Raw genomic sequence first — 215,546 nt, forward strand, 5'->3', positions numbered from 1 at the left:
GCATTTCTTTGTACTAAAACACTAGCTGATAAGGTTTTGGCACTTTCCTGACCCTGGGCAATGTCACCATAAATTTATTTGACTTTCAGCCTCACAACAATGCTGTCTACTACACTTTTTAAAAATTAGTCATCATTTCATAAATTCAGAAATGTAGCTGCTTTTCCACCTTTTTCAAAACTTCATCAAACACTATATAGATGTTACTTTAGCAATTTCCAGAGTAGCCTTCCATATAAAATAGGTGAATTTTCTCTTCATTTCTTTTCTGGATGTACCACAGTTTTAAATCACTAACATTGAACCCACAGCCAACTACAGTATAACTTATGCTTGAATGAAATCTAACACAGAATATGCACAGTAGAAAACATTTCAGAACTACACTTGGAAGTGAAATCACCAACATAAAAGCACAAATTTTTTTTTAAAAAGTGACAGTAGACTGCATAAAGAACATTTATTTACAATATGGGAGCCTAACAGGAAGGCACAACAGCATTGCCTTGTTCAGTCTCAGCTAGAGTATGCATATTGGGTGGCTCAATTTTTTTGTTCTTCTGTGTATGCCCATGAATGACCATGAAAGCATAGCAAATATTTATTTTGAAATTACAAATAAATGTTAGTGAGTAAACAAATTCAAAAGTATGGAATCTGAGAATAATAAGGATTAACTTTACAAAAGGCAATGCTTTCCTACATATACCAGCAATGAACAGCTGGAATTTGAAACTCAAATAAAACAAAACAATACTATTGAAAAAATCATCCCCCTCCTTCAGTGAAATACTTAGGTATAAATCTAACAAAATATGTACAGGATCTGAATGTAGAAAACTACAAAACACCAATGACAGAAATCAAAGGAAAAATAAGTCAAGAGATATTTCAGGTTTATTGACTGGAAGACTCAATATTGTTAAGGTATCAGTTCTCAACTTGATCTATAAATATGTGCAATTCCAGTGAAAATCTCATTACGTTATTTTATAGATACCAAATATTTTATTCTAAAGGTAATATAGAAAGATAGAAGACCTGGAATAACCAATGCAATACTGAATAAGATGGACAAATTGGGATAATCTCACTACTCAAGTCAATGCTTGCTAAAGTAACCAAGAAAACTTAATAATCAAAAGAGCATAAAAGAATAGTCACACGGATCAATAGAGCAGAATAAAGAGTGCAAAATAGACTCAAATACAGACAACTGTTCTTTGACAAAGACACAAAGTCAATTCAATGGAGAAAGAACGCTTTTTAACAAATGGAACTAGAGTAATTGAACATCTATGTGTAAAAAATAATGAATCTAAAAACAGACATTTCACAAAAGTTATCTCAAAATGGATCATAGACTGAAATGTAAAGTACAAAACTCTAAAACTTCTAGAAGAAAATATTTTTAAAAATCTAGATAAACATGCATTTGATGAAGAGGTTAGGTAGAAAACTAAAAGCATAATATATGAAAGAAAATCTTTGTTAGTTGGACTTTAGTAAAATTAAAATCATCTGTTCTGCAAAAAACACTGCTAATAGAAGGGAAAGACAAGCCAAAGACTGAGAGAAAATTGTTGCAAAACATATCTGATGAAGGATTTATATCCAAAATATATAAAGAACTCTTAAAGCTCAACGATACGGAGCAAACAATTAAATTTTACAATTGGAAAAGGTTTTTAAGAGACACCTCACCAAAGAAGATAGATAGCAAGTAAGCTTACCAAAAGATGATCAACATTATTTGCCATTAGGAGAATACAAATTAAAACAACAGTGATATAATACTTTAATTAAAATGTCTAATTTTTTTTTAAACATGACAATAACCATTGCTGGTGAGCATTTGGAGGAAACTTCATTTGGAAACTCATTCATTTCTGGTGAGAATGCAAAATGGTACAGCCACTTTGGAAAATGGCTTGGCAGTTTTTTACAAAGCTGAATATAGTATTATCATAATTTACTGATCCTAGGTATTTGCCCAACTGTTTTGAAAATGTATGTTCACCTAGAAAAGTATAGGATTTTTATAGCAGTTTTATTCATAACCACTAAAACCTTAGAAGTGGCTACGATGTCCTCCAACAGGTAAATAATCAATGGTATATCCATACAATGGGATCCTACTTAGCAATAAAAAAGGAGGAGCTATCAACAAGCTATGCAAAGACATGGATGAATCATAAGTGCATATTTCTAAGTGAGTGAAGTCAGTCTGAAGAGGATACATACAGCAAAATTCCATTTATATGACATTCTGGAAAAGTCAAAACTGTAGCAGTCATAAAATTCAGTGTTTGCCAAGGGTTTGGGGATAGAAGAAAGAATTGAATTGGTGAAGCTGGAATTATTTTAGAATGGTGAAACTATTCTATATTACATCACAGTAGTAGATACAGGAAACTATGCATTCGTCAAATTTCATAGAACTTATAGCACAAAGCATGGAATCATTATTATTATTATGCTTTAAGTTCTGGGATACATGTGCAGAACGTGCAGGTTTGTTACATAGGTACGCATGTGCCATGGTGGTTTCCTGCACCCATAAACCCATCATCGACATTAGATATTTCTCCTAATGCTATCCCTCCCCAGCCCCCCACCCCCGGACAGGCCCCAGCGTGTGATGCTCCCCTCCCTGTGTCCATGTATTCTCATTGTTCAGCTCCCACTTACAAATGAGAACATGCAGTGTTTGGTTGTCTGTTCCTCTTAGTTTGCTGAGAATGATGGTTTCCAGCTTCATCCATGTCCCTGCAAAGGACATGAATTCATCCTTTTTATGGCTGCATAGTATTCCATGGTGTAGATGTGCCACATTTTCTTTATCCAGTCTATTATTGATGAGCATTTGGGTTGGTCCCAAGTCTTTGCTATTGTGAACAGTGCTGCAATAAACATACATGTGCACATGTCTTTATAGTAGAATGATTTATAATCCTTTGGGTATATACCCAGTAATGGGATTGCTGGGTCAAATGGTATTTCCGGTTCTAGATCCTTGAGGAATCACCACACTGTCTTCCACAATGGTTGAACTAATTTATACTCCCACCAACAATGTAAAAGCATTCCTATTCTCCACATCCTCTCCAGCATCTGTTGTTTCCTGACTTTTTAATGATCATCATTCTAACTGGCATGAGATGCTATTTCATTGTGGTTTTGATTTGCATTTCTCTAATGACCAGAGCTTTTTTTCATGTATTTGTTGGCCACATAAATGTCTTCTTTTGAGAAGTGTCTGTTCATATCCTTTGCCCACTTTTTGATGGAGTTGTTTGTTTTTTTCTTGTAAATTTGTTTAAGTTCCTTGTAGATTCTGGATATTAGTCCTTTGTCAGATGGACAGATTGCAAAAATTTTCTTTCATTCTGTAGGTTGCCTCTTCACTCTGATGATAGTTTCTTTTGCTGTGCAGAGACTCTATAGTTTAATTAGATCCCATTTATCAATTTTGGCTTCTGTTGCCATTGCTTTTGGTGTTTTAGTCATGAAGTCTTTGCCCATGCCCATGACCTGAATGGTATTGCCTAGGTTTTCTTCTAGGGTTTTTATGGTTTTAAGTCTTATGTTTAAGTCTTTAATACATCTTGAGTTAATTATTGTATAAGGTGTAAGGAAGGGGTCCAGTTTTAGTTTTCTGAATATGGCTAGCCAGTTTTCCCAACACCATTTATTAAATAGGGAATCCTTTCCCCATTGCTTGTTTTTGTCAGGTTTGTCAAAGATCAGATGGTTGTAGATGTGAGGCATTGTTTCTGAGGACTCTGTTCTGTTCCATTGGTCTATATATCTGCTTTGGTACCAGTACCATGCTGTTTTGGTTACTGTAGCCTTGTAGTATAGTTTGAAGTCAGGTAGCATGTCACACTACCTGACAGCATGGAATCTTAAAGTATGCAAATTTTTTAAAAATTTAGGAGGTCAAGGAAATTCCAGAATGAAGTATAGAATGTGACAAAAGAAACTGTATTACAGGTAGGGGGAGGGTCCAAGGTGGACATTTAGGAACAGTGCTGGTCTGCAGCTCCCACTGAGACAAATGCAAAAGGTGAGTGACCTCTGCATTTCCAACTGAGGTAACCGTATTTTCTTATTGGGAGAGAAATGAAAAAGCAGGGTGAGACCACAGTTCAACTAGGAACTGCACAGGGCAAAGGGACCTTCTTCCCACAGCCAAGAGAGTGGTGAGACACTGTGCTACCTGCCCAGGGTTCTACACTCCCCACAGATCTTTGCAATCTGTGGATCAGAAGATTCCCTCGTGTGCCTACACTACCAGGACCTTGGATCCCTAGCACAAAACTGGGAAGACCCATGGCAGCTGCTCCAGTCAGCAGCTGTTCAGGCAGGCACTGAGCTGCAAGAGTTTTTACATACTCCAGCAGCTCCTGGAACTCCAGATTGATTAAATACTTAAATTAACACCCAAAACTATAAAAATACTAGAATAAAACCTAGAGCAAATTATTCTGGGCTTCGGTCTAGGCCAACTTTTAATATGTAAAAATGCAGTTTCTGCGAAGTACAATAAAATGAAGTTCAATTAAAAAAAAAGAAGAAGAAGAAAAACTGTATTACAATGGCGAGGCGCAGTGACTCACACCTGTAATTCCAGCACTTTGGGAGGCTGAGGTGGGTGGATCACTTGAAGCCAGGAGTTTGAGACCACCCTGGTCAACATGGTCTACTAAAAATACAAAAAATTAGCTGGGTATAGTGGCATGTGCCTGTAGTCCCAACTGCTTGGGAGGCTGAGGTGGGAGGATTGCCTGTGTCTAGGAAGTCAAGGCTGCAGTGAGCCAAGATTGTGCCATTGCACTCCAGCCTGGGTGACAGAGTGAGACTCTTTCTAAAAACAAACAAACAAACAAAAAACAAAGCTGTATTACAAATATATGAAATAATCTCTCTGAATGGGATGGGAGAATAAGGACTAACTTTTGGCATGAATAGAATCTGTAACACTAAAGGCAAAAGGAACTCTGCAGAAGCAATGCACTCTATTTGATTAAGCTTTTCCAACAATAGTATGGGTTAACAATTCAGAAACCACGATACAATTGACCCTTGAACAATGCAGGGGTTGGGGGCATCAACCACCATGCAGCAAAGATCCATATATAACTTTTGACTGCTACTGGTGGTCTAAAGTTGACTGGAAGTCTTACTGGTGACATAAACAGCCAATTAATATAAGTTTTGTATGTTATACGTATTCTATACCATATTATTAAAAAAACTAGAGAAAAGATAATGTTATTAGAAAAATCATAAGAAAGATAAAATATATTTACTATTCATTAAGTGGAAGTGGTTTATCATAAAGATCTTCTCATTTTCTTCACACTGAGTTGGCTGAGGAAGAGGAAGAAGAGAGGAGCTGATCTTGCTGTTTCAGGGATGGCAGAAACGGAAGAAAATCTGAATATAGGCGGATCCACACAGTTCAAATTCATGTTGTTCAAGGATCAACTGTACATGTATAGTGGAATTTAAAAATTAAGTGGATGGATGATGGATTGTGGGAGACAAATTTCTCACTGTTTGAATAGGAAGTTACATTTAAGCAAGGAGAGGAGATTAGAATGATCAACAGGGTAACATATTAGAATGAGAGACATCAGTAAAACTCACGCTTAGTTTAAATAGATACAAATAGTTACATATAAAAATATTTATGGATATGTTTCACACACATGGCTTAGCATACATCTACATATATCTCCTTGACTTATCAACTAGGCCTAGATGCAATACCACTCCAATGGAATGAGCACATCTAGCATCTAGATTTTGGTTTCCTTTTCTTTCTTTCTTCCTTTTTTTTTTTTTTTTTTTTTTAATTTGAGATGGAGTCTCACTCTGTTGCCCAGGCTGGAGTGCAGTGGCACGATCTCAGCTCACTGCAACCTCCACCTCCCAAGCTCAAGTGATCCTCCCACCTCAGCCTCCCAAGTAAATGGGATTACAAGCATGTGCCACCACGCCTAGCTAATTTTTATATTTTTAGTAGAGATGAAGTTTCACTGTGTTGGCCAAGCTGCTCTCGAACTCCTGACCTCAAGTGAACCGCCCACCTCGGCCTCCTAAAGTGTTGGGATTACTGGCATGAGCCATCGTGCCTGGCCCAGATTTTGGTTTTCAGTACTATTCTCCAATAATTTAAAAAAAAAACAAAAAAACAAGTCTTGGAGAAATTGGTGATTCTAGGATTAAGGCAGGAAATATACTAGATGAGCCTGGAGCATCTCATAGTAAAAGTAAAAAGTGCTGAAAAAGGAAGTAAGTGCTTTCAAACAAACACACACACAATTATGGGAATATGTTAAATGGATAAAAGGGCCAAATGAAATAACTTCCAGTAGCCAGAACTAAAACAACCTGGGCAACAAAATATTATAAATAAGGTAGAATTAGATTATAACCCAAGGTATAAAATAAATGTTCATGAGTTTATGCTGATACAGATACATGATTGAACAAAAAGTAAATGGAGGAAAATAGACACATCTCCTATGCAGAATTTCAAATAATCCTCAAAGAGATGGAGCATAACTTCCTATATTGAGAGCTGTACACAGTGACATCCTTCCAAAGAATGGAGTATACAAAGAGGAAAAAAAATAGCCTCGCAGCAAAGAAATCTGAAAAACATCACTTCAACCGAATGACCAGTTTTGACATCAATATTGATAAGTCATGTTGATAGTATTAAGCCTTGGTATGATGTGATAAGTGGCACTTTACCTCTGTGGTTTTCCTCCCAGATACTCATAACCCTGTCTGATTGTGATATATTTACAAAATAACTAACCAGTATCCCTCAAAATCTTCGAGGACATAAAAAATGAAGAAATTCTTGATAAACTACCAGAGCCACAAGGAACATAAGGCAATACACTAAACACAATATGGTCTCCTGGATGCCTACATGGAATTCTGAAATAGAAAAATAACTTGGATAAAAACTAAGGGAATCCAAATAAATACAAACTTTAGTTAATATGAATGTATTAACATTGGTTCATTAATTATGGCAAATGTACCACACTAATGTAAAATATTAATAATAGGAAAAATTGCTTCTGGGGTATATGGGAACTCTCTGTATTATCCTCATATTATTTGTAAATCTATTACCATACAAAAGGAAAAAGATTTATTAAATAGATGTTGATTAACACATTTATAGAATTGGCTTATCAGCAGATTAGACATAGCAAAAAATTAATTCAAAAACATGTGCAATGGAAATTATCCCATGTAAAAGAAAGAAAAAAAATTTTTTTTTTGAGATGGAGTCTCACTCTGTTATCAGGCTGGAATGAAGAGGCACAATAATGGCTCATAGAAGCTTTGACCTCCTGAGCTCAATGATTCTCCTGCCTCAGCCTCCTGAATGGCTGGGATCACAGGTGTGTGCCACACCATCTGGCTAAATTTTTTGGTTTTTGTAGAGACAGTCTTGCCATGTTATCCAAGATGGTCTTGAATTTCTATGCTTAAGCAATCCTCCTGCATTAGTCTCCCAAAGTGCTAGAATTACAGGCAATAAATTTAAAATAGAATTACATTACTATAAATTATAATGTTTGTGAAGTAATATAAACCAATTTAAGATAGACTGAATTAAGTTAAAGATGCATGTGGTGATCTAACCATAAGAAGGCAATAAAAGAAGAACAGAACAAAAAATAGGTGAGTCAAGTAGAAAACAAATAGCAAAATGGTAGAATTAAACTCAACCATATCTACAAATACATCAAATATAAATTAACTGAAAAGTCTAATTAAAAATTATTAACTGGCAGCCTGAGTAAAAAAAGAATGATAATCTAACGGTCTTTACAAAAGGTACAGTTTAAACACAGATACACTGAAGCTAAAAGATGGAAAAATACATACCCTAAAAACACTAATTACAAAAAAAGCTGTTGTAGCTGCATTAATATCAGACTAAAAAATGAGTAATGCAGGAAATAACGGGGAATATTTTATAATAATAAAAGGATCAATTTGTCATGACAACATAACAAACATAAATGTATATGCTGTGACTAACATAGTTTCAAAATATTTGAAGCCAACAGTGATATACCAGAAAAGACAAACAAATTCCTAATCATAAAAGAAGTTTTAATAGTTTTCTCTCAGTAATAGATCAAAGAGTAGCACAAGGATATAGAATAGTTGAAAATCACTTTTAACCAGCTTGGTCTTATTGATATTTTTGAATTGTTTCCCCATATTTTTATTATAGAGTCTTTTCAAATGTACTTAGAACATACACCAAGATAGACAATATTTCTAGCTATAAACAATCTCAACACATTTTCAAAATTAAAATCCTACTGAATATGTTCTGAAAACCCAATAGAATTTTTTAAAAACAGAAATAAATTTATAACTAAATTAAAACACACACACATCATTAATTAAAGAAAAAATCAAAATAGAAATTTGAAAGTATTTTGAGCTCAGTAAGAAGAACGCAAAGTATCAAAATTTGTGTAATGGAGGTAAGCAGTACTTAGCAGCAAACTTATAAGTTTAAAGACATATATATGTATACACACATATATGACAAATTTAAAAGGCATATATATAATAAGAATCAATTATTTAGTTTACCAAAACAACTAACATAACAAGAACAAATTAACATAGATGAAAAAAATAAAGAGCAAAAATCATGAAAAAAGGCAAGGTAAATAATAGAAAACATTAACAAAACTAAAAATTTGTTTGTAAAAATATTAATAAAATTGATAAACTCCTAGAAAAAGCCATCAGAAAAAGAGGAAAAGCATAATTTGCTAGTATCAAGAATAAAAAAGAAGCCATCTCACAGATTTTTTAGCTATTAAAAAGATTGCAATAGAGTATTATTAACAACTTTGTGCCAACAATATTGATTACTTGGAGGAAATAAACAAATCCCTTGACAAACACAGATTTTTTAAATTGGGCACACACACACACACACGCAGACACAAAATAGAAAATTTGAATATCCCTGTGTCTTTTAAATACACTTAAACAAAATATAATCTTTTCCACAAGGAACGCTAGGTCTAGATGGCATAAATGTGAATTTTTCTTGAAGGAAGAAATAATTTCCATATTATACAAACTCTTTCAGACAATTAAAAAACAACAACAACAGAACTCTTGTCTTCTGGTTTGGGGGCAGGATAGCCCTAATACTAATACAAGAGAAAAACAATACGGAAAAAAAAATCACTGAATAGTATCTTTCATGAACATAGAGAGGTTCTTAACAATTAGCAAATAGAATCTAGCTATGTATAAATGGGAAAATAAGGCTACCAATCCAAAAAGCTTAGAAAACTCCAAGGTAGGATGACATTTACTTCTAGACACATCACAGTCACACTGCGGAAAAACAAAGATAAAAAGATGAACTTAAAAGTAGCCAGAGAGGGGGAAAAAAGAAACTGAATATACAGGAAAACAATGATAACAATGTTACTTGACTCCTCATCAAAAATAATGGAAGCCAGAAGATAATAGAATAATATTTTTAAAGTGTGAAAGAACAGTTAACTGTTATATTTGCTAAAAACATCCTTCAAAAACTAATGGTGGCATAGAGATATTTTCAAACAGACAAAAGTTGAAAGAATTAAACTCCAGCAAAACTATCCTACAAGAAATAATAAAATAATTTACATAGGTTTAAAAGCAGTGACATCAGATAAAAACTCAGCTTTATAAGAAAGAATAGAGTGCATTTAAAAATATTTTGGAAATTATTTTTTGTTTTCTACACATAAATTATTAAATACCCTTAAAGAGTACTGACTATGTAAGGTAAAAAAAACCCCAAAAGAACATAGATTGTATGCAATATGTAGAAGTAAAATAATAAGGCCTCAAAAGGCAGAGGGTAATAATTGGAAATATATTGTCATAAATATCTGAAATTGTGAGGTAATTAAATATTTTTGAGATAGTTATAATTTAAGGGTGTATATGATAATTTTTAAAGCAACTGTTTAAGAAATGTAAACCATGTAACTAAAAAATTATTAGAGGAAAAAATACTAAGATTAAATAGGATAATGCATTATAACCAAGTGGTGGTAGTCTCTAGAATGCAAAGTTGTCTCAATATTCTAAAGTCAATCAATATATTCACCATATTAATATAAAGTTTAAATTACATAATCATCTCAGCGTAATAGATATAGAAAAAACATCTGATAAAAGTCACTGCCCATTTATGAGGGGAAAAAAAATCCTTCAGAAAACTGAAAGTAGAAGACTTTCTCAATCTGATAAAGTGTTATGCACATTATACTTTAACATAAAATATTGAACACCCTAACATCAAGAAGAAGGCAACAATCTTTGTTCTTCCCACTACTGTTTGACATTGTACAGAAAGTACCGTAAGCCAAAAAAGCAAAACAAACAATAAAACAGAAGAAAGCACAAAGAACAGGAACAAGTAGAAATTTTACATTAAGTAAAACTGTCTTTATTCATACATGGCATGATTGTGAATGTAAAAATCCAGGGAAATCTACTTAAAAAAAGCTAGAATGAAAAGTGTAAGTATTTCTATACACAAGAAATAGAAATAAATAGGAAATGAAATTAAGTAAACAACATCATTTATAATAGCTTAATAGTTAAAATCCAAGTACAAATAAATAAATTTAACAAAAGATGTGCATCTATACATAGAGAAATTATAGTTCTAAATAAATGGAGATATATACCATGTTCATGGATTTGAAGATTCAATCTTGTAATCATTATTTTTCTCCCCATCAAAATCTATAGATTCAAACAATCTCAAGCAAAATACAAGCAGATATTTTTGTAAAAATTGACAAACTAATTCTAAAATGTATACGGAAGTGCAAAGTGCTTAGAATGACCAAGTTTTAAAGATATAAAGTTAGAAGCAGGTTAAAGATATACAGTTAGGAGATTTACATTGCCTGATTTCAACACAGAGTGTAAAACTACAATATATTAGGCAATTAGTTATTGGCATAAGGATAGACAAATAGATTCATTGTACAGAATAGAGAACTTAGAATTGTATTCATATTTGTGAAGTTTATTGATTTATTAAAAAGATGCTAATAAAATTCAGTAGAGGAAAAAGTCTTTTCAGCATGTAACGTTAGAGAAACTGGATATCTTTATAAAAAATTAATCTTCACCCTTTTATTATGTCCTATACAAAAATTAATCTGATGAAACATATACCTAAATGTAAGAGCTAAAAATTATAAAGCTTCATAATGAAAATATGGGAAGAATATTTTTATATACTTGAAGTAAGCAAAAAATAAACAAAAACATTGATGAATCTCAGAAATATTGTGTTGAATGAAAGAAGCCAAATATGAGTCTATACTATATGATTCCATTATATGAAGTTCCAGAACAGGCAAAAGTAATCTCTGGTTACCGAAATTGGAACAACAATTTCTCTGGAAGAGAGATATTGACTGGAAGTGCCACATGGAATGCTTCAGGGGCAATGGAAATGTTCTGTGTCTTGATTTGAATGATGTTAGAAGGGTATGAACATTTGTCAAAATTTGTTGAACTATATGCTTAAAATCAAAGCATTATACTGTATGTAAAAAATACCCCAATTAGTAAATTTATAAGCAGGAATCTCCCTACTCTTGGTCAAAGCACCTCTGTCATTTGAAATATTGAGGTAAACCAAATCAGTGAGGTGAATTATGATTTCTCAATAAAAGCAGAAAGGGCAGATTTCATTTGGGGGACATATAACTACCTCTTCTCAAAATCATTCTCTGTCTAATGGTTAAATCCTAATATTATTTCGACAGAATGTGATTTAAAAAATAATTTCATAGAGAAAGAGACCAACACAAATGTATTTAACATTGTTATCATAGTAAGGCAGCATTAAGCAAGGACTGGATAAAATAGGAGGAAGGAGCTGAAAAGGAGACATCAGAGAAAAGGAAAGAGAGACAAAAAATTTACTTCATTCTTGAAGGAAAAAGATGTCCCTAAACAATCTGAACTCTATATTGTAGTGAATGGACTTAAACAACTCACTAACTTTGGTGACATCTCAGCAATTCTACTCACCGTATGTATGATTTTGGTGTGTCATTTTAACTCTTACCTTCACTTCCCTAAGTCTAGAATAGTAACTGCTACCCCAAAGCTTATCATAAATATAACTTAAAGGGAAGTCTAGGCCAACCCTTTCCCCTAATCCTTTGAAATCTGCACCAAATACAGGGAAATAATGAGTCTTTATACTGCTACCCTTGTGTTCGTAGAGATAATTGGAGATGATATTTAGTCCACAAATTTGAAGAAAAAATTTCACAAAGTGAAAAAAGAGGTTGATTTTAAAGCTTCTTCTCGGTTTTGTTTTGTTTTTTTTTTTTTTTCCTTGAAGGCAACTATCTGATATAGATGGTTTTGTGGTTTAAGGAAGCAGAAAATGAAAATGATTTTATACACACCCATTTCTTCTGGGAATGTTTCAAGGAAAGATAAAAGACTGCTGACACTGCTGTATATAACGTGGAAAGTATTGTGGACTAAAAAACCTATATTGTCCCAGCACTTTGGGAGGCCGAGACAGGCAGACCACGAGGTCAGGAGATCGAGACCATCCTGGCTAACACGGTGAAACCCTGTCTCTACTAAAAATACAAAAAAATTAGCCGGGTGTGGTGGCGGGCACCTGTAGTCCCAGCTACTCGGGAGGCTGAGGCAGGAGAATGGCGTGAACCCGGGAGGTGGAGCTTGCAGTGAGCCGAGATCGCGCCACTGCACTCCAGCCTGGGCGACTGAGCGAGACTCCGTCCCCAAAAAAAAAAAAAATCTATATAGGTTATGCTGCATTTACGGAAAAAAGTTTCTTATTTTCCATGTAGACCATATGCTCTATGAAAATATCGTCTGCTGTTGGGAGATATGTGTGTTTAGCCTTATAGTTAAGAAAATCATAGGAAAATAATATGGAAAGTATTGTGAACCAAGGAATCTATATAGGTTATGCTGCATTTACAGAAAAAAAGTTTCTTATTTTCCATGTAGACCATATGTTCTATGAAAACATTGTCTATTGTTGGGAGATATGTTTAAGTGTTTAGCCTTATAGTTAAGAAAATCATACGAAGAATAAAAAAGACATATCTAGACTTCATATGAGAGAGAAGAGACTTTGAATGGGATTGGATTCAAAGGATTAAAACCAACCTTGAAGTTGTCTAATATATTTTGGAGACTCATAACTGAATTTCTCTGCTGAAACAATGTATGATGTATTTCTCAACTTAATGCCTTAGCTTTTAGGAAAACATGTTTCTGTAGGATAGTGTGGCCTATGGTTTGCCCTGGAAGAAAAAGATGATGAAATCCAAGGTGATATCAATCCTCATAAACTGCAGATGTGGATTTTTAAAAGACAAGCAGAGATTTGAAACAATAATTAAAAAATATACCTCTCTGAGCATGAAGGAAGGGAGACTTGGGAGACTGAGAACAGTTTGAACTGGGCCAGGCTTGGGAGACTGAGAACAGGAGTCTGAACTAGGCTGCTTCCCGAAGGCTATGATGAAGAGCTACTTTATTTATTCATCCATTCACCCAACTGTCTTCTATTTATTTATTGCCTTTTCTTTGGGGCTCGATGAAAATCATATTTTACATGCAGTTTTAAGTTATTCTTTCCTCTATTGTATAGAAATTTCCATCTCTATAATATCTGTTGTAAATAGAGACTGGTATGGTAGGCTTGGAAGAAGTGAGAGATACAAGAGCAAGGGAAATTTTCTTGTCCCGTTTCCTCATCTCCTGCTAATATCACAGGAGAAACAGCATCACCTGGAGGGGGAGGTCAGAGTTCCAGAGTTTTAGGCAATGGTGGGCAGCACAGCCAGTATGGTCCAAGAGGGAGCCAAGAGCAACAGAGAGAAACATGCAACCCAAAGCAGCAGCTGCAAGGAGGAGCAAGAAACAGTTTTAACACAAACTCCCCTTTCCCAAAATATGGGGAAAGGCAAGACTAGTCTAATACTTGCATTACATATGGATTATGTCAGATAACATATATTCTGCACATAGTAAGCACTGGATATATGGTAGCTATTAAAATAATAATAAATCTAAACGAATCCCACCTGGAACTATTTATCTGTGGAGGAATCTGGAGAGAGAGGTATGGCAGATCAGGAAGCCTCTGGGAATGAAGTAATATTATTTAAAACATCAACAAATGCTGACAACATAGAAGCATTGAATGCTACAGCTGGGAAGTCTCAGTTATTTTAGTTTAACACTTTCATTTTACAAATGTATTAACTGAGTCCCCAAGAAATGAAGTGACTGGCTCAAAATCGCCCCGTATTTGTAGCAATGGAGCTGGGATTTTTTTCCAATAGAGTGGAATTTTTTTTTTTTTTGGATCATTTCCCAAGAAATGCTCAATGTCTTACATCTGCAAATAAATTTAAGAAAACTCTAAATAATACTTATAATAGATTTATCTTAGTGGGGAAGTTACTGGCAGACAGTTTTCCAGAAAAATGATGCCATTCAGTGGGCTGGGTTTCAGTGATAAACATCAACTCAAAAGAATGAAAATTCTTCCCTATAAAATATCATAAAGGATGTTCAATTTTGTGAGTAACCTGAAAACCTGGTTTTCAGTTTTCCATGTTTGTATACACTGACAATCTTGCTGAGACAGTAGAAAGTTATCTAAACCTCTTTTATACTACAAAATTGGAGTTCTTTGGACCAGGACCAAGGAAAGAGACAGAAGCCAGCCTGGCTAATACGATGGGGATTGTGACCGTGGGATAAGGAGAGAGCTCGCACCCAGCACAGCCTGTGGTCAACTCAATGCAGAGAAGCTGGACTGGCAATGTTAGCCACAATCCTTTATCTCCATTTGGAATCTTCCAACTATAATCTTTAATTGATATATAATATTTTAGATATTTATTGAGGACATGTGAGTATTTGTCACATACATTCCCCTTTCCCCATATCCACACCAACATCTATTGTTTTTTTGACTTTTTAATAATGGTTTTTCTTGCAGGAGTAAGATGGTATCTTATTGTGGTTTTAATTTGCATTTCCCTGATAATTAATGATATTGAGCATTTTTTCTTAAGTTTGTTGGCCATTCGTGTATCTTATTTTAAGAAATGTCTATTATGTCCTTTGCCTACTTTTTAATAGACTTACTTGTTTTTTCTTGCTGATTTGTTTGGGTTCCTTGATTCTGGTTACTAGTCCTTTGTCAGACACATAGTTTGCAAATATTTTCTCCCACTCTGTAGGTTTTCTGTTTACTCTTCTGATTATTTCTTTTGCTGTGCAGAAGCTTCTCAGTTTAATTAGGTATCATTTATTTATTTTTGTTTTTGTTGTGTTTACCTTTGGGGTCTTAGACATACATTTCTTGCCTCGGCCGATGTCTAGAAGAGCTTTTCCAACATTGTCTTGTATAATTTTCATAGCTTCAGGCCTTATATTTAAGTCTTTGATCCATCTTGAGTTGATTTTTGTATAAGGTGAGAAGTAGGGATCCAGTTTCATTCTTCCACATGTGGCTTGCCAGTTTTCCCAGCACCATGTATTAAATAGGATGTCCATTTCCCAATAAATGTTTTTGTATACTTTGTCAAAAATCAGTTGGTTGTACATATTTGGCTTTATTTCTGGGTTCTCTATTCTGTTACATTGGTCTATATGCCTGCTTTTATACCAGTACCAAGCTGTTTTGGTAACGATAGCCTTGTAGTATAATTTGAAGTCTGGTAATGTGATGCCTCCAGATTTGTTCTTTTTGCTTCGGATTGCTTTAGCTATTTGGGCTCTTTTTTGGTTCCCTATGAATTTTAGAACTGTTTTTCCTAATTCTGTTAAAAATGGTATTGGTATTTTGATAGGAATTGCACTGAATCTGCAGATTACTTTGAGCAGTGTGGTCATTTTCGCAATATTGATTCTTCCAATTTGTCAGCATAGGATGCACTTTCATTTGTTTGTGTCGTGTGTAATTTTTTTTCAGCAGTGTTTTGTAGTTCTCCCTCTAGTGATCTTTTATGTCCTTGCTTAAGTATATTCCTAGGTATTTAATATTTTTTGCAGCTGTTGTAAAAGGCATTGGGTTCTTGATGTGAGTCTCAGCTTGGTTACTGGTGGCGTATAGCAGTGCTACTGATTTGTGTACATTGATTTTGTAATCTGAGACTTTACTGAATTCATTTATCAAATCTAAAAATATTTTGAAGGAGTCTTTGGAATTTTCTAGGTATACAATTTATATAATCTGCAGATGGTGATAGTTTGACTTTCTCTTTTCCAATTTGGATGCCCTTTCTTTCTTTCTCTTGCCTAATTCCTCTGACTAGGACTTCCAGAACTATGTTGAATAGGAGTGGTGAAAGTGGGCATCCTTGTCTTGTTACTTTTCTCAAGGGGAATTCTTTCAACTTTTCTCCGTTCAGCATGATGTTGACTATGGCTTTGTCATATATGGCTTATTTTATTTTATTTTATTTATTTATTAAAAAAAGACAGGGTCTTGCTACGTTGCTCAGGCTGGTCTCAAACTCATGGGCTCAAGCGATCCTCCCACCTTAGCCTCCCAACATGTTGGGATTACAGGCGTGAGCTGCTGTTCCTGGCCTGGCTTTTATTATTTTGAAATATGTCCATTCTATGCTGAGTTTGTTGACTTTTTATCAAAAAAAGCTACCAATTTTCTTTAATGCTTTTTCTGTGTCTATTGAGATGATAATATAGTTTTTGTTTTCAAATTCTGTTTATGGGATGTATCACATTTATTGACTTGCATAGGTTAAATCATCCCTGCATTTCTGGGATGAAACCCACTTGATCATAATGAATTATCTTTTTGATGTGCTGTTGGATTCAGTTAGCTAGTGTTTTGTTAAGGATTTTTGCATCTAAGTTCATCAGGGAAATTGTTCTGTCATTTTTGTTGTGGTTGTTGTTGTGTCTTTTCCTGGTTTTGGTATCAGAGTGATACTAGCTTCATAGAATGATTTAGGGAGGATTCCTTCTTTTACAATCTTTTGGAATAATTTCAGTAGAATTGGCACCAGTTCTTCTATGAATGTCTAGTAGAATTTAGCTGTGAATCCATCTGATCCTGGGCTTTTTTTTTTTTTCTGTTGGCTATTTTTAAATTACTGATTCAATCTTGCTGCTTGTTACTAGTCTGTTTCTATTTCTTCCTGGTTTAATCTAGGAGGGCTGTATATTTCCAGGAATTTATCCATTTCCTCTAGGTTTTCTAGCTTGTGCACATTAAGGTATTCATAGTAGTCTCGAATGATCTTTTGTATTTCTGTGGTGTCAGTTATAATGTCTCCAGTTTCATTTCTAATTGAGGTTTTTTGGATCTTCTCTCTTCTTTTCTTGGCTAACCTAGCTAATGATCTATTGATTTTGTTTATTTTTTTCAAATAACCAGCTTTTTCTTTCATTGATCTTTTAATTTTTTTGTTTGAATTTCATTTAGTTCTGCTCTTATCTTTGTTATTTATTTCCTTCTTCTAGCTCTAGGTTCAGTTTGTTCTTGTTTCTCCAGTTACTTGAGGTGTGACATTAGGTTGTCAATGTGTGCTCTTTAAAACTTTTTGATGTAGGCATTTAGTGCTATAACCTTTCCTCTTAGCTTTTGCTGTATCCCAGAGGTTTTGATAACTTGTGTCATTATTATCATTCAATTCAAATTATTTTTAAATTTCCATCTTGATTTCATTGTTAACCCAGAGATCATTCAGGAGCAGATTATTTAATTCCATTTGTTTGTATAATTTTAGGGATTGTTTTTGGAGTTGACTTCTAGTTTTATTCTACTGTGGCCTGAGAAGATACTTGATATGATTTTGATTTCTTAAAATTTATTGAGACTTGTTTTGTGGCCACTCATATGGTCTATCTTGGAGAATGTTTCATGTACTGATGGGAAGAATGCATGTTCTTCACATCTTGAGTAGAATATTCTGTAAATATCTGTTAAGTCCATTTGTTCTAGTGTGTCACTTAAATCTATTGTTTCTCTGTTGACTTTCTGTCTTGAAGACCTGTCTAGTGCTGCCAGTGGTATACTGAAGTCTTTCACTGATATTGTTTTGCTGTCTATTTTGTTTCTCAGGTCTAGTAGTAATTGTTTTATGAATCTGGGATCTCCAGTGTTTGGTGCATATAAATTGAGAATTATAAATATCTTGTTAAATTAATTCTTTTGTTATTATATAGTGACTATCATTGTCTTTTTTTTTTTTTTGAGATAGAGTCTCACTGTCACCCAGGCTGGAGTGCAGTGGCGCGATCACGGCTCACTGCAGGCTCCACCCCTGGGGTTCACGCCATTCTCCTGCCTCAGCCTCCCAAGTAGCTGGGACTACAGGTGCCTGCCACCATGCCCGGCTAATTTGTCTTTTTTTTTACTGTTGTTACTTTGAAGTCTGTTTTGTCTGATATAAAAATAGCTATTTTTGTGCATGCCTGTTAATCCCAGGTAGGTTGAAGTGGGTGAATCACCTGAGGTCAGGAGTTTGCGACCAGCGTGGCTCACATGGTGAAACTTCGTCTCTACTAAATACAAAAAAAATTTGTATTTTTTTTGTACACCGGGTGTGGTGGCACATGCCTGTAATCCGAGCTAATTGGGAGGCTGAGACAGGAGAATCGCTTGTACCTGGGATGCGGAGGTTACAGTGAGCAGAAATCACACCATTGCACTCCAGCCTGGGCAACAAGAGTGAAACTCCATCTCAAAAAAAAAAAAAGACAGCTATTTCTGCTCTTTTTTGGTTTCCATTTATATGGAATACCTTTCTACCTTTTTCTATTCTTTTACCTTGAGTTTATATGACTCTTTCCAAGTTAGGTGAGTTTCTTGAAGACAACAGATACTTGGATTGTGATTTTTTTTATCCATTCGGCCATTCTATATCTTTTAAGTGGAGTGTTTAGGCCATTTACATTCAACATTAATATTGAGATATGAGGTACTGTTCTCTTCATCGTGTTAATTCTTACCTAGATAGTTTTATTTCATTGTTATTGTTTTATATACCCTATGAGTTTTAAGTTTTCAAGAGGTTCTATTTTGGTGCATATTGGGCTCTCATTTTAGGGTTTAGAACTCCTCTTAGTATTTGCTGTAATACTGGTTTAGTAGTGACAAGTTCCCTCAGCATTTGTCTGAAAATGACTTTATTTTTCCTTCATTTATGAAACTTAGTTTTGCAGGATACAAAATTATTGGCTGACAGTTGTGTAAGGAGGTTGAAGATGGGACTCCAGTCCCTCTAGCTTGTAAGATTTCTGCTGAGAAGTCTGCTGGTAGTCTGATTGGTTTTCCTTTGTGGGTTACCTGATGCCTTTCTCTTACTGCTGAAGGAATTCTTTCCTTCATATTGCCTTTAGATAACCTAATGACTACATGACTTGCTAAAGATCTTTATGCAATGAATTTCCCAGGAGAATCACTTGTACCTGGGAGGCAGAGGTTGCACTGAGCCAAAATCGTGCCCTTGCACTCCAGCCTGGGCAAGAAGAGTGAAACTCTGTCTTGCAGTGTCCTGGATTTGGATATCTAGATTTCTATCCAGGCCAGAGAAGTTTTCCTCAATTATTCCCTCAAATAAGTTTTCTGGACTTAACTATTTTCTCTTCTCCCTCAGGAACACTGATTATTCTCAGGTTTGGCCATTTTACATAATCCCTTATTTCTTGGAGACTTTGTTCATTTCTTTTGATTTCTTCTTTATTTTTGCCTGATTGATTAAATTCAAAAGCCTTGTCTTCAAGCTCTGAAATTTTTATTTTACTTGTTCTAGTCTATCGTTAAAACTTTCCCCTGCATTTTGTAATTCTCTCAGTGTGTCTTTAATTTCCAGAACTTCTGATTTGGTTTTTCTTTATGATATTTCTCTCTCTAGAAATTTTTTTATTCATATCCTGAACTGCTTTTTTAATTTCTCTATGATGGTTTCACCTTCCTCTGATATCTCCTTGAGTAGCTTGATAATTGACCTTCTGAGTTCCTTATCTGGTATTTTGAAGATTTCATCTTAGTTTGGGTCCATTGCTGGAGAGCTAGTGTGAGATTTTGTGGGTGTTATAGCATCCTGTTTTGTTACATTAACAGAGTTAGTTTTCTGTCTTCTTCTCATTCTTGAATGTACGTATGATTTGACTGTGTTTCTTTGAGTTTGTTTGCTTGTTTGTTTTTAAATGCTTTTTTCCCCTTAAGGACAAGACTTTAATGCACAAAGTTAATTATAGTCTAATTCAGTTATTGGTGCTTTCAGGGGTGATGACTCTTATAAGAGCTCCTTGATTACAGAAAGTCTTTGTATGGTGGCTTTCTTATATGCTGGCTGTAGTAGCAATGTGCCAAATGTATGAGCAATTTCACTATCTTCTAGGGGGTTGGAATGATCGAGGTATTTTAAAGCTTATCTTATCCCCCCGTGGCATGCACTTTTTTTATTTATTTGTTTTTCCTCAATGTTTTATTTACTGGTTTGATGATTTAGGATTCATTCCTGGGTAGGAACTGGTTGCAGATAAAGCAGGTGGATAAATGAAGTTGCAACCTTGACAGAGGTGGGTGGAGGAGGCCTCAGTCTGTAGCACTAAGGTCTTATCAGGGGAAAGAGTTGGAGCTACTTCAGCTCCCCAGCTGGGTCAGCAGGAAAGGTATCCACCTCTCAGACACACTCCTGTCTCAGTGCTCTGGCTACTCACATCAGATAGGCACCCCTTTTCATCTGTAGGAATGTTGATGTTCCAAGCAGAGAAGAACTGTGACTCTGTCTCTCATGCAAGCCTGAACCTGGAGGGTGCTCCTTTTGTGGGGATGCAGTCACCCTGATAGATCCCAGAAAGGCTGTCTATAGTTGCACTCATGCTGAGATCTTGTGAAAGAAGCACCACTGTGCATACAGTGGTAGACAAGTGAGGAAAGATTTTTTCTTCTCCAAGACCCCTCATGTGCATCAGGGCTGTCTGACTATTGGGTTAGAGCTGAAGACTTTTTCTGCTGGGTCCAGCACTGCAACTGTGCCTCTGCTGAAAGAAACTACACCAGCAAAATGATCCAGTGTTCAAGGCCTGCCATCCAGATTATTTTGTCCCACAGGGCGTTTCCTTGGTGTGGTGCACTCTGCCTTCCCCTAGAAGTGGGAGTCCCTGGGAGCCAGACTACTGTGAGCGAGCTGAGTTCCAGTGAGCCTGAAACTACCCTGAGTCATAAGCTTTCCCTGTGAAGACAGAAATTGCGGCTTTCAGGCCACGCCCCTCCCCATCCGCTGCAAAGCTGGACGCCTGGCTCCTCCATTCATGACTCCTACACTTGCAGCCTACTTTTCACTCTCCCCCTCACTCCAGCCCTGACCAAGGGAGTTCATCCCCATCCGAGGTTACATCATCATGATACCCAGCTGGGGACTTCTTTCAACCTGTGACCACTTCCTGAACTTTTTGGCAGTCCTCTGCAGGAACCCCTGTGAAGAACAGTAAGGAATAGCTGTCCCCAGCTCGCACTGGGATCTGGGAATGCATGCAAGGGCCTTCCCACTGCTGCTCCTACTTTTATATTCCACAACCCTCCCAAAGTTGGTTCCTGTGCTGGGTGGGGTTAGGGCCTTCCCCTGTGGCCTGGACTTTCAGGGTCCCCAGTGGGGGTGTATGTCTCAGAGGCAGTCTCTCCTTCTCTCACAATCTGGGGACTTGCAAGCCTTCACCTGACTCACAGTGTGGGCTGCAGCCTCCTGCTTCCTTCAAAGGGTATGTAATTCCTTCAGTTTTACTGTTCAGTTCCTGTGTTGCTTCTTGAAAAAAATTTCACAGTGTGAATCGCTACACGCTATTTTGTCCCTCCAAGTGGGAAAGGTATGCTAGCAATGCCTCTAATCTGCCCTTTTGAACAAAACAAACAAACACACAAAACAACCAGATGCTTTTTATTTTTTGCTTTTGCTTGATTGTTCTGGCGAGGACTTGCAGTGCTATGTTGAATAAGAGTGGTGAAAGTGGGTATCTTGTGTTCCAGTTCTTAAAGAAAAGGTTTTCAGCTTTTCCTTATTCAGAATGATGTTAGCTGTGGGCTTGTCATATGTGGCCTTTATTATGTTGAGGTATGTTCTTTCTATGCCTAGCTTGTTGAGAATTTTTCTCATCAAGGGATGTTAAAATTTATGAAATGCTTTTCCTGCATTTATTGAGAAGAATTGTTACATGGTTTTTGTCCTTTATTCTGTCGATGTGATGTTTTATATTTATTGATTTGCATACATTGAACCATCTTTTCATCCCTGGGATAAATCCCACTTTATCATGGTTTATTATTTATTCGATGTGCTGTAGAATTTGGTTTGTGAGTATTTTTGTTGGGATTTTTTGCATCTGTGTTCACCGGGGATATTATCCTATAGTTTTCTTTTTTGTTGTTGTTGCATTCTTGTCTGCTTTTGGTAACAATGTAATACTGGTTTTGTAAGAATGAGTTACATTCTTATGAAAGGAGAATTCTCTCCTTTTCATTTTTTGGAATAGTTTGAGGAAAACTGGTGTTATTTATTTTTTGAAAGTTTGGTAGGATTCAGCAGTGAAGCTATTCAGCCTGGATTTTTGTTGGGAGACGTTTATTATGGCTTCCATCTCATTACTTATTATTGGTCTGTTTAGGTTTTCTATTTCTTCCTGACTCAATGTTGGTAAATTGTATGTGTCCGGGAATTTATCCATTTTGTCTCAGTTCTCCAGTTTGTTCCTGTGTAATAGTTCATAATAGTCTTTAATGACCGTTTGTATTTCTGAGGTATCAGTTGTAATCTTTCCTTTTTCATTTCTGATTTTTTTTTTTTTTAGGTCTTCTTTCTTTCTTTTCTTGGCCAGTCTCACAACTGGTTGATTAATTTTGTTTATATTTTCAAAAATCAGCTTTTTGTTTCATTCACCTTTGTATTTTTTTAAGTCTCTATTTTATTTAGTTCTGCTGTGATCTCTATTATTATTTTCCTTCTGCTAACATTGGGCTTAGTTTGCTGACTTTTTTTTATCCTTTCATTCAGTCTATACTATATTCTTTAAGAGGAAATTTCAATCTATTTACATTTAAGGTTAGTATTGATATGTGAGGTCTTATTTCTTTCATTTTATTAATTCATTTCTGGTTGTTTTGTATATACTTTGTTCCTTTTTTTCTCTCTTAATATTCGTCATTGTGGTTTTCAGTAGTAGTAATATTTGAGTCTTTTCTCTTCCTTGTTCATATGTTTGCTCTACCGGGAGTATTTATGTTGTCATGTGTTTTTATGATTGTAGATACTGTTCTTTCACTTCCGGGTGTAAGACTCTTATGCAGTTTTTGTAGGGCCCATCTGGTGGTGATCAATTTCTTCAGGTTTTCCTTGTCTGTGATAGACTTAATTTCTCTTTCATTTATGAAGAAGAATATTACTGAGTCATCCTTGGCTGACAGATTTTTCTGTCAACACTTTGAATGTATCGTGCTGTTCTCCTCTGGTCTGTTAGGTTTCTGCTGAGAAATCATCTGTTAGGGTTTTGTTTTTTTTTTTTTTTTAATAAGTGGCTAGATGCTTTTGTATTGGTATTTTCCAAATTTTTCCCTTTGACTTTTGACAGTTTGACTATAATGTGCCATAGAGAATACCTTTTTGCACTGTATCTGTTTGGGAATCTCTGAGCTTTCTGTATCTAAATGTCTAAATATCTTGCTAGACTTGGGAAGTTTTCATCTATTTTTTATTAAATTCATTTTTGAACTCTTTTGTTTTCTCTTCACCTTCTGGTATTCAGAGAATTTGAATATTTGGTGGCTTTATGTTGTCCCATATATCACATAGTGTTTGCTCATTCTTTTAAATTCTGTTTTCTTTATTTTTGCCTAATTGGGTTATTTTTAAAGACCTGTCTTCAAGTTCTGAGATTCTTTCCTCTGCTTAATCCACTGTATTGTTGAAGCTTTTAAATGTACTTTATATTTCATTCAATTTTTTAGTTCTAGAATTTCTGGTTTTTTTTAATGATTTTTATCTTTCTGGCAAATTTCTCATTCATATTCTGCATTATTTTTATGATTAATTTGTATTGTGTAGTATTCTCTTGTATCTCACTGAACTTCTTGAAAATCAATATTTTAAATCCTTTCTTTAGGATTTTGTAATTTTTGCAATTAGGATCTGTTGCGGGAGAATTGTTGTGTTCCTTTGGAGATGCCTTATTTTCTTGCTCTTCTCTGTTTCCTATGTCCTTATGTTGATATATGCATATTTGGTGAAACAATTGCTTCCTGTAATTTTTTTGAATTTGCTTTCATAGGAGAGGATTTTTCTTGAAGATATATCTATGGTCTTGGTTGAGTAGGACACTTTGGTTTTGATTCTTGGTGCGTGCAGTAGCGTAGTTTCTGTATGAGTTCCTCTGTAAACAAAATCAATGGTGTCTGTGATTTTCTTGGTGGCTTAAGGGGTTATTGTTAGTGAAGGCTGCAGTGAATTTTGCTTGAGACAGGGATGTCAGGTGGGCCAGTCTTCAGAACCCAGTGGTGGCAAGGGTGGCCTGAGTGTGCCTGTCCTTGGGATCTAGGGTGGCATATGCAGGCAGTGGTATTAGCAGGTCAGGTGGGCCAATTCTTGAGTCTCTAGGTAGCTTGCTTGGATGCTTATAATGGAGGAAGTAGGTAAGTTATTGGGCTCCTGAACAGCAAATGTGGCACAGGTAATGGCAGTTAAGTGGTGGGACAACTCTCCGAGTCTTGAGTGGTGCACAGTGCACAGTGGCTGTGTTGGGCTAGGTGGGTCAATTTCCAGGCCCACAGGTGGTACACGCAGATGGATTCTAGCCATGGTGGTAGTAGCAGGGTGGGTGTGTCCAACTGCAGGCACTTGGGAGGAGTGCTCACATGCCCAGATTCCCCTACCTGCAGCTTCTGACACTCTGGGTTGCTGCCACCAGGGCTGAAGTGGCGAGTGGGAGGGAGGTTGATGCTGCCAGGCCGACAGTGGTGGACTGGCCTTGGTGGTCCCCAGGCCACTTTATTACATGCTCTGGCACTAGGAGCAGGGAGTGAAGCTGGGCCACGGGGGCTTGTCCTCAGTTCCCTGGCAGTGCAGGCACTGGCTGTGGTAGGCAGAGTCAGGGTGGTCCCCAGAATCTGGGTAGAATGTTCAACTGGGGGGTAGCAACAGCTGCTACTGAAGAGGGCAGTGTTGCTCTCAGTGGCAGCCACAGGCAGGCAGGTGAGGAACGTGCACTTTGTTCATATTTCAGCCTTTGTGCTGGAAGCCCTCACTTTACTTGTTCCTCAGCCCCGGCAGCAGCAACCTCCCTCCCACTTGCCACTTCAGCCCTGGTGGCAGCAACCCAGAGTGTCAGAAGCTGCAGGCAGGGGAATCTGGGCATGTGAAAATGCATGGTGGCTCCACTGCCAGAGGCAATGGAGTCACTGTTGGTGGCCCATGCCTTGGTTCTTTGCAGTCTATTGAGGGATGAGCTCTTAAAATGGCACCTTGCTGTAACTGCATAGGACTCTGGGCTGTGAGGGATGCACTGTGAGCTTCCTTGCTGGAGCATTGTGTGGTCTTCAGGAAGCTCCCTATATCAGCTTCAGGGCCTGCTATAGTCAAGAGACTCTCCAGTGACTATGTTTGCAGGAGTCTATGGTGGAAATGTGGACCGCTGGGGGTCTCTGATTTACTCTTTCCTCACAATGGGGAGACTCTCCAGGTCCCCAGTCAGTCTCAACCCAGCAGGCTGCCTCATTTATCTTTCCTTCCCTGCTTTGGGGCTTCCTGTCACTTCTCTGTTGAATTCCAGTGTTCTCTCTCAGACGATCTATTTGAAGTGTTACTATCTGCTCACTATTTTGGTTCTTTGTGGAGAAGGTGAGTTTGAGATGTCTCTAGTGAGCCATCTTGAAGCCTGTTCTATGACTGTCTTTGGTCAGTAAGCTATTATCCTGGGAAACAATATCTGTTTGTTGTCATGCACAAAAATATCTTTACACATCGTGAAATGCTGTCACAGAGGGGAAGGGATGAACTTCAACTTTCAGAACCAGCACTAGCACCTGTGGTTTTTAATTCTTAGATTTTTCCAGGAGATCAAGACGTCATACCACCATTGTTAATTCCAAGTTGGTAAAGGTGTGTAACAGCCAAGGTAGCTGCTGTGCCTGAGGTCAGATGGTCTGGATCATTAAAAATAGTCTTTCAGCCAGGCGCAATGGCTCATGCCTGTAATCCCAGCACTTTGGGAGTCCGAGACGGATGGATCACCAGAGGTCAAGAATTCGAGACCAGCCTAGCCAACATGGTGAAACCCCGTCTCTACTAAAAATACAAAAAGTAGCTGGGTGTGGTGGCGCACACCTGTAGTCCCAGCTACTCGGAAGACTGAGGCAGGAGAATCGCTTGAATCCGGGAGACAGAGGTTGTGGTAAGCCAAGATTGCACCACTGCACTCCAGCCTAGGCGTCAGAGCAAGACTCCATCTCTCTCTCTCTCTCTCTATATATATATACACACACACACGTATTATTTTATTTATTTATTTATTTTTCTACAGTAGGATAGCTGCTTTAACATCTATTTGCTCATGAATCCAAATTCTGGTCAACCTCTTAATAAAGAAGTGACTTCTGCCTGGCCGCCACACCGTCTGGGAGGTGAGGTGCCCCTCTGCCCAGCCACCCCGTCTGGGAAGTGAGGAGCGCCTCTGCCCGGCCGCCCAACTGACTGGGATGTGAGGAACGCCTCTGCCTGGCTGCCCAACGTCTGGGAAGTGAGGATTGCCTCTGCCCGGCTGCCACCCAGTCTGGGAAGTGAGGAGCGCCCCTGCCCGGGTGCCCACCGTCTGGCAGAGGGGCACCTCTGCCCGGCCACCGCCCTGTCTGGGATGTGAGGAGCGTCTGCGCAGCTGCCGCCCTGTCTGGGAAGTTAGGAGCACCTCTGCCCGGTCCCCCAACCCTCACCATCTGGGATGTGAGGAGCGCCTCTGTCTGGCCGCCCTGTCTGGGATGTGAGGAGCGCCTCTGCCCGGCCCCCCCGTTGTCTGGGATGTGAGGAGCCCTCTGCCCAGCCGCCCCGTCTGGGAAGTGAGGAACACCTCTGCCCGGCTGCTGTGCAACCTTCCAATTGTGAAGTGATAGCCTTGTGTGTGATCTTTCTGCCTTCCCCAAGTTTGCATTCTCTACATTAAAGTTTACTTTTTAATTAAAAGTTAAAAATAGATAAATAATAAAGAAGTGGCCAAATTAACCTATCATCAAAAGCTTATTATGCTGACATACACAGTTTCCTTAGAAACAATGTATGTCTAAGCATATCTAGTCCTCTCTTCTCCAGAGTCTCCCAGAGATTTTCCGTATGCAAGTCTTGCCTCCCTTATCTCAGGTTTTCTGTCTGTCAACTGTCTCCCCAGGTCAGGCCTTCTTTATAGGGATCCTTGTTTTAGGTGCTGCCCAGATGCTACTCCCAGCAGTGCAAAGGGTTTTATTCTCAGGATACGGAAAACTCATATTCAAGCTATAGGTGAAGGAGCTAAAGACAAAAGCTGAGTCTAAAATGGCATGGATGTTGAGGTTGAGATAGTGAGTAGACTAGAGAACAGAAGAATAACTGAAAATAATTTCACTCTTTTTACCTACTACTTAGAGAAGACTATAACTTTAGATACACACACACACACACACACACACACACAAATATATACATATTAGGTTGGTACAAAAGTAATTGCGGTTTCAGACTGTGAATTTTAAATCCGTATAGCTAATTTCAGACACATCTTTATTAAGCAAAGTAGGAACGATTACAGTCAACACATTCTTGCCAATGAGAAATAAGTTTGTTTATTCCTGTAGGTATAACAAGCCTTCCTTCAGGACTCGACGAACTCTTGGAAAACATTTTCTGAATTCTGCTGGTTGTGAAAGCATTTTCCCTGCAAAACGTTGTCTAGATGCTTGAAGAAGTGGTAATCAGTTGGCAAGAGGTCAGGTGAATATGGCGAATGAAGCAAAACTTCATAGACCAATTCGTTCAACTTTCGAAGCATTGGTTGTGCGACATGCAGTTGGGAATTGTCATGGAGAAGAATTGGGTCCTTCCTGTTGACCAATGCTGGCTGCAGGCATTGCAGTTTTCCGTGCATCTCATTGATTTGCCAAGCATTCTTCTCAGATGTAATGGTTTTGCCAGGATTCAGAAAGCTGTAGTGGATCAGACTGGCAGCAGATCACCAAACAGTGACCATGACCTTTTTGTGGTGCAAATTTGACTTTGGGAAGTGCCTTGGAGCTTCCTCTCAGTCCACCTACTGAGCTGGTCATTGCTGGTTGTCATATAAAATCCACTTTTCATCACATGTCACAATCCAATTGAGAAATGGTTCGTTGATGTTGCGTAGAATAAGAGAAGACAACACTTCAAAAATGACGATTTTTTACATTTTCACCCAGTTCATAAGGCACCCATTTATGGAGCTTTTTCACCTTTCCAATTTGCTTCCAATGCCAAATGACCATAGAATGGTCAACGTTGAGTTCTTCAGCAACTTATCATGTAGTTGTAAGAGGATCAGCTTCAATGATTGTTCTCAATTGGTCGTTGTCAACTTCTGATGGCCAGGCACTATGCTCCTCATATTTTTTTTTTTTGAGACAGTCTCACTTTGTCACCCAGGCTGGAGTGCAGTGGCGCGATCTCCGCTCAATGCAAGCTCCACCTCCCAGGTTCACGCCATTCTTTTGCCTCAGCCTCCCGAGTAGCTGGGACTACAGGCGGCCCCCACCTTGCGTGGCTAATTTTTTTTGTATTTTTAGTAGAGACAGGGTTTCACCGTGTTAGCCAGGATGGTCTCAATCTCCTGACCTCGTGATCCGCCCGCCTCAGCCTCCCAAAGTGCTGGAATTACAGGCGTGAGCCACCGCACCTGGTCTATGCTCCTCATCTTTAAGACTCTTGTCTCCTTTGCAAAACTTCTTGAACCACCGCTGCAATGTATGTTCATTAGCAGTTCCTGGGCCAAATGTGTTGTTTATGTTGCGAGTTGTCTCCAATGCTTTATGACCCATTTTGAAAAGCTCCAATTTACTTTTGGTCTAACATCATTTCCGTAGTCTAAAATAAATATAAAATAAACAGCAAGTAATAAGTCATTAGCAAAAAAAAAACAAACAAACAAGACATGCATGAGAATGTGTAACATAACCACATTTATTTAAGAATGTATTCTAATATCAAATGCCAATTTTAAACAATGGAAAAACCGCAATTACTTTTGCACCAATCTCATTGTATTTTCTAAAACACATTTTATATGATATATACATTTATATATGAGTATTTATATATGTACATTTATATGTAAATTTAAAAATACAACTCAAATAGCTACCAGAGTTAAACCCTTAATTCAGTAATTTACATGGCCCGCAATTCCTGTGAGAGATCAGAGTCACTTGTTCTGATTTCTACAGGAAGGCACTCTGAGAGCTGGACCCCTTTTTACTGGATAAGGAGCTGCGTCAAGCCTGGGCTTTACATCTTTTTGCACTACCCAGAAAAAACAATCCCTGAGACCTCCTACTTGCCATGTCATTACCACTACAGAACCAAGGAGGGGCTGTACTTGCTTCCCTCTTAGATGTTCACTGTTTCATTCACACCCAAGATTCTCTAGAATTCAGAGAAATTCCCCAAAACTCTTTGGGCCCCTTTGTCTTCCTAAGTCACATCTCAGAAAACTTCTCACTATTTGTGGAATCGACAGCCCACATCACAAGTACACCCCTGTGTCTTTTCCTTCTTCAACTTCCCCAACCAGCTTCTCTCTGTAGCATCAGGATTTGGATTATATCAATTCTTTTGACATTGCCTCTTTTGGATCTTTGTTTTCCTAAGGGGAGCCGAGTTTAATTGAGTGTGGATGTTAGTATCATACAATCAGCAGCCAGATGATCCAGAGACAGGGATTTTGATACATGTGGTCTCTGTCCTTCAGAAGGAAGTGATTGCTGCTTCTCACTGCGTCTGAGATGCTGTAGGTATTGGCAGTATTAACAATAGGCCTCTCAGTGCAAAGCAAACATGACATATAATAGAGCACAATCTCATCCTGAGATGTCTTTCTCCTAGTATGCATCCTCCAGGCAGCAGAGTTCTGGAGAGAGAGAATTCTGAGACTGCCACAGGGCATCTGGTTCTAGTTCAAATCCGCAAAGTTTGTAAATGAATAAACTGAGGCCCAGATAAGACTCCCTCACAAAGTAAGTTACTGGCAGACACAAAACTAGAGGCCAGATTACTAAACTCTCATTATAGTGCTCAGTTTTACCCACATTCTGGATCTAGATAATTAAAATAGAATGCATAATCATTTACTGTATATCTAGTATATTGTATAGTAGTGTATACATAAATATAAAAAATTAATATAAAAAGTACATGAAAATACAAATAAGTTAAAGAAAAGTCTCAAAATGGTTATAACTGCACTGATACATGGAAGGATACTGCTTTTACAAGAAAAACCAGGAGTCAAAAAAGTGATGTGACCTGGGGAGAGAGCTGCTGTGGCATCCTCAGAATTTCTATGACTATGATAGTAACCCATGAAATTATTTGACATGTAAGTCTTGTGTATTGAGATATAGTGCTGTTGCCTAGACTTATGGAAATACTGAATGTGGAGGAGAGGATAGCCAATACCCCTCTTCCCAGTTCATTTCAATTGTTTATTCAACTAATATTAAGCTTTTATTATATTGTAGACCCTGTGCAAAGCGTTGGAAATGAAACAGGTGACCAGATCATCATGGAATTTTGTCCTGATGGTACTTAAGAGTCTTTAAGCCTAGAACTCTAACACCTAGTGTGACTACACTTGATAACTCCATAATATATACTGGAAATTTGTGAAGAGAGTAGGTTTCAAGTGCTCTCACCAAAAAAAAAAAAAAAAAAAAAAAGGGAAAAAAAAGATAGCTACATGAGGAGATGGATATGTTAATTTGTTTCAATGCAGTCATCATTTCAATATGAATATATACATCAAAACACACTGTACACATTAAATATATACAACTTTTATTTTTAAAAACACTCTATGGAAGAATATGAAGTAAGTCACAGAACGTCAGGAAAAACAAAGTAGTTTTATCAGAAAGCGTTGTGGAATTCCAACTTTAACTCATTGGGCATGCTTCCATATTTGCTGAGGTGTCTAAAATTTTAGCTTTAATAAAATCATTTCTACTATACAAAAGTATAGTTGTGATGACAGTGTGGTATTTCAGTGAGTCTAGATAAATATATCAATAAAAAGAATGTGGCTTCCAGAAGTAAACTCCTACGGACATGGTCATTGATGTTTGACAAGACCAATAAGGCAACTTAATGGGAAAAGTTTTCTCAACATACTGTGCAGGAACTGAATAGTTATATGGAAGAAAGTAAGCCTTGATTCTCACTACACCTGATACACAAAAATTTATTCAAGATGGGCAATAGAGCTAAAATAAGAGGTAGAATCATAAACCTGCATGAAGAAAATATAAAGGAATATTTACAACATTGGGGTAAGGAAATATTTAATAGCCAGCAAAGAAAAAGCACTAACAATAAGGGAAAAAATACTGAATTGGATTTTGTAGAAATTTAAAATTTCTGCTTAACAGAAAAGACCATGAAATTATTAAACAATCAAGCCACAAACTGCGAGAAAATATTATCAATACATATATCTCACAAAGAACTGTATCCTGAATGCCTGCAATTTAAAAAGTTTAAAAATAAAAATGAACAAAGACTTAGACACTATAAAAAGAAAGTGTACAATAAACACATGTCTATAAACATGTAAAAAGCTGCTCAACATATCCAGTCTTCAGGAAGGCAGGCTGTCACCACATACCCATGAAAATAATAAATTCCTAAAAGTAGGGTTGTGAGGTCAAAAATAGATATTGCCAAACTGCTCTCCAAAGAGTTCAGGACAACTTTTGCCAACAAGTGTGAATTAAATTTCTTGTTTACACTCGTGCCAAGACTGGGTATTGTTAATCATTCAACTTAGTCACTTTTATAGAAAAAGTGATACTGTATTATTGTTTTAATTTGCATTTCATAGGATAGAAATAAGGTTTCCAATAGTTTTTCACATTCTTTGCCCATTTTTCTGTAGGCTTTTTAACCTTTTGATTTGCAAGGGTTCTTGGTATATTAGATGTCGTATATAGGTATTGCAAACACTCTTCATTTAAATTTTTTATTTTACTTTCTTTTTCTAGAGACAAGGTCTTGCTCTGTCACCTAGGCTGGAGTTCAGTGGCATGACCAGAGCTCACTGCAGCCTGGACCTCCAGGCTGAAACAATTCTCCCTCCTCTGCCTCTTGAGTAGCTGGGACTACAAGCACACACCGCCACACCTGGCTAATTTTTGCATTTTTTGTAGAGCTGGGGTCTCGCTATGTTGCCTAAGCTGTTCTCAAACTCCTAGGCTCAAGTGATCCTCTCACCTTGGCCTCCTAAAGTGCTGAGATTACAGGCGTGAGCTACTGTGCCTAGCTGGAAATATTCCTTATTGGCTGCTTTTTCTTTACTTGTCTTATTTTTTCAAGTATAAAAATAGACAGGCTCTATGTTGCTCAGGCTGAAGTGCAGTGGCTACTTACAAGCGTAACCATGATTCACTGCAGCCTTGAACTCCTGGTTTCAAGTTATTGTTCTCCAGCATCAAGTGTGTCAACTCTAACCCCATTGGGGGGATTTCAAGGCCTGTACTGTTTTGGTCCCAATTTAGCTTTATCATCCATATTTGCCCCCACCGCTCTGCAGTTCCACTGAAGCACCCCCCCTTTCCTCTGAGCCCACAATGTCACACCCAGGACTCTGCCTCAGCTGGGCCTCCACTGCCCACCCCTCTATAGATGCCTAAATCCCGGGCAGTTATGCAGACACAATTAAGTTCCATCCATTCCATGAAGCGTTCCCCAACCCTCTGGTGGAAGGTCACTTCTTCCCCTCGTGGGGTTCTCAGCTTTCATTTCTTTTTCTACTAAGAGTCTTAGCACTTTCTGCTAAACGCTACAATTACCTGTTCACATACTCTACCTGCCCCCACGAGACCAGGGGCATCTCAGAAACAAAGATCATTAAAACCAACTAAATCTATTTCTCATTATAAAATGAGGTATGCTGATTGATTGTAAAAGAATAAAATAATAAAGTATGGAACATTTTTAAAAAGCATATAGATCTGGCAGAGAAGATAGAGACCCTTCCACACCACTGAAATTACGTATTGAAAAGAACAAGGAAAAAACTGCTTCAGTTGGCATGATTTATGTAAGTATAGTATAGGATCCTTAAAATGGTTCAAAGAAATGGAAAATCAAGACTTCATTTTGGCAAAGGCCATTGAACAGAAACTTTAGCATATTTATCAATAATTTCTTTCAGTTAAATAACTGACAACAACACACTTTTCAACCAGTGATGTTGTAAATTAAATTTAAAAAATTAAATTAAAACAAAATTAGTTCATAAATTTGTGGGCTGACCAAGAAGGTAATAAAATCTCACTAAATAAAATGAGAAAAATTCAGAAAAAGAAAAAAATAATAAAATAAATCGCCCATGGACCTATTACACACATATAAGCACTATTCATTCTTTAAAGCATATATTTCCAAGCATTTTTATTTTTTCCATGCCAAAGGTATATATATATTTGTACAATTCTTCAACTTTTGTAGAATTTGTATAATGTTGTATCTTGCTTTTTTTTTTTTTTTTTTTGAGACGGAGTCTCGCTCTGTCGCCCAGGCTGGAGTGCAGTGGCGCGATCTCGGCTCACTGCAAGCTCCGCCTCCCGGGTTCACGCCATTCTCCTGCCTCAGCCTCCCGAGTAGCTGGGACTACAGGCGCCTGCTACCACGCCCGGCTAATTTTTTGTATTTTTAGTAGAGACGGGGTTTCACCGTGTTAGCCAGGATGGTCTCGATCTCCTGACCTCGTGATCCGCCCGCCTCGGCCTCCCAAAGTGCTGGGATTACAGGCGTGAGCCACCGCGCCCGGCCGTATCTTGCTTTTTTAACCACTGATGTTATAAGCATATTTATGCCACTTCATTCATTTTGGGACTTAATAATACATGATCTAGTGGATATATCGTAATTTATCATTCCTTGATAGAGAAAAATTTAGCTTTGCTTATTTTAGAGTTATAAATGATGCTGGGTCAGGTATCTTTATGTTTGAAGATGGCTCCATATTTGGGTTGTTTCCACAGAACTCTTTCCTAGAAATGTTTTTTCTAGGTTAATGGCTACAAATATTTCTAGGCACCTGACATATTGACGCCCACCTCTAAAGTATTTTTATGATCCACAACTAGCATTTAACACACTGCCCTACTCACTCCATGACTAATAAATAGACAAATGACTGAAACATGACCTCATGCTTTCTATTCCTCCAGCTTTCATTGAGTTCCTTTCCTCTGGGAGGATTGGTTGTTGTCCAGCCCTCCACAGCATCAGCCCATCGACCCTATCCCTGTGGTTAGAGCGGCTGAGGAAGCCGAATTGCAGCTCTGTAGAAAGGAACGGGGCTGGAGAGTTCATGCATAGACCAGTTTTTTATTTTATTTTTTATTTGTTTATTTTATTTTATTTTTTGGTGGGGGGACGGAGTTTCACTCTTGTTGCCCAGGTTGGAGTGCAATGGCATGATCTCAGCTCACCACAACCTCTGTCTCCTGGGTTCAAGCAATTCTCCTGCCTCAGCCTCCCAAGTAGCTGGGATTACAGGCATGTGCCACCATGCCTGGATAATTTTGTATTTTTAGTAGAGACGGGGTTTCTCCATCTTGGTCAGGTTGGTCTTGAACTCCTGACCTCAGATGATCCACCGCCTCGGCCTCCCAAAGTGCTGGGATTACAAGCATGAACCATCCTGCCCCGGCTGCACAGACCAGTTCTTATGAGAAGGGATCAGCTAAGAATAGCCTTGGGTCGACACACACACCTCTTCACACTCACAGGAGAAACCATTTCCCCATGAAGCTAGAGATGAAACCATCTCCCCACGAAGCTAGAATAGCTCAGAGATGCTATTCTTGGATATCCTGAGCCCCTGTGGTCACCAGGGACCCTGAGTTGTACAACACTCAGCATGACAGCATCACTATGCTTAACAATTTCCCTCCTCACCCCCAGATTCCATTTCCCCATCTGCCAGGGCTGCCTATAAAGAGGAGAGATGGCTTCAGACTTCAGAAGGACACAGGCAGCAGAGAGTGGTCAGTCCCTTCTTGGCTCTGCTGACACTCGAGCCCAGATTCCATCACCTGCTCAGAATCATTCAGGTCTCCACTGCTGCCCTTGCTGTCCTCCTCTGCACTGTCCCTCTCTGCAACCAGGTCTTCTCTGTACCACTTGAGTCTGAGTTGTCATTGTGGGTATCACCACTCTCTGGCCATGGTTAGACCACATCAGTCTTTTCTTGTGGCCTGGGAACCCCCAAGAGAAAAAAGAGAACTTCTTAAAGGGCTGCCAAACATCTTGGTCTTTCTCTTCAAGACTTTTATTTTTATCCCTAGAAGGGGTCTTAGCCCTCCTAGTCTCCAGGTATGAGAAGCTAGGTAGGGGCAGGGGAGTTACAGTCCCTTGTACAGATAGAAAAACAGGGTTCAAAACAACTCAGTTTGCAAGAGGCAGAATCCAGGGCTGGTTACTTCCCAGCGGGATCTGTTGTTCACTCTCCAGCTCACCCTAGGTCTGTCCCTTGGATGTCTTATGAGAGATGTCCAAGGCTTCTCTTGGGCTGGGGTATGACTTCTTGAACCAGACAAAATTCCCTGAAGAGAGCTGAGATAAGAGAACAGTCCGTTCAGGTATCTGGATCACACAGAGAAACAGAGAACCCACTATGTAGAGTCAAGGAGAAAGAAGGATATAGACAGAAACAAAGAGACATTTCTCGGCAAAAAAGCCCAAATGCCTTCCAGTTACTTGGTCTGAGCAAGCCTGCCTTCCTCACCTGCTCAGGGATCAGAAGCTGCCTGGCCTTTTCTTCTGAGCTGTGACTCAGGCTCATTGTCTTCCTTTCTCCACAGTTGCTGCCGACACGCCGACCGCCTGCTGCTTCAGCTACATCTCCTGGCAGATTCCACAGAATTTCATAGCTGACTACTTTGAGACCAGCAGCCAGTGCTCCAAGCCCAGTGTTATGTAAGTGCCAGTCTTCCTGCCCACCTCTAGGGAGGTAGGGAGGGTCAGGGTGGGGGCAGAGACAGGCCAGAAGGCCATCCTGGAAAGGCTCAGTCTTCCAGAGCCTATCGGGGATACAGGACCCAGGGCTCCGAGGTGTCACCTGACTTGGGGCTGGAGTGGGGCAAGTGTTACAGAGTCAGGAAGGGCTGCCCCAGCCCAGAGGAAAGGGACAGGAAGAAAGAGGCAGCAGGACCCTCTGAGGGCCACCCCGCCGAGTCCCTGAGAGAAGCTCTCTAGATGGAGATAGGCAGGGGGCCCCTGAGAGATGAGCAGGCCCTGAGCTGCCCAGGACAGAGTGGGATAGTGGGGCCACGGTGGGCCCAGGATTCCCCTGCTAGATTCCCCAGTGCTTAACCCTTCCTCCCTTCTCCACAGCTTCCTAACCAAGAGAGGCCGGCAGGTCTGTGCTGACCCCAGTGAGGAGTGGGTCCAGAAATATGTCAGCGACCTGGAGCTGAGTGCCTGAGGGGTCCAGAAGCTTCGAGGCCCAGTGACCTCGGTGGGCCCAGTGGGGAGTAGGAGCCTGAGCCTTGGGAACATCCCCGTGACCTCCACAGCTACCTCTTCTATGGACTGGTTGTTGCCAAGCAGCCACACTGTGGGACTCTCCTTAACTTAAATTTTACTTTATTTATACTATTTAGTTTTTGTAATTTATTTTTGATTTCACAGTGTGTTTGTGATTGTTTGCTCTGAGAGTTCCCCCTTTCCCCTCCCCCTTCCCTCACACTGTGTCTGGTGACAACCGAGTGGCCGTCATCGGCCTGCTGTAGGCAGTCATGGTACCAAAGCCACCAGACTGACAAATGTTTATCGGATGCTTTTGTTCAGGGCTGTGGTCAGCCTGGGGAAATAATAAAGATGCTCTTTTAAAAGGTAAACCAGTATTGAGTTTGGTTTTGTTTTTCTGGCAAATCAAAATCACTGGTTAAGAGGAATCACAGGCAAAGATTAGGAAGAGGTGAAATGGAGGGAAATTGGGGGAGATGGGGAGGACTACCACAGAGTTAACCACTTTACAACAGAGACACAGTTCTGGAACACTGAAACTATGAATATGTTAGAACTCAAATCATAATATGCATGCTCTAGGATAATTCACTACTCGAATGGACACCATTAAGCAGAGTATTCTGTAGTGCATATTCATGATGAATCAAGCTGTTAATAGCAATTACTTACATTGTTGAGGCTTACTCCTACTGAGTGCTTTTTATACATTGTTTGTTTAATCTGGTTTGTTTATTGTTACCAATGCAATAGTACAGCAAATACCCTGAGCCCTGTGGCTACCAAGAACCCCTTGCATGTGCAATTCAACAAGACACCACGGTGCTTAAAAACCATCCTCTCTCATCAGCCGCCATTTCCATCTTCCCATGACTCAGGGCTTACCTCTTAAGAGAAGGGGACACAGCTTGGATCCCAGGAGGAGGCTGGCGACTGAGTGCCCAAGCCCTGTCCTCTTCTACTCACACCCCCAAATCCCCAACTTCCGGCCAGTTCTTCTCATCCCCAAATCATCCCCTGAACAGCGCTGTCTCCATCTACTTCCTTCTGATTTTATCACTGGTTAGAAGGAGTTGGCTCACTTGTCTCCAGTGAAAAATCACTCAGGGTCACGCTGCTCCTTCCCTCAGAATGCCCAGGTCCCCAAGCACCCAGGCATCTGCTGCTTTTCCTAGGACCCCCAGAAGACCCCTAGTAAAATGGTAGATGGCAATTATGAGACTCACAGCTGGTGCCTGGTAAGGGCTGGTGCTCCTGCCCATCTCTGGAGAGAAGCAGGACTTGGAGGGGGGCACCAGCTGGTATGAGGGCCATCCTGGGGACCCCAGGCCTTTGAGGTCCTATCTGGTGAAGGGACACAGGGAAGGGTCAGAGATGTGTTTTCTGGCCTGACCTGGGGTCTGCAAGGAAACAGGGAAGAGCTGCCCCTGGCAGAGGGAAGAGAGGAGGAAGTGTTAGCAGGAGGAGGCTGCCTGAGGAGACCCCCTGAGCCACTGAGGAAAGGTCTAGGGAGATGAGGTTGGACAGAGTCCTGAGCAAGTGGACAGGCCCTACGCTTGCCAAGACAGAGAGGGGACCAGGAATTCCCTTGCTGATTCCTCAATTTTTATAACTCTCTCTTTTAACAGCTTCCAGAATGAAAGTGGCTGAGGCTGGCAGGTCTGTGCCAACCCCATCGAGTTCTGGTGCCAAGTGCATCACTGACCTCAGAGTCCAATCCCTGAGCGACCTGGAAGCAACAAGACACTGTTACATTTGTGGCAGATTAGGAAGCAGGGACCCAGGCCCTAGGGAAGTCCCTTCAATTCCTGAACCTACCCCTACCCAAGCAACCTCACTCTGGGACTCTTCTTAACATGCATTTCAACTTACTTAGATTATTTAATTTTTGTAATGTATTTCTCTGTGTTCTTGACTGCTTGTCGGAAGGGATCCCACAACACCTCTACACCCCTTCCTCAGCCCCTCCAGGCACACAGGTGATCTGCCCACCTTGGCCTGTTGGTGATTCTATTGGCTTTGTTTTGTGACAAAGCAAGGCGGTGGGATGTGAGGGGAAGAAAAATCTCTATAAAACAAGATACAAAAGAGTATTTAAAAGTACAACAGTGTGGATACTATGCTATCTTTTGTACAAGGTCAGGTGTTCAAGACCAGCCTGGCCAAGATGATGAAACCCCGTGTCTACTAAAAATACAAAAATTAGCCGGGCATGGTGGCAGGCACCTGTAATCCCAGCTACTCAGGAGGCGGAGGAAGAGACTTGCTTGAACCAGGGAGGTGGAGGCTGCAGTGATCCGAGATCGCACCACTGCACTCCAGCCTGGGGGACAGATCGAGACTCCGCCTCAAAAACAAAAAAATAAAAATAAAGAAGAAGAATGCTATGGAATTCGACTAGAATTAGGGCTAACAATATGAAGCACTTTGGGAAGCCAAGGCAGGTGGATCACCATGTTAGCCTGGAGTTTGAGACCAGCCTGCCCAACATGGTGAAACCTCATCTCTACTAAAAATACAAGAATTAGCCAGGTGTGGTGGTGCGCACCTGTATTCCCAGTTACTCCAGATGCTGAGGCACGAGAATCATGGAACCTGGGAAGCAGAGGTTGCAGTGAGCTGAGGCAGCCTGGGGTCCAAGGCTGTGGTGAGCCATGATCATGCCACCGCACTCAAGCCTGGGCAACAGAGGAAGACCCTGTCTCCAAAAAAAAAAAAAAAAAAAAAGAGGCCAGGTGCAGTGGCTCACACCTGTAATCTCAGCACTTTGGGAGGCTGAGGCAGACAGATCATGAGGTCAGGAGTTCAAGACCAGCCTGGCCAACACAGTGAAACCCCATCTCTACTAAAAATACAAAAATCAGCCAGGTGTGGTGGCATGCGCCTATAATCCCAGCTACTCAGGAAGTTGAGGCAGGAGAATTGCTTGAACCTGGGAGACGGAGGTTGCAGTGAGCCAAGACCACATCACTGCACTCCAGCCTGGGCAACAGAGTGAACCTCCATCTCAAAAAAAAAAAATTTAAAAAGGGAGTATAGGGCCAGGCGTGGTGGCTCATGCCTGTAATCCCAGCACTTTGGGAGGCCGAGGTGGCTGGATCACTGGGTCAAGAAATCGAGACCATCCTGGCCAACGTGGTGAGACCCCATCTCTACTAAAAATAAAAAAATTAGTTGGGCATGGTGACACATGCCTGTACTCCCAGCTACTCTGGAGGCTGAGAGAGGAGGATTGCTTGAACCCGGGGGCCAAAGTTGCAGTAAGCTGAGATCACACCACTGCACTCCAGCCTGGTGACAAAGCAAGACTTCGTCTCAAAAAAAAAAAAAAAGGAGGATAAAAAAATATTTACAGAAGAATGACAATATAGAAAAAATACATAAAAAATAGAAAAGTCTCCACTTTATAATCACTACAGTAATATTTGATTTGGTCAAGAAGCAATCCAGATAAAACCATTAAGTAAAGATTATTATGGGACAGAATATTCACACTGTTTCTATCATTCCATAGATCACTTGTTAATTACAAAAGGAAAAAGAGGCCGGGAATGGAGGCTCATGTCTGTAATCCCAACACTTTGGGAGGCCGAGGAGGGCGGATCACCTTAGGTCAGGAGTTTGAGACCAGCCTGGTCAACATGGCGAAATCCCGTCTCTACTACAATTACAAAAATTAGGCAGGCGTGGTAGCAGGCACCTGTAATCCCAGCTACTTGTGGGCCTGAGGCAGGGGAATCGCTTGAACCCAGAAGATGGAGGTTGCAGTGAGCCAAGATTGCGCCACTGCACTTCAGCCTGGGTGACAGAGTGGGACTCCTTCTAAAAAAAAAAAAAAATGCCCTTATTCTTAGGAGATATATAGAAGAAATTAGGGGTGAAGTGCTATGAAATCTGCAGTTAACTCTCAAATTGTACAGCAAGAAAATTTATTAAATTTAAAAAAACGTGAATATTCATAGATATACATATATGTGGGGGCAGGTAGAAAGGGAGGGACACACAGACAAAGAAAATATGGCAAAATGGTATCAACTGGTGGAACTCTTTGAAAAATTTAAAAAATTTCAAAAGTATATTATTTTTGAACTGCTCAGGAGGTTTAAATTTTTGAATTTTTAAAATAAGCAATCAATTGTGAGGAAGTCTGAGAAGCCAGACTAAGAGATAAGATGAAAAATAAGGAAAGTAGAATCACAGTAATGAAAGGAACAGAGTTTCAAAATGCTGTGGTCAGTAGCTTCAATGCAAAAGAAAGTTAAATTAACGACGAACTCAGTAAAGACAACTGGATTCAGCAACTGGAAAGTCAGTGATGACCTAGGGTACAGGAGCTTCATTGAAATAGTAGAGTTGGGCCACGGCACGTGGCCCACACCTATATCCAGCAGTTTGGGAGGCCGAGGTAGGTGGATCTCTTGAGGCCAGGAACTCAAGACCAGCCTAGCCAACGTGGTGAAACCCCATCTCTACTAAAAATACAAAAATTAACCAGATATAGTGGCACGCCCCTGTAATCCCAGCTACTCAGGGGGCTGAGGCATGAGAACTGCTTGAACCTGGAAGGCAGAGGCTGCAGTGAGCCGAGATAGGGCCACTGCACTCCAGCCTGGGTGACAGGGCAAGACTCTGTCTAAAAAACAAAAAATAGGCCGGGCGTGGTGGCTCATGCCTGTAATCCCAGCACTTTGGGAGGCCAAGGCGGGCGGATCACAAGGTCAGGAGATCGAGACCATCCTGGCTAACACGGTGAAACCCGTCTCTACTAAAAATACAAAAAATTAGCTGGGCGTGGTGGCGGGCACCTGTGGTCCCAGCTCCTCGGGAGGCTGAGGCAGGAGAATGGCACGAACTCGGGAGGTGGAGATTGCAGTGAGCTGAGATCACACCACTGCACTCTAGCCTGGGTGACAGAGCGAGACTCCCTCTCAAAAAAAAGGAAGTAAACTGGGTATGTGGCAATAGTTACTTTGGTCCACAGATATTTGGTATCTTAACTAGTTTTGGATCTCTTCCACTAAAGGAACTGCCTGTTGAACGTTGTTAGGAATATAAGTACTGAAGGCAAATTGCCTGGGTTTGAATTTTGTTCTGTCCCTTGCACCCTGCCTGGGTTCAAATCCTAGCTCTGCTTATTAAGTTCTTTTAAGGGGATGATCTTTGAGCAAATGTCTTAGCTTCTGTTTTCCCAAGTAAATGGACACAATAGTTGCTACCTTGTGAAAGATTCATGTAATTGACCAGTGTTTACCAAGTAGCATCAGTGTTCAGTTTCAGTCATTGGTGATTCTGCAGTTGGACTGTGATGGGGTGTTGGGGTGGGGGTGGTGTGTGTGTGTAGCACTTAATTGCACGCAGAAAGGAAAAGATACTTTTGATGACCGGGAGGCAGCTTTTCTCTGCTTTTGTGTCAAAAGGGAGGAAGGGAGTTTGGAGAGGGAAACGAATTCTGTTCAATACTAAGCTCTCTTCCTCAAAATCAGAGGTACATTACAGAATTGCTAGACTTCAACAATCTGAATTTTTTAAAATTCATTTTTATTTTTTCAGGTTGAGACTGAGCTAAAGTTAATCTGTGGCGACATTCTGAATGTACTGGACAAACACCTTATTCCAGCAGCTAACACTGGCAAGTCCAAGGTTTTCTATTATGAAATGTAGGTTCTATACTAAAAATTAACAAGTGTACTTCAATAATTTTAAACACGCTCAGGAATAATTGGCTTTGTTTCTTTTTTTCTTAGCTATTTCCTATTATTTTCCTTATTAAATATAACGAAAAATCCCACAGAAATTAACTGAGGAGCCTCTAAATATCAAGAAAATTATCACTTGATAGACTAGAATTAAACAAGCAAGTGGTTCCAAGAAATGGCACAAGTGTATTAATCATAAAATAAAATTTCTACATGAAACTTTCAGCCAGCACTGTGAAATGTGTGGCCGTTTAGGGGAGGGGAATGAGATAGGTCCCATGAAAGCAAAAGAATATAAATAGGTAAAGCAAAAGCGAATGCATTTTTTATAATAGCCTGACCATCTTTTTATCCCAACATTGACTATCCTTCTAACATTAAACAATTATTTTTAAATAAAAGTTGGAAACCTACATAGAAGAAAGTCATGATTCTAAAAAGGCCAACTTTTAATCTTACATTTTCCTTTCTAGTATAGAACCTACATTTCCTAATAGAAAACCTTGGACTTGCCAGTGTCAGCTACTGGAATGAGGTGCTTGTCCAGTGCATCCAGCACGTTGCCACAGATTAACTGTAGCTCAGTCTCAACCTGAAAAAATAAAAATACATTTTAAAAAATCAGATTGTTTCAGTCTAGAAATTCTGTAAATTATTACACCTTCTATCTACCTCTGATTTTGAAGAAGAGAGCTTAGTATTAAAGAGAATTGGTTTCTCTCTCCAAACTCCCTTCTTCCCTTTTGACACAAAAGCAGAGAAAAGCTGCCTCTCGGTTATAAAAAGTATCTTTTCCTTTCCGCATGCAATTAAGTGCTACACACACACACCACCCCCACCCCAACACCCCATCACAGTCCAACTGCAGAATCACCAATGACTGAAACTGAACACTGATGCCACTTGGTAAACACTGGTCAATTACATGAATCTTTCACAAGGTAGCAACTATTGTGTCCATTTACTTGGGAAAGCAGAAGCTAAGACATTTGCTCAAAGGTCATCACCATAAAAGAACTTAATAAGCAGAGCTAGTATTTGAACCCAGGCAGGGTGCAAGGGACAGAACAAAATTCAAACCCAGGCAGTTTGCCTTCAGTATTTACATTCCTCACAACGTTCAACAGGCAGTTCCTTTAGTGGAAGAGATCCAAAACTAGTTAAGATACCAAAAATCTATGGACCAAAGTAACTATTGCCACTCATCTCTATTCATTTATAATGCTGAAAAGGTACAGCACCTCTAAACACACATACCCAGCTTGCTTCCTTTTTTTTCTTTTCTTTTTTTTTTTTTGAGACTAAGTCTCACTTTGTCCCTCAGTCTGGAGTGCAGTGGTGCGATCTCAGCTCACTGCAACCTCCGCCTCCCGGATTCCAGCTATTCTGGTGCCTCAGCCTGCAGAGTAGCTGGGATTACAGGCATGCACCGCCATGCCTGGCTCATTTTGTATTTTCAGTAGAGACAGAGTTTCTCCACATTGGTCAAGCTGGTCTTAAACTCCCGACCTCTGGTGATCTGCTCGCCTCGGGCTCCCAAAGTGCTAAGACTATAGGCGTGAGCCACCGCGCCCAGCCGAACATGTTTCTTATGTTTTGCAATATAGACAGGCTGAGGATTTTTCAGATAGTCAAGCTGTGATTTCCTTTTTTTTTTTTTTTTTTTTTTTTTTTGACAGACTCTTGCTCCATCACCCAGGCTGGTGTCTGGTGGAGCGATCTTAGCTCACTGCAGCCTCCACCTCCCAGGTTCAACTGATTCTCATGCCTCAGCCTCCCGAGAAGATGGGACTACAGGTGCATGCCATCACACCTGGCTATTTTTTGTATGTTTACAAAAATAGTAGAGGCAGGGTTTCACTAAGCTGGTCTCCAACTCCTGACCTCAAGTGATCTGCCCTCCTCGGCCTTCCAAAGTGCTGGCATTACAGGCGTGAACCACTGCATGTGGCCTGTGATTCCTTTTTAAGTATTATTTTATCTCTTTTCTCTTGCACTTTAAGTGGTAAAGAGAAACCACACCATTCGTTCATCACTTTGCTTAGAAATCTCCTCAGCAAAATATACAATTTCATCACTTGCAAGTTCTACCTTTCACAAAATATTAGAACATGATACATCCAAGTTCTTTGCCACTTTAAAACAAGGATCACTTTTCCTCCTGTTTCTAATAAGCTGCCTCTCATTTCCATATGAGATCTCACCAGAATGGCCTTCAGCTTTCAGAATTTTACCAACATTCTATTCATGATGATATAGGCATTTTCAAAGCCAATGGAGAAATGCTTTTAAAAAATAGTTCACCTCTTTTCTTTCTGTAGCAGCACCGTAACTTAATTGGAAGGGGATACAATCCAGTCTGTCCATAACAGTTGGTCACTATGGTTCCAAGCTTGAGTATAACTACAAAACATCTTTTTAATCTCAAGACATTTAATAAAAAGAAATAATGTTAATGTAGTTAGAGCAGAGTACTAGATGAAATGCATGACAGATAAGGAATTGATGTAAGCACTATATTTCACTCAGGTCACAAATAATAAAGATAATAAATTATCTTTATTATTTAAAACAGGTTTGTTTGTTTGTATATTTACAGAACACATTTACTCTGCTATGTGTCTGAAGCTGTTTTAAACACTTTACACATGTTAATTCATTCAAACTTACAAGAACCCAGTGAGGTAGGTCCATTTATTCATATTTTACACATGAGCAAACTGAAATGGAGGGACATTAAGCAACTTACCACCATCAATAGCTAATGTATGTTAGAATTGGGTTCTGAACTGACTCACCTTGGCCACTGAGTTCCTGCTCTTAATTATCACACTGCTTTAAGTGGGTTCTCCAGTGGCATACCCTGAATTAGTAATTTGATACAAGTAGTTTATTTGGGAGATGATCTTTTTTGTTTGTTTGTTTTGTTTTGTTCTTGAGGAGTCTCACTCTGTCACCCAGGCTGGAGTGCAGTGGTGCGATCTCGGCTCACTGTAACCTCTGCCTCCTGAATTTAAGAGATTCTCCTGCCTCAGCCTCTTAAGTAGTTGGGATTACAGGCACGCACCACCACGTTTGGCTAATTTTTGTATTTTTAATAGAGACAAGGTCTTACCATGTTGACCAAGCTGGTCTCCAACTCCTGGCCTCAGGTGATCCACCCACCTTGGCCTCCCAAAGTGCTGGGATTACAGGTGTGAGCCACTGCCTGTGGCCTTGGGAGATGATCTTGAGAAACAGTGACAAGGGAGTAGGATGGGGAAAATAGTCACCAAGAGCATTGTTATCAAGTAAATTACTGCTACAGGTAACTGGGTCTTAATCCTGTGGAGGAATTCTGGGAGACATGGTAGAACACATGTGTTATCTGTTGACGCTTAATGAACCACCCCAAACTTAACGGATTTTTTTTTATTTTTTTTCTTTAGAAATGTCGCTGAGTCATAACATGGTATAAAACTATCATTAATTGTTTATTATGTCTCTTGGTTCTGGTGATTGCCTTGACTCAGCTAAATGGTGCTTGCCTTGGGTCTTTCTTGTGGTTACTGTCAGATGGAGGGTGGAGACGGAGACCACAGGTGAAGACCACTCCCATGTCTGATGGCCGGTGCTGTCTGTCAGCTGAGACCTCAGTGGGGCTTTCAGGTAGCCTCTGTGTGTGGACTGGCCCGCCTCACAGGATGGTGGCAGGGTTCCAAGAGTGAGTTTTCCAGAGAGAGTGGGCACTGCTCATGACCTAGCCTTGAAGTTCACACAGTGTCACTTCTGTTGCATTCCATTTCTTTCTTTTCCTTTTCTCTTCTTTCTCTTTCTTCTCCTCCTCCTTCTTCCTTTCTCTCTCTGTCTCTTTTTTGAGATGGAGTCTCACTCTGTTGCCCAGGCTGGAGTGCAATGGCATGATCTCGGCTCACTGCAACCTCCGCCTCCTGGGTTCAAACGATTCTCCTGTCTCAGTCTCCTGAGTACATGGGATTACAGGCATGCACCACGACGCCCAGCTAATTTTTGTATTTTCGGTAGAGACGAGGTTTCACCATATTGGTCAGGCTGGTCTCAAACTCCTGACCTCATGATCTGCCCACCTCGGACTCTCAAAGTGCTGGGATTACAGGCATCAGCCACCGCGAGGGAGCTCCCTCCCTTCCTTCCCCTTCTTTCCTTCCTTTCTTCCTGTCTTTCTCTTTCTTTCCTTTTTTCCTTTCTCTTTCTCTCTTTCTTTCAAGACAGGGTCTCACTCTCCCAGAAATAAACCCACACAATTATGGCCAACTGATTTCTGACAAAGGGGACAAGGACAGTCTCTTCAGGTACAAAGAAGGAAAAAAACAGCCTCTTTAATCAACAGTATTGGTAAAATTGTATACCCACATGCAGAAGAAATTGGATCCTTATCTTACACAGTGTATAAAAATCAACTTCCTTGTTTCTTTATTTAAAATTTTTTTATTTTAAAATTTATTTTAAAAGGCAGGGTCTCACTCTGTTGCCCAGGCTGAAATGCAGGGGTGCAATCTTGGCTCACTGCAGCCTCAACTTCCCAGATTCAAGAGGTCCTCCCACCTCAGCCGCCCAAGTAGCTGAAAATGTAGGCATGCTCCATCATGCCTGGCTGATTTTTTGTAGAGACAGGGTCTCACCATGTTGCCCAGGCTGGTCTCAAAGTCCTGAGCACAAAGGATACACACGCCTCAGCCTCCTGGGATTACAGGCGTGCGCCATCACACCCGGCCGCATTCCATTTCTTTGTGTTTGTTTGTTTGTTTGTCTGTTTGAGACAGGGTCTCACTCTGTTGCCCAGGCTGGAGTGCAGTGGCACGATCTCAGCTCACTGCAACCTCTGCCTCCTGGGTTCAAGCAATTCTTCTGCCTCAGCCTCCTGAGTAGCTAGGACTACAGCCGTGTGCCACCACACCTGGCTAATTTTTGTATTTTTGGTAGAGACAGGGTTTCACCTTGTTGGCCAGGCTGGTTTTGAACTCCTGACCTCAAGTGATCTGCCTGCCTCGGCCTCCCAAAGTGCTGGGATTACAGGCATGAACCACTGTGCCCACCAGCCTCATTCCATGTCTTAGGAGCCTGTCACCAAACCAGCCCTTACCGAGTGTGGCATTGGAGTCTACCTTTTGATGGGAGGAAGGTCAAGGTCCAAGACCAGTCTTGGAGTGTCTACCCCCAGATTGTGTTATGGGAGAGAGAAATAAACTCTTCTATTTTATAAATCGCTGGTTTTTTGAGGTTTTTTTTCCTAATAGGTTGAGAATCTAATCCTGGTACCCCATCTTCTCTCCATCCTGAGAAAGCTTTGCCTGCTCTCCTTACTCTCATCATCATCAACCTCTTCACCTTAAGTGGGTTATATTAGAATTTTTATAAGAGCAGGAAAACTTTCCTTTTCGGTGGCGCCTTCTTTTATCCCAGCAGCCCAAAGCTCATGGGCAGCAAAGGTAAGCAGAAAACCTTTTGCTCTGAGAGGCAGGGGTGAGAGACATAAAGTCAGAAGAAAATTGGCCAGGCACGGTGGCTCACGCCTGTAATCCCAGCACTTTGGGAGGCTAAGGCAGGTGGATCATGAGGTCAGGAGTTCAAGACCAGCCTGGCCAACATGGTGAAACCCTGTCTCTACTAAAAATACAAAAAAATTAGCCGGGCGTGGTGGTGGGCGCCTGTAATCCCAGCTACTCGGGAGGCTGAGGAATGAGACTTGCTTGAACCTGGGGGGGCAGGGGTTACAGTGAGCCGAGATCGTGCCACTGCACTCCAGCCTGGGTGACAGATCGAGACTTTCTCAAAAAGAAAAAAAGAAAGAAAGAAAATCAAACTAACAGCCACCCGTGTAGTGTAAGTCCAGTGAAATGCTTAGGTGTGTCATATGTTGTTTAACATCTGCTAGGACTCAACATTCCCTGAGGGCACAACCTGGGTCAGTGCAGTGGAATCCTCAGCACTTACAGGAGCGGGCGAGGGAAGAAATGACTACACCCTTATCAGTGGACACAGATACTCTAAAACATATTTTATTTATGGCTGGGCATAGTGGTTCATGCCTGTAATCCCAGTGCTTTGGGAGGCTGAGATGGGAGGATTGCTTGAGGCCAGGAGCTTGAGACCAGCCTGAGCAGCATTGCAAAATCCCATCTCTATCTCTACAAAAAATAAAAAATTAGCCAGGCGTGGTGGTATGTGACTGTAGTCCCAGCTACTTGAGAGGCTGAGGCAGAAGGATCACTTGAACCCAGGAGTTTGAGACCAGCCTGGGCAACATCGTAGACTCTGTCTCTACAAAAAATTAAATTAAAAAAAATTAGCCAGGCACGGTGGTACATACCTGTGGTCCCAGCTACTCGGAAGGCCAAGATGGTAGGATTGCTTGAGCCCAGCAGCTTGAGGCTGCGATAAACCATGATTGTGCCACTGCACTCCAGCCTGGGTGACAGAGCAAGACTTTGTCTCAAAAGAAAAAAAAAGAAAGAAAAACACAAAGACAAAACACTACAAGAGGCAGAAAAAGAATGGAAGACAAAAATACAAACAAAGAAACAAAGGCAACAATTAGAAAACAGTAAAAAAAAAGGCAGATATTAATCCAATTATATCAACAATTCCTTTGCATATCAATGGTCCAAATTAACCGATTAAAAGAGAGAGATTGGGCTGGGCGAAGTGGCTCACGCCTGTAATCCCAGCACTTTGGGAGGCCAAGGTGGGCGGATCACGAGGTCAGGAGATTGAGACCATCCTGTCTAACATGGTGAAACCCTGTCTCTACTAAAAATACAAAAAATTAGCTGGGCGTGGTGGCGGGCGCCTGTAGTCCCAGCTACTTGGGAGGGTGAGGCAGGAGAAAGGCGTGAACCCAGGAGGCAGAGGTTGCAGTGAGCTGAGATCGCGCCACTGCGCTCCAGCCTGGGCAACAGAGCAAGACTCCATCTCAAAAAAAAAAAAAAAAAAAAAAGAAAAGAAAAAGAGAGAGATTGTCAGAGTACAGCAAAAAACAAGATGCAACTATATGCTCCTTATAAGAACTACACTTTAAAGATGTATATATTAAAAGTAAATGGATAAAGAAAGATCTACTATGCCAACACTAATCAAAAGGAAGCAGGAGTCCCTATATTAATTTCAGACAGTACAGGCTTCAGGGCAAGAAAGTCATCAGGAACAGGACAGGTGCTGGGTGGCTTCCCAGCACTTTGGGAAGCCAAGGCGGGCAGATCACTCGAGGCCAGGAATTCAAGACAAGCCTGGCCAACATGACAAAACCCTGTCTTTACTAAAAATACAAAAATTAGCTGGGCATGGTTGCACTCGACTATAATCCCAGCTACTCCTCAGGCTGAGGCACGAGAATCACTTGAGCCTGGGAGGCAGAGGCTGCAGTGAGCTGAGATCATGCCACTGCACTCCAGCCTGGTTGACAGAGACTCTGTCTCAAAAAAAAAAAAAAAAGAAAGAAAAGAAAAGAAAAAGAAAAAGGAAGGAAGGAAGGGAAAGAAAAGAAAGTTGTGAGGGATAAGGACAGGTCATTACATAATGATTAAGGAGTCAATGCTCAAAGAAGACATAACAGTCCTTAACATGTATGATCCTAACAACAGAACATCAAAATATGTGAGGGAAAAAGTGACAGCACTGCAAGGAGAAACTATTATAGTTGGCGACTTCAATGTCCCTCTATCAGAAACGGACAGATCCAGCAGGCAGAAATCCGTAACTCAGTAACACCCTCTATAACTGGATATAATGGAAACCTATAGACTATTTCATACGATGACAGCAGAAAAAAAAGAAAAGAAAAACGCTTTGGTTTTTTCCATATCTTAGGCTGGAGAGCAGTGGCACGATCACAGCTCACTGCAGCCTTGAACTCCTGGGCTCAGGATATCCTCCCCACTCAGCACCCTGACTAGTTGGGAATACAGGTGTGCACTTCCACACCTGGCCAATTTTCTTTCTTTCTTTTTAATCTTTTTCATCATGTAGCACAAAATGTCATAATTTTTTTAATTTTAATTTTTCATAGAGATGGGATCTTGCTATGTTGCCCAGGCTACTCTTGAACTCCTGGCCTCAAGCAATCCTCCTACCTCAGCCTCCCAAAGTTCTAAGATTACAGGTGTGAGCCTGAGTCACCATGCCCAGCCACAAATAAAATATTTTTTAGCTGGGTGCAGTGGCTCACGCCTGTAATCCCAGCACTTTGGGAGGCCAAGGCGTGTGGATCATGAGGTCAGGAGATCGAGACCATCCTGGCCAAAATGGTGAAATCTCATCTCTACTAAAAATACAAAAATTAGCCAGACGTGGTGGTGGGTGCCTGTAGTCCCAGCTACTCAGGATGCTGAAGCAGAATTGCTTGAACCTGGGAGGCAAAGGTTGCAGTGAGCCAAGATTGTGCCACTGCACTCCAGCCTGGAGACAGAGCAAGACTCCATCTCAAAAAAAAAAAAAAAAAATTTAAGTATCAGTAGGCCGGGCACAGTAGCTCATGCCTGTAATCCCAGCACTTTGGGAAGCTGAGGCAGGTGGATCACTTGAGGTCAGGAGTTTGAGACCAGCCTGGCCAACATGGCAAAACCCCGTCTCTACTAAAAATACAAAAAAAAAGCCAGGTGTCATGGTGCATGCCTGTAACCCCAGCTACTCGAGAGGCTGAAGAAGGAGAATCACTTGAACCCAGGAAGCAGAGATTGCAGTGAGCCAAGATCACGCCACTGCACTCCAGCTTGGGCAACAGAGACTCTATCTAAAAAAAATAAAAAAATAAAAAATGAAGCATTCAGTGCTGGAGAAGAAATGGGAAATGGGTATTTCCCTAAATTGTTGCTGGGAGTGTGAACTGTTAAAATGCTTGTAGAAAGCAATATGGCAATATTTACTAAAAGCTTGACCCAGAAATCTTACTTTGGATATTAAAAACTCACGGGTTGGGCACAGTGGCTTATGCCTGTAATCCCACCACTTTGGGAGGCTGAAGCGAGCAGATCATCTGAGGTCAAGAGTTCGAGACCAGCCTGACCAACATAGTGAAACCTCGTCTCTACTAAAAATACAAAAATTAGCAGGGCGTAGTGGCACACGCCTGTAGTCGCAGCTACTTGGGAGGCTGAGGTGGGAGAACTGCTTGAACCCGGGAGGCGGAAGTTGCAGTGAGCCGAGATCACACTATTGCACCTCAGCCTGGGCAACAGAGCGAGGCTCCGTCTCAAAAAAACAAACAACAGGCCGGGCGCGGTGGCTTGTGCCTGTAATCCCAGCACTTTGGGAAGCCAAGGCAGGTGAATCACCTGAGGTCAGGAGTTCGAGACCAGCCTGGCTGACATGGCGAATCCCTGTCTGTGAGAAAAATACAAAAATTAGCTGGGCACGGCCGGGCGCGGTGGCTCACGCCTGTAATCCCAGCACTTTGGGAGGCTGAGGCAGGTGGATCAGAGGTCAGGAGATCGAGACCATCCTGGCTAACACAGTGAAACCCTGTCTCTACTAAAAATATAAAAAATTAGCTGGACGTGGTGGCGGGCGCCTGTAGTCCCAGCTACTCGGGAGGCTGAGGCAGGAGAATGGCGTGAACCTGGGAGGTGGAGATTGCAGTGAGCCAAGATCGAGCCACTGCACTCACGCCTGGGCGACAGAGCGAGACTCCGTCTCAAACAAACAAACAAAAAGAACAATTAGCTGGGCATGGTGGTGCACGCCTGTAGTCCCAGCTACTCGGGAAGCCGATGCAGGAGAATTGCTTGAACCAGAGAGGCAGAGGTTGCAGGGAGCCAAGATCGCATCACTGCACTCCAGCCTGGGTGACAGAGCGAGACTCCATCTCAAATAAATAAATAAAACAAAAACAAGAAACAAAAACACTCACTATGTTGGCCAGGCGCAGTGGCTCTTGCCTGTTATCCCAGCACTTTGGGAGGCCGAGGAGGATGGATCACTTGAGATCAGGAGTTCAAGACCAGCCTAGCCAATATGGTGAAACCCTATCTCTACTAAACATACAAAAATTAGCCGGGTGTGGCCGGGTGTGGTGGCTCACGCCTGTAATCCTAGCACTTTGGCAGGCTGAGGCAGGTGGATCACAAGGTCAGGAGATCAAGACCATCCTGGCTAACATGGTGAAACCCTGTCTCTACTGAAAATACAAAAAATTAGCCAGGCGTGGTGGTGGGCTCCTGTAGTCCCAGCTACTCGGGAGGCTGAGGCAGGAGAATGGCGTGAACCCGGGAGGCGGAGCTCACAGGGGGCCTAGATTGCGCCACAGCACTCCAGCCTGGGCAAGAGAGGGAGACTCCGTCTCAAAAAAAAAAAAAAAAAAAATTAGCCAGACGTGGTGGCGTGTGCCTGTAATCCTAGCTACTCGGGGTTGAAGCAGGAGAATCACTTGAACCCAGGAGGAGGAGGTTGCAGTGAGCCAAGACCGTGCCATTGCACTCCAGCCTGGGTGACAGGAGACTCCATCTCAAAAAAACAAAACAACACAAAACTCATTATGTAAATATATATTACAAGGTATTTTATCAAAGCCTTGTTTCTAGTGGGAAAAACTGCAAAGTAATAATAAATATTATCCTTCTGTACAGGTATGGATGAAGAAATTATGGTTACATACAAATGACAAAGTGTTAAGCACCTGTTCAAATGAATAACTTGGATCTCTATCAGTTGGCCTAGAGACAGACATGCACTGTTAAATGGGAAAAGCAAGTTATTATATATCCGGGTTTTTGTTTGTTTGTTTGTTTTTGAGATGGAGTCGTACTCTGTAGCCCAGGCTGAGTGCAATGACGCCTCTGCCTCCCAAAGTGCTGGGATTACGGGCGTGAGCCACCGCACCCGGCCTATATATCCCTTTTGTAAAGGCAGATTAGCAAAGTTTAAAAAGATACATATTTGGGGGACCGGCGCCGCAGGCGGATCACCTGAGGTCAGGAGTTCCAGACCAGCCTGGACAACATGGTGAAACCCCATCTCTACTAAAAATACAAAAAAATTAGCCGGGCGTGGTGGCAGGGCGCCTGTAGTCCCAGCTACCCGGGAGGCTGAGGCATGAGAATTGCTTGAACCAGGGAGGCAGAGGTTACAGTGAGCCGAGATCGCGCCATTGCACTCCAGCCTGGGTGGACAGAGCGAGACTCTGTCTCAAAAAGAAAAGAAAAAAAAGAAAAGAAAAAAGCTGATGTAAGATTTCATTTTACTAAAGAAACATAGAAATAAGCATAGCACCCAAGAGTAGTTAGGTGAATACTAAGTTGCTTTCCTTTATAACTCTCTTTAAAGAGAGCCACCTACACCGTTGGCTGTCTCCCATTGCTCAAAACGCAGGAACAGAAAACGTTTCGAATTGGGGAAACTCAGACAGCTACCGTATCCAAAAATGGTAAGTTAAGAAAAATCGGGGGCAGGAGGAGGTAGCAAGGAGGGGGAAAAAAAATACGGGAAAAAAAGGTACAACACATCATAGCATCCCGTCTGTAAAGATTAAGATTGAATCGAGGCCGGACGAAGTGACTCTCGCCTGTAATCCCAGCACTTTGGAAGGCCGAGACCATCTTGGCTAACACGGTGAAACCCCATCTCTACTAAAAATACAAACAAAAAAAATTAGCCGGGCGTGGTGGCACGCGCCAACAGTCCCAGGTAGTACTTGGGAGGATGAGGCACGAAAATGGCATGAACCCGGGAGGCGGAGCTTGCAGTGAGCCGAGATCGCGCCACTACACTCCATGCTGGGAAACACAGCAAGATTCTGTTTCAAATAAAAAAAAAAAAAACAGGATCAAGATAAAATACCACACTAAAACAGTACAGCTCTCAAGTATGATTAAAGAACTCATTAACAATACGAATAAATAAAATCAACGTAACCAAACCACCTTCTTCCGTTAAACCATTGAAAGTAAGAAACCCACTCAGATCGCGTTCTCTCCCTCTTACCCTCCAAATAGAACAGTAAGAACGATCATCAATGGCAAATGGTACTTGCAATAAAAGCAACACCAAAAAGCCGTTTTTACACCCAGGAGAGAACACTACATTTCTTCCTCGTGGCTTTCGGTGCTCTACACGTTCAGAGAAACTTCTCTAGTAACAAACTATAGAAATGATCCCTGAAAGTATAGTTTTAATTTTGCAACCCTAGCCTGTGCTGGGTCCACATCCGCCGTGCACTTTGAACTGATGGCGAGATAGTTTCGCTGTTTCTGATTCCCTTAGGAAATAAATAGGAAGATATATTAGCAATAACATCTTTTCGAATACTATCACTTAAGAACACATTTTAACGTTTTAAGTGGAAACGTAATTTTAAAAATTGTTTTAATTTAAAAAGTTTAAAGGCAGGCATGCTAAATTAGCATAATACGGAATGACAGCCAATCACAACCTGAATTTTTAAAGCGGGGAGCGTTTGCTCCTGGTGTCCTGTAATCCGGTGATCCTGGTGTTTTGAGAGCCCACGCCGCGGTCCAGGCGAGAGGATACTTTGTTCTATGAGTTCAAGACTAGCCTAGGCAATATAGCAGAATCCCGTCTCTACCAAGGGGGAAAAAAAATAAAAAATAAAAAATGAGCTGGGCGTGGGGGCACCGCCTGTAGTCCCAGCTACTGGGGAGGGTGAACAGGATGATCCCTTGAGCCAGGGAAGCTGGCTGAGTCCGAAGCTGCAGTGAGCTTTGATCGCCCCACTGCACCCCAGCGTGGGAGACTGTGAGATCTTGACTCTTAAAAACAATTTTTTTAGGGGAGATAGTATACAATAGACATAAAATATATCATCTTAACCATTTTTCACATATACAATTCAGTGGCATTAAGTACATTCATGTAGCCATTGGCATGTAACCATCACCATTATTTATCTCCAGAACTTTTTCGACATCGCAAACTGAAACTCTAACCCATAAAACAAACTTCCCTTCCCTCCCTCTGCCCAGACCCTTTTAACCACTATTCTACTTTCTGTCTCTATGAATTTGATTCTTGTAGGTACCTCTAAAAGTGGAAACATGCAATATTGTCTTTTTGTATCTGGCTTACTTCACTTATATTTGTTTTCAAGGTTCATTCATGTTGTAACATATTGCAGAATTTCACAACTTTTTTAGGCTGGAGTGCAATGATGCATGACGGCTCACTGCAGCCTTGACCTCCAGGGCTCAGGTGATCCTCCCACGTCAGCTTCCTGAATAGCTGGGATCACAGGCACATGCCATCACACCAGGCTAATTTTTTATGTTTTTTTGTAGGGAAGGGGCTTCACCACATTGCCCAGGCTGGTGTTGAACTCCTGGGCTCAAAGGATCCACCCACCTAAGCCTCTCAAAGTGGTGGGACTACAGGCGTGAGCCACCACGCCCAGCGGTTTTCTTTTTTCTTTTTTTTTTTGAGATGGAGTCTCGCTCAGCCACCCAGGCTGGAGTGCAGTGATGAGATCTCAGCTCACTGCAAGCTCCGCCTCCGGGTTCATGCCATTCTCCTGCCTCAGCCTCCCAAGTAGCTGGGACTACAGGCGCTCACCACCACGCCCAGCTAATTTTTTTTTTTTTTTTTTTTTTGTATTTTTGAGTAGAGACAGGGTTTCACCGTGTTAGCCAGGTTGGTCTCGATCTCCTGATCTCATGATCCGCCCTCCTCAGCCTCCCAAAGTGCTGGGATTACAGGCGTGAGCCACCGCGCCCAGCCGCGGATTTCTTAATTATATTTTTGAATTGTTCCTTGCTAGTGTATAAAAACACAACTGGACCAGGCACGGTGACTCATGTCTATCATCAGCACTTTGGGAGGCCGAGGCGGGCAGAACACCTGAGCTCAGGAATTTGAGACCAGCCTGGCCAACATGGTGAAACCCCATCTCTACTAAAAATACAAAAATTAGCCAAACGTGGTGGTGGGCACCTGTAATCCCAGCTACTTGGGAGGCTGAGGCTGGAGAATCACTTGAACCCGGGAGGCCGAGGTTGCAGTGAGCCAAGATCCAGCCATTGCACTCTAGCCTGGGCAAAAAAAGCAAAACTCCTAAAAAAAAAAAATGTCAACAACAAAAAAAAAACAACTGGTTTTTGTGAGTTGATCTTGTGTTCTGAAACTTTGCTGAATTTGCTTATTAGCTCTAGTAATTTTTGTGTGAGTATTCCTTGGGATTTTCTATATTTAGAGAGATAGTTTTATTTCTTCTTTCCCAATTTGGTGCCTCTTATTGCTTTTTCTTACCTAAAGGCTTTGGCTACAACTTCTAGTAAAGTGTTGACTAGCAGTGGTAAAAGTGAACCTCTGTGTCTTCTTCCTGATCTTGGGGGGAAAGCTTTTAGTCTTTTGCCATTAAGTATGATGATAACTGTGGGTTTTTCACAAATATCTCTTATAATGTTGAGGCAATTCCTCTCGTTTCATAGTTTTATGTATGTTTTAATCGTGAAATGTTAGAATTTCTTAGATGCTTTTTCTGTGTCAGCTGGAATGACTGTTTTTTTCCCTTTGTTCTACTAATGTGGTATATTACATTAATTGATTTTCTTATGTTGAACCACCCCCTGCATTCCTGGGATAAATCCCTCCCATCCCCTCAGCTGCAGCACCTTATTAAAGCCTTCTTCCTTGGCAATAATCATTGTCTCAGTGATTGGCTTTCTGTGAGGTGAGTGGCAGGCCCTAGACGGAACCCCTGGTGTTTTAGTAACACCAGGATGGCCAGTAGCCTCCAGATGCTGGAGGAGTCAAGAAACGATCCCCCCTTCCAGGCTTCAAATGACCTTGCCAACAGTTTGATTCCTGACTTTGAGCCTCCAGAACTGTGAGAGAATATATATATATATATATATATATATATATATATATATATATACACACATACTTTTTTTTTTTTGACAGAGTCTCACTTAGTCACCCAGGCTGGAGTGCAGTGGCATGATCTGGGCTCACTGCAATCTCTGCCTCCTGGGTTCAAGTGATTCTCATGCCTCAGCCTCCAGAGTAGCCGGGACTACAGGCATATGCCACCACACCTGGCTAATTTTTGTATTTTTAGTAGAGATGGGGTTTTGCCATGTTGGTCAGGCTGGTCTTGAATTCCTGACCTCAAGTGATCTGCCTGCCTTGGCCTCCCAAACTGTTGGGATTACAAGCATGAGCCACCACACCCAGCCAAAGCCACCACGCCTGGCCTTTAATTTCAAAATAATTTTATATTCACAGGAAACTGCACACAGCACAGAGAAGTCCTGTGTGCTCTTCACACAGTTCCTCCCATGGCTACATTTTCCATAGCTATAGTACCATATCAAACCATGAAATTTACATTAATGAAACATGTGTATACGGTTTTATGCCATTTTATCACATGTTGATTCATGTACTCACCATTGCAATCAAGATACAAAACTATTCCACAAAGATCTCTTTCGCCTTTTATTTATTTTATTAGTAATTTTTAGAGACAGAGCCTCACTCCGCTGCCCAGGCTGGAGTGCAGCAGCACAATGATAGTTCACTGCAGCCTTGAACTCCTGGACTAATGTGATCCTCCCACCTAAGCCTCCAGAATAGCTAGGACTACAGACATGCATGCACCACCAGGCCTGGATAATTTTTTCAATTTTTTTTTTGAGACGGAGTCTTGCTCTGTTGCCCAGGCTGGAGTGCAGTGGCACGATCTCGGCTCACTGCAAGCTCCACCTCCCGGGTTCACACCATTCTCCTGCCTCAGCCTCCCGAGCTGGGACCACAGGGGCCTGCCACCACACCCGGCTAATTTTTTGTATTTTTTAGTAGAGACAGGGTTTCACCGTGTTAGCCACGATGGTCTCGATCTCCTGACCTCATGATCCGCCCGCCTTGGCCTCCCAAAGTGCTGGGATTACAGTCATGAGCCACTGTGCCCGGCCACGTTTTTCAATTTTTTGTAGAGACAAGGTCTTGCCATGTTGCCCAGGCTGGTCTCAAAGTCCTGGCCTCAAGTGATCCTCGAATCTCAGCCTCCCAAAGCACTGGGATTACAGGTATGCGTCACCACGCCAGGCCCTCACCCCTTTATAGACATAACCCTGCTCCACACCATCCCTAATTCCTGACAATGAGTAATTTGTTCTCCATTTCTGTAATTATGTCATTTCAAGAATGTTATATAAATGGAATCAAATCATAGTCTGTAACCTTTTGAGATTGCCTTTTTTTTTTTTAATTCGAGATGGAGTCTTACTCTGTTGTCCAGACTGGAGTGCAGTGATGTGATCTTAGCTCACTGCAACGTCCACCTCCCGGGTTCCAGCGATTCTCCTGTCTCAGCCTCCCGAGTAGCTGGGATTACAGGTGCCAGCCACCACACCTGGCTAATTTTTATATTTTTAGTAGAGGTGGGGTTTCACCATGTTGGCCAGGCTGGTCTCAAACTTCTGGCCTCAGGTGATCCGTCCACCTCAGCCTCCCAAAATGCTGGGATTACAGGCGTGAGCCACCACGCCTAGCCTGACTTGCCTTTTTTTTTCATGCAGCATAATTCCCTTAAGATCCATCCAATTAGGATATATCAAGAAATCACACACACACACACACACACACACACACACACACACACACACATATAAAAAGATCCTCCTAGCCACGCGTGGTAGCTCATGCCTGTAATCCCAGCACTTTGGGAGGCCGAGGTGCGTGGATTGCCTGAGCTCAGGAGTTCGCGACCAGCCTGGGCAACATGGTGAAACCCCGTCTCCACCAAAATACAAAAGATTAGCCAGGCATGGCGGCATGCTCCTGTAGTCCCAGCTACTCAGGAGGCTGAGGCAGGAGAATTGCTTGAACCTGGCAGACAGAGGTTGCAGTGAGCTGAGATTGTGCCACTGCACTCCAGCCTGGGTGACAGAGCAAGACTCCATCTCAAAAAAAAAAAAAAAAAAAAAGATCCATCCAAGTTGTATGCATCAATAGCTCATTTCCTTTTATTGTTAACTAGTATTCCATGTCTGGATATACCATAGTTTAACCATTTATTTGCTGAAGGACATTTCTAATATTTCTAGTTTTTGGTTATTACAAATAACATTGTTGTGAACATTCATGTACAGATTGTGTGGACATAACTTTTCTATTCTCTGGGATAAGTGCCCAGCAGTGCAATTGCTGGGTCCTATGGAAAGTGCTTAGTTTGTTGTCACTGACAAACTATTTTCCAGAGTGGCTCTACGTTTTACGTCTCCACCAGCAATGTATGTTATGTTATATCCAGTCTTGTTACAAATCTGCCAGCATTTGGTGTTGACAGTATTTTTTTTTTTTTTTTTTGAGATGGAGTTTCACTCTTGCTCCCCAGGCTGGAGTGCAATGGCGTGATCTCGGCCCATGGCGACCTCCGCCTCCCGGGTTCAAGCAATTCTCCCGCCTCAGCCTCCCATGTAGCTGGGATTACAGGCTTGAGCTGCCACACTTGGCTAATTTTTGTATTTTTAGTGGAGAGGATTCCGCCGTGTTAGCCAGGCTGGTCACTAACCTGACCTCACGTGATCCACCCACCTCAGCCTCCCAAAGTGCTGGGATTACAGGCGTGAGCCACTGCGCCCGACCTAATTTTGTATTTTTAGTAGAGATCAGGTTTCACCATGTTGGTCAGGCTGGTCTCAAACTCCTGACCTCAGGTGATCAGCCTGCCTTGGCCTCCCAAAGTGCTGGGATTACAGGCATGAGCCACTGCACCTGGCCAGAAAAATATACTGTTTTTTTTTGAGATGGAGTCTCACTCTGTTGCCCAGGCTGGAGTGCAGTGGCTCCATCTCAGCTCACTGCAACTTCCGCCTCCTGGATTCAAGCAATTCTCCTGCCTCAGCCTCCTGAGTAGCTGGGACTGCAGCCACCCACCACCAGTCCTGGGTATTTTTTCTTTCTTTCTTTCTTTTTTTTTGAGACGGAGTCTCGCTCTGTCACCCAGGCTGGAGTCTAGTGGCGCGATCTTGGCTCACTGCAACCTCCGCCTCCCAGGTTCAAGCAATTGTCCTGCCTCAGCCTCCCAAGTAGCTGGGATTACAGGCATGTGCCACCATGCCCGGCTAATTTTTTTGTATTTTTAGTAGAGATGGGGTTTTACCATATTGGCCAGGCTGGTCTCGATCTCCTGACCTTGTGATCCACCCGCCTTGATCTCCCAAAGTGCTGGGATTACAGGCGTGAAGCCACCGCGCCCGGCCCCAGGCTGGAGTGCAGTGGTGTGATCTCAGCTCACTGCAACCTCTGCCTCCCAGGTTCAAGTGATTCTCCTGCCTCAGCCTCCCGAGTAGCTGGGATTACAGGCGCACGCCACAATGCCCGGCTAATTTTGTATTTTTAGCAGAGACGGGGTTTTCTCTGTGTTGGTCAGGCTGGTTTCAAACTCCTGACCTCAGGTGATCCACCCACCTCGGTCTCCCAAAGTGCTGGGATTACAGGCATGAGCCACCATGCCCGGCCGAAAAATATAATTTAAAACAAAATTTTCTCCCAATCCAGAAGTGTTCTTCACAAAGCTAGTGAAAAAGAAAACACTTTAGTATTGTATAAAACATTAAGCCAGAAAGTGAAACACATCACAGGCAATCTGCTAAGAAATTGCAGACAGAAAGAAATCTCACCCCTTATATAGCCAAGCAGATAGAACTCACTACATACATATTTTCCAAGATAAACCATAATTAGTCCTCAAATAAGAGGACTTGACAGCACACTTTGTCCCATATAGTTCATCCTATTTGGCTTTATCTAGAGGAAAAGCAAACTTTTCATATCTTTGTGACAGGAAGTGGTTTTGCAATTTGGGGCAGGAAGCCCACCAAAATTAGGCTTCTTTTTTTTTTTTGAGACGGAGTTTCACTCTTGTTGCCCAGGCTGGAGTGCAATGGCGCGGTCTTGGCTCACCGAAACCTCCCTCTCCCAGGTTCAAGCAATTCTCCTGCCTCAGCCTCCCGAGTAGCTGGGATTACAGGCATGCACCACCACACCTGGCTAATTTTGTATTTTTAGTAGAGACAGGGTCTCTCCATGTTGAGGCTGGTCACCAACTCCTGACCTCAGGTGATCCGCCCGCCTCGGCCTCCCAAAGTGGTGGGGTTACAGGTGTGAGCCACCGCGCCTGGCCCCAAAATTAGGCTTCTACCCTCCCACAGAAACTGGGAGATATGGGTGCTATCTACCTTGCTGTTTACATTTCAGTTCCTTGAGGAAGATATTCCTAGGTCATAAAGCTGACAAAAGGCCTATCTAGTGTTGAAAAGATTTACGCAGATTTCAAATAGAGAAGAAAACAGTTACAATGGCAAGTTTTCAAAAGTAAATGCTCAAAGAAAAAGGAGGGGAGGAAAATCTCTTATTTTCAACTGGGAGACTAAAACCTAGAATCTTTAATTTGTATTTGTCCTTAGAATCTACTTCCTGCTTGATGTTCTAAATTCCAAAAATCCATGGCGGGGAGGGGGGGCGGGTGGCATGTCACTAGGCCAAAAAGCTATTTGACAAAATCATTCAGAGTATAGGTACTGTAGTGTGTATGACTCTTGTAGAAAGAACTGCTTCCTCTCCAACTTCTAATAGATCCCTACACTCTTACTATCTCTCCCTGGACTTTTCTGAATCTCTTTTGAATCCATGCATTAGCTGTCACACTAGCCACATTTGTTACAACATTTTGGAAATCGATGAGAGGGGAACAAAGTTCTGAGGACTGAAAAATTAGTCTATCCTCTAAGTGGGGATAAGACTCAGAGAAGGCAATTTACCAAAGATCAGGTACCTGGGCTCTTTCCCCAGTTGCAGCCCCTTGGTTTTTATCACTTTAAAAAAAATATTGCGGCCGGGCGCTGTGGCTCAAGCCTGTAATCCCAGCACTTTGGGAGACCGAGGCGGGCGGATCACGAGGTCAGGAGATCGAGACCATCCTGGCTAACATGGTGAAACCCCGTCTCTACAAAAATAAAAAAAAAATTAGCCAGGCGTGGTGGCGGAGGCCTGTAGTCCCAGCTACTCAGGAGGCCGAAGCAGGAGAATGACGTGAACCCGGGAGGTGGAGCTTGCAGTGAGCCGAGATCGCGCCACTGCACTCCAGCCTGGGCGACAGAGCAAGACTCCGTCTCAAAAAAAAAAAAAAAGTTTTTTTTGTATTTTTTGTTTGTTTGTTTGTTTTTCGAGATGATGAGGTTCTTACTCTGTTGCCCAGGCTGGAGTACAGAGGCAAGATCATTGCTTACTGCAACCTCTGCCTCCCAGGCTCAAGTGATCCTCCCATTCAGCCTCCCAAGTAGCTGGGACTACAGGCGACTGCCACCACACCCAGCTAATTTTAAAATTATTTGTAGAGACAAGGTTTCACCATTTTGCCCAGGCTGGTCTTGAACTCCTAGGCTCAAGCCATCTGCCTCGGCCTCCCAAAGTGCTGGAATTACAGGGGTGAGCCACTGCGCCCGGTTTTTTTTTATCATTCTTATAATAATTATTGTTATCATTTGACAAATAAAAAAATTTATGACGCAGCCTCAGGTCGTCCTGACATGTGGCCCCGGTTTTTATCATTCTTAACAATAGGTAATGTTCATTGAGTCCTTATTGTGTGTCAGTATTTTATTTATCTTATTTTATTCTTCTTGAGACGTTGTCTCGCTCCGTCCCCCAGGCTGGAGTGCAGTGGCGCGATCTCGACTCACTGCAACCTCCGCCTCCTGGGAGGCAACATAGTTAGACCCCCATCTCTACTCCAACCTGGGCGACAGAGTGAGACCCTGTCTCAAAAAAATAAAAATAAAGAATAACAATAATAATAATAAAGTGTCTGCTCTTGGATTATACACCTACAGAGTAATAATGTTGCAGTTTGGACGCACATTTGTCCTAATTTAAATGACCACCCTGCAAACTAAAAGTAGTGCCATGAACAAAATTCACTCATAATCCCACGGCCCAAGCGACAGGCTTAAGTGAGGAAGGCCCCGTGTAGTCTTCCTGGAAATCTTGGTCCACACACCAGGCCTGCAGCCAAAGCAGGTCAGTTCTGCAGGTCCCTGCCCCAGGTGCGCAGCTGCACCACGCGGCCTCTGGCCGGCCCGGGAGAAACAGGCCCTGCCCGCCGCTGCGCCGCAGCCAATAGCGCGGGTGCGTTTGGTGGCGGCCCATGCTTGGCTGCGCTCTCTGATTGGGCGCCTCCGGGGGCGGGGCCAAGCCCAAGCCTGGCGCGCAGGGTGCACCTAGCGGAGCTCGAGCGGTCCAGCGCCAAGTTCGGGGTTTGGGGTTGGAGGGGCTGGTCACGTGGCTGGCCCGCGGCGGTGCGCGGGGCGTTGGGTCAGCGGGTCTGGGACTGGTGGCACCGGCGGCGGCGTAGGACGGAGGCGTCGCTAGGTACGTGCGCGGGCCGTGTTCCGGTAGGTGGGCGGCTTCGGGTCCGAGGGCCGCGGCGTCCCAGAGCCCGGGGGGTGCTTCGGCGTCCTCGCTGTCCCCCGCCGTACCCCACCCTCTGCAGCCGCAACGACGGGAGGGGAGCGCTTGGGTTGCGCCTGGGCTGGGGATCGGGCGGCGGCCAGCCGCAGCGCCCCAGTTCCAGGCACATTCGGTATGATGGGGTGGCGGCCCGTGGCCTTTGGCAAGAATGCGAAGGCTTATCGGGGATGTGAGTAGTAGCTCTCCACTGAGCACTTTTCTCGTTGAGCATTTTCGATTTAAACACAACCCCTATCCTAGCTCCTTCACAACAAAGCTGCAAGTCAAGTGCTACTGTTTCCCCCACTTTACAGGTGAGGAAGGTGGTGGGGCCCTGAGAAAGGAGGCAACTTAAATGGCAGAGCCCGGAATAGAACCCGGGTTCTCAAAGCCTGCGCCCCTAAAGGCTGCGCGCAGGGTCGCTCCACTTTTGGCCCGTGCCACCAGATCCCTGTGGGGAATGAGCTCTTCCTGTTGCCCGCAATCTGCCACCCCCTGTTCTAGGAGACAAATGTTGCACTGTGAAGTTCTTGGCCCGGTGCCTCGGCTTCGAGATTCCGGGAGTTAAGTGACCCTTGGTCCAGCTGAGGTCAGCACAGATGCGGGCCTTCAATCGGGCAGTTACCCAGAGAATAGACTGGAAACACCAGTTTAGGTTCTTGCAGAAATAACATTGTAGGCCGGGCGCGGTGGCTCATGCCTGTAATCCCAGCATTTTGGGAGGCCGAGGTGGGCGGATCACTTGAGGTCAGTAGTTGGAGACCAGCCTGGCCAACATGGTGAAACCCCGTCTGTACTAAAAATACAAAAAAACCTGGCTGCCCATGGTGGCACACACCTATAATCCCAGCTACTCGGAAGGCTGAGGCAGGAGAATCGCTTGAACCCGGGAGGTGGAGGTTGCAGTGAGCGGAGATCACGCCACTGCACTCCAGCCTGAGTGACAGAGTGAGACTCTATCTCAAAAGAAAGAAAGAGAGAGAGAGAGAAAGAAAAGAAAAGAAATAACGTAAATTTATTACTTGGGGGAACTTGGAACAGAAGTGGGTAATTGTGTTTTTATTTAGTGCAATGTCCTGGGACAAGGCTTTGGAACTGAAGAGAAACCATTGCTCAGATTCTGGCTCTTATATGGCTTTAGACAAGTTAGCTCCCTGGGCCTCAATTTCCTCCTCTGTAAAGAAGAGAACACAAAATGTGTATGAGATAGAAGATGTGCAACAAGTTAGTTCCCTGAGCAGATCCTTGGCTGGATCCTCTTATGTGACAGAGGCCCAGTTAAGATTTGGAGGCATGGGGAGGCTGGTGACCTTGCAGGTGACTTCACTTACTAGGTCTTTTTCCCTGACGTTGAGGATCATGCCACACATGAGCAACAGTGCCTCTACAGAAATATCCAATGTTGTAATGACTGATGTTGCAGTGAGCTGTGTTGGCTGGGGGGCTTACCAGGTGTTACTGAATGTTAATGAAGATGTCCCTAAGATTCCCAATTTTCTTTTTTTTTTTTTTTTTTTGAGACGGAGTCTCACTCTGTTGCCCAGGCCAGAGAGCGCGCGATCTCGGCTTACTGCAAGCTCCGCCTCCCGGGTTCACGCCATTCTCCTGCCTCAGCCTCCTGAGTAGCTGGGACTACAGGCGCCGCCACCACACCCAGCTAATTTTTTTTTATTTTTGTAGAGACGGGGTTTCACCATGTTAGCCAGGATGGTCTCGATCTCCTGACCTCGTGATCTGCCCGCCTCGGCCTCCCAAAGTGCTGGGATTACAGGTGTGAGCCACCGCACCCAGCCCCCTTTTTTCTTTTTTGTTTTTTTTTTTGAAACAGTCTAGCTCTGTCACCCAGGCTGGAGTGCAGTGGCATGATCTCGGCCCACTGCAATCTCTACCTCACTGGTTCAAGCTATTCTCCTGGTCTCAGTAGCTGGGATTACAGGCATATGCCACCATGCCTGGCTAATTTTTGTTTTTGTTTTTGTTTTTGTTTTTGAGACAGAGTCTTGCTCTGTTGTCCAGGCTGGAGTGCAGTGGCACGATCTCAGCTCACTGCAACCTCCTGGGTTCAAGTGATTATCTTGCCTCAGCCTCCTGAGTAGCTGGGGTTACAGGTGCGCACCACACACCCAGCTCATTTTTGTATTTTTAGTAGAGACGGAGTTTTACCGTGTTGGTCAGGCTGATCTTGAACTCCTGACCTCGGGTGATGCACCCGCCTTGGCCTCCCAAAGTGCTGGGATTACAGGAATTGAGCCACTGCGCCCAGCTAATTTTTGTATTTTTAGTAGAGATGGGGTTTCACCATATTGGCCAGGCTGGTCTCAAACTCCTGACCTCAAGTGATCCACCCACCTCGGCCTCCCAAAGTACTGGGATTACAGGCGTCAGCCACCGCGCCCGACCGCTTTTTTTTCTTTCTTTAGAGAGACGGGGTCTCCCTATGTTGCCCAGGGTGGTCTTGACTCTTGTGGTCCTGTGACTCCCTAGACTTCAGGTGTGCAAGCCTGATTTCTGACCCTTGGCCAGTCACACTTTCTCCTTTGTCTGGCCTTTGAACTTGGGGTGCTCTGCACTTGTTTACTCTGCGTAGATTGCTCTCATCCCAGATTTCATGGTTGGCTCCTTTCCACAGCTCAGATTTCAGCTCGGGGACGTTCTCTGACCCAGTCTAAAGTAGCCCTGCACCCATTTATTGCATCTTTCTTTCTTTTCTTTTCTTTTTTTTTTTTTTTTTTTTGAGACAGGGTCTTGTTCTCTTGGCCAGGCTGGAGTGCTGTGGGAAAATCTGGGCTCACTGCAGCCTTAACTTCCGGGACTCAAGTGATCCTCCTGCCTCAGCCACCCAGAGTAGCTGAGAATACAGGCGTGCGCCACCAGGCTCGGGTAATTTTTTGTATTTTTTTTTAGAGACAGGGTTTTGCCATGTTGCCTAGGCTGGTCTTGAACGCCTGGGCTCAAGTGATCTTCTCGCCTCAGCCTCTCAGAGTTCTGGGATTACAAGTGTGAGCAACCATGCCTGGCCTTGTGTATTTCTTTTTGGTTTTTTTTGTGATGGAGTCTTGCTCTGTCACCCAGGCTGGAGTGCAATGGGATGATCTCGGCTCACTGCAACCTCCACCTCCTGGGTTCAAGCGATTTTCCTACCTCAGCCTCCTGCATAGCTGGTATTACAGGGGCCCACCACTATGCCCATCTAATTTTCATGTTTTTTAGTAGAGACGGGGTTTCGCTGTGTTGGCCAGGCTGGTCTCAAACTCCTGACCTCAGGTGATCCGCCCGCCTTGGCCTCCCAAAGTGCTGGGGTTACAGGTGTGAGCCACTGTGCCTGGCCAAATAATTTTTTTTTTTTTTTTTAAGATAGAGTCTCGCTTTGTTGCCAGGCTGCAGTGCAGTGGTGTAATCTCTGCTCACTACAGTCTCCGCCTCCCGGGTTCAAGCCATTCTTCTGCCTCAGCCTCCTGAGTAGCTGGAATTACAGGCGGGCGCCACCACACCCAGCTAATTTTAGTATTTTTAGTGGAGATGGGGTTTCACCATGTTGGCCAGGACAGTCTTGATTTCCTGACCTCGTGGTCTGCCCGCCTTGGCCTCCCAAAGTGCTGGGATTACAGGCGTGAACCACTGCACCTGGCCTTTTTTTTTTTATTGAGACACAGTCTCACTCTGTCACCCAGACTGGAGTGCAGTGGCACAATCTCGGCTCACTGCAGCCTCCACCTCTCAGGCTCAAGTAAGTCTCATGCCTCAGGTGTGTGCCACCACACCCAACTAATTTTTTATATTTTTGGTATAGACAGGGTTTCACCATGTTAGCCAGGCTGGTCTCAAACTCCTGGCCTCAAGTTGATCTGCCCACCTCAGCCTTCCAAAGTGCTGGGATTACAGATGTGAGCCACCTTGCCCAGCCTAATTTCTAAATTTTTGTAGAGACGTGGTTTCACTGTGTTGCCTAGGCTGTGGTTTAACTCCTAGGCTCAAAGGATCCTCCCGCCTCGACTGCCCTAAGTGCTGGGATTACAGGCATAAGCCACCATACCAGGCCCTTTTTTTTTCCCCCCCGGAGACGGAGTCTTGCTTTGTCACCCAGGCTAGAGTGCAGTGGTGTGATCTCGGCTCACTACAACTTCCGCCTCCCGGGTTCAAGCAATTCTCCTGCCTCAGCCTCCCGAGTAGCTGGGATTACAGGTGCCTGCCACCACACCTGGCTAATTTTTGTATTTTTAGTAAAGATGGGCTTTCATCATGTTGGCCAGGCTGGTCTCGAACTTATGACCTCATGATCCGCACGCCTTGGCCTCCCAAAGTGCTGGGATTACAGGCATGAGCCACTGGGCCCAGCCCAACCTGTAATTCTTCAGGAAGATTTATACTCAAACAAGTCCTTTTTTTATTTAAAAGAAAAAAAAACACACACACAGGGTCTTACTCTGTCACCCAGGCTGGAATGCACTGCCACAATCACAGCTCATTGCAACCTCTAGCTTCCAGGCTCAGGTGATCCTCCCACCTCAGCCTCCTGAATAGCTGGGACTACAGATGCGTGCCACCACGACCAGCTAATAATTTGTATTTTTTGTAGAAATGGGGCTTTGCCATGTTGCCCAGGCCAGTCTTGAACTCCTGGGCTCAAGTGATCCTCCTGCCTCAGCCTCCCAAAGTGCTGGAATTACAGGCATGAACCACCACACCCAGCCCAAGTACATATTTTAACTAACAGCTTCACAGGAACTCTGTGGAGTACTTAGAGCATGTGCTTTGGGGTTTCGAGTCCTACCTCTGTGGCTAACTTTCTGTGCAGCCCTGGGCTAAGATATTTTACTTTTCTTTGAGACAGAGTCTCGCTCTGTTGCCAGCCTGGAGTGCAGTGGTGATCTTGGCTCACTGCAACCTCCGACTCCCAGGTTCAAGCGATTCTCCTGCCTCAGCCTCCCGAGTAGCTGGGATTACAGGCGTGAGCCACTACGCCGGCTAATTTTTGTATTTTTAGTAGAGATGGGGTTTCACCGTGTAGGCCAGGATGGTCTCGATCTCCTGACCTCCTGATCCGCCCACCTCGGCCTCCCAAAGTACTGGGATTACAGGCATGAGCCACTGCGCCCAGCCACAATATTTCACTTTTCTAACGTCATTTTTCTTTCTTTAGTTCTTTTTTTTTTTTTTAAGAGTCCTAGCCCAGGCTGGGCGCGGTGGCTCACACCTGTAATCCCAGCACTTTGGGAGGCCGAGACCATCTTGGCTAACCGGTGAAACCCCATCTCTACTGAAAAAATAAAAAAAAAATTAGCCAGGCATGGTGGTGGGTGCCTGTGTTCCTGGCTACTCGGGAGGCTGAGGCAGGAGAATGGCATGAACCCGGGGGGTGGAGCTTGCAGTGAGCCAAGATCGCGCCCCTGTACTCCAGCCTGGGCGACAGAGTGAGACTCTGTCTCAAAAAAAAAAAAAAAAAAAAAAAAAAGAGTCCTAGCTCAGTAGGTAGGACTATAGGCCCATCCCACCATGCCCAGCTAACTTTTTTTTTTGTAGCAATGCCCAGGCTGGTCTTGAACTCCTGGCCTCCCAAAGTGCTGGGGTTACAGGTGTGAGTTGCCATGCCTGGCCCTGAGCCTCAATTTCATTACTTGAAGTATGAAATAAATTAACACATTAAAGTGTTGCTAGGATTAAAATGAGGTCCTTATGTATTCAAAAATCGTACAGAGATTTTTGAGGCCCTTCTTATAGCAAAACTCCCGTTTACATTTTTCTGGAGCCTGGAGAAATGTGTCCAGACTGAGTGAATAGGTGCTATTTGCTGTACTTACATTATCATTTATAAAATACTACTGGTGGTCGTCCTGGAAAGATGATCCCAACTGCCTATATCCTGTTCATCATTAACTTGTGTGTCCCAAAAAATCTTTTGAAAAGTTGCTAAATAGTGAATATTTACTATTTTATGAGGGCCTGCCAGTTCCCTGCCAGTGGAATTGTTTCAAGTCAGTGATTCATCTGTTCAGTCATTTGGAAAATACTCTTTTTTTTTTTTTCTTTTTTTTGAGGTAGAGTCTTGCTCTATGGCCAGGCTGGAGTGCAGTGGTGTGATCTCGGCTCACTGCAAGCTCTGCCTCCCAGATTCAAGTGATTCTCCTGCCTCAGCCTCCCGAGTAGCTGGGACTACAGGCATGTGCCACAACGTCCAGCTCATTTTTTGTATTTTTAGTAGAGATGGGGTTTCACCAGGTTGGCCAGGATGGTCTCGAACTCCAGATCTTGTGATCTGCCCACCTCGGCCTCCCAAAGTGCTGGGATTACAGGCGTGAGCCACCGTGCCCGGCCGGAAAATATTCTTCATGTATAGCAGTGTTGGGTACCGCAGGAGATTTTTTAAAAAGTAGCACTCAGTCCTTACCTTCAAGGAACTTAGTTTAGTTGTGGGAGATAAGCTATATCCATGAGAAGTTTGGCTGAGAGGAGGCGGAGTTGGGCTCCCTGCAGGTGGGGAGGAGGGTCAGTTCTCATTTCTGAGGGAGATGAGCTGACGTCTGCAGTTCGGAAAGGAACCAGAAGTTCCACATGGTGGTTTTGCAATAGAACATGCTCGTGTTTACCAAGCAACTCCGAGGGAAAAGCTAAAAAAAGTGTTAGTTTAGCAACTTGATAGAACTAACAGGTTGTGATGAGCTTTGATTCAATATAATGCTGCGGCCGGGCATGGTGGCTCACGCCCGTAATCCCAGCACTTTGGGAGGCCGAGGCAGGCGGATCACTTGAGAGGAGTTCAAGACCAGCCTGACCAACGTGATAAAACTCCATCTCTACGAAAAATACACAAATTAGCCAGGCGTAGTGGCGCACGCCTGTAGTCCCAGCTACTCAGGAGGCTGAGGCAGGAGAATCACTTGAACCCAGGAGGTGGAGGTTGCAGTGAGCCAAGATCACGCCATTGCCTGGGTGACAGAATGAGAGTCTTGTCTCAAAAAAATAAAAAGAAATAGGTGGGGCGCGGTGGCTGACACCTGTAATCCCAGCACTTTGGGAAGCCAACGTGGGCGGATGACAAGGTCAGGAGATTGAGACCATCCTGGCTAACACAGTGAAACCTCGTCTCTACTAAAAATACAAAAAATTAGCCGGGCATGGTGGCATGCGCCTGTAGTCAGAAGATTGAGGCAGGAGAATCTCTTGAACCTGGGAGACGGAGGTTGCAGTGAGCCGAGATCACGCCACTGCACTCCAGCCTGGGCAACAAAGACTACATCTCAAAAATAAATAAAAAATAAATAAATAAATAAATTTAATTCTGGAAGCTATACATGTTTTTCCCATTTTTTTAGGCAGCTTCGAACCAGTGCAATGACGATGCCAGTCAACGGGGCCCACAAGGATGCTGACCTGTGGTCCTCACATGACAAGATGCTGGCACAACCCCTCAAAGACAGTGATGTTGAGGTGAGATTTTTGGGGTCTTCACAGATTTTTTTATGTTGGAGGCCTTCATTTAATCTCTAGTTCTAATTACAAATTGATTAGGGACAGCCTTGAAATGAGTATTATCCTGCTGGATTTAGAGGTGGTGGCAGACAAAATGGCTACAAATCCTTTGAGGGTAAATTTAAAGATTGCTGGGTTTCTTCAAAGTGTGGAGCACTGTGCAGGGTGCTCTGGAGGAAAGCGAGAAGGGGAGAGATCACTGACAGTTGACCCTTTCCTGACAGTTCACAGGGAATATAGATCTATCTAGACATCTGGAAGCACCTTTATTTTATTGTATTTTACTTGTTTATTTATTTTTTTGAGACAGAGTTTCACTCTTGTTGCCCAGGCTGGAGTGCAATGGCGTGATCTTGGCTCACTGCAACCTCCACCTCCTGGGTTCAAGGGATTCTCCAGCCTCAGCCTCCTGACTAGCTGGGATTGCAGGCACCCACCACCATGCCCGGCTAATTTTTTTTTTTTTTTTTTTTTTTTTTTTTTTGAGACAGAGTCTTGCTCTGTCGCCCAGGCTGGAGTGCAGTGGCATGATCTCGGCTCACTGCAAGTTCCACCTCCCGGGTTCATGCCATTCTCCTGCCTCAGCCTCCTGAGTAGCTGGGACTACAGGTGCCCGCCACCACACCCGGCTAATTTTTTGTATTTTTTAGTAGCGATGGGGTTTCATCATGTTAGCCAGGATGGTCTTGATCTCCTGACCTCATGATCCGCCCACCTCGGCCTCCCAAAGTGCTGGGATTACAGGCGTGAGCCACCGCACCCGGCCTTTTTTTTTTTTTTTTGAGATATAGTCTTGCTCTGTTGCTCAGGCTGGAGTGCAGTGACGCGATCTCAGCTCACTGCAAGCTCCATCTCCTGGGTTCACGCCATTCTCCTGCCTTAGCCTCCCGAGTAGCTGGGACTACAGGTGCCAGCCACCACGCCCTGGCTAATTTTTTGTATTTTTTTTTTTTTTTTTTTTTTTAGTAGAGACGGGATTTCACCGTGTTAGCCAGGATGGTCTCGATCTCCTGACCTCGTGATCCACCTGTCTCGGCCTCCCAAAGTGCTGGGATTACAGGCGTGAGCCACCGCGCCCAGCCAAGTTTTGTATTTTTAGTAGAGATGGAGTTTCACCATATTGGCCAGGCTGGTCTAGAACTCCTGACCTCAGGTGATCCACCAGCCTCGGCCTCCCAAAGTGCTGGGATTATAGTAGTGAGCCACCGCACCTGGCTATCATTTTGTTTTTGTTAATTCATTGATTAGTGCTTTCTCAGATACTAAAACCTTTGAGGAGGATTCATTCTATTCCTTAATGTGAAAGAGTGTCTTTTCTCTTTAGGAGGTTGTAATTTGGATCAGAGCAAAATTTTAAACTAAAATTTCCAAATATCAAGCATCTGTTTTCTTCTCATAAGGTTTACAACATCATTAAGAAGGAGAGTAACCGGCAGAGGGTTGGATTGGAGCTGATTGCCTCGGAGAATTTCGCCAGCCGAGCAGTTTTGGAGGCCCTAGGCTCTTGCTTAAATAACAAATACTCTGAGGGGTACCCGGGCCAGAGGTATGTGAATATCTTCAAAGGCCTGGTTCTGACACAGTCATAGGGAGTACTCAATCAGCCTAGGACCTAAACAATTTGGAAATTTCAGAAAACAGCAAGCTTCCCAGCTGTAGGATTTCTGTTCCACGCCTGTTCTCTGACAGAACTCTTTTATTCCCAGCATGTGATAACACTGAAGAGCTCAGCGCAGGTGTACTCAGGGGCACATTTCACAGTTCTTTGGGGGCTTTCTAGAAAAACAGGCCAGTTTGTAAGGAGTATTGAGCCACTGGACTGGTGTGTGACCTCTGTCTAGAAAAGGTCAGTGTCATCTGAGGGATGCTGCAGAAGGTGGCCATTGCCATGTGAGTCATCGAGTCTGTATTGGGAATGGTGTGGAAGTGGAGGCTGAATCTGGATTACTGAAAACCGTTTCTGCATTATAAATGTTGGATTTACACATGCAGTGGCTTTCAGTTGACTCTTTCACCCTCAGAATTACAGTGTTATATTCGTTTTTGTTTTTTACAGTCATCATCAGGCAAAGAAAATAAATTACAGAATTAGACATGGCTTTTGCAAATGTGTGCATTTTTGTCCCAAATGAAACAGAAAGGTTACCCTTGGAGAAGGAATTGCCATTCTGTCCTGAGATGCCCCTGAAGCTCTATGTAGAAGACTGAGAATCAAGTTGAAGGCATTGTCTTTCTCCTATTGTGAATAACTAACTTTTGCATTGTGCCTTAAAGAATTCACCAGGTGTTTTCTTTCTTTCTCTCTCTCCTTTCTTTTTCTTTTTCCTTCCTTTCTTTCTTCTTTCAGGCTAAGGTATTTTGTTAACACCAGGTGTTTTCTTTTTTTTTTTTTTCTTTTTTGAGACATGGTCTGTCTCTCACCCAGGCTGAAGTGCAGTGGTGTGATCAAGGTTCACTGCAGCCTTGGTCTCCTGGACCCAAGCCATCCTCCCACCTCAGCCTCCTGAGTCGCTGGGACTACAGGCACACACCACCACACCCAGCTAATTTTTTGTAGAGACAGAGTTTCACCCAGGCTGTTGTTGCCCAGGCTGATCTCCATCTCCTGAGCTCAAGCAGTCCACCTGCCTTGGCCTCCCAGAGTGCTTAGGATTAGAGCTGTGAGCCACTGCACCCGGTCCACACCAGGTGTTTTCAAAACTAATATTTCATTCGATTCTCACAGCAGTGTATCAAGCAAGGGTTGATGTTTTCTACATTTTTAAGAAGGGGACTGAGTGTAGTGGCTCACCCCTGTAATCCCAGTGCTTTAAGAGGCCAGGGCAGAGGATCATTTGAGGCTAGGAATTTGAGACCAGCCTGGGCAATATAGTGAGACGCTGTCTCCAAAACAAAATTTAAAAATTAGCCGGACATGGTGGCATGCGCCTGTAGTCTCAGCTACTCAAGAAACTGAGGTGGAGTATTGCTTGAGCCCAGGAGATCAAAGGCTGCAGTGAGCTATGATTTTGCCAGTGCACTCCAGCTGGGGTGACAGAATGAGACCCTGTTTCTAAATTTAAAAAAAAACCCGAAAAACCACAACTTAAATAGAAGTGTAATTACATCGTTTATTCATGTTAAAGGGCTTGTTGTTTTTTTTTTACACGGAGTATCGCTCTGTCACGAGGCTGGAGTGCAGTGGCACAATCTCGGCTCACTGCAGCCTCCATCTCCCAGGTTCAAGCGATTCTCTTGCCTCAGCCTCCCAAGTAGCTGGGACTATAGGCACGTGCCACCACACCCGACTAACTTATTTATTTATTTATTTTTTGTATTTTTAGTAGAGATGGGGTTTCACCGTGTTAGCCAGGCTGGTCTTGATCTCCTGACCTCATGATCCGCCTGCCTCGGTCTCCCAAAGTGTTGGGATTACAGGCGTGAGCCACTGTGCCCAGCCAATTAAAGGGCTCTTTTAAAAGGTAATTATTGGCCGGGCGCGGTGGCTCATGCCTGTAATCCCAGCACTTTAGGAGGCCGAGCTGGGTGGATCATGAGGTCAGGAGATCGAGACCATCCTGGCTAATACGGTGAAACCCCATCTCTACTAAAAAAAAATACAAAAAAATTAGCCAGGTGTGGTGGCTGGCGCCTGTAGTCCCAGCTACTTGGGAGGCTAAGGCAGGAGAATGGTGTGAACCTGGGAGGTGGAGTTTGCAGTGAGCCGAGATTGCGCCACTGCACTCCAGCCTGGGTGACAGAGTGAGATTCCGTCTCAAAAAAATAATAAAAATAAAAATAAAAGGTAATTATTACGTTTTCATTATATTTTGTTAATATAATTTAATATTAATCTACCTTTGGAACATTATTTAAAATCAAAGGCAATATTTGAAAACAATAGGCAAGGCGTGGTGGTTCACACCTGTAATCCCAGCACTTCGGGAGGCTGAGGCAGGTGGATCACCTGAGGTCAGGAGTTTGAGACCAGCCTGGCCAACATGTCGAAACCCTGTCTCTACTAAAAATACAAAAATTAGCTGGGTGTGGAGGTGCATGCCTGTAATCCCAGCTACTCTGGAGGCTGAGGTAGGAGAATCGCTTGAACTTGGGAGGCAGAGGTTGCAGTGAGCCGAGATCGCACCACTGCACTCCAGCCTGGGAGACAGAGCAAGACTCCATCTCAGAAAAAAAAAAAAGAAAACAATGTTTACCTAACGTTAATGACTTTGCTTGATACAAACGTAAAAACAAAGTTCTGGGTTTAAAACAAAATGTTATGTATGTATGAATAAATGAATGACAAGGTCTCGTTGTCTTGCCCAGGCTGGAGTGCAGTGGTGCAATCTCGTCTCATTGCAGCCTCAAACTCCTGGGCTCAAGCAATCCTCCTGCCTCAGCCTCTCTGTAGCTAGGACCACAGGTGCGTGCCACCACACAAGGCTAATTTTTAATAGACATGAGGTCTTGCTGTGTTGCCCAGGCTGGTTTCAAACTCCTGGCCTCAAGCAGTCTTCCCACCTGAGCCTTCCATATTACTAGGATTACAGGTGTGAACAACCACATCTGGCCTATTTATTTTTTATTTATTTATTTATTTATTTTGAGACGGAGTCTCACTCTGTCGCCCAGGCTGGAGCGCAGTGGCACGATCTCGGCTCACTACAAGCTCCACCTCCCGGGTTCACGCCATTCTCCTGCCTCAGCCTCCCGAGTAGCTGGGACTACAGGCGCCCGCCACCACACCTGGCTAATTTTTTATATATTTTTTAGTAGAGACGGGGTTTCACCATGTTAGCCAGGATGGTCTCCATCTCCTGACCTCGTGATCCGCCCGCCTCGGCCTCCGAAAGTGCTGGGATTACAGGCGTGAGCCACAGTGCCCGGCCTATTTTTTATTTATTTTTATTTTTTTGAGACAGAGTTTTGCTCTTGTTGCCCAGGGTGGAGTGCAATGGTACAATCTCGGCTCACCGCAACCTCCGCCTCCCAGGTTCAAGCAATTCTCCTACCTCAGCCTCCTCAATAGCTGGGAATACAGGCGTGCACCACCACGCCTGGCTAATTTTGTATTTTTAAGAGAGATGGGGTTTCTCCATGTTGGTCAGGCTGGTCTCGAACTCCTGATGTCAGGTGATCCGCCCACTTCGGCCTCCCAAAGTGCTGAGATTACAAATGTGAGCCACTACGCCGGGCCCGGCCTATTTATTTTTTTTAGAGATAGGGTCTCACTGTGTTGCTCCAGCTGTAGTGCAGTGGTACAATCAAAGCTCACTGCAATCTCCAACTCCTGGGTTCAAGTGATCCTCCCACCTCAGCCTTCCAAGTAACTAGGACTATAGGTGCAAGCCACTATACTTAGCTCATTTGTAAAATTTTTTGTAGAGCTGAGATCTCACTATGTTGCCTAGCTGGTCTTGAACTCCTGGCCTCAAGCAGTTCTCCCACCTCAGCCTTCCAAATCTCTGAGATTACAGACATGAGCCACTGCATGTAGTTACTTTAAATTTTTTTTTGAGACTGAGTCTTGCTGGGATGCCCAGGCTGGAGTGCAGTGGGGCGATCTCGGCTCACTGCAACCTCCACCTCCTGGGTTCAAGAGATTCTCCTGCCTCAGCCTCCCGAGCAGCTGGGATTACAGTCACCCGCCACCACTCCCGGCTAATTTTTGTATTTTTAGTAGAGACGGGGTTTCATCATATTGGCTAGGCTGGTCTGGAACTCCTGACCTCAGGTGATCCGCCCACCTTGGCCTCCCAAAGTGCTGGGATTACAGGCGTGAGCCACCGCGCCCAGCCTAAGCTTGACTACTTTAGGGACCTCATAAAAGTTGAATCATACAGTGCTTGTCTTGTGGTGACTGGTTTGTTTCACTTAGCATAATGTTCTCAGGCTCATCCCTGTTGTATTAATAGCATGTGATAGGATTTCTTTTCTTTTTTTTTTCTTTTTCTTTTTTTTTTTTTTTTGAGACAGGGTCCAGGCTGGAGTCCAGTGGCATGATCACAGCTCACTGCAGCCTTTACCTCCTGGGCCAAAGTGAATCTTCCCTTCTCAGCCTCCCAAGTAGCTGGGACTATGGGCACACACCACAACACCTGGCTAATTTTTGAAATTTTTTGTAGAGATGGGGATATTGCTGTATTGCCCAGGCTGGTCTCGAACTCCTGGGCTCAAGCAATCCTCCTGCCTTGGCTCCTCAAAGTGCTGGGATTATAGGTGTAAGCCACCTCTCCCGGCCAAAACCCCCTCTTTTTATAGATGAGATATTTGCTCCAAGTTGCACAGCTGGTTTGGTCTCTTGACTGTAGATTCCAGAGGCATTGGTGGAACACTTGATCATGCTGGCTTCAGCATCTGCATGTTAACAAGCTCTTCTCATTACTTCTCTCCACTTTAGTTTCACTGTCCCACCCCTAAGCTTCTTTGGCCTCTGTGAAGCACAGACTTTCTGGGTCTGAGTGGATCTAAGTCTCCTGCTCTTCTCCCACAGATACTATGGCGGGACTGAGTTTATTGATGAACTGGAGACCCTCTGTCAGAAGCGAGCCCTGCAGGCCTATAAGCTGGACCCACAGTGCTGGGGGGTCAACGTCCAGCCCTACTCAGGTGATTGTCTCATCCATATGGCCTGGTGCAGCCTCTTCATGTGCATCCCCCAGGGCCGACATGCACCAAGAAGAGTCCTAAGATGGACTGCCATGGACTGCCATAGGCCGGGCCCGGTGGCTCACGCCTGTAATCCCAGCACTTTGGGAGGCGGAGGCAGGCAGACCACCTGAGGCTGGCAGTTCAAGACCAGCCTGACCAACATGGAGAAACCTGGTCTCCACTAAAAATACAAAAATTAGCTGGGTGTAGTGGCACATGCCTGTAATCCCAGCTACTCGGAGCCTGAGGCAGGAGAATTGCTTGAACCTGGGAGGCGGAGGTTGCAGGGAGCTGCCGAGATGGCGCCATTGCATTCCAGCCTGGGCAACAAGAGCGAAACTCCATCTCAAAAAAAAAAAAAACTGCCATAAATAAAAGATAAGTCACGCATCCCTCTGCATTACCCTTGGGCTCCCAGCTCTATACCCCCTCCCAGGCAGTGTCCTCTCTCTGAACTTCACCTCTCAAGGCTGGTGGTGAAGGGGCACCTCCTGGAGCTCAGGGAAGGCACGAGGCCTGTTCTCGCCACTCCTGGGTGAAGGCTTAGTGGCCAGGGTCCCGGATGCCACTTGGTACCTCAGTTAGAAATAATCATGTCTCCTCTGGTCCACTCGTTTCAGGCTCCCCTGCAAACTTCGCTGTGTACACTGCCCTGGTGGAACCCCATGGGCGCATCATGGGCCTGGACCTTCCGGATGGGGGCCACCTGACCCATGGGTTCATGACAGACAAGAAGAAAATCTCTGCCACGTCCATCTTCTTTGAATCTATGCCCTACAAGGTAAGCATGTGTTTCTCTCCTAGCTTTTATTTCCTTGGGAAACCTCTGATGCTTGGCTGTGCCTGCAGGGGTAAGTTTGGTTTATGTGTCACTACAGGAAGTCCCCACCTCGCACCGTTTTTAATTTCCTTGCAGCGGGGACTCCTCAGGCTTTCAGGACCCACTGGGGCAGCTGGGATGGAGAGACGAGGGTCTGAGCTGAGGCCACAGGGAAACCAGTGAGGGAGGCAACTACTGAGGAGAGTTCAGATGTGGCAGGGGCAGTGGCAACTGCTTGGAATAACAACCCTGGGGAATAGCAACCAGGTCACTACAGTTGGACCCCAGCAACAGCCACCACTTCTGCAGCTCTGCCCTCGCCTGGTGACATCTCTGCTCGGAGCCCCTGTGGGCCAGCAGCAGCACAAGGATGCAGTAGCTACAGGCATGGCAACGTCCCCAGCTCCAGCACCAAAACCAGCAGCCCGGCACCATCCACAGCCACAGTCCTCCATGGCCACGTTAGGGCTAGCCTCTGCCTGTGTATAGTGGCTACAGAGGAACAGACAGTGGTTTGACTTAGGGCGTTCAACTTTAGGATAGTGCAAAAGTGACATGCGTTATTAGCTGTACTTCAAGCCCCCCATACGACCATTCTGCTTTTCAGTTTCAGTACAGTATTCAGTAGATTACATGAGATAGTCAACACCGTATTATAAAATAAGCTTTGTGTTTGACTATCTTGCCCAGTGGAGGGTACCACAGTGTCCTCAGCATGTTTAAGGTAGGCCAGGCTAGGTTGTGATGTTTGGTAGGTTAGGTATATTACATGCATTTTTGACTTTATGATATTTTCAGCTTAATGATGAGCTTATTGGAATGTAACCCCATAAGTTGAGGAGCACCTGTATGGCTCAGGTGTACACCCCATTGCCATTGCCACCCCACTGCACATACCTGATAACGCAGCCAGCCCAGCAGTGGAACCAACACCATCAGAACCAGTGCCAAGTGCTGCCTCTAGGGTGTGCAGGGCCCCAGGCAAATACTTGTTTTTCATGGGACCCGTCTGTATAAACAGTTGGGTCAAAAAATGCCTGTAAGATGTGTGGGCTTATTCAGGCATGGTGATTTATCTATAAAAATGAAGGATAATGGGAAGAAGAGGTAACTTGCTCATTCTTTTAGTGTCCAGTGTTGGTGATTCTTTCTAGTGTCCAGGAACCATCTTTTCATGTTCTTTATTAATAAATGTGCCATTCCTGCTTAGTTTCATGTTTGTTACCATGAAAAAAGGTAGCACTGCATCCTTCTGCTTGGCTGGCATTGCATGGTCTTGGGTGCATGCTGTCCGTGGTTCTGTGTGTACTCAGCCTTTGTCTCAGTGCTGGTGATTGCACGTGTACTCTTTTTTGCAGTCATTTCTTTTCACAGAACACCTAGGTGTTTGCAGTCACAGATCTCCTCATTGGCCAAGGCCAGCCTTGAAGCTAGATTTTGAAACATGTCACAGTAGTAACAAAATAGTTTGTCTTGGCTGGGCTCGGTGGCTCACACCTGTAATCACAGCACTTTGGGAAGCTGAGGTGGGCAGATCACCTGAGGTCAGGAGTTCGAGACCAGCCTGGCCAACAGGTTCAAACCCTGTCTCTACTAAAAATACAAAAAATTCCTCAGGTGTGGTGGTGCACACCCGTAGTTCCAGCTACTCAGGAGGCTGAGGAGGGATAATTGCTTGAACCTGGGAGGCGGAGGTTGCAGTGAGCCAAGATTGCTCCATTGCACTCCAGAGTGGGCGACAAGAGTGAAACTCCATCTCAAAAAAAATAAATAAATAAGAAAGGCAGGGCGCAGTTGCTCACACTTGTAATCCCAGCACTTTGGGAGGCTGAGGCAGGCGGATCATGAGGTCAGGAGTTCAAGACCAGCCTGGCCAACACAGTGAAACCCCGTCTCTACTAAAAATACATGGTGGTGCACTCCTGTAATCCCAGCACTTTGGGAGGCCGAAGTGGGCGGATCATCCAAGGTCAGGAGTTCGAGACCAGCCTGGCCAACATGGTGAAACCCTTCTCTACTAAAAATACAGAAATTAACCGGACGTGGTGGCGGGCACCTGTAATCCCAGCTACTCAGGAGGCTGAGGCAGGAGAACCACTTGAACCTGGGAGGCGGAGGTTGCAGTGAGCCAAGATTGCACCAGTGCACTCCAGCCTAGGTGACAGAGCAAGACTCCATCTCCAAAAAAAAAAAGAAAGAATCTGCGTCCCACACCCAGTTCCCTCCAGCCACCCCCGTCTTTGATGTACATTGTGCAGGCTGCAGTCCTGTGGGTGCAGTGAGGGGACCCACCTCAGGATGGGCATGGAGAGGTGGGGCCTGGGACCCTGGCCAGCTTGGGCAGCAGGAGGTGCAGCTCACCTGCTGTGGGGGTGATTTGAGTCCTGCCCTTGGCGGACAGGAGGAGGAGACAGACCTTATTGGCATTCACCAGCAGCCAGAGGCAGCTCACCTCCACCCCACCGGGCTGCAGAGTTGGAGGTTAGGGGGTGTCCCAGGGCCACTGCCCTGCCCAGCCTTCACCAGACCGCCTGCCTCCACCTTCAGCCCCTGCCCCACTCCACTGCAAGAGCCCCACGCAGGGCCAGGCTAGAGCAACAGCAACATTAACCTTCTATTTTGTGTTTTTGGCCCATCCCCACTGTGACTCGAGAATTCCTCCCTGTCCCTGGTCCTAAGTGACTGCTGGGGTCTCCTTCCTTATCCTCTGTGCACTGTGGACCCCATCTGCAGTTTATTATAAATGCCTGTGAATTCTTCTAGGAGTTGTTCTCTTGTCTCATTTTCAAGATTAAAAAAAGAAAAGAAAAACCTTTGAAAAACCCATTAAATTAAAAAGGGAAAGCAGCACAGGCTTTTTTTTTTTTTTTTTTTTTTTTTTTTTTTTTTTTTTTGGTAATTGTGGCTACACAAAAAATTTTAGAATTATGTCCATTGTTTTTAAATCTTTTTTTTTTTCCTTTTTGTGGAGAACAAGGTCTCACTATGTTGCCCAGGCGGGTCTCAAACTCCTGGACTCAAGCTATCCTACTGCCTCTGTCTCCCTAAGAGCTGGAATTACAGGCGTGAGCCACCATGCCTGGTGAATTATGTCCATTTTTACTGGAGGTCAGCTGTTGATATTTCATTTCATAAAACGGTTTCTTTGCCAAATTCAGGTGACTGAGAAAGAACCACACCCCTGAAGCAAAACACAGCAAACAAAACCACAAATCATCTTTCAGCTTGACTTTCTAGATGAGGTCTTGGTTCCCGAAACCTTGTGGCAAGCTTCTGTAGTTGGGTTGGATTATAACTGCCTGTTTTTATTTGGAAAGAGTGACCACCAATCCTGAAACCTTTCACTCCAGATGTGCTGGTAGTTTCTGAGGGGGACACCAAGGTAAGAGGAAGGAAGGTTGGGTCAGGGCCTTCAGAACAGAGAGCCTCTCTGCACATCTCCTCTTCCCTGAGGCTTCTCAGATGCCAGAGCCCAGTTTTTCCTGTGGTGCGCTCTATGCTCTGCTGGTTATGTGTGCTTACCCATGACTTTTTTTTTTTTTTTTTTTTAAGACAGTATCTGGTTCTGCCTCCCAGGCTGGAGTGCAGTGGCTCTGTCTCGGCTCACTGCAACCTCTGCCTCCTGGGCTCAAGCGATCTTTCCTCTTCAGCCTCCCAAGTAGCTGGGACTAGAGGCGCATGCCACCATGCCTGGCTAATTTTTTATTTTTTGTGGAGACAGGGTTTTGCCATGTTGCCCAGGCTGGTCTTGAACTCCTGGGCTCAAGTGATCTGCCCAACTCAGCCTCCCAAAGTGCTGGTATTACAGGCATGAGCCACCGCATCTGGCTGACCCTTTTTTTTTTTTTTTTTTTTTTTGAGACAAAGTTTCCCTCTTGTCGCCCAGGCCGGTACAGTGGCACGATCTCAGCTTACTGCAACCTCTGCCTCCCGGGTTTAAGCGATTCTCCTCCCTCAGCTTCCTGAATCGCTAGGACTGCAGCTGTGTACCACCATGCCTGGCTAATTTTGTGTTTTTAGTAGAGGTGGGGTTTCACCATGTTGGCTAGGCTGGTCTCAAACTCCTGACCTCAGGTGATCTGACCCCCTCGGCCTCCCAAAGTGCTGAGATTACAGATGTGAGCCACCACGCCTGGCTGACCCATATGTTTATAGAAGTTTAATAAAATGAACTTCCTAAGAGATGTGTTGCCAGAAAAGAAAAATTATTTTAAATTTTACATCGAGATCTACAATCTGTTTGGAATTGACTTCTTTTTTTTTTTAAACAAATTATATATAATTATGGGATACACAGTGATGTTATGATTTGTATATACAGTGTGGAACTATTGAATCAAGTTAACTAACATATCCCACTCCTTAAATATTTATTATTTTTCTTCCTAACTGCAACTTTGTACCCTTTGCTCAGTATCTCTCCATTGTCTGCCACCCTCCAGTGACTGGTAACCACATTCTACCCTGCTTCTGTGAGTTTGATTGTTTTATTTATTTATTTATTTATTTAATTTTAATTTTCTTTTTTTGAGACAGAGTCTCACTTTGTCGCCCAGGCTGGAGTGCAGTGGCACCATCTTGACTCACTGCAACCTCCGCCTCTTGGGTTCAAGTGATTCTCCTGCCTCAGCCTCCCGAGTAGCTGGAATTACAGGCATACACCACCACGCCTGGCTAATTTGTGAATGTTTAGTAGAGACAGGGTTTCACCATGTTGGCCAGGCTGGTCTCAAACTCCTGTCCTCATGTGGTCCACCTGCCTCGGCCTCCCAAAGTGCTGGAACTGCAGGCATAAGCCACCGCGCCCAGCAGTTCGATTGTTTTAGATTTCACATAGAAGTAAGATCACATGGCCAGGTGCGGTGGCTCACACCTATAATCTCAGCACTTTGGGAGGTCGAGGTAGGAGGCTCACTTGAGTCCAGGAGTTCGAGACCAGCCTGGGCAACATGGTGAAACCCCATCTCTACAAAAATATAAAAATTAGCCGGGTGTGGTGGCACTGCCTGTGGTCCCAGCTATTCAGGAGGCTGAGTGGGAGAATCGCTTGAGCCCGGGAGGTAGAGGTTGCAATGAGCCGAGATGGCGCCACCGCACTCCAGCCTGGGTGACAGAGTGAGACTCTGTCTCAAAAAAGAAGTGAGGTCATGCAGTATTTGTCTTTCTGAGCCTGGCCTATTTCACTTAGCATAAGGTCCTCCAAGTTCATCGGTGTTGTTGCAAATGACAGAATTTCTTTTTTCAGACTGATTATTATTACATTGTTTATATATATATGTGTCACATTTCCTTTGTCCATTCATCTATTGATGGACATGGCTTTATTCCATAACTTGGCTATTGTGAATAGTGCTGCAGTGAACATGGGAGTGCACATGTCTCTTTGACATACTGATTTCAAGTTCTTAAGATATAGATTCACAAGTGGGATTGCTGAATATGGAATTGATTTGTGTGGGTGAGGTGGGCATCCAGATAACATTTTTGTCCAAATGGATGCCCAGTTGACCTAGTGCCATTGATTGAAAAGGTCATCCTCTCCCCACTGCACTGCAGCGTCACCACTGGCATGGATCCAATGACCTTTGTTGTGTGTGGTTCTGCTTCTGGTTAAGCCAGATGCTCTGCCCTTCCATGAATGCGTGCTGCCTTAATTACTATAATTTGTCAAGCATTTTGTGACACAAAATACACAACGCAATGATGTTTTGTGTAAAGGTTTGGTATGATTTTCCTTTTATGGTTTTTGTTATTTACATTTCATTTTCTATCTTTCTTGCTTTTATATACTTTTTGGCTTTTTTTTTTTTTTTTTTTCAGATGGAGTCTCGCTCCGTCGCCCAGGCTGGAGTGCTGGAGTGCAGTGGCACAATCTCGGCTCACTGCAAGCTCCACCTCCTGGGTTCACGCCATTCTCCTGCCTCAGCCTCCCAAGTAGCTGGGACTACAGGCGCCCGCCACCATGTCTGGCTAATTTTTTGTATTTTTAGTAGAGACGGGGTTTCACCATGTTAGCCAGGATGGTCTCGATCTCCTGACCTCATGATCTGCCCGTCTCAGTGTCCCAAAGTGCTGGGATTACAGGTGTGAGCCACCGCGCCCAGCCCCTACTTTTTGTTTTTCAATGTTGTATCCAGTGACCTTGCTAAATTTGCTTATTCTAACAGTTGGCCCCTAGCATCTTGATTTTCTAGGTATATTGTGTTGTCTGTGTGTAATGTCAGTTTTTAAATTTCTTCTTTCCTAATCTTTATGCCTTTTGTTTCTTTTTCTTGCCTCATTATACTTGGAATAGAAGTAGTATTAGCAGGCAGTTTGGTCTTGTTCCTGAAGGTAACCGTTTTGGTTTCCATTGTTTGGTCCCGTCACATTTGTTTCATTCTGCAGGTGCTTTTTGGTTCCTTCTCAGCGGGTAGTGCCCCAGCAGCAGGGCTCACTACAACCCTGGGACTCCTCAGGGACTCCTGGGTCTGTGAGCCATACTTGGTTGAGCAGGCTGAACACACCAGTATCCGTCCTGTCTCACCCTCAAGTCCTCATCTAGGACATCATTCCTCTTGTCATGGTGGGTGGAGCGAGTTCAAGTGGGAGGACAGGAGGCAGGTGTGGTTGGAGGAAGCAGCCTGAACCTGCCTCCCTGACATTCCACAGGTGAACCCAGATACTGGCTACATCAACTATGACCAGCTGGAGGAGAACGCACGCCTCTTCCACCCGAAGCTGATCATCGCAGGTGATGCGCGGGGTGGAAAGTCACCTTGTTCACCAGTACCCTGGTGCCTCTTACAGAATGAGGATGGAAAGATGTTCGCACCCTGTTGAGCCCACTGCTAGTTTCTTCCCTGGATAACTGAGTTTCTGGGGTCTACATATATTAGTTTCTTTCAGGATACAGATGTGTGTTTGCTGCTTTTTGTGCTATGTAGATTAAGATGTGAGACTGTTCTCAGAGAAGCATCTAGAAATGTCAGGCCCTGACTGCGCTGGCAATAGTAGTTGGGGCCATCTCAACCACCAAGACGTTGAAGAGTTAGAGTGGTTGCCTTTAGCACAGAGGTGCTTTTTGAGGGCATTCTCCATTTTTGCTCTGAGACTTTAAGGGAAGAAATCTCTGGGCTTTCAGATCTGCACATCTAGAGGCCACTGTGAAGCCAACTCAGCTGGCCGGTGGACATCTCTGATGCAGCTGTGTCACCTTTCCTGTCTCAGGAACCAGCTGCTACTCCCGAAACCTGGAATATGCCCGGCTACGGAAGATTGCAGATGAGAACGGGGCGTATCTCATGGCGGACATGGCTCACATCAGCGGGCTGGTGGCGGCTGGCGTGGTGCCCTCCCCATTTGAACACTGCCATGTGGTGACCACCACCACTCACAAGACCCTGCGAGGCTGCCGAGCTGGCATGATCTTCTACAGGAAAGGTGAGCTCCCGAATGTTGGGTACAGACGGGTACCATGGTTTACATTTCTCCTGTGGGGGTTCAGATTCAGTTGAGGGAGCTGGGAAAAACTCTGACCTGGGATCCTTGGAAAATATTAAGATCCCAGTCCCTTAAAGAGCTGCTTAGGAAGGAGCAGTGACAGGCTTTACAGAAAGGATTCCCAGCCAGGTGAGGTGGCTCGCACCTGTAATCCCAGCACTTTGGGAGGCCGAAGCGGGCAGATCACGAAGTCAGGAGATCAAGACCATCCTGGCTAACACGGTGAAACCCCGTCTCTACTAAAAACACGAAAAATTAGCCGAGTGTGGTGGTGGGCACCTGTAGTCCCAGCTACTCAGGAGGCGAAGGCAGGAGAATGGCGTGAGCCTGGGAGGCAGAGCTTGCAGTGAGCTGAGATTGTGCCACTGTACTCCAGCCTGGGCGACAGAGCAAGATGCCATCTCAAAAAAAAAAAAAAAAAGAAAGAAAGGAATCCCCAGAAGGAGACTGTCAGCCACAGCTCCTGCTTCACTTTTGTGCATCCAGGTCCTAGGAACATAGGAGGGGGATCAGCAACCACTATGTGTTAGGATGGTGCCAGTCGCTGAACTCGAGAGGCAGGTGTTTGAATGAAAGGAGGGTGCATGGCTGGCTGGGGGCCACTGGGAGGCCTCACAAGGCTGCATTATTCTGATGAACTTACAGTGGTCCATCATGTTTCTCAAAGAGAAAGACTCATAGTAGTCAAACTAGAAGACATGGATGTATAAACATTAATATCATTTTAGTGAAGGTTTTTCTTTCCATTACCTTATAACCTACCCCTAGGCACTCCCCTTATTTTCGAATTCCCATACCTGGGAAAGCCTGTTAGTGGTCAGGTCATCATTTAGCCTGTGGTGAGACCTGATGCGCCAACTTTGCATCAGCAGAGACACCAGCCCTCTGGTGACTACATTACTCTTTTTTTTTTTTTTTTCAGTATTTATTGATCATTCTTGGGTGTTTCTCATGGAGGGGGATTTGGCAGGGTCATAGGACAATAGTGGAGGGAAGGTCAGCAGATAAACAAGTGAACAAGGGTCTCTGGTTTTCCTAGGCAGAGGACCCTGCGGCTTTCCGCAGTGTTTGTGTCCCTGGGTACTTGAGATTAGGGAGTGGTGATGACTCAATGAGCATGCTGCCTTCAAGCATCTGTTTAACAAAGCACATCTTGCACCGCCCTTAATCCATTTAACCCTGAGTGGACACAGCACATGTTTCAGAGAGCACGGGGTTGGGGCTAAGGTTATAGATTAACAGCATCCCAAGGCAGAAGAATTTTTCTTAGTACAGAACAAAATGGAATCTCCTATGTCTACTTCTTTCTACACAGACACAGCAACAATCTGATTTCTCTATCTTTTCCCCACATTTCCCCCTTTTCTATTCGACAAAACCGCCATCGTCATCATGGCCTGTTCTCAATGAGCTGTTGGGTACACCTCCCAGACAGGGTGGCGGCCGGGCAGAGGGGCTCCTCACTTCCCAGAAGGGGCGGCCGGGCAGAGGGGCTCCTCACTTCCCAGAAGAGGCGGCCGGGCAGAGGTGCCCCCCCACCTCCTGGAAGGGGTGGCGGCCAGGCGGGGGCTGCCCCCCACCTCCCTCCCGGACGGGGCGGCTGGCTGGGCAGGGGCTGCCCCCAACCTGCCGGACGGGGCGGCTGCCGGGCGGAGACGCTTCTCACTTCCCAGACGGGGCGACTGCCAGGCGGAGGGGCTCCTCACTTCTCAGACGGGGCAGCCGGGCAGAGACGCTCCTCACATCCCAGACGGGGCGGCAGGGCAGAGGCGCTCCCCACATCTCAGATGATGGGCGGCTGGGCAGAGACGCTCCTCACTTCCTAGACGGGATGGCGGCCGGGAAGAGGCGCTCCTCACTTCCCAGACTGGGCAGCCGGGCAGAGGGGCTCCTCACATCCCAGACGATGGGCGGCCAGGCAGAGATGCTCCTCACTTCCCAGACGGGGTGGCGGCTGGGCAGAGGCTGCAATCTCGGCACTTTGGGAGGCCAAGGCAGGCGGCTGGGAGGTGGAGGTTGTAGCGAGCCAAGATCACGCCACTGCACTCCAGCCTGGGCAACATTGAGCACTGAGTGAACGAGACTCCGTCTGCAATCCCGGCACCTCGGGAGGCCGAGGCTGGCAGATCACTCGCGGTTAGGAGCTGGAGACCAGCCCGGCCAACACAGCAAAACCCCGTCTCCACCAAAAAAATACGAAAACCAGTCAGGCGTGGCGGCACGTGCCTGCAATCCCAGGCACTCGGCAGGCTGAGGCAGGAGAATCAGGCAGGGAGGTTGCAGTGAGTCGAGATGGCGGCAGTACAGTCCAGCCTCGGCTCGGCATCAGAGGGAGACCGTGGAGAGACAGGGAGAGGGAGACCGTGGGGAGAGGGAGGGGGAGGGTGAGGGAGAGGGAGAGGGAGAGGGCTGTTCGGCTACATTACTCTTACCCGAGGCAGGGTCTTCTTGCCCAGCCCCTGGCTGAGACTAGACACAGCCACATGCCCCCTCAGCTTCTCAGCACCCCGTTGCCTCTCTGCTCCTCCAAGGACCGTTTTTAGCTGTGCTGATGTTTCTGAGGCAGGTAGCCATTCCCACCCGCCCAGGAGACATTTGGTTTTTTCCCCCACTGTGTGTTGATGTGATTCATTTCACCCAGTGCTGAGGGACTCCGGAGCCAGCCTATCAGAGCAAGTACTAGCTCTGCCGCACACCCGCTGTATGACTTTAGGGCTAGCTGTGCAGCCTCTCTGTTCCTCATTTCCTCACCTCTAGAGTGGGGACTATAATAATAGTACCTGTCCCTTTGGACTGCTGTTTTGAGGATTAAATGAATTTATGTAAAGTGGTTAGAGCAGTTCTTGGCTCACTAGAAGCTCTAGATAGATGTTACCGATTATGACTGAATAGTAGCTATTATTGATGGTTAACTTTTTCTCAGAAAGGAACCTTATTCTTCATATTAGCCACATGAGCGTTGTCTCTTTCAATGCATCTTGGAGACTCTTTAAATTTTATTTTTGGGGACAGGGTCTCACTCTGTCACTCAGGCTGCAGTGCAGTGGTGCAATCAAAGCTCACTGCAACTTCAACTTCCTGGGCCCAAGCAATCCTCCTACCTCACCCTCCCACGTAGCTGGGACCACAGGTATGTGCCACCATGCCTGGCTAATTTTTAAATTTTTCTGTGGACATGGGTTCTCTCTTCGTTGCTCATGCTGGTCTTGAACTCCTGGGTTCAAATGATCCTCCCACCTCTGCCTCCCAAAGTGCTGGGATTACACGGACTTTTTTTTTCCCCGGAGATGGAGTTTTGCTCGTCGCCCAGGCTGGAGTGCAGTGGTGCAATCTCGGCTCGCTACAACCTCCACCTCCTGGGTTCAACGCATTCTCCTGCTTCAGCCTCCTGAGTAGCTGGAATTACAGATGCCCGCCACCACGCCCAGCTAATTTTTGTATTATTAGTAGAGACAGGGTTTCACTATGTTGACCCAGCTGGTCTTGAACTCCTGACCTTAATTGATCCACCTGCCTCAGCCTCCCAAAGTGCTGGGATTACACGCATGAACCACCACGCCCAGCCACATGGACATTTCTTTAAGGAAAGATGTCCAGGGCAAATTCTTGAATTCTTGGTTACAATGTTAGTGGAGGGAAATTTCTGTCCTTTTTTTTTCTTTTTTTCTTTTTGAGACAGAATGTCACTCTGTCACCCAGGCTGGAGTGCACTGGCGCGATCTCGGCTCACTGCAACCTCCGCCTCCCGGGTTCAAGCGATTCTTCTGCCTCAGCCTCCCAAGTAGCTGGGACTACAGGTGCACACCACCACGCCCGGCTAATTTTTGTATTTTTAGTAGAGACGGGGTTTCACCATGTTGGCCAGACTAGTCCCAAACTGCTGACCTCGTGATCCGCCCGCCTTGGCCTCCCAAAGTGCTGGGATTACAGGTGTGAGCCACCGCGTCCAGCCTGTCCTTTCATTTTTAAGGCCTTGTTCTAGTTGTGTTAAGAAGAGATGCCATCAGAGGAGGCAGGTGGACAGGTGAGGTGCTGAAACCAGTATTCCAGCCAGAGTCATCCATGATGTGTTGGTTTCCAAAAAATAAAGATACTGGTCTGCCCTCAGGAGGCAAGGGTCCCCTCTGCTCCGCTGTGTTACAAATCAGTTCTCCATGCCAGGATAAAGGCCAGGCTTGTGCTTGATTCTTCCCTGGCCAGTCTGGGTTTGAGCCTAAAAAGAAAAAGGGGGGACAGCCCCTATGATCCCATTGTGATGTTTTTCTTCCTCCAGGAGTGAAAAGTGTGGATCCCAAGACTGGCAAAGAGATTCTGTACAACCTGGAGTCTCTTATCAATTCTGCTGTGTTCCCTGGCCTGCAGGGAGGTCCCCACAACCACGCCATTGCTGGTAAAACATCATCTGCCTCTGCTCATCCTGTGGCCCCTAATTCCCATCCCACGTGTCCTCCAAAATCGTGTGCCAGGACTTCCACACTGGGGAAAAAGCTGGAGGGCTGTCTCTGTGCAGGAGATGCTAACAGAGTAGGGCATGGTTGAGACTGGCCTAAGGTAGGGACAGTAGGGAATGGCATCCACTCCACATGTACGGCCACCCAGAGGCAAACCTGTGGGTCAGGCCGAGTTTTGTAAAGTACATGGCACCCTCTTAGGGAAGAAATCTGACAGTTAGGAGAGGGCAAAGCACAGGTGAGAGAGATTGGGGTCCAGACCCTGCAGGATGAGTCCCCTTGCCCTTGATGGACCTGGCCTGTGGCAGTGGAGGCCCCTGTGTCTGATCCTCACACCCTGCACCAGTGCCACGTCAGTGACTCCTGAGTCAGATTCCATGCCTGCCCAGCAGGTTCTCATTGACTTGTTCTTTGTCTCTTTGTACAAGTAGCTTAGGACATTTGTGATGACTCAAGAGTTATCCCGCTGCCTTCATGGAACAAGGACATTGGTAGCACTCATTCCCGCTAAGGGGCTCAGGATGAAGGTGTAGCTTCTCAGGAGACGCACAAGCACTTCTAGAGAGGAACCTGGGGACAGCAGCGATTGGGAGATATTAGGCATAAGGGGTGGAAGGAGCTGGGGTCCCGGGTGTGTTCTCATGTTCTCCCATCACACCTACACACTTGGCACCCACAGCTGCTTTAACTCTGGGATGCAGGGATCACCCCATCCACAGCTGCTCTGGACGCCCTTTCCAGTTGTTTTCACAAGTATTGATTGGAGGCTCTGTGCGGGACGCAGGCCCGTGGGTTCTCCTTATCCTCCATTCTCTGTGTCCCTTGAAGCAGCCCTCAGGACTGAATGTGAGATACCAGATAAGTCTGAATGGTGCAGGGTAGGACGAAGGCTGCACCTCCTACCTGCGCTCTGACCTTAGAGAGCTGCATAATCTGGCATCAGAGCATCGGCTCTTAGGCCTGCTAAGTAATCGTTTTCACACATCAAGATTAAAAAGGATGTAAAATCCATCTTGCTTAACAGCTTTGGTATGGTAATGTTAGCACAGAACTTCCATGCTTAGGGAAAGGTTACCTCAACAGCAGTTCCTCAGAGAGAAGCATATCAGCTGGGCGCGGTGGCTCATGCCTATAATCCCAGCACTTTGGGAGGCTGAGGCAGGTGGGTCACTTGAGCCCAGGAGTTTGAGACCAGCCTGGCCAACATGAAGAAAGCCCGTCTCTTACCAAAAACATAAAAAATTAGCCAGGCGTGGCCAGGCGCAGTGGCTCACGCCTGTAGTCCCAGCACTTTGGGAGGCCGAGATGGACAGATCACTTGAGGTCAGGAGTTCCAGAACAGCCTGGCCAACATACAGTGAAACCCTGTCTCTACTAAAAAATACAAAAATTAGCTGGATGTGGTGGCACGTGCCTGTAGTCCCAGCTACTTGGGAAGCTGAGGCAGGAGAGTTGCTTGAACCCGGGAGGCGGAGGTTGCAGTGAGCCGAGATTGCGCCACTGCACTCCAGCCTCAGCGACAGAGCGAGGCTCCATCTCTCAAAAAAAAATCAGCCAGGTGTGGTAGGATGCACCTGTAGTCCCACCTACTCGGGAGACTGAGATGGGAGGATCATCTGAGCCCTGAACATCAAGGCTGCAGTGAACTGTGATCACGCCACTGTACTCCAGCCTGGGCAATGGGAGTGAGACCCTGTCTCAAAAAATATAAAAATAAAAATTTTTTTTAGCTGGGCATGGTGCTCATGCCTGTAATCCCAGCACTTGGGGAGGCCAAGGCAGGCGGATCACTTGAGGTCAGGAGTTCAAGACCAGCCTGGCCAATATAGTGAAACCCTGTCTCTACTAAAAATACCAACAAAAATTAGCTGGACATGGTGGCATGTGCCTGTAGTCCCAGCTGTTCGGGATGCCGAAGCAGAAGAATCACTTGAACCTGGGAGGCAGAGGTTGCAGTGAGCCGAGATCACACCACTGCACTCCAGCCTGGGCAACAAGAGTGAAACTCCATCTCAAAAAAAATAAAAATAATAAATAATAAAAAATTTTTAAAAATATATCATTTTGGAGGAAAAGATAATCCAACCCAAAAGCAAGGGGTGACATTGAAAAGCAAGGAAGCTTGAGTAAAAACAGGAATGTTGTTTGACTCATGATCTGTGTATGATTCTATCCTAGCCTCCTGACCCATTGTCTCTTCTTGTCCAGGGGTTGCTGTGGCACTGAAGCAAGCTATGACTCTGGAATTTAAAGTTTATCAACACCAGGTGGTGGCCAACTGCAGGGCTCTGTCTGAGGCCCTGACGGAGCTGGGCTACAAAATAGTCACAGGTAGAGACACAGATGGTGTTCAGCAGGCCTGTTCTTGTGGTTGTATTAAGGCTTGCTTCTCAGTTTGTGCAACCAGGATGTGGCCCAGGCTCTGCTGCTGCAGCTGCAATGATGGGCCCACCTTGGGAGGAGGTCAGCCTCGCCTCCAACTGGAAAGCCTCCCCCTGCCTCAGACCAGCCAGCCGCCCCCTTGGGTGAGCCACAGATGATGGGAATAGTGGTTGCCATTGGTCACCAGCATAAGGACTGCTTGTCCTCAGAACAGCTTTGCAGGAGGATGACCTGAGGCTCAACTGAGAGGTTGGGCTGTAGTGGTCACACACCTGGTAGGTGGCACCAGGACTGTGTGGTGATGCCTTGCACTGTGCCAGGGGAGTGTCTTCTCTCACCCCGCTGAGCTGGGGGTGCAGGGGCTCTCCCCTCCCAGTTTCCTGCATGTTCCTGGGGAGTTGGCTTGCTATAGGCATGTTTGCTTGGATCTGTACATTCTGGAGCTGATGGGCTGTGAATGAGATGGACTTCCCAGGTCAGGGCCCCACTCTGGGGTGCCATCCACCTCACAGTCACTGCAGCTTTCCACGGAGAACGCATTTTTTTGGCAGGCAGCATACTCAGTCCTCCGGAGGAAGGGCGACTTTATACCTAGTCCCACAAGACTGCCGATTGTGCTAGCAGTGGTGTGGTCCAGGAATATGGGTCCTGCTGTGTGTAGACCTGAGTGCCCACTCTCTGCACCGTGTCCTTTGCCGGATTACAGGCCCTCTGATCTAAGGATTGGGGAGGGATTACAGGCCTCCTGGTCTAAGGAGTGGGGCTCCCACCCAATCCTGCATGTGCGGCAGTGCCTGGGAAGGCCGGGCCAGTGCTGTCTCCTCAGCAGTACCAGCCGTACCCTCTTTTATGTTCTACTTCACTTACTTTCTGTTCTCCCTTCATCCTCCATGTCTTCAAATAATAAAGCTCAAGAAGTCCTCGTGCAGACTGTGAACTTCAGGGTGCTTTAGCTCAGGAGTCCCCAACCGCCGGGCCACGGACTAGTACTGGTTTGTGGTCTGTTAGGAACCTGGCCGCACAGCAGGAAGTGAGCTGGGCCGAGAGCATTGCCACCTGAGCTCCGCCTCCTGTCAGATCAGTGGCAGCATTAGATTCTCATAGGAGCTGAACCCTGGTTTGAACTGCACATGTGAGGGATCTAGGTTGGGCCTAGACACTTTCAAGAAACTATCTTTTTTTTCCTTCTGATTATACCTGCATCCTTATGAGAATCTAATGCCCGATGATCTGAGGTGGAAGTTTCATCCCAAAACCACCCCCCGATGCCATCCGTGGAAAAACTGTCTTCCACATAACCAGTTCCTGGTGCCAAAAAGGTTGGGGACCACTGCTTTAGGTCCCTGTTTCTTAAACTTCAATGTGCACACCACCCCTGGGGCTGTTGGTGCAATGCAGATTCTGACCAGGCCTTGGGTGATGCTGGTCTGGGAGCCACCCTTGGAGTTGTGAGGGTTTAGGCCATAGTCCCTGTCACCATGGGCATCTCATGGCATGGGCCTGCCCTCTCCCTGGTGACTTTGTCATTGTCACTCTGCCATCTGAGGACCCGATGCACATGGCTGAAACAGATAATGCTTGCAAATGCCCTCTTTGGTGCCTGGTGCTATGAGAAGCACTATGTCCAGTATCTTACTTAAACTTCATGACAGCCCTGTGAATTATTGGTCTTTTTGTTACAAATGGGCATCTGAGGTTTCACAATGTTGAGCTGCCTGCCTAAAGCCACACGGCAAGTGGGTGGGCACAGCTGGGGGGCTGCAAAGCCAAGCTGGAGCCCTAGCTCACCCGCATCTTGAAAGGGATCCCCGCAACACAGCTCAGAAGCAGAGGCCCCAGTGCTGTCAGCACCCAAGGCACTACCCCAGCTTAATGAAGGTTCAAAGTGGAAGGATCCTCCTGTATGACCTCGGGCCAGGTCCAGAAAACTCTGTTAGCCTTGCTGTTGTCACCTTACCACTTTGATAATACCATCAGCCTCACAGGATCCGGGAAAAACCTACCACAGGCTACAGTGTCTGGCACCTAATGTGCTCTGTGAACATGCCCCTTACCCCCCAAAGTAAATTGAACTGCTGCCCAATATTCATGCTGCCTTCAGGGGAGCCTTTACCATCAATGTTAGGGAATTGCCCAAGCAACTTGTCAGAGAAAACAAGACAGGAGCAGCCTGAGGAAGCTGTCCCTTCCCCATGGGAGTGTCAGGCCCTCTGCTGTATGATCAGTTACCCCTTTCAAAAGTGCTCTGTCCTTCCTTTCACATTCTTAGGCACGGGCATCTCGTGGGGATTAGAATCCCAGGCCATGTGGTGGGGGTGCTCACCTTCCTGACCTCATCTGCTTTGACTGCCTTCATCCTCGCCTTCGTTTCTCAGAGATTCCTTCACGGCATAGAATTCGCCTACATTTCTACATGTCCAACTTTGTTTCCAGGTGGTTCTGACAACCATTTGATCCTTGTGGATCTCCGTTCCAAAGGCACAGATGGTGGAAGGGCTGAGAAGGTGCTAGAAGCCTGTTCTATTGCCTGCAACAAGAACACCTGTCCAGGTGAGAATCATCCTTGTCTTCTCCTTCACTCCTCTCCCATCTGCATTTCTTCTGGCCAAAGTTGTAGCTGATGAATATATTGGCTCTGGGGACAGACCTCACATAAAAACTGTAGTGGGGGCTGGGCACGGTGGCTCACACCTGTAATCCCAGCACTTTGGGAGGCCGAGGCAGGCGGATCACTTGAGGTCAGGAATTCGAGACCAGCCTGGCCAAAATGGTGAAATCCTGTCTCTACTAAAAATAGAAGAATTAGCTGGGCACGGTGGTGCATGCCCGTAATCCCAGCTACTTGGAAGGCTGAGGCAGAAGAGTCGCTTGAACCCGGGAGGCAGAGGTTGCAGTGAGTGGAGATTGTACCACTGCACTCCAGCCTTAGCAACAGAATGAGACTCTGTCTAAAAAAAAAAAAACTGGGCCAGGTGCAGTGGTTCACACCTGTAATCCCAGCACTTTGGGAGGCCGAGGTGGGTGGATCACGAGGTCAGGAGATTGAGAAGGCTAACGCGGTGAAACCCTGTCTCTACTAAAAATGCTGTGGTGGCACGCATCACAGTCCCAGCTACTCAGGAGGCTGAGGCAGAAGAATTGCTTGAACCCAGGAGGCAGAGGCTGCATTGAGCCGAGATTGCGCCACTGCACTCCAGCTTAGGCGACAGTGAGACTCCGTCTCAAAAAAACAAAAACAAAAACAAAAAATGGAGCGGGGGCAGGGACCATACCTTGGCTGTCTCTTGGCTGTGCCTTTGTACTTGGCCCTGACCCTGTCAGGGAGCAAAAAGACTGATGTAGAGCTGTTGGAGGTGGTACATTCATCAGATGAGGGAGGTCAGGGCCTCCGGAATCCAGAGGCTGCATTTCTCTGTGGGTTGTTAACAAAATATTGATGACGCATCTCAGACCCAGACAGATGTTACCCTCATTTTTAGGAGCAAGGGGCACATCAGACCACTTTGTGTACTAGTAATTAAGTCAGAGTGGCCAAACGTGGTTGTGCCTTCTTGTGCCTTGGGTTCTACTTTAATTTCTGAATCAGTTGTACTCCTTGCTAGGGACAGCCAGTATCCTCAGGCCAGTTCTCTTTTGCCCACATGTCCCTTTTTAAATGCACCACCATCACAGTGGTGACAATGTGACTTAGGGACAGAGCCCCGTTTATCTTGTAGGTGACAGAAGCGCTCTGCGGCCCAGTGGACTGCGGCTGGGGACCCCAGCACTGACGTCCCGTGGACTTTTGGAAAAAGACTTCCAAAAAGTAGCCCACTTTATTCACAGAGGTAAGGATAAAAGTTTGGAAGTTGCCACATCTTATTGTGTGTATTTAGTTTCTGATTGTGATGAGTAGCTGAGACCCTGCCACTGAAAGACAGTTCTGCACCAAGGCTGAGTGTTGGGGCGGGAGACAGCAAAAAACACATGTAAATCACCTTGTCTGAGAGGGTTATAAATTTGGGCTGCCCAGGACATCTGTCCAAGGGTGGGTGCATCTCAGAGTAATTGAGGTAAGCATGGAGACCTTGTGCCCTGCCACACTCCCCAGCTGGGGGACATTCTGACATTTGTGCCTCGGCCCCCAGCCATTGTACCCCCTTTGGTGTGTAGTGTGGGGTGACTCATTTGTGTCTTGTGGCACAGGGATAGAGCTGACCCTGCAGATCCAGAGCGACACTGGTGTCAGAGCCACCCTGAAGGAGTTCAAGGAGAGACTGGCAGGGGATAAGTACCAGGCGGTTGTGCAGGCTCTCCGGGAGGAGGTTGAGAGCTTTGCCTCTCTCTTCCCTCTGCCTGGCCTTCCTGACTTCTAAAGGAGCGGGCCCACTCTGGACCCACCTGGCGCCACAGAGGAAGCTGCCTGCCGGAGGACCCCCACTTGAGAGATGGATGAGCTGCTCCAAAGGGGAACTGTTGACACTCGGGCCCTTTGAGGGGGTTTCTTTTGGACTTTTTTCATGTTTTCTTCACAAATCAAAATTTGTTTAAGTCTCATTGTTAGTAATTCTGGGACAGGTTATTAAAGGATTTAAATTTGAACCTGGCTTTCTCACAGCTGGACATAATTCTAGGAAAATAAAATACTATGTCGCCACTTGGCCATAATCATTTAGATGGTGGTGTAGGGCAAAGCTGTTAGAAAGATTCTAGCGTTTTACTCTCCCTGGGCTTTCCTCCGCCTTGCTGCAACAGAGAGGAAATGCCCATGTCCACAGCTTGTACACACTGCCCCCTCACTATCTTGTTATCCAGTGGCATGCCAAAGGAGAACTGAATTAGCTTCTGAAGCTTCTGCTGTAAATCAGAAGTGTATGTTAGTCAAGAGTAAACAAGATGCACCCAGTATGGTGGGAGGGTTTTGCTGTCAGTAGCTCAAAGTATGGTATAGAAATGGCCTCCTCCCTCCATCCTGGGAAGTCCCAGTCCCATCCTGGTGTGAGAATCAACCAGGCTTTCCTGCTCCACCTGAGATAACAACTCCCTCCCGTAATCAGGAAGCCAAATGTCACCTTCCCAAAGAAATTTTATTTTCACGTAGCTGAAGTGCAAAACATAGATGACCATTTTTAATAAGCACAATCAAATTTTTAACCACAGAATGTCTACAAGAATTATAGCTTTAAAAAATACAACCAATTTTTATATTTCAAAAATATTTGAACTCAAATAAATTAATTTCTTAAAAAGTACACTTCTCATACTATGTGTTTGGCATTGACTCTGGTTAACTCTTGTGCAGCAACACCTACGAGATGCTATCACACACGCGCCAGCTGCACTCCTGCACCAGCCGCTGCAACGACTGCAGCTCACGTGGTGGCGGGGACTCACATTCACAAGACGGGACGGGAACATGCAGTAATAAAATAGCTTTTTAAAAAATAACACATATAAATTCATCACATAGGATTATGCTTTTCACTGCAACCTTGAAGGTGGCATTTATCTCAATCTGTGACTCCAGCTATTTAGTGGCAGACAATCCCGGTGAGGCAGCCTGTGGTCCCACCTTGTAGGTGGCAGCCCCTGCAATCTGGGGTCTAGCCTGTTGGCGTTTGCTTTATTGTGGGTGGAGCAGCTGCTGCAGAATCTGTGAGTTGACTCACCAGTCCCTACAGTTCTGCTACCGAAGTGGTCTTCAATTCAGGGGCCTGACCCCTCCCCAGCTGGAGACAAGCTGCCATCTCCAGGGCTGGCTGTATACAGCCTCCACTCTTGGGCTGAATAAGCACTCCCAAGAAGCTGGGCCCCTACCAACAGATTAATTGGCTACAGAGTGCTCATCCCCTCCCCACACCCCCATCCACCCCTGCCTCCTCTCCTTTCCACTGCTTTAACCAAACCTTAATGAGGTAAGGCCAGGCTAGGTCAGGGCTCGAAGGAAAATGGGCTCAGGAAAACTTAGTTTGCCCAGCCTTGTCAGCTGAGATTGGTTTTGCTTTCCAGCCAGAAGTAGAAACTTGATGCTTTTTTCTTTTTGCAGTGTTAAAAACCGTATCTCCAGTTTTATTATGTTCCATCACAGTATTGGGGCAAAGCCAGAAAGCTGATTGGTTTGCTTCAAAACACAAACCAAGGCACTGTCTTCTGTGCTTTTCAGGGAGGTGGGAAGGTAAAGGAGACTGCCCACTATAGGGGCTCAGTTCCCCCAAAGGCCTTGCACACCTTCTGATAAACCCCCTGGCTGAGGCAATCCTACTGGCTGTGCAGACAAAGATGTGACAGCAGCACTAGATGCTGACCCAACAAGCAGTGCTGGGCCTGGGCGGTGGGGCATGTTCAGCACTGCGGGCAGCAGTCAGCACATGCAAGACATTCAGTGAGCAGAGGGCTGCCCTCGGCCTCCAACTGCAGCCGCCCTGGCGCGTGAAATGTAATTGGTGGGCCTTCCTAGGATTGTGAAATGGGACTTGTCATTTGTGTGAGGTTGAAATCTACTATACTTTGAATATGGCAACTGTTTTCAACCACTGAAGCAAAGAAGGTAAAGGCCAGATGGGGAATGAAAGGTAAGGTACTGTGGTCTATTTCCAAATTTGGGAGCAATGTGTGTAACTTCAACTGTTGGAGTAAATGAGTTATGGAAAAGCCACAATTTCTAAAATCCCAAGGTTCTACCAAAGGAGTGAGGTTCCTGGGGAAACAGGCGTGAGGCAGCAGCTCAGGCTGATGTGTCCTGTGCGATATAAAAAGCTGTGGCCTGATCTCTAAAGTGGGGCTTTTGGAAATCACCAGTCCACAACTACCTGCCTGGCTAGTTTAACCTAGACTGCTTCAGAAGCAAGGGAGGGGGATAATGGACTGGAGGAAAAGCTGACACAAAACTCAAGACAACCAGTTTCAGTACCTGGGCCCTCAAAGCAATAGTGAGGACTGAGAAAGTAGCAAGGGGCACTGATGTCATCTATTTTCTGGGAAGTGTTATTTTTAATGGTTTCATTAAAAACTTACTAACCTTCTACTGGAAGAATACCTCAAATGAAAAAAAATTTTTTTTTGAGACAGAGTTTTCGCTCTTGTTGCCCAGGGTGGAGTGCAGTGGCGCGATCTCGGCTCACTGTAACCTCTGCCTCCTGGGTTCAAGTGATTCTCCTGCCTCAGCCTCCCGAGTAAGTGGGATTACAGGCACGCACCACCAGACCTGGCTAACTTTCTTTGTATTTTTAGTAGAGATGGGGTTTCACCATGTTGGCCAGGCTGGTCTCGAACTCCTGACCTCAGGTGATCCGCCCACCTCGGCCTCCCAAAGTGTTGGGATTACAGGCGTGAGCCACTGCGCCCGGCCTCAACTGAAAATTCTTGATGAGATTAGTCCCACTGCATAGGTCTCACCACTGAGGTTTAGAGATGTGAGACTCAGAGTAGGTTTCAGTTCCCCGGAGTGAAGGGGGCATAGGGAGGGGCAGGGCTTCCCAGTGTTAACTGCCTCTGCCCAAATCATGACTCAGTCCTGGTACCACGTCAAGATCCCTTTGAAAGGAAACATACTTTGCATCAAGTAATCCTTTGAAACTGCCACATTGAAAAGTTAGTTTTTAACCCAAAGATAAATCTGGGAGCTAAACACTAGTCACGAAGCCATCTTTACTTAATGAAGAACCACCTTGAGGGAGACCAGCCCTGCTTGCCACTTACATGGCTGCCCCTGAGACAGTCTGTTCTGTTCATGCCCCAGCAGCCTTTTGCCTTAGGTTTCAGGACCTTCTGAACCACCCTTGAGGGTGTGTGCCAGCAAATACCTCAAGTGGACTTCTACTTAGGACCACTTGAGTGCACAACTTCAGCTTCTAGAAGGCCAAGTGTGGCTGCAATTCAGGATCTGCCCCAAACTCATCAGCCCTTCCCAAGTTTCCCAGGTGAGAACAGTATGAGCTGTGAATTTCTGTGTTGGTGTGACAGGAATGCCACAGTGGTGGTGCCAGTGATCACTTTCTGACCTTCCTTCCTTCTCAGATAAAATGTTGCACAGTTATGGCCTTGGAGGCCTAAGTAGACAGCAATTAACCAGCCAGTGAGAAAACGAATCAGCATCTAGAACAGGAGGGGAGGGAACCGTAACAGATAAGGCAGCCCACGATTAGAAGCAGGCTCCCTGCACAGCCTCTGCCTCCAGCGCAAGTAACAGACGTTTCACATTTAAAGGCTGCCAAGGTATTGCTGGCGACTCTCCTGTCTGTGAACATGCGCAACGGGCACAGGTACAGAGAACCAATGAGATGTAGGCAGCACCATCTGCCACAAAAGGTTCTCCATCGCAGCCCCAGGAGCAAAATCAAACACCTCTGATGGGAGCAAGGACCCTGAACAGAAGCCAACGGCTGGAGCCAACGGGCCATGCCCTTAAAACGAGGACTTGGACAAGGAGGGAACCACTGGAGTGACGTGATGCAAGCCCTCTTCGGTCACTCTTGGCTTCCACCAGGGGTCTCTGCCTCCTTGATGAGAAGAGAAGCTGGCTGGCTCCATGATGACCTCGATGGCGTACTACAGGCCGATGGGCAGGCCGGGCCTCAGCAGCAGGCGCCAGCAGAAGCACACCCAGGGCTGATTCAGGTCCATTTCAGCACAATTTTTGTGGAACAAATTAAAGAAGCAGTAATACCAGAGCTGTCCCCACTTAGGGAATAAAATTTTCAAGGCTGCAAGAAACTCTCTGTCTACAAACCAGTGGCCATTGCCTAAGGAGGCTCGGGGAGGCCAGGGGATCACTATCAGTGGGATAGGTGCTGGCGGAACCAGAGGGTGTCTCCTTCCCAGTTTCAAACTTGTCCTCAGAAGGGGGACTTAACTGGGGACGGCCGTGAGCTGTGGTGACTGAGGTGCACACAGCCTCCCAGAGGCAGAACCTGAAGAGCGCCACGTGGTAGCTCATCCAGGAAATCCGTGCTATTTGAGTTCTCATCGGCTGGGCCAACCACCTGCACCAGCTGACTAAACAGAACCGTTGCTGTCCCAAGCCCATGAGACCCAGTGAGAGGTAGTGAAGTGGTTGCAAAGGTTTATGTGGGTGGGAGCTGGAGTGTGGCCTCTGCCATGTTCACACGGGTCTGTAGACCTTCCCCACGAGGAAGGTCAGTGCTCATGTGCTCTGGCCGGCAGGAGCCGGTGGGCCACCCAGGAGAGATGCTGGCTGCTCCTCCCTTGCATGGTGGTGATGGCCTCATGGCGCCTCAGCCCTGCTCTGCCTGCTGTGCTCTCCAGCCCCCAAGGTGGTCCTCACCATTGGCTTTGGTCACTTGTGCCCGCTTCACACTAGGACTAGTGAACACTCTGCTCGTTCCTGGTGAAAGAGTATAGGAAGTGAGTCCCAAGGCCCGCTCACAGGCACTTCTCTCCCAGGTAAAGGTGGCGACGACAGGGGACAGGGTGCTGCTCACGCTCTGTGGCCCTGAGGCCAAGGTCGCATGTTTCCCACGACCTAGAGGGTGGCAGCCTTTCTCACCCCCACTGGCTGGTCCAGGGCCTCCCCTAGGACAGTGGGCTCCAGGAAGCAAATAAAGGGCTGCATCTGGGTCTGAAGGAGGCGATGGGTGTTCTGCCCTCCTGTTTTCCACCAAACCACAACAGTTACCTGGCTGTCACCCTTGTTCATTTTGCCACTCAAGTGTCCGGCAATGCTGAATACAGCCAGTGTGCTCCTCCCATCAGGCTTTGGCCTTCCTGCCCTCACCCTGCCCCACCAAGGGACTGGTGGCTTCCCTTCTGCCCTGGCTGCCAGTCCTCAGAAAACCAAGGCCCCCTCCATATCCAGGGGCCACTCTTCACCAGGGAGCCAAATGTAGCTGTCACCATCCCTCCAGACGCCTTTAGAGGGAGCCAGGCTCCACTTCTGCCCATGTCCAACTTGAAAACTACTAGGAGCCACATGGGAACCATGCTGCCAGACACCAGAAACCTAAACAGTCCAGCTCAGGCAACTGTTTGGTCATGCCAACCCCTCCCCTCCCCATACCCTGAGTCACAGGTCTTGGTCACAGTGTCTGGGACCGACCTCAGATTTTATACAAAAAGCTGGGGACATAGTCAAACCTGAGCATGGGGTGGCTGGTCCCTGGAGATTCCTGCATGTAGTGCAGCTTCAGCAGCTCAGCCAGGTACTGGACCACCCTAACATCCTCATTCACCAGACCCAGGGTCAGCTTTAGGAAGCTCATCTGGCGGCTGGCTACCAGCTCCTCTGTCTCCTTGTCGTGGGTAGGCAGGTGCAGGTGGTGGCAGAAGGTGTAGAGGAAGGCCTTGGAGCAGAGCTGGGTGAGCATGCTCTGGACATGCAGGTAGTAGGTGCTGCCCCGCTTGATCTGTGTGCGGTGGTCTGCCAGGCGGGGCACCAGGGTGCCTCTGTAAAGGGGGCAGCGCAGGGTTTTGTTGTCAAGGTCCAGGATGCTCGTGTAGCGGCTGTAGCGGCTCAGGGCGTGGAGGGTACCGGCACCGGCAGGGGAGGCCACTCTGAAACAGACAGGCCAAGGTCAGGAGGAAGGGCAAGGGCCGGGAAAGTGGAGGCAGAAGCTTGGGAGGTGAGGCCTCCTGTCCCCAGGCCAGCATCCACCTAGCCAGCATGCACTGGCTCTTCCTGGAAGACAAATCTGATCATTGTAATCTTCAAAGGGCTCCTCACCACTCTTATGACCAAGGTCAAAAACATGCTGGGTGGCCCACAAAGCCCTTTGTGGTCCGATTCCTGCTGAATGGACTCTTTTTTGGAGCCATGGCAAGCTTTCAGTGGGGCCTTAGAATTACAAACCTCTTTGTTCAGGCCAGGTGCAATGGCTCACACCTGTAATCCCAGCACTTTGGGAGGCCGAGGCAGGCGCATCGTGAGGTCAGGAGATCGAGACCACCCTGGCTAACACGGTGAAACCCTGTCTCTACCAAAAATACAAAAAATTAGCCGGGTGTGGTGGCAGGTGCCTGTAGTCCCAGCTACTTGGGCGGCTGAGGCAGGAGAATGGTGTGAACCCAGGAGGCAGAGCTTGCAGTGAGCCAAAATCGTGCCACTGCACTCTAGCCTGGGCAACAGAGCGAGACTCTGTCTTAAAAAACAAAACAAACAAACAAAAAAACTTCTTTCTGCCTGAAATAACCTCTCTCTCGTACTTAGCTTAATTTAAAGCATATTCAGCCTTCCCTGATCCTCTCCTGCTTTCCTGCTGTGACCTTGGCCAAATTCATTAACCTCTCTGAGCCTCACCTATAAGATGGAGATAACAGTTCCTACTGCTTTTATTTATTTAGAGACAGGGTCTTGCTCTGTTGCCCAGGCTGGAGTGCAGTAGCACGATCATGACTCACTGCAGCCTTCATCTCCTGGGCTCAAAGAATCCTCCCACCTTGGCCTCCCAAGTATTTGGTACTATAGGCGTATGCCACCACACCCAGATAATTTTTTGTAGAGATGGAAGCTTGCTATGTTTCCCAGGCTGGTCTTGAACTGCTGAGCTCAAGTGATCCTCCTGCCTTGGCCTCCCAAAGATTTGGGATTACAGGCATGAGCCACTGTACAGGCCAGTTACTACTATTACATCCCTCATGGGGTCGCTGTGGAGACAAAATGAGTTGTGTTTAGGACAATGCTGGCCCTCGGTAGGCGCTGCTGTCATCACCATCACTACTTTTAGCCTAGCACTGACCAGTGGGGTGACTGCTGTTTGTTCATTGGCTTCTCCCCACTGGACAAGCAGCTCCAAGATTCTAGGGTCCCAGAACTGCATCTGATCTGGTCTCATGCCCCCAATGCCTGGCACATGAGAGCCAGGAAAAGCCAGTGTTCACTCAGTGAGGGGAGCGGTTCCTTAAACACCCTCCTGAAGCAGCTTCCCCAGAGCAGCAGGGACTGCCCTGTAGGGCCCAGACATTTAGGGTTTACGTCAGACAGGTATGGTGTAAGAAGGACTGACGGTGACTTGGGACCAAGGTAATCTCACAGTACTTTTTCCTTCCTGGGTTTTATCTTCTTGTATATTTAACAATCATTTACAGAGCATCTATAACATCCCAACATTGACCTGGGAGCTAACACTGTAATGAAGAATGACCTAGAACTCTTGTCCTGCATGAGCTCAGTCTGATTGAGAAAAAAAGAAATGTGCACAAGTACAGTGAAGTGAAGGGAGACAAGGTCTCATTCTCCCTGGGAAAGGCTGTAGTTGGGAAGACCTGGGGGATTTGTGGAGTTGCCTCAGAGCTGGCCCTCAGAAGCAGCGTGGGCTCTAGGGACTGAGGAGGGTGTGGCAGACCATGGCAAAAGCAAGGTCACAGAGATGGGACAGCTGAGACAGGCCATGCATACTGCATGCATCCTGACCATAGGGACAGCACTGGGCTATGGACCACATGCATCCCACAGGCATGGAGGAATTGGGGCCTGCAGGTGGCTGACAGCTAAGAAAGCTCACGAAGGCAGTGAGACGCTCTCCTCAACCCATGCTGCATGGCCCCTGTGTTCCGGGACCTTCTCAGCTCTCTAATGCCTTCACCCTCACCTCCCCAAAGCGGGGCTGGCCAGAGTCAAACACCTCCCAAGCTCCGCACATCCAGCTCCACAGGTGCTGCCGCCACAGGGCACCCAGGCCTCACCTCCCACCTTTTTGCCCCTCCATCTCTGCCGGGATACCTGCTCCCAGGCCCAGCATCCCCTGATGCAGCTGACACCTGCCCCAATGGTGACACTTCTTTTGGAAGAAGCTGGCTATTCTAACTGTTCCTCCACTTCTGTTTCCATAAAGCTCCTCCTCAGGAGGCCAGATGACACGGGAAGGGACAAGCCTCAGGTCTCCGGCCCCCAAGCGCACGGCACCCCAACTGCAGCCTCACATTGCACTTACCATGCCCGCCGCAGGAGGACACCTCTCCACCAATGAGGACACAGAGGACTGGGTAAAGCGGCAGCTTGTGCAAGGTCACCTAGCTAGCAAGTGGTCAAGCCAGGACTCAACCCAGGGCCTCTGACACACGCTAGGCTAGCACTTTCTCCAGGCAGAACTGTGCTCTGCTTTTCGGTCTGGGCTTGTGACTGCTGCTTAGTAAGCAATACGATGACCCCTGGTGTTCACTTAAAATGACAGCAGGGCCGGGCTCACGCCTATAATCCCAGTACTTCGGAAGGCTGAGGTGGGCCGATCATTTGAGACCAGCCTGGCCAACATGGTGAAACCCTGTCTCTACTAAAGATACAAAAATTAGCCTGGCATGATGGCGCACGCCTATAATCCCAGCTACTGGAGAGGCTGAGGCACGAGAATAACCTGAGCCTAGGAAGCAGAGGCTGCAGTGGGCCGAGATCACATCACTGCACTCCAGCCTGGGCAACAGAGCAAGACTCTGTCTCCAACAACAACAACAACAAAAAACACACAAAACAAAAAAACCCGCAAATGACAGGATACCAGCTTGGTCGTTTAGCCATCTCTTATCCCCACAGATGGCTGACCCAACTACAAGCATTTCCAGGCAGAGTGAAAAAAATCAAGGGCCAGCAAGACTGGTGTTCGGAGGTGAGAGTCCTGAAAGAGAGTCCATCATGTGAGCAGTGGGCCTGAGTGAGGAGGCACACTTCTGGGCCGTGGTGCTCAGAGTGCAGAGCCTCTGCAGCGCAACACCTCCGAGGATAGGAAGGTCACAACCACCGAAGACATCTCTCCTGCTCGAGATTTTTAAAGTTGGGCCTCAGGTAGGCCCCAGTCTGCCTGCCTGTGTCGGTGCCGGTTCCACCCTCTGAGTGCTTCTCAGGGCCCAGCACTGCACTGTGCTGTGTTTTTTTGGACATGCACTAAACGTGGACCCTTCCGATGGCTCTCAGGTGGGCCCTGGGAGCCCTTCAGAGGTGTTCAACACGATTGGGTGACTGAATGAGATGGTTGGTCCGAATCCAGACAGCGAGTGGTGGCACACCAGGACTTGACCCAGACCACCCACTGCTCCCGCTAACTGCCACAGCCCACAACAGTTTCATCTTATCATACCCTCAGGTGGCGTCTACTGCTCACCTCCCCCAGGAATTCTCTGGGTGAGCTGTAGCCCATCCCATTCCCATTTGGCCCCGCAGGGGACCCTCCAGGGTGCAGGGCTCCCCACACCTGCCCGCTGCACCTCATGCCTGTGTAGGATGCTGGAGGCAGATGCTCCCAGCACCCAACATCTGCACGTGCTCTGAAGGTTGAAAGAGCACTTACAGGGACAGCAGCCTAACCCTTTCCCCCGGAGTCATCTGTCCCTTCTGATGGGCCTTTTGCTTTTATAGAGAGATGCTCCCTGCAGTCGGGCTGGCAATGGCGACAGATAAATTCCATGTCTTACCTCACACCAACCGAATCAGAACCTCGAGGGCTTGTGACTCAGGAATCCATGATTTTAAAAACTTTCCGGCCAGGCACGGTGGCTCACACCTGTAATCCCAGCACTTTGGGAGGCTGAGGCGGGCAGATCACCTAAGGTCAGGAGTTCCAGACCAGCCTGGCCAACATGGTGAAACCCTGTCTCTACTAAAAATAGAAAAGTTAGCCGGGTGTGGTGGCAGGCGCCTGTAATCCCAGCTACTCAGGACAGTGAGGCAAGAGAATTGCTTGAACCCGGGAGGCGGAGGTTGCAGTGAGCCAAGATCGCGCCATTGCACTCCAGCCTGGGGTACAAGAGCGAGACTTCGTTGCAAAAAAAATAAAAATAAAAATAAAAACTTTCCCTAATAATGCTGACACAGCTCGGGGACAGATGGGGATTGGCAACCACCTAGGAACTGCAACCCCCTCACATGACAGACAAGGAAATAGAAACCAGAGAGGGGGATGACTTGCCAAAAGTAACACAGTGGTAGGAACTGGGCCCTGTCTAGAAGCCAGGCTTCCTGATTCTGGCTCCACCACACCAATATGCCTCATCCCTATCTGGCCAAGGCCCTTCCCCACCACCTGGAACCAGTTACCTCTGCAAGCCAATAAGCTTCCACTTCTGAAAATCCATAATGTGCAAAGGGGAGGAGGCCCAATGTTTCACGGGCTTAGCGTAGCAGCCATAGCTGGGGACAAAGATAGCCAGTGCAGTCACGAGTTTCCTGACTATGGCCTCATCTTCCCCCAGGACCACAAGTGTCCTCCCACTGAGCAGGGAGTAGATGGCTGGGTGGGCAAAGGGGTACTGGCGGATGAATTTTAAGGCGTTCTGGCCAGCCCTCTTTTTATGCCTATCGGAAGACAGGCCAGCAGGATAAGCAGAGGGGATCCTGTCTGAGCTGGTGGACGCTACACTGCTCACGTAGCTGGTGGTGTCTGAGTAGTTGTCCAGGCTGGTCTTACTGATGTCCCGGCTAGCCAGCAGGTGGCTCGGGTCCAGCTCATAAGTGGGAAACCCTTCACAACTGTTGTCTCGGGAAGAAGGGTTGGCATTTTCCACTGAAAAGTCTACACGGAACCCCTGGTCCTTCTGCCTGTGGCGCTGTGGGGGGCTGCTCACCACCCCATCCTCGTCAGAGTGTGTGTGGGCTGGAGTGGAGGGCAGCACCAACTGACCATCGCTCTCCTTCCCAATACAGCAGGAGGAGTCTATTTGTGATGGGGTGTTTTCTATGCTGCCTTCCTCTGTCTCACCCAGTTCTGGTGGACTGATGCTTGCCTGGAAGTGGATGGCTCCTTCATTGCCATCTGGATATGATTCTTCTTCATTAATGGCACTTGGGTAGCTGGCCTTAAAGTCATCAGGGATGAGGGCCTCAGAGGGGCAGGTACTGAGGACTTCAATACTGTCCTCGCTGATGGTCCTGTGGCTGACTGCTTTGCTCCGGACCACCTGGGGGCTCAATGGTACTGTGAGGCTTGCCTGGCTGTCAGATTTAGAAAGCACGGAGGTGGATTTCTCCGTGCCCAAAACTTCAATACTTTCACCACTGCTGATACTCCCTTTCATATCCATATCCAGGTAGTCCAAGTTTTCCTGGGGGTCGAAACTGCTCAACTCAGTCACTTCCACTTCCTTGTACTCCTCATCTTCCAGTTCCTGCTCCATCTTGATCAACACAGACTCCACACTGGACTTGTAAGAGCCAACACTAATTAACACTTTAGGAATTGGGCATTCTTCTAGAGAACTGGAAGGCGGCCTGTCTTGACTGGGCTTAGAGGGTATGCTTTCTTGTTTCTCCACCATCCTGTCATCGACCTCCACAAAGTCTTCAAAGAGAAAGTTTGTTATATGCTGTTGTTTTAGAAGTGCTCTATCAATCTGACTGGTCAGGAGGTAACACAGGTCTCCTCTGAACATGTGTTCAATGTGGCTGAGCTGAGCCAGGGTCTGGGTGAAATATTCAGTGTCACAGAGCTCCTCCAAGGTCTTCAACTTCTTGTCAAAACACTTGGTGGACTTTGCTTTGATAAGTTTTGGGGTGTAGGCTGGTCTGCAGGTGTAAAGGTCTGTGTCGGCAGACTCATCAGGGTTAGAGGTAGTGGATGCCTGGCTGGCCTGATCCTGGATGTGCTCCATCTCACCAGGACACAAATCATGCCCCTTCAACTTCCGATGAGGGTATGAGCGGATCTGCTTCAGCAGGTCTTGATGTTCAATGATGGACTTCTCCACACTGGCCAATTCATTGGCTTTCTCAATTGCCTGAGATGAGTAAAAGCCTTTGTCGTTGGCTTTCTTCTGGATCTCCGTTTCTGTGTGTAGCACTGTCCTGGTGTAATCCAAGTCTTTCAGCTTTTTTTCAAGTTCCCCAGCAAATGCCTTCCTGTTGCCAGTCTTCAAGCACTCAGAAGCTCTGGAAAATTCGGCTGAAAGCTCCTGGAACTGCTGCATGATTTTATGCTGGTCTGCAGAGATATAAGCCATGCAAAACGGCCTCACGAAGCCACGGGCCTCCAGGTCGTATAGGGTAAGGTGGTGCACGTATGCAAAGGCGCCCTCCTTAGAATCTCCCAGCACCACCTTGGAGTCCTCCACGAAGTTCAGCTTGGGGTAGGCAGATCCAGGAGGATGGCCCACGAAGGAAGCCTGGTAATCCACAGACATGATACGCAGGGAGAAGTAATTGAGATCAAAAGTGCCAAAAACTTTGGTGTCATTGGGGATGGTCAGTAAGGGTTGGGGTCCCACCTGCTCAGAGAACTCGGAAATAAGAATGAAGTCCCTCGAAAACTTGGCCCCGGACAGTTTTGACCAGGGGTTAGCACCCTGGCTGGCGAAGGGGAAGAGCGGCACCGAGTACTCCTCAGGCAGGGCCGGCTCATTGTAAGGCTCTTCTTCATACTCTTCCTCTTTGGTGAAGGCCACTACGTCAGGGGCGCTGATCATATTTCCAGATATATGAAGAAAACATTGAGAGGAAGTGGGAAAGAATGCGGTGTTAATCGACGCGCAGAAGGCAGGCCTCCGGAGAAGGAAGTGAAGCCCTTACGGCCTTCTTTGCGACTCTCCGAACCCGGGGTCCTAGGCTGCTTCTCACACACCCGAGGAGAAGAACTCTAGCGGACCCCTCAGAGTTGTAGCTCCTCCGGAGCTCTCTGAGGCCTCATGAACGCCAAGGCCGCAGGCCCAACTGCCCTTCTCTTCTTCGTCCGGCGAGCGCGGCCAGCACAAGAAACCTGCAGCGAGATCACCTGCACTCTCCGGAACCCACTGCGACAGCAAAAGCCCCCGCTCTGAACCAAGGCTTAACGCGAGACTACGGGACGCCGCAGGGGTCAGCCAAGCGCTGCTGCCCCTCACTGCCCGAGGGCAGAAACCGTCGCGGCTCCTAGGACGCCACAACCCGGATCCTGCTAACGCGGCGCCGCCATCTTGACATCACATGACTCCTGCTGTCGGCGCCGCGTGACCCGGAAGCGTCCTCGTAGACTTCCGAGCAGGAGATTAAAAAGTCATGAGAAAGAGGCCTTGGATGGGAGTGTCTGGCGGCTCCCCGCAAGAAGGAGTCCGATTAACCAACCACTGCCGGGAAGGAGGGGAAAGTGGGGCGGAGTGAGACGGGGGCGGCGGGGAGGTGGCAGCGGGGAACGTGCTTGGGCAAGGGGCGCGGGACAGTCTGGGAGTTGTAGTTCCAGGTCGCTGTGGGGCGCGCGCCTGGCGGAAGTAGCTGGAGAAGGCGGGCGGAAGTTCCACGCCAAGATACAGGATTCGGTGCTGAGGCGGCGGCTGCGGCACGGGAAAGGCTCAGTGAAGCTCCAAAGGCCAGCAGGCTGGTGGGGACGTGACCGAAGCGAGGCTCTGGTTCCCTTTCGGTGGGCGCCAGTTGAGCCTCATCTCTGGCTTCCCCAGGATGCGCCGGCAGCTGGGGAGCGGCTCCGGGCGCGAGGCCTGAGGATGATCTTTCCTGTCGCCCGCTACGCGCTCCGGTGGCTGCGACGGCCCGAAGACCGTGCCTTTTCCCGCGCCGCCATGGAGGTGGCCCTCCGAGGCGTGCGGAAAGTCCTCTGTGTGGCCGAAAAAAACGACGCGGCCAAGGGGATCGCCGACCTGCTGTCAAACGGTCGCATGAGGCGGGTAAGAAAGCGCGTTCCGATCAGCTACGTGCCTTAAGGGAGGCCCACCGACTCGGACAGCGTGGTGGGCGCCAAGAATCGAGATGAAGGCGATTATCTCCCATTTCTCAGGCCTCACTGCCCCTCGTCTGGATTATTGCAGTGGCCTCCTGTCTGCTCTCGGACTGGAGTGCATTTTAAAACGTAGTTGATACATCTCACTCATTTGTGTGGAAACCTTTTGTTCTGCTTGCCCTTAGCAGGTTCCCAAACTTGTCTGATTCTCGGAATCGCCTCGGGCACTGGCTGCCCTTCGTGTCTTGTGTGAGGCTGGGGAAGTGTGTATTTTACTGTTTTTCCCTAGAGATTCAGAAATTCATTTGGGAACTACTGACCAGATTCCCTTAACTTGGCATTCAAGCCCTGCCCGATCGTTCCCCAGCCAACCTAGCCCTCCCCATCCTGTGCCACAGCCACTGCATTCTACAGCCCTTGTGACTTTCCAGCCTCACAGTGCACACTTACAGCAACACGGTTAAGGTTTGGGGATTAGATTTGAAGTCAGCCCTGTTCCTACCCGAATGAACTGATTCTGAGAGAGGTAAGTGGTAAGAATGTGTTCTACACACACGGGAGGCACAAACGCAAGGGAGGATAAGAAAAAGTTTCATAAAGGAGGTGCCACGGGAGACATAAAGAGCTGTCCAGGAAAATATCTCAGATAACAAAAGTAGATCCTGAAATGGTTTTCTGGAGAACTTTTCTAAGAGCGTGGGTGGAAGTTCCCTGCTCATTTTTCTTTAGTTCCCAGGGTCCTAAGACCTGTTTCCAGATCAAGGATAGTGGGAGTGGAGCCAGGGTTGTGTGAATGCTGGCTGACAGCTTTACCTGTTTCCAGTGCTAGAAGTCCTGGTGACCAGCCCCAAGGTTTGTCTACTTCTAGACAATGAAGTAGACATTGAAAAATGGTTCTCCTACGCCTAACTTCTTATCCTTCAAGGCTCTGCTGAATTCATTCTCTCTCTCTCTCCCTTTTTTTTTTTTTAAGCAATCCAGAGGTCTTGTATTTATCTATTTTTACCGTATCATACCATGAATCCATAGGGAATAGGTTCCAGCGGCTCAGGCTCTTTTCCATTGGTTCTCACAAAGTGTACTTCCCTCAATGGAACAGGCTGGCACTTCAGTTGAACCCTTTCTCTTTGACTTGCTTCTTTTTTGATCATTTTCCTTCACACATTTCAGGAAAGATCTTGGTTCTTAGAGTGCTTAATATGCTCAATAGAAACATTAATTCTTTGGGCAAGAATCTAGCCCTTGTTCGCAGCAGTGCCAACAGCATGCTGGGTAACATAGACTTTTCCAGTTTTGCCATGTAACATTTGTGGGTCATTCCCTTTTGAACAGTATGCATTCTCACGAAGTCCTCAATATCACCTTCATTGTAGATTCTGGTGTCTGTGGCCAGAGAAACTCCATATTTTTGTTTTGTTTTGTTTGTTTGTTTTGAGATGGAGCTTTGCTCTTCTTGCCCAGGCTGGAGTGCAATGGTGTGATCTCAGCTCACTGCAACCTCCGCCTCCCGGGTTCAAGCGATTCTCCTGCCTCAGCCTCCCTAGTAGCTGGGATTACAGGTGCCTGTCACCATGCCCAGCTAATTTTTTGTATTTTTAGTAGTTTCACTGTGTTGGCCAGGATGGTCTTGAACTCCTGACTTCAGGCGAGCCACCCGCCTTAGCCTCCCAAAGTGTTAGGGTTACAGGCGTGAGCCACCATGCCCAGCTCGAACTCCATGTTTTCTATAAGGCCAGGAGAACATACATCAGATGCCTCGTCCTCTTTTCCTTTGTGTTCGTCATTTTGGCAAATTACTCCAAGATGGCAGTTCCAGCCAAAAGGAAAGACTTTTCTTGGAAAGAGAATTTTTATTTTTATGTACAGAAAACACAACAGTGTGTGCTTAACCCAGTTTAGTGGCAAATTCTTTAGCCTTTGCCTTTTCTAGGTTGGTAATGCAAGCTACAGATTTTGGACCCAGGGCATTGCCTCCCCAGTGACAGCAGATCTCATATGTCGTTGTAATTTGTCCCACCAGCTTAGCCAGAGCTCCTTTGTCTACCAGAAAGTTAACCTTTGTGAAGGTGACAGTGGTGCAGGTCTTCCTGTGGAATTTGACACCCCAGTCTTGACGGTGCAGTAGAGAAACCCCATCTTAGGACACAGCACAGACAGGAAGACAACCAGCTCAATGGGATCCACCACCAGCTGCCCCTTCATGCTCTCTACCAAGTTGGTGACGGTGTCAACCCCTGCTCGAAGTGTAGGTCTCTTAGTAGCGACATCCCCTTTGCTGGAAGCTTTCTTCTCAGCCTGGGCCAACGGTTTCGATCTCATCCCTTGCTCTGTCTCTTGTCTGTACTGTGGGCCAGCTTAAGCAATTGAGTAGCTTAAGTTTGGTAGTCTGAGGCCTGGGTGAACTGGTCAATCCCAGGTGGCACATCAGCCACTTATAGAGTACAGCGGCTCTGCCGCAGCAGCCATTTATAGCGGGACTATTTGACAAAGTGGGTGAGGCCCTTAGGCTAGATATCCAATGCCAAAATTATTAGGGCTTTTCTCAAATGGGATTTACCACCTTTTTGGCCTACTGCTGCTCCATGACAACAGGGGCCAGGGCCACTTTCTTCCCCTTGGCCATCTTTCCTTTTGGCATCTGGGGCGGCTAGAGGAGAGAGGCTGCTGAAATGTCTCATCTTCAAGGAATCCTTCCCTCACCACCTGTTCCCCCACACTAGGTCAGAGACCCTTACTGACATGCTGTCATAGCACTCTATTCTACTTGAAAGGCATCTACTAGTTACAGTTAAATAATGGGATGTGCGATCATTTATTTGATTTTTGTCACTGCCTCTCCTTGGACTCTAAACTCCAAAGGACAGTGATTGTATTTTGTTAATTGCTATGTCCTAACGCCTAATATGTTGTCTGGAATGCAGGAAACTTTCAATAAATATTAATACTTGGGCTGAGCGCAGCGGCTCATGCCTGTAATCCCAGCAGTTGGGGAGGCTCAGGCGGGCAGACCACCTGAGGTCATGAGTTCAAGACCAGCCTGGCCAACATGGCAAAACCCCATCTCTACTAAAAATACAAAAATTAGCCAGGTGTGGTGGCGGGGTCCCGTAATCCCAGCTACTCACGAGGCTGAGGCAGGAGAATCGCTTCAACCTGGGAAGTGGAGCTTGCAGTGAGCCTAGATTGCGCCATTGCATTACAGCCTGGGCGACAGAGTGAGACTCCATCTCAAAAAAAAAAATTAGGCCAGGCGCGGTGGCTCATACCTGTAATCCCAGCACTCTGGGAGGCCGAGGTGGGCGGATCACGAGGTCAAGAGATTGAGACCATCCTGGCTAACACGGTGAAACCCTGTCTCTACTAAAAATACAAAAAATTAGCCGGGCATGCTGGCAGACGCCTGTAGTCCCAGCTACTCGGGAGGCTGAGGCAGGAGAATGGCATGAACCCGGGAGGCGGAGCTTGCAGTGAGCCGAGATTGTGCCACTGCACTCCAGCCTGGGCAACAGAGTGAGACTCTGTCTCAAAAAAAAAAAAAAAAAAATTCATAGTTGTTGAATGCATGTTTGAGCTGAGCCTGAAAGTTTTACCAGGCAGTAGAAACTGTAAAGAACAACCTAGTGGCTTGAAACTGCTTGGCATATTCAGAAACAGTGAGAAGTTAGGGGTGTGGTGTGGTGGGAAGAGACACCGATGAGTTAAGCAAGAGCAGCAGTTGAGTGCAGATCATAAGAGTCTTAGAGAGCCATGTAGGTTGAGTGGTAAAATGCACAGAAAATTGACCATTTTAATCATTTTGAAGTATATAGTTCAGTGGAATTTTGTCCACTAAATGTGCCACCATCATCATTATCTAGTTCCAGAAGGTTTTTTTTCACCCCAAGAGGAAGCCTCATATCCATTAAGCAGTCACTCCCCTTACCCTCTCCTCAGCCCCTCACAACCACGAATCTGCCTTCTTTCCCCATGGATTTGCCTGTTCTGGGCATTTCCTATAAGTGGACCCATATCTTACGTGCTCTTTTGTGTCAGGTTTCTTTCACTTAACATAATCTTCTTGAAGTCCATCCATGTTGTACCATGTATTAATATCAGTTCTTCATTCCTTTTTTTTGTTTTTTGAGGAGTCTCTCTCACTGTCGCTCAGGCTGGAGTGCAGTGATGCGATCTCGGTTCATTGTAACCACCGCCTCCCAGGTTCAAGCGATTCTCCTGCCTCAGCCTCCCAAGTAGCTGGGATTACAGGCACCCACCACCACGCCCAGCTAATTTTTTGTATTTTTAGTAGAGACAGGGTTTCACTATGTTGGCCAGGCTGGTCTCAAACTCCTGACCTCGTGATCCGCCCACCTCAGCCTCCCAAAGTGCTGGAATTACAGGCATGAGCCATTGCACCTGGCCTCTTCATTCCTTTTTATGGCTGAATAATATTCTATCATATGGATAGATCACATTTCATTTTACCATACATCAGTTGATGGACATTTGGGTTGTTTTCATCTTTTGACTATTGTGAATAGAACTTCTATAGACATTCGCTGGGCGTGGTGGCTCACACCTGTAATCCCAGCACTTTAGGAGGCCGAGGCAGGTGGATCACGAGGTCAGGAGATTGAGAACATACTGGCTAACACGGTGAAACCCCATCTCTACTAAAAATACAAAAAAATTAGCCGGGCGTGGTGGCAGGTGCCTGTAGTCCCAGCTACTCGGGAGGCTGAGGCAGGAGAATGGTGTGAACCCGGGAGGTGGAGCTTGCAGTGAGCCGAGATCATGCCACTGGACTCCAGCCTGGGCGACAGAGCCAGACTCCATCTCAAAAAAAAAAAAAAAAAAAAAAAGAACTTCTATAGACTTTCATGTACAAGTTTTTGTTTGAATGTGTTTTTGTGTTTGTTTTTTGTTTTTTGAGACAGTCTCGCTCTGTCACCCAGGCTAGAGTGCAGTGGCGCCATCTCCACTCACTGCAACGTCCACCTCCTGGGCTCAAGTGATTCTCCTGCCTCAGCCTCCCCAAGTAACTGGGATTACAGGCACACACCACCACACCTGGCCAATTGTTGTATTTTTAGTAGAGATGGGGTTTCACCATGTTGGCCAGGCTGGTCTCGAACTCCTGACCTCAAGTGATCCAACTGTCTCAGCCTCCCAAAGTGTATTTGAATGCGTTTTTAATTCTTTTGGGTAAATTTGTAGGAGTGGAATTGCTGTGACATGTGATAACTCTGTAACTTTTTGAGGAAACACCAAAATTTTCCAGAGTGGCCAAAGCATTTTACATTTCCACTGACAATGTCCAATTTCTCCACATCCTCGACAACACTTGTTATTTTACTTGTTTTTTTTAATTATTCTATTTAATTATTATCCTAATGGGTATGGAGTGGTACCTCATCATGGTTTTGATTTGTGTTTTCCTAATGATTAATAACATTGAGCATCTTTTCATATGCTTGTTGGCCATTTCTTATCTTCTTTGGAGCAATGTTGGTTATATTTTTGGTATCATAACCAAGAAATCATTGCCAAATTCAGGATCAGAAAGAATTATACAAAGGAATCCATTGTTTTAAACGTAATTTATATTTTTTACTTATTTTTGTTTTATAGAGAGAAGGACTTTCAAAATTCAACAAGATCTATGAATTTGATTATCATCTGTATGGCCAGGTAGGTGCTAAAATATTTCCATCATAAGCAAGAGAAAGTAGTTAGCCTCGTCATATGTAGAATATGTCGCTGTCTTAAGAATAACAACTGTTAACAACCTAAAGGTTCCTGGATATGGGGTGATCACTTTATAATTTATGAGGAGTTCTCTTTTTAATAAAATATGGTCCCATCTCAGCTCTTCATTACAAAAAAAAAAAAGCTAATATACAATAGTTTGAGGAAAATTTAACTGATGCAAGAGGCGTCAGTTATACACCATATCATTAGAATGGTGATTGTATTCCTGTGACTTTTGGCTTTGAAGAGCTTATATTTATGTTTATTTCTTCCCAATCAGGTTTTTAAAAATGTCTTTAATAGAAGCTCCTCCCTCTCATTTTAATGATTTGGCAGAATAATAACTGCAAAAAGACTAACTGAATTTTGAATTTTGTCATCATTCAGAATGTTACCATGGTAATGACTTCAGTTTCTGGACATTTACTGGCTCATGATTTCCAGATGCAGTTTCGAAAATGGTCAGTACAATTCTCAAGGGAAGGACTTTCAGATTATAGTAAGTTGTGAAATTTCACAGGAATTTTGAGGCATGTCGATCTTACTGGGTAATTTTTTTTTTGTTTTTTTTTTGTTGGAGACAAAGTTTCAGAGTGAGACTCTGTCTCCCAGGCTGGAGTGCAGTGGTGTGATCTCGGCTCACAGCAACCTCTGCCTCCTGGGTTCGAGTGATTCTCCTGCCTCACCCTCCCGAGTAGCTGGGACTATAGGCACGTGCCACCACACCTGGCTAGTTTTTGTATTTTTAGTAGAGACAGGGTTTCACCATGTTGACCAGGCTGGTCTCGAACTCCTGACCTCAGGTGGTCTGCCCACCTCAGCCTCCTGAAGTGCTGGGATTACAGACCGTGAGCCACCATGCCCGGTTTTTTTTTTTTTTTTTTTTGAGTCAGGGTCTCGCTATGTTACCCAGGCTGGAGTGCAGTGGCGCAATCTCGTCTCACTGCAACCTCCGCCTCCTGGGTTCAAGCGATTCTCATGCCTCATTTTCCCAAGTAACTGGCCTTACAGCCATGTGCCACTACACCCAGCTAATTTTTTCTATTTTAGTAGAGATGGAGTTTCACCCTGTTGCCCAGGCTGGTCTAAAACAAAGCGGGGTTTGCCTTCTTTTGCCTCCCAAAGTGCTAGGATTACAGGCGTGAGCCACTGTGCCTTGGTAATTTATTTATTTATTTATTTTATTTATTTTTTGAGACAGAGTTTTATTCTGTCGCCCAGGCTGGAGTGCAGTGGCACAATCTTGACTCATTGTAACCTCCGCCTCCCGGGTTCAAGCGATTCTCCTGCCTCAGCCTCCCGAGTAGCTGGGACTACAGGTGCCCGCCACCACGCTTGGCTAATTTTTCGTATTTTTAGTAGAGACGGGGTTTCACCGTGTTAGCCAGGCTAGTCTCGATCTCCTGACCTCGTGATCCACCCACCTTGGCCTCCCAACATGCTGGGATTACAGGCGTGAGCTACCACGCCCAGCAGTAATTTATAATATTAAGATGACCTAGGATTATCTGATCCATTGTGAATTTTTATTTAATCTTTAAACAGTCACTTTTGGTGTTCCTCAAAATTGCCAGACCTTTTTCATGCAGCCATTGGATTGCATTTACCTGTGAAAGGGCTCCAGAATGCCATCTTATCAGTCCTGTTCACACTCTTGGAGAAGTGGACAGTGTGTAATGCAGAGGGTCATAGCCTTACTTTCAATTCACCGGGACCTTTTCTTTTGGGGATACACCATGAACCCATTGGAACAGTTTGCTGTCATTAGATTGGAGGGCTCTCTGTCATGTACTGAGTTGGCACTCTGTTTTCATTTCTTTTCTAGGCAGAGCTGCAACCCTCTTGTCCTCTTTGAAGCAGAAATTGAAAAGTACTGCCCAGAGAATTTTGTAGACATCAAGGTAGGGTCTTTTGGAAGACATATGGCACTGAGTCAAACCACAGAGTCAAACAGAGTGATTTCTTTGTTTTTAATGCATTGGCATTTGGAGATAAGGTTTTCCACCAAAGTCACTACCATGATTTAAAAAGCTGGTTCCCACCCATTGTATAAATGTGGTTAAGTGGCCAAGGGACTGAAGTAAACTTTTTTTTATGAATGGTAGTTGTTTAAATCCTAGGAATAAAGGCTGGACATGGTGGTTTATGCCTGTAATCCCAGCAATTTGTGGGGCCAAGGCAGGATCACATGACCTCCAGGAATTTGAGACCAGCCTGGGCAACATAGTGAGACCCTATCTCTCAAAAAAAAAAAAAAATTTAACCAGGCATGGTGATGTATGCCTGTAGTCCCAGCTACTAGTAAGGCTGAGGAAGGAGGATTACTTGATCCCAGGAGGCAGGAGGTTGAGGCTGCAGTGAGCCGTAATCACACCACCACACTTCAGCCTGGTGAGAAAGTGAGACCCTATCTCAAAAAATAATCCTAAGTATTGTAAATTATTAGCACCTAGCCCCCATCTCACCCCTTGTTAGATGAAAGAGGCTACAAAGTATAAATGCCTGTTTGACAGTAAATTGCCAGTTGTCAAGCAGTCAGGGCATGCATAGTTAATTTATTTTTAATTTTTATTTATTTATTTATTTTTTGAGACGAAGTCTCGCTCTTGTCCCCCAGGCTGGAGTATGATGGTGCAATCTCAGCTCACTGCAACCTCTGCCTCCAGGTTCAAGCGATTCTCTTGCCTTAGCCTCTCGAGTAGCTGAGATTACAGGCGCCTGCCACCACACCCGGCTAATTTGTGCATTTTTAATAGAGATGGGGTTTCACCATGTTGGCCAGGCTGGTCTCGAACTCCTGACCTCACGTGATCCACCCGCCTCAGCCTCCTAAAGTTTTGGGATTACAGGTGTGAGCCACCGAGCCTGGCCAGTTAATTTATTGAGAACTGATGAAACTTTGGATGAAATTCAATTGGGATTCATTTTGTTTTGTTTTGTTTTGAGATGGAGTCTTGCTCTGTCACCCAGGCTGGACTGCAGTGGTGCAATCTCGACTCACTGCAAGCTGCGCCTCCCGGGTTCATGCCATTCTCCTGCCTCAGCTTCCCGAGTAGCTGGGACTACAGGCGCCTGCCACCATGCCCGGCTAATTTTTTGTATTTTTAGTAGAGACAGGGTTTCACCGTGTTAACCAGGGTGGTCTCGATCTCCTGACCTCGTGATCCACCCACCTCGGCCTCCCAAAGTGCTGGGATTATAGGCTTGAGCTACCACGCCCAGCCGGCTTCGTTTTTTTTAACTAGGTCATAATCAGAACGTCTCGAAGTGTGCGTGCGCGCGCGCGTGTGTGTGTGTGTGTATGTGTGTTAGAGCTGAATTTCAGGTTTTGTCATATTGGGGAAGTTATATTAAACTCTCTATTCTAGAAACTCGTTTATGGTTCTAAGGGGTTGTATCATGATTAGCACCAATGAGAGCAGTTTTCTCTGTTCTCTTTCCCTTGCCAAGTTGTCACACTGCAAGAGGCAGCATTAACCTTCAGTCAGATCCCCTTAGCATAGAGGTGTCAAGTCACTGTTCTGCAATTCTGTTCTCACCACTCTTATTCCACTGTGAACTTAAGAAAACTTTGGAACGAGAGACTCGCCAGTGCCAGGCTCTGGTGATCTGGACTGACTGTGATAGAGAAGGCGAAAACATCGGGTTTGAGATTATCCACGTGTGTAAGGCTGGTAAGTGCTGCTGCTGCTGCTGACTTTCTCTACTTTGGAACTCCATAAATAGAGTGTTCTCGTTTATATGTGCACATGGGCCACGGATGAGTTCCTCTGCAGGTACTCTCCCTCCCAGTCTGTGAGTCCCACCAGCCATGTGTCCTGGAGCAAATCACTGAGCCATTGGGAGCCTCAACTTCCTTGTCTCTAACATCAGGCCAATCTGACATGTTTCCTGGGACTGCCACAGAGATTAGATGAGTTAATGAGTGGTGTAAACCATTTAGCCCAGGACTCATTTCTTGTTAGGTACAAGCATACAAGCAGATACCCGGCGCCTTGAGAACAGGGACTTTATATTCTTTTTGTTGTTGTTGTTGTTATATATTGAATTCTTTTAGTATTTGGTTAATGGAAGCAAAAATAGAAAAATAAAATTACATATTGAATATGTATAAAAGAATGAATATACCACAAGTAAAGTACAAAAAATAATTATAAAATGTTCTGTTTTCTTATTTAATCTCTCATATTATACAATGCTCGACTATTAATAAATAATTGTTGCAGTGGATTTAAAGGCTCTAACAGTGTTAATGGTTTTGGGTAACTTAGAGGGAGTGATGAACAGGCCATTCTCTGGCTCAGAGGGTGGGGTTGCTACTTTCCTTTAGTGGTTTTGTGTTCAAAGCTGTAATGACTCCTGGAAATTTAAGTGCATTAACTTTCAAGGACAGTGTGTATATGTCCTATATTCTTTGCTGAAGGGACATGAAATTCCCCTACAGAACCCTTTAATTGACAATATTTTTCTTTTCTCAAAAGGCCTGAGAGAGCAAGTAAGATTAAAGTTGCAAAAGGCAGCCAGGCACGGTGGCTCATGCCTGTTATCCCAGCACTTTGGGAGGCTGAGGCAGGTGGATCTCCTGAGGTCAGGTGTTCAAGACCAGCCTGGTCAACATGGTGAAACCCTGTCTCTACTAAAAATACAAAAATTAGCCAGGTGTGGTGGCGGGCGCCTGTAGTCCCAGCTACTCAGGAGACCAAGGCAGGAGAATTGCTTGAACCCAGGAAGCAGAGGTTGCAGTGAGCCGAGATTGCACCACTGCACTCCAGCCTGGGTGACAGAGTGAGACTGTCTCCAAAAAAAAAAGGTTCACCAAGAGCATTTTAGTATTTTAGTTATTGGAGGGGGCCTGCCCCTCCACACCTGTGGGTATTTCTCACAAGGTGGAGACGAGAGACTGAGAAAAGAAATAAGACACACACAAAGTAAAGGGGAAGAAAAGTGGGCCCAGGGGACCGGCGCTCAGCAAGTGAAGACCTACACTAGTGCTGGTCTCAGTTCCTCAGTATTTATCGATCACTATCTTTACTATCTCGGGGAGGGGAATGCAGTGTGACTATAGGGTGTTGGTGGGGAGAGGGTCAGCAGGAAAACGTGAACAAAAGACTGTGTCATAAATAAGTTTAAGGGAAGGTGCTGTGCCTGGATGTGCACGTAGGCTAGATTTATGTTTACCTTTACATAAACATCTCAGTGCAGTAAAGAGTAACAGAGTAGTATTGCCGCCATGATGTGTCGCCTCCAGCCATAAGGCGGTTTTCTCCTATCTCAGAATAGAATATATGGTCGGTTGTACACCGAGTCATTCCATTCCCAGAGACGTGCAGGAGACAGATGCCTTCTTCTTATCTCAACCGCATAGAGGCCTTACTCTTTCACTAATCCTCCTCAGCACTGACCCTTTACGAGTGTCGGGCTTGGGGGCTGTAAGGTCTTTCCCTTCCCACGAGGCCATATCTCAGGCTGTCTCAGTCGGGGGAAACCTTGACAATACCCAGGCTTTCTTGGGCAGGGGTCCCTGCGGCCTTCCGCAGTGCATTGTGTCTCTGGTTAATAGAGAGTGGAGAATGGCAATGACTTTCACAAAGCGTACTGCCTGCAAACACATTTTTAACAAAGCACATCCTGCACAGGCCTAAATCCTTTAAACCTTGAGTCAATACAGCACATGTTTTTGTGAGCACAGGGTTGGGACAAGTCACAGATTATTAACAGCATCTCAAAGCAGAACAATTTTTCTTAGTACAGATCAAAATGGAGTTTCTTTATGTCTTCCTTTTTCTACATAGACACAGTAACGATCTGATCTCTCTTTTCCCCACAGTTACTAGCTAAAATTAACTGCATCACTATTTCTGACAGTACACTCAGTTTAAAGGTTATGGTGATGTTTCCTCTTTAGACACTGTACACCATTGATTTAACCTAATAGGTAAATTGGTCATCTCACAGCTTCTTGAACTGGTTTGCCTTTATTTCAAGGGGCTTTAAGAAAAGTGAGTCCTTTATGATGGAGGGCAGTGTGATTTGACTTTGACCTTGGTAACACCTTGTGTTCTGCAGTAAAGCCCAATCTGCAGGTGTTGCGAGCCCGATTCTCTGAGATCACACCCCATGCCGTCAGGACAGCTTGTGAAAACCTGACCGAGCCTGATCAGAGGGTGAGCGATGCTGTGGATGTGAGGCAGGAGCTGGACCTGAGGATTGGTGAGGAGCTAGGCAGACCTCTCCCATGGCCACATTAATGTTGTGTTATGGGACCAAAAATGGGCTCTGTGTCGATATGTGCAGCCAGCCCTGGACTCTCATTATCCATCATTTTCACCTTCCTTCACTCTCCTTCACTCTCCAGGAGCTGCCTTTACTAGGTTCCAGACCCTGCGGCTTCAGAGGATTTTTCCTGAGGTGCTGGCAGAGCAGCTCATCAGTTACGGCAGCTGCCAGTTCCCCACACTGGGCTTTGTGGTGGAGCGGTTCAAAGCCATTCAGGCTTTTGTACCAGAAATCTTCCACAGAATTAAAGGTAGGGCCTGGAGTGGGTGTTATGGCCTGGGACCTATAGGCCCAAGGTTAAGGAGGGGGACTGTGAGCATTAATAGCACTAATAAAGATGTGATTTATTTTAGTCTTGCTGTCATCCTCCCTGGCCCATTACAATCCACTTAAAGTTCCCTTTGTTATCCAGAAACTCCTCCCTATTTGATATTCGTTTGACTTTCACCACAATAAACCTTTTTCTATCTGTCATATCATGACATGTCTCTGAGACACAGCCTTTCTGTTTGTCTCTCCTTAATATAGTAACTCATGACCACAGAGATGGTATCGTAGAATTCAACTGGAAAAGGCATCGACTCTTTAACCACACGGCTTGCCTAGTTCTCTATCAGTTGTGTATGGAGGTAAGAACCCCTAATGATCTAGGAAACATTCTGCACACCTCCCAAACCACTCCCACTGTCGGCAGAGGTGATCTGTCTCATTCTCCCATTGGACTTTAGCTTTAAGTTTGCATCTCGGGATCACTTTTTGGGAACCAATAAGACTAGAACCCCATGAGAACAGCACTAAAAGGAAAAGGGAAGTATCTACATTATTTTTAGATAAAATCAGAAATTTTGGGAAATGTATAGTTGAAATCCCCTCTTGGGGCATATACTATCACCAGAAATTAGCAAGGATTAGCTAGACCAGTCCAGGTCATTGACTTATAGAGCTAGGAGAGAATGAACAGCATTTGGCTCAGCCCCCTCTTTATTGGTCACATGAGGACATCTAGAGAAGTGAAAGTCACAAATTAGTGGGCTAATTTTATATAGTGATAAAAGCTAGGAAGAAAATAAAGCAAGGTAAAGGGATAGAGAAAGGCCGGAGGGACAGTGAGGGGAGGGGTAACACTTGAGCAGAGGCTGGAGAAATTAGGGAGAGGGCTGGGGGGGTGGGTGGGACACGCATGTGTCATAGAAGGGAGCAAGACTGGCCTGGGTCATAGGCCAGTTGGTGGCAGAGTTGGGACCCACCCTGATGTTTCCTGGCCCTTGGGCTGATTGTTTACTTTCTGATGCCACTTCTTATTAGCACATAACAGCCTGGTTTAACCCAGGGGCTGCACAGAGTCATGCTTAAGTAACATTCCGAGCTCTCTAGGCTTAATTCATGGTGTGCTTCTTGGCTGTAGCCCACTGGCGGATTTGTTACTAATTAGGCAAAGGGATGTGATAACTGTGCAGCACCCGCTATGGACCAGGTACACTTTGTTATGTGTTGTTTTGTTTAATCCTAATAATGCCTCTGAAGGCAGTGATAGCATCCACATTTTCCAGATGAGGAAGCTAAAGAAAGTGAAGAGACTTAACCCACAGACACTAATTAGGCAAAGGGATGTGATAACTGTGCAGCACCCGCTATGGACCAGGTACACTTTGTTATGTGTTGTTTTGTTTAATCCTAATAATGCCTCTGAAGGCAGTGATAGCATCCACATTTTCCAGATGAGGAAGCTAAAGAAAGTGAAGAGACTTAACCCACAGACACGTGAGAGCTGTACATGGCAGAGCACGACTGAGTCCTAGTGTGTCCCTGCCCCTTCTGCAGACCATGCTGCCTTCTCCATCTCTCTCTCACTCCACCCTTTGACCCTGGACCACTGGGAGTCTCTGTGACACTGCACAATTATTTGTTAAATAAAAAGACCACCAGCCTGGGTTTCATAGTGAAACCCCATCTTTCTAAAAAAGAAAAAAAATTAGCTGGGCGTGGTGGTACCTGCATATAGTTCCATCTACTTGGGAGGCTGAGGTGGGAGAATCGCTTGAGCCCAGCAGATTGAGGCTGCAGTGAGCCATGATTATGCCACTGCACTTCAGCGTGAGTGACAGAACGAGATACTGCCTCAAAAAAAAAAAAAAAAAAACTTAAATAATAATAAAATATAAAAGTAAGTAATAAAAAGACCTGCCCTGTTTCTCCTTCACTCGGATGTGGTGCGGGACTACGTGGTGGGTGATGTAAACTATGAAGCTGGTTTTAAGATTAAAGGTCTCCAACTTGTACAATTTCTCCCATTTCTTTTTTTTTCCCCGCCGAGACAAAGTCTAGCTCATTCGCCAGGCTGGAGTGCAATGGCACGATCTCAGCTCACTGCAACCTCTACCTCCCGGGTTCAAGCGATTCTCCTGCCTTAGCCTCCCCAGTAGCTGGAACTACAGGCGTGTACCACCACGCCCAGCTAATTTTTGTATTTTTAGTAGAGATGGGTTTTCACCATGTTGGCCAGGATGGTCTAGCTCTCTTGACCTCGTAATCCGCCCGCCTCGGCCTCCCAAAGTGGTGGGATTACAGGCGTGAGCCACTGTGCCCAGCAATTTCTCCTATTTCTAACTCTGTATTATCCTGAATTTTTTTTTTAAAGGAGCACTGGGCCAAGCATGGTGGCTTATGGGAGTATTGCTTGAGCCCAGGACTTCTGGGCCAGCCTGGGCAACATAGCAAGACCCCATCTCTATATTTTAAAGAAAACAACAACAGAAAGAGCACTGTGCATGTGTACATAGAAAACTGTACTCAGGTGATGCATAGGCTGTTGGATTTCATAGGCTCTGGCGGAAGCACCTTAAGGCTTGTGAAATTGCCCTTCACAATCTTGGTTTGAGTGGGAAAGTAGTGATGGTGTCTACCATACTGTCAGCTACAAGCGACATTAAGTGGGGCACTCTCCTAGGCTGTCACTGCGGGCTTAGCTGGCGGTGGTCAGTGTGATCTAGAAGGATTGGCATGGGCTATCCATAGGAAGGATGGAGATGATGCACTAACAGGTTAACATGGTCTTTTCTTTCCTGGCTTTCTAGGATCCCATGGCAACTGTGGTAGAGGTCAGATCTAAGCCCAAGAGCAAGTGGCGGCCTCAAGCCTTGGACACTGTGGTATGTTCCAGACAGGCTGTTTCAGGCACTGGGGGAACACTTACTGTTTTGAGGCCGTGGTTCTACCGCCTAGACTGTGGCTTGGTGGAAGAAAATATCACCCATCACCAGGCCACACAAGAAAACACTGGAGAAAGACACGGTCCTGCTTAGCCTCACTGTTTGTTTTTTTGTTTATTTTGTTTTTGTAGACTCAAACTTCTGGGCTCAAGAGATCTTCCCACCTCAGCCTCCCAAGTAGCTGGGACTATAGTCATGTACCACTATGACCAGCTAATTATTTTTAAAATTTTTTGGTAGAGATGGAATCTCACTATGTTGACTAGGCTGGTCTCAAGCTCCTGGCCTCAAGTGATTCTCCAGCCCCAGCCTCCCAAAGTACTGGGATTACAGGCATAAGCCACCACACCCAACCACTGCTTGGCCTGTTAATTTTTTTTTTTTTTTTTTTGAGATGGAGTTTCGCTCCTGTTGCCTAGGCTGGAGCGCAATGGTGCGGTCTCAGCTCACCACAACTTCTGCCTCCCGGGTTCAAGTGATTCTCCTGCCTCAGCCTCCCAAGTAGCTGGGATTATAGGCATGCACCACCATGCCTGGCTAATTTTGTGTTTGTAGTAGAGACAGGGTTTCTCCATGTTGGTCAGGCTGGTCTCGAACTCCTGACCTCAGGTGATCTGCCCACCTCAGCCTCCCAAAGTGCTGGGATTAGAGGCGTGAGCCACCGCGCCTGGTCTTTTTTTTGTTGTTTTTGTTAACAAATGCAATATAACTGCATTGTATGAGGTTTGGGAAACAAAAAGAGGAAGACAACCTATGGCTTCACCATCCTTACATAATTACTAGTATCTCTTCCTGTTTTTTAATATGCATATTTTTACAGCATTATAATTAGAGTAGCTTTTCCACCCAAGCATTTTTTTCATGTTGCTGTATAATCTGTATAAATATTGCTTTAAATAATCTGCTATATGAACCTACTTTAGAACAGGGCTTCTCAAATTATTTGACCCCAGAAAGAGCCACCCTGACAGAACATAAGTCTGAGTAAATCACATTAGGAGTATGCCTTCTCAGTCACCACTTAGCAGGAAAATTTGGGATAGAATTACTATTAGAATTCACTCTGGAGGTTGGACATACAGAACACTCAGGCTAACAAGCATGGAGGCTAAGAAGCACACAGGGACTGGTGGTCAGTGCGTTCTTTTGTCTTGGTCAAGCCACAATAAATGTGTATATGTGTGGAGGGATTTCATGGGGGAAGTTATGCATTTTGTTTGTTTGTTTGTTTGTTTTTTGAGACAGAGTCTTGCTCTGTCGCCAGGCTGGAGTGCAGTGGCATGATCTTGGTTCACTGCAACCTCTGTCTCCCGGGCTCAAGCGAGTCTCCTGCCTCAGCCTCCTGAGTAGCTGGGACTATAGGTGCGCGCCACCACACCCAGCTAATTTTTGTATTTTTAGTAGAGATGGGGTTTCACCATGTTGGCCAGGGTAGTCTCAATTTATTGAACTCGTGATCCGCCCGCCTCGGCCTCCCAAAGTGCTGGGATTAGAGGCATGACCCACTGTGCCCAGCTGCATTGATTTTATATAGTAGGCATATGTGTTTTAGTCCTCCCTGGTTAAGTGTGCTTTAGTGTGACGTATAGTCATCAGCATTGTTAGCTTGTCACCTAGGGAAAAGAACAGCTCGTTATTTTCACCCTCCAGGAGAATTTACTGGGGCTTGGGTGGTATTCCCAAAGTGTGGTTCTCAGACTGTCTGTGTTAAAGCAGTGTATTAGACTGCTTGTTAAAAAATGTAGATTTCAGGCCGGGCGCAGTGGCTCACGCCTGTAATCTCAGCACTTTGGGAGGCTGAGGCGGGCAGATCACGAGGTAGGAGATCGAGACCATCCTGGCTAACATGGTGAAACCCCGTCTCTACTAAAAATAGAAAAAATCAGCCAGGCGTGGTGGCAGGTGCCTGTAGTCCCAGCTACTCGGGAGGCTGAGGCAGGAGAATTGGCGTGAACCCAGGAGGCAGAGCTTACAGTGAGCCGAGATCACGCCACTGCACTCCAGCCTGGATGACAGAGCAAGACTCCATGTGAAAAAAAAAAAAAATGTAGATTTCTGGGCCAGACGCGGTGGCTCACGCCTGTAATCACAGCACTTTGGGAGGCCAAGGCAGGCAGATCACCTGAGGTCAGGAATTTGAGACCAGCCTGGCCAACATGGCAAAACCCCGTCTCTACTGAAAATACAAGAATTAGCCAGCCATGGTGAGCACCTGTAGTCCCAGCTACTCAGGAGGCTGAGGCAGGAGAATCGCATGAACCCGGGAGGCGGAGGTTGCAGTGAGCCGAGATCGTGCCGCTGCACTGCAGTCTGGCCAACAAGAGCGAGACTCTGTCTCGAAAATAAAAAAATTTTTTAAATGCAGAGTTTTGGCCAGACGTGGTGGCTCACTTCTGTAATCCCAGCACTTTGGGAGGCCGAGGCGGGCAGATCACCTGAGGTCAGGTGTTCGAGACCAGCCAGGCCAGCATGGCAAAACCCCATCTCTACTAAAAATGCAAAAATTTGCCAAGCATGGTGGTGATGTAATCTCAGCTACTTGGGAGGCTGAAGCAGGAGAATCACTTGAACCCAGGAAGTGGAGGTTGCAGTGGGCCGAGATCATGCTACTGCACTCCAGCCTAGGCGACAGGGCGAGACTCCGTCTCAAAAAAAAAAAATGTGGAGTTTGGGCTGGATATGGTAGCTCACGCTTGTGATCCTAGCATTTTGGGAGGCCAAGGCGGGAGGATTGCTTGAGGCCAGGAGTTCAAGATCAGCCTGCGCAACATAGCAGCTTCCCCAGTGGTCAGGGCCCCGAATCTGCTGGCTTCCCAGTTGAGTCCTGCACACATTAAAGTCTGAGAACCACTAGGCTAGGATCTGACTCTGCTTGGCAGGCCCAGAAATCGTTGTTGGGCAGCCTTTTCAGCTCTGTTTGACAGAAGCACCTGGAGTGACATGGGCCAGATTTGACTGAAGATGAGTTGTGTATTTGAGTTGTGCTGCCTGACCCATGCAGTACACCTAACATGCCTGTTGACCCATTTCACAGGAGCTTGAGAAGCTGGCTTCTCGAAAGTTGAGAATAAATGCTAAAGAAACCATGAGGATTGCTGAGAAGCTCTACACTCAAGGGTAAGTATTTTGGATTTGGGAGTAGAATTTGAACCGTCTTTATCAGGATGAAATATTTGAGAAATAGAGTTTATGGGTTGGGCACGGTGGCTCACACCTGTAATCCCATCACTTTGGGTGGCCGAGGCGGGCAGATCACGAGGTCAAGAGATCAAGACCATCCTGGCCAACATGGTGAAATCCCATCTCTATTAAAAATACGAAAATTAGCTGGGCGTGGTGGCGTGCGCCTGTAGTCCCAGCTACTGGGGAGGCTGAGGCAGGAGAACCGTTTGAACCCAGGAGGCGGAGGTTGCAGTGAGGTGAGATCACACCGCTGCACTCCAGCCTGGTGAGTGAGCGAGACTCCATCTCAAAAAAAAAAGGAAAAAGAAAGAAATAAAGAAATAAGAGTTTATGGGGAAAAACTGTCTAGATAGCACCCAAGCTCTGAGGTAGGATTTTGACTTTGACTTCTCTTTTCTGATACAGAAAAGGTGTTTCTATGTAAAAACCCATAGAGTAGATTCAGATCTTACTTTTGACTCCTCAGCCATCTCCCTGTGGCCCTGGCAAGTGGCAGACAGTGGGTGGCACCTTTCAAAGTTGTTTGCCTGTGAAACTCCTCCCCGCCCCAGTCATATACACCCCAGCACTGAGGTCCTCTAACTGTGCTGTCCAGCCTGCAGCTATTGAGCAGTTGAAATTCAAGTTGTCCAAATTGGGATGTGCTATAGATGTAAAATATACATTGGGTTTTGAAGACTTCTATGAAAATAGAATGTAATCTCAGTAACTTAAGTGACTAATTGAAAATTTTAAATTATGCTGGGCGTGGTGGCTCACGCCTATAATCCTAGCACTTTGGGAGGCCGAGGTGGGTGGATCATGAGGTCAGGAGTTCGAGACCAGCCTGGCCAACATGGTGAAACCCCATCTCTACTAAAAATACAAAAATTAGCCAGGTGTGGTGGCAGGCACCTGTAATCCCAGCTACTTAGAAGGCTGAGGCAGGAGAATTGCTTGAACCCGGGAGGCAGAGGTTGTACTGAGCTGAGATCACGCCACTGCACTCCAGCCTGGGTGACACAGCAAGACTCCGTCTCTTGGGGGGAAACAAAAATTACAAATAGAGACTGGGTATGTTGGGTCACACCTGAAATCTGAGCACTTTGGGAGGCCTAGGCAGGAGGATCACTTGAGCTCAGGAGTTCAAGACCGACCTGAGCAACATGACAAAACCCTGTCTCTATAAAAAAAATACAAAAAAAAAAAAATTAGCCAGGCATGGTGCCACACACTTGTAGTCCCAGCTATTCAGGAGGCTGAGGCAGGAGGATCACTTTAGCTTGGGAGACGGAGGCCACGGTGAGCCAAGATTGCGCTGCTACACTCCAGCCTGGGTGCCACAGCAAGACTATCTCAAAAATGAAAAAGAAAAAACAAATAGAGTCCACATTACAGTTTATCGGACAGCATTGTTCTTTGTATACTCTAAGAAAAGTCTTGAAGCACACGCTGGTGGAACGTGTCAGGGTCAGTGAGGCTCATGTGCTGCATCAGGGCTGGTCTGTCAGACTGACCCTCAGAGTGGCCAGTGACAAGCCCCAGGCTATGAGGCTGCTGGCCTTTTTCCTGTGCTGTGCTGCCCCTTTTGGCTTCTTTGAGTGTCCTAGCAGGAGAGCCAGCTGCTTTTCATCCCATGAGGGGGTGCGTCTCATCTCAGAACTTTTCTGAAGCAGGTAACGTAGGCTGCCTTCAGTTGAGTTGGCTACATCAGATGAGTATTTGCAGGTGTTAAGTGTGTGCTTTCAGTTGTTTATAGACCAATCAGAGAGCCTAGCAATTTCTTTTTCTGTTTGTTTGCCTTGGTTTTAGGTACATCAGCTATCCCCGAACAGAAACAAACATTTTTCCCAGAGACTTAAACCTGACGGTGTTGGTGGAACAGCAGACCCCCGATCCACGCTGGGGGGCCTTTGCCCAGAGCATTCTAGAGCGGGGTGGTCCCACCCCACGCAATGGGAACAAGTCTGACCAAGCTCACCCTCCCATTCACCCCACCAAATATACCAACAGCTTACAGGTTGGTTTCCCTGAATGTACTGCCTGCTGGAACCCATAGGGAAGTGCTGGGGGTCAGTAGTAAGGTTTGAATTTACTCTGTGGGCTGTGATTGTAAAAACAAGTGATTTTGAGATCTCTCTCATTTCACAATCCTCTGCCTGGCTTTGATAAAGACCGCCTCATCCCTCCCCGTGGTGGGCCCCCGTCTTAATCCAGCTCCACGTCCCACTCTCCATCAGCTCCTGCTGCTTCCCTGCTAGTCCTTCATAGGCAACCCCTGTGCAGACCACCACCTCCACTGTGAGCCTTGTGGCCTTCCCAGTCCCTGGAACTAGAGAATTCTATCCATCCTCCCAAGGCTGGCTCAGTTTTGGTTGCCTCCTGAAACTTTGGTGCCACCCCAGTCGTGCCACCCCCTGTCACTGCAGTTTCCCACACAGCTCTGCTTGTCTGTCTCAGTCATTTCCTCAGCCAGGGGCAGGCTCTGCAGGCACAGGAGCCATTAGGCTTGTTTACATCTGTAGGCTTCTCACAAAGCTGGGGAAATGCTTGTTTACATCTGTAGGCTTCTCACAAAGCTGGGGAAATCTTAGTCTTTCGTTCTTCTCCTCCTTCTTTTAATAACATACATTCTTTCTGATTTTAAAAATATGGCCGGACGCGGTGGCTTATGCTTGTAATCCCAACACTTTGGGAGGACAAGGCGGGTGGATCACGAGGTCAGGAAATTGAGACCATCTTGGCCAACATGGCGAAACCCCATCTCTACTAGAAATACAAAAATTAGTTGGACGGGGTGGCATGTGCCTGTAGTCCCAACTCTCAGGAGGCTGAGGCAGGAGAATCGCTTGAACCCAGGAGGCGGAGGTTGCAATAAGCCGAGATTGCACCACTGCACTCCAGCCTGGCGACAGAGTGAGACTCTGTCTCGGAAAAAAAAAAATTACATGTTCATTTTAGACAAATTAAGAAATACAAAAGATTATAAGGGGGAAAAATTGCCTATTAAGCATGATATTTAACAATTGCAAAGATGTGCCGTAATTTATTTTGCCAAATCTGTTTTTTGTGTGTTTTTGATACTATAGTTAACATTTGTAGACATAAATATTTTTGTGGTTCTCCAGTTATTTCCTTTGAAGAAATCCTTAGAAGGGGAATTATTGGATATGTGTATAAATGTCTCATGGGCTTTTGATAGACTGAGGCTCACTAAATCATTGATTACCTAGTTGAAAATTACCCTGAAAATTACTGCTTAAATGTGTGCATGAAGTTGGGCTAAGGCCACCAGGTGCAATGTTGCTGTCTCTTGTATTTGAGGAGTGTCTTGCTAACTTCTTATGCTTTCATCTTGTTTTCTGCTTAGATTGCGTTTACATCAAAGAACCACTTCCCAGTCTGGAAGGGAAGATGACTCCTTTGCTTATCTTTGCCAGATTTGAGTTGTGAGATGTGTCAACCTAAACCCATCCTCTCCCCAGGACTTGTTTGCCTGGCACTCCATGTTAGTGCAGCGCCTGAGGAGCAGTGTGGCCTCTTCTGTGCAGGACATTAGGCTAGGGCTACCAGTGATGCTCCTGTCCTTGAGAGGTGATATTCTAGGGGGAGTTTCAAACTCCTTTTTTCTTCCTAGGGAGATGAACAGCGACTGTACGAGTTTATTGTTCGCCATTTCCTGGCTTGCTGCTCCCAGGATGCTCAGGGGCAGGAGACCACAGTGGAGATCGACATCGCTCAGGAACGCTTTGTGGCCCATGGCCTCATGATTCTGGCCCGAAACTATCTGGATGTGTATCCATATGATCACTGGAGTGACAAGGTAATAAAGAGTGGTCCCCAGTGAGAGGGAGGACAGTTGTGTTGTGAGTCCTGAGTTCTCTAGTGGAGCAGGACCATGTTCCTTGAAATGAGGTTATTTTTTGCCTGAGTGTGCTGATGGAATCATCTGACTGTTGCACCTGCCGCTCCCTGTAGATCCTCCCTGTCTATGAGCAAGGATCCCACTTTCAGCCCAGCACTGTGGAGATGGTGGATGGGGAGACCAGCCCACCCAAGCTGCTCACCGAGGCCGACCTCATTGCCCTCATGGAGAAGCATGGCATTGGTCAGTGGCTCCTCTGGGTAACTCGCATCTCTTGAGCTAAGGCTTACCGTGTACCAGGTACAGGTTTCCTCTAGTCTTCAAACCATTCTCTAATGCAGCTGCTATATCTTTATCCCATTTTATAGTTGAAATAAGGCTCAGAGAGGTTAAGAACTTACCTAAGTTCACAAAGTGTGTATTATTAAAACCTGGTCTGAATAACTCCACAGTCAGTGCTCTTAAACCATGCACTGTGCTGTCCACATAGTAACAGAGACTTTTCCCATGGCTTTGAGGGCCCAACTGGGAGCACCCGTTGGCCACATGAGGATTTGTTGTTCTTTCGAGTAAGAACAGCATGTAAGGAACCAACAATTAAAACTTGGGACAGTTATCATAAAATCTATCTTCATTTTGAAGTGTCAGATAGAGCCCTGAGCCTCCTTCCCATGTGGAGCATTGGGTGAGGGTGGCAGCTGTCTCTGCAGGTCTGAACCCACACTGCTCACTCAGGCTGCTCACGCTGGCCTCATGTATGTGCCAGGACCCTGCTGATAAGTCCCATGGCTCAAGCTTTGCAGGTAGGGCCTTGTAACTAATCTGCTGTCCCCTCCATTCATTTTTGTCAAGGCTCTCAAGGGCTTTCTCTGGCAAACCTAGTCCAGGAATACCTGCAGCACAGTGGAGGGGAAGCAGAGCTCCCTGGGCGTGTGTTACATAAGCAGCTGCGTCATCCACAAAGGGAGTTTCTTAGGCCTATGACTTGGGAAGCAGTGCTTCAACGTGAAGTCCTTGACCATCACTAGGACATCCAGAAACCCTGCAGGTTTAGGTAAAATTAGTAGAGGTTCACCCGTCATGATTTATTTGATAAAAATGTATGAAGGCTGGGTGTGGTGGCTCACACCTGTAATCCCAGCATTTTGGGAGGCCAAGATGGGTGAATCACTTGAGCCCAGGAATTCAAGACCAGCTTGGGCAACACGGTAAAACCCCATCTTGCTGGGCGCAGTGGCTCACGCCTGTAATCCCAACACTTCAGGAGGCTGAGCTGGGTGGATCACCTGAGGTAGGGAGTTTAAGACCACCAGACTGACCAACATGGTGAAACTCTGTCTCTACTAAAAATACAAAAATTAGCCAGGCATGGTGGTGGGCACCGGTAGTCCCAGCTACTTGGGAGGCTGAGGCAGGAGAATTGCATGAACCCGGGAGGTGGAGGATGCAGTGAGTCAGGATCGCAGCACTGCACTCCAGCCTGGGTGACAGAGTGAGACTCCATCTCAAAAAAACCATTTCTACAAAAAATTAGGTGCATGCCTATAGGTAGGGAGGCTGAGGTGGGAGGATCACTTGAGCCCGGAAGGCAGAGACTGAGGTACAAAGTATGAGGCCCACAAGAGTGAGAGCTTGGACTAAGCACCAGGGACACAAAGAGGAATAAGACCTCATTTTTTAAGTTCTCAATCTAACAGAAGAACCAAACCAACACATTGAATACAATGTAATAGTTCTGCAGGGAGTAGGCAGGGAAGAAAATGTGATGGGTGGACTGGCATTTGAGCTGGACCAAAACCTCATAGTAAGACTTCTGGATCAGCGAAGGGCAGCCCAGTGCAGGGTAGGCCTGAGGAAGGGCACAGGAGCAGGAAAGCAGAAGCCTGCTGTAGCTGGATTGGAGGGGGGTGGCCATAGAAGGTGAGCCTGGAAAGATGATCCAAGCCTGACTTTGCAGGGCCTTGGCTTGCCCAGTTGAGGGGCTTAGATGGTGGTACATGGTCAGCAGGGAGTCTTCCAGGATTTCTAAGTAAAGGAACCACATAGAGGTACACTTACAAAAAAAAAAAATATAATATTTTTAAAAGATTATTAACAGGCTGGGCATTGTGTCTCACACCTATAATCCCAGCACTTTGGGAGACCAAGGTAGGGGGTCAGGAGTTCAAGACCAGCCTGGACAACATGGTGAAACTCCATCTCTACTAAAAATACAAAAAATTGCTAGGTGTTATGGCTGACACCTGTAATCCCAGCTACTTAGGAGGCTGAGGCAGGAGAATTGCTTGAACCTGGGAGGTGGAGGTTGCAGTGAGCCAAGATTGTGCCACTGCACTTCAGCCTTGGTGACAGAGAGAGACTCCATCTAAAAAAAATAAAAATAAAAAAAAATTATATATATATATAATTATTAACAGCTTTATTTATATACCATACAGTTTATCTCCTTCAAATGTATAATGTACATTTTTTAGCATATTCACAAAGTTGTGCAGCTATTACCACAGTCAGTTTTTTTGTTTTTTTTGTTGTTTGTTTGAGATGGAGTTTTGCTCTTGTTGCTGCGGCTGGAGTGGAGTGGCACAATCTCTGCTCACTGCAACTTCCGCCACCCGGGTTCAAGCGATTCTCCTGTCTCAGCCTCCCCAGTAGCTAGGCTTACAGGCACGCACCACCACACCCGGCTAATTTTTGTTATTTTTAGTAGAGACAGGGTTTCACCATGTTGGCCAGGTTGGCTGGTCTCAAACTCCTGACCTCATGATCCGCCCACCTAGGCCTCCCAAAGTGTTAGGATTACAGGTGTTAGCCACCATGCCCGGCCCCTAAAAAAATTTGTTTTGGAGAGACAGCATCTTACTCTGTCACCCAGGCTAGGTCACAGCCATGAACCCTGGGTTTCAAGGGATCCTTCCACCTCAGCTTCCCAAGTAGCTGGGACTACAGGCATGTGTTGCCACGCCCAGCTAATTTTTTTGTTGGGTTGTTTGTTTGTTTTGTTTTGTTTGAGACAGAGTCTTACTCTGTCACCCAGGCTGGAGTGTAGTGGCACGATTTCAGCTCACTGCAACCTCCGCCTCCCGGGTTCAAGAGATTCTCCTGCCTCAGCCTTCTGAGTAGCTGGGACTACAGGTGCGCATCACTGGCTAATTTTTGTATTTTTAGTAGAGATGGGGTTTCACTGTTAGCTAAGCTGGTCTCGAATTCCTGACCTCAAATGATTCACCCGCCTCGGCCTCCCAAAGTGCTGGGATTATAGGCCTGAGCCACCATGCCCAGCCAGACTTTTTTGTTTTATGTAGGGACAGGGTCTTGCTATGTTGCCTAGTCTGGTCTTGAACTTGCACCCTCAAACTGTCCTCCTACCTCAACCTCCCAAAGTGTTGGGATTACAGGAGTGAGCCACTGCACCTGGCCCAGATTTGCCTACTTTAGTTATTTCCTATAAAGAGCCAGGCACAGTGGCTCACACCTGTAATCCCAGCACTTTGGGAGGCCAAGGCAGGCCAATCACTTGAGGTCAGGAGTTCGAGACCAGCTTCACCAACATGGTGAAACACTTTCTCTACTAAAAATGAAAAAATTAGCTGGGCTTGGTGGCAGGCGCCTGTAATCCCAGCTACTCGGGAGGCTGAGGCAAGAGAATCACTTGAACCCGGAAGGCAGAGGTTGCAGTTGATGGACACTTGAGTTGTTTCTACTCTTTGGCTATTATAAATAATCCTGCTGTGAACAGTTTTGTACAAGGTTTTGTGTGGATATGTGTTTTCATTTCTCTTGGGTAGACTTAGGAGTGGGATTGCTGGTTTACTTGGTAACTCTACATTTAACATTTTTAGGAACCACCAAACTTTTCTGAAGTGGCTGTACCGTTTTTCATTTCCACCAGCAAGGCACTAGGATTCCAGTTTATCCACATCCTTACTAACACTTAGTATTATCTCTCTTTTTGATTTTGCCAGTAGGTCTGAACTGCTATTTCACTGGTTTTTTTGGTTGGTTTTTTTGTTTGTTTTTTTGTTGTTATTGTTGAGGTGGAGTCTCGCTCTGTCGCCCAGGCTGGAATGCAGTGGCTCGATCTCCGCTCACTGCAGGCTCTGCCTCCCAGGTTCATGCCATTCTTCTGCGTCAGCCTCCTGAGTAGCTGGGACTACAGGCGCCCGCCACCACACCCGGCTAATTTTTTTTTTTTTTTGTATTTTTAGTAGAGAAGGGGTTTCACCGTGTTAGCCAGGATGGTCTTGATCTCCTGACCTTGTGATCTGCCCGCTTCGGCCTCCCAAATTGCTGGGATTACAGGCATGAGCCACCATGCCCAGCCCTTTTTTTTTTTTTTTTTTTTTTTTTTTAAAGACAGAGTCTCACTCCATCACCCAGGCTGGAGTGCAACGGCGCCATCTCGGCTCGTTGCAGCCTCTTTCTCCTGGGTTCAAGTGATTCTCCTGCCTCAGCCTCCTGAGCAGCTGGGACTACAGGTGCGTGCCGCCACACCCTGCTAATTTTTGTATTTTTGATAGAGACAGGGTTTCAGCATGTTGGCCAGGCTGGTCTCGAACTCCTGACCTCAGATGATCCGCCTACCTTGGCCTCCCAAAATGCTGGGATTACAGGCATGAGCCACTGCTCCCAGCCTTCACTGCAGTTTTAATTTGCATTTCCTTCATGGCAGAGCTACATTTTGAAAGGTCCCTTTGGCCACAGCTTAAAGAATGGTTAGGGTAGAGGAAGAGACTAGAAATAGGGACACAAGCTGCAAGTATGGCTTGGACACATGGGGAAGAGAATTTTTAAAAAGAGCTTTGAAGCTGGAATTGACAGCTTTCCTGAGTAATGGGATGTGAGGGAACAAGAGAGTTGAGGTTGCCATTGTGATTTCTTGAATGAGCTATATGGGAATGAAATGAAGGCATCTTACCTGCATAGGCTGTCCAGGCAAAGGAGGGGTTCCGGGGTGAGCAAGGTGCCCATGCGCCACCCGGGTGGAGCTGTTGTCTGTATTACCTCAGAGTAACCAGCAAGTGGCTTCCAGGTACGGATGCCACTCATGCAGAGCACATCGAGACCATCAAAGCCCGGATGTACGTGGGCCTCACCCCAGACAAGCGGTTCCTCCCTGGGCACCTGGGCATGGGACTTGTGGAAGGTAAGGGAGGACAGAGCTTGCAGTGGGTAGTGGGTGGTGTCGCCCAAGTCCCTGAGGGTCTCAGGTGGGCCCTCACTGAGCTCGACTCTCCCTGCAGGTTATGATTCCATGGGCTATGAAATGTCTAAGCCTGACCTCCGGGCTGAACTGGAAGCTGATCTGAAGCTGATCTGTGATGGCAAAAAGGACAAATTTGTGGTTCTAAGGCAGCAAGTGCAGAAATACAAGCAGGTTTTCATTGAAGCGGTCGCTAAAGCAAAGAAGTAAGTCCTTAAAAGAAATACAGAGGGGTCTCACTATGTTGCCCAGGCTGGTCTTGAACTCCTGGCCTCAAGAGATCTTCCCACCTCAGCCTCCCAAAGTGTGGGGATTACAGGCGTGAGCCACCGCATCTGGGCCAGTCAGAGTTTATAACCCTGCCAGATTCATCCTCACCAGTGGCCTCCTGGCCTGGAGGTTTTCCACATACCCCTTTTCTTTGGACTTTCTTCTCTGGGTTCTTTTACAACTCTCCATAGAGCTTTGTCAGTATAGAAACAGTAATCGGAACAGTCTCCTTCAGTTATTCTGAACTATTGGCTTTAGAAATACCATTCTCTTGATTTTAATTATCTTTTTTTTTTCTGCTTTAATTACATGACACATTAATTATCTTGAGTTAGGCAACAAAGTCTTTTAAATCAGTAAACCCAAGTGCTGGAGTGTGATCCATTTGTTTTCTGGAGCATTTAGAGGTGGATATTTAGCAAGCAGCATGTGTGTATTTTGTTAGAAATGATATGTTTTCTACCTGTGATATTATGATTTATAATAAGATATATATATTTGGACTTCATTTTCTGATACCCTTGGAATTTTTTAAGTGCTGTGTCTGTTGTATACAAATGAGATGACTAGTGGCCAAGGGCTCCTGGGTAGCCTCGGGATAGGTCCGGTTGTCAGGGAACCAACCCTGTGATTAGAAGGTTGGGACTTTGAGTCCCACCCTTACCTCAGGAAGAGCAGAGGGGCTGGAGGTTGAGTTGATCACACGTGGCCAGTGATTTGTCAATCATGCCTAAGTAATAAATCCTCCATAAAATCCCCAAACAAGGGTCGGGCACGGTGGCTCACGCCTGTAATCCCAGCACTTTGGGAGGCCGAGGCGGGTAGATCACAAGGTCAGGAGTTCAAGACCAGCCTGGCCAACACAGTGAAACCCCTTTCTCTGCTAAAAAAAAAAAAAAATACAAAAATTAGCCAGGCATGGTGGTGCGTACCTGTAGTCCCAGCTACCTGGGAGGCTGAGGCAGGAGAACTGCTTGAACCCGGAAGGTGGAGGTTGCAATGAGCCGAGATTGCCCCACTGCAGTCCAGCTTGGGCAACAGAGTGAGACTTCTTCAACAACAACAAAAACAAATCAAACAATTGGGTTTGGGGCACATCCAAATAGCTAAACAGGTAAAGATTCCTGGAGGGTGGGTGTTTGGGAGAGGGCATGGAAGCTACCCCTTCCCCACATCCCTTGCCCTGTGCATTGCTTCCATCTGGGTATTCACCTGGATCCTTTGTAATTAACGGGTAAGCATAAGTAAAGTGTTTCCCTGAGCTCTGTGAGCCACTCTATTGAGAATCAAACCAAGGAGGGGGTCTGAGGAACCCCAGTTTATAGCCAGTCAGTCAGAAGGTCACAGCCTGGGATTTGTGACTGACATCTGAGGGAATTTGGGGGAGCAGTCTTCTGGGACTGAGCCCTTAACCGTTAGATGGATCTCCAGGTGCATAGTGTCAGAATTGAATTGAATTAGAGGATGTCCAACTGGTGTGTGGCGGGAGAGTTGCTTGGTGTATGGGGAAAACTCCCACACATCTGGTGTCTGATGTGTGTTGTGAGACTGTAATAGAAGATAACAGTTTGTTATTTTCTGTTCTTCAGAGTACCCCATGCCAGTTGTGAAAAGGCAGGCATGAGCTAGTTTAGACTTAATACAGACAGACACTCCTGGAGTTTGTACATGGACCCTGTGCAGTTTTACTTTTTTTTTTTTTGAGATGGAGTTTCGCTCTTGTTGCCCAGGCTAGGGTGCAATGGCGTGATCTTGGCTCACCACAACCTCTGCCTCCTGGGTTCAAGCGATTCTCCTGCCTCAGCCTCCTGAGTAGCTTGGATTACAGGCATGCGCCACCATGCCTGGCTAATTTTGTATTTTTAGTAGAGACGGGGTTTCACCATGTTGGTCAGGCTGGTCTCGAAATTCCAACCTCAGGTGATCCGCCCGCCTCGGCCTGGGATTACAGGCGTGAGCCACCGCATTTGGCCCAGTTTTACTTTTTAATGTGGGCTGGTGACAAGCAGAAGCATCTGCCTGTATCTGGACTCTCCTCCCAAGAGTTGGTTCGGCACCAGGGCCCATGGTGAGCTCAGTCTTCTGTCTGCCGTCTGTTCTCTGCAGGAGGCCTGCGGCTCACTGACCAGCTGGTTCTCAAGGTCACGCCTGTTGTGTGCATGTAAGAGTGTTGTAGGTGCCTTTGCAGCGATTGCTGGCTGATGGGTGTCTGTCTTTGCCTTTTCTTCAGATTGGACGAGGCCTTGGCCCAGTACTTTGGGAATGGGACAGAGTTGGCCCAGCAAGAAGAGATCTACCCAGCCATGCCAGAGCCCATCAGGAAGTGCCCACAGTGCAACAAGGACATGGTCCTTAAGACCAAGAAGAATGGCGGGTGAGTGCGCTGCCTTCTGCCCCCACCTCTGCTCCCCAGCACCTGCGGTGTCAGCCATAGCTCGAAAGACCCTGCCATTTCACTCCATGGAATCTTTCAAGACAGGCCTGTTGTTGCCAACCTGCAGGCAAGGTGTTGGCCTAAAAGCATAGCAGGGTGGGATCAGGCCTTTGAGGTGTAAAGCACTATGGGAATTCAGAGCAGGTGAGGAACTGAATGATAGTGGGGTTTTTTTGTCCCCTGTGGATAGGACATCATATACCCAATGTGTAACACATGGAGGAGCATGAGCTTCAGATCTAGGTGGGTCTGGGTTCAAATGCCACTTATGCCGCATATAAGTGGTGTGGCCTGAAGCAAGTTACTTACCTGCTCTGAACCCCAATTTCTTCTTTTATAAAATAAGGTTAGTACTCACAAGGCTGTGTTAAGGGTGAGGATTTGGTGAAAATGGTCAGGACTATGTAGCACATTGCCTGATGTGTTGTAGATACTCAGCAGATATTACTTTTGTTCTCTCCTAGTTTTAGTTCTGAATGGGGCCTAAAATCTCAACTCCCTTTTCGCTTTAAATATAGTAGATCTGAGTGGGCAATTCAGCTTCACATCAGGTTGTTTGAGCCAGTGGCTGGCCACTGGAGGAAGTTCACAGGGAAAGACGAGCTGGAGGGGTGGCAGCCATCATTCATCAGGTGCCGTCCCTCACTGGTGTAATGCAGGGTGGTGCTCTGTAAGCATTACCTCATCCCATTCTCCTAACTACCCTGCAAGGCAGGGATTTTTATGCAGCTTAGAGGGCTGAGGTGCTTGCTTGGAGTCAAGCAGCCGTGGTGGGCAGCAGAGTTTGAAACCGGGTTTTCACTGCCTTTTTCCATCCTGCCTGGCCCACCTGGGACTGCTGTGCTCCTTGCTGCTGAATAAGAAAGGAGGTTTCTCAACTCCTCACCTCCAGCCATCATTAACCTGGCTGGCCCAAGTGAAGAGAAGGCCACCCAGGCTCTCAGAAACAAGAGGTCTATGGGCCAGACCTGGAAGCAGGTGTCAGGGCTCGCGTCACTCACAGACAGAAGCCAGTGCCACTCTAGGCTTAGCCCAATGACTGGGCATATATTTCAGCACTTAATAAATGCTGTTGATGGGTTTTCCTTGCCATCGGTAGGTTATTGGATTAGTACTCATTGGAATATAAGGAGAGAGAATAACTACTTTTGTTTTAGCTCTGAATTCTCCAATTCTCTGAATTGAAGAATTATTATTATTCTTTTGTTATTCGTTTGTTCTTCTGTTATTCTTTTGTAATCCTTCTCTGAGTTACTCCAGAAGGTCAGGAGATTATCTTGTGGGATTTGCCACTCCATGATTTATCTGATAATTTCCATTTCTGAGATTGTAAATTTCTTATTTAAATGATTGGAGTTCGGGGCTTTTTTTTTCTTCATAGTGTACCCAGGCACACTCATGAGGAATTTGTAAATCACATGCATATTAGCTAGTCAAACCCTAACGTTTCATGACTGCAAGGTGTTGAAAAACATTGGCCAGGAGAGACCGGGATGGGATGGATGGGCAGTGGGTGGGGTGTAGATGTTGCAGGTGAGGCTTTGTCACAAACAAATGGGTTTCCATTCCTGGCTCCCATCCGCACATGCATGCATGTCTCTGGGCAGGTTTCCAGGCCACATCAAGCCACTGTTTACTCACATGCAAACTGAGGGGGCCCCTGACACTGCCCAGATTTGGCACGAGGCAGAAAGGCAAGAATGTGTGAGTGCACAGCACAGAGCCCCTGGCGTCAGCTTGGTTGGTTGTTGGTTTTCTAAATAGAAAGCAGGGCCAGCAATAGCTGCTTTGTGCTTTTGGGATGTGAGAAGGCTCATTTTTCCCAATCAATTCAATATGAGTGCTTGTGTATCCAGTTAAGTGTCATCCAGAAAAGGGAATGTTGTCCTCGGGCAGCTGAGGAAAGGCTGCCTTAGCTGATGGCCAACAGTGGAGAGCATCTCCTGCACTCCTATCATCTGACATGGCACTTTGTCCCCAGGTTCTACCTCAGCTGCATGGGTTTCCCGGAGTGTCGCTCAGCTGTGTGGCTTCCTGACTCGGTGCTGGAGGCCAGCCGGGACAGCAGTGTGTGTCCAGTTTGTCAGCCACACCCTGTGTACAGGTGAGCTGGGCACCTGAGTCAGGTGCCTCCTCTGGAGTGTGTACACCATCTTTCCCTTGCTCCTGCCAGAACCCAGAGAGGAGTGTCGGGGATTCCACTCAGGCCCTGCAGGGGCGTAGCTGTGTTCTGCAGCAGCCAGTTCAGCAGGGCTGGTCCAGTTCTGTTGTGTTCCATGCTGTCACTGCTTTGGCAGGTATGACCCTGTTTGGAGTGGGCCATGGGCAAAGAACCATGAAGGGCTCTTTCCCTGCCCTCTCCAGATAGATGATTGCTACACCAGGCTTAGGAAATTATTCACATATTATATACAACATCCAAGCTCGGGCTACATAGCAAGACCCCATCTCTTTAAAAAAAAAAAAAAAAATTTATTAAAAAAAATTTTTTTTTTTATGACAGTCTCGCTGGGTTGCCCAGGCTGGAGTGCAGTGGCGCAGTCTTGACTCACTGCAACCTCTGCCTTCTGGGTTCAAGTGATTCTTCTGCCTCAGCGTCCTGAGTAGCTGGGATTACAGGCATGCACCACTATGCCTGACTACTTTTTGTATTTTTAGTAGAGACAGGGTTTCACCATGTTGGCCAGGCTGGTCTCGAACTCCTGGCCCCAAGTGATCCACCCACCTTGGCCTCCCAAAGTGCTGGGATTATAGATGTGAGCCACTGCACCTGGCCAAAAAAAAATTTAAATTAGCCAGATGTGGTGACATATGCCTATAGGCCAAGCTGGTCAGGAGGCTGAGGCAGGAGGATCACTTGATCCTAGGGGTCTAGGCTGTAGTGAGCCATGATTTCACCACTGCTCTCCAGCCTGGAATGACAGAGCCAGACCCTGTCTCTAGAAATAAATGAATAGGCCGAGCCTGGTGGCTCAGGCCTGTAATCCCAGCATTTTGGGAGGCCGAGACAGGCGGATCACGAGGACAGGAGATCGAGACCATCCTGGCTAACATGGTGAGACCCTGTCTCTACTAAAAATACAAAAAATGGCCAGGTGTGGTGGCTCACGCCTGTAATCCCAACACTTTGGGAGGCCGAGGTGGGTGGATCACGAGGTCAGGAGATCGAGACACACGGTGAAACCCCGTCTCTACTAAAAATACAAAAAATTAGCCAGGCGTACTGGCGGGCGCCTGTAGTCCCAGCTACTCGGGAGGCTGAGGCAGGAGAATGGCGTGAACCCAGGAGGCAGAACTTTCAGTGAGCCGAGATTGCGCCACTGCACACCAGCCTGGGCGACAGAATGATACTCTGTCTCAAAAAAAAAAAATTTAATAATTTATTTCTAGTAAATGCATTGCATACTACTGTAAATAACTTGTTTTTTAGGGTAATAAAATACCTATTTTCAAAAGCAAAATAATAATGACATTAATGACATTGTTTTACATTTTGCAATTTGTATGTCTGGCTTAATAGAAGAGAGCTGGATTCCCGTATCTGCTTCTGCAGTCAGCCTGCTGAGTCATTGCATGTGCTGGAACCTCCAGGAAACTCCGTTGTATACACATGGAAGAATAAGAGCAAAATAGACATAACCTCTTAGAATTTTTTTTGAGACAGAGTCTTGCTCTGTCACCAGGCTGGAGTGCAGTGGCACAATCTTGGCTCACTGCAACCTCCGACTCCCAGGTTCAAGAGGTTCTCCTGCCTCAGCCTCCCGAGTAGCTGGGACTATAGGCGCGTGCCACCATGCCCAACTAATTTTTGTATTTTTAGTAGAGATGGGGTTTCACCATGTTGGTCAGGATGGTCTCAATCTCTTGATTTCGTGATCCGCCCGCCTCAGCCTCCCAAAGTGCTGGGATTACAGGTTTGAGCCACCACACCTGGCCTATAAAAGAGTTTTGCACTCTCCTTGAAAGGGCTCAGGCACCCTGGAACCACACTTGGAGAACTGCTGATACAGAGACATGGGACTTCTCAGAGGTGTTTTTATTTTAGTGAATTACTGGGATCTTAGATTTCATCTGCACTGTTTCCCACCGTCCACTCCTGTGATGACTGGTGGGGGCTTGTGGTGGGCTGATAGAGGGCCTCACAGGGGACTTGGGTGGGCTTCCTGATGCATAAGGAATGGTGGAGAGAGGCCTAGGGCTGAAGCAGCCCTCACTGGACTAAGGAGAAGCTGGCATCTGGTTGTTAATGTTTTTTCTCATCTTCTGGCCTCACTAGGTTAAAGTTAAAGTTTAAGCGCGGTAGCCTTCCCCCGACCATGCCTCTGGAGTTTGTTTGCTGCATCGGCGGATGCGACGACACCCTGAGGGAGATCCTGGACCTGAGATTTTCACGGGGGCCCCCCAGGGCTAGCCAGCCCTCTGGCCGCCTGCAGGCTAACCAGTCCCTGAACAGGATGGACAACAGCCAGCACCCCCAGCCTGCTGACAGCAGACAGACTGGGCCCTCAAAGGCTCTGGCCCAGACCCTCCCACCACCCACGGCTGCTGGTGAAAGCAATTCTGTGACCTGCAACTGTGGCCAGGAGGCTGTGCTGCTCACTGTCCGTAAGGAGGGCCCCAACCAGGGCCGGCAGTTCTTTAAGTGCAACGGAGGTAGCTGCAATTTCTTCCTGTGGGCAGACAGCCCCAATCCGGGAGCAGGAGGGCCTCCTGCCTTGGCATATAGACCCCTGGGCGCCTCCCTGGGATGCCCACCAGGCCCAGGGATCCACCTAGGTGGGTTTGGCAACCCTGGTGATGGCAGTGGTAGTGGCACATCCTGCCTTTGCAGCCAGCCCTCCGTCACACGGACTGTGCAGAAGGATGGACCCAACAAGGGGCGCCAGTTCCACACATGTGCCAAGCCGAGAGAGCAGCAGTGTGGCTTCTTCCAGTGGGTCGATGAGAACACCGCTCCAGGTGAGGCAGGGAGGGGCATGGGAATCCCTGCCTTCAGTTTTCAGGTGTTTACCTCAGAGACTGGGGACAGCAGAAAGAAGGCAAGGCAGGGTCATGGTGGGATTGGGAGGGGCACCTGGGCTGCCTTGCACCTCACTTTTCCTCACTTGATCACTTTCAGCAAGGTGATAATTGTACAGTCCTCACTCCAAATTAAAGGGTAGCTACCAGTAATGGTGTCACTTGCCCTGTGCCTGGCACTATGCTAAGTATACTTCCTGTGCATCTTCCATCCTCATCGGGTAAGCATTATGATCACAATTTTACTTATAAGTGAGAAAGGTGAGACCCAGACACATGAAGTGGGTATTGCTCAGGGTCCCATAGCAACAGACACCAGGATGAGTACATAGGCCTTCCCAGTCCCATGGCCATGTGCCCTTGCAGCTGTCGTGACCCTTGGCAGACCATAAGCATCACATAAGCATCAGCCTCATTTCTTTTTTTTTTTTTTTGGAGACTGAGTTTTGCTCTTGTTGCCCAGACTGGAGTGCAATGGTGCAATCTTGGCTCACTGCAACTTCCACCTCCCAGGTTCAAATGATTCTCCTGCCTCAGCCTCCCAGGTAGCTGGGATTACAGGCATGCACCACCACGCACAGCTAATTCTGTATTTTTAGTAGAGACGGGGGTTTCACCCTGTTGGTTAGGCTGGTCTTGAACCCCTGACCTCAGGTGATCCACCTGCCTTGGCCTCTCAAAGTGCTGGGCTTACAGGCGTGAGCCACCGTGCCTGGCCCAGCCTCATTTCTTCAGATGAAGATGCTAACCCCGATGATATTTAGGAACCTGCCCAGGGTGACACAGCTTGGGCCAATGTCCGGGAACTGGGTGTCATGAGAAGTGGCACCTGGACATTGCATCAAGTTGAATGGTGTACGTGGAGGCACTTTGAATGGTTCCTCCTGCTCCAGTGCACAACAGAGCTTAAGTAGCTGAGAATGACCCAAAGGCCTAGTGGGAGCTTTGGAGTTGAGCAAATCTGGTTCCAAAGCTCAGCAGTATAACCTTGAACAAATGACTTAGCCTCTCTGCCTCAAGTTTGCTCAACAAGATGGTCCCTGCCTACATTCATAGGGTTCCCGTTTTAGAAAGGAGTTTAGTCTCAGACTATGATTCTTACACATGTGTCACTAGCCCGGCATGCACAGAAAGAAACCAGAGGTTTGGTAAAAACTGTGGGACTTGGAACTGGCTACCAGTGCTAATGGGGCCCAGAGATGGCCATTGCAGTGAGAGACCCACATTTGAAGTGAGATGCAGTCTGGCCTCTTGTCTCCCCACTTGGAAGGACATGGTATCTGACCTCCAGGCTGACTGACTGACTGTCCTGGGTAAATGAGCAGCTGGTCTGGAAAGGCCTGTTGAGGGGACAGGAAGGGATCCAGAGCTGGACTTTCCTGCATGGAGGTGGGCCGCAGGTTGCCGGTCATAGGCTGCTTGTCTTTCCCACCCTACCACACAGGCCAGCTTGCTTGGGTTTCTGCCTCTGTAAAAAGGGCCGGCATGAAAGTCCACTTACCAAGTGAGTGTGGGACAATGCCTGCAAAGCTTAGGATTCTTGAGGGAGAGGTGTCAGGTAACATAAGGCAGCAGGCACATCGCACCTCGACCTTACAGAGTTGGACACAGTGTGAAGGGGGGCTGGCTGGTGGGGTGTACATGGCTGTATAAAAACGGATTCAGCCGGTCGGGCGCGGTTGCTCATGCCTGTAATCCCAGCACTTTGGGAGGCCGAGGCGGGCGGATCACGAGGTCAGGAGATCGAGACCATCCTGGCTAACACAGTGAAACCCCGTCTCTACTAAAAATACAAACAATTAGCCGGGCATGGTGGTCGGTCCCTGTAGTCCCAGCTACTCTCGGGAGGCTGAGACAGGACAATGGCGTGAACCCGGGAGGCGGAGCTTGCAGTGAGCCAAGATTGCACCACTGCATTCCAGCCTGGGCGACAGAGCCAGACTCCATCTCACAAAAAAAAAGGCCGGGCACGGTGGCTCACGCCTGTAATCCCAGCACTTCGGGAGGCCAAGGTGGGCGGATCACAAGGTTAGGAGATCGAGACCATCCTGGCTAATATGGTGAAACACGTCTCTACTAAAAATACAAAAAATAAAGTAGCCGGGCGTGGTGGCGGGTGCCTGTAGTCCCAGCTACTCGGGAGGCTGAGGCAGGAGAATAGCGTGAACCCGGGAGGTGGAGCTTGCAGTGAGTGGAGATCACGCCACTGCACTCCACACTCCAGCCTGGGCGACAGAGCGAAGACTCCATCTCAAAAAAAAAAAAAAAAAAAAAAAAAGTTGGTTCAGCTTTATCGTCTGCTGCTCTTTTTTCTTTTTTTTTTTTTTTGAGACAGGGTCTCGCTCTGTTGCCCAGGCTGGAGTGCAGTGGTGTGATCACAGCTCACTGTAGCCTCCCAGGCTCAGGCATCCTCCCGAGTAGCTGTGACCACAGGCATACACCACACCTGGCTAATTTTTGCATTTTTTAAAGACAAGGTTTCACCATGTTGCCCAGGCTGATCTTGAACTCCTGGGCTTAAGCAATCCTCCTCCTTCAGCTTCCTAAAGTGCTGGGATTACAGGCATGAGCCACCGTGTTCAGGACTTGCCACTTCTGCATGTCAGTTCTAACCTCACCCCTCCCCTGACTCTCCCGACAGGGACTTCTGGAGCCCCGTCCTGGACAGGAGACAGAGGAAGAACCCTGGGGTCGGAAGCCAGAAGCAAAAGGCCCCGGGCCAGTTCCTCAGACATGGGGTCCACAGCAAAGAAACCCCGGAAATGCAGCCTTTGCCACCAGCCTGGACACACCCGTCCCTTTTGTCCTCAGAACAGATGAGCTCAGGGTAGGGTAGAGAACGCCACTTTCTCAGACCTGTCCCCTTTGTGTTTAGAAATGAGTTAACCAGGACCAAGTGGCCATTTAGTGTCCTGGAAACTTAGAGGACAGTGTTGGCCTTTGGAGTTGGGCCTTCTTGTATTAAGGGGCACAAGGTCCAGATCACTCTGGAGCAGGCCAGCTCTGCTGGACAGTGACCCTCTTCCCAGGCCTCAGGAGTGACCATAGCCACTGCTGAAAAGTCACGCAGCTGCTCCCTCGGACCCCCCAAGGATGGTTGCTGTTAGCAGAGGATTGGTGCAGTCCCAGCTGAAGCCCACTGTGTGCCAAAGGAAGAAGCTCCCAGGGCTGCTTCCTTCACCTGCAGAAAGCCCCAAGTGAGCCACCAGCACTCGTGGGGCAATCCCTGTCCAGGCTGCCCAGGGCTTCTCATAGACGTCCTGAGAAGGACGGTGTAATGCAAGGAAATGGCTGTGGTAACACTGATCCTTCAGAAGAAGCTTCATTCCCTCTTTATCTAGTTAAGCCAGGACATCCAGAATTCATTGCTTTAATAAAGAACCCAGGCCGGGTGCAGTGGCTCATGCCTGTAATCCCAGCACTTTGGGAGGCTGTAGGGGGCGGATTGCCTGAGCTCAGGAGTTCGAGACCAGCCAGGGCAACATGGTGAAACCCTGTCTCTACTAAAATACAAAAAATTAGCCAGGTGTGGCAGTGTGCGCCTGTAGACCCGGCTACTCAGGAGGCTGAGGCAGGAGAATTGCTTGAACCCGGGAGGCGGAGGTTGCAGTTAGCTGAGATTGTGCCACTGGACTCCAGCCTGGGCGACAGAGCGAGACTCAGTCTCAAAAAAAATTTAAAAATTTAAAAAAATAAAAAGAATCCAACCCCGGCAGGGCGTGGAGGCTCACACCTGTAATCCAGCACTTAGGGAGGCCAAGGCTGGAGGATTGCTTGAGATCAGGAGTTCAAGACCAGCCTGGGCAACATAGTTAGACCTTGTCTCTATTTTTAAAAATATAACAAGCACAGTTGTACACGTCTTTAGTTCCAGCTGCTCAGGAGGCTGAAGTGGGAGGATCCTTTGAACCCAAGAGTTTGAGGCTGCAGCAAGCCATGATCACACCACTGCACTCCAGCCTGGGTGACAGAGTAAGACCCTGTCTCTCAAACATTTTTTAAAATGAAAGAATCCAACCTTTTTTTACTCTGACCTGCGAGAGTGCAGAGGGTCTGGGGAACATTTGCAGAAGCAACAGGTACCAGCCAGTGCTGGAAGGAGCTCACCCTGGGAGGTCTCGTCAGCCTCTGTCCTTCATGGCTGTCCCTTGTGTCCCATGTGGAGAGCCCTTCCTCCCTTTCCACATGGTAAGCACTGAGCCCAATTTCTTCTCACCCCACAGATGGTCCCTCAGAGCAGAGATGTCTAATGAAAGGTTCAGATTCAGATCACTAACTTTCCATCTTCCACTTTTTCCAGTGGTGGCCATGTTCCCCCGTTTGCCTTCACAAAAACCTTGTGAATAATACAAGCCATATGGACTCTGATTTACAGTTTAGAAGATGAGCAGAGGTGGATGTGAGTTGCCCAGTCATGTTGCTAGTTGTTGAAGAAACTAGGATTGTTCTCAGGTCTTGGGCTCCTGGCCCATAGACCAGTGGCTCTGTGTTCTGATGGGGTATTGGGGAGGATTTTTACAAATGCAGATTCCTGAGATTGTTCCTGGAACATCTCCGAGTGGGTGTGGGTTGTGGCCCTGCGTGTGTGATTTTGCCTATCCCAGCTCCGGGGAACCACCAACCACTTTTTGTCTCTGTGGGTTTACCTACTCTGGATATTTTGTTTAAATGGAATCATACCAGGCTGGGCACAGTGGCTCACGCCTGTAATCCTAGCACTTTGGGAGGCCAAGGTGGGCAGATCACCTGAGGTCAGGAGTTCGAGACCAGCCTGCCCAATATGATGAAACCCTGTCTCTAAAAAAAATACAAAAATTAGCCGGGCGTGGTGTCAGGCACCTGTAATCCCAGCTACTCAGGAAGCAGAGGTTGCAGTGAGCTGAGATCAGGCCATTGCACTCCAGCCTGGGCAACAAGAGTGAAACTCTGTCTCAAAAAAAAAAAAAAAAAAAAAGAAATCCTACCATACATGACATCCTGTGTCTGGTTTCTTTGACTTGACTGATGTTTGTCAGGCTTATCCACATTGTAGCATGTCAGTCCTCGATGTTTATGATAAGCTGATAGTCCACTGTATGAATATACCACACGATTATCCATTTGTCAGTTGATGGACATTGGGTTGTTTCCACTTTTTGGCTATTGTGAATAGCACTGTTGTGAACATTGGTGTATGAGTGTCTGATGACTTGTTTTCAGTTATTTTGGGCATATGCCAAGGAATGGAATTGTAGTTTTATACCATAACTCCATGTTTTGACTTTTTGAGGAACCTCCAAATTTTCCACAGTGGATGCACCACTTTACACCCACCAGCAGCACACCAGGGTTACTGCTTCTCCATATCCTTGTGAACACTTGTTCCTTTCCTTTTCTTGTATTATAGCCATCCTAGTGTTTTGTCATCCTAGTGGGTATGAAGTGGCGTGTCATTGTGGTTTTGTTTTGCATTTTCCTAGTCATTAATGACATTGACCATCTTTCCACAGGCTTACTGGCCATTGGTATACATTCTTTGGAGAATGTCGATTTAAGTTCTTCACCCATTTTTTATTGTTTATTTTTTATTTTTTTTTTGAGATGGAGTTTCGCTCTTGTGCCCAGGCTGGAGTGCAGTGGTGCGATCTTGGCTCACTGCAACCTCTGCCTCCTGGGTTCAAGCAGTTCTCCTGCCTCAGCCTCCCAAGTAGCTGGAATTACAGGCATCCGCCTCCACACCCAGCTAATTTGTTTAGTATTTTTAGTAAAGACGGGGTTTCACCATGTTGGCCAGGCTGGTCTCAAACTCGTGACCTCAGGTGATCTACCAGCCTTGGCCTCCCAAAGTGCTAGGATTAACAGGCAGGAGCCATCACACCTGGTCTCTTCGCCCATTTTTAAATTGTGTTGTTTGTCTTTGTTGTTGAGTTGTAGGAGTTCTTCATAGTTTCTGGATATCAGATGCCTTTGTGGTTTTCACATCTCTGCAGGCAACTCCTTTGTGTCTCAAAAGCAAACTGCAGGATTGGGCTGCACCATGGACTGGGCCAGGCATCTGAGATCAGACAGACCCAGGCTCAGCTCCCACTTCCTGGCCTCTTCTGCCACCCTGGGTGTGCAGCCTCATCCTTGGAGCCCCAGTTGCCTCATCCGTAATGGGGTGTCCTTGTTCATATTGAGGCTCTCTAGTGAAGGCTTACGGTCAGGCACGACTGCAAATTAAAGCCTCACAAATCAAACCTGTTGGAATTTCTAAGTCTCTCTCGATGGCCCACTCAGGTTAGCAGCATGCAGCTCATCCTACCCCGTCAACGTTGACTGGAAGGGTTTTTAGTCCCTGTGTTGAGCCACATCTGCAGCTTGTGCAATGCAAAACCAAGGAGAAGAAAATGACCCCCCCCCCCCTTGCTGGATCTAGCTGAGACTAGGCACTGGCCAGGCTGTCACCTACAGTGGTTCCAACCTCCTGCTGCCAGCAAGACAGCATCTCCTGTCCTTTTTGTGCAGGAACCATAGCTCTGTTGGGTTAAGTGTTTTCCTCTACCAAGCAGCTAACCTGGCCTTGAAACCTAGTCTCTGATGCCATGTGCCCCCAAGCCCCATCAGAGTTTTGTAAAAAGCCCCTCCCTGCTCTCCACACCAATGCTGAGAGCCCATGGGGTAACTGGAGGCTTCCCTGCCATCTTGGCAAAGAAGCCTGGCTGACGTCCTGCACATGCTTCCCCAAGGTGATTGCTTGCACTTAACAGCAGAGGAAACGAGACCACCCCACACAACTTGTAGCAGTTGAGGAGTCTCTGCCTGATCCCACCCCGGATACTTAGAGCATCCAGAATTAAAAATAAGCCTTGTCACCAACATCCGGCTCCCCCACTCCCCAGAGCCAGGCTCAATGTGCCCAACAGCGCTGGGGCCCGCACCTGGAGGCACTGGCTTTTGAGACACTGGGCAGAGACCCCACTTCCCTTTGGGATGAATTCACCACCTGCCTCACAGAATCCGGCCGAAGACCTGGGATGTTCACATTCAGCTGGATCTCCAGGTTTCTTGGACTGGAACACAGGTGGCCCCAGCTCAATATGCTCACCAGGGTGTTGCCACTCACCTGTTGACCGTCCCTACCAGGGACAGATCTGTGCACCCCATCCCCACCTTAGACCACCAGCTCACACACAGGTGGTGTTGGTGCAGTGGTTAATGTTAGGTGTCAACTTCACTAGATTAAGGGACGCCGAGATGGCTGGTATTTTTTCTGGGTGTCTGTAAGGGTGTTGCCAGAGGAGAGTGACATGACTCGGTGGACTGAGAAAGGAAGACCCACCCTCAGTGTGTGTGGGTACCATCCAATCAGCTGCCAGCACGGCCAGAACAACAGGTGGAAGAAGGGGGATGAGCACCTTGCTGAGTCTTCTCCAGCCCTCTCCCTCTTCCGTGCCAGATGCCTGCTTCCTCTTCTCTGCTGTTGGACATCAGACTCCAGGTTCTTCGGCATTTGGACTCTGGGACTTGGACCAGCAGCTTCCTGGAGCCTTCTGCCACAGACTGAAGGCTGCACTGTGGGCTTTCTGGTTTTGAGGCTTTTGGACTTGGACTCAGCTATGCTACCGGCTTCTTTCCACAGCTTGTAGATGGCCTATTCTGGGACTTCACCTTGTAATCCTGTGAGCCACTTCTCCCTAATTAACTCGCTTTCTATATATTACATACAGCCTATTGGTTCTGTCCCTCTGGAAAACACTAATATAGAGTCAGGGTCTGGCCTGCAGTCTGAACCTGAAAGGTTCCTTCTGAAACCCACGCAAGCGAGCCCCAGTGGCCTCCCTGCCTGCCAGAGGCCGCAGCCCACTGAACTGATTGGTCTTATCGTCTCAGGAATTCGGCAAGCAGTGCAGAGATGACCCAGTGCAGGTCACCAGAGTCACCGGTGTTTGTCTTTGGAACACACCTGGGTTTTCTCCACTACAACCTTAGCTTTCTCAAGGAATTAAGATTATATATATATCCTGATTACAAAAGAAAAGTGTCATTAAAAATGCAAATGTTGGCCGGGCACAAGTGGCTGACACCTGTAATCCCAACACTTCGGGAGGCTGAGGCAGGCAGATCATTTGAGGTCAGGAGTTCGAGACCAGCCCAGGCAACATGGTGAAACTGTCTCTACTAAAAATGCAAAAATCAGCCGAGTGTGGTGGTGCATGCCTGCAAACCCAGCTACCCAAGAGGCTGAGAGGCAGGAGAATTGCTTGAACCAGGGAGGTGGAGACAATAGTGAACAGAGATTGGGCCACTGTACTCCAGTCTGAGTGACAGAGCAAGACTCCATTTCAAAAAAAAAAAAAAAAAGCAAATGTTGGCTACACACAGTGGCTCACGCCTATAATCCCAGTACTTAGGGTGGCCGAGCTGGGAGGACTGCCTGAAGCTAGGAGTTTGAGACCAGCTTGTAATCCCAGGGGTAATCATGGCTCACTGCAGCCTCGCCCTGCTAGACTCAAGCCATCCTCCCACCTCAGCCTCCTGAATAGCTGGGCCCATAGGTATATACCACACCTGGCTAATTATTTTTTGTAGAGATGAGGTCTATGTTGCCCCTGCTGGTCTCGAACCCCTGGCCTCAGGCAGTCCTCCCGCTTCAACCTCCAAAATGCTGGGATTACAAGCATAAGCCACTGTACCTGGCCTGTTTTTTTGTTTGCTTTTTTAAATATTAGCAGCAGATACGGAAACGAGCTGAACAGGTCAGCTCTACGGGAATAAATGGTCCCCCTTTGAGGACAATCCCACAGCTAAGTATTCCTGAAGAGAAGTGCGTACAAGTGGATTTACAAAAAGGAAATGCTATTTGGTCAAATTTATTACAGTTAGTGGTAGAGGATCTATGGGTGACATTTTCAAAGGACTACATTTAGATTCTCCATTTTTGGAGTCCTTTTTTTTTTTTTCTAAAATCTTCCCTAGCGACCCTTGCATTCTGAGCAGGGGTAGTCACTGCCTTACCAGAGTCATCAAGGATCCTGGCTCTGGGTTACTTGGTGAAGGTAAAACAAGGAATTTGAGTCACCACAGTGTTAAGACACTGAGGCCTAGACAAGCCCATACCGTGCTCCCAGGCAGGCAGGGCAGAGGCTGTCCTTGCCTTGCGGGGAGGGGAGTGGGTGGGATTTCACAGCCCATCAGGACAGCCCAGGACCCGGCAGCCTAGGGCGTGAGGTCATGCAAAGCTCCTAGCAAAACAGTGATTTGTTTCCAGTTCTCTGGCTAGAAACGGAAGACCCAGACATTAACCTTGGCTAGGTGATGAAACCACGAACATGAACCATGAACACTTTTAACTCATCCTGGATTTTTTTTTTTTTTTTAAGCCATGGTATGAGACAGTACATTTAGAGCTACCTGAAGCAAGTGGCTTCTACATCAGGCTTGTGTTGGGGTCTGGTTGTCGAAGGAGTGGGACTCTAGACTGAGCTTGCTTCCTGGACAGCTGCGCTCTGACCAGGGGCTGGAGTGGCAGCTGGGAGCACCTTGCTGTGCTGGGGCTTGGATGTGGCTGGAGGGTGGGGCACAGCTAGGCCCACCAGTCCTCGTTCCCAGGCATTATGTTAGCACTGCCCACCCCAGTTAATCGTCACAAGCACCTGGGGTTGGGTATTACATGACCCTCCCCAGTTAAGAGATGAGAAGACTGAGGCACAGGCTCTGCCCCAGACTGTTCCCTTGCTGCCCCAACACCGCCAAGGAAACTGCTCAAAGCTCTCCAGCATCAAGGCATCAAGTGATTGGAATGGACCTCAGCCAAGTGTCTCCCACCTTGGACTCTTATAATATCCTCTACAAGGAGCCTTCGTGCCCGCCTCTTGCCCTACACCCAGCACCTAGAGGCCTACACCACTATTCCATTTGCTCGGCACAGTCCTGCTTCCCTTGGGTCCTGCAGTCACAGCTGGAAGGGGTAGGGGAGTCCCCTCAGGACATAAGTCGGGGAAGGACCAGCAGGGTGCGAGTGGCACAGCTAGGCTGGAAGCAGCCCTGCACGCAGACCAGAGCCCTCCCCAGCCCACATCTGTCATCTGGTGATAGGAAGTGAGCCCTGGCTTTGGCTCTTGGGGGTGGGAGGGTTAAGATGCCCTGGCCTCTCACCTGCACAAGGCGGGGCAAGTTTCCTCCCTACTTGTGCAGCCACAAAGAGGTGCAAGGGAGGTAGAGAACACACATTTCTGGCCGGGCGCGGTGGCCCATGCCTGTAATCCCAGCACTTTGGGAGGCCAAGGCAGGCAGATCACAAGGTCAAGAGATCAAGACCATCCTGGCCAACATGGTGAAAATCCATCTCTACTAAAAATACAAAAATTAGCCGAGCGTGGTAGCGCGCGCTTGTAGTCCCAGCTACTCGGGAGGCTGAGGCAGAAGAATTGCTTTAACCCGGGAGGCAGAGGTTGCAGTGAGCCGAGATCGCACCACTGCACTCCAGCCTGGGCAACAGAGTGATTACTCACTCTCAAAAGAAAAAAAACACAGGTTTCTAAAAACTGATGAGCATGGCTGAAGGGCTGTCAACAGCCCACTAATTACAGAAAGTATGGTGCAGGGCTCAGCAGTTCAGCCTTGTGGGAAGAAACATCCCAAACTGGCTGGTTCCCATTACTAAAGCAACACCAAGCTTTTCATCTTTTCCTTCCACTTACCTTACTTGTCACGGACAGAAAGTCTGTGTCCCCTTCAACTTGTATGCTGAAATCCTAACCCCCAAGGCACTGCTAACAGGAGATGGGGTCTTTGGGAAGTGATTCGATCATGAATGTGGGCCCCCACCCCATGGGTGGGCTTAGTTTCCTTATAAGAGACCCTAGGAGAGCATTTCCCCCCTTCCTCCACATGAGGACAGCTAGATGGGGACACCTATGAACCAGGATGTAAGCTCTCAACCAAACATGGAATCTGTGACTCATTCTTGGATTTCTAGCCTCCAAAATGGTAAGACATAAATTTCTGATGTTTATAAGCCACCTAGTCTATGGCATTTTGTTATCACAGCCCAAACAGACTGAGATGCTAATTTATTATTACTATTATTTTATTTTATTTTATTTTGAGACAGAGTTTCACTCTTGTTGCCTAGGCTGGAGTGCAATGGCACGATCTCAGCTCACCACAACCTCCGCCTCCCGGGTTCAAGCAATTCTCCTGCCTCAGCCTCCCAAGTAGCTGGGATTACAGGCATGCGCCACCATGCCCAGCTAATTTTTTTGAATTTTTACCAGAGACGGAGTTTCTCCACGTTGGTCAGCCTGGTCTTGAATTCCCAACCTCAGGTGATCTACCGGCCTTGGCTTCCCAAAGTGCTGGGATTATAGGTGTGAGCCACAGCGCGGGGCCAAGATGCTTATTTATTTATTTTTTTGAGACAGAGTCTTGCTCTGTCGCCAGTCGGGAGTGCAGTGGTGCAATTTCAGCTCATTGCAACCTCTACCTCCCGGGTTCAAGCAATTCTCCTGCCTCGGCCTCCCGAGTAGCTGGGACTATAGGCGCGTGCCACCATGCCCAGCTAATTTTTGTCTTTTTAGTAGAGTTGGGGTTTCATCATGTTGGTCAGGATGGTCTCGATCTCTTGACCTCGTGATCCGCCCACCTCGGCCTCCCGATGTGCTGGGATTACAGGTGTGAGCCACCACACCCGGCCAAGATGCTACTTTTTAAAGTAAACTCTACCACCTCCAATTGACCTCAAGCACTCTTGCCAAAGTGCCAGGACAAGCCACAGGACTTACAGAAAACCCTCAACAGCTGCGTATGAAAGCACCAAGACTCCCTTATCCAGCCTGAGTTACATATACATTAGAATTTTTTCCTTTTATTCTTGTTCACATCTTCGAAGCTGAGCTTCGTTTCAGCAGGAAGGATACCAGAGGCAGGAGGAGGGTCACTTGGGAGGGGAGGTGGAATCTCCCTCCTCTAGCCCCCTTGCTACCTCTTAACAGGCTTCAAAGTCAGAATACAGCCATCAGCTGAGAGCAGTTCATTTTGGCACACTGGGAGGCCGGCTGTGCACACCGGACCTCTCTAGCGGGGGATCAGGTCCTCTGCTCTCCAGTGGGGCCTGGAACAGCTTCAGTGAGATGCCCCAGCTGTGGGCTGGGGGCGCAGCACAGAGCCTCAGCTCCCCCAGGACCCTCAGCTGCCTGAAGAAAACACTCACCTGGCTGGAGGGAAAAAGGGCCTTGCCCTGAGGTATCAGGTGGGTGGCAAGTCATACTGAGCTCCTGCTCAGCAAGAAAACTAAACGCACAGAAGATAGCAGGAAAATGCCATCCTTTAACAGCCAAAAATCTCCTTCAGGGGCACCAGGTGACTCCAGCCCCTGGGGGACAGAACAAACACACCATACCTACCATCAGGCACCAGACGCCTCAAAACGCCTGGAGCTAGGGCCGGAAAAGGCGTTAAGTCACCTTCTCTCAGCAGAAATGTGAAGCTGGCCTTCAGCTTCTGCCCAGGATGGCAGAAACCACATTCTGTTGGTGGATTGGTTGCTGGTGATGGACAGAGCCAAAGGTCCTGGGGTTGGCCCCAAGAGCTGAAACGGTGCTTGCAGGAATGGCTGGCACTCCAAGCTGCCTGAGGCAGCCCAGCCGCACTCAGGTGACAGTGACCCAAGCTCTCTGGGCTCAGGGTTTATGGCCACCATAGCCCAAGCACATCCTGATGCCCTGGGTTTAAGTAATGTACCCTCTTTTGTTCTGGCAAAAAGCTAGAGAAAAACCACTATTCAAATCCCTGGAAGGGAGGTGGGTGCAGCTCCCCAGTATTAGAAAACATGGCAGCCACCCGTTTCCACCCACCTAGAGCAGCCCCTTGGGCTCCTGTAGGCCACTGTACAGCGCATAGCCAATGTCGTCAATCTCCTCCTCACGCAAGCTGCTGAAGAGGTTCACGCTGGGGTTGAAGTGGCAGGGCAGGCTGGCCTGCTCCAGGCTGCCGATGAGCAGCTCCAGGGCTTGCAGGAAGCGCTCACCCAAGGCCTCCTCCGTCCAATCCACGTTGTCCTCCCCCAGACGCAGGACCACCTGGGTCAGGTGACCCCGGCCTAGCTGCCCCAGAGCCGAGCAACCACGGCAGACAGCACACAGCAGCAGCAGCAGCCGCCGGCGAGTCCCAGCGTCATGGTCGTCCAGGGCTCGCAGCCTAGCAGCCTCCACTGGATACAGGTCCTGCAGCCAGAGGTTCCCCGCCAGCCCCTCCAGGGGCCAGGCCAAGAGGAGGCGGTCGTCAGCATCGACCCCAGGGACTGCCACAAGCACAGCCACAGTGAGCTCCAGGCGTTCGTGCTGCACCTCGAGCAGCAGCTCCTCCGAGGCCATGCTGGGCCGGATCAGGCACCCGAGAAGGCTGCCAATGGCCGGCCAGTTGACAGAGGCAGCCAGCGCCTTGCGGAGTAGCTCCAGCAGGACGCGGGAGGAGAGGTAGCCCCCGACCAGGAAGCGGTCCCAGGGGCTGCTCCCTCGGGGGCAGAACTCAAGCTGAGTCCTGCGCACGGCCCAGCAGCGAGGGTCCCTCGCCACAGTGTCCACGCCCGGCACCAGGCTCCACAGGCCCGGCTCCAGCACCAGTGGCACCAGGAGACGCACATGGTCCGCAGCCCCCGCCTGCAGCCCGTCGTAGAGCGGCCCCCCAGGCACGAATGCCCCAAAGGGCAGTTCCGGGAACTTGCTCCGAAAGTAGGCCTGCAGCTCCAGGGCGATGTCGCCAGCCAGCTGTTTGGCCAAAGCCACCTGGGCTGCTGGGATGGTCACACGGTCCCGCTCGAAGGCCAGCAGCCTCTCCTGCAGTGTCAGACACAGCGGTGCTGGGGAGCTGAGCTGTGGTGTCACCTCAGGATCAGTTTCTGCAGGCCCTTCTGCAGAGTGAAGGGGCGGGGAACATGTCGGAACAGCCTGTGATTAGTTAAGAAAACGCCACCGAGAACTAGCTGTGTGATGTCCCAGGGCCTCACTTTTCTCACCTGCAGTGGCACCTGAGAAGGCACTCAGTTCAGATCCTCACATATAGTGAGCGCTTGGTGACGAGTTCTCATTGCCCCAGAGTCCAACACCCTGGCTACAACAGCTTCATGCAGAGTAGGTAGGTATGTCACGCCCCTCTGGGCCTCAGTTTCCCCATCTAAAGCTCCCCACCATCACAACGCTACCACCTTGCTCCAGGAGCAGGGCAAAGAAACACCACCCCCATTAAATATCTGAGGAGCCCACAACCGAGAGAGAAGCAGGGACTCGCGCAGGGCCACACAGTCAGTCAGGGCAAAGCCTGGGCTGCGTCTCTTGAATGTGACACCAAAAGAGGGGAAGGAGTGCCACTCACCTGGGGCAGACGACGAGGGGACCAAGGGCAACACTGGCTGGCTAAGGGCAGCAGGTGGAGGCCGGGGCTGCAGGTGTGGTGTGGCCTTGAGCAGGCTCAGTTCCTTCCAGCTGTCTGCCTTGGTGTCATCCTCATCCCGCGGGCTAGTGGCCCTGTCAATGAACTGCAAGCACAGTCACACAGATCAGTGTATATGAAGTCTGGGCAGTCATAGCAAAGCCCGGGGCAAAGCAGACCAGCATGCTGGGTGGAGAAGCAGGTGCCCTGGGCTCCCATGAAGGCCTTGGGCAGTCCCCACCCCTCCCCAGGGCCCCTCTGAAAAGCCCAACCCTGTTGTCCTCCTCTAGGAGCTTCAGGCATGACCCGCCCACCTGGCCTTACCCGCTTCACGGCCAGGGTGGCAATGCCCAGCACAGCAGCCCCGCCCACGCCCAGCACCAGGCGGGCATTGGCCAGGAGGAAGTCCACCATACTGCCCAGCCCTTCGTCGCTACGCCGCTTCCCCCGTTTCTGGGAGAACTCTGCCATGGTCTGCCTGTAAGAGAGCCAGGGGTGAAGGGGCAGCTCAGGTGCAGGTGGCCAGGCTGGGAGAGGGGCTGCTGTGGACAGGTGCTCTGGCTGTCCTTATGCTGGGTAACAGAGCTGAGCCCATGATGGGGGCTTTCTGAGAATTTCTCAGAGAAAGGGGCCACCCATCCACAGGGGAGGACACCGAGGCCCTGGGAAATCACGTAAAGTACCTGAGAAAGGGCAGGGATGGGATATGAGCTTGGGTTTTGGGGTCCCAAGCCCCCATCTCTCATGAGGAGTTGAGGGAGCTGCCAAGCCCCTTCTCCCAAAGCTGCCTGGAAAGAAGCTCGCAAAGGCCCTGAGGCTTGTGCAGGTATAGGAAGGGGCCTCTCTCCCTGGAGCCCACCCTCCAGGACCTCTGACATCACCAGGGTGTCATCATCACTACCCCTATGTTACAGAGCTACAGGCTGCCAGCTCACAAGTGAGTGGTAAGGTCTCCAACCCATGATTGCAAGGCCTCCAGACTCTCATCCGCCCACAGAGTCTGACGGATTCTCCCTGTGCCAGGTGCCCAGGTCCTCAGCAGCAGCCTCATCTGAAGGTTCCTACCCAGAGGGCACAGCAGCCCTCTATGATAACCTCTTCAGAAGAGCCCAAAGTCCAGAGAAGACCAACAATTTGGGGCCCCAGCCAGTCTGGGGGACCACTGGGACCAGTTACCCCCAAATCTTGACAGGGTAGCCCAAGAGGCAGAGCTACCAAGTCAGAGCACGGGCAGAGTAAGACGGCCCAAGCTGCCCAGGCAGGCCAATGCAGATGTGCTTGTCAGGGTTGAAGCCCCTTTGGCAGGGCAGAAAAGGCTGCCCAGTGCCTCTGTACAAGGGGCTCTCTGGGCCTCTCAGTCTTGGGACAATGTGTAGGTAGTGGTGGGTGATGCTTCTCAGCTGCCGGAAGGCCAAGCAACACAGAAAGTAAGGTGAGGGCCTGAGCGCCAGCCTGTTTGCTCACCTGTAAGATGGCATAGGCAGCAGTGAAGGGCAGATGTGGGCAGCCTTGAAGTGTGTGGCTGGGTGGGGGCCAGCACTTGGGAAGTGGAGGCAAAGATCTCCTAGGGCCCAGTCCACATTCCTCACGTTCTGCGAGGGGGACACTGCCCTCAGGCCCTGGGAGCTGAGAAGGGCTGGGACCTTAGGACATCAGTTGGACACCAAGCAGAACTCTCCCGGGGAGGCCTGAGCAGATGACCATGAGGTCACAGCCTGCCCGGGCACCAAGGACTTCTACCTGCCCTGCCAGAGTGTGGGTGCCAGGGGCCCAGTTGCCAGGTGACCAGATGCCTGGAGTAGCTGAAGCCTGAAGCGCTGTGTGACTCAGCCCCGTACACCCGCCCATTCGCCCCAGACTAAAAATAAGACGGTCTCTGGGGCGATCCCAGGCCAACCGGGTGACCCGCCACGGCCCCAGGGCCGGTTTCAATCTCCTCATCGGTGACTCGGGGATCAATACTGCCACCCGCCCCCAGAGAGACCAGGAATCTACTTTGCAAACTGTAAAGCGCTTTAAATACTCCCAACCTGTCTAAATTGGGACTCAGCCCCACCTCTGGCGGGGTCGCGCAGGCCTCAGTCCACAGCGTTCCAGCTCCGAGAAGCAGGAGAGGGCACGGGTGGCTGAAAATAAGCCAAGTTTGCGCAGCGGGGCCCTGGAGGCCGTTTGGCCTTCCCTCCTCCGCCAAACCTGCCTGCCCTGGGCCCGGGCGGAGCAGGCCGCGCAGCAGCCCTAGGTGGGCGGGTGACGCCCCGTTCGCAGGGTAAACCAAGAGACCGAGAGGGGAAGGGGGCTGGGCTAGGATTCGAACGCTGCCCTTGGTCCCCCAAAGGTCCCCTCCCCGCCTTCCCCAGCGGTGATCGCGGACCACGCCCCCGATCTGCGTTCCGTCGCGCGCCAAGCCCCGAGCCCGGTGACCCTGAGGGCCGCCCCGCCGCGCTCCAGCTGTACCTGCGTCGCAGCTTCCGCACGACGACCGGAGGAGGCAGCGGGACCACGGCCCCGGAGCTCAGACCAGCCTGGGAATGGAACGTGAAGGACCCTGGAACCCAACGACTAGGGCCCCGGGGGCGGCCGCGGACTTCGCAGCACGCAGACAAGCAGGCCCTAACTCCAATCGGAGCGCTCGAGCCCAGCGCACAGGTGCCAAAATACTGCGCGGTTCAGCCAATGAAGGGCAGGTCCCGCCCCCCAGCCGACAGACGTTCTCCCTCTGGGGCGGGACTCCCTGACGCAGTCTGGATTTAAAGGTGCAGGGCTGCATTCCGAGACCGCGAACAGGTGACGTGATAGGCGACCCTCCAGGACGTCTGTGCGTTGTAATGTGAGCCTCCGGTGTGGAGGAAGCTGTCTGGGCCCCGTTCCTTCTGGGGACCAGGTAGAGAGGCTGCACATGGCTAGAGGCCCGGCACATCCAACCTCTTAGTTCACCTCTGCGAGAGAGTGTCTTGGTGGCCTCATTCTTACCTGTGGGCCTGAGGGGCACAGCGCCTACCCCTGCCACCTGCTCCGTGCGAGCTTGTGTGGGCCATTCTCCACCTGGGCATCAGTTTTTCTCCTGTAAAATGGGGACACTAGACCCCCTCCTCCCCTGCGAAGGATGGTTGGGCATATAACAGCTGTGGCTCATTTATTGGGGTCCTGCTATGTGTCAGCCAGGGCGAGCCCCCTTGAACAGCAGGGACCAAGACAGATGCTTCTCTTCTGGAGCCTCCCTTTGTAGGGGGGTACGAGCACAGGGGTGCTGACACTAAGTGGGAATAATAACCTGGCGCACAAAACAAAACAAAACGGAATAATAACCTGCCACTCACTGAGCGCCTGCTGTATGCTGCGAGCTACACGTGCATTCTTTGTTAATTTGCTTATGGTGACAACCTTAGAAAGTATTTTACAAATGAGGAAACTGGGTAGGGCGCGGTGGCTCACGCCTGTCATCCCAACACTCTGAGAAGCTGATACCAGAGGATCACTTGAGGCCAGGAGATCAAGACCAGCCTGGGCAACATAGCAAGCCCCCCGTGTCTACAAAAAGTATAAATAAGGCCGGGCGCAGTGGCTCACGCCTGTAATCCCAGCACTTTGGGAGGCCGAGGCGGTTGGATCACGAGGTCAGGAGATCGAGACCATCCTGGCTAACACGGTGAAACCCCGTCTCTACTAAAAATACAAAAAAAAAAAAAAAAAAAAAAAAAATTAGCCGGGCGTAGTGGCGGGTGCCTGTAGTCCCAGCTACCCGGGAGGCTGAGGCAGGAGAATGGCGTGAACCCGGGAGGCGGAGGTTGCAGTGAGCCGAGACTGCGCCACTGCACTCCAGCCTGGGCGACAGAGCGAGACTCTGTCTCAAAAAAAATAAAAAATAAATAAAATAAATAAATTTAGCCAGGTGTGGTGGCCTGCGCCTATAATCCCAGGTAGTCGGGAGGCTGAGCCCAGGAGTTCGAGGCTGCAGTGAGCTATGATCACACCACTGCACTCCAGCCTGGGCAGCAGAGCAAGAAGACCCTGTCTCAACAAAACAAAAACAACACATGAGGAAACTAAGTCCAGAAGCAGGAGAGCTAGGACCCGAGGATCCAGGTGTCTCACTACCACCGGTCAGCCAAGTACAGGCACTTCCTGGGCCTCTGCGCCCCGGGGCCGGGGTTTAGAATCTCTCTGAGGTCAGGGCCAGCTTCCTGTGCTGCAGCAGCGCAGGTGACGGTGCCTCGACCAGCGGCCGTTACGGCCCCTGCCCTGGGGCGCTGGGACTTAAGCCTGGAGATCGTGGAAGCCTCCAACTCCAGCACAGGGGGGGCCCGCACTCCTTGATGCCTCCGCAGTCTTCGAACAGACGGGGAAACTGAGGCCCTAAGAGGCCTAAAGCCTACACTTCCCCGCGGAATGCGGCGGGCGCGGGCGGGTTAAAGGGGCGGGGCCGGCGCTGGCCCAGCCCGCGGCTCCCCCAGCGCCCTCGCCCCGGCGCTCCCTAGCCCGGCGCGGCCCGGCAGCGAGAGCGGCGCCATGGAGGCCACCGGGGTGCTGCCGTTCGTGCGTGGCGTGGACCTCAGCGGCAACGACTTCAAGGTGAGCCGGGCCGGGCGCGAGCCGGGCCTCCCTGCAGGCCTTCTCTTCCGCCCGGCCCGCTTGGCCTCCGCTTCCTGTCCCGCTCGGCTCCAGGCCCTGCGTGTCCCAGGGACTGCGGCCGGGGCGGGGTGGGGCTCTCCCCTGGCCAGGAATGGACCTCCGAGGCCTCCGCCCAGTGCCTGTACGGGGAGACCGAGGCTGGGCAGGCCGGGGACGGACGCTTGGGCTCGGAGTCCCGCCGGGGGCCCGGCCGGGAGCCCCCAGCCCGCGTCCGTGTTCTCGGTCTAGGCTGGATGGTGGCCTGGGGATCGGGCGAGCCTCCCCGCCCCTCTGAGGTCACACGCCCAAGCCAGGCCCTGACTCAGGGATGGCTGCCCGGCTGCCCAGGGGCGGGTGTGGAGCCGACTCATCACTGCCCTCTCGCCGCCACCGCCACCCGCCATCCTGTGTGATCCTGGGCCTCTCAGATCACTTCCCCTCTCAGAGCCTAGGCTTTCTCAGCCGGTGAAGGGGCTTAAAAGTCTCCTCCTTGGACGCAAGGAGTATAGTGAGATTTGTTGGTGTGGAGAGTGTGTCAGGCCGGTGTGCCAGGTGCTGGGTGGCAGTTGTCTGAGCAGCTGCTGGACTGAGAGAAAAGGGACCGGAGCCCAGCCCTCCGCAGCCAGTGGGTGGGGCGGCGGGGTGGTTCCAGGACTCAAGAATGAGACAGGCATTGCCTGACCAAAGGGGAAGCAGAGAAAGAGAGGGAGGGAGAGCTGGCTGGAGGGTCAGCCTCACCTTCAGGGTGGGTGACTGGCAGGGTCGGCCTGGGTTGTTGGTCTGGGACTGGGGCCGAGGAGGCAGGTTTTTCCTGCGTTTACCTGCCTGTGTACACACCTTTGACCCCAAGTACAAGTGGCTACACCACTTTTCCCTGACCCCATCCCCACCACCCTAACCTGGGGTCCCCGTTCCTCTTTGCTGAACTGGGAGAGTCCGAGTCACCAGCTGGGAATGTGGCGCTAGGGGGAAAGGAATATCAGCCGCAGGCACTGAAGGCACCTACTGCCCCAGACTTGGTGCCACAAGGGCTGGAGGTGCCGAGGTGGGCGTTCACACACCAGGGGAGTGCAGTGATGCTGGCCTGCCCTGCAGGGTGGGGAGCCACGGTCTCCACAAGCAAGGGTTTGACCCTGGCCGTGAGTTGCCTGTGTGCTGATGGCAGGATGAGGGCACAGGTGGCGCCTTTGCAAAGGCTTGGAAGGGGGATCCCCCACCCCAGGCAGCCAGTCAGAGCGTGGAATGCTAGGTGAAGGAATTTGAGCCGAGCTAACCACAGAGCCGGATGCTGGGCTTTCACCTGAAACAAGCCAGTTTTGTCCTGGCCCTCCTGGGGCCCAGAATCCAGTAGGAGAGACAAATCTTAGGCCAACACTTTTGTCACGGGGGGGCTTAAAAGTCCCATTCTATGGGTGAAGAAATTGAGGCACAATGATGAAATGACTTGTCTGTGTTCTCACAGATGGTGAGAATTGGTTCTGTGGCTCCCCAAAGGCTCCCATGGGCTGGAGGAGCCATAGAAGGTGGTGAGCAGGGGCTCTGTGCTTCACCTTGACATCCTTCCCCCAGGGCGGCTACTTCCCTGAGAATGTCAAGGCCATGACCAGCCTGCGGTGGCTGAAGCTGAACCGCACTGGCCTCTGCTACCTGCCCGAGGAGCTGGCCGCCCTGCAGAAGCTGGTAAGGGGGTTTGGGCAGGCAGGGGAGGGTCCCTGTGGATGAGCCAGGTGGGCAGAGCCTGTGGAGAAGGCAGACAACTTCTCCAGAGAGAGGAACACCGACAGCTATGAGCAGAGCTGGAAAAAAGGGAGTGGGCACCCTGTCCAGGGAGGTGTGCAAGAAGAGGCCGGGTGAGTGAGGGAGGGAAGCTGCAGGGGTAGTTGGGCCAGTGTGGCTGAGGCCTTCCTGGATGGTGCAGAGTTGTGGAGGCAGGCAGGGACTCTGGACACCCCACCCACCCTGCTGAGCCTGTGCTCCCCATTCTGGTCCAGGAACACTTGTCTGTGAGCCACAACAACCTGACCACGCTTCACGGGGAGCTGTCCAGCCTGCCATCGCTGCGCGTGAGTGCTGGCCAGGAGGCCACCGAGCTTGGGGTTGGGGCCAAGGTCCGGTCAGGGACGTGAAGCCTGGGCTAGACACCAAGCTGGGCCAGCGTTTCTGCCCACCTCCGTGTCAGGCTCAGAGGCTCAGGTGTCACAGAGGGGCCCTCTCATTAGAGGTTACAGCAGTGCCCTGTGTAAAGTAACCCATGTGGATCAGATAATTCCATCAGGAAAAAGGTAAAGAAATCCAAAATCTTACCAGCCGTTATGGACAATAACTACAGTAATAATAGCCAAGACTGGCTGAGCAATGTTCCCACTATTCTGTTAGGATTTTTTCATATGCTCTAGCCCTCCACTAATGTTGCAGAAGAGAAACTTGGCCACCAAGGCAGATTACTTGCCCCAGGTCACAGAGCCAGGCAGTGGTAGAGCTGGTGTTGAGTGGGGTTTGGCCGGGAGCACCGTGTACCTTCTACCCAAGACTTGAACGTCCCAGAACATCAGGCCCTTGGCCAGACCCTGTAGGCCTCAACGAGGGCCATCCCATCTGAAGTCAGAGCCCTGGAGATGTTTAGGGCACAGCTTCTGACTTGGATTCTCTGAGTTCAAAGCTGGGCTTTGCCACTTCCTGGTGATGTGACTTTGTACAAATCGCTTCTACCTTCTGGGCCTCCTCTGCAAGTGCAGTGGTTGGGAGGGGCAGCAGTGACCCCGTGAAGCAGCAGCAGGGTGCCGCACAGGCATTCAGACTGGAGAAGTGGCGGGGCAGCTCTGGTGACTCCCGTTGTCACTTGGAGTCACGACACCATTCTCTGGCCCTGTTCCCTCATGCTCAAGCTTTCTGCATGTCTGTAAGGTGTAAGGAGGTGTCAGTCTTAAGTTAGGGAGAGAAAGCAGACTTCCTCTCCATCCAGATTCTGATTTCTCTGTGGTCCACTTCTCTCCCTCTGTTCTGAAAACCCTGACTCAGACCTTACCCCTGTCTCACCTTCTGGAATTAAGAAGAAGAGAAATGGTTTGAACAGAAAAGGTTCCCTGAGGGCCCTGTGCTGGGGCTCTGGGGCACATTTGAGCTGGGCTTTGAGGCATGAATAGGAGCTCACTGGGAGGCTAGGAAGAGCGCTCCAGGAGAGGGAGCTATTTGATCAAAGGCCAGAGGTGAGAGAGTCCTCAGGCCTGGCCTCTGGTGAGCTGCCTGAGGAGGTGTCCCTCTCTAGACTCTGTTCCTTCCTGAGAGTGGAAGCCAGGAATTATAGACTCTTATGGTTTATTCCCAGGCCATCGTGGCCCGAGCCAACAGTCTGAAGAATTCCGGAGTCCCCGATGACATCTTCAAGCTAGATGATCTCTCAGTCCTGGTCAGTGGCTACCCACTCACCTGGCCCCTATGCTAGCCGGACCATTCAATCCCCACTCACTATAAAAGTCCCTGGGGCCATTGTTATCCCATTTTGCAGATGGGAAAACTGAGTCTTGGAGTGGATAATACCTTGCCTGAGGTCACTTTTGGAGTCAGATCCCTAACCCAGGCACTCTTCCTCCCAAGTCCCTGGCTGTCTCCCTTTGGCCCTGAAACCCCCTCATCTACCCCCACACCCAACTCAGTGCCCTGCCTGATCCCCAAGCTTGGCAGACGCCTGGTGGGGAGGAGACTCCCCTGACCTGGGTCTTGCCCCTTCTACCCAGGACTTGAGCCACAACCAGCTGACGGAGTGCCCGCGGGAGCTGGAGAACGCCAAGAACATGCTGGTGCTGAACCTCAGCCACAACAGGTGCCAGGCCAGTGGGGGGCAGGGGGCAGGTGGGCCCTGGGGGGTGGCTGGTGCTGACTCAGGTGGCTCCTGCTCCCCACCCGTAGCATCGACACCATCCCCAACCAGCTCTTCATCAACCTCACTGACCTACTATACCTGGACCTCAGCGAGAACCGCCTGGAGAGCCTGCCCCCGCAGATGCGCCGCCTGGTGCACCTGCAGACGCTCGTGCTCAATGGAAACCCCCTGCTGCATGCACAGCTCCGGTGGGCGCCCCCTCGGACCGCACTCCTGCAGAAGCCACCCTGAGGAGTCTGGCCGGGCCCCTTCACTTCCCAGGGCCCTAACCCTTCTCCCTTACGCCCAGCCATCCCTCTGTGCAGGCAGCACCCCTCAGTGTACAACCTCCTAAGTATCATGTCCACCTCTCAGTCCTGTCTTCCCGCTTACACACCCCGCAACCACCCTTCGGCTTGTCCCTTCAACCAGATGTGACCTCACACCTACCCTCTGGGCCCTGTGCTTTTGGTCCTGCCCCGCCAAGCCCCACCCTTAACACTCCCTAGGTGGGCCCTGGCCCTGACCACTCACGTCACCCTGGCAGGCAGCTCCCAGCGATGACGGCCCTGCAGACCCTGCACCTGCGGAGCACCCAGCGCACCCAGAGCAACCTGCCCACCAGCCTGGAGGGTCTGAGCAACCTCGCAGGTCAGGCAGCCCCAGGAGCTCCTCTGAGCTCTGGCCCCCTCTGGGCCCTCTTGCTTCCTTGGGTGGAAGGGGTTGAACCCTGCTCTTCGGACCAATGCCCAGAGGGAAAAGGCTGGAGTTATGTTACAGTGACTTTTGCGATTATGATGATGCCTTAACACTGTACTTTATGCCTAGAAAACTCCCCCGCAACCCCCATGTGAGGGAGTTTGTCCAAATGGAGAAACTTGGGTGCACAGCAGTTGTCAGTTGCCTAAGCCACACAGCTCAGAGGTGGCAGAGCTGGGGTTCACACTAGGGCTGGCTGCCCTGGCACCTGGTGTATGGGCCCCAGCTGATGCACCCCACCCTGCACCCCAGACGTGGACCTGTCCTGCAATGACCTGACGCGGGTGCCCGAGTGTCTGTACACCCTCCCCAGCCTGCGCCGCCTCAACCTCAGCAGCAACCAGATCACGGAGCTGTCCCTGTGCATAGACCAGTGGGTGCACGTGGAAACTCTGAACCTGTCCCGAAATCAGCTCACCTCACTGCCCGTGCGTCTGAGGCCCTCAGTAGGGGGATGGGAGGAAGGCCGTGAGCCTGGCCCTGACCTCCCACCCCTGCCCGTTCCCCCTCCAGTCAGCCATTTGCAAGCTGAGCAAGCTGAAGAAGCTGTACCTGAATTCCAACAAGCTGGACTTTGACGGGCTGCCCTCAGGCATTGGCAAGCTCACCAACCTGGAAGAGTTCATGGCTGCCAACAACAACCTGGAGCTGGTCCCTGAAAGTCTCTGCAGGTGCTGGGCAGGGCTGGGGCTAGCAGGGGCACTTGCAGCACAGAGAACCCCAGGATCGTAGTCAGAGCCCACCCTGTGGTCTGTGCAAGTCAGACAAAATGAAGATGGGTTAATTCACCTTTTCTTTTCTTTTCTTTTTTGTTTTTGAGACAGAGTCTCGCTCTGTCGCCTGGGCTGGAATGTAGTGGTGCAATCTCGGCTGACTGCAGCCTCTGTCTCCCAGGTTCAAGCGAATCTCCTGCCTCAGCCTCCTGAGTAGCTGGGATTATAGGCGTGCGCTACCACGCCCGGCTCTTTTGGTATTTTTAGTAGAGATGGGGTCTCACCATGTTGGCCAGGCTGGTCTTGAATGCCTGTCCTCAAATGATCAGCCTCCCAAAGTGCTGGGATTACAGGTGTGAGCCACCACGCCCGGCCCAGTTAACTCACCTTTGTGGATGAAGACCACAGTCCCATGCCAGCCATTCCCAACTTGAGCCCCTGAGAGCACCCTTCGGGGGGCACTGTTAGGGACAAGGCCACATGACGTGGGAACGCAGCGTTGCTTTCCTCCCCTTCTGGAGATCACAGTGCCCATAACATGGTCTCTTGGCTCTGAGAAGTCCTTCAGGCAGAGAATGGAGACCCCCGCCAGTTCCTCTGACCCTACCTGCCTCCCCTCCCCAGGACTAGGGGTTTTCTTGCCCACTTCCCCTTGTCTGTCACCTGCCTGAGGCCCTGGCTGGCCCTGTCTTCACAGGTGCCCAAAGCTGAGGAAACTTGTCCTGAACAAGAACTACCTGGTGACCCTCCCAGAAGCCATCCATTTCCTGACGGAGATCGAGGTCAGGCATGCTGGGTTTGAGAGGGCTCAAGAGAGACAAGCAAGGGGTGTGCCCTGGAGCAAGGGGGACCCAGCAGAGGCCTCCTGAGGGAGGTGGCCAGTGCCAGGGTGCCCGTGGGGAGAAGGTGGGCCCCACCTCCCTGCATCCAGAGTACATTCCACAGTCTCATTTAAGCCCCCAGCCAGCCCCAGAGGTGGGTGGGAGGAGAACCCAGTTCCCTGACCTCTCAGCCCTGGCGGCTGCAGACAAGAGCAAGAAACTGGATTGGTGTGTCTGGGAGGTGGGACCCAGGCTCAGTGCCGGCTCTGCTCACCCTATGGGGCAGGTCCTGGATGTGCGGGAGAACCCCAACCTGGTCATGCCACCCAAGCCCGCAGACCGTGCCGCTGAGTGGTACAACATCGACTTCTCACTGCAGAACCAGCTGCGGCTAGCGGGTGCCTCTCCTGCTACCGTGGCTGCGGCTGCAGCTGGTGAGTGGGGAAAGGTCTGGCCTGGGAACGGGGGCTCCTCTCCAGGCCTCAAATGACACATCTGTAAATTGGGTGGCATACAGCTTTCTGGACCCTGGTGGGTGGAGTTGGCCCCTGGTTGGTCGCATGCCCAAGGGGGCAGCAGGCCCAGTGAGGGCTCAGCTGTTTGCCCCTCCGCTAAGCAGGGAGTGGGCCCAAGGACCCTATGGCTCGCAAGATGCGACTGCGGAGGCGCAAGGATTCAGCCCAGGATGACCAGGCCAAGCAGGTGCTGAAGGGCATGTCAGATGTTGCCCAGGAGAAGAACAAAAAGCAGGAGGTGAGCCAGGCCAGGGCTGGGACAAGGCAGGGAGCCTTAGCTTCCGCTGAAGGCCGACCCTGGCCTTGACCCTGGCCAAGAGGGACGGGGGGTGCTGGGCAGAAAGAACAGCTGTGCAAAGGCCCTGAGGTGTGGGTAGCAAGTAAAGACTGGCCTGAATGGCTTCACAGAGTCAAGCCGTGCTCTGTGACTCTGCCCCCAGGAGAGCGCAGATGCCCGGGCCCCCAGCGGGAAGGTGCGGCGTTGGGACCAGGGCCTGGAGAAGCCCCGCCTTGACTACTCCGAGTTCTTCACGGAGGACGTGGGCCAGCTGCCCGGACTGACCATCTGGCAGATAGAGAACTTCGTGCCTGTGCTGGTGGAGGAAGCCTTCCACGGCAAGTTCTACGAGGCTGACTGCTACATTGTGCTCAAGGTGAGGGCTGGGCATGCTGTTAGGGGCCATGTGGCCCAGTACCTTCCTCTAAGATGGCTCAGTCCCCAACTCCAGAGTTTTGTTCAGGGAGGCCAGGTGGGAGGTGGGCAGGCTGCAGGAGGTGGTCCAGGCACAGGGGCAGTACAAAGCCCCTGGGGCTGGGAAGCCTGTGCTGTTCAGAGTGGCGTCTCCGGGGTGGCCGGAAGGCCAGGATGAAAGCTGATGTGGCCGGTGCCTTGGCTTCCAGACCTTTCTGGATGACAGCGGCTCCCTCAACTGGGAGATCTACTACTGGATTGGCGGGGAGGCCACACTCGACAAGAAAGCTTGCTCTGCCATCCACGCTGTCAACTTGCGCAACTACCTGGGTGCTGAGTGCCGCACTGTCCGGGAGGAGATGGGCGATGAGAGCGAGGAGTTCCTGCAGGTGCCAGCCCGTTAAAATTGGGGGTGGGCAGAGTGGGGTTCCCAGGGAACTCTGGTGCAGGGGCAGTGGGCCCAAGGCAGGTAGGCAGAACAGGTGGGCAGGCAGGGAGCTGGGGTTAAAGGGGGTGGATCAACGATACTGTGCGAGACCTAAGGCAGACCGCAGGGTGAGGTCTAAGGTGGCCAAAGCCTGGGTCAGCAAAGGAGAGTTCTGGAACGCAGGGCAGAATTCAGCCGGGCAAGGATAAGGGTACAGGCTGGGCATGGGAGCTAGACCAGTGGGCTGACACAGGGGAGCTGAGAGTAGGGTGGAAGGGGTGTTGCCAAGAGCAGTGAGGAGGTAGGGCCAAAACCTGTTATTAGGAGGCGAGGACACACCTGGATGCCAAGGAGGTGGGGCCAAGGGCGGGACCAGAGTCCAGTCTTGAATAAATTACTGAGCAGTGTTAGCCGCCAGCTGGTTACACCTAGACATATGTTCGCATGTACACACATGTGGAGTTTATGCACACACCCCACCCCCTCCGAGTTTTTTTTACCCACATTCATCCAGGTTTCCACTCTTCCATGAACCCACTTGTTTGTGTACCCTGATATGCGCGCATCTAAACACGCTGCTGGCATCTTTACAAACGTGGGTGAACGTGTCCATATTTTTCATACATCCCAACACCCTGATGTGTGTATGTTTATAGACACAGATGTGTATGTTTTATTTTAGACAGACTCTCGCTTTGTTGCCCAGGCTGGAGTGCAGTGGCACAATCTTGGCTCACTGCAACCTCCGCCCCCAGGGTTCAAGCGATTCTCCTGCCTCAGCCTCCCAAGTAGCTGGGATTACAGGCATGTGCCACCACGCCTAGCTAATTTTTGTATTTTTTTAGTAGTGATGGGGTTTTGCCATGTTGGCCAGGCTGGTCTCGAACTCCTGACCTTAGGTGATCCACCCGCCTTGGCCTCCCAAAGTACTAAGATTACAGGCATGAGCCACCGTGCCCAGCCAGATCTGTTTTTTGTTGTTGTTGTTGTTGTCTGTTTGTTTGTTTGAAGACAGAGTTTTGCTGTTGTTGCCCAGGCTGGAGTACAATGGCACAATCTCAGCTCACTGCAACCTCCGCCTCCCAGGTTCAAACAATTCTCCTGCCTCAGCCTCCCGAGTAGCTGGGATTACAGGCATGCACCACCACGCCTGGCTAATTTATGTATTTTTAGTAGAGACAGGGTTTCTCCATGTTGGTCAGGCTGGTCTCCAACTCCTGACCTCAGGTGATCCACCCACCTCAGACTCCTGAAGTGCTGGGATTACAGGCATCATAGATTTTTAGCACTCAATTCACCTGTATGCAACTCTGTACCCCCACCTGAGGGGCAGTGGTTGGTGGGGGAGGGGGCAGCTCAGTGATGAAGAACCACACCCTCACACGCACAGGTGTTTGACAACGACATCTCCTACATTGAGGGTGGAACAGCCAGTGGCTTCTACACTGTGGAAGACACGCACTATGTCACCAGGTGAGGGTGTGTGGGCAGTGGGGGGTATGGACCTGGAGTCTGCTGGCAAGGGGTGGAGGGGAGGGTGTTGGGGCTAAGTTAGGCCCTTGGTGCCTACACTGAGCCACTCTTGCCCTGCGCCCAGGATGTATCGTGTGTATGGGAAAAAGAACATCAAGTTGGAGCCTGTGCCCCTCAAGGGGACCTCTCTGGACCCAAGGTGAGCCCCAACAATGTGAGGTGGGGGTGCTTCATCCTCAGCCTCCTCCCCACCAGTGGGGGCAGGTGTGGGCCTCTTAGAAGAGGAGGCCCTCTAGCAATTCCCACCCACGAGCTTGGCGGGGGGTCCCTGGGGCTTACCCAGAAACCCCATAGTGAGGGATTTTTTTTGGTGGGGTCAGGAGCATGGGGTGCCCATTGCCCCATGCACCATCACAGCTCCTTCCTGCCCCTTCTTGTCCAGGTTTGTTTTCCTGCTGGACCGAGGGCTAGACATCTACGTATGGCGGGGGGCCCAGGCCACACTGAGCAGCACCACCAAGGCCAGGTACGAGGACACCGTGGGGTCTTTTGTGTGAAGGAAAGGGGTGTGAGCCTCGCTGATGACTTTGCATCCTGCTCTCAGGCTCTTTGCAGAGAAAATTAACAAGAATGAGCGGAAAGGGAAGGCCGAGATCACACTGCTGGTGCAGGGCCAGGAGCTCCCAGAGTTCTGGGAGGCACTGGGTGGGGAGCCCTCTGAGATCAAGAAGCACGTGCCTGATGACTTCTGGCCGCCGCAGCCCAAGCTGTACAAGGTGAGCCCTGCTGCTGAGGCCCACCTTGGCCTCCCAAGTTCACCCACCGACTGGGGGAATGGACTACACACCGATGTAGTTGGCTTTGGGCTCCATCTCGACTTTGGTGGGGAGAGGGTGCCACCTTCTGGACAAGGAACAGTATGAGCAAAGGTCTGGAGGCTGCTTTTGAGAAGTAGCCTGACGGAGTCTTTCCAGGATGGTGGGGCCGTAGGGGAGACAGAAGCACCTAGTGCCAGGGCTGAGAACCTTGGCTCAATTATCTAGATTCTTGTGAACAGGAAAGGGACAAGTTAATTAGAAATGGCATGAAGGGCCTGGAGAGGGCGGGCAGGGAAAACTCCATTTAAAAGCCCTGAAAGGATATCCCTAAAAAGACCTTGAAGGGGAGGGGGAAACAGAAGCAGTCATTGAGCCACGCTGCAGGGCAGGGCTGGTTCCAGAGCAGAGGGCTGTGTGGGTGAGGTTCCTGTCTCCAGATCCCTTCCCTGCCATGCTCATCCTTCCTGCCAGGTGGGCCTGGGCTTGGGCTACCTGGAGCTGCCACAGATCAACTACAAGCTCTCCGTGGAACATAAGCAGCGTCCCAAGGTGGGGCTGATGCCAAGAATGCGGCTGGTAAGAGATGCAGGAGGAGGGCGCGGGGCCGGATCCCTCCCCGTTGGCTGGGCTTTGACCTCCAGACTCCCGGTCCGCAGCTGCAGAGTCTGCTGGACACGCGCTGCGTGTACATTCTGGACTGTTGGTCCGACGTGTTCATCTGGCTCGGCCGCAAGTCCCCGCGCCTGGTGCGCGCTGCCGCCCTCAAGCTGGGTCAGGAGCTGTGCGGGATGCTGCACCGGCCACGCCATGCCACGGTCAGCCGCAGCCTCGAGGGCACCGAGGCGCAGGTGCGCTTGCAGCTTCGGAGGCCCCTCCCCAGGATCCTTCGCACCCTGACATGCCCTGACCCCTGTGGCTTCACTACCTCCCTACAGAGCTGGGCCCAAACCCACCTCCTCTTTGCTGACTCTGCCCAGGCCCCGCCCCCTCTGCAAGCTGCCCCTCCTATTCCTACCTCCGTGTCCGAGGCCCCGCCTCCCAAGCCCCGCCCTAGATCTCCCTTGGGTCCCGCCTCAAGCCTCAGGCTACTTCCTCCAACTCTAATCATGCCGCACCCCTCATGGTTAGTTGATGGCCTCCCTGGCAGGTGTTCAAGGCCAAGTTCAAGAATTGGGACGATGTGTTGACGGTGGACTACACACGCAACGCGGAGGCCGTGCTGCAGAGCCCGGGTCTCTCCGGGAAGGTGAAACGCGACGCCGAGAAGAAAGACCAGATGAAGGCTGACCTCACTGCGCTTTTCCTGCCGCGGCAGCCGCCCATGTCGCTGGCCGAGGTGGGGGCAGGGCCGGGACCGGGGCGGGGTGGGGGAGGGCAGGCCGAGGGCGGGGCCTATGCGCAGAGCGCGCTCAGACCTGCCGCGGGGCGGGTCCCTGCCACCTGCAGGCGGAGCAGCTGATGGAGGAGTGGAACGAAGACCTAGACGGCATGGAGGGTTTCGTGCTGGAGGGCAAGAAGTTTGCGCGGCTGCCGGAAGAGGAGTTTGGCCACTTCTACACGCAGGACTGCTACGTCTTCCTCTGCAGGTGCCACCTCAGCACTCCCTTCCCCAAGTCCCTCCCCTGGTGCTGGGGGCTCGAGCCCCTGCTCACAACCTTCCAACCCGGCAGGTACTGGGTGCCCGTGGAGTACGAGGAGGAGGAAAAGAAGGAAGACAAGGAGGAGGAGAAGGCCGAGGGCAAAGAAGGCGAGGAAGCAACCGCTGAGGCAGAGGAGAAGCAGCCAGAGGAGGACTTCCAGTGCATCGTGTACTTCTGGCAGGGCCGTGAAGCCTCCAATATGGGCTGGCTCACCTTCACCTTCAGCCTGCAAAAGAAGTTCGAGAGCCTCTTCCCTGGGAAGCTGGAGGTGTGCCTGGCAGCCCCGCGAGCCCGAGGCCAGGCGGAGGGGTGTGGTGGGGCCCAGACCCAGCGAAGGTTAGGCTCCCGAGGGGCAGGTAGGGGTCCAGGGAGCTGCCCCTAACACTTCCACATCCCCAGGTGGTACGCATGACGCAGCAGCAGGAGAACCCCAAGTTCCTGTCCCATTTCAAGAGGAAGTTCATCATCCACCGGGGCAAGAGGAAGGCGGTCCAGGGCGCCCAACAGCCCAGCCTCTACCAGATCCGCACCAACGGCAGCGCCCTCTGCACCCGGTGCCTGGCTGGGGGAGGACGCAGTGACGAGCAGGCGTCAGGGAGCCAGGCCTGACTCCTTGCTGATGCCCCATCCCTTCCACAGGTGCATCCAGATCAACACCGACTCCAGCCTCCTCAACTCCGAGTTCTGCTTCATCCTCAAGGTGGGGTTGTGGGTGTGAGCCAGGACTCCGTGGACCAAGGGGTGGGGTGTTTGGGGGCTGAGTCAGCTGCGAACACCCCCACCCCTGCACACTCCCCAGGTTCCCTTTGAGAGTGAGGACAACCAGGGCATCGTGTATGCCTGGGTGGGCCGGGCATCAGACCCTGACGAAGCCAAGTTGGCAGAAGACATCCTGAACACCATGTTTGACACCTCCTACAGCAAGCAGGTCAGGAGGCGGGCGGGCAGGCGGGCAGGCGGGCACACACAGAGGAGCCAGGGCAGGCAGGGGCCCTGGGCTGGACTGGCCTTTCCCGCAGGTTATCAACGAAGGCGAGGAGCCTGAGAACTTCTTCTGGGTAGGCATTGGGGCACAGAAGCCCTATGATGACGATGCCGAGTACATGAAACACACACGGCTCTTCCGGTGAGGCCAGGGCCCTGACCCTCCCCTCAGTCCTGGCACTGCTGCTTATGACCTCTGGCCTCACCTTGACCCTTGATTCCCAGGTGCTCCAATGAGAAGGGCTACTTTGCAGTGACTGAGAAATGCTCCGACTTTTGCCAAGATGACCTGGCAGATGATGACATCATGTTGCTAGACAATGGCCAAGAGGTGTGATGTTGCCACTAGCCCTGCCCATCCAAGGAGGCGCCCATAGACTTACTTACAAATGGGAATTCTCGGGCCAGGAGCAAGGGGCTGTTCCCAGGCACCCATGCAACCATATCTCCCCTGCTGCCCCCACAGGTCTACATGTGGGTGGGGACCCAGACTAGCCAGGTGGAGATCAAGCTGAGCCTGAAGGCCTGCCAGGTAATCTGGGTGGAGGGAGGGCCGAGGTGGGCCTGTGGGCAGGGCAGGGTCATCACCCGAGGCTCGCTGTCCCCTTGCCAGGTATATATCCAGCACATGCGGTCCAAGGAACATGAGCGGCCGCGCCGGCTGCGCCTGGTCCGCAAGGGCAATGAGCAGCACGCCTTTACCCGCTGCTTCCATGCCTGGAGCGCCTTCTGCAAGGCCCTGGCCTAAGACAGGCTGGCACAGCCCCAGGCTTGGTGAGGAAGAGGAAGGGGCCTCATCCACTGTCTGCTAGCAAAGAATGTACTCAGGTGACACCACCTGCTCCAGCCACGTCCAGTGCCACAGTCCCCAGTAGCCTCAAGCAGCACCAATGGGGATGACCCCGACTGACAGGTGCCCTCAGGGGTCTGGGAAATCCAACTCTCTCCACAGTGTGAGTGCACGTGTGAAGCCCCCTCACTCTTCCGCCAGGGATAAAGCAGATGTGGATGCCCTTTAAGAGATATTAAATGCTTTTATTTTCAATATTAAAAATCAGTATTTTTAATATTAAAATGGCGCTAATTTTAACAAAACGACAGAAAAAAAAACCCAAGGTACAATCTACAGGGAAACTCACCTTGACCCCCCCCCCACCCCCCCGGACACACACAGCTGACTAGGCCCCAGTTGTGGGTGCCCAGCAGAGCTCCCAGTCACATCCATGCCCGCACACACACACTCATGACAGGCTGGGGACTGGCCCAGAAGCAGGTACCAAAATAGTTTACTTTTAGAAACAACTGTCCAGCCCAGGCGCTAGAAAAATACTCTTTGCAGGGCTGGGCATGGTGGCTCACGCCTGTAATCCCAGCACTTTGGGAGGCCGAGGTGGGCGGATCACGAGGTCAGGAGATCGAGACCATCCTGGCTAACATGGTGAAACCCCCTCTCTACTAAAAATACAGAAAAAATTAGCTGGGCGTGGTGGCGGGCGCCTGTAGTCCCAGCTACTTGGGAGGCTGAGGCAGAAGAATGGCGTGAACCCAGAAGGCGGGGCTTGCAGTGAGCAGAGATGGGGCCACTGCACTCCAGCCTGGGCGACAGAGCAAGACTCCGTCTTTTAAAAAAAAAAAAAAAAAAAAAAAGGAAAAATACTCTGCAAAGTGAGGGGGAAGGATGGTGTGTGCAGGGGGGGAGGTGGCACAGGTGCTGGGCCCCACCTGTCCTCTTCCCTAGGCAGCGGGCCCCCAGGGCAGCCAAATGCCTGCAGGAGGGCTCAGTTCTGGCCCAGGTCCCAGGCCCACACCCTGGGGCTGGTGCTGCTCCAGGGCCCAGGGTCAGGCGGGACAGGACAGCAGGTCCCAGTGGAGCCTACAGGTTAGCAGGCGTGGTTCTATGTTAAGGGGCCAGGCAGGTGCCAGGGATCCAGCACTCCAGCTCCGAGCAGGGCAGGTGGAGGTCGGGATAGTTCTGGCCTTCCTGGAAGAGGGAGAGAAGAGGTATCAGCAGAAGGTGAGGGAGGGCAAAAGAGGGCAGATGGATTGCCACAGCGGCCAGACCACACAGGTGCTGCCACTGTCTCCTCTGAAGGGCAGGCATGGCCCTTCAGTGACTGCCTGAGATGGGCTTGCTGAGTCTCCAGATGGGTATCCAAGCGCCAGGCCACATATGCCCCACTGAGGCCAGGGAGAGGCACCAGACAAAGAGCTGGGAGGTGTCCATGTCCTGTGCAGGGTGAGGCTATGGCCTACAGTCAGGTGCCTGGGAACATGAGGCAGCAAATGCGCTGGGCAGATCTATGGGCCCCACATCTAGGTGAGGATCCACAGACTCAGGCAGGGGTAAGTCAGCCACTTGCTGGGCCCAACCGATGAGACCTGACCTCGTGCACCTCAGTGATCTCATCTATGAAACAGGCTGGCCAAACCAGCTCCCAAGCCCCAAACTACTGCCACCTCTAAGTGGTTTAATCTGGTCTTGTTGGCCGGGTGCGGTGGCTCACGCCTGTAATCCCAGGACTTAGGGAGGCCGAGGCGGGTGGATCATGAGGTCAGGAGATCGAGACCATCCTGGCTAACACAGTGAAACCCCGTCTCTACTAAAAACACAAAAAATTAGCTGGGTGTGGTGGCGGGCGCCTGTAGTCCCAGCTGCTCAGGAGGCTGAGGCAGGAGAATGGCATGAACCCAGGAGGCAGAGGTTGCAGTGAGCCAAGATCACGCCACTGCACTCCAGCCTGGGCGACAGAGCAAGACTCCGTCTCAAAAACAAAACAAAACAAATCTGGTCTTGTCCTAACCACCACCTGTCACATGCAAGGGCTGAGGGGCTGGCCCTGCTTTTCTAATACCCAACCATGACACTGGTGTCTGTGTGAGCCCCAGAAGTCCCCAATTGAGGCACTCCATGGAAGGCAGCCAGGTTTCAGAGAGTGCCATCACATGGGCCTGCCAGGGTCTCAGGTAGAAGACCAGGGCCAAATGGTACCCAGACGGGCTGAAGGGGGTGGACATCGCCAGTGGTGAGGACCAGGGCCCCACCCCTGCAGCACCTCATTTGATCAGGATGGCACAGGCGTGGGCCTCGTCTTCTGCCAGGTTCCTCAGGTTCTTCTCTGACTCCTCAGAGGAACTGCGAGATGGGGATGGTGCTCAGGGGTGGCGGCGGGGGAGCCCCTGGCAGCCCTGGGGACGGAGGCCTAGGGGACAGGGCAGCCCCCCCTGTGGACCTGCCCACCAGCCTCACCCCAGGAAATCCTTCACATCTTCCACTGTGACGTCCCCTGTCGTGTCCAGCGTGGTGTCAGCACTGGTGGCTGAGTCGATGGACATGGGTGAGAGTGCAGCCTCGGGTGGCTCCGGGGTGTCTGCAGGGAGCAAGTCATCAGCCCCTACCAGGACCCTTAGCACCCTCTGCACCTGGGGGCCTAGGGACACAGACCCATAAGGCAGCCCATGGTGAGGGGTGGCACCAGTGAGCACACAACCACCCATCTCCTACAGAAGCCTGCCCGATCCCTGAGCTATGTGAGTCCCGACTCCCTCCCCCAGGGCACCGTGGGGCCAGGGTCTGGACCCCTTTCATGCCCCCCTCACCAGGTCCCTTGCTGTGGGCTGGATCAGGGCTTCCATCAAGGCTCTGTGGGGCCAGCAGGATGCTTGGGGTCCCGTTAGCCTGGCTCAGCTTGGGTGACTCTCGGATCCTGTAACTGCAGAGATGGGGCCATGATGGGGACCATAGGTGGATGACTTGAGGCTGGCACGCTAGATCCTTGCCCTCCCACTCCTGAGCCCAGGGAAGGCAGATCTTGGGGGTGGGATGAGACCTGGCCCTGGGCACAGGTCCCCCAGGCTAGGAGCTGCCCCTCCACACACCTGGCCTGGGTGGCATCGCGGGGCCAGTTAATGTCCAGAGAGCAGAGCGGCTCTGTGATGTTCCGGGCACTTAGGGAGAAGCGTTCAAATTCTGATGGGGATATCAGGTAAAAGCCTGGGTGGGCAGAAGAATGAGGAGTGCAGTTAGAAGATACCACCAACCACAGCTCCTCCGTGGCCTGGGCCTGTGCCCACCCGGAGTGCCCTTCCTGCTCCCAAGCAGTACTGGTCCCACTCAGTTCGCTCGCCTGAGGAAGGCCTCCTCGGCCTCTGCCCCGCCTCACCCTGGCCATGGCGCGTAAAGACGCACGAAGCGATGCCGCTGATGTCCTCCTTCCGGATGCAGGAATAGTGCACCTGGGGCCGCAGGCCAGGCACCGAGAAGACGTGGACGTCACCCAGGTTGGTGAGGCAGGCCAGGCAGGTCTCAGCATAGTCCTCGCAGGCCACACTGGCAAACGTGGCCAGTGCCACCTTGCGCACACGACAGCCCTCATGGGCCGTCAGCTTGAACTTGGTCTTCGCGCTCACCTTGGGCAGTGTGAACACCTGACAGCAGGTGGCTGGTGAGCACAAAGCCTGGCCCTGTCCTCATCCCCAGTGCCCCTCACCCTCGTGGCTGCTGACCCAACAGCCCCCACCACAAAGCCCAGCTGCATGCTGCGTGGCCTCCCGTGCCTGTACACCTGGCTGCCCCACTAAACTCCAGACTTGCACTGTACTCCAGAAACCTCCCAGGCCCTCTCTCGATCTGTGACAAAATCAATCACAGAGTGCCAAGGTTATGCAGCTGGTATCCCCATCAAACCTCGAGTTCTTTCGAGGCAGAGCCCCTGGGGACTGGGCTCAGGGGTCTGGGCCCAGTACAGGAGCCTTGTGTGGCACAGTGAGATAGGACTAGATTCCTGCCCTCCCAGGGGAACTCAGCAGGCTGAGGGGGCATCAGGGTTCTTGGATAGGAGTTCTCTGCTGGCTGGGAGTGTTTTCTGGGGTGCAAGGGAATTAGGGTCCCAACAGTGGGGGATACAGGCAGGAAGGGTTTCTTGAGGGTCCAATGGTGTCCATGAGGTTGGGGCCTGGAGGGGAGTCCCCCAGAGTCCCCCACAGCCCACAGTGGCTCACCTTGAACTGCTCCTCAGATGCGATGAGCACAGCGTGACCACCCTGCATGTCAGGTGCCTGCGCCAGGTCCCGTGAGGCCTCGTAGGGCTCGGGCAGTGGGCGGCCACGCCCGTCCAACACGGCAATGGCCACCACAGGCGCCCGGTGCATCAGCTGCACCTCCTTGCCCAGCACGGCCTCCACCGCTTGCTCAGGCCGCTTCTCACCACCCACTGCTGCTGCCGGCACCTCCAGTGCATAGGCGAACACAGAGCCTGAGTTGGTGCCAGCCCACATGGTGGGCCCGTGGTGGGCCCCTGCAGAAAACGAGCGCGTAGGAGGGTGCTCCCTGTGGGCCAGGCATCTCCCCTGGGGTCTTCCCACAGACTGCAGGTCCCTCCCTGCCTCTCTTGTACCCCTGCTTCCTAACTATGACACCCTGGGACGCAGGGCTGATTCCCTTCTGCCCCATGCCTCCCTAGTGACCTCCAGCCTCGAGGCCTGAGACCCCAGCTCTATGCTGCTGACTGCAGTCGGAGCCCAGGATGCAGCCCTCCTGCAGAGGCCCGAACAGTTGTAGCGCATCTGCACAGAATGCTGATGGGCACCCAAACCAGACCTCCAGCCCCATCCCACTGCACCCTCAGCCCCTATCTCAGTAAACGCAGCTCCATCCTAGCATCACTCAGGCCCCAAGCCCCACAAGACCCCGACTCCTCTCTCCACCCCTGCGTCCCCTTGCTAGTCCTGTCGACAGGTGTGCCTTGTCTTAGCCCTGCTTCACCCCCACTGTCTTCGGTGTGCTCCCTACGTGGCAGCCAGAGGAAGCCGCCAAGCCTGGGGACACCTAGGACGACCATCCATCGACCCTGCTCTGCCTGTGTGAACTGAACCTCTGGGTGACAAGCTTTAGTGGAGAATCGGAACCCAGCCCAGCAGAAGCAAGAGCAGACTTGGCACCTGCTCCCTGATGACCCGATGGATCCTGAGGCATTAAGTGTCTGCACAACTCAAAACATGCCCAACAGGAACCCCAGCCGGCCATGAACATGAACCCATCGGCCTTCTCGGGCCAGTGGAACAAGTTAAAAACCCCAGGCTCTCCTCTTCTAGGTCTTTGTAGTCAAAAAAACAAAAAGTCAAAGAACCCCTCCACCCCCAGCTGCACCCGCCACATCCAGACAGTGGGAAAATCCACTGCACAAAGACTCTCGACAAATAAATGGCATCAGAAAGCTGAGCTCGTAGACCAAGCAGATGACACTCAGGAATTCACATTGGTTCCACAGGGCATGATGTGAGCAGTGGCTGTCAGTGACATCTGTCAGGAACATGCTGAAGTAGTTGTATCTGGGTTTTCGTTTAAAATACCCCGGCAAAAAAAAACCCGCAAAGAATGGGGAGGAGGGGGGCAGACTGCAGGGGCACATGGCTGGTGGCAGGCATGTGAGGTATGTGGGACAACTTTGCACCTCTCTATTTTTGTGTATGTTTGAAACTCTCCCATTGTACAAGTTCAAAATCAATCAGTGACTCAATCAACAAATCCAGGACCTTCCCAGGGCTCCCAGGCCACTGAGAATCAAAGCCAGGTCCTCAGCCTCTGGCCAGCAGCAGTATCTCCCTGAGCCACACACCTCGACCCTCACCTGCTCCACTCCAGCCAAGTGGCTGGGCAGCTGCCCACACACATGCCCGGCTCAGGGCCTGGGCACTGGCTGGTGCCCCTCACCGTCATCCACCAGGCCTCAACCTCCCTTCTCCTGGCTCAGATCTGAGAGGCCCACCCAGCTCACTCAAAAATCCTTTACCATCCAGCTCCCCCAGAGAGAATGGGGGTGACCCAGCAGTCCCCCTGGGAAAGCTGGATGGTAAGCGTTTTTTTCTGAGAAGGTCTCACTCTGTTGCACAGGCTGGAGTGCAGTGGTACGATCTCGGCTCACTGCAACCTCCGCCTCCCACATTCAAGCAATTCTCCTGCCTCAGCCTCCCAAGTAGCTGGGATTACAGGCGCCCGCCACCACACCTGGCTAATTTTTGTATTTTTAGTAGAGACGAGGTTTCACCATGTTGGCCTGGCGGGTCTCAAACTCCTGACCTCAGGTGATCCGCCCACCTCGGCCTCCCAAAGTGCTGGGATCACTCACAGGCTTGAGCCACCGTGCCCAGCCACCTCCTGGAAGGTGCAGTCCCACCACCTCCCCTGCCACCACCCATCTCCCAGGTGGCCAATTGAGGCCAGCCCCCTCAACCCTTGCCCTGTCCCTGCCCCTGCCCCTGCCTTACCATCTCGAAGGAATGTGTCGGCGAAGTATAGGCAACGCACGACACCCGACAAGGAGTCATCGGCAGAGCGGGGCTCAATGCGGCGCTGCACGGGCGTCATCTCCACGTCGTGGGGGCAGGCCTGCTCAGCCAGCTGTGCATTGGCTTCCTGCAACTGCCGGGCGGGGGCTCCTGAACACTGTCTCCCTAGCACCCCAGTGGCTTGCATCCTGCTTTGCGCCCTACGTTCTGTTACCATTCCTCTACCACCCAGCTTAGTTCACCCATCCCTCTGGAGGGCCCAGGGGCTGCCGAGGGAGGAGCACTGAGCTAAGCAGGCCCCAGGGGTCCCAGGCCAGAGCCAGGCCAAGGCACAGGACACAGGCACAGCTCCTGTGCAGCCCACCCCAGCTCACCTTGCTGCTGGCATTAGCAGCCCGCTTCTTGCCAGAGACACGACTCTTGCGAATGCGCCGGAAAGACTGGCGCAGTGACTTCTTGAGAGACTTCACCCGGGAGAGCGGACCCTCCATGGCCAGGGAGTCATTGGGGTGAAGAGTGCACCTGGGGGAAGACAGGGTCCAGTCGTGCTATAGAGCAGCCTCCTGGGGCAGCCGCCACACTCCTGCTGGCCTGTGGAGGCACCCAGGTCAGGGAGTCACAGCCCCTCTGGCACAGTCCTATGGACCCAGCTGCAGGTGGTGCTGAGAATGTCCTTCTTGGAGCTGCCAGGTTATTTCTTATAGGGCAATGGAGGTTAGTGGCCTTTGCCACACCAAACACTAGAGGTGGAAACGGAAGCCCAGACCCCATCTCGCTGGGGGCTCCAACTGCCCAGCCGGCCCCACCCCACACACCTGGCCAGCACAGGGCTCTTGCGCTGGTAGTCGAAGAGGCCAAAGCCATGACTGGTGCCAAAAGCCACGAGGCTCCACTCGGTGTGGAGTGTGACAGCGGTTACAGCAGCTGGCGGCAGGCACTGCACCAGGACACGGGGCTGGAAGCCAGCAGGCCAGGGCAGCGGCCCCGTGCGTGGGCTCAGCCGCTCGTGGCCCTTCCACGTGAAGCCCTCGCGGTCCTGGAGGAGGTCTATGATGGCCACGCTGACCGCCTGCTCCACCGGCACATCACTAAGCTCCAGTACCAGCACCTGAGCCCACAGCCAGGCAGGGGGAGCATCAGCGCAGGGGAGGGGCCGCCCTGGGCCCCACTCAGCCTGGAGCCTCTGAAGCAGCCCCAGCCACCACCAAGGTGGTTCTAGGACTGTCTTCAGTTCATCAGCTAAACAAGCACTCACTGAATGCCTACTGTATACCAAGGCCCTGGCTGAGCACAAGGAACCCAGTGGTGACCAAGACACACTAGTCCCCGCCCTCTGAGGGCAAAGTGTCCACCCTTACCCTGAGCCTCTATCTCCCATTTAGCAATAAGGACACATTGAGCACCTCCTGTATGTCGTGTGAGTGCCGGAGCACAGCACTGACATGAGTTCCCTCCCCTCAACACTGTGGTTCCCCCAGCGACAGGCCCACTTCCCATCTGTCCTCACCCCAGAGCCCTATTCCCACCTTGGCTTTTGCCTGTGCCAGTCCATCTCCCTTTCCACCAGACCCTCCAGCTCATCTCTTCCAGAAAGCCCTCCCTGACATCTCCAACCCAGGGGACACCCAGCCCTACCTGGCCTGCAGTGCCAGCCACCACCATCTGGGCTGTATACTTGCAGAGAGCAACCTTCTGCACGCCAAGCCGGGGATCGTCACTGTAGGGATCGAAGCAGCCCACCTAGAGGGATGGGAAGGAGTAATGAGTCCAGGCGGGGTCAGGACCAGCTCATCAGGGCCAGGGGAGGGGCCCACCTTGCGGAAGGGTGGCCAGTCGTCCTCGGCAGCCTGGGCCAGGCTGTCAGCGTGCTCACAGTCTGTCTGGAAGAGGCCAGCTGTGCTCAGCTTATAGAGCGGCCGCAGCGCCACACCCGAGGCATCCCAGAACCTCACGGTGCCGTCCTCATGGCTGCAGGGAGGGCAGATGTCAGGGCTACCCGAGTTCCTGGGAGGCCTGCACGCCCCTCCATTCACTCATCTGATGACCACTAAGCACCTACTGCACGTGCCAAACACTGACCGGAATCCTACTGTTACAAAAAACAATAGGCACCTACTGTATACAGCACAGGTACACTGTGCACCTGTTATAGGCCAGGCCACATGCACCATATGCACCTGGGGCCTTTAAACCAAACAAGGTGGAAATGGCCACCCTGATTAACAGGAGGTGGCAAAGGGGGACATGTAGAGAACAGAGGACTTTGGGGGTTCTGCCTGCACTGGAGCAGCCATCAGAGGTGATCAAGAGTAAGGCAGTCAGTCACAGAACAGAGCATGGGGCATCCCGGGGGAGGAGCTGCATGGGGCCCAAGGCAGCCACGTAGGTGGAGGAGCAGGAAGACTACAGAGGCCGGGAGAAAGCAGGGAGGGGCAGGGGAAGGAGTAGACAAATCTAGGGCGCAGCCTTGGGACACAGCTGCAGAGTCCAAGCAGGGCCCTAGGCGGTGGTGAAAGCCCAGAGCCAGGGCGTGAGAGGTGTGTGACTGTGGGGGTGGTTGAGACTCATTCCAGCAGCCCTGAAAGCCACGGCAAGCTCTTCAGCAGGGAAGGGCACACCAGAGTCAGAGGCCTGAGGGTCCCAGCACAGGCGGGAGTGGGGGCAGGGCAGGAAGTTGAGACCTGAGTCACCGGGCACGTCAGCGCCCGCCAGGCCCACGCTGGGCTCTCTGGCACCTTCCCTGGGCAGCTCAGCGTGGGCCAGCCCAGATTTTCCAGTCCCAGGGCAGGCAGGCTGGGCGGGTGGAGCCCTGGGGTTTGGTAGAGCTCAGTTCCAGGCCAAAAGGCAGATCAGGGCAGCACCTTGAACCAAGGTCCAGGGAGGTTTCATTCCAAACCACCTTGGGCAAGGAGGAACTACGTGGTCCCACCAGGGGCCAGGCCTGAGTCTCCTGGCACCTCTGCACCCACCAGGCCCAGGATGGGCTCTCCCCCAACAGCAAGGGGCCCACTCACCCACATAAGCACGCACACCTACCCCGTCAGCAGCAGCCCTTGCTGTGACGGCTCCTGGGCCAGGTTTCGGCCCCCAGTGATGGGCCAGCTCTGGGAGGGGGTGGCAGAGATGTATGCACAAGGTTAGGACAAACATCTTCTCCCTCTCACCCCGAGTATGGCACATTCTGACCTCCGGGCTTAGAACTGAAACACTCTCCCCCTCCTCAAGACTCCACCCTGTAAGACCCCCCTGATCGCCGCACACACCAAGGCACTGGAGACAGGCTGGGGGCTCTGCTGCTCGCCAGCGCTCACAATGCGGGCCCACAGCTTGGCGGGGACACTGGCCACGTGGGCCGAGCAAGTGATTGCAGAGGAGTGCAGCGGGGCCAGGTATGGGGCAGGCACGGCTGGCCAGCCAGGAGTCTGCAGGTCCAGCACCACCAGCTCCTCTTCCAGCAGCACAGCCAGGGCCTGGGGGTCATCAAATTCTGTGGGACGGAGGGAGTATGGGGTGAGCACAGCCATAGGTGGCAGAGGGCACCAGGTGGGGCTGGGAAAGGGTAGGGTACGGCAGGGCACGCACCATCCTCGGGCCGTGTGCTGTGCACTGTGAAGAAATCGATGATGCGGGAGGTGAAGTCCAGCGTCACCAATGTCTCGGCTCGAAGCACACTTACACAGTGGCGGTCACCATAGCTGGCACGGGGCATGCCACCGCTGAAGATGATAAAGTGGCCCCTATGTGCAGAGGGAGGTGTGCGAGCCATGAACCACTTGGGTCCAGGGCACATACTGCACAACCTAGGGAGAGCCCACCCTTCCAGCCCCCTAGCCAGACCCAACTCACATCGGACACCCACTCCCTCGACCTACCCAGATTCACAGTTCCGCCACAGAATCTTGTTAATGGCCTTGCAGGGAAAGGGGCCTGAGGGGTGGGACAGCGTCAGACCAGACTCACTGGTGGTTCTTAGCAATTCTGCCATTCCTGCTCTGCCCTCCACTGCTCTCTACCTTGCAGCTGCCTCCTGCCTCCCCGGGAAGTCGGCGGGAGACACACTGCCCCCAGACCACCCCCTCGGGGAAGTCCCTCCTCAGCCAGTTTGGCTTGGCTCAGTGGTGCCCCCTCCCATCACCACCCTCTGCTAAGGTGTCCCCAGCACTCACCGTAAGGTGTGGTGGCTACCGTGGGCTGCAGCGTTGGGGAGCTGCCGGCATCCACAGACCAGACAGCATAGCTGCCATCGCTGTGTGAGCTGACCACAGTGCTGCTATCACGCCCCCAGCATAGGCTCTCCAGCTGCTGCGGGCAGGCAGGGGCAGGCAGGCAGGCAGGCATGAGCCATGGTGGGCATGCACAAGGGGCCCAGGCTGAGGGGACACAGGCCTCACCTACATACCTGGTTCCCCAGGAAGATGTGGTCCACACACTGCGAGGCCTGGTTCCAGATGACCAGCAGGCCCCGGCTGTAGCCAATGAGAATCTTTGTGGGGTCCCGCAGGTGTCCCTGGAGTGACTCCACGGGGCCCAGTGCCTTCCCACAGCGGTAGTCGTCTGGCACGCTGTGGAGGAAGGCAGGTGAGCCAGCAGAACTTCCCGGGCACACAGTGGGTGCTGGGAAGCCCACCGGCCTCTTACCTGCGCAGAACCTCGCCTGGGGCAAGCGTCTGCCCCTCGAGCAGGGTCAGGGTGGTAACATCCAGGAAGAAGACACTGCTGCCCTCAGTGCCCAGGGCTGCTATGTCGCCAGCAGCCACCAGCAGGACCACTGTGACTCGGGTAAGGCTGAGCGGAGCACTGCAGGGAACAAGGGGAAGGGAGTGAGGGTACGAGCCCATCCACCTGCTCAGGTGGGGTGTGAGGGGCTGGGCCACTGCTGATAACTCATCACTGGCCCCACGGCACTCACCAGGGCCTACTTACAGAGCCACCCCAGGAAGACATGCATCATCATCAGCCCGCTCAATTATTCATCAGGATGTCAGCAGGGAGATGGATAAAAATAGGGTCCCTAGGTCTTGCAGACTGGGCTCCCAGCTCCTCCCACCCACCAGGAGAGGACAGCAGGAACCAGGGCACTGCCCAAGCCAGAACCAGGAGCTCCCCGCTGAGCCCCTCCTAGGAATCCCGCTGCCAGCGCTCAGACATCTCCTGACTTCGCAGGAGGGCCCCAGATACCCCCATCTGCAGAAGCTGGGAGGCATCAGGAATCCATCCCTGGGTTGGTACTCCCCTTTTCCAGCTATTTCAGGCAGGGCTGGGGAGAGAGATGCCCCACACTCTCACTCAGCTGGGGCATGCTGCCAGCGCCTTACCAAGCACAGCCCATGGGACCCTCCTTGCCCTCAACCCTGCCCTTTCACCTATGCACAGAAAGGCCTGTCTCCCACCCACAACTGAAGAGGCCAGGGTTACTTCCTGTTACTAACTGGCTTAGGCCCTGCCCCAAACCCCTAGACACCCCCATCATTGCAATAAGTGTAGTGCCAGGCCTCAGGTCCTAGGAGTTTGGCATATAATGCATGTACCTCCTGCTGCTCACAATGTTAATTACCTGCTCACGTCGGACTCAACCCAAACCTCCCATTTAACCTGAAAAGTTCAGAGTATACCTCAGTAAAGCAGGGTCCAACAGCTGCAGCCTGGGACCCAGGCCCAGCTCAAGGCATCCCGCCCTGAACCGCTGCCCATCTCCATGCTGCCTTTGCACAGCAGGTTCCCACAGCCTCCCCCAGATCCTCCCTGCCCGGTGGCTGGCCCCAGCCAAGTTCTCCAGTACCTGGCACCATCAAAGCCGGGCCGGCTGGGCAGCTGGAAACTGAGTGCTTCTTCCAGGTGGGCACAGCCATTATGGTGGACAATCTCCCAGAGATGCAGACTGCTGTCATCAAGCAGGGACAGGAGGCGGCCCTGGTGTGTGAGCAGAGATGAAAACTAGGCTGGCCTAGGGGGATGAGTAGATATGGGGGCCACAGGGAGCTGGCTAGTGGGAAGCAGAGGCTCACCTGGCCGGTCAAGAAGTGCATCTGTGTGACAGTGGCTGCATCCCGGTGCAGGCCTGTGAACTCCACGCCAGGTGCACCATAGCTGAGGGTGGCAGGTCAAGGTGGAAACAGGTATAGACCAGCAAACCACAGTGAGGGAGACACCCAAGGCTCCTCCTTGACCCGGACTATTCCAGTGGGCCCCGGCATGGGCCTGACCATCCAGGAGTCCTCCCTGAAGAACGGAGGCCCCCTCCCTAAAGCTCCCACTCTGCACCCCTACAGTATCCCCAAGATCAGTGTGCAGGCTCCACTCACTCCTGCAAGTCAGGTGCTGCTATAGGACCTTCACTTCCCGTAAATTGGGCCAGTGACTCCCACTTTACAGGACTGTTGCAGATCAAGTGAGAATAAACACACCCAGCAGGCTTGGCCTCAGCCTGGTGAGAGGCTGGGGCTCCGCTCCACTTCAGCTCCATGTGTCTATGGGTTCTGGGAGCTGCGCCTTGCCGGATGGGATCAGGCAGGCCAGAGGTGCAAGGCCAGGCCTGGACAAGAAAGCCAGGGGGCAGAAGAGTCCAGGCTGCCTTTTCCCACAGCTTCAGGCCAAACTTCAGCCAAGGGTAAGAAAACCCACCTCCTCCGGGCACGGTGGCTCACTCCTGTAATCCCAGCACTTTGGGAGGCCGAGGCGGGTAGATCACAAGGTCAGGAGTTGAGGACCAGCCTGGCCAAGATGGTGAAACCTCGTCTCTACTAAAAACGCAAAAATTAGCCAGGCATGCTGGCAGGCACCTGTAATCCCAGCTATTTGGGAGGCTGAGGCAGAGAACTGCTTGAACCCGGGAGGCAAAGGTTGCAGTGAGCCAAAATTGTGCGACTGCACTCCAGCCTGGGCAACAAAGAGCAAGACTCCATCTCAAAAAAACAAAACAAAACAAAAAAAACCCACCTCCCTCCAAAGCAGGCAGCCAACAACTGCCATCATGAGGGAGGAGAGACTCCAGCCTGCCCATTTCACAGATGAGCACACAGACTTGGAGGGGGTGGATGACCTGCTTGAAGTGCCCAGTGTCAGTGCCTGAGTCCCGGCAACTCCAGGGCTGATGGTGGACAGCAGGGCCTGAGGGGGCCCCACGACAGAGGGTGCAGGGAGGAGTCAGCAACGTTGCCCCGGTGACAACACAGGAGCCGTTGCCTGGAGCTTGAGCTGAGATTCCCTACAGGAGCCTGGCGAGAAACTCCGAAGAAGGGACAAAAGAGGGGACAGGAGCAGCTGGGCGGGAACCAGGGTCGTCAAGGAGATGGGGCTGGCCTGGCAGGGGGAGGGGCAGCTTCTAGTGACCAGGGCTGGCCCTCTCCAGCCTCAGTTTCCCAACCCAAGGGGCTCCAGGCAGTGGCAGTCAGGGGAAAAAGGGAAGAGGACCCCGGGCTCCAGCCTCCTTTCTGAGGCTCAGTCTCCTCATCTGCACTTCAGGTTCTTTTTGAGCCTGAGGACAAGTGCACTGGAGACCCCAACACAGGAGGGACACCTGAAGGCTGCAGGGACACATGTGCGCACGCAGTGCAGCACCCACAGGAGTGGGAGCAGCAGGCCAGGCAGCGGAGCATGTGGGGCCCAGAGCACTGCCACACTCACCAACAGGTGCCGCTGGGGCCATGGGAGAGAAGGGGACATCTCAGCCCATCCACACTCCCCAGAGTAGGCAAAGAGCTCACAAACCACAGGCTCAGAGTCCCATCCCTGCCTGGCCAGTGCCCCCAGCCCTGGGGTGAGGAGACCCCCATCCCACACCTTCCCCTTTCCCAGCACTGACACATTTTCTGGGAACTGATGTCTGAAACCAGGATACTGAAACCCAGAAGGCCACACAGGAGGGGTAGGGGTCAGCATCCCTCACCAAGCCGCCATCAGCCAGACCCTGGCACCTCGGCTTCCCCAAGAGCAGTTGGGGTGGGATTCTCCAGGGCTGGCAAGGAGACACTGAGCTGCCGGCCTGCCCCCACCCCCACCCCAGGCCTGCAGGGAAAATGCCCGCTTTGTGTGGCTCACACAGCCCATTGTGCAGCAGCCAGTATCCAGGTGGGGGCCGTGCTGTGCTCACCATGCCGAGCCTGGCACTGCCCCCAGCCCCCTTTGCTGAACACATGTGTCTTCACATTCACACACGTGTGCATCAGCTCACCAGGGCCCCCAGCCCACCTGCCACCCTCCATGGGTATCATAGCCCAGCCTTCTGCCTGGCCTCCCCAGAGTTGCTGGGACAATGGCAGGGTCGCCTAGGTAACTGGCTGGCTGACACGTAGCAAGGGACAGCTGTGCTACTGCAAACTGACCCCCCACCACCCGTCTCTCAGCAAAAGGACCCCATCTTCTCTGCACAGTTGTCTCAGGTACAGAAGCCACGCCAACCTCTGCAGAAGCCCCCACTACTGCCCATCAGAGCACCTCTGTCCTCCTCTCGAGCTGGACACTGCCAAGACTGGGACCCCAGAGCACAGGGAACTACAGGCAGGTGGTCCTGAACAGACCCTGAACACCTGTCCTGCAAAGGATACATCTTGACAGCCCCAGACCTGGTGCCGATGGCCATGATGCGAAGTTCGGGGTCGAAGGCCAGGGCGCTGGGCTGATTGGGGAAGCCATGCTCCACAGTCTGCAAGGAGGGGAGGGCTGCTGGGGGTAAGCATTCCCAGGCACCTCTGCCATGGCCCACCCTGAGGCCCACCCCAAGGTAGCCTCCAGGGTCTGCAGCTGACATACTGGGGGGTAGGAGGCAGGTCTACTTGCTCTGTGCCTCAGCGTCCTCAACTGTGAAATGGGTTATCATGCCTCCAGTTGGTGGGGAGGTGGCTAAACCCCTAGGCTCCACCATGACTGTACCGCGTGCATAGTCCACAGAGGCCCGCCCTTTGCCAAGCCCCTGTGCCCCTCAATGCACACAGGCTCATGTGGGCCCCACTGCATGGAGGCTCCAGCAACAAACAGGTGAAGCAAGGCTCACAGAGGTGCAGGCACTGATGAGGCCCCACCTGCTCCATGAAGGGCTCTGCACCCTATTTTTAGAGGCACAGACTAAAGCTTGCGGAGGAGTCCCGCAAGATGTCCATGACACTCCCCAAACACAGGCCTGAGTGGAGGTCAGAGGTCAAGGGACAACATCCAGGATCAGCTAGGCAGAGGCTTTTGACTCCTCCCAGACACAGGGAGACAGAGGCCCAGAGAGGGGTAGCTTTCTGCCTGGACCCCGAAGGCATCCTCCCACCTCCCCACCTGCCAACAGCTGGGTAACATGACTCCCATAACCATCAGGGGCGGAGATGGTGTTAAGGGGGTCTGTGTGCCCAGAGTATCGATGAAACAGCTCCCCACCCGCTCCCCTGCCCCTTTCACAGCACACCCTTTCTGCACCAGTCTCCTGTCTTTGGCCTGGCTGTGCCCTCCCTGGGAAGCCTGCACAGCTGAGCTCCAGCCCCATCCTGAACACCAGTGTAGGACACCCACGTGGGCCACTGGTAACTCCTTTTATCTTGTTGTTGTTATTTATTTTTCACTTTTACCACTGGTAATTCCTGACCCACTGCCTCAGGAAGATGCACATTTGTAAGAAACCCCAGTTCCCAGCCTGTAACACGAACCTCCCTCCCTGCCTGCCTCCGCCCATCCAGGTGGGGACTGAGTCCTCTGGGCAGCTGGTTTGGTCACGGCCTAGCTGTCTGGCCTTGGGCAAGTCACAGTACTCTCCAAGCTTCAGTCTCTCATCTGGGCCCTTGGGACAGTAAGCCCACTTAAGGACAGAGTTGGGGATTTGGCTGGGGCTTCTCTCTCCCACCAATAATACCACGCCCTTGCTGCACCTGACCTTGTCTAGCCAGTCCCTCGCTACAACCAGGGTCCAGAGACGGGACACTGCATCGCAAATCCCCACAGCCTTCCCATTTTACAAACGAGGAAAGGAGGTTACATGCACTGTCCAGCATCTGCTTCCCTCATACCCCACGTCCAGTCCATTTCTGAGCCCCATCAACTCAGTTTCAAAACACACAGAAGTCACCTCCCTCCCTGCTCCAGGCCCCACCGTCACGTGCCTGGATTGGTACTCACTACAGTCTGTTCCCACAGAGGCCAGAGGGATCCTATGAAAGCCACAGCCAGATCCTTGTCCCTCCCCTGCTCAGGATCCTCCTGGGGCTCCCAGCTAAGGGAGGCTTGTGCCTCAGGGCCTTTGCACCTACTGCCCCTCTGCCTGGAACGCACTTCCTCCAGCACTTCCTGTCGCTCGGGAGTAATCTCCTCAGAGAAGCCTCCCTAGGCCACCCTGGCTGCAGCAGCCGCCCTGGCCACACCTCTCACCCCCTCGCCCTAATTTATTTGATCCACAGCACTGGCTACCATCCCAACTACAGTCTATTTTACTTTTTTGTTTTGGCTTTTCACTGTCTCCTGCACAACTATATCAGCCACCTGAGTTAACAGATATTTGTCCTTTTTGGTAACTACTGTTGTCCCCAGCACCTTGGAGACCTCACACACAGTGGGGCTCAGTATTAACAGAGAAGGCACATTCCACAGGCGATGTGTGGGCTGGACTGGGATTTGAACCCAAGACTCAGAGTCCAAAGTCCCTGCTCACTCCTGACCTGTCTCCCACCCCCTAAACTCAGGAATCAGGGGCCTATTCCCTAGCGATCACCTATTACCCACTTAGGTGACTAAGTCCCTTCCCCAAGACCACCCCACTTTCCACCACTGCTGCCCACGCTTCATCGTCAGTGGAGGGCCCTTACTTTCCGCCACCCCAAGGCTAGCCAGAGTGGGCTGAGCTTCACCCCCATCTGTCTCCAGCCCCCACTGCACACCCCAATTCACTGGCTGAAGAAATGACATTTAGGCCAGGCATGGCAGCTCATGTCTGTAATCCTAGCACTTTGGGAAGCCAATATGGATGGATAGATAGCTTGAACCCAGGAGTTCGAGACCAGCCTGGGCAACATGGTGAAACCCCATCTCTACAAAAAATACAAAAACTAGCCGGGCATGGTGACACGAGCCTGTAGTCCCAGCTTCAGGAGGCTGAGATGGGAGGATCACCTGAGCCAGGGAGTTGTGAGGCTGCAGTGGACTGTGATTGTGCCACTGCACTCCAGCCTGGGTGAGAGTGAGATCCCACTTCAAAAAAAAAAAGTGACATTTAGCCCTGTGCCTGTTGCTGCCTTTCCCTGAAGGGCCATTCTCCTCTCACCTCACCCTCACAGCCTCCCCGGCACAGAAAACAGGTGCCATCTGGGGACCATGGAGCACCAGCTTCCCTTCTGGGCCCCTCTCAGGTTCCTAGCAGGTTCTCAGCCACCGTGTGAGGGTCCTGGCAGCTCTCACCGGCAACCACTGCAGACCTAGGCAGGGAAACCCTGAGACATCCCAGTGCCTCCACTACTCCAGGTCCAGCCGTCCCAGAGCCTCCTCCAAGACAAGTGTCTCCTCAAGGCAGCCCAGGGCGCCTGGCACAACACTGGCCCAGGACCACAGCAGCCCCTTGGAAAAATCCCTGCCCCTCAAGGCTAAAATCCAACCCCACTGACACAAGAACTCAAGAAAAATATTGGTACAGCTCACTCTGACTCTGGGCAAGCCGTCACCCCTCTCAGAACCTCAATTTTCTCACCTGTATTTTGAAGATAACTCTAATTTCGAAGAGCACTGAGAGGCTCTGCCATCAGTGGGCTCTGGGGTAAGAATGAGGACAAAACCAACGCCCCCAGAGGAGTGAGCCAGGAGTGGGCTGAGGCCCTGCTCTAACATCAGTGCAGAGGGAGGCGGGGGCTGAGGCGGCCCCTTTCCCTGGCCCCTAGTGTCCCACTCCGGGAAAGGAAGGAAAAGCCTCCACCTCACTCCACCTTGGTGCAGAAAGGCAGGACAGCTGGCCCATGTGGCAGAGGGAGCCAGGGCCCACAGTATGGAGAAAAGTAGCCTCATTTCACAGCTAGGGAAACTGAGGCCCCACGATGTGAAGTGCAGTGTAGTACACAGCCAGGCATGTCCCCTGGACTCGGAGCCCCGGGCAGGGCAGAGCAGGGCAAGGCAGAGCCTGGAGCAGTGGGGGAAGGAAGGAGAGGCTCCTTGAAGGGATTTCCCAGCCGCACCCCCCACAGCTGCCTCGCCCCCACTAACTCTCTCACCCTCCTGGGTGCCAAAGCACAAAACAAACCGGGCCCCAGGGCTGTCCCAAGGGCCGAGCAGGGACGCAATGGAGCCCCTAAGAAAAAGGATAAAGAGACAGAGAGTGAGCGACAGAGGTCGAGAGACTCCACAAAGACAGAGAGAGACACGCAGGGAGAGACAGGCAAAGAAGACTCAGAGACGCACAGGCAGCAAGAGAAATGAGAGGCAGAGAGATAAAGGGAGACAGGCAGAGATAGGAAGGGGCAGAGGCAGAGACACCCCCACCACACACACAGGCACAACTGGGGCGAGAGAGCCGGTCAGCGGCGGAGAAAGAGGGACAGAGACCCAGAGACAGGCAAAGAGTCTCAGAGACAGACCCCCCCACACAGAGACTGGCAGAGCCAGGGCCAGAGCGGCCCGCAGAGACTCGGGGAGCAGACACGGAAAGTCGGCCGGAGACCCAGACCCACCCAGAGTCCGAGCCAGAGCGGGGCCCGCCGAGGGGGTGCGCGGGCCGGCGCGGCCCCGCCCCGCGCCGCGCTGCATGCCAGCCCCAGCCCCCCGGGCCCGACGTGGCTCCGACCCCGGGCCCCCAGCCCAGGCCCCCGTCCCGCCCCCTCCCGCCCGAGCCCGGGCCCGGGCCGCCGCCGCACCTTGTTGAAGGCGAAAAGCTCCTGCTTGAGCTTCTCGCGCTGCGGGTCGGCGCCCTGCCGCCGGAACCGAAACTTCATCATCTTGCGCCCGGCTGCAGGGGCCTCGCCCGCCGCCGCCGCCCGGAGGATGCGCCGCGCGGCCCCGCCGGTCCTGAGGCGCGGGCGGGGCGCCAGGCGGCCCGGGCGCGGGCGCGCGGGGCCGGGCCTGCACGGGGGTGGGCGCCGGGCGCGACGGACGCGCCGCCCGACCAGTGAGCGAGCCCGCCGTGCCGCCCGCCCCGCCCCTGTTGGCCAGACAATGGTGAACTGGGCCCCCGGGCTCGGCCGGGCTCGCGAAGGGACGCCCGCCTAGCATGCGCCGCGGCGCGGGGCCTGCCGGGACTTGTAGTCCATGAGCCGGGGCTCCAGCGCGGGCGGCTGGGGAAGCGCTTTGGAGGGGGATTGGCGCACGTTCCCGGGCTTGGAGGAGACTTTTTCCTCCTCCCAGAGAACGAGCGACGTGCCCACTCATGTAATGGGGCAGCCCTGTTCCGAAAGCCAAGACAGCTCTGACTGGAACAACTCCCTGGCCCCTCTGCGCCTCAGTTTCCCCATCTACACCATTGGTCAAGTGATTGCCAAGTTTATATTTTACCAATTTCACAGAACTCCATTTCGTCTGTTCCCCGCTATGTCAGAGCACCTCCCACCGCCGTGCTTTTGCCTTGGCTTTGTAGTCAGGAATTCTCTCCTCACCCCCAGCCCCTGGGGAACTCCTACACATCTTTCAGGACCCAACGCAAAAGGCTCTGTGTCACAGCACAGGGGATTCTTTCTTAGCCAAAGAAAGAGACGGGATCCCCAGGAGGTGGCATTTGGGACTGTTCTGGGGTTGGATTGGGGCTTTACGGAGATGGGGGAAGGACCTCCCCCCGCAGAGAACAGCGTCTGAACAAAGCTTAGCCCTGCCCCTACTCTCGGGGGCCGTCTGCCTGTCCCCACCCACCTCCCAGGCCTTTTCTCATCTGGACAATGGCCTCGAGGCTGAACCTTTCCTTCCAGGCTGAGGATAGGCCGCCTGGCTCAGGGCTGGGGCTGCGGGAGGTCCTAGAAGCTTAGGTGGGGCAGGTAGGACAGGCCCCAACCCCACCAGCTGTGTCCAGGGAGGAGGAGCTGACCTCTGACCCCGAGGCGGCTGCCAAGCCTTGGGGCCTGGCTGTCCCCCTCCACCCACGCCAGGCCGGCGGTGTTCAGCTCTTCCCCGTATTTGGGGCTGGATCCGGAAGAGGGCCCAGGAGTGAGTGAGGAGGTGAGAGGAGGGAGAATGACGACAGTAAAGCCCCTAAGTGTCTGCTGCGGGGCAGGCGCTGTTCAAAGCCCTTTCCTGGTTTCAGCTGACTTAGTGTTGTCAGTAGCTCTACGAGGGAGCCAACAATATTACCCATCCCAAATGAGGAAGCTGAGACCATCAGCCAAAGGCTGTTAGTTGTTGGCAGAGCTGCTGGACTGAGGAGGATGAGACCCCTTTGGCCACTGGCCACGCCACACCAGCACAGGCAGCAGGGACAGCTCAGAGGTCTGGGTTCTGGTCCCTGCCCTGCCTCACACAGGAAGTGTTAAGAAGTTGCTGGCTGGGCGCGGTGGCTCATGCCTGTAGTCCTAGCACTTTGGGAGGCCTTGGAGGGAGGATCTCTTGACCCCAGGAGTTTGAGACCTGACTGAGCAGTAGGGTGAGATCTCATCTCTACAGAAAAAAAATAAATATTTTTTTAATTAGCTGGGCATGGCGGCCCAGCTGTAAATTCCAGCTACTCAGGAGGTTGAGGCAGGAGGATGGCTTGAGCCCAGGAGGTTGAGGCTGCTGTGAGCTGTGATCGTGCCACTGCACTCCAGCCTGGGCAACAGAGCAAGACCATCTCGAAAAAAAGGCCAGGAGCAGTGGCTCACACCTGTAATCCCAGCGCTTTGGGAGGCTGAGGCGGGCAAATCACTTGAGGTCAGGAGTTTGGAAAAAACCCAGTCTCTACTAAAAATACAAAAAATAGCCGGGCGTGGTGGCAGGTGCCTGTAGTCCCAGCTACTTAGGAGGCTGAGGCAGGAGAATCGCTTGAACCCAGGAGGTGGAGCTTGCAGTGAGCCGAGATCATTTGCTCTTCAGCCTGGGCAACAAGCGTGAGAAATGAAAAAACAAACAAACAAACAAACAAAAACGTTGATTCACGTTCCCACTTTACCATTTGGAAGCTATGTGACCTGGAACAAGTTACCTCAAATTCTCTGTGCCTCAGTTTCCTCATCAGTAAAAATGGTGATAATATTAGTATTTACCTCAAAGGGTTGTTGTGGAGATTAAATGTGTCAGGGTAATATGAACCAGAGCAACTCCATCTTGAACAGGAGGTGGGTAAAATGAGGCTGAGACCTACTGGGCTGCATTCCCAGATGGTTAAGGCATTCTAAGTCACAGGATGAGCTAGGAGGGGGTCGGCACAAAATACAGGTCATAAAGACGTTGCTGATAGAACAGATTGCAGTAAAGAAGCTGGCCAAAACCCACCAAAACCAAGATGGCCACAAGAATGACCTCTGGACATCCTCACTGCTACACTCCCATTAGCGCCATGACAGTTTACAAATGTCATGGCAACGTCATGAAGTTACTCTATATGGTCTAAAAAGGGGAGATATGAATAATCCACGTTTAGCATATCATCAGGAAATGACCACAAAAATAGGCAACTTGGCCGGGCACGGTGGCTCACGCCTGTAATCCTGGCGCTCTGGGAGGCCGAGGTAGGTGGATCACCTGAGGTCAGGAGTTTGAGACCAGCCTGACCAACATGGAGGAACCCCATCTCTACTAAAAATACCAAATTAGCCGGGCGTGGTGGCACATGCCTGTAATCCCAGCTACTCGGGAGGCTGAGGCAGGAAAATTGCTTGAACCCGGCGGGCGGAGGTTTCAGTGAGCTGAGATTGCACCACTGCACTCCAGCCTAGGCAACAAGAGTGAAAATCCATCTCAAAAAAACAAAGGACAACTCTGCCTATGGAGTAGCCTTTTTTTCCTTTTTCTTTTCTTTTCTTTTTTTTTTTTTGAGATGGAGTCTTGCTGTGTTACCCAGATTGCAGTACAGTAGCACTATCTTGGCTCACTGCAGCCTCTGCCTCCCAGGTTCAAGCGATTCTCCTGCCTCAGCCTCCCAAGTAGCTCGGACTATAGGCATGCGCCACCACACTCAGCTAATTTTTGTATTTTTAGTAGAGACCGGGTTTCACCATGTTGACCAGGCTGGTCTTGAACTCCTGACCTCAGATGATCCGCCTGCCTTGGCCTCCCAAAGTGCTGGGATTACAGGCATGAGCCGTTGCACCCGACACCCAATCTCCATTTTACTTTTTCTTTTTCTTTTTTTTGAGACGGAGAGACAGAGTTTCACTCGGTCGCCCAGGCTGGAGTGCAGTGGTACAATCTCAGCTCACTGCAACCTTTGCCTCCCAGGTTCAAGCGATTCTCCTGCCTCAGCCTCCTGAGTAGCTGGGACTATAGGTCTGTGCCACCATGCCCAGCTAATTTTTTGTATTTTTAGCAGAGACGGGTTTTCACCGTGTTAACCAGGATGGTCTCGATCTCCTGACCTCGTGATCTGCCTGCCTTGGCCTCCCAAAGTGCTGGGATTACAGGTGTGAGCCACCGCACCCAGCCAGCAGTCCCCATTTTTCAATGGGACTTGGTTATTAGGCAGTAAGCAGCCATGCCTTTCCCAACCCCTATCTCACAGTTTTTTGGGGAGCAGGGCAACAGAACTGAGTCGAGACCACAGCTAACCATAGCTCACCGTCCTATGATGGGGCATGCACTGGGGCTGTGGGAGCCCAGAAGAGGCATCTGGCCCAGGGTCAGTGTCCTGCTGGGAGAGGACAGTGCACATGGGTTGTAATGGGTAAGGAGTGTACCTAGTGGAAGGAGCCAGGGGATAGGCAAGGAAGAGTCTCATGGCAAACGGATTCGCAAAGTGTCAGTACCCCCACCCCACAACACACACACACTTGTTAATTCAGATTCTAGGTCCTGCAAATGTGAATGACAGGCGAGTGGGGCCCCAGAATCTGGATTTTAAACCAGCTCCTTTCCCAAATGACCCTGAGGCCTAGCTTGGCCCCATCTGATCAGGTTAAGAGGGGTCAAATGGGTATACAGATACAAATGGGTAAACTGAGGCCTGGGCATGTAGGCCCAGCCTACCCATACCATCAGGCAGGGTTCAGAAATGGCACTAGAGAGGGCACCATCTCCCAGGCTGGGAGGGTCTGGGACACTAATGACTGTTTATCTGTCCCCTCCCCCGCAAGTCAGAGCAGCCCAGGCCTATGATTACCACAGCAGCCCCAGGGGGCAGAGACTGGCACAGATGGCCATGCTAAGTCAGCTCATTGCTAGAACAAGAAACTGAGGGTCAGGGGAGCCCAGACAAACAACTGAACACAGGGTCCCGGTCATCTCAGGTGCCCACCCATCCTTGGAGCTGGGGGAGGCAGGAGGGTTCCTGAGTCAGCAGCACTGGCAGGGGAAGCTGGTTCTTCCTTCAGCCTCCCAGCCTCAGGTCAATCTCAGGCTAGGGAGAGGCTGCCTTCTCGGCATTTCCTTGGTGGGGTGTCCCCCTCCTCTCACCTCCTCCTAGGCTCCCATAGGGCTCTCACCCAGCTCTGGAGTCCGCCTTCAAATCCCAAGACATCCCCTTGCTCATTGGATGACCTCAGCTAAACCATGAGTCCACCCTGGGCCTCAGTTTCCTCATCTGTAAAATGCAGTAAGGACTAAATGAGATGACTCGAAACAAGATTTGAGGCCGGGCGCGGTGACTCACGCCTGTAATCCCAGCACTTTGGGAGGCCGAGGAGGGCAGATCACGAGGTCAGGAGATAAAGACCATCCTGGCTAACACGGTGAAAACCCATCTCTACTAAAAATACAAAAAATTAGCCGGGCGTGATGGCACAGACCTGTAGTCCCAGCTACTTGGGAGGCTGAGGCAGGAGAATCACTTGAACCCAGGAGGCAGCGGTTGCAGTGAGCTGAGATCAGTGCCACTGCACTCCGGCCTGGGCGACAGAGCGAGACTCTGTCTCAAAAAAAGAGTTGAGCACAGGACCCAGCAGGGTTTGATTCTAGTGAACCAGCTGTGCCTAGAATAGCGCCTGGCACATAATTAATGCTCGACACATTTAAAAAAACAGATTAAAGCCGGGCACAGTGGCTCACGCCTGTAATCCCAGCACTTTGGGAGGCTGAAGCAGGTGGAATACGAGGTCAGGAATTCGAGACTAGCCTGACCAACATGGTGAAACCTCATCTCTACTAAAAATACAAAAAAAAAAAAAAAAATTAGTCAGGTGTGATGGTGCATACCTGTAATGCTCAGGAGGCTGAGGCAGGAGAATCACTTGAACCCAGGAGGCAGAGGTTGCAGTAAGCTGAGATCATACCACTGCACTCCAGCCTGGGTGACAGAGTGAGACTCCGTCTCAAAGGAAACAATTTTTAAAAATAGATTAAAGATCTGAGGCCGGGCGCGGTGGTTCACGCCTGTAATCCCAGCACTTTGGGAGGCCAAGGTGGGCAGATCACTTGAGGCCAGGAGTTTGAGTCCAGCCTGGCCAATATGGTGAAACCCTGTCTCTACTAAAAATACAAAAATTGCCGGGCCCACTCGCTCACGCCTGTAATCCCAGCACTTTGGGAGGCCAAGGCTGGTGGATCACCTGAGGTTGGGATATCGAGACCATCCCGGCTAACACGGTGAAACCCTGTCTCTACTAAAAATACAAAAAATTAGCCAGGCATATGGCACATGCCTGTAATCCCAGCTACTCTGGAGGCAGAGGCAGGAGAACTGCATGAACCTAGGAGGCAGAGGTTGCAGTGAGCCAAGATATTGCACTCCAGCCTTGGCAACATGAGTGAAACTCCATTTCAAAAAATAAATAAATAACAAAATAAATAAAAATAAAAATATAAAAATTAGCCAGGTGTGGTGGCGCATGCATGTAATTCCAGCTACTTGAGAGACTGAGGCAGGAGAATCGCTTGAACCCGGGAGGCGGAGGTTGTAGTGAGCCAAGATCGCACCACTGCACTCCAGATTGGGCAAGAGTGAGACGCTGTCTCAAAAAAAAACCAAAAGAAAACAAACAAAAACAACAACAAATAATCCATACTGTTCAGGAGTTAAGTCCACAGAAGTGGCGGTTTGGTGGTTGATGGGATGTAAGTAGGCAGGTAGGTGAACAGGATGGCATGCATTGAAGGTGTCTTCAGACGTAGGTGCCCCAGTAAAGGCTATATCTGTGCATATCTCCCTGAATCCTCATAGATACCAGAACAACCCTGTTTTATAGACAGTAAATGGAAGATAAGTGTAGAGAAGTGACTTGGTCACTCCTCTGCAGAGGGAAAGAGAAAGGGTGATCTCAGGGAGCGACAAGTGGGGAAGCTCCAAGGGAGGTAGATTAGGGTCGGTAAGGAAGTGGGAGGAAAACCAAGAGTCTGACTGAAGAAAGCAGGCCCTGGCTTTCAGAAGCTGGCCCAGATCCCAGCTGAGGCCATGACCCTCTCGAGCTGCCCAAACCACGGACTCAACTTCTTCCTAGTGGCTCCTGGGGGGCCAGATCTGGCAGGCTGGAAAATTCCTGGAGTGGTCTAGGTTGGGACAGAGTTAGGCAGGGCCCAGGATGGAAGGAGAGAGATGAGGGAGTGGGAGAAAGGGTGGGCTTACTGAGACTCCAAGACAGGGTCAGCAGACCAGCCCAAGCCAGGGAGGAGTGAATACCTCATCCCATGTGGTATGCAAAATGAAGCTGAAGCTTAATGAGGTCTTGTGTCCTTTAGGTCCAGACAGAAGGGAGCAATGGATTTAGGGCCTCCTCAATCTACAGAGAGTGAATAGTGTTGTGTGCCTCCATGAAAGAAAGGCCAGACAGGTAGGGGGAGTGTTGGGGCTGACCTACTCTGTCCTTGTTTTATACAAGGGAGGAAGCTGAGGTTCAGAGAAGTGACCTGCCCAAGGTGACAGGTGAATAATATATGAGTCCCTGGACCTCTAACCGAGTGCTCCTTCTCTGGAGGCAGGACTCTCAGCCCTGACACTCGCTGAGCCTGGATCCTGAGTGTGCTTTTCTTGGCTCATGCTGGGCTACAGGAACGGGGACCTGGGCACACCTGCTCCCTGCAAGGACGGTCAGGATTGAGGCCCAAGGGGCTGGGTATGTGGACATTACCACAGACCTGTTGGAAGGTGGGGCTTTGTGTTTCACTTCTCTCTGGTGCCCCAAGTGCTAATCCTGCCTCTGCCACTTTCCCTCTCTGGGCCTGTTTTCTCATCTGCGAAATGCGGGCTAATATTAATTGCTACCATTTATTAACACTGAGCACTTAGTCTGTGCCAGGCACTAGTTATTCCTTTAATCTTATGCCCATTTTACAAAGGAAGAAACTGAGGCCAGAGAGGTTAACTTGCCCAAAGTCACACAGCTAGTATATTGCAGAATCAGGATGTAAACCTAGTCCCCTCATGACGTCTCAGAGGTTGCAGCGAGAATTAAATGAGACAGTAAGTTAATGGCCTCACTCAATGAGAGTGCAGGAGAAGGTGGGAGTTAGGGCCCTGTTTCCCAGCCTGGAGTGGAAACACTGGGACCACAGAGTACACTCTAGGCAGTGCCAAAGGAGGCCCCGGTCTGGGTGGGGGAGCCCAAAGGCACCCCTGAAAAGCCTGGGAGGGGGCCAGAGAAGGTAGCATGGAAGAGAGCTGCCTGAGGCAGAGTACTGGCACTTGCAAAGATGTCTAGAACTCTCCAAGGAGCTGGGGCCAAGAGAGGTAGCGTGGGGCCCAGGCTGGGACTGCTGTTATGTGTGGCCTGGGGGTGGACCTGATGGCATCTGCTTGACCCACAGGTCCCAGTGCCCCTCTACACCTACTAGGATTAGTAAGGAAGTGGGAGGAAAACCCTACTAGCCCTGAGATCCCTGGCTGAGAAGGGCAGAAGCAGTGGGGAACCTAAGTTATTGGCTCTGAGTAAACTCTGGCAGGTTCGGGGGTCTCTGGGGACCTCAGTTCCCCATCCAAACCAAGGGACAGCTGCTGGCCCTTGCCCTCTACTCTGAAGCACCATCACTCAGGCTATGCTGCCACACTGTGGACACAGGAGGAACTGCGGCAGCAAGCGCCTCACACCTAACTGGAGGACCCCAGCCCTGACACTGCCCGAGCCCTTAGTTTTCCATCTCTCACAAAGACAGTGGATTTTCTTTTTTCTTTTCTTTCTTTTTTTTTTTGGGGGGGGGGGAGGGGGACGGAGTCTCACTTTGTCACCCAGGCTGGAGTGCAATGGCGCGATCTCGGCTCACTGCAACCTCCGCCTCCCGGGTTCAAGCGATTCTCCTGCCTCAGCTTCCCAAGTAGCTGGGATTACAGGTGACTGCCACCATGCCCGGCTAATTTTTTTTGTATTTTTAGTAGAGACAGGGTTTCACCAGGTTGGCCAGGATGGTCTCGATATCTTGACCTCGTGATCCGCCCACCTCGGCCTCCCAAAGTGCTGGGATTACAGGTGTAAGCCACCGCGCCAGGTCTTCCTTTCTTTCCTTTTCTTTTCTTTCTCTTTCTCTTTTTTTCTTTTCTTTCTTCTTTTTCTCTCTCTCTCCTCTTTCTCTCTCCTCTCTCTTTTAGACAGTTTCACTCTTGTCGTCCAGGCTGGAGTGCAATGGCACGATCACAGCTCACTGCAACCTCTGCCTCCCGGGTTCAAACAATTCTCCTGCCTCAGCCTTCCGAGCAGCTGGGATTACAGGCGCCCACCACCAGGCCGGCTAATTTTTGTATTTTCAGTAGACACAGGGTTTCACCATGTTGGCCAGGCTAGTTTTGAACTCCTGACCTCAGGTGATCCACCCACCTCAGCCTCCCAAAGTGCTGGAACTACAGGCGTGAGCCACTGCACTCAGCTAAGAAAGTGGTTTTCTTATTGATTTTGACAGTCCTCTGCACAGCAGCACCAGTGATCCTACATCTGTTCACATCACTCCTCTGCTCAAACTCTCTATGGGAATCTAGTGGTGTGCTGGAGCCCTCTGCAAGAGCCAAATGGCAAATTTTCAAGAACTTTTGTGAGTCAGTTGTTAAAGTCATTAAAAATTAGATTATATAAAATTAAAATTACACTAAAAACTAAGGGTAATATTAAAAACTAAGCATTTCCTACTTATTTTGCTACATTTTCCTATTATCTGTACTCTTGGATTACATCTATTGTATCTGTATGGTGGAAACACTATATATTGGGGTGTTACTGCACATTTCTTCACAGCTCGATGTTCAGTGACCTTACCTTGATCAGCTGCAATCAGCCATGATAACCCCTGGACTTAAGCAATCCTCCCGCTTAGCCTCCTGAGTAGCTGGGAATACAGGGTGTGCTGCTGTGCCCAGCTCTATAGTTTTCTAGACCAGTACCATCCAACAGAAATATAATGCAAGACACATATGTAATTTTCATTATTGAGTACCCAGATATAACAGTAACAGAAAACAGGTGAAATTAATTTAAATAGCTTTTTTTTTTTTTTTTTTTTTTTGAGACAGAGTCTGGCTCTGTTGCCCAGGCTGGAGTGCAATGGCACAGTCTCGGGCTCACTGCAACCTCCGCCTCCCAGGTTCAAGCAATTCTCCTGCCTCAGCCTATTTTATTTAACCCAGTATGTCCAAATTTAACATATGTCCAAAATAGTTTTTTTTTTCTTCTTTTTTGGGGGGGTTTTGAGACAAAGTCTCGCTCTCTCACCCAGGCTGGAGTGTAGTGGCACGATCTTGGCTCGCTGCAATCTCTGCCTCCTAGGTGCAAGCCTGTCTCAGCCTCCCAAGCAGCTGGGATTACAGGCGAGTGCCACCACACCTAATTTTTGTGTTTTTAGTAGAGACGGGGTTTTGCCATTTGGTCAGGCTGCTCTCAAACTCCTGACTTCAAGTAATCCATCCACCATAGCTTCCCAAAGTGATGGGATTATACGTAGGCCACCATGCCCAGCTCAAAATAGTATCTTCAACAAGTAATCAATATAAAGTTCTTAATGATTTACATTGTTTTTTTCATACTAACTCTTCAAATTCTGGTATTTTACACTAAAAGCACATTTCAATTCAAACTAGCCACATTTCAAATACTCAACAGCCAAGTATCAGTGGCTGCTGTATTGAAGAACACAGGTCTAGATTTAAGAAAGTGATGAAGAGGGCTGGATGTGGTGGTTCACGCCTGTAATCCCAGCACTTTGAGAGGCCGAGGTGGGCAGATCACCAGGTCAGAAGATCAAGACCATCCTGGCTAACACGGTGAAACCCTGTCTGTACTAAAAAATACAAAAAATTAGCCAGGCGTGGTGGCGGGTAGTCCCAGCTACTCAGGAGGCTGAGGCAGGAGAATGGCGTGAACTCGGGAGGCAGAGCTTGCAGAGAGCCGAGATCATGCTACTGTACTCCAGCCTGGGCGGCAGAGCAAGACTCCGTCTCAAAAAAAAGAGAAAGTGAAGGAAAATATTAATGATTCAGATTAAATTTAAAAGTACTACTATAGCTGAGAAATTTTAATCCAACTAATATTTGAGGATGAGAAAGCAGGTGATATATCAGATTTAATGGCAATAACTTTACTGGGAGAAGGGCATGTAGGGGCTGATCCATGGCCTCCACAAATATCGGGTCATTATCCCTGGGACCTGTGAATGTCACCTCATAAGGAAAAAGGGTCTTTCGAATATAATTAAACATCATTACATAGGGGACCGGGTGCAGTGGCTCAGTGCTTTGGGAGGACAAGGCAGGAGGATCACTTGAGGCTGGGAGTTTGAGACTAGCCTGGGCAACACAGTGTGAAGTCTTCTACAAAAAAAAAATTTTTTTTTGAGGACAGAGTTTTGCTCTTGTCGCCCAGGCTGGAGTGCAGTGGCACGATCTTGGCCCACTGCAACCTCCGCCTCCCAGGTTCAAGCGATTCTCCTGCCTCAGCCTCCCAAGTAGCTGGGATTACAGGCGCCCACCAAGCCTGGCTAACTTTTTGTATTTTTTAGTAGAGATGGGGTTTCGCCACGCTGGGCAGGCTGGTCTCGAACTCCTGACCTCAGGTGATCCACCCACCTTGGTCTCCCAAAGTGCTGGGATTACAGGTGTGAGCCACCATGCCCGGCCTACAAATTTTTTTTTTTTTTTTTTTTTTTTGAGACGGAGTCTTGCTCTGTCGCCCAGGCTGGAGTGCAGTGGCGCATCTCAGCTCACTGCAAGTTCCACCTCCTGGGTTCACGCCATTCTCCTGCCTCAGCCTCCCGAGTAGCTGGGACTACAGGCACCCGCCACCACACCTGGCTAATTTTTTGTATTTTTTAGTAGAGACAGGTTTTCACCGTGTTAGCCAGGATAGTCTTGATCTCCTGACCTCGTGATCTGCCCGCCTCCGCCTCCTAAAGTGCTTGTATTACAGGTGTGAGCCTCCGCGCCTGGCCCAAAATTTTTTTAAAGAAATTAGCAGGGTGTAGTGGTGTGTGCACACCTGAGGTTGGGAGGCTGAGGCAGGAGGGTCACTTGAGCCCAGGAGTTTGAGGCTGCAGTGAGTCGAGATCATGTTACTGCACTCCAGCCTGGGTGACAGAGGGGCCCTAAATCCAATCGTGAATGTCCTATTAGGAGAGAGGCAGAAGCCAGGCACAGTGGCTCACACCTGTTATCCCAGCAGTTTGAGAGGCCAACGCAGGAGGATTGCTTGAACCTGGCAGGTCAAGGCTGCAGTGAGCTGTGATCCAGCCATTGCACTCCAGCCTGGGTGACAGTGAGACTCTGTCTTTAAAAAAAAAAAAAAAAAGAGATGTGGTACACAGAGGAGGAGGCCATGTGACCATGGAGGCAGAGACGTGAATCTGCCCGTTCCCAAGTCAAGGAATGTTAACAGCTAACAGAAGCTGTCAGAGGCAAAGAACAGGTTTTCCACTAGACAGGCAAGCCCAGTGATGTTGAGTTTCCCAGAATTTGAGAGAAATAAATTTGTTGTTTTAAGCCACCAGGGTTGTGGTGACTTGTTATGGCAGCCACGGGAAACTATTACAAGCAGGTATGATGCAAGTCCCTTTGTCATATCATGGCTGAATTATAAGCACAAGCAGACTACAAATACAGTAATTCAGCAAAAAAACTAAAATAGATTTCTGTGAGAAAAGATTGGTTATATGGAATTTATAAGAATATATATGTTTTAATAATTTAAATGCTGGCCAGGCACAGTGGCTCACGCCTGTAATCCCAGCACTTTGGGAGGCCGAGGTGGGTGGATCATGAGGTCAGGAGTTCAAGACCAGCCTGGCCAACATAGTGAAACCCCATCTCTACTGAAAATATAAAAAATTAGCTGGGCATGGTGGCAGGTGCCTGTAATCCCAGCTATTCGGGAGGCTGAGACAGGAGAATCGCTTGAACCCGGGAGGCGGAGGTTGCAGTGAGTGGAGATCACTCCACTCACTGCACTCCAGCCTGGGCAACAGTACAAGACTCCATCTCAAAAATAATATTTATATGCTATACTTCACATCAGTAAAATTTATAACTTTATGCGTATATGACATCATATACTAGGTCTGTCTTGTATCTCCAGCACTGCGCAATCTCAGCTCACTGCAACCTCCACCTCCTGGGTTCAAGTGATTCTCCCACCTCAGCCTCCCGAGTTATCTGGGACTATGGGTACGCACCACCATGCCCGGCTAATTTTTGTATTTTTTAGTAGAGATGGGGTTTCACTATGTTAGCCAGGCTGGTCTCAAACTCCTGACCTCAAGTGATCCACCTGCCTTGGCCTCCCAAAATGCTGGGATTACAGGCATGAGCCACTGCGCCTGGCCAGACACTATTTTTTGAATGCATGAACGTGACCTCTGGCCAGTCAACTTCTCTGGGCCTCAGTTTCCCCTTCCACACAAAAGGGTTGGAGGAATGGGATGGGGTCCTAGTGGGGTGAGGGATGGCACAAGCTGTTAGAGCATCTACTGTGTACAAGACTGGGCTAGGGACAGGGGTTGATGGGACTCAGCACCTGGCCTGAGGCCCTAGGAGATGGCTGGGAACAGGCAGATCCAGAATCAGATCAGGCAGATCCAGAATCAGATGTAGAGTTCTAGGGACCACTCAGAGGATTATGTTACAGAGACAGAGTGCTACTGTACAGGTAGAGAGACAGCAGGAACTGCTAGGGCCAAAGCCCCCTCCTCTAGTCCTCCTATCTCTCCATACTACAGGGTGAAGGGCCTTTTTCACCCAGGGATTGGGAAGAGGCTGAATCCTTTTTTTTTTTTTTTTTTGAGACAGAGTCTCGCTGTGTCATCCAGGTTGGAGTGCAGTGGCGTGATCTCAGCTCACTGCAACCTCCGCCTCCCAGGTTCAAGCAATTCTCCTGTCTCAGCCTCCTGAGTAGCTGGGATTACAGGCACGCACCACCGTGCCCAGCTGATTTTTGTATTTTTAGTAGAGAAAGAGTTTCACCATGTTGGCCAGGCTGGTCTCGAACTCCTGACCTCATGATCCGCCTGCCTCAGCCTCCCAAAGTGCTGGGATTACAGGCATGAGCCACCACGCCCGGCCCGAATCTTTTTTTTTTTTTTTTTGAGACAGGGTCACCCAGGCTGGAGTGCAGTGACGCGATCTCGGCTTACTACAGCCTTGACCTCCTGGGCTCAAGTGATCTCCCACCTCAGCTTCTGAAGTAGCTGGGACTACAGGTGCATACAACCACACCTGGCTAATTTTTGTATTTTTGTAGAGACAGGGTTTTGCTGTGTTGCCCAGGCTGGTCTCAAACTCCTGGGCTCATCCATCTTGGCCTCCCAAAATGCTGGGACTACAGGTATGAGCCACTGTTCCTGACTGAGTCTGACTTTTTTTTTTTTTTTTTTGAGGCTGAGTCTTGCTGTCGCCCAGGCTGGAGTCCAGTGGCACGATCTCGGCTCACTGCAACCTCCGCCTCCCGGGTTCAAGCGATTCTCCTGCCTCAGCCTCCTGAGTAGCTGAGATTACAGGCGCCCAGCACTACGCCCAGCTAATTTTTGTATTTTTAGTAGAGATGGAGTTTCACCATGTTGGTCAGGCTGGGAGTCTTTTTTTTTTTTTTTTGAGATGGAGTTTCGCACTGTCCGCTGGGCTGGAGTGCAGTGGCACGATCTCGGCTCGCTGCAACCTTCGCCTCCTGGCTTCAAGTGATTCTCCTGCCTCAGCCTCCCAAGTAGCTGGGATTACAGGGGCCTGCCACCATGCCCAGCTAATTTTTTGTATTTTTAGTAGAGACGGGGTTCCACTATGTTGGCCAGGCTGGTCTCAAACTCCTGACCTCGTGATCTGCCCACCTCGGCCTCCCAAAGTGCTGGGATTATAGGCATGAGCCACTGCGCCTGGCCAGGAGTCTGACTTTTTTTTTTTTTTTAATTGATCATTCTTGGGTGTTTCTCACAGAAGGGGATTTGGCAGGGTCACAGGACAATAGTGGAGGGAAGGTCAGCAGATAAACAAGTGAACAAAGGTCTCTGGTTTTCCTAGGCAGAGGACCCTGCGGCCTTCCGCAGTGTTTGTGTCCCTGGGTACTTGAGATTAGGGAGTGGCGATGACTCTTAACGAGCATGCTGCCTTCAAGCATCTGTTTAACAAAGCACATCTTGCACCGCCCTTAATCCATTCAACCCTGAGTGGACACAGCACATGTTTCAGAGAGCACAGGATTGGGGGTAAGGTCACAGATCAACAGGATCCCAAGGCAGAAGAATTTTTCTTAGTACAGAACAAAATGAAAAGTCTCCCATGTCTACCTCTTTCTACACAGACACGGCAACCATCCGATTTCTCAATCTTTTCCCCACCTTTCCCCCCTTTCTATTCCACAAAACCGCCATTGTCATCATGGCCCGTTCTCAATGAGCTGTTGAGTACACCTCCCAGACGGGGTGGTGGCCAGGCAGAGGGGCTCCTCACTTCCCAGTAGGGGCGGCCGGGCAGAGGCGCCCCTCACCTCCTGGATGGGGCGGCTGGCCGGGCGGGGGGCTGACCCCCCCACCTCCCTCCCGGACGGGGCGGCTGGCCGGGCAGAGAGGCTCCTCACCTCCCAGTAGGGGCGGCCGGGCAGAGGCACCCCTCACCTCCCGGATGGGGCGGCTGGCCGGGCAGAGGGGCTCCTCACTTCCCAGTAGGGGCGGCCGGGCAGAGGCGCCCCTCACCTCCCGGACGGGGCGGCTGGCCGGGCGGGGGGCTGACCCCCCCCATCTCCCTCCCGGACGGGCGGCTGGCCAGGCAGAGGGGCTCCTCACTTCCCAGTAGGGGCGGCCGGGCAGAGGTGCCCCTCACCTCCCGGACGGGGCGGCTGGCCGGGCGGGGGGCTGACCCCCCCCACCTCCCTCCCGGACGGGGCAGCTGGCCGGGCGGGGGGCTGACCCCCCCACCTCCCTTCCGGACGGGGCAGCTGGCCGGGCGGGGGGCTGACCCCCACCTCCCTCCTGGACGGGGTGGCTGCCGGGCGGAGGGGCTCCTCACTTCTCAGACGGTGTGGCTGCCGGGCGGAGGGGCTTCTCACTTCTCAGACGGGGCGGTTGCCAGGCAGAGGGTCTCCTCACTTCTCAGACGGGGCGGCCGGGCAGAGACGCTCCTCACATCCCAGACGGGGCGGCAGGGCAGAGGCGCTCCCCACATCTCAGACGATGGGCAGCCGGGCAGAGACGCTCCTCACTTCCTAGATGGGATGGCGGCCGGGCAGAGACACTCCTCACTTTCCAGACTGGGCAGCCAGGCAGAGAGGCTCCTCACATCCCAGACGATGGGCGGCCAGGCAGAGATGCTCCTCACTTCCCAGACGGGGTGGCGGCCGGGCAGAGGCTGCAATCTCGGCACTTTGGGGGGCCAAGGCAGGCAGCTGGGAGGTGGAGGTTGTAGCGAGCCGAGATCACGCCATTGCACTCCAGCCTGGGCACCATTGAGCACTGAGTGAACGCAACTCCGTCTGCCATCCCGGCACCTCGGGAGGCCGAGGCTGGCGGATCACTCGCGGTTAGGAGCTGGAGACCAGCCCGGCCAACACAGTGAAACCCCGTCTCCACCAAAAAAATACGAAAACCAGTCAGGTGTGGCGGCACGCGCCTGCAATCGCAGGCACTCGGCAGGCTGAGGCAGGAGAATCAGGCAGGGAGGTTGCAGTGAGCCGAGATGGCAGCAGTACAGTCCAGCTTCGGCTCGGCATCAGAGGGAGACCGTGGCAAGAGAGGGAGAGGGAGACCGTGGGGAGGGGGAGGGGGAGAGGGAGAGGGAGTGCGAGTCTGACTTTTTAATGGCAATGGAAAATAGGGTCCTCCACAAAGACGGTTCCTCGCACTCCCCCAGCCCTTCTCTGAGCCCCTATCCCATGCCCCAAGAGTCAGAAGCTCAGGCATGGAGTGGGGGATGCTTACTTCTGCCATTTATACTCTGGATGACATTCTGCAAGTCACTTTCCCTCAGATCCGGTGTTTCCTTCTCCAGGGGATCCAAGGTCCACTCTGCCTAGCCCAGTGTCTACCCCTCCAGGCCCAACTAGCCCCAGACCACACTGAGACTCTGGCCCCTCTCTCTTCAGACCCTCGCACTAGTTTTCAGACCAAGCCCGGGCCAGTTACTTGCCCCACTCTGGAGTCTCTCTTCTCTGGTAAATGTGGAGGTAAGTAGCTTATCCAAGTTTCCACAGCAAGAATTTGGCCAAGCAGACTAGCTCTGAGCACTAGAACAGAGTAAGAGACTCTAG

General features: G+C 49.2%; 7 protein-coding genes and 1 non-coding gene across 18 annotated transcripts; 4 read left to right on the forward strand and 4 right to left on the reverse strand.

The window, feature by feature from the left end:
- Window positions 1-28,161: 28,161 nt before the first annotated feature.
- On the forward strand, window positions 28,162-37,252 carry LOC129137715 (C-C motif chemokine 3-like). Its single transcript, XM_063800067.1, has 3 exons — window positions 28,162-28,276; window positions 36,179-36,329; window positions 36,747-37,252. The coding sequence occupies exons 1-3, from the start codon at window positions 28,162-28,164 to the stop codon at window positions 36,835-36,837; spliced, it is 357 nt and encodes a 118-aa protein (XP_063656137.1). The 3' UTR covers window positions 36,838-37,252.
- Window positions 37,253-54,478: 17,226 nt separating this feature from the next.
- Window positions 54,479-54,697, reverse strand: LOC129137777 (small nucleolar RNA U3). Its single transcript, XR_008540568.1, has one exon. It is a non-coding gene; the product is annotated as a small nucleolar RNA U3 (small nucleolar RNA).
- Window positions 54,698-63,701: 9,004 nt separating this feature from the next.
- Window positions 63,702-98,454, forward strand: SHMT1 (serine hydroxymethyltransferase 1). Of its 5 annotated transcripts, none has more exons than XM_054669778.2 (13): window positions 63,719-63,913; window positions 66,733-66,871; window positions 71,302-71,416; window positions 72,859-73,004; window positions 77,931-78,046; window positions 78,709-78,869; window positions 85,560-85,641; window positions 86,118-86,330; window positions 90,664-90,780; window positions 93,050-93,172; window positions 95,657-95,773; window positions 96,940-97,050; window positions 97,409-98,454. In XM_054669778.2, the coding sequence occupies exons 3-13, from the start codon at window positions 71,321-71,323 to the stop codon at window positions 97,576-97,578; spliced, it is 1,452 nt and encodes a 483-aa protein (XP_054525753.1). In that variant the 5' UTR covers window positions 63,719-63,913; window positions 66,733-66,871; window positions 71,302-71,320; the 3' UTR covers window positions 97,579-98,454.
- Window positions 98,271-111,053, reverse strand: SMCR8 (SMCR8-C9orf72 complex subunit). Its single transcript, XM_054670342.2, has 2 exons — window positions 108,180-111,053; window positions 98,271-103,711 (listed from the first exon to the last, which is right to left on the reverse strand). Exons 1-2 carry the CDS (start codon window positions 110,537-110,539, stop codon window positions 103,258-103,260), a joined length of 2,814 nt encoding a protein of 937 aa, XP_054526317.1. The 5' UTR covers window positions 110,540-111,053; the 3' UTR covers window positions 98,271-103,257.
- A 17-nt stretch (window positions 111,054-111,070) lies between these two features.
- On the forward strand, window positions 111,071-152,826 carry TOP3A (DNA topoisomerase III alpha). 3 transcript variants are annotated; one of them, XM_063798882.1, is made up of 20 exons: window positions 111,078-111,414; window positions 111,503-111,727; window positions 117,391-117,450; window positions 117,898-117,971; window positions 119,336-119,411; window positions 121,076-121,184; window positions 123,577-123,720; window positions 123,866-124,036; window positions 124,315-124,415; window positions 126,861-126,935; window positions 130,030-130,112; window positions 131,970-132,177; window positions 133,795-133,980; window positions 134,136-134,265; window positions 139,052-139,165; window positions 139,263-139,428; window positions 141,723-141,866; window positions 143,908-144,030; window positions 146,203-146,885; window positions 149,587-150,660. In XM_063798882.1, exons 2-20 carry the CDS (start codon window positions 111,548-111,550, stop codon window positions 149,763-149,765), a joined length of 3,006 nt encoding a protein of 1,001 aa, XP_063654952.1. In that variant the 5' UTR covers window positions 111,078-111,414; window positions 111,503-111,547; the 3' UTR covers window positions 149,766-150,660. The 3 variants fall into 3 exon arrangements, with proteins under 3 accessions (XP_054526315.1, XP_063654952.1, XP_054526316.1); XM_054670340.2 differs by having other exon boundaries at window positions 111,071-111,727; window positions 149,587-152,826; XM_054670341.2 differs by lacking the exons at window positions 111,078-111,414; window positions 117,898-117,971 and having other exon boundaries at window positions 111,594-111,727.
- A 5,919-nt stretch (window positions 152,827-158,745) lies between these two features.
- Window positions 158,746-164,076, reverse strand: MIEF2 (mitochondrial elongation factor 2). 2 transcript variants are annotated; one of them, XM_054670344.2, is made up of 5 exons: window positions 163,788-164,076; window positions 161,658-161,811; window positions 161,277-161,439; window positions 159,761-160,815; window positions 158,746-159,279 (listed from the first exon to the last, which is right to left on the reverse strand). In XM_054670344.2, the coding sequence occupies exons 2-4, from the start codon at window positions 161,802-161,804 to the stop codon at window positions 159,761-159,763; spliced, it is 1,365 nt and encodes a 454-aa protein (XP_054526319.1). In that variant the 5' UTR covers window positions 161,805-161,811; window positions 163,788-164,076; the 3' UTR covers window positions 158,746-159,279. The 2 variants fall into 2 exon arrangements, with proteins under 2 accessions (XP_054526319.1, XP_054526318.1); XM_054670343.2 differs by having other exon boundaries at window positions 158,746-160,815; window positions 163,390-163,894.
- A 1,432-nt stretch (window positions 164,077-165,508) lies between these two features.
- On the forward strand, window positions 165,509-179,695 carry FLII (FLII actin remodeling protein). Of its 2 annotated transcripts, none has more exons than XM_054670336.2 (30): window positions 165,509-165,902; window positions 167,511-167,621; window positions 167,933-168,004; window positions 169,267-169,347; window positions 169,676-169,761; window positions 169,848-170,009; window positions 170,348-170,451; window positions 170,812-170,987; window positions 171,073-171,230; window positions 171,970-172,054; window positions 172,380-172,527; window positions 172,710-172,846; window positions 173,049-173,261; window positions 173,509-173,688; window positions 175,117-175,199; window positions 175,324-175,398; window positions 175,642-175,725; window positions 175,804-175,975; window positions 176,489-176,593; window positions 176,674-176,865; window positions 177,165-177,353; window positions 177,464-177,603; window positions 177,688-177,925; window positions 178,057-178,211; window positions 178,297-178,357; window positions 178,457-178,585; window positions 178,677-178,783; window positions 178,867-178,972; window positions 179,108-179,173; window positions 179,255-179,695. In XM_054670336.2, the coding sequence occupies exons 1-30, from the start codon at window positions 165,840-165,842 to the stop codon at window positions 179,387-179,389; spliced, it is 3,813 nt and encodes a 1,270-aa protein (XP_054526311.1). In that variant the 5' UTR covers window positions 165,509-165,839; the 3' UTR covers window positions 179,390-179,695. The 2 variants fall into 2 exon arrangements, with proteins under 2 accessions (XP_054526311.1, XP_054526312.1); XM_054670337.2 differs by having other exon boundaries at window positions 172,713-172,846.
- A 573-nt stretch (window positions 179,696-180,268) lies between these two features.
- Window positions 180,269-198,895, reverse strand: LLGL1 (LLGL scribble cell polarity complex component 1). Of its 3 annotated transcripts, none has more exons than XM_063798880.1 (23): window positions 198,726-198,895; window positions 194,469-194,566; window positions 191,931-192,012; window positions 191,705-191,835; window positions 190,564-190,722; window positions 190,325-190,487; window positions 190,092-190,227; window positions 189,798-189,852; window positions 189,508-189,662; window positions 189,189-189,412; window positions 188,962-189,029; window positions 187,740-187,893; window positions 187,561-187,665; window positions 186,741-187,033; window positions 186,300-186,447; window positions 185,905-186,052; window positions 183,640-183,935; window positions 182,802-183,066; window positions 182,518-182,632; window positions 182,239-182,351; window positions 181,889-182,009; window positions 181,695-181,774; window positions 180,269-180,622 (listed from the first exon to the last, which is right to left on the reverse strand). In XM_063798880.1, the coding sequence occupies exons 1-22, from the start codon at window positions 198,804-198,806 to the stop codon at window positions 181,696-181,698; spliced, it is 3,189 nt and encodes a 1,062-aa protein (XP_063654950.1). In that variant the 5' UTR covers window positions 198,807-198,895; the 3' UTR covers window positions 180,269-180,622; window position 181,695. The 3 variants fall into 3 exon arrangements, with proteins under 3 accessions (XP_063654950.1, XP_054526314.1, XP_054526313.1); XM_054670339.2 differs by having other exon boundaries at window positions 185,905-186,058; XM_054670338.2 differs by lacking the exon at window positions 181,695-181,774 and having other exon boundaries at window positions 185,905-186,058.
- Between the last annotated feature and the right edge of the window lie 16,651 nt (window positions 198,896-215,546).

This window comes from Pan troglodytes, chromosome 19, assembly GCF_028858775.2.
Source record: "Pan troglodytes isolate AG18354 chromosome 19, NHGRI_mPanTro3-v2.0_pri, whole genome shotgun sequence".
NCBI classification, from domain to species: domain Eukaryota; kingdom Metazoa; phylum Chordata; class Mammalia; order Primates; family Hominidae; genus Pan; species Pan troglodytes.

What these genes read in the sequence shown, in the direction of transcription:
- TOP3A (XM_054670340.2), top strand. Translation starts at nt 111,548, where the DNA reads ATGATCTTTCCTGTCGCCCGCTACGCGCTCCGGTGGCTGCGACGGCCC. An exon ending in GCGGTCGCTAAAGCAAAGAA is followed by an intron (nt 139,429 to 141,722) that starts GTAAGTCCTTAA and finishes CCTTTTCTTCAG; the next exon opens with ATTGGACGAGGCCTTGGCCC. An exon ending in CAGCCACACCCTGTGTACAG is followed by an intron (nt 144,031 to 146,202) that starts GTGAGCTGGGCA and finishes TGGCCTCACTAG; the next exon opens with GTTAAAGTTAAAGTTTAAGC.
- LOC129137715 (XM_063800067.1), top strand. Translation starts at nt 28,162, where the DNA reads ATGCAGTTGGGAATTGTCATGGAGAAGAATTGGGTCCTTCCTGTTGAC. An exon ending in GCCAAGCATTCTTCTCAGAT is followed by an intron (nt 28,277 to 36,178) that starts GTAATGGTTTTG and finishes TTTTCTTCTGAG; the next exon opens with CTGTGACTCAGGCTCATTGT. An exon ending in TGCTCCAAGCCCAGTGTTAT is followed by an intron (nt 36,330 to 36,746) that starts GTAAGTGCCAGT and finishes CCTTCTCCACAG; the next exon opens with CTTCCTAACCAAGAGAGGCC.
- SHMT1 (XM_054669777.2), top strand. Translation starts at nt 71,321, where the DNA reads ATGACGATGCCAGTCAACGGGGCCCACAAGGATGCTGACCTGTGGTCC. An exon ending in GAGGGGTACCCGGGCCAGAG is followed by an intron (nt 73,005 to 77,930) that starts GTATGTGAATAT and finishes CTTCTCCCACAG; the next exon opens with ATACTATGGCGGGACTGAGT. An exon ending in CAACAAGAACACCTGTCCAG is followed by an intron (nt 95,774 to 96,939) that starts GTGAGAATCATC and finishes TTTATCTTGTAG; the next exon opens with GTGACAGAAGCGCTCTGCGG.
- FLII (XM_054670336.2), top strand. Translation starts at nt 165,840, where the DNA reads ATGGAGGCCACCGGGGTGCTGCCGTTCGTGCGTGGCGTGGACCTCAGC. An exon ending in ATTTCCTGACGGAGATCGAG is followed by an intron (nt 172,055 to 172,379) that starts GTCAGGCATGCT and finishes CCTATGGGGCAG; the next exon opens with GTCCTGGATGTGCGGGAGAA. An exon ending in CGTGGCTGCGGCTGCAGCTG is followed by an intron (nt 172,528 to 172,709) that starts GTGAGTGGGGAA and finishes CCCTCCGCTAAG; the next exon opens with CAGGGAGTGGGCCCAAGGAC.
- MIEF2 (XM_054670344.2), bottom strand. Translation starts at nt 161,804, where the DNA reads ATGGCAGAGTTCTCCCAGAAACGGGGGAAGCGGCGTAGCGACGAAGGG. An exon ending in CCACCCTGGCCGTGAAGCGG is followed by an intron (nt 161,440 to 161,657) that starts GTAAGGCCAGGT and finishes CTGTGCTTGCAG; the next exon opens with TTCATTGACAGGGCCACTAG. An exon ending in CCCCTCGTCGTCTGCCCCAG is followed by an intron (nt 160,816 to 161,276) that starts GTGAGTGGCACT and finishes TTCACTCTGCAG; the next exon opens with AAGGGCCTGCAGAAACTGAT.
- SMCR8 (XM_054670342.2), bottom strand. Translation starts at nt 110,539, where the DNA reads ATGATCAGCGCCCCTGACGTAGTGGCCTTCACCAAAGAGGAAGAGTAT. An exon ending in AAGCTTATTGGCTTGCAGAG is followed by an intron (nt 103,712 to 108,179) that starts GTAACTGGTTCC and finishes TGTCTGTTTCAG; the next exon opens with AGTGGCCTCCCCTGCCGGTG.
- LLGL1 (XM_054670338.2), bottom strand. Translation starts at nt 198,806, where the DNA reads ATGATGAAGTTTCGGTTCCGGCGGCAGGGCGCCGACCCGCAGCGCGAG. An exon ending in AGCTTTTCGCCTTCAACAAG is followed by an intron (nt 194,567 to 198,725) that starts GTGCGGCGGCGG and finishes CCCTCCTTGCAG; the next exon opens with ACTGTGGAGCATGGCTTCCC. An exon ending in ACTGGCCACCCTTCCGCAAG is followed by an intron (nt 187,666 to 187,739) that starts GTGGGCCCCTCC and finishes CCATCCCTCTAG; the next exon opens with GTGGGCTGCTTCGATCCCTA.